Source organism: Balaenoptera physalus (genome assembly GCF_965194825.1).
Source record: "Balaenoptera physalus genome assembly, chromosome: 15".
NCBI lineage: Eukaryota > Metazoa > Chordata > Mammalia > Artiodactyla > Balaenopteridae > Balaenoptera > Balaenoptera physalus.
In genome coordinates, this window is record NC_138894.1 from 36,797,547 (window position 1) to 37,063,621 (window position 266,075).

At 49.3% G+C, this 266,075-nt stretch overlaps 1 protein-coding gene and 1 long non-coding RNA gene across 24 annotated transcripts; both read right to left on the minus strand.

Moving 5' to 3' along the window:
* Positions 1-8,625: 8,625 nt before the first annotated feature.
* DYSF (dysferlin) lies at positions 8,626-240,485 on the minus strand. Of its 23 annotated transcripts, none has more exons than XM_082425961.1 (58): positions 239,920-240,485; positions 216,214-216,269; positions 214,896-214,987; positions 193,775-193,880; positions 178,703-178,817; positions 177,334-177,426; positions 176,773-176,984; positions 174,433-174,561; positions 173,976-174,038; positions 173,240-173,290; positions 171,348-171,378; positions 170,620-170,735; positions 163,669-163,795; positions 160,163-160,266; positions 150,791-150,859; positions 150,620-150,663; positions 147,012-147,094; positions 139,602-139,643; positions 137,813-137,928; positions 137,175-137,288; positions 135,782-135,959; positions 135,103-135,227; positions 133,034-133,140; positions 127,739-127,931; positions 125,531-125,686; positions 121,823-121,954; positions 121,572-121,738; positions 120,662-120,776; positions 120,268-120,373; positions 119,870-120,012; positions 117,977-118,150; positions 102,689-102,782; positions 102,102-102,179; positions 94,053-94,234; positions 91,404-91,544; positions 90,562-90,591; positions 89,080-89,109; positions 83,038-83,079; positions 80,148-80,249; positions 79,868-80,029; positions 78,650-78,815; positions 78,121-78,197; positions 72,567-72,629; positions 48,040-48,138; positions 40,378-40,506; positions 39,901-40,056; positions 38,274-38,365; positions 35,467-35,637; positions 34,695-34,837; positions 32,508-32,647; positions 31,204-31,292; positions 30,862-30,957; positions 30,314-30,455; positions 26,487-26,586; positions 15,914-16,092; positions 14,218-14,327; positions 12,662-12,809; positions 8,626-8,904 (listed from the first exon to the last, which is right to left on the minus strand). In XM_082425961.1, the coding sequence occupies exons 1-58, from the start codon at positions 240,005-240,007 to the stop codon at positions 8,866-8,868; spliced, it is 6,447 nt and encodes a 2,148-aa protein (XP_082282087.1). In that variant the 5' UTR covers positions 240,008-240,485; the 3' UTR covers positions 8,626-8,865. The 23 variants fall into 23 exon arrangements, with proteins under 23 accessions (XP_082282087.1, XP_082282069.1, XP_082282091.1 ...); XM_082425943.1 differs by lacking the exon at positions 239,920-240,485 and adding an exon at positions 229,309-229,574; XM_082425965.1 differs by lacking the exon at positions 139,602-139,643.
* On the minus strand, positions 195,366-204,073 carry LOC309643987. The gene is made up of 2 exons (XR_014254179.1): positions 198,191-204,073; positions 195,366-197,640 (listed from the first exon to the last, which is right to left on the minus strand). It is a non-coding gene; the product is annotated as an uncharacterized lncRNA (long non-coding RNA).
* Positions 240,486-266,075: the final 25,590 nt, after the last annotated feature.

Genomic DNA, 266,075 nt, shown 5'->3' on the forward strand with positions numbered 1-266,075 from the left:
AGGACCGTTCCTACTTCCCCCACCTCCCTCCCAGCCTCAGAATCCCCAACTGCCCACTCACAGCACCCCCTTTCAAAATCGAATCTCCGCCAACTCATCCATCCTCTTTTCAAACTAGCCTCACCTGACCTTCTTTGGGAACTCTTGTGGATCCAAAAGCTCCCAGTTCCCCCAATCCCGGTAGTCCCCTTTAAGTAACTCAATTCCCCTCCCTGCCTCTGAAAGAATGAGACGAGAAGGCAGCTGTCACAGAGGACCTAGCCTCGGTCAGAGAGGGGACGCACTTCGTTCTCAGCCTGGAGCAGATAGGAACGCTCAAACCTTCCGCAGCCCAAGTGAAGGGTATGGCCAAGGAGAGGATGCCGCATTTTCCCCCAGTAGGCTTCTGAAGGGGCACTCAGACGAGACGCTCTCAGGCTGAGATCCCTGAACCCCTGACTGTATGTGTCTGAGGGAGGTGGGTCCAGCTCCAAGCGGAGACTCTCATTAGCAGAGCTCAGAGAGGGGTGTACAAGCATTAAAGCCAGTAGGCAAGTGTTCAGGGGGCAGCAGAGCCTGCATCCCCCCACAAGCAGACCTGTGCTGGAAGCCAAATCACCATCAGAAGTTTGCCTGAGAGAGTGAGGGGTGAGGGGAAAAGTCAGGGTTTCAAGGCCACAGGCCCCAATAGCCGTGGGAGATAGAAAGCCTTGCCAAGGGGTCCCCCAGCCAAGTCTCTCTCCCCTGGACACAATCAAGGTGAGTCTCACCTTTCTCTCCCAGGGTGGGTGGACACGTGCGCCACCACGGTTTGCCAGGCCCTGGGACCAGTCGCCTCATTAGGGAGCCTTTGCCAGCCTGTGCTCTGATCCCACATGTGGTCATTTCCTCACTCAGGTCTCAGAGGGCAGCTCTGCTTCTGCCAGGTCCACGTTCTTGGATGGCACCTCGCTGCTGCCCCAAAGCTCTGTCGGTGTGTGGTATCCAGGAATGGCTACAACTCTTTCCTGGATCCCGGACAGCAAGGAAGGGGGATGAGGGTACGGAGCAAGAGGGTCCCCTGCCCTGCCCCATTTTCCAGGCTCAGCCACGTCCGTACTTGTCCCCTCATTTCAGTAGCTGGCAGAGAGTTATAATTGAATTTGCAGTCAGGCTGAGAATGAAAAAAGAAAACCCTTTACACGTCTGGGATTAATTTATCCCTGATGATGGCCACATTCACACGCTCTTTTCTGCTTAGGTTTCCAGAGTGTATTCTGGCCAAAAATGTGAAACACACATGCACACACGCACGCACACACACACAGCAACACGTGTGCCCTGAGTGCACACGCGTGCGCCTGTGACTATGCCTGCATTTGTGACTGCATCCCAGAGAGCATGGTGCTTCCTGCGTGGGTCTGAGCGTAACTGGCCTTGACCATCTGCCTGAGGGGGTCTGTATGGGGCAGGGGCGTCCTCTAGTGTGCACCTCTGTAGGGATCCCCATCCTGGTCATTGGTGGGCGACTGTCACCCAGCCCATCCCAAGGCGGCATGCAGAATAGCTGCTCTCCAGGAAAGGAAAGCCCAGACGTGGCGGCCGAGACAGTCGTGTGGTGGGCACTGCCCGTGTGGCAGGACAGCTGCACAGCTTCTCTCCCTCCTTTCCCACATCCAGAGAGCAACAAGCCCCGTCCTTCCCGGGCAAAGAAATGCGGCCACTGTCCCCTTTACACTGGAGGAGTCCCCCAGAGAGGGGAGCCCCCCCCACAACCTGCCTTGCCTTCTTCTTTAGCACTCTCCCTCGTCCCAACACCCTGGCAGCTCAGAGCTCCTTTTCAAAGGAAATCGAGCACTCACTATGTGTCAGGCACTGTGTATCATCTCAGGAAAGGCTCCTGGAGGCCCCAGGGGTCTCCTGAGCCTGCAAACACGTAGAACCAGCCAGGGAGCTGAACCAACCACAGCGCCCCACTCCACCCCACCCCAAACACACCCCGGCCAGCCCTGCGGAGTGAAGGGGAATGGAGCCCAGGGTAACCGATGGAGCTTACAGCGAACTAATGGGTTACCAGGAAAATATGATGTGAGGCTTCCCCAACTGGATTTGGAGTGGCCAACCCAGGGGCGTAGCCTCTCTCTTCCTCCTATATTCTGTGTCTAACCGAATAAGCTTGGGAGCCAGTGGGGAGGGCAGAAGGGAGCCGGCTCTGGAGGAATGAGAGGAGCTGAGGCCATGCTCCACACAGTACGTGCATGAAAGGTTCTGGTCCCTTTCTGGTCCCTGCTGCACAGTCTTCCTGTGTGTCTGTCTCTGTCTCTGTCCCTCACCATGAATCCGTCTCTCTCTACATCTGTCTCATCCGTTGTCTCTCTTTTACACACGCGTGTGCGCTCACACACACACAGACACAGACACACACACAGACACACACCATGAAAAACCGAGACCAAAATAAAGGCAGAGAAACAGCATGAAATCCACACTGGGCCAAGCCACAGGGCACAGAAGCTGCAGCTAGTCGTCTCCAGAGGACAGGACGGAACGGCAGCAAAGGGGGAAGGAGGGAGAGGGAAGTTCCCGCTCTACTGGTGGGAATCTCAGCCACCATGTAAGGGCCAGCCTGGCAGGCGAACACTGGCCCTTACCCTGTTCTCATCCACGATAAAAAAAATGTTTCCTGGGCTGCCCCCATGTCCCAGGCAGGGGATGCCCACCTGGCTCCCCTGGAAATCCCCTAATCCTGCATTTATGAAACACGTGGAGAGAGGATTGAGACAAGTTTGCGATCCCTGGGGGCGGAGGCAACGGGGAGGGGGCTACAGGCCAGGGCTGTGCTTACAGCTCCTCCTGTCTATCCAGCTCCCTGTCACTCCAGCCTGGGCTGTCCACAGAGCCCTGGAAAAGGAACAGAAAATGGTGCGCGTGTGAATGCGTGTGTGTGTGTACGTGTGTGTCCGAGCGCACAAGCAGAATCTCTCTCTCCAAAACACCAGCAAAGAAAATAAAGTCAGGGAACTGAGTATTCAGCATATAAAAGGCTTATGAAGTTTTACTGAACCATTTTTTTAACAGATGAGAGTGATTCTCCCCCTTGCAAAAGGATAGGTCTCAAATGTTGAACACTAACTGAATTTCAGAACACAGAAATCCAATTTGCAATGGCTCTGAGGGCCTGCCTATTTAAAGAGAGAATGCAATGAAACACTTAGGAATTTTAGGGAAGGAAGCAGACATCTCATTAAGGACTGAGATGGGATTTCCACCTTGGAGGCACAGATTAGGGGTCAGGGGAGGCGGGGACAGTCAAGTGTGCTGGGTTTCAGTGGTGGACGGGCACCAGGACAGGTCAGAGGAAACCTCCCAGAGGAAGGGGTCAGGCTGAGGCCTGAGCCACGGGCCAAGGCCAGACTTGTTCAGCTTTCCACTCAGTAGAGCAGAGGGAAAAGCAACAGGTGAGGTGAGAAAGATGACAGGATTGTCCTCTGAGGACCCTGGGCCAGCATGGTTGACCTCCCTTTTGAGGATGGAATCTGGGAGGAGGGGACCACAGCTGGGTCCAGGGCTGACTGCCTGTGGACAGTGAACTGAGGTGTGGTGAGGGAGAAGGCTGACGGAGTGGCACCTGGGTTCCAATGACTGGCCTGCTTGGGGGCCTGATCATAATTGGAAGGGTTGGTATCGGGAAGAAAAGTAGCTCGATCCAGAGAGATTCAAGAGGCAGAATTTGTGGGATCTGCTGCTGTCTTGGGTACAGGCTAAGGAGGAGGTAAGACTCAAGGATGCCTCCCACACATTCAGCTCCAGTGACTGGGTCGATGGAGGGAACAACAGGGCAGGAGCTGTTCTCATGGTGTGGAGGATAGAGATGTTGAGTGGGGATGGGAGGCGGGGGTTGAGTTTGTAGGGCTTGTAAGTCACCCTGGGGGAGATGCCCACTGGGTAAGCAGTTGGATAGCATGGCTGCAGCACAGGGGAAAAAATGGGGCTAGAGGTAGGGATTCCAGGGTCGGTAGCCTCTAGAGAACGACCAAAGCCACAGGAGTGGGTGAGGCTGCTGAGGAGGCGCAGAGTAAGAAGAGAGGGCCAGGGGCTTCCCTGGTGGCGCAGTGGTTGAGAGTCTGCCTGCCGATGCAGGGGACACGGGTTCGAGCCCTGATCCAGGAAGATCCCACATGCCGCAGAGCAACTAAGCCCGTGAGCCACAACTACTGAGCCTGCGCGTCTGGAGCCTGTGCTCCGCAACAAGAGAGGCCGCGATAGTGAGAGGCCCACGCACCGCGATGAAGAGTGGCCCCCGCTTGCCGCAACTAGAGAAAGCCCTCGCACAGAAACGAAGACCCAACACAGCCAAAAACATAAATAAATAAATTAATTAAATAAAATTTTTAAAAAAAGAAGAGAGGGCCAGGCCAAGGGCCCTGGGGAACACTATAGACCAATCAGAGAAGGCAGGGCTGGACAGAAAAAAGGAATATTGGGCAACTGTGGTGCCATGGAAGCCAAAAACTGAAAGTGTATTAAGAAGCAGAGAACATTCAGTGCTGCCAGCTGCTGCAGAGAGTCGGGAGGATCAGCGTCCACAGATTTAACAGCCAGGGTAGGTGGGGTCCTGGTGTGAATTAGAGAAAGGTGCCCCTTCCTCAAGGTAGTTTACTTCTATCAGAACACCATAACACACTGATTTTATTAGAACAAAACACTTTACTGCCATCTGTGGGAAAATTGTTACAATAAAGAATAAACTCATGTTGTCTTAGATGTGGTGCCTGTACACAGCGCCTTGGTTATTGGCAACTGCAGTGAAAACAGTAGAATGAAATCTACCAACAAAGATGCTTTGAGCTATGGGTAGCACACTACCCAACCAAAGATGGCTTAAACAATAAGGAATTTATGATCCCACATAACAAGACCTCTGGAAGTAGGGAAGTTCCAGAGTTGGTTCTTTCTCAATAGCTTCCTGGAGAATCAGGTTCTTGCCATCCTCTGATCGACTTTCTTCCTCAGGCTTGTCCCCTCATGATCACAAGACAGCAGCCATGGCTCCAGACATTACGTTTTTTCCACAACAAGAAGAAAAGGCAAAAGATGAAGATGTGTTTCCTTGTGTGTCCTTTGTTATTGGGGATAGAACCTTCCTAGAAACTTTTCAAGCACCCTCCCCACCCATAACCATCACCACCTTCCCCTCACATCTCATTGGCCATAAATGAGTCACATGCCTCTTCTTAAACCAATCACCGTCAAGGGTAATGGCTTTACTATGGTTGGCTTGATCTAATAAGACACCTTCCCCGAGGGCTGGGGCAGGGCTCTTTTCTCAGCACAGTGCCACAGGGGAAAAGAGAGGGGATGGCTGTTGGAGAAGACGACCCACTGAGTCAGCCACAGGGATGAAGTCAGACCACAGTGGGTGGAGGAGTGAGTGCAAGGTAAGGGCATGGAGACAGCAAGTGTAAATGATGCTTTCTAGAACTTTGTGAAGAGAGGAGAGACCATATTAATAGGGAGACATGGAGGACAGGAAGGGTATTTTGATGGTGCCCTAAAGATGTCTGAACTTTCTTTTCCAAAATGGACTTCATGAATGGTGCCACCACTCATAAAGCCAGGCAAGTGGGAGTCATTTGTAATTCACCTCCCATCCCAGCACCCCACAGCCCCACCCCAGCCCTAACCAGTCAATTCCCCAGGCCTCTTAGTTCTATCTGCTCAGGGTCTCTGCACTCCACGATCTCTATGCCAGAGTTTCCAACAGCAGCACTATCAGTTCTCCGGACTGGATAATTTGGGGTGGGAGGGTGTGTCCTGTGCACTGAGGGATGTTTAGTAGCTCCTGGATGCCAGTAGCACCCTCGGTCCCTCCACCCCAAGCCAGGACCATAAAAACTGGCTCCAGACATTGTCAAATGGCACCTGGGGGGCAAAAATCGGCCCTGGTTGAGAATCACGGCTCTGTGCCTTGTGAAGATTCTTACAGATCTTTGAACCATTTCTGGTCAGTGTTTGCTCTCTCTACTGTCTTTTCCACTCCCTGCCCTTAACCCTGTAACCCTTGCCCATCAGTGTGTTGTAATTACCTATCTACTTGTCTCCCTCCGCTACTCAATTGTGAGCTCTGGGAGAACAGGAAGCACTTTTATCCTTTTCAGCATTGTATCTCCAGAGCCTAGCACCTTGTCTGGTACACAGACGTTTCTCCGTGTGTGTGTGTATGTATGTGTGTGTATGTATTTCTTAAATGAATGAATGAGTGAATGAATGAATGAATGACTCCTGCCCTGCTTTTCAGAGTTGGCTCCTGGACTAATGGACCAGCCTTCTAGAATGGCCCTCTGCAACTGGCCACACAGTATCCTGAGCAATTGTTCTTCACCACTTGTGATCATAGACCTTATTGCAGAATTGGGTGAGATCACTGGACCCTCACCCCCTCGAAAGCCATAAGGCTTATACAGCCTGAAGCCCCGCCATGTGCTCCCAGAAGACTCCTGTCTCCCAAGATAAGAACTAAGAAACCACAACTCTGATCAAGGCCAGTCCAGCTTTAAGTCTTTCCGTGCTTCTTCCTTACCTCCGGAATGAAGTTCAAACTCTTCAGCTGCAGATACAGGCCCTTCAACACCCAGCCTTGCCCTGAAGGAGCCAGGCTCTCTGACAGCTGGAGATTGGTCTCTATCCCAGCTTCTCAGCACAGCTTTCCCTTCTTAGCCACTGGGCCAGTCCAATGCTCCACTCAGATGACATCCCTTCCCTGTCCCAGGGTGTCCTTTCTCTGATACTCTCACAAGCGTTCAAATAACCATGGTTTCCTGATCCACCTTTCCCCCCATGCTGGGAGCTATGGAAGGCCAGGAGTCATATGTAACTCACTGCTATATCCTCAGAACCTGCTCTAGGGCTGCCACGTGGAGTCTCTCAATAAACATGTGCTGGACATGGTATCTCCTCACCATCCGTTCCTCATTCTCCCTGAGTTTTGCTTGGTGGCCTATATGGTTCCAGGGAGAAGCTTTAACCCCAACCCTAGCCTGACAAGGGCAGAGCAGAGAGAGAATGCAAAGTCTTGGTGACCTAATTGAGGAGCTGGATCAGCCCTCACCTGAAGCCAATCCCTCTGAAAGTTTCATTTCTGTAAAGCCATTATATTCTCTTTACTAGTTTAAATAATGTTTCCTATGATCTGCAACTCAAAGCAGCAAGAAAAAGCAAATGATTAAAGGAAAAAGTTAATAAGTGGGCACAGTGTACCCCCAAACTCATTTAACCCAGCTGATAGTTGCACAGTATGCATTTATTTCCTCCAGCGTTCTGTACCTGTAAGAAAAAGAGAACTTTCTTTCCAAAGCTAACGCCCTCCCCTCCTTCTCCAGAAGCTGGTTCCATTAATTATCCCATTTTCTCTCTTGTGTCTTTGATCTTTCCCTCCTCAGTGGCTTCCTCCTCCCTGCCTTCAAATATTCTCAGGTCTCCCCAGCCTCTAAAGCTCTCTCAGCACCTCCCGAAGCTGCAGCCCCAGCTCTTGCATCCTTTCACCTCCAGCCCTCTCCATGGAATCGCCAGCTCATGGCCTCCACGCAGGCGGGCACGGTGGGTATTCAGGGAAGGCTCATGACCCGGAAGAGCTGGGTAACCCCAGTCCTTGCTGCCTGTTCCGTGCGAGGTGTGGCCACCCGGCTCCAGGTGTCAGGCGTCAGTCTCAGGACTGGCCACCCAGGTTCTCAGGGCCCACACGGAGTTGGACACCGAGGCCGTCCTCCAGCCAGAGCCTCTCCTGAAGAGAGGACCACTCTATGTTCAAGATGCAGCTCCCTCACCCAGGAGGGTTCAGGTCCTCAGCCCTGTGCCAATCAGCCCCCAGTCCTGCCAGTCAAGTGGGGACGAGGCAGGGCCTCATTCTGGGTCCCAGCATGCAGTGAAGAGACAAGGGAGCTGGAAGGCTCACTCGGGGGCCTCGGGGCCTGGGCCACGGGAACAGGCTCACAGCAGGAAATGGGAGAAGACCTCCCACCAGGCTGTGCTCCAGAGCTCCAGCCCATCAGCCAACAGAGGCAGAGGCCTCTATTTTGGAAACACGATGTTTTCGTGCTCTTTGGTTTTTCTCTAAGTATGTTCTTGCTGCTCTTGTAGATGAAGCCTGATTCCTGCAAGAGATGTCAGCCTGACAGCTAATGCGATGCTCAGACCACAAGAAAAGGGTGCGTTTATCCAGTCCAGATCATTAAAACAGGGTGAGGAAACAGAGGGAGGGAACCCCAAGAAATCCCAAGAGCATGGGAGACAAGGTCACAGCCAGGGGTCCAGCAGCCCTCCCAGCCTGGAGAGTTTTTCCGAGGGGCTCCATGTGCATAAGTGGAACCTCTTCCCGGGCATGGTACAGGTAACTGCCCACCCAAGCAAAGATCACCGTGGGTGAGGAGATGCCTGAGGAAAGAGGGCACGGGGTGGAGGGGCGTCCCGGAAGCAGAACAGGCTGGGTCTCCAGGCAGGCCAGACATCAAGCCTCAAAGCCCCCGCCACCCCTACCAGTCTTACCAAAAGATACACAGTCCCACTGGGAATGCTGCAGAGATGGCACACACCCCGCACACGCGCCCACCCAGACATCCCCTGCACAGTCACCCCATTCAGGTACCACAGAGATACACACACCAACGCCGCTTTGTGGTTCAAACTGTTTTATATTGAAATACACATGGGCTGATCCCCAAAAGGGTCGGGTTGGGGGAGAAAGAAATGATGAAAGCGGGGTGACCGCAGGGCTCGATGTCGCCAACACTTGGAGCACGTGCCAGTCCCTCTCTCTGGCTGCCCACCCTGGCAGGACGGTGAGGCCTGGACATCTGGAGACACCCGGCTGAGCAGGGCAGAGGAGGCAGCCAGTCCTGGGCCCGAGGGTCCTCAGCTGAATGGCTTCACCAGCTTCATGGCAGTATAGTTCTGGAGGAAGGGGGGAGAGGCAGGGACACGTGGTGACAGCTGCCAGGGAAACGGAGCTGGGAAAGGTGGCTGGCCCACTCAACCACCTGCCTGCACCTCTCCCTCATCACCCCCCAGGCCACACTCAGCTCAACACTCCGCCCGGCCAGCGCTCTCACTGTCACACAAGCCCACACTCTTGCCTGGGGGCCACAGCGCCTGTATTGCTCTGGCTTCTCCCCCAGTCACTCCAGGGCCCACTCCCAGGTTCTGCCCAGCTACCAAGAGGACTCTGTCCCTGGCCAGGCCAGGCCCGGCCTTTCCCATCAGACAGGTGGCCTGAAGGCACGGCTGTGCTTCTCCCCACCATCCTCCCACACTCCCCAGCGCGGGAGTCCGGGGCTCGTTGGCCACCATGCTCCCGTCCGAAATGCAGAGAGAGAGTTGGGGCGGGGGGTATAGAGGGATGACCCACAGCGCGGGCTAGCCCTAGAGACGGGCCACCCCTGATTAAGCCCTGGCTGCTGCAGGCCTGGCAGGAATCTCCCCTCCCCACTCCTCCCCCCAAAACCATGAAAACACATACAACACAACACAGGGCTCCTAATTGGGACAGTATGTTCCCCAGCGCCGCCCAGGAAAGCCAACTCTGGAAACAAAGCCGCCGCTCCTTCCCTGCCAGATCGCCTCCTGCCTCCCCACACTGGCCCTGCTCCCGGCTGCCTCTAGGGCAGAGCTGGGAGGAATCAGACAGGCTGCCCTCCCTGTCCCCCTCCCAGGGGAATTTCCAAGAGGGTGGGAGATTAGGCCAACTGGCGGGGAGCCCCTCTGCACCCAGGCCTCTGCCCTGCAAGGCCTGAAAAGCCAGGTGATGGACGGTCACAGGTCTGGCATCCACCAGGTGACTGGGTGACTTGGCTGGAGGGAAGCAGGATATGCCCAGCTTGTAGCAAAGGCCTGCAAGCAAAAGCAGTCGGCAGTCTCAGACCCAGGCTGCCCTACAGCCCTCGCCTAGGATCTAACCCCACATGCCAGCTCTGGAGAGGGAAGGCAGGGTTGGTATTCGAAAGAGGACAATTCCTGAAGATCTCAAAGGAGACTTATGCCGCTGTTGGGGACTCAGGACACAGGGAAGAGGCTCTGATCAGGGCCTGCCCCCAGGGCCTTGGGATAAGGCCGCCCCAGGGACAAGAAAGGACCACAGGCTGGAAGGGACTGGAAATCTTCCGTCCATCTCCCAGCCAAGCAGCAGGGCCTCGTTCCCCAGGTCCCTGAGGCCTGGTCTGCAGCCCTAGTGCCTTGCAGGGGCGGGGCCCAGATGGCCAGGGCACGGGGCCGGGCACAGGAAGGGTGGTGGTGTTGTTACTCTGAGCCCGCCCCTGCCCTCCCCTCAGCTCTTCAGCAGAAGGCTGGCTTGACATGCAGCCCCCCCGGGGAAGGCAAAATCGCTCCCCTATCCACAGTGCTAGTCACAGCAGGTCAGCGCTGACCTATCCCAGCCCCTTCCTCACGCGACGGGAGGGCCTGGCCAAGGTCACTGGGGAGCCACTGACAGAGCCAGAACCCAGGCAACGGCTCCTGACTCCACGTGGAGCTCTGTCCCGCACAGCAGCGATGCTCAGACCTTGATGTTCCCGAGGCAGAGTCTCCTCGGCAGGCCTGGGGCCGGCCCAGGACTCTGCATTTCTTCCCAGCTCCCTGGTGCTGCCGCTGCTTGCTCCTCAGACCACCTCCTCAAGGAGCGAGGGTCTGCACCAGCTCCCCTTTGCCCGCACTCCCCGGCCTGGCCTCACGGTGCGGCGTTAGGCTGTACCCTGTGCGCCCCCTCGCCCCTGGCTTCACTGTGTCTCCTCGTGGACCGACAGCTCCCAGGGGCACGGGCCCCGCCAGCCTCTCCCTCACCCACACAACACGCCCTCACCTCCAGGACACACTTCGTGCGCTAATAAGGTCTTCGCCTGAACCGAATGGCGGCTGGGTGTACTCAACGTGAGAGGAGGTAAGCCTGAGGACAGGCCAGGTGAGGGCCACTGCGCCTCCTCAACTCGGCCACCGGGCCGTGCCCCAGAGGAGGAGACACAGGGGACCAGAAGGGGAGTCCTGGGCCCAACCCCTGAGCCCAGGTCACTGCCAGGGCAGCTACACTCCCGGCACCACACTTGCTCGTGCCCTTCCAGGGCCCAGCAGCTAACCTTGTACTTGTAATCTGTCCTCCTTTGCTTCAGGAGGGCCCCCCAAACCGAATGAGCTTCAGGCCCCCCCAACCTGGACCCGCCCCTGGGCCTCAGGCATGTCTGGCCAATGGGCCGTGAGTCGTCTTGCTGAGCCTCAGAACGGTCTCGGCCTGGCGCTCCAGGAGACACAGTCAGCAGAGACGAGGGCCCGGCTCGCGGCCCAGCTCATGGTCCTCCCAGCTCTAGACCCTCCTTTGTCACTTAGGGTCCAAGGGGTAGCCGGGGCCTGGATGTCCAAACCTCAGCATCCTTTCTGCTGCTCCCACAGTTCATGATATTAGGGCTTGCAGGGGACTGTTCTGTGGTTTTAACCGTCCCCCTCGTAGGAGGCGTGCTCTGCTGGTACGACGCCTTGCCAGCTACGGCGGGAAAGCGCTCTCGGGCGCCTCCTCCTACCGGAAGATGCACGAAGCAAAGAGCTCACAGGTGAGTGATTCCCAGAGCGCACCGCCCGCTGTGGGGACCGTGCGCTTGGCCGGCGGCCTGGTGCTGACCAGGGCTGTGGCCGGAACCCCAGACCGGGAGCTGTACACAGATTGCCATGCAGCCCTGAGCTGGTCCCTCTCCTCTCTGGATGTCTGTTTCCTTCCATTCAAATAAGGGTGACATGGAGTTGAGCACACCATTCCTCTACTTGTATACGATTTTGAATTTTTCGTATTAAAAAGTTTCAAAAATTTAAAGAATATTAAAAATCAGGTATCAGCCTGGGGACACTGTGATCCCTTCAAGGTCTGAGGTTCTAGAGACACCGGGGGTGTTGCTATGAGGAGCAGGGAAGCACAGGCAGGGAAGGGAGCTCCAGATCTTCCTCCCTTGGGAGGGGCCCATGGAGCCGGGCACAGCAGTCCCCACGCGGGGGGCCCTGGCCACTCTTCGTCAGGCATCAGCTGGCTTCTTAGCAGGTGAAAGGGGCCCCAGTGTATACTGTGCCCAGTGAGCGGCTCCTTGTCCACCTCCTCCTCACCCACACCTTGCCCCACGCCCACCCCACCGCAGCAGGCAGGATACACTTTATCAGGTCCCCGGGGGGACAGTGACACCCTCTGCAGCCCCAGGTCCTCAGCAGGTGCCATCTGCCCAAACAGAGGGCCTGCCCCTCTGCTCTGCCATCCACACCTTCCCTTCCCTTCCTGACCCAGCTCCACACCCTCCTTCAAGAAGGTTCCCCTGCCCATGCCTGCCCAAGGGGCCTCGCCTTCTGCCAACCCCTTGATTACATAGCCTCTCAGGGGCTTGCTGAGGATGCTATGTCTCCCCATCAAGGGCAAGAACTCAGATTCCCTCACTGGACTAAGAGCTCCCCAAGGGTCTCCTACCAGACTGGGGCCTCCCCAGAGTAGGGCCTATGTCTCCCTCACCAGACCATGGACTCCCCAAGGACAGAAGCTACTTCTCTCCATCAGACACCGGGTACACTTTGAGGACAATGACAGACTCCCCTGAGACCAGAAGCTGCTGGAGGTCAAGGGCTGTACCTCCCACGTCAGACCAGGAGCTCCTCCAAGACAAGGGTCTGTGCCTCCCCACTCAGGCCTGCTTACCGGGAAGGAGTAGATGAAGATGCCCAAGAACAGCAGGAGAATGAAGAGAATGATGAAGAGGACGATGGCGCACCGGAACCTCCGCCAGAGGATGAACTTCATAGTCTTGTACGGGGAGGTGAACCAGAGGAAGGAGGTGTCAGGGCGCCTGCGAGTGAGATCCCAGAGGTCAGCAGGGTACCTCCCACCAGGGCTGCTCCCTCCGGGTCCTGTTCACAAATCGCCCTGGCCCTCCCCAGTCAGCCCCCCAGACCTGCCCAGCCTCCAGGCCCCCAGCCCCTGTCCGCACCTGCATCCCCCTCTCCTCCCAGCCTTCGCTACAGTGTGAGCCCCGCCCGTGTTGCCCTCCTCTTCCTGGTGCTGTCAAGCCCCGCACACCCTCAGGGACCCAGTTCTCAGCCACTCTGTCCAGGTCACCTTCCCTGCCACTCTCTCCTTCCTGACCCAGGACTTTAATCACAGACTAGAGATTTGGGGACTGGGCAGAGCTTCAAGGGGCTCCACGTTAGGTGAGCTATGGTCCATGAGCCCCAGATGAGCTAAGCCACTGGCCTAGATACACGTGGCTGGTTCACTGTCGGGGAAGGATGGCAGGGAGTGAACCCAGAAAGCTGATTGTCTCTCATAACCAAGAACCTCAAATCCTTCCCCTAGGTCAGCCTCACAATTCAAAGAGCGGGCAGGAGTTTGTGTCTCAGTAATGGCCGTTTTAACATCTGCTTGCGTGCTGCTGGGTCTCCTGGGTCTCTCTTGCCTTTCCACCCAGAGCCCAGCATCCTTGGGCAGGGCTGCCTCTCACTGCTCTGCCAGCCAGTGGCACTCAGGATAGCGCTACAACAAAGTGGGCTGTCTGTGCTAAGTGTGACTTGAGCTGAGCAGGCCGTGGAAAGGGACCCAGCATGCAGCCCCGCCCACTCACCCCCCCCCCCGAACAGCCATCTTTCAGGCTCTGGTAACTGCCTTCAAGGCTTCTGCATCCACTGGATTGGGATGTAGGCCCCTCCCTTAGAGGCCTGTGAGGTAGGGAAGGCAGGGACTAGGCCCCCATTTCACAGATGGGAAAATTAAAGCTGAAAGGCCTTTTGAAAGCCACATTGACACCACAGGAGAGCCATGGAAGGCAGCTTGGTCAGGGAAAGACCTTGGTCAGGCTCCGGGGCCAATCAGACCAGGTGTGAGAATTTCAGCTTCGCCACTTTCCTTGGAATGACCTTATTTAACTTTGCTGTGCTTGTCTCCTCATCTGTGAAGCGGGGATACTAATAACGACTCAGCAGGGAAGGTTCCATGACACAGCATATACATGCCATATGACAGCACGCCTGGCCTACGACCAACAGCTACCCAACAGCGCCAGCTTCTGGAACTAGCTGATGAGCCCGGCGTGTCCTGGAATGATGTCTGTCACCTGCCCCCTAACAAGGTGTACCCTTGGATGAGTCACACCCCTCTCTGGGCCTTGGGACCTCTGTGCGGCTATACAGTGAGTGTCTCCTGTACTGTGGCTACTCCTCCCCATCCCCTTGGGCATCAGGGGTCAGGGGCTGGGCACCAACCTTGGGTCCTCGAGCTTGGGGTTCATGTTGGGCTCATCCCGGCCCTGGCCGGCCGGCCGCTCCTCATGTTCGCTCTCGGCTACAATCTCCAAAGTCATCTCCAACTTGCCCTGAGGGGACAAAGGGGACCTGATCAGAGACATAAAGGCTTGGCCCCATGGCTTGGAGAGGAGCCAGGCCAGGACAGATGTAAAGGTCACTTTATGATTTTTTTGAAAAAAAGATACAGGGTGATCTGATCATAAAAGTACCTGCTCCTTGCAGAACACATAGGAACTACAGAAATGTATAAAAAAAGGAGACTGTCACCCATACTTCTACTATGTAGAGACAAGCACTCTTAATATTTATTCATCAGAGCTATTTTTCTTTGCAAGTATATGAAATATCACACTGTGTATATATGGTTCTATAGCTTGTTTCTTTCATTTAGGAATACATTTTATTATATAATTATATACTCTTTAAAGTTCGCTTTTAATGCTGTATCTATGCAATGGTTGACCATAATTTATTTAGTAAACCAGTTATTTTGGTTCGTTTAGGTTGTTTCCAACTCTTTGTTGTTATAAATAAACCCTAAATTTTTAATTTTATGGGGTTATTTCTTTAGGGGAGATTTTAGAAGTGGGATGAAAAATTTCAAAGGCATAAATGTTGTTAAGTCTCTGGCTATATATTATTAAATTGTTTCCCCAAATGGTAAAAAGCATTAGCCTGCCCAATAGAGGTAAATGAGAGGGCCGTCTCTCTGCATCCTCACTAGCAATAAGTGTTTCTATTTTTAAAAAATTCTAATATAATACATAAAAAATGTTTTCACATTTTAAAGCATTCCTTTATGTAATTACTAGGGGAAATGAACCTTCTTAAATATTTAATGGCCACTGTACTGCTTTATGTATTATCTATGTATGCCCTTTGCTCATTTTTCTTTTGAGATTTAGTATTTCTTATTAATTGTTATAATTTGTTATACGACATGGATATTTTATTTCAAGGGCCACTTTAGGGATTGGCTGGCTGCCTGCCGTTTCTAAGTACAGTTGACCCTTGAACAACACGGGTTTTAACTGCACAGGTCCACTTATACACAGATTTTTTCAATAAATGTACAGTTGGCCCTCATTTGCAGGTTTCAGATCTGTAGATTAAACCAAACACAGAAGGTGGGCTATGAGACTTGAGCATCCATGGATTTGGTGTCCACGGGGGTTCCTGGCACCAACCCTCTGCGGATACCAAGGAAGGACAGTAAACTCATTTACTTCCTCTGCAGAGGAAGGATGATTCTCCACGGTCCCCAGTCACACCCCTGGGCAGACCTCTGGGCAGGGAGAAGAGGACAAGGACAGTCCCTTACAGGGTCCTGCTCAAATGGGAGTGGCATGACCCCTGTCCTCCACAGGAAGCCCAGCCAGAGGGGAACCCAGGATACAGATCACTGTGAAGGCCAAGGAGCAGAGTATAAATTAAACAGGGCCCACGGGAGGTTAGGGCATCTTTCGATTTAGATAGGCTTTCCTGGGATACGAGTCTCGAGGAGACAAAGGCTGGGAACTGGCAGGGAAGAGGGACAGTGTCTTGGGAAACAGACAGGGAGGGCAGGAGAGAGGGAGAGGAACACGTCTGTGCTCAGCGATTTCTATGGACGAGTCACTCCCGCGTCTCCACCAACCAGAGGGAGCAGACTTACCGCCAGTATCTTCTTCTCACCCTCGTCCGCCACACAGGGCCACCAGCCCTTCACTGTTTTCTGTTCAAAAAGGGACACAAACCACTCCGGGTGGAAAGTGTCATCCAGCTGGTCCAAGGAACACTTCTCAGCTGTCTTGGCAGGCTTGGGCATGCGGTTGAGGTCCAGCTGCAAAGAGCCTGTGGCAGAGGAGGGTGCTTTGGCCCACGCTTTCTCAGTCACTGCCAGCCTAGGGCCACCCTGGGGCTGGGCAAGTTCAGCCTCCTCAGCTTCTATCCATGGTCTTAGCCCCATGGCTCAAACTCCACTCCCCACCCACTGCCTCTCATTCCATCTGTACAGCTTCCTATCCATCTATTCATGCATGCATATGCCTGCTACTGTGCCCTGATTGATTCACCCTTAACAGAACTTCCCACCTGCTCAACTATTCATCTTACTATGCACAAATTCACTCATTCACCCATCATCTACATCCATCAACCATCAACTTTTTTAACTGTTTTTAGTGCAGTAAAATATTTATAGATAAGATAAAATTTGTTATTTTAACCATGTTCAGATGTATACTTCAGTGGCATTAATTACATTCACAACATTTTGCAACCATCAGCACTACCTATTTCCATAACTATTTCATTCCCCCCAAACAGCAACTCTGTACCCATTAAGTAATAACTCCCCATTCCCCTCTCCTCTCAGCCCTGCTAACCTCTAAATCTACTTTCTGTCTCTATGAAAAAGCCTATTCTAGACAGTTCATATAAGTGGGATCATAAAAATTTATCCTTTTGTATCTGGCTTATTTCACTTGGCATAATTAGTTTTCCAGATTCATCCATGTTGTAGCATGTATCAGTACTTCATTCTTATTTATGGCTGAATAATGTTCCATGGTATGTATATACCACATTTTGTTTATCCATTCATCTGTTGATGGACACTTGGATTGTTTCCACCTTTTGACTCTTGTGAATAATGCTGCTCTGAACACTGGTGTGCAGATGTCTTAGTCCCAGTTTTTAATCCTTTTGGGTACATAACTAGAAGTGAAATTGCTAGGTCATATGTTTAGCTTTTTGAGGAACTGCCAAACTTTTTTCCAAGCAGCTGTGCCATTTTACGTGCATACCACCAATGTACAAGTGTTCCAATTTCTCCACATCCTCTCCAACACTTGTTATTTTCCATTTTTTGTTTTTGTTTTTGCTTTTTTATAGGTATAAGTGTTATCTCATTGTGGTTCATCCACCAATTTTTTCATCTGCCCACCTAGTTATCCAAGCAGCTACCTTTCTATACTGCTTCATCTACTCATCTATTTTATCCATCTTCTCCAAGAATAGCTCCATCTACTGGGTGGAGCTATATGAAAATTCTGGTATTCAACTATCTTTGACGTATAAAAACAGCAATTTCATGCAGTTTCACCTAATCCAATTCCAACAACACGAAGTCAATGGGATTGGAGCATAGGTTACTGAAGGGATTAAGTGAGAGAGGTAAATCTAAAAAATATTTTCCAAGGGCAAATTGAAGAAATTCTGTAACAGGGAAGAGCCAAATCTGACTACATGTTGGATCTGTTTCTCTTACTTTAACCTTTGCTTTCCGCTGCTTTTGTTCACTAAAAGGATACTGTCTATACATAATGGCCTGCCTTGGGGAAGCCTGCCCCTCTGCCTGAATGTTGAACCAAAGTGCCTTTGTTCAGGGAAACATCCAGAACCTGTCCATCTGTGGGTGGCTATAAGAAAGACGAAATTAACACATCCCCTCCTGGAGGCTGGCCATTCCAGGTGATGTTTGCAAAACTTATGGCCTTTTTACTTTACTTCCTCATCTCCTCCTCCTCTTTGTGCTATAAAAGAAACTGGCATCCAAACCCCAATAAGATGGTTATTTTGAGACATTAGTCTGCCATTTTCTCAGTCTGCCAGCTTTCCAAATAAAGTCGTATTCTTTGCCTCAACACCTCATCTCTGATTCATTGGCCTGTCGTGTGGCAAGCAGAGTGAGCTTGGACTCGGTAACAAATTTGGCAAGCCAGCCAGGAGGCTTGCTGCTTTTGGCTAGCCAGTCCCGGTCAGGGAACATTGTGGCAAGGCCTAGCAGATGCCAGGACCATTTGTCCTGAGGATCTTCCCTTCAAACTTCCCTGAAGCGGCGCCAGCTACCGCAGCACTTGGCAGTTGAAGCAAGGAAAAGACCAACTTCTACGAGTCCACAGACTCAATTTTGTACAGTTAGTCTACCCAATTCGGTAACCAGTTCATTTGTTTTGGTCTTGGTCTTGTTTTGCTTTTGTGTATCCTTTTGTGTTGCAAGTCAATGAACTCGACTTTGTAGGGTAAGTTGCTCCGGCGTGCACACTGGGAACATATTTCCCTCTCAATTTGGGCTTTTTCTTTACGGGATAAGCCAATTTGTTTGATTGGGGTACCCTATTGGAGGGGGGAATTGTTGTTGGACTCTACATGATTTGGAGCCAGTTCGTTGGGAACTAGTTCGTTGGTTTTGTAGGGTAAGTCTACCCGATTTGGGAACTAGTTTGTTGGTTTTGCAGGGTAAGTCTACCTGATTTGGGAACCGGTTCGTTGGTTTTGGTCTTGGTTTCGTGTGCACCAATGCTAGAATTTGTTTGTGCCTTTTGTGTTGGAATTTGTTTGTGTCTTTTGTGTTTTGGTGTTATCAAACTTATAAAAACTGGAAATACTCCATCTATCCTGAAGGAGATCCCTTTGGGGTGTATATTAGATAAATGGGCGAAACATAGCCATGAGCCTATGACTAAGAAAGACATGATGTACTATTGTAATAGGGTGTGGACCCAATATATGTTAGGATGAGAAGAATGATGGTCCCTGAATGGCTCACTCAATTATTATATGATCTCGCAGTTAGAAGTGTTTTGCAAAAGAGCAGGCTGCACCAGCAGTTTCTCCAACTGCTTCCCCCCATGCCACCAACATATTCACCGCCTCCTGTTTCCCCTACCCGTGGGGATCAAATAGAAGTTCCTATGATAACCCCCAAGGCACAGGGACCTGGTTTAGTATCACCATCTAAGACCCAACAGGACACCCAATTTGGACCAGGGGCCACTTCTACAGCAGGGCAATTTCCCTTGTGCCGACATCCTGTAAGAGGCCAGGGGACTCCCTTGGACTTGAGGCATCCGATTCTAATTTCCCCACAGGAGCCCCAGATAACTTTGACAGTGGAGAACAAGTTGATTGACTACCTTCCCTATTTATCTTAAGAGGCTTGTAAATATTAAACAAAGGGGAAACAAAGGCATCCTAGGAAAAACTTGACTGTATCTTTGAGATGTAAGTGTCCTATCTGGTCTTCTCAGGAACGCTCATCTCTGCCATCTTTTTAAAATGCAAACTTTGAAAAGAGGGCAAAGTAATTTAGAAATTGACTTGTCAAGGATAAATTAAAAACCTAAGTGTCTTTTCTGTAAAAATTCAGCCATCTAGACAAGTGAACTTGATTTGTTCCATCTGCCAGAAACCTGATTTTAATCCAACCTCTTTTTGTAAACTGATGGGTTTTATGTTGCTGTACATGACTCAGGGCTGAAATTTTGAAATAAGAACTATGATGTCTCTGTTTGTTTGTGTCCTTGTATGTGTCTTTGTCTTTGGATAACATTGCTGGGGTTGATTTGCGGATGAGCTCTATTTAATTGGCTTAAAGAAGAGTAAGTTCTTACAAACCAAACAATTCTAAATACAAGAAAAATTAAGCTAAATGAATTTCGGGTTCATGTGAACTGAGAAATATTCAGTATTAATGTTTGTTTGTTGATCTAATTATTATAGACATGTCATTAGAGTCATCAGCATTAAGTATAATACTTTCATTATGCCTAGGTTTAATATAAGCTAAATAATAACTTGTTATATCTGTTGCAAATTTGTCAGCAAGGAAAGTAACTTGATGTAAAGAAACTTTTAAGGAAAGAAAATGCAAATGAGATAAGAGCTTTAGATGCACTTTTTAAAATAATTATCTTTATCTAAAATTAATCTCTCCAGAGCTTCCCTGGTGGTGCAGTGGTTAAGAATCCGCCTGCCAATGAAGGGGACACAGGTTCAATCCCTGGCCTGGGAAGATCCCACATGCCATGGAGTAACTAAGCCCATGGGCCACAACTACTGAGCCTCTGCTCTAGAGTCCACATGCCACAACTACTGAGGCCTGTGCTCCACAACAAAAGAAGCCATGACAATGTAAAGCCCATGCACCGCAATGAAGAGTAGCCCCCGCTCGCTGCAACTAGAGAAAGCCCACGCACAGCAACGAAGACCTAACACAGCCAAAAATAAACACAAATAAATAAATAAATTTTAAAAAAATAAAATTAATCTCTGCAGATATTCAACAACTTGAAAGTTAGAATTGTGCCAAAATAAATTAAGTCATGGAAGGTTTATGGGAAGTGGACCCCAAGAAAAGAGTTTTGTACATGGTCAGGATTGACTAAGTTTAAAATAAGTTTAACTGAGTAAATGAATTTTAAAAGTAAGCTGGTGAAAAACTTGAATTTGCCTTTTCTCTCTGATAAGAAGACAAGGTTTCTTAAGATTCTGAACTGCCTCTGATAACAGATTTTAAGTTTTTCTACCTTTTAAGTGATCTGTTCTGTATTTGCCTTTGAACTCTTTTATCGTTACTTCGGCTAAGTGAATAACTATTGTTTCACAGTGACCTGCGATCCTATCTGACTGTTTAAACCCTTCTGATATTTTTTTGACAAAACTTCACAAATCAGGGGCTTCCCTGGTGGTGCAGTGGCTGAGAATCTGCCTGCCAATGCAGGGGACACGGGTTTGAGCCCTGGTCTGGGAAGATCCCACATGCTGCCGAGCAACTGGGCCCGTGAGCCACAACTACTGAGCCTGCGCATCTGGAGCCTGTGCTCCACAACAGGAGAGGCTGCGACAGTGAGAGGCCGGCGCACCGCGATGAAGAGTGGCCCCTGCTTGCCGCAACTAGAGAAAGTCCTCGCACAGAAACGAAGACCCAACACAGCCAAAAATAAATAAATTTTTTTAAAAACTTCACAAATCAAATTATAATGAAGTTCCTTTGAACTCTAGCTAACTTTGGGATGCTTCAAAGGGCCCCTGAAACACCCCAAAGAGAGATATTAACTAATTAGGTTCACTTGGTATGTTGAATTACATGGGAAGTGTCAAATAAGTAATAAATCTTCTTAGGTTATACTGTATGGCAAATGATACAGGTATTCTAGAGATTATGTGGAGTTCCTAAAATTTGATGTGTGCTGGTAAAATGTTATCAGTCATAATTCTAGCTATTATCTAAATGTGTTGCATGTCACAGCACTAACCAAGTTACTTTGTCAATTGCATTGTAATCAGATTTAAATGTGCCTTCTTAAGTCTTTCGTCATTATAGACAGTTATGGTTTCACTCTGATGATGCCTTTGTAAAAATGCTTCCTCTTCAAGAAGATTTATGGAAAGGACTTTGGATAAACACAAGTTTCTGGCTTTCAGGCCATAATGCTAAACTGGCTAAGAAATTGAAGAATTCTAATGGGAAACCTGATGGCTTCATAAAGCTGTTAACAAGAAGGATTAGTTACATAGGACTCAGTAAACTGGTGAATATGGTTATAATTTTTATGGTTTCTATCTGAAAAATGACCGGTTTAAATCTGTGTTTTCCAGGTGTAAGGAAAACCTCCCCCTTAAGCTAATTATGACCCACAGTAATTTGGTAAATTACATCTTTGTAAGCCAAATTGTTTGTACTTTGTGTCTCCCTGCTGCACCATGTCTTTGTCAATGTTACTAGCTGCATTACTTATATCCTGTCTATTTTATAAGACTGTTGTCTCTTACAGTACCCAGTGTGTAAACAGGTTTCCAACAAAACTCCTATGGCTAAACATCTTGAGGAAACAGATCACATTTATAATGTAAAATAATTGTAATAGTGTGATTCTAGGTATGGGAAGAAGCAACAAGGGAAAATGTCTCCTGGATCATAATTAGATAGGGGATCCAGAGAATCTTTAATTATCAATAGGGCCTAATCCAAAAACTAGCACTTGGAGTGGCATAACAAGAATTTTCACCTGATCTGGGATGAGCCTCCCAGCGCTGTGGGACAAAAGTTGATGTTGAAATGTCTCCCAAATATTGGTCAAAATCCTGACCAAGAGGAGAGGATCTGAGAAATTGAATATTTCCTGACACATCAGTCATTAGCGATTGCAGCCTTCCAACATGAGCCGGTGAACCCTGAGGAAACTCAGGATATGAGAATACAGGATACAGGCCCCAGATAGCTAAGGTGCATATCAAGGGAGTGATTTCAGTGAGCCCAGACTCTTGCATTTTCCCATACATAGAAAAGCGCTAAATTCCTGAACTTGAAGTGCTCCCTCCCAAGCTTGAAGCCCTCAAAATTCCCACTGAATACATCATAACTCTCAACTTTTAAGCTGTGAATATTTTTTAAGGCTACAAGTGTAAAGGAGACACTTCCCAGAGAGGAACAAAAGACACAATGTTTGGAACACTGACACCGATGGACACTCCCAGAAAGATCCATCTGATGAAGCAATTAGAACGGTCATCACCCCTTCTTCCAGAAGATCGTGGAATGGATATTGACAGTGGGGAATTGTAACAGGGAAGAGCCAAATCGGACTATATGTTGGATCTGTTTCTTTTACTTTAACCTTTGCTTTCCACTGCTTTTGTTCACTAAAAGGATACTGTCTATACATAATGGCATAATGTTTATACATACTATCTATACTCAGGGAACCCTGACCCTCTGCCTGAATGTTAAACCAAAGTGCCTTTGCTCAGGGAAATATCCGGAACCTGTCCACCTGTGGACGGCTATAAGAAAGAAGAAATTAACACATCCCCTCCCGGAGGCTGGGCATTCCAGGTGATATTTGTAAAACTTATAGCCTTTTTACTTTACTTCCTCATCTCCTCCCCTTCTCTGTGCTATAAAAGAAACTGGCATCCAAACCCTAATAAGATGGTTATTTTGAGACTTTAGTCTGTCATCTTCTAGGTCTGCCGGCTTTCCAAATAAAGTCGTATTCCTTGTCTCAACACCTCGTCTCCGATTCTTTGGCCTGTCGTGCAGTGAGCAGAGCAAGCTTGGACTCGGTAACAATTCTTGAATACCATACAAAGGAGATTAGGTTTTTTTCAGTGTGGACTGCTCAGTTACTACAAGTATTCATTGACTGGATCTATTTTTCTAGCTTTCTTTCTTTCCATACATCTATCTGCTTTGACTTAACTATCTACATCCCTCTAGAGCTACCATTTGCTGAGCACTGTATCTATCCATTAATCAGGTCATTATTCTATCCAGCATTTGTTCAACTCTATCAGCATTCATCTGTCTATCCACCCACCTACACATCTCTCCATCCCTCAACTACAGACGAATGTTTATTTCCCATTTTAAATATGATCCCAAGATAATATTAAGTAAAAATCAGGATATTAAACTATATATACTATATCTACATAAAGACTGTAAGGAAACATAGGATTATTTCCTGATGGCAAAATTACAGATCTTAACTATTATTTTTAAAATAAAAGTAATAAGTACTCAAAAGAAGTAAAATATGTAATTAGAAAATACATTATGAAGGGGGAAAAAAGAAATCTCTTAATAATACTGTAAGTTGCTAAAAGAGTAGATCTTAAAATTTCTCTTCACAAGAAAAAAAAATTGTTAACTACGTAACTTATTTTGGCTATCACTTCACAATATATACAAACATCCAATTGAAAAAAAAGAAATCTATGGAGTTAAAAAGTAGTAGTTTTATTTTTAAAAACAAAAGATGATCCTGTTTAATTTTATTTTGGACACTGTTTTCTCATTCAATAAAATGCAATTTTTTGTTTGTCTTTTTAAAATTGATTTTCTAAAGCCTCACCTCATAAAGGCAAGATTGATAGACTGATGCTAAAAAAAATTATTTAGTCTGTAAGCAAAAAAAAAATTCCATAAAAATGTGAAAAGCAATTGAAAACTGGAGAAATTATTTGTAATGTGTCCTTACTATATAAAAAGCTCTGAAAATCAACAATAAAAGAGGACCATCCCAAAACCATAAAAAAGAAAATCCCAACAACAATATGGATAACAAACATATTTTTTAAGTTGTACCTTACAAGTAATGAAGAAATGCAAAGAAAGATAAAAATGAGGTACCACATTGGCAATTTTTTTTAAAAAAAGATAACACTGGCAGCAAAAATTTAGGAAAAATGGTGCCCTTAAGGCAAACAGGGCACAGGTGAGAATATAAAAATGTAAAATCTTTCTAGAGGGCTATTGAACAAAATGTGTCAAAAACCACTAAAATGTACAAAGACTCTAAAAATCTGCTTCTTAGAGTTCAGGAAAGATACGCACAAAGGGTCCAAAGATGTAAACCTAGGCTGTCACTCACGCAGGAAATCCTAGAGATGAGCCGAGTACGCACCTAGGGGGGACTAGTGAGGGTCCGATGGGACATCAGGTGGGACGTTAAGCACCATGATGCAGATACAATGCTGATGGATAACTTCTGACAGAAAGAATGTTTTTAATATATTGTTTTCCCCAAAATCAAGATCTAAGACAGTATGTGTAACATAAACCAATTTTGCTATCTATATTCCATATATGCATGTGTATATATATGTATAAAATACACATATAACACATATGTGTTTGCTTGTATAAGATACATGCCAAAATAATAATACACGCCAAAGTGAAGGTTATCTTAGTTATATTAGTGAAGGTTATCTCTGGGTAGTGAGATTATAATAAAATAGGAAGGGGGGCTTCCTTGGTGGTGCAGTGGTTGAGAATCTGCCTGCCAATGCAGGGGACACGGGTTCGAGCCCTGGTCTGGGAAGATCCCACATGCCGCAGAGCAAATGGACCCGTGAGCCACAACTACTGAGCCTGCGCGTCTGGAGCCTGTGCTCCACAACAAGAGAGGCCGCGATAGTGAGAGGCCCGCGCACCGCGATGAAGAGTGGCCCCCGCTTGCCACAACTAGAGAAAGCCCTCGCACAGAAACGAAGACCCAACACAGCCGTAAATAAATAAATAAAGCACACAGGGGAATTAATATATATATATATATATATATAAAATAGGAAGGGGAGGCATTGCTTATCTCCGGTTTCTAATTTTGCCACAGGAATTATGTCTTCCAGAATAACAAGTCAAAGAACAAAAGTCCAACTTGGTGCTATGATTTTGACACCCTGAATCTTTTACAGGGAGCTGTGGAGCAGCTCCCAGTCCTCCAAGTTCAGGGGACCAGGCTCGGGGCCGGGGGGAAGTGGGGTGAAGAGCAGCCCGACCGGCAGGCAGCCCTCCTCCCCATTCCTGCTGGGGTTGCTCCTCAGGGCATCCTCTGCCGGGGCCCACGAGCTCGGTGACTTCTGCAATCACGGGCCACCCAGGGAGGGCTCCAGTGATTCGTCCAAGCCCGCCCTGCCCCCAGGTGGCAGAGCAGAACTGCAACACAGGACTCGTGACTTCCTGGGCCGCTTTTCTCACAGGTTCACTATTTCTCTACTGAGGTGAAATCCACGTAACAAAATGCACCATTTTAACCATTGTAAAGTGTACAACTCAGTGGCTTTTAGTATATTCACAGGGTTGTGAGACCACCAGCACTACCTAATTCCAGAATATTTTCATCACCCCTAAAAAAACACCAGACCCACGAGCAGTCGGTCCCCAACCTCCTCTCCTTCCAATCTCCGGCAACCACTTTCTGCCTCTGTGGATTACGTATTGCGGACATTTCATGTAAAGGAATCATACGATATTTGTACTTTTGCGTCTGGCTTCTTTCACTTGGTGTGTTTTCAAGCTTCACCCCTGGTGTAGCATGACCTCATTTCTTCTTGTGGCTGAATAACATCCTATTGTAGGGATAGGCCACATTTTCCCAGTGAACTTTTATAGCTGTCATGGAGCTGCTACTCAGTCCAGCCAGCGGGCCCCACACCTCACCCTGTGAAGGCACCATCTCCACCTCGTCCTCCAGCCCAGCGCTCCCTGTTCCGCAGTCAGGGTTGCCACACACTTTCCCCCAGCAGAGTCCTGCCCCAGGTGTGTTCATTTGCTCAGTCTCTGGGGCACAAGGGCGAAGAGAGCCTTGAGCCACTCACTCACTAGACTGAGGTGGCAGGGATCCTGTCACGTGAAAGGCCAGACAGCCAGTGACGGAGCTCCTGCTTGCACTGCCTTCACCCTGCGCTCCCCTCTCTTCCTTCCCTGGGTGCTACCAACCAACACGGCCCAGCGTTCAATGCCACCTCAGCTGGCAGGCCACCCTGCTGGCCACCCTGATCACCCTGGCACTACTCTGTGTCACCGATCTCACTCAGCACCAGGGACCAGTGACCCTGAGCTCCCTGATCCTCCTGCCAGCCTTCCCACAAGGCTTGAGAGAGGCACACAAACATACAGCAGGGGTTCCGGGGCAGCCCCGACAGGCAAAACGGTGCTGACCGGAAATGGTGCTCACCCAGAAAGTCATCAAAGGAGAACTTGTCGTTGTCCCAGATCTGGAATACCACTCGGGCGCGGATCTTGCTCTCTGTCTTGTCCAGACTCCAGAAAGCATCCTGGCCCAGAGGAGAAGCAGAGGAGGAAGCAGGAGAGCAGGATTAGAGAGGAGCAGTGGTCCCTTCTAGCCTGGAAGGCTGCCTGGAGGAGGCAGTGGAGAGGGACGTCCCTTAGGGACTTGCCAGAGCCAGGTCCTGGCAGGAAGACTGCTGAGACCCCAGAGGGCCATGTTCAAGGGCCCAGGAGGGGACCATGCAGGCTCACTTGACATAAGGTAGCTCCTTTAATCCTCGCAAGTCCATGAGTCAAGGTTCTCATTGCCATTTTACAGATGATGTAACAAAGGCTTGGAGAAGTTAAGAATTTGCCCAAGGTCTGACAGCTAATAAAAACAACATTAATATGCACTTCTTAGGCATCAGCCTCTTCGCACTATGAAATCATTTATGCTTCCAACGACCTATGAGGAGATACTATCTTGAGGAAACCAGAGCGAGTAATTTATCCAAGTCACCCAGCTGGGAAGTGGCAAGCTGGAGTCCAACCCAGTCAGTCAGGTTCAAGAGTCTCTTAATCCTGCCCCTGTGATCTTGGGGACAAGGTGGGCTGGCTGGGAACCTGGGTGTCAGGGGGGATCCCCCGACACACCACTGTAAGGGACTGGCACTGGGGGCAGTGTCCCCAGCCCACCCCACCTTCCCCTCCAAGAGCTTGCCCCGGGGCACATCGAAAGCTCCCGGCGCTGGGAAGTTCACCAGCCCACTGCTGTCCCCTCCCCGCTCCCTCAGACCAGTCAGCCTGGAACAGCACTGTCTTGGGCTTCTCTCCACCAAGGCCTCGTGGAGCCGCTGAGGGCTGGGGACGGGCACGCTGAGGCCTGGATCCGCCCCTGGGTCCAGTCACACTCAACCCAAAGGACCGTCCCTGGGGCTCTCCCACTCACACCTATTCTCTGTCCTCTCACTGTAGCTTTACCTGAGTGGCTGGCAAGGACCCACTGACCACCCCGCAGATGGTGGGCGCCAGGTCCCAGCAGGGACCTGGACCCAGTCTCAGGGGGACAGACTCCACAGGAGTCGGGGAGCACTGCTGACCACACAGGGTTTGTCTGGGCCCAGGTGCCCTGTGTACACAGCCTTGGAGGCCACTCCAGATCACACGGACCCCACAGAGGTCCCGTGACCAAAGACCGTGGCCAGCGCCCCCTGAGGAATGATCACCTTGTGAAGCAGTTGGCTGCAGCCTGGACTGCTGCCTGGGTGGGTGAAGGGGCTCAGGTCCCCACCTGGCCCCTCGCTCCCGACCCCCATCTGGTGCCTCCCCCTTTTCCGGGCCCCAGCCCTCCTGCAGGTGCCTCCCTCCTCTGGCGGGGCTTTTATGGCCAGCTCTGCAGGCCTGCCTGTACAGGACGCCAGCATCCTCCGTGCCTCTGGCCGGCCCGGTTTATGGGCTCAGTAATGAGCCAGAGGTTCAAACAGCCCCTGGTGGGAGCAGCTGGGCTGGGGCTCCAGCCTGGGGATGGCCCCCCAGGTCCCAGGCACTCATTACGTTCCCAGTCTGGGCCCTTTTACTAGCTGTTTATTTGCAGGGTGGGTGCCTGACGCACAGGCCGGCTCCGGTGGGTGTGCTGGGCTCCAGGTGGGGAGCCGGCCGGGGCAACCAGCGGTGGTTCAAAGCCGCCGGATGAAAGGAGACCTTGTACTTTACAACAGTCTCGTCTGGTTAATGGGGTCCCTGGAGGGCCTGCCTGCCAGAGGCGCTGAACCCCTCAGCAGAGGGCTGGCTCTGCAGCAGGACCAAGGAGCCCAGAGGCTGTGCAGTGCCCCTGCACTAACCGCCCCCAGGCTTAGTCCCCTAGCCCAGACCAGTTAATTGGTGCCCCACTGTGGGCACGACTCCCCCTGCCTCCCAGGGTCCTTTCTCCCAGAGGGACCCGATGGCCCTGTCTCGGGTCAAGCCAGTTCCTCCCTCATGTTCCTGGTTGACTTCAGAACCCCTTGACTGTTCTCAACCTCCTCTTCTGACCTCTGCCACACCCCACCTCCAGCCACCTTCTCCGGAGCCTGGCACCAAGCGGTGGGGGAGTCCTGTTCCCTCAGCCCTCCCCACTCCGGGCGTGCCTCTCCCAGCCTCCTTGACGCCTCCAGGCTCAGCATTCCCCATAGCCTTCGCATTCTCCCAAGGCCAGCCCAGGCCTGCGGGCCATTGGGCCAATGGGTCGGTTCCCTCAGCCCCTCTCTTCCTCTGGAACTCCACTGTGGGTCAGCTCAACTCTCTCCCTCCTTGCTGGTGTCTAAAGGGCAGAGATGAAACCCCACTGTTGCCAAAATGGAGCCCCCTCAAGTTCTTTATCAGCAATCCCCATTGGGCCCTCAGAACTGCTGGGTACCACCAATTAGCTCCCTCTCCCTCTGCCTTTCACTCCCCCTTTCTCTCCTTCACTCAATAATAGCTGCTTCCCGCCTTTTGTCATTTGTCTCAAATCACCTGCCACAGTGCCAGGAGATTGTCTCTCTTCCTACTTTGTAGCAAGGACAGAAGACGCTGCTCCCTGCAACTCCTTGCACCCATCTCCACCTGTCACACCAGAGAGGTGGTCCCGCCTCCCGTGTTGGGCCGATTGGCATCTTTCAGCCTCGCTTCCCCAGCCACGCCTCACCCCGTGCAGGGCTTGTTGAGCACGGGAGGTGGCCTGAAGAAGGGCCCGGCCGCCCTTCCCCATTCCCTCCGTCCACAGCAAGGACAGGCACTGTTTGTTTGACTTGGAGCTCTCCCCAGCAAATGCAGCATTTGGTTTGTTATGGAAACATCTTTTGATAGACAAACATGCTGAACAAAGGCAAACAAGATTAAACCTACAAATAGGCTAGGCTTTCCTTGACTGCACAGCACCCAGGGCTGTTGCTAAACTCTGCTATCTGGTAGGCGTCCCTGGGTGAAAGAATTCATTTAACCTTATTTAACCCATATTTTCTTTTGTTTGATGGTTTCAGAATGTTCAGCGGAACATTCTGGTTTCTCTGAAGTGCAGATGATTCTGTCTGTTGGGTTAGGAAGGGGTCATGGGGGAAGGATGTAATGAAGAGAATAAAGAAGACCTAGGCAGCCGAGGTCCATTACATATTTCCCTTCTTGAAGCCACACAACCGTTCAGGACAGAAAGAGGAGTCACAGAAGCTTTGCCTTGAAGCCCTGCGCCACCTCTGGAAGGAAACGGGACCAGCAGGACCCAGACTCCAGAGAGGCGTTCACCCTGTGGAGCAGGAGAGCACGTGCAGGTGGAACTGATTCTAGGTGGGACGCGGTAGTTAGAAGCTCCACCAGAGGGGCCCTCCGCCTCCAGAAGCTGACTGCCCACGGCACCCTCCTCACTGTGCTCTGGGGGCCGCTCCCTAAGGGCAGGCTCGGGGCCACCACCCGCCTTGGGACCCGCCTATTTCAGGAGGAAAGAGTTCACGGCCCAGATGAGGCCTCAACTAGAAGATGCTAACCCACAAAGAGCTGAGGTCTCTGGAGCTGCCCCTCCCCCCGGCTGATGCACCGGCCTCCCCAGGTCTGAGAGATACTAGCCTGGACAGTGGCCCCAGGCCCCAGGCACAGAAATGGGAGGAAGGGGGAAGCAGCAGGGACTTGGCTAAGCAACACCCGATCCTACAGGGTGGCCAGACAACCCAAACCGCAGGCCAGACAGCCCTCTGGGGCCGCTCTCCCTAGGGGTTCTGCCCCACTGCTCTGATATTTGACAGCCCTGGGACTAGCGCCACTGGGGACAGGAATGACACTCACCTTCTTGGAGACAGTGCAGACTTGCTCAGCTGGCAGGTAGTCAAAAGGGAAAATGAACCTCCAGTTAAAGTTGCCTTCACCTCCCAGGGACCGATAATGCACATCTGTCTTTTGCTTGTGTTCTTCAAAGCCAACCATCCAACTAGACATACACATTTTAGAGAACATGGCTAATTAAAGTCTCCACCACAATACACAGCCTCAACTTAAGCAAACCAGGAATTAAGAAGGTCATTGAACTTGGTAAATGATAAAGGAAAAATAAGTTGATGTACCAAATGTGCCATAAATTTCAAAATGTTCTAACTTCTCTCTCGAGGGACATCCTCAAACCTTGTACGTTCAACGCAAAGATTAATGTGGAAGAAGAAATCTGGTGGGGGTTGACTCCCCAAAGGCTGAGACCACTCCCATAAGGCCATCCTTCCTTTCTTATTCTCCCCCTTCCCTACACCAGAGTTCCCCCTTTCCCAACCAACCACCACCCCCGAGGGAGCAGGGGCGGCACCGTGGAGTCGGGACAGGTGGGAAGGAGGGTGACTTCCTACCCTTTCACGTAAATGTCGCTCATCTTCTCCCCGGTGATGCTGAGGTCGTCCAGGATCACATCCTTGGTGTTCCAAATAATACAACGCAGGAAAAACCTGCAGAGAAGGATGACTCAAATCCCCGTGGATTTCCCACCGAAGGGTGGGCAGTCCTTGTCCGAGAAGCCAAGAAGTCAGCTCACCCAAGACTCTGCTGCTTGCCTGGTTGGACACTTGGCCAGGCCCGCACAACAGTGAGGCCCAAGTGGCCCAAAGCCTGGCCCAAGAGCCACCTCCTGCTCCCACCCGCAGCACCTACTCCAGCATCCTGCTCAGCTCTGAGCCTGGGCTGGGGTAAGTCACCTTCTGGCTCTCCGCGGGGTGATGTTGAAGGGAGGTCCCGGCCGCCCCAGGGCCTTTGGAAACAGGTCGATCCACATCTGCAGCTTCCCCTGGGGAGGAAGACACGACCCTGCTCTCTCGCCACCCTTTTCATTCAACCAACATCTCCTGACCACCTGCTCTGCACTGGATACTTGGAGCACAGGACAGAGAAACCCCAGGCCCTGCATGGAGAGGCTCAGCACCCTGTAGGGGAGGTGCCCTCAAGGGGACTATAGGGCCAACCACAGGGGTGAGCCCACTGCCCCACAGGCCGAGGACTGGGGTAGCACCTGGGGATCAGGGGTCAGGGCAGCTCTCTGGAGACAGCGAAGTCTGCTGAGTCTCACTGTGCCAGGTGGAAGAGGGCAGGGGGCGTTCAGCCTTGGGGATGGTGTACACAGTTGTGGAGGCTCAGAGAGCATGGTTTAGTGATCGGGGCTCAGAGGGTTTCCACGACAGGAAACCACTCTACCTGCCACCCCTTAGCTCCCTCTTTCTCTGCGAGCCGGCTGTTATCTCTGTCCCCATTTTACAGAAGAAGGAGCAGGGATTGACCTAACTTCTTCTGGTTCACATGAGCGTGAAAGAGCTGACATTTCAACACCTGCAGTGCCACTCTGGGGAGCTGGTGGCCACGCCGCCAAGGGGAGGAGAGCTCAGCTCCAAAGAGCAGAGGGGAGGTTCTCTGCATGTCCACAAAGGCACCTGCGTGCCACAAAGGCTGCCTCGGCCCATCTCTGCCTGCAACCTTTTCTCTCCTCCTCCTCCTCCTCCAATCCCCTCCAGGAAGCCTCCCCATGTCAGCCCTGGGCCTGCTGTCCCTCTGCCCTCCCCCCCACTGCCTGGGAGGATTCCCCTGGCCCTCCTGATGGCTGCTCTGCCTCTCTGTCATAGGCTCGCCCTGTCTGAACTCCCCACTGCCCAGCACAGGGTTGGCCATCTGGGATGTCACTGACTGATGGCAGGGGAGGACTCCCTGTGGCCAGGCTGAAACAGCGAGGCATCAGAGTGACTCGTGGGCAGCCAGAGGTCCAGCCTACACGGGGATGGAGGAGGAGCCTCATTCCCCAGGCCCTGAGGCCTGCAGGCAGCCAGGGGAGGCCAGGCTCAAGAGGTCCCCTCGTAGGCCAACAATGGTAACCATTCAGGCTGTGGAGAAACTCCACAAGGAGGGATTAGCCAAATCCTGAGGTCTTCACTGGTGCTTCTGGGATATCCAAGCTGTCCTTGGGGCGGGGTAGCTGAGGGTCAGGGGCTCTGGGGCCCGAGGGTGGAGGTCCTACCTGCTCGATGTCCGGCTGCAGGGGACTATAGAGGGGCCGGGACTCCACGTGCTCAGGAACCAGGCCCTGCTGCTGCAGGACATGCAAGGCCAGACGTTCCTCCACTGGGCCCAGGTGTGGGTTCGGGACCCTGCCAGCCTCTGCCCCAGAGAGGAGACAAAAATTTGCCAGGACTGAGTGAGCAGGAGATGGTAGGGGGGCCTGAGGGCCTCGGGAAGCTGCTAACCGTGCAGCCTCACCCCTAGCCCAGACACACTTCTTCTGGCCCTCACGTCTCATTCTCTGTAGGGGAAACCTCGTTGTCCACAGGCTCTGGGCTTAAAATCCAGGTTCCCCATCGCCATCAACTCTACCAAGCCTCTTCTGTAAGCTCTCCTTCCTTTTTCCCACCCAATACAAATTCTCCCCACCCTCCAAAGCCCACCCCTTCCAGGAAGCCCTTCCAGATTGCTCTCAACTCTGAGGCTCCACAAGCTCTTCTCCCAGATTGGGCATCTAAGTGCTCTCAGTAGTATTCTCTGTTTCATGCAATCTCTTTGATTAGTAGCAGTAGCTAAAATAATAGCAGTAACAGAGAACACTTATAAAGCAGGAGCCAGGCACTGTTCTTCATAAATATTAACAGGGCTTGATCTTCAAAGTAACCCTAAAAGGTAAGTGCTATTATTAGCCCCATTTCACAGATGACAGACATGAAGCACCGGGCAGTCACACAGCTGGGTAGCAGGGCAGCTGACATCACACTCTCACTAGGAAAGGCGCATGACTGGATGTGAATACCCCTCCCTTCCCCTGCGTGCTTCCCAGGTACAGCTCTACCTGCCAGGGGTTGGGTCATGGACTGGTACTGTGGGGGGGGGGCTGAGGACACGGGGGTGGTTCTGACCCTGACAAGCCTGGCCAACCAGCCAGCAACATGAACTTGGAGCCCCCTTGACAGAGACCTTGACTGGGGGTAGGAGGGTCCACATGTGCCTATACACACATACACACACAGGCCTGTGCACTCAGGTGTGCCATGTTCACCAGCACAGATTCTAACGTACACACACATACACACATTCATCCATCAAACCTGCCCTGCCCACTTTAATAGTTGCCACTAAGGAAGCAGCATTGCAGAAGGACCACCGGGCCAGGAACCTGATTCTGCCTCTAACCAGCTGGGTGACTTTGGGCAGGTGGTTAACCACTCGTGGTCTGAATGGCCTCATCTGCAAAAACAGGGAGATGTCAGGCCTCACCAACTCTAGCTTTCTGGCTTTCTTTTCCTATGAATTTATGACCATGAGCCCTGGTTCCTGTGCTTAAGCTGCTCACAGAGAAAGAAATGAGACCACCCCTAAAACAGATGCATGTTCTACAGGAAAAGAGGCTGGGGGAGGGGTTAGGGCCTAATGGAAAGGAGCCTGGCTCAGCCATGACCTCGGAGAATCAGAGAAACGAAGAAGGAGGAGGGGGATTTGAGATGAGGGAGCCAAAGCCTCGCTCCCCTTTTACAACCTCAGCACCAGCTCTGACATCAAACATCTCCAAAACCAGCAGGAGGCGAGGGGCCAGCTGCACCTGTAAACACCTCCGGGGAGTCCGAGCTGCTCTGGGTGGGCCGTGCAGGCCTATGAGCAACTCAGACACGCGGGGAGCACATGGCAGGACCCTCGGCATGGGCGTGAGGCAGACCCAGAGAATTAGGCAAGACGGGGGCTACAGGGCTTCCTGCCACCCTTTGGATGTATCAGGTGCAGGAGTTGTGACTGGGGGCTCAGAAGGTACCGTCAAGGTCAAGTTGGCAGACTAGTATGATTAAGTAGAAAACTTTCTCAGCGGTGGGCTGTACCCAAACTCTGACCAGTCTGCCCACCCAAAGCCAGAAGCAGACTGATCCTAACCATGACCGTGATCCTGGCTTCAGACTCACCCCTCATCTTGCCCTCAGACAGGCCCCAACCTGGTCTTAGACTGAGCTCTGACCCTGACCCACCCTGACCCTGGCCCCACCTTGACCTCAGATTTTCACAATGGTGTCCCAGGTAAGTACTGGTCTCAAGAATACCAAGTGCAAGTTTAGTCCATCTGTGCTGCCCTGGAGAGACTCAAGACCACACCGTGCTGGTGTGGGTTGTGTCCAGTGGCTACATCCAGCAGGAGAGGACCCACAAGAGAGAGGGCGGTAGCGGGAGAACTCACCTATTTCTTCAATGGTGTATTCTTTATCCTGAAACACTACACGGTCTGTCCGGTACACGGGGGCCTTGACTCTGTGCTGCTGGCAGAACAGGTGGAGGAGCTGGGAGGGATGGAGCTGATCCCTCCACTGGTTGGGTCCAGAGCTGAGGCCCAAACACAAGACAAAGATGAGACGCTCCAGGACACTGACGGGGGCAGAGGTGTGTGCAGTGACCTATGTACCCACACGCATGGCATCACCCACCCTTCACTTTGACCGTGGGCACCCTGTGTGATTGTTCATCATGACCGGGGAGCCCATTTCACACACAGAGAAACTGAGGCCCAGAGACAAAAGGACTTCTTTACATACACATGGAATTGGAACTGAAATGTTTCCAATTTCCAGCTTTAGAGAATCAGACCCAGACAAGACCCAAGTTGGCAGGAAGTGGGTGGGGCTGGCCACACGTGAGTTCACCTTGGGGCCCAGTGGGGCTGTGTGTCCCATTGTCTGTCTCCCTCCTCCTTCCCCTCTCCAGGCCCTCCACGGTGCCTTAAGGAGAACTTGATTATAACGACGTGAGGAAGAGCTGGGTTCTTAGAGTCAGATAAGCACGTCAAACCCTAATCCCACCACTTACAAGTCCAGGTCTCAGTTTCCATATCTATGGAGTGGGGATAAGACCTGGGCTGACTGAGAGAGACAGTGTCTGTGCTGTGCTAGGCCCATGCTGGCACACAGTCAGGGCTCGGCCCACAGTCAGGGAAGCAGCCAGCGCCCTGCACCTACACGCAGTAGGTCTGGGGGAGTCCGCAGCGAGCCCCAAACTTGGACAGCAGCCTGTTCTCCAGGTCGATAACCGTCTCCCCGATCTTTTCGTCCTTGGAGAGGAGGTCGTAGTCATAGAGGGTAACCTTCAGGTCCTTCTCCAGAGGCAGAGTGCAGGTCAGCTCGAACATCCTATTGGGGGGGTGGGGGCAGTTGTCATGACGATGCCAGCTTCCAGAGGTCACCAGACACAGCGCAAACTCAAGTGGGTGGCAAGGCTGGAGCAAGAGCTAGAAAGCCACCCCTGGCCTCCTCCTCTCCGGGGACTGGCCTGCAGTCCACCCTCCTCGAGCCTCCTAGAGCTCTTACAGCACACCACCCACAGCACTCCCGGTGCTGGGCTTGCCTGAGTGTGTGAGTGTGTGTGTGTGTGTGTGTGTGTGTGTGTGTGTGTGTGTGTGTGTGTGTGTGTGTGTGTGTGCGGTTTTCCCAAATAATCTGAGCTGGGCATATAGCAGATGCCTGCCTGATGGACCACAGAATGGACCAATGAAATGAAGCACAAGGTTAAAAATGAAGTTTCAACCAGGACACCTGGAGACAAGAGATGTGAAACTCCAGAGCCAGGTGCCAGAGCTCCAGAATTTACCAAGGGCGTGGCCTGGGATCCACTTTCCGCACTCCTGGGGCTTCAACACTCCTGCTGGAGTGGGAAGAAGAGAGGATTTGTGCGGAGGTTTCTTTGAAGAGAGCTCCTGCCGTGCTCTGAGACCCCCCGCCACCGCCCACGGAGGTCAAGTGTACAAGTGCTGTCCCTTCTCCCCTGAAATGAGTTCCCTGCAGGAGGGACACACAAGCCTGGCACCCGAGCTGTGGTCGAGGAAGCACAGGCAGCTTGTAGCAGAGAGGAGGTGGGGGATACGTTCGGGAGGAGCTGAGCTCCCGTCCTGGCTGGGTACGGAACTGCAGTGCTGCCTGCGGAGAAGGGGGCTGCTGCTCTGAAGCCTGTCCCACGGGACCTGGGGCTCCAACAGTGAGAGACTGTGGGGCGGCCCATCTGAGAACAGGTTGGGGGGAATGGGAGGGGGACACCCGCTACAGGGACCCAGCACCTGCCACATCCCAGGAGCTATGTGAGGAGCGCTCAGGGGATGTCTCTGTAAAGCCCACAGGGAAGCAAACATCTGCCACCCAAAGGGTGCCGGATGGGGCGAAGTCAGCACTTGAGATGGGCCCCTCCTCTCACACAGGCTCCCCAGTCCTGGCCCTGCAAGTATGGCGAAGGACGGCAGGAAGGAGCGGGGGGGACACTGGGCAAAGACCCTCCTCCCCTCCGCACACACCCCCAAGGCGCACACGCTGTGCCCAAGGTGGACGCAGCTGCGAGAGGGAGCGACTGCCCTCCAGCCATCCGGTGCGCTCCTGATGACACGTGAATGCGCGTTCTGGTTACCAACTTGAGACGGTGGGCGGACGGCAAAGTGGACTGTCTAAACTTGAGCGGGAAAGTGGCCTGCCTGCCACAGTTTCCACTCAGGGAGTGAGGAAGGTCACCCGCACAGAATACATGTTTACAGGAAACTGGCAGACAAAATCAAAGTTGTGTCTGATTATGTCCCATGCGTTCTGCTGATCAACACGTGGGTGATAGAAACAAAGAGCTCCTGCTGTGGACTCACAGAGGCTTGACACCCCAAGCAGAGCCGGTGGCCGTGATCCGAGGGAGACGGTGAAACAGAGAGGGAGAGGCGTGTTTCTACACTAGCGCCCCTACCCTGCCCCGGGCCCTGCGCGGTCCCGTCAGCCTGGGGCCCCACGCTGGCCACTGGGGCTCACCAAACAGGGTTCTTCTCTTGCACCCGCCATCCTCCCCGCAGCCCTTCCCTCCAGTTCCAGCTTGGCAGTGGCTCATCATTGGCCAGGACTGTTTCGCCTTCAAAAATGGCATTTCCCCTGGCTGACTGGGTCTCTCTGAAGGGCCAGATGACTACAACTAACTCAAGAGACACCGGTTCATGAATCCAGTGTGTCGCTTGACAATATCGGTACATGCCTTCTCCTACAGGTGCTAGAGAAATAGCTGCCAACCTCCCTCAAGGTTCTCCTTTCTCTGCCCTAAATATGCTCGCATCCAAACAGCAAGCAAGTCAGGAAGCCTGGGAACTACTCCGGTGCAATGGGCCCTGCTTCTCCTTCCCTCGTTCTTAGATTTTACGAAGCATTTTACCCTCTTGAGTCCACATCCTTCCACTATCTGCCACAGATGAACGTGCAACAGTAAAAGAGAATAACTACTAAATGTAATAGAAATCCTGGATTAGATCCTGAAACAGTAAAGGGACATTAATGGAAAAATTGGCAAAATCCTAAAAGAGTCTAGAGTTTAGTTAATAGTAATGCGCCAATATCAATTTCTTAATTTTGATACATGTACCATGGTTAGGTAGGATGTTAATGGCGGAGGAAACTGAGTGATGGGTATACGAAAACTGTAACTATCTTTGTAACTTTTCTGTAAATCTAAAATTATTCCAAAGTAAAAGTTGATCTAAAAAAAAGAAGAATTAGCAAATGCATGCTCTGGGTTTCCATTTAGATTTCTGATCTTCAGGGTAATTGTTTAACTAGGAGCTTCTGCCAGGACTCAAGCCTTTAGTGCTTAAGGAAGCGCTAGCTGAGGTTACCCCCCTACAGACACGCAAGATTTAGGGAACACAGCTTTGCTCCAGGAGATGGGGACTTCCCAGTGGCGGCCACATCGCTCCCGCTGGGCTGTGGGTTATCCAGACTGGCACCTCCACCCCAAGACCCAAGCCACCCCAACTTACTTTCCAAACACAGGCTCCAGAGTACAGGGGATGTAGTTGTCCTGGTCACTCACCGACTTCTTCCCTATGGAGATCCTGATGTAAGGATCACACTGGAGGAGGAGAAGGAAACACTTCAGCGACATAACCTTCCTAACACGCTTCTGAGGCTCCTTCATTGCTCTGCCCCTCAAAGGGGCAAGGGGGCGCACCATTCAAGAAGCTGCCACCTGCCAGGCCAGCAGCCCCATCCTGCACACCACCCCGGACGTGGGCTTCTAGCCTCGGCTCTGGCAGTGGAAGCTGGGCGTCTAAGTCCTCCATACTCCCAATCCACTGCCCCACTGGGAGAGGGCGGGTGGGGGCCAGGCCCATATCCTCAGAAACATGCCAGTTCGTGTGACATATGTGACTGGGCCAAGCTGGGGTCCTGTCTGTGACCTCTGCTTCAGCAGGTGGAAAGGGAGAGAGATGGCCAGACTTTTTCAGCCCAACGCAGCCTCCTACCAGCAGCAGCATTCCCTCAACTAGCCTCTGGAGCAGCCAGGGCCAAAGAATGTTTACGGTCAGTCTCGGCACCAGGAGGGCTTGAAGTATATAAACTTGACCACAGCCACGTCTTGGAGGCCATCGGTGGTGCCTGGGCGGGGACTGCTCCATCCCGCCCTGTGATCTCCCAGCAGGGCATGGGCAGCTTTTCTCACCTTGAAAAGCAGGGCACCAGGGACGGGACACCAGGCCCCTACCCACAACCTAGGACACAGGCTAGGCCCGCACCTGTCTAAGGAAACAAGAGAAGACCCTAGCCTCGTACCTCTGAAACCCACTGTCCCCCACTCCTGCCTCGCCTCTTCCTCTTTCTCTCTCTTCCCAACTTTACTCTGCTCCTCCCCCCATCTCCCGGTAGCTCCAGACTCCTGCCCTCCCTCAAGCTCCCCTCCTTCACTCAGGGTCAGGACTAGAGTAGGTCAGTGAGGTACTCGCCTCAGGCACAAAATTTAAGGGAAAGACAGAAAAGCTTAGTAATCAAAATAAACAACATTTTAATGTGATATTTTAAAAATTAAAACCAATACCAACAGTCCACGATGAACAAAATATCAAAAATTTTAAATAAAGACAGGATCAGGATTGCTGATTTTTCCTTTTGCCTCAGGCTCCACCGTGGCCAGGCCAGCACAGTTACCCATCATGTTCCACCCCTCCTTCTTCCCTTCCCACCCCACAGAGTCCTGTCCCAGCCTACACCATCAATGTCCCTTGTCCTTATGCCATATCCTTGTGCTAAACCTACACTAAGGAGTCTGCTCCCAAACCTTTGCCAAGGTTTTTGACTCCTCCTAAAATATGGTTTTCTTCTCCCTCCCAGCCTATCACAACTCCATCAATCCTTAAGAATCCTATTCCTTCCAGGAAGTCTTCCCCATTATTCCAAAGTCTTGTACTGACTTTGGCCTTTTCTGACCTCCTGGAACACTTGGCCTTGATAGAACTCCAATGCAGTCACACCTCAGGTTTGTACCTGTTTGTCTGGTTTCCCCACTTACTGTGAACTCCTTGGGGCAAAGTGTGTATCCAAATTCTGCAGCCTCTTTGTACCCCAGCCTATCATTTATTCCAGGGGAGGTGAGAGCTCTAGGAATGTTACCTTCCCATTGGGGTCCTTGGGTTGCAGGCCAAATGCTCGGATAACGTAGATGCGGACCAGGCATTCCTGGGGCCCCTGGGAAGCCAGCTGGTGGAACTGTCTTGGGGGAATGGGGATGGCCGGGTCTTCTGGGAGGGGATAAATTTTGAAGAGGCCCTGAAAAGGAGGAGGGGTCAACTTTAATTTTCATCCTCAGTGTCACCAATACAATCACCACTACGTCCCTTACTCTCATGTCTGCCAGAATCATCACCACTGCGATCACTAAGCCCAATGCCATCCCATCACCCCCATCACATTCTGCATCAGCAGTATCACCGTCCCCGCCACCACCTCCATCACCCACATGGTCACCAACCGCGGCACTGGGGTCATTACTGATGTTACTACAGTACCTCTGCCCCCACCCCCTTCACTCATTGCTGCCACTCCAGTCTTGGGCCCCCCTGGGTTAGAGACGTGTCCTCAAGGACTTACCTTAAACTCCCCAATGACAGATGGGTCTTCCATCTCCTCCTGAGTCTTGCCCCGGTAGAGCTTGAAGGTGTTACAAAAGTCAGACAGGCCCTCAAAGTCCTTCACATTCTCCAGTGCTGTGTCATAGACCTGCCACATGGGGAGACAAAAGAGGGGGACAAAGGAAAGAGAGAAAGAAGAGGGAAAGCAAGGAAAGAGGAAACATGACAGTGTTCAAGTAAAGAAAGGAGAGAAAGGACAGAGAAGAAAATGAGGGGGGAAAGCCATAAGCAAATTAGAGAACAAAGGCCAAGAGGAAGGCAGGTGGGAGAGGTGGAGGTAAGAGAGGGGGCCAAGAAGGAAGAGAGGCAGAGAAGAGAACAAAGGCAGACATAAAAAGGATGCAAATCATGGAGATGAGAGAGAGAAATGGGGGGGGGGGGGAAGACCAGAGAAGGGAGTAAGAGGGGAAGACATTTGTTCAACGACGTTGGAAAACAGGGTTTTCTGATTAATCCAATACTCTAGATACCCGAGAGTCATCAGATACATGGTGGTGAATTTTTTGAGAATAAGATCACAGTCAAACAAATAAATGAAAAGTTAACTGACTTTTTATTTGAAGATCAAGACAGAACTCTAGAAGATTCACAAGTCAGCAAAATACTTACTGTCCAGGATGTCCAAATGGCAGTGGATCAAATACTGGGCTGAGGAAGTCTTTTGAGCACCACCTTAAATTTGTCAACTCAATTTATTTGTTTCTCTCTTCTCAAACAATGACTTTTACTTGTTAGAGCATTGCTTAGACTTAAACAAAGCAGTAGTCTTCTATTATAGATGATAAAATGTACCTAATTAATAGTGATATTAACCCACTTAATATACATGCTAAAATTGGTTATATCTGAAACTGACTGGCAAGATAGTCGGCCCTCCATATCTGCAGATTCCATGTGTTGAATCCACAAATATGCAACCCGCGGGCACAGAGGGCCTACTGTACTTCAGGTAAGTTCCTTTCTCATCTCGCTAAACATTTTTTCTCATTAGGCCTAGCTCTAGTTCTAACTCTTCCATGAAGCCCAAGTTCTATCTCTTCTAAGAAATAATTAATTACATGAGTGATATAGGTTCATTATTAAAAATTAGAAAATGTAAGTAGATATAAAGAAAATATTATTATTGCCTTAAATTCTGATCTCCAAAAATGACAATTAATTATTTGGTTAACATTTGGTATGTAACATTTTGAATATTTTCTTGCCATATTTATATAGTTGCATCATTTCAATCAAAAGACCAATTCTTCGAGGTGTCTATACTACCATTTTCTCGTTTCTAGTTTCTTATTTCTGCTTCTATTTCTATTATTTTCTTCTACTATTTTAAGGATTATTTTTCTTCTAATTTCTTCAGTTGAAATTTTAATTACTTTGTTCCCTCTTTTCTGATAAGGAAAACACTTATTGCTATGAAATTGCCTCTGCTTACTACTGTCTTAGTATTGCCCCATTTGTTTTCATATATAATGTTTTCATTTTTCTTTTCTTGGCATTCCATAATTATAGTTTTATATTTACTTTTTGATCTTAAAGCTAGATGTGTAATTAGTTTTCTTTCTTTTGTTTTAACATAAGTTTTTAAGGCTATAAACTTCCTCTGAATACTGCTTTAACTGTAACCAGTAAGTTCTAAAAGGTAGGGTTTTATCCTTGCTTCCCAGATATTCTGCAATTTCTCTTATATTTTCTCTTTCACCAAGAATTGTTAAAAGAGAGTTGGGTTTTTTTTTAATTTTCCAGATAGAAGTTTTTTGTGCTTTTGAGCTTGTTATTAATTTCTAACTTTATGGCATTATAATCAGAAAACATTGTCAGTGTTTTGTCACTTTTTGAATTTTATTGAGATTTTCTTTATGCTCTATCACATGGTCAATTTTTGTTTTGGGGTTTTTTAAATTAATTTTTGTTGGGGTATAGTTGCTTTACAATGTTGTGTTAGTTTCTGCTGTGCAGCAAAGTGAATCAGTTATACATATACATATATCCACTCTTTTTTAGATTTCCTTCCCACTTAGGTCATCACAGAGCATTGAGTAGAGTTCCCTGTGCCATACAGTAGGTTCTCATTAGTTATCTATTTTATGCACAGTAGTGTATATATGTCAGTTTTGTAAATGTGCCATAGGGGTGTCTCTATTTTCAAGCTAGCAGGTTCAATCAGGTTAGTAATTACTTTAGTCTTCTATATCCTCTCATGCTTTTGTCCCCTTGATCTGACATGAACTGAGAAAAGTGAATTAAAATCTCCCCCACAAACCAGTATATTTCTATTTCTTCTTCTATCTCTTATAATTTCTGTTTTGTAAATATTGAGGTATTATTTAGCACATAGATATTCTCATGACCGTCATAACTAGGAATTGCAGCATTTAGCATTCTAAAGTGCCAAGCTTTGTCTCATCTAATTTGGGGGACCTGTGTATGCTCTCATCTAATATTAAGATGTGACTTCTGCTTTCTTTTCATCTGCATTTGCCTGGCACACATTTTCCCAATCTTTTTTTTTCAACCTTTATGAAGCTTTTTATTTTAGAGTTAGATTTTGCTTTGAGATCTGATTTAAATTTTGTGATTAATAAGTGATTGATATGACATGTATTGATATGACAGATATGTTTGGTCTGGTTTTACATTTGTATTATATTTACATAGTCATGTAATATGTTTATATTATATTTTCTAGTTTCATAGGGTTTTTCTAAAAATCTTTGCATGGTCTGTGTGTGTGTGTTTTAGTTTTTCTAAGAGCTAAAATGACCTGAGTTTATGCTCTAATATTATTATGTCTTTAGGGGCAGTATTTATGGGTTCCCCACTATAGCAATGATAAAATAATCAAATTTTATCTTCCTCCCTCTCCCTCTCCATCACCTAGTTTTAGACAATATTATCTATCTTAATGTTTATGTTTGTGCTGTTTGCTTATACTTTGCTTATATGCCTATTATTTGATTTGCCAATTTTATTTTTTATATTTATATATTACATATATTAATAGCATAAACATACCTTTTTAACCACTTTAAGTGTACAGTTCAATGACATTAAGTACAGTCACACTTTTATGCTCCCATCACCACCATTTATCTCCAGAATTTTTTTCATCCTCCCCAGTTGAAACCCCAAACTCACTAAACAATAACTCCCTTTCTCCCCCCGCCCCCAGCCCCTGGCAACCATCATTCCACTTTCTGTCTCTATGAATTTATTACTCTAAGTACTGCACATGAGTGTAATCATACACTATTTGCCCTTTTGCAACCAGCTTATTTCACTTAACATAATGTCTTAAAGATTCACCCATGTTGTAGCATGGGTCAGAATTTCCTTCCTTTTTAAGGCTGAATAATATTTCATTGTATGTCATTACCATATTTTGTTTATTCATTCATCAGTCAATGGACATTTAGGTTGTTTCCACATTTCGTGATTTGCCAATTTTAAATAATATCTGTCAATTCTATTTATTCTGTAATATGACTATCAGTGCCCTTACTCTGTATTCCATGCTCTTTCCTCCTTTACCTAACTTTTGTCAGTTTTATCATTTCTACATTTTCAGTATATATGGTATTTAAATTCTGTCCAGTTACCCTAACCCTCCCATTTGTTTCCATCTTAGGCCTAAGGTAAAATATGCTCACAACCATTCCTTTTGTTATGGTTTTCCCAATTACATCCAAGTTGAGACGGCTCCTAGATGAGCTCCAATTCATCCCATAGGAGTCCCTCAAGACAGGCTCCTGGGAGCCATACTACCTGTCCCCTGAATGTGAATACCTGTGTGTCTGTAGCCTTTATGCTTGAAGGGCAGCTTGGCTGAATGTCAAATCCTTGGGTCACCCTTTCTTTCCCTGATGATCTTACACATGGTGCTTTATCGTCTTTGGGCATTAAATGTTGTAGAGAAAGTGAAGTCACTTTGATTTCCTTCCTTTTTCAAATTATTTAGATTTTTGTGGGGGAGAATGTATGACTACCCAAAGAATTTTTTCTTTATCTCTAATGTCCAATAATTACACTAGAATATGTCCCTGGGTTGACCAATCTGGGTCAATTTTTCCTGACACACAGCAGACCTTCTAATATGCGTACTCAAGTATTCTTTCATTTCAGTGAAGTTTTATTAAACTATCAACTGTTTGTTTTAGTTCCTTGTTTTGGTTGTCCTCCTTGTGGACTCCAATTATGCAAATGTTGGATCTCCTTTCCCCGACTACTATGTTTGTCATTTTCTCTTTATTCTTTTATAACTCTTTCTTTATTTCCATTTCATTCTGTCCTCTATGCCCCTTTCTGTGTTTTCCAATGTGGCCATTCTGTCCTGTGCTCCTTCCAATTTCATGTTTTCTTCTCCTTTTTTCCTGAATCTTACTAGCTCATATTTCACATCTTCTCATCTCACCATCCCTTCGTTCTTTTATTTCTGCTTGCATTCTGACCACCCTATTTCTAAAAAGTTAACAGCAAAATCTTTCATCTCATCTGTTCCTTGGAGAAATTTTTCTGGTGGGTATATATCCTCTTCTTTTGGTTAAGTTTTGTTATATATTTTCTCTTCTTTGTTTCATAGTATTTTAAAATTAATACTGTGCTATTTTTTTTTATTATTACTTGTCACTAAATGTGTTGGATTTTCCTAGACCAGTTATTTCCTTTGTTCCCATAACAGAGGCAGGTTGTTCCCTACAAATACGGTTCATCTGTGTGATTCTTGTGTAGCTCCACCTTCTCTGTTTCTCTGAACCAAACCAGGTCTAAGAGGCTTCTGTCACCAGCCTGAACCTGTCTCCAAAGTTCCCATGTCCATTGTTGTGAACAAAGGATATATTTTTATATTTTACAGTGAAACTTCAATTTCGAGAATTATATTTTTAACTATCTGTTATGAAAATTTTCAAGCACACACAAAAGTAAAGAGAATAGATAAGAAGTCCCCATGAATACATAGCCTGTCTTAAATAATTATCAACATTCTTTTATTAGGAAGTATGGGGTTTGCTGAGATCTGCTACCACTATGACCTTTCATCATTTTCATGCATCTTCTCTTCATTTACTGCCGAGTGGCTTCTACCCAATCTCAGTTGCCTTTGGACAGCCCTTACATGTATTTTGGAGTCTGCGGGTTTTATTTGTTTCCAACTTTTACTGAAAATGAAGTTTGTGGGTTTGAATGATTTCCAAAGAGAAAAAGTGAAAAATGCTGACTTATGCAGCCATGTTCATACTGGAAGTCCCAATAAAATACTTTTTAAATTTCCAAGTGGTTGGTCTTTTTGTTTAAACTTTTGTTATTAATTTCTCGTTTTATTGCATTTAAATCTGTCTTGTATGATTTCTGCTTTTGGTAACCTATTACTAACCTAATATGTGATCAAATTTTGTAAGTGTTCTCTGAGCATTAGGAAAAATGCATTTTCCATTTTTAAATTATTTTTATTCTCTATTTTAAAGCTACTCTTGCTGTAGCTTAGAAAATATTTACCTTGTTATTCAGATCTTTTATTTCCTTATTTATTGGTTGCCTGTTTCATCTGTCCAGGAAAGAGGTGCATTAAAATCACCACTGCAACTTTAATTTCTGTAATTTCATGCCTTCATTTGTGTGCGGTGTTACTTTATATATTCCTATCCATTTTTGCTTTAAGGATTTCTAAGCTTTATTGTTCCATACATTAATGTTTGGGAGTTTTTGCACTGAGATGTACATCTTTTATTTATACAAAACACTCCATTTTGTTTCCTTTGATTTTTACTTTAGTTTCTATCTGTTTCTCTTTTGTTTGCACTTACTTTATTTTGTTTGCCTAAATATTTACTTTTTTAGCCATTCTAAGTTGTATTGTCTCAGATGTGTCTTTTAAAGACATTATAATGAATTTTGACTTTTGATGAAGTCTGAGTCCTTATCACTTAGTAAAAGACTGTAACCCAGTTTTATTTATTAGGAAAATTAATATTCTTTTTCTATTGTGTTTTTCTATGATTTCTGCTTTTCTATGCTTTCTTGCTGTATCTTTGTTTTCTATCTTTCACTATTGTGACTATGAGTTGTCTTTTTTTCCCTATGATAGCAATTTCCAAAATATGGGTTTTTCCCCCCGACCCACTGTGTACTCCATTCTCTCCATAATACTATAAGTTATTTTTCAAAGACCCATGTTGGTGGTGGTGGCTACTGATCCCTAAAGAACCAGCGTTTCTTCCAGATCTGCTTTTCCCCCCAGAAACAGGTTGAATGCATTTTGATTTTAGACAGCCCATTTTCACTTGGAAACTGTCACAGATCTCAGAGAGGTCAAGCTGGTGGGCTGGGCGCCACTTCAGCATCCGGCATCTGAGGGAGTGGCAAGGGTGCCAGGGCCATGGGCCACCCTGGCAGGAGTCCTCATTCTTACTTGGCTTTTCTCATTTTTTGGCAAGGCCACAGTACCACATGCCAGACTTAACGTGTCGGACCTTCTTCCTGGTACACAAATAGTTCTGTCTCTTTGCCCAGCCTCACACACCCACCTACCAAGTCAACAAAGAACTTGCTGCCTGGGGAGGCCTGAGCCTTCTGACTGCTGCTGCCTGAGGCCTCATCTCTGCCCCTCCAGGTCTCCAGGTACAATGACATGGGGGCATCCAACGTACCAGAGGCAGCTCTGGCCACCTTGTGAGATCACCTTCTATACTGGTCACCCACCACTCCAGCAAGCCTCAAGCCCCCTTCATCTAGTCCCTGTTAGGGAGCTCCTTGGGCTTTTCTTGCATGTCTGACAGCCTTGGCCCCCTCTTGCTCTCTAGGTAGGGCTGCCAGGTTTAGCAAGTGAAAATACAGGACACCCAGTTAAATTTGAATTTCGGAGAAACAACAAATAGTTGTTAGATAAGTATGTTCTGTGCAATATTTAAAGCATATTTACACTAAAATATTATTCATTATATATCTGAAGTCCAGTGTAACTGAGCATCTTGAATTTTACCTGGTAACCCTCTCCACGACACTATGTAACTCCTTCAGGGAGTAATTTTGAGTCACCTCTGGTTATCTTTTTTAAAAGTAGTCTGCTTTTAAAAAGTATAACCGTATTTGTGGAATTTCCTCAAAATACCAGAATTTGGCTGACTCATCCCTGGTTTTGTGTTGTTTTTCAGGCTCCGGGGTTTTTTTTCCACAGAAACAGAGTCTACCATATTTTTATATGTGCTGGGTAATTTCTATCCCAGTTGCAGAGGTGGGGGAATCAGAGGTACATTCTCACATTGACTTTCCTTTTAATTTTAATGGAAAATTTTTATAATAGAAAAGTTAAAATAACTTTAAAAGAGACAGAATAGTATAACAAATCCCTAAGTACCCATCTCCAAGCTTTAACAATTTTCAATATTTTGCAATTTCAATCATCTTTAATATTTTGAATATCTAGCAGAGGGTGACCCACATCATCTAAATAATTCATCCTTACTTTTCTTGAGCATTTTAAAACAGATCCCAGGTATCATTTCACCCATAAATATATATGCATATACATATATGTATACATATATTCTCTTTCAGTTGCAGCTCCCGCTGCCCAGTGCGCATGCCCAGAGACTGCTAGACTGAAGAGGACATTGTGAGGAGGGCTCACCTTTAGAGTGTCAAAGTCCTTCTCCAGGTAGGACCCGCACTTTTCCCTCTCCCCTATCGAGGCAAAGAATTTGCTCCACCAATCAATGAACTCCTCCTCCTGAGTGGGTAGAAAAAAAGAGACCATTTCAGAAACAGAATTTGCCAAGCAAGGTTCTTCTGGACCAACACCAAGCAAGGCTGATGGGCTGGCCTAGACTGCAAATCTCTCCTGCTGGTGTGAGTTCGGGGGAGCAGAGAGCTGGAACTCCCTGCCTCTCCAGGGGCCAACTGTACAGTCAGGAGAAAGGTCTTCACACCTGCTTGGTGTTGAGAGGCAGAGGCTCTCGCCCTGGCCCTGCCTACCTTCACTGTGTGATTCTGTTAAGCTCTTGGGGCCTCCCTTTTCCTTTCTGTGAAGTGGGCATAATCATCACAGGCCCCTTGCATTCCAGGGGCATACTGAGGCTAAAATCAGAGGATACATAGGATAACTCTTTGGGGGGAAATGTCAATAAAGTGTTATTTATTAATAAAATACAGTAGACCCAGGAAAACTCAGACCCCAAAGGGCTATCCTGATCCCCCCCAGACCCCAGCCAAAAAAAAAGCCTCCAAAATCAGAACTTAGTCTCCTGCAAGGTCAAATCAAGGCAGAGTCCCTGAAATTCAACACTTACTAAGTGCCCATTATTCAAAAGACACTATGCTCAATGGGGGAAATTAGGTGAGGAGAAAGGAAGTTTGTGACAACACACTCTCTGCCCCTTCCTTCCTTCGCTTATTCATATTTGTGGGCAAAGGTGGATGGGCCTGTTGGGGTACACACTGGTCTCTCCGCCTTCTAAGTCTTCCTGGGCAAGGCCCTCTTGGCTCTTGTGTCTAGAATGCTCCTTCAGCTGTGTTCTGTGCAGGTGTCCGGTCACCCAGGGAGTCAGCAAGCTCTCTGAAGGTGGGATCATCACTCTTCCCGGCCTCCCCCAAAACCCACGCAGGCCCAGGCACTGGGTCTGTGCTGCCGGTACCAGTAAAGCTCACCCAGTTCCATGGGAAGGGCCCAGGACAAGGTGTCAGGAGAGCCCATTCTGGGGCCCGCTTTCCTCCTCTGTATGAGGCGGTCAACTAGGGGATCTCCCAGGAGCTTGCTCTGATTCCATAAAATGAGCTGAACCCCATCATGAGTTTCTGGAAATGCTGGTGCTCCCTTTAGACCAATGCCCAGTCCGTCAAGCTCCACCTTATTAAGGGTTAGCACATGCTGCAGGCAGACCAAGGGAACTTGAACAGGTACAATGGGGAGAGCGTGGACTGAGGTTCTCAGAGTCTCCACCCATCCTGGAAGTACGGCCCTAACACCATGTGTGTGGCCAGAATATGGTGCCTAGACAGAGCACCAAGTGGGTGCCAGAGTAAGACTGAGTCTACAGAGAGTCTCTGTCTGACCAACTTACCAGGAGGATCTTCTGCAGCCAAAAAGGGGAAAAGAGGTTCAGGTGGGTTAAGATACAGGGTAGCAGAGCTTTCTGAGTTGTAATGACTCTCAAAACAGCCAGCAAGGCAGACACCAGCCGTGATGTTTTAAGTTCAGTTTGAAGAAAAAGATGCCACAGATGAATAAACATACACAGACACACATATCAAACTCACCCAATCACGGACACGCAAAAGAACATATTTACACAATCATGCCCAAGAGAGATGTATATGCTGAAACGCACATATATCCCCCCAAAGTACACATGCTAACACACAGGCAAATATGTACACAGAGGTCGGAATGGTTAGAATGGAATTCAAGTTAGCTGTTTGATTCCTCTTAAGTCTTTCTTTTCTTCCCCAGCTCAGATACTTAAAGATCTGAGTTTATGACTCAGGCTCAGAGTCAGGCATAAACAGGCAACAATCAGTGTGTTTTGTACAAGGAAATGACAGGAACACGATAGCTGTGGGAAAGTCATTACATTTCCCTCAGTCTTGAAAAACCAAGTAAACCAAGTATTCTTTTTAAAAAAAGAATATGGAGACAGAGACTCTGAGTAATATGATTAACAGTGTCATTTAAATACACAACCATCATGTAATCTAAAAACAGAACTTACACCTTCTTTTCCAGCACAATTGGAGCACTTAGAAAAAATTAAAAGCCACAAAGCCAATGTCAATAAAGTCCAAGGAATAAACCCATTACCAGTCACACTCTCTGACCTCAATAATAAAACTAGAAACTAATGAGAAACTCAAAAATCAAAAATCCCAACCTTTTAGAAATTTAAAGGTGTACTCTTAAAACCCTTCTGAGTCAAAGGAAAAACCAAAACTAAAATCACAGATCCTTAGAAAATACCAAGAGTAAGAGGGCTATGTCTTAAAATTTGGTAGCCAAGTCTGTACTCAAAAGAAAATTTAGTCTTAAATATTCTTGCTTTTATACAAAAAGAAAGAAAATAAATAATCTGATAACTCAAGAAATTAGAGAAAAGTAGGAAGATAATTTGAAAATGATGAGTAGAATTATGGAGAATATTACAACTGATAATTCAATCCCAGAGCAAACTTTCAAAAGACCAATAAAATAAACATTAGATTATTTACCAAATCTAATGTTAAAAAGTAGGTACACCATTAGGAATAAGAAAGATCAAATAAAAAGATATTATGGAGAGAATAAAAATATTAAGAGATTTGCTACACCCAAATCAATGGAAAAACCTTGGAAAATCTAGATGAAGTAGGTGACTTTCTAAAAATATATATAAATTGCCAAAATTGATTCAAAAGTAATAGAAAACATGAAGAGATCACTTCCTGAAAGTGGAAGAGATCTCAAAGAACTACCTCCAAAAAAGACATCAGGCCAAGATGGTTTCTTTGGTGGCAGGTTCTATCAGTCTCTCAAAGAATAAATCATTCTTTGTTCCACAGCATAGAAAAAAATGAAGTTTCTCCCTTTCATTTTGTGAAGCCTGACCAGGGGACACACACACACACACACACACACACACACACACACACACACATCAATCCTATTCCTGAACAGAGATATAAAGATCCTAAATAAAATACTAACAAATAGATTGCAACAGTAGATTTTGCATGGATTAGACTGGATTATTCCAGAATGCAGGAGTGGCTCAGTATCAATAAGCAAGGAGAGAAAACCCAAATGATCATCTATAACAGAAATTTGCAAACTATGGCCCGGTAGCCAGCCACCTGGTTATGTAATTTACATATTGTCTGCCTCTTAACTACAATAGCAGAGCTGAGTAGTTGTGACAGAGACTTTATGTCCCCCAAACCTAAAGTATTTACTATCTGGCCATTTAAGAAGAAGCTTGCCAACCCCTGATCTATATAGGCAAAAAAGAAGGGAGTGTGAGGGGTTATAAAATTGTTATAAAAATTTTAGTTATTTCTAAATGAAGCTCTCATGAATTAAGAATAAAACGAAACTTTCTTAGCATTGTAAAGATTACCTTCAAGCAATAGACAGCATTGTACTTAACAGTACCAGGCTTTCTCCCAGAAGGGAGTCTGCCTCAGGGTCCAAATCCTGCCACTCCTAGCTGTGTGACCTTGGGCAAAACTTAACTTCTCTGTGCCTCAATTATCTTGTCTGTAAAATGGAAAAATACTAGTACCATTTGACAGAGTTACAGTGAGGAATAAATGAGTCGTATGTATAAAGTGCTTAGAACAGTGCCTAGCACAGTGCTACTGACAATAGTATTGCTTTTTTGTGTGGACCAGATTAGCTTCTGGCCAAGGGCTGGCTCTCTCACAGACTGCCAGCAGGAACGTAGCTGGCCACAATCTTTCCAGAAGGCACTCTGGCTGCATGTTTCTACAGCCCCAAAAATGTGCCTACACTTTGACCCATCACTCCCATTCTAGAAATCTATTCAAAGAAATTACTTATAGATATGCATAGAGATTTAACAACATTTATAACAGGGAAAAACAACTTAAGCATCTGACAATAAGGAACTTTTTGGGTAAACTGTACATCCATTGATTAAATGTTGTACAACATTAAAAAAAATGATGTAGAAATGTTTATTGACATGGAAAGTTATTCACAATGGATGAGATTTACAACAGGTTAAAAACTGAATAATGAGAATTCTTTTTAATTAAAGGATCAAACCCCAAATGTTCACAGCAATTATCTGTGAATGATAAGATTACAAATGTTTTGTTTATTCCTTTCATTTTTGGGTATCACTCAAAGTTTTCTAATTTTTCATTGTATGCATGTATTCCTTACATAATTTTAAAAATGAAATATTTTAAAACTAAAGAACAATAGGAGGATACTTCAAAACACACCACCAAGAAAATGAAAAGGTAATTCACTGAACAGGAGAAAATATTTGCCCATGTGTATCTGATAAGGTGATTTGTAACCAGAATATATAGAGAACTCACACAATTCAATAATAAAAAGATGAATAACGCAATAAAAATGAGCCATGGATTAAAACAGACATTCCTTGAAAGAAGATACACAAATGGCCAATAAGCACATGAAAAGATGTTCAACAAGATGTTCAACATCATTAGCCATCAAGGAAATGCAAATCAAAACCACAATGAGAGAACATCTCACACCACTAGGATGGCTATAACCAAAAAGTCAGATAATAACAAGTGTTGGTAAAGATGTGGAGAAACTGAAACCCTCATCTACTTCTGGTGGAAATGTAACATGTTGCAGTCACTTCGGAGAATAGCCTGGCAGTTCCTCAAAAGATTAAACAGAGAGTTACCACTTGACCCAGGAATTCTACATCTCATTATATATCCAAGAGAAATGAAAACTTAAGTCCACACAAAAACTTGTACATGAGTGTTCATAGCAGCATTATCCATAATAGCCCCAAAGTAGAAACAATCCAAATGTCCATCAATGGTTAAAGAAAATGTGATGTACCCATACAATGGCACATTATTTGATAATAAAAAGCAATGATGCTGAATTGGGCGATTGGAATTGACATGTATACAGTGATGTGTATAAAACTGATGACTGATAAAAAAAAAAAAAAAAAAAGCAATGAAGGGGCTTCCCTGGTGGCGCAGTGGTTGAGAATCTGCCTGCCAATGCAGGGGACACGGGTTCGAGCCCTGGTCTGGGAAGATCCCACATGCCGCAGAGCAACTAGGCCCGTGAGCCACACCTACTGAGCCTGCGTGTCTGGAGCCTGTGCTCTGCAACAAGAGAGGCCGCGATAGTGAGAGGCTCGCGCACCACGATGAAGAGTGGCCCCCACTTGCTGCAACTAGAGAAAGCCCTCGCACGGAAACGAAGACCCAACACAGCCATAAATAAATAAATAATTAAAAAAAAAAAAAGCAATGAAGAACTGATACATGCTACAACTTGGATGAACCTCGGAAACATTATGCTAAATGAAAGAAGTTCATATGTGGTCACAAAAGATCACATTGCATGATTTCATTTATATGAAATGTCCAGAATAAGCAAACCCATAGAGACAAAAAATAGATTAGTGGTTGGGAGGAAATGGGGGACAACTGCTCTTGGGGTACAGGATTTCTTTTTGGAATGATGAAAATATTCTAAAGTTGATGACGGGTGATGGTTGCACAACTCTGTTAATAAACTAAATGCCACTGAATTGTATACTTTAAATAGGGGCTTGTATTTATGTGGATTATCGCAAAAAAAAGCTGTTAAAATAAAAAAGAACAGATGATAAAATACAAGCATATAACCTCTAACAGAAGAACAAAAGCAGAAATCTCAAGTATTTATTTTAAGGAAATTAGAGTTAAGTTTTTTTTTTTTTTTTTTTTTTTTTTTAAAGAACTAGCAATCGGCCACCAAATAGGACTTAAGTCTTGCCACACTCAACTTTGCCCGGGAACTCTCAGCTGTAATTTCCTCCCCCCTCCAAGTTCCAGGTGATTTCTATGGCTGGTTCTCCTTAAGCAGACACACTGGTGAGGAGCAGGGCTGGTGACTTTCCTAACCCCTGGTAACCCCAGCTAGCCGGCTGGCTGCTCAGTGATTTCAGTCCCCCTTTTCTCCCTGCATCCTGCAGGTAAGTCCTCTTCTAATCGTCCTCATTCTTGACAGAAATGATACATGCAGCAGAATCATAATTTACTTCCTAGCTAGTTTATATTTGGCCTCTTTGCCCTTCCCCACTTCTAAATTCCCTTGGCCCTCTCTTGCTCCATTGTATTTCTAGCCAACCAAACCTAGGTTTAAACCCAGCTCTTCCCCATCACATCCAACGTGGCTGAAAAATAGCAAACCAGAGGCTGGTCTCACTCCAAGTTCATGTCACAGCCTCAAGTGGGTCCACTGCTGTCGTCCACTCCATCTCAACTCCCTGGTCCTCTGCTCTCCCCCCCCCCGGACACGAGCATTCCACACCTTCTCTTTTCCTCTCAGCCCTCTAACACCTCCTCCCTGTCGTCACTCTGGGCCAGTGACCCTGCTTCCTCTTTCTCTTAGAACAGAAGCAATCAGAAGAGACCCCACCCCCTGCAAGCCCACCAGCACCGGCACCACACCTGCCCTCCCTCTTGTTACAAAGGTGCTCTGCTTGCACCCCGACCCAAGGCCACCCCTGCACTCATGCCCTCTGACCCATTCAAGGACGTGATCCTCTTCCCCCTCTCCTGTGTCATCACGCTTCCCTCTCTACTGGATCATTCCCATCGGCGTTCAAACATGTGACACTAGTCCCCCATCATTTAAAAAGAAAACTCTCAAACAGCACTTTTGGCTCCCACCTACTTTCTTTTCTTCCTTTTACAGAAAAACACCTAGAGTTGTCTACACTTGTCTCTAATTCTTGTCTTTCCATTCTCTCTGCTCCACCGAAAGTTGCCTGTCAAGGTCACTGAGGACTCAGGTCTCAAAAATCAACCAGCAGCAGTATTTGATAGAGGCAGTCACTTCCTGTCTTTGAAACATCCCCCTTGCCTTACCGAGCATCACGGCTGTGGTCCTCCCATCCTACTGGCCACGCCTTCTCAGTCTCTGCTGATTCCTCCTTGTCACCTGTGCTTTGATCATCTGAGTGGCCCGGGGCTCCAGGCTCAGACCCCTTCTCCTCCCCATCCACTCTTACTCTCTTGGGGTTCCCCTCGAGTCTGATGTCTTTAAATAACATATACACTGAGGAACCCCACGTGGAGCTCTCTCCAACCTGCATGACTCCTCTGAACTCCAGCTGCCTGTTTAACATCTCCAACTAGACATCTAATAAGCTTCTCAAATGTGCCATCTCCAGAATCCAATTCCTACTCACACCTCCCACCCACCCACCTGCTCCTTCCACAGTCTTCCTCTTATAAGCAAGTGCAACTCCATCCTTCCAGATGCTCAAGTCAAAACCCCCGCAGTCACTTTGGACTCTTCCTCATGCCCCACATTCCATCCATCGGTGAATCCTGTTGGCACCACCTTCAGTACATACTCAGAATCAGACCGATTCTCCCCTATCACCACGGGCCTGGTCCCCATCGTCTGGATTGTTTTTTGGGTTTTGTTTTGTTTTTTTAACATCCTTATTGGAGTATAATTGCTTTAAATGGTGTGTTAGTTTCTGCTTTATAATAAAGTGAATCAGCTATACATATACATATATCCCCATATCTCCTCCCTCTTGCGTCTCCCTCCCACCCTCCCTATCCCACCCCTCTAGGTGGTCACAAAGCACTGAGCTGATCTCCCTGTGCTATGCAGCTGCTTCCCACTAGCTATCAATTTTACATTTGGTAGTGTATATGTGTCCATGCCACTCTCTCACTTTGTCCCAGCTTACCCTTCCCCCTCCCCGTGTCCTCAAGTCCATTCTCTACATCTGTGTCTTTATTCCTGTCCTGCCCCTAGGTTCTTCAGAACCACTTTTTTTTTTTTTTTTTTTTTTTAGATTCCATATGTATGTGTTAGCATATGGTATTTGTTTTTCTCTTTCTCACTTACTTCACTCTGTATGACAGACTCTAGGTCCATCCACCTCACTACAAATAACTCAATTTCGTTTCGTTTTATGGCTGAGTAATATTCCATTGTATATATGTGCCACATCTTCTTTATCCATTCATCTGTCAACGGACACTTAGGTTGCTTCCATGTCCTGGCTACTGTAAAAATAGAGCTGCAATGAACATTGTGGTACATGACTCTTTTTGAATTATGGTTTTCTCAGGGTATATGCCCAGTAGTGGGATTGCTGGATCGTAGGGTAGTTCTATTTTTAGTTTTTTAAGGAACCTCCATACTGTTCTCCATAGTGGCTGTATCAATTTACATTCCCACCAACAGTGCAAGAGGGTTCCCTTTTCTCCACACCCTCTCCAGCATTTATTGTTTGTAGATTTTTTGATGATGGCCATTCTGACTGGTGTGAGGTGATACCTCATTGTAGTTTTGATTTGCATTTCTCTAATGATTAGTGATGTTGAGCATCCTTTCATGTGCTTCTTGGCCATCTGTATGTCTTCTTTGGAGAAATGTCTATTTAGGTCTTCTGCCCATTTTTGGATTGGGTTGTTTGTTTTTTTGATATTGAGCTGCCTGAGCTGCTTTTAAATTTTGGAGATTAATCCTTTGTCAGTTGCTTCGTTTGCAAATATTTTCTCCCATTCTGAGCTGCACCAGTCTTCTAACTGGCCTCCCTGCCTTCACCCTTGTCCTCAAATCTATTCTCAATACGACAGCCACACACATCGGAACACATTGCCTCTCTGTGCAAATCCAGTGATTTGCCAACTCACTTGGAATAAGGCCAAGGCCCTTACAACAACAGCAAGCTAAAGTCTCTCATGATCAGGCCCTCACACCTCCCCCACCTCACGTCCTTCCATTGCTTCCTCACTCACACTGCTCCCGTCCCGGTGGCCTTCCCAGTCCGCGAACATCGAACATCGCCAGAGCCCTCATGCTCCTCCCATGGCAGGAAGTCTATTCCTCCCCTGGGTCACTTCATCACCTCCTTCAAGTCTTGACTAACTACGATCTGTTTTCCCCTCCTTATTCACCATATTTTAAATCACCATCACCCTCCCAGCAATTCTCATTCCCCCTTCCTTGTTTTTTCTCCCTAGTAATTATCACCATCAGACACTCCATATATTTCATTTAGGTACTTGTTTATTATGTCCCATGATGGCAGAGATCTTTATCTTTTTTAATGCTATACCTCCAATCCTTAGAACATTGCCTGGCACATATTTGGAGGCCAGTAAATATCTGACGGATATATGAATGCCTAGACAGCGGGGGGTGGGGAGGCAGGATCCTTGGCTTTTAAATTTCCTAAAGCAGATAATATGCCATTAAAAAAATAGGTTTAAGAGGATGTTCTTTCCAGCCCTTCTCCCGCTATTTACAGAGGAGATGAAAGAGTAGAGTGGGAGAGGAAGCAAGAACCAGCGTCTGTGAGGGTTTCTGGTAAGGCATCCCCACACCCTCCGCCACAGGTTAGCCCCAAAGTGTACATGGCATAGACCCCTCCGTAACCTTGGAGATCTGGTAAGCAGCAGCCATCCAGAGATTGCCAGAGAATTTGGGGCATATGGCACTTGACAGAAGACGACTGCATGGGAGTCATGGGAGAGAGAGCCTGAGGGAGTCCTCGTCATTTCCTGTAGACCCCGGAGTGTCACAAAGGAGCTGCTGAATGGTACCGTGCTCCCCAGAAAGGCTTGAGAGGTAGTCGAGAGAGAGAGCCAGGACACCTGAAAGGGCCTTCTGGTCGGGTTAATGAGATATAGTCTGTTTGGTCTGTGTGCCCAATAGATCCAGGGTGCACACACACTAGTGACCAGGGGTCCCTTCCTGTGGAGGTCATGACCTTATGGAAGCCCAACCCAGAATTCAGCTGCCTCCCAGGCGTGAGGACAAGGAAGAAAAATCCAAAACTAACTAAAGCTTAAACCTAAATGGTTGAAGTTACCAGGACTTTTCTGCCAGGAAAAATGTGAGCTCAAAAGAGAGATTAAGTTGAATTACAGAAAAATAAAGTTATATTTTCAACACGCTCACAGATGTGACTTGAAAATATCATTCCTGCTATTTCACTAACCTGGCTTCTGATGGAGTTACTTCATGCCCACTTCTTCCTTCCCTTCCTCAAGAAGCCTAAGAATAAGTTAGCCCCCCATGAGAATGAGCCCCACAGAAACAGGACGGTCCTTCCATGTCTTATCCCAGATGTGCCAAAGCCAAGCCACCCTCTGGTGTTAGTGGAATCCGATAATCCAAAGCTCCAAAAGGGAAATGGTCGTACACTCTCTAATTCGAAGTGTGCTCTTGACCTCATTTTGTAATAGCTAAGCATCTAGTCTTGGTACACAACAAAGAGGAGAAACAAATGCAAACGGCTTGATTGTTGAAGTGTCACCTCAGGCTTTAGCAAGAAGTCTGGCCATTAAAGCTTTATTTCCCCATGCCCAAGGTTCAAGGTCCCTCACCATTCAGCCAGCCAAGCAAGTAAGTCTGATCAAGGCACGGACTGGCGGCCTCTCCAATTTCAGCTAATAGCCAACATTCAGTTCCTGAGCAACCAGAGCCATGTAACAAAGACATGCTTCTCCAGGCTTGATCCAGTCTAATGGGCACCCTAATCCCTCCGAAGAACCAAATCAGCACGGCACATTCAGACCATTTAATCTCCCATTTTCATTCAGTAAGCCTGACGCATTTCATGAATATGGATGGCAAAATTGACAACAATCATTCCAAGCCTGACTTTCTGTGAAGTTAGGAAAGTTGGGGAAGGCAGGGGGTATCGCTTGTGTTCTCTCCCCAGGATGACCACTTGAATCAAAGAGAAAAGTTCATGGTCAAATTCCTTTATCACCAAGGTTACAATGTTGAACCTTGGAGTCACTATAGGGAACTATACACCCACCTCCATTTTTTAAAACTAATTTTAAGCAGGCCTTCATTGCCTACGTCAACCAGAAGGTAGCCATCCTAGACTGTGTTGAAAGTAATTTCTGTCTTAGCACAAATCAGCATCATCAAGATCGTAATATTAGAACCCAACTCTGGGATTAGTGTAGGCTTCGAGTTGGTGTCTGTGAAGATATTTTGTGACCTATAAAGTTTACCATGGTAAACGCTCTTGTTGATATTGTCAACATCACCAGTTTGACCCCCAATGCTGCTGCCCCATAGCTCAACATCTGCAGAACTGGAATAATGATGTGATGATTCTCTAGTTCTCTAATTAATGTCTTGAGATTTAAAAACTGAGTCTGTTTGCTCACACACACATCAATACAAACACAGACATAACATATAAGTACTCACACCTCCATGTAAACCAGACAAACCCCTAGACGTGCAATGCCCCGACTCTGAACCTACCTCACCCCATGCATACTAAAGGTTTCATGCCCCCCCAAACCACAGAGACTTACACCCACAGTCAGCTACCATGTTGATTCAGCAGAACTCTACACACTAATGACAAAAAAAATCGCTTAATTATCCCCACGAGTGGAACACTGGGCTTTCAGTCTTGTGTGGACACTCCCTGCAGTTCTGCCTCCATGTCTGTGGAAGGGATCACTACTCTGTTTACTCTGACTTCCAGCTGGACCAGCAGAGGTGGGAGGAAAAGGAAGACCTTTAACCAAAATGCTGAATTGCTTCCAAAAGGCCCCGTGAATCAGTGTGCCTGAAATCTGGCAAAGTCAAGCAGATGGCGAGCAGAGAAGGGTCAGGACCTGACAATTTGACTACTGGCCTGATCCAGATGGAGGGCCCAAGTGAGGTGGGGGACCTGTGGAAAATCTCTTCCAAACTCAGGAGCCTAAGGTATGTATGGGGGCCCCATGACTTGGTCCTCTGAGGACAGCATGACCCCATAACCCATGCAGAAAGTCCAAACGAATGGAATCTATCCAGCAGAGTGAATGAAAGAAGAGTGTTCAAACCTATGAAGAAAGCAATGAGACATCGCTCCTCAAAATCTGTGATGATTCCAGTAGGGCCTGAGCAAAAACTTGCCTTACCTTCGTTCTGCTTACGTAGACAGTTTTGCTTGACAGGAGTTCCAGCCATCTACTTAAGAGAAAAACTATTTTTGAAGGCCTTCCCAGGGCTGCAGAAGCATTCATCAAACTACAGACACTAATCTTAGCTATCTTAAATTCAATTTTAAAAGTATTTTGGGGGAGCCTACTATGTGCCAAAGTCAACCTACTTTCTAGTTACTGTGTGAGTTTTCATACACAAAGTCATATTACTTTTCAAATATTCTATATTTTGAACTTGCCGCTAATTCAGGCTGGTCTCCCATGCCTCAGTAAACGTAAGAGAGGTGCTCACGTCACTGGGCAGGTTGATGAACCAAGTTCCAAGCACTGTTTTGACCCAGGCTGGGGAGCGGGAGGGGACAGGGATGATGATAGGACCATCAGGGATAGGAAGGCATTAAATTAGACCTCAGAGAGAACTTCCTGTCCTGTAGATTTTCAAGGAAAGCCGAGAGTTTCCCTCTGGGAAGAGATGAAGCTTCTTCCTCGTGGACGAGGGGAAAGACCTCTTGGGAAGAGGGGAGTACGGGGCGGAGGCAGGGAGGGCTGCTAGGTGGGGGCTGGGGCCTCTTCCTCCCTGATGAGGCCCTGGAGTTCGCCAGACAAGTCTCACCCTGGGCTGTCCCCCCTGCAGTGCGCATCGAGGGAGGAGGGGTGCACCCCCGAGGAGACCACAGGAATGCCAAGCAGGGGAAAGGCGCCCGGAGCCAAGGGCTCCGGCAACGAGGATCCAATATCGGCGGGTGACTCCAGCCCCCGTAACAGGAGAGACCGTAAAGTATGTGCTCTGCTTCCCAACCAGCAAACACAGCAAATAACCAATTACTCCAAATAGCTAACAGATTTCGGCTCTGATTTCCCTCCCCTTGCCTCCCCTGTGCCTTCACTTGTCATTGGATGGGCGATTTGTATTTGCTCTGAGAAAATGAGAGAAGGAATGACTCACAAAGGAAGGTCCAGATTACACACAGTGACAGGCATCAAACCTCCCTAATCAGAACTAATGGGAGTGGGGGGAGGCCAGGCTGCACTGGCAACACATCTGAACCAGAGATATTTTTAAAGAAGTAAAGTTTTGTTACTTTCAAGCGCATACAATAATTCTTCCTAAACCAATAGTGCCAAATACATGTCCTTAGGAAACCTGCTTTAAGGAGAAGATAAGTACCTTCCTCGTTAGCAAATCTGATATGTACAAAAGTACAGGTAAAAACCATTCATGTTATTAAGGTGAAAACACTGCCCCTGAAACTCTCAAGGTCAGAGGTGCAAGCACGGTGCACTGAGACAAACTGCCTTGGGCACCTTCTGGAAATACTTCCTCACTTGGGAGACACACCCTGTCATTGATTCCTTTGCTCAGAAAACCTTTGCTTCCAAGTCTTTCGATAAATTGTTGTTGGTACCCATAAGCTGCAGTGACGCATTCCCCCCAAAACTTGGAATTAAGAGAAATAGGGCTGCCCTCGGAGAATCAGACCATGAAATCAATGCAGAGGGGTTCAGAGCAAGGAGAGGCAAAATCATCTCAAAGGGAAAGGCAGCTTCTACACTGAGCCTTAACCGTAAGCGGGTAGATTGTACTAGTACATCTAGAGAAAGACTATGTCAGGAAAAAAAGGAACTGGTCAGTCCTGGAAACGTAAGAGAAGAGGAGTTAGAGTTGACTGTTCACACCAGCATCATCAGGGGCAGGATCCCGGGGTTAGGGACTAAAGCTGTCCCTTTCTTTGGAGATGGAGGTATCAGTCCGTTTTGGACAGCTGATACTCAATTTCAAATCCCAGAACTGCTCTCTCCTCATTCTGATTCCTCACTCATCTCCAGTCACAACTTGGCTTCCCAACTGCTGAGCCTATAGAGAGACCACAAGCTGGCTCACTATCCAAGGTCACAACCCCCAGGCAGAAGTATTTCTCACTGTAAACTCATACATTGGTAACCTTGGTTTAGAAACTTGAAAAATATGCATCTAGCCCTAAGAAAGTTGACCCATCAGGTGTCTGAGCTCACAAGGTTGAGGGTCCACACAGCCAAGACTGTAGAAACTTCCCTAGAGTAACACTCCTGTCTGGAGCCAGCTCTCCTTTATTTAAGAAACTCCTATATAGGGTTCCATAGGCAAGAACTGTGGCTCGGACCTAGCCAGCCAGCATCTGACTGCCCCAACAAACAGAAAACAACTCTTCAGCCCAGTAGAAAAGCCTCTGATCCTGTTTTCCTTCTTAATTCTCCCACCCTGCTGGATTCCTAACTGGCAAGGTAAAATTACAACAATCTTAGACGGTTTCCTTCTTCCTTTACCTGAGTTTGAGATTAGAAGGGGGCCTATGCACTAATGGAAGAGCCATTGGAGCTACTGGTTCTTGACAAGCAAGGACTTCCCTCTGTAAGGACAGAAAGAAAAGATTAAGGTTCAAAAGAAGGGGGACAATATGAGGACTAAGATAAGTGTTCTGTTAAAGGGTTGAGTAAAAACAAAAGAAAACAAATGACCAATTTATGGTCACAGGAAGTCTCAAGAGGATCCCATAAACAAGAAGTTAGAGCATGTGGTCCTGAAGGAACTAGAATCTGCATGAAGACATCATGACTGTCAAATTGAAAACTATAACAAAGACACTGATTTCCAGCAAAATGGCAAACTAGAGGACCAGAGAAACCCTCCAAGTAAGAACACCTAAATTAATTAATAAGATACCTTTAAAATTCTTTTTAAATGCATGACTGAGCTGATAGGAATGTAAAGAAGATCCTTGGAGGCAAATGAAAAAGCAAAAATCCAGAGAAATAAGGAGCCAAAATGCAAACTAACAGTGGGGCCCAAAAAGCCCAAGCCAAACATTTAGTTTTAAGTGAATCTGAGTTTGTAGTGTTTCCAGGCATCTGGTAAAAGTAAACACGTGTCCTCTCTGAAAGAATGTGACTTTCATCCAGGCCTCAAAGAACTCTCAGATAAAGTTCCAAGGAACACGAGTTCACAATCGAAAATAGTGAAACACATAAGAAACAAGGCACCATGAGTGAGAGTCAGCTAGAAACACCAACTGCAGATCAGACCTGTCAGGACAACAGAAAGCAGAATTAGCAGAAATAGGACTTTAAGAAAAAAACTGTTTAAAAAATAAAGGCATTAACAATATGGCAAAAGAACAAGACACTTTCAAAAATAAACAAGAAGATTTGGAAAAAAAGAACTTTTAGAGATAAAAATATTAATACTTAGGACTAGAAACTCAATAGACAGGGTTACATAACCTTTAGAAACAAGACTTAGTGAACTAGAAGACATATCTTCAGAAATTAGCCAGTGTGTAACACAAAGAAACACAAAATATGAAAGAAAGTTGAACCGACATGGAGAATAGAGCAGGTCCATTGTAGATCTAATCAGGATTTTAGAAGGAAATGAGAGAATGGGGAATATGTAATATTTGAAGAGATAATGGTTGACCATCCAGAACTAATTAAAAGTAAAAAGGCAAAAAAACAGTCCTCAGATTTAGGAAGACAACAGCACAATGGAAGCCAGAAGATAGTGAGATTAGTGAGATAGTATCTTCAAAGTGATGACTGGAAATAAGTGTCAGTGAAACTAGTATTTCTAAAATAAGAGTGAAATAAAAATATTTTCAAACAATAATTAAGAAGTGAGACATGCCTGCTGCCAAACACCTGGAAAGCCACCCCCCCACACACTGGGGCTGACCCTCACGCACCTGCCGGGCAATAGGAATGGCCATCATCAAAAAATCTACAAACAATAAATGCTGCAAAGGGTGTGGAGAAAAGGGAACCCTCCTACACTATTGGTGGGAATGTAAATTGATACAGCCATTATGGAGAACAGTATAGAGGCGCTCAAAAAACTAAAAATAGAATTACCATATGACCCAGCAATCCCACTACTGGGCATATACCCGGAGAAAACCATAATTCAAAAAGATACATGCACGCCAATGTTCACTGCAGCACTATTTACAACAGCCAGGATATGGAAGCAAAATGTCCATCAACAGAGGAATGGATAAAGAAGATGTGGAAAAAAATTGGAAAAAAATTAAACAAAGTGACGACATTGCCAACTGTTGCACGATCTAAGAATGTCCAAACAATGGCAGCAAATGAGAGCTGGAGAATAAGGGAATCGTGGAGTGAAAAGAGTTTTGGACTAGGATTCGGGAGATTTGGGATTAAATATTACTTTATTTATTATCATTATGCCAATTTTAAATGAAGGAATAGAAGCTCAGAAAGTTAACTAAGTCAACCAAAGATACCTAGCTTCTGAGTGGCAGGAATGAGATTGAAATGCAAAGCACTGAACAACTCAACTGACATTTCTCACTGCAGATATCCAACTGCCTTCTTGATATATCTTTTTGAAGTCTAACAGGCATCTTAAACTGGACTGGACAAAATAGAGCTTTGAATTTCTCTGCCTGCCCTCCTAATTCACTTCCCCACAGATTTTCCCAATCTCAATTATGGTATCATCCTATCCATTCAGTTGCTCAGGCTTCAAACTTAAGAACCATCCTTGATTTCTTCTAATTCATCTAATTCATTGGTAGGATCTGCAAGTTCTATCTCTAAAACATATCCTGCTATTAATACTGTTCAACTATCATATTTTACCCCAACTATGGCAACAGCCTCTAAATTGGTTTTCTAGAAAAACAAATCTTTAAGTAGGGACATCAGGTGCTCCTGAGAACTCTTGCCTCCTTTATAGTCCATCCTGCATACAGAAGCCAAAGTGGACTTTCTAAAGTGTGATTCAGACCCTGTCATACTTCAGTTTAAAATCACCCAAAGCCTTCTCTTTATAACCAGAAAAAAAATCCACTGTCCTTGAAGTGCCCATGCACTTATTCCCCTGCTCCCCACTCTCCCCTTCATTCCCTACTCTGAGCCACGTTGGCTTTTCTGCCTCTTAGACAGCCAGCTTCTTTCCATCTCAGGATTTTGACATCAGCTTTTCCTTATCCACATATCTGCCTCCTACTCATCATTCAAGTAACAATCAAAATGTAATGGCAAAGTGACTACCTTAGTTAAAGCAACCCCCTCACTCACTCTGAATGGCGTTTCCACATTTTATCTTCTTCTTAGTGCTATCACTTCTTGAAATCCCAAGAGATTAAAGCCTCATTGAAGACATAGACTCTGTTTTACACACTTTAGTATTTCATGCCCAGAATGGTACCTGTGTATGTTTGGTGTTTAATAAATATTGTTTGATTGACTGAATTAATGGGTTATTTGCATCCTAAGGTAGCCTTTCAGAAATGGTGAACAAACTAGTGAAACAATAGAACATTCTCTTTCTAAATCCAGGCATATGGACACATTGCAAGTTTGGTTCCAGACCATCTCTATAAACCAAATATCATAATAAAGAGAGTCACATCAATTTTTCAGTCTCCAAATGCATATAAAAGTTATGTTTACACTATGTTGTAGTATATTAAGTGTGAAATAACATTATGTCTAAATAAACAATGTACATACCTTAAAAAAAAAAAAGATGTGGTACATTTATACAATGGACTATTACTCAGCCATAAAAGGAACAAAATAGTGCCATTTGCAGAGATGTGGATAGACCTAGAGACTATCATACAGAGTGAAGTAAGTCAGAAAGAGAAAAACAAATATAATACCACTAGAAAAATGGTACATATGAACTTATTTGCAAAGCAGAAATAGAGACACAGATGTAGAGAACAAATTTATGGATACCAAAGGGGGAAGGGGGTGGTGGGATGAATTGGGAGATTGGGACTGACATATACACACTACTATATATAAAACAGACAACTAATGAGAACCTACTATATAGCACAGGGAACTCTACTCAAAGCTCTATGGTGACCTAAATGGGAAGGAAATCTAAAAAAGAGGGGACACATGTATATATATAACTGATTCACTTTGCTGTACAGCAGAAACTAACACAACGTTGTAAAGCAACTATACTGCAATAAAAAATTTTTTTAATAGAAAAAAAAACTGAGAGTGTTTATAATGAATTGATCCCAATTACAGGAATTTCTATAGGCTCTACTTCAGGAATAAAGATGATCTCAGGAGGAGGAAGACCCGTCTACAAAACAAAACAGTCAACGTGGGCATAGCTAAAAGAAAAATCGATTACTTAAAAAATAATATTGCTTTAAAAGTATCATTTATAGAGGTAGAACTAAAATATTGAACAAAAGTTTGTAAATTGGTAAGTGACTGGAATTAAAGCATCCAAAGTTCCTTGTAATATTTTGGAGGAGGCTATAAATACCAATTAAATTTAGACTTTGCTAAATTGAATATACGTGCTAAAGTTTCTATACTAATCGCTGAAGGAATAGAAACAATGTATAGCTTTGAAACTGAAAAGGGAAGAAGGAATGAAAAGACAGGGTGGGGGGGGATCTTTCAATCCAAAAAAATTTTAAAAAGAGGAAAAAAAGAAAGAGGCAGGACAGTAGAATAAAATGGCAGAAATAAATCCAAATATATCAGTAAGACACAATTAATATATTAGACTGTCCAACTCTCTAATTAAGAGCTTATGTCAGAATGTACTAAAAAAACCAGAATCCATCTATTTGCTGTTCATCAGAGACACCTAAAATATAAAATCACAGAAAAGTTGAAAGTAAAAAGAAAAAGATATACCAGGAAAACACCAAGCAAGAGAATATGGTATAGCTATGTTAACATGAGACAAAACAGACTTTAAGGCAAAACTCATTAGTAGAGATTTTAAAAGGCAAGGAGTGGGGGTTTACTACGTATCATTAAAAGATTCAATTCTCTAGGAAGATATAAGAAATCTACAGTTGTTTGTGCCTAAGAACACAGCCTCAAATATATAAAGGAAAAGTAGGCAGAAATAACAAGGAAGAACAAACATCACATCAAAGCAGGATGTTTTAATATCTCAAAAATTGATAAACCACACAAAACAAAATCACAAGAAAATAGATCTGAATAACACAATTAACATGTCTGATCTAAATGGACATGCCATATGTAAAACACATTGGGAGAATACACATTCTTTTCAAGCACACACAAGATCATTACAAAAATTGACCCTGTACTAGGCCATAAAGCAAGTGTCAAGAAATATTGCACACAGACCACATTCTCTGAACCATAGTACTGTTAAGCTAGAAACCGATAAAAAGATAACTTAAAACATAAGTTAGGAATTTTAAAACATACTTTTAAACAATTTAGGTGTCAAAAAGAAATATATGACAGAAATCAGAAAATACTCAGAACTAGAAAACAACAAAAATACCACTTACCAAAACCTGTGGGATGCATAAAGCAGTACTTCGAGGGAATTCTATAGCCTTAAATGCTTACATTAGAAAAGAGGAAAGTTTGAAAATTGATGAACTAGGCATAGCCCTGAAGAGGTTAAAAATATAACAAGCTCTCTAAAACTTGAAGGAAGAAGATAATAAAGAAAAGAACTAGAAACTAGAAAACAAGGAAACAACAGAGCTAAATCAACAGACATAGAAATTGGTTCTCTGAAAAGACTTTTACAGATCTGACAAATTTTGGCAAGAATAATAAAATATAACCTTAGGAATGAAAGGGAACATAAATAGAAGAAGAAAATTTTTTGAAACAGTAAGAGGTTATTATGAAAAACACTATGTCAATAATTTTTAGCAAGAAATGGATAAATTCCTAAAATATAAATCACCAAAAACGACTCACGTAGAAACAGAAAATCTCAAAGGTCCTATAAACATTTTTAAAATTTTTATCAGCAGTTTAAAATATCCCCAAGAAGAATGCTAAGTCTAGACAGTTTTACAAATGAATCTACCAAACCTTCAGGCAACAGATGTCAAGCTTTTATCATTTATTCAGAGACTAGAAAAAGAGCAAATATGCCCCAAGTCATTTTATAAGATTAATAATACCTAGATACCAAAACCTGAAAAGAACAGTATCAGAAAAAGAAACTCCAGGCCATTATCACTCATAAAGATTGATGCAAAAAAATTCCTAAAGTAAATATTTGCAAACTGAACCCAACAATGCAGAAAAAAGACAATGTAACATGACCAGGATAGATAGTTTCAGAACTGCAAAGTTGTTTCAGCATTTTTTAAAAATCTATTAATGTAATTCACCACATTAACAGATTAAAGGAGAAAAATCATATGATCACCTCAACAGATTCATAAAGAACACTGAATAAAATTTAACATCATTCATGATAAAAACTCCTAGCTAGCTAGTAATCACTCACCTGATAAATTTCATACTCAGTGGTGGAATATAAAAATATTCTATTTTATGGATAAAGAAGATGTGGTACATATATACAATGGAATATTACTCAGCCATAAAAAGGAACAAAATTGGGTCATTTGTAGAGACGTGGATGGACCTAGAGACTGTCATACAGAGTGAAGTAAGTCAGAAAGAGAAAAACAAATATTGTATATTAACGCATATATGTGGAATCCAGAAAAATGGTACAGATGAACCGGTTTGCAGGGCAGAAACAGAGACACAGATGTAGAGAACAAACATGGACACCAAGGGAGGAAAGTGGTGGGGGGAGGGAGGTGGTGGTGGTGGGATGAATTGGGAGATTGGAATTGAAATATATACACTAATATGTATAAAATAAATAACTAATAAGAACCTGCTGTATAAAATAAATAAATAAATAAAATAAAATTCAAAAAAATATATTCCATTTTAAATTAGAGCAGATAAGAATACTCTCTATTATCAGTTACATGGAATATTAAACTTGTGGTCCTAGTCAGTGCAGTTGGGCAAGAAAAGGAAATAATAAAAAAGAAAAAGAAATTAAAAGTACACAGAAGAGGGCTTCCCTGGTGGCGCAGTGGCTGAGAATCTGCCTGCCAATGCCGGGGACACGGGTTCGAGCCCTGGTCTGGGAAGATCCCACATGCCGCGGAGCAACTAGGCCCGTGAGCCACAATTACTGAGCCTGCGTGTCTGGAGCCTGTGCTCCGCAGCAAGAGAGGCCGTGATCGTGAGAGGCCCGCACACTGCGATGAAGAGTGGCCCCCGCTTGCCGCAACTAGAGAAAGCCCTCACACAGAAATGAAGACCCAAAACAGCCAAAAATAAATAAATAAATAAAATTTTAAAAAAAAAAGTACACAGAAGAATAAAAAAAATTTAAGGAGCTGGTTCTTTGGATGAAAAACAACCATAAAATCGATGAAATGCTATTAAGCCTAATGAAGTTAAAAAAACAAACAAACAAAAAACATAAATTACAAAATTAGAAATGAGGATAAAAAACAGAACAGATACAGAAGGATTTTCTTTTATTATAGTAATATGTATACATCTATACTAATGTAATAAGCAATATCTGAAGACATCTAAGGCACTAAATTGATTGAAGAAGTAGAAAATGATCAAAGAATCCCCTTCCAAAAATGGTGCTGGGCCCAGTCTTACAAATGAGTACAGAGCAGATGCATCTTATACAATTGTATAAGGTATGCATTCCTGAAGATCTTCCAAAATTCAAAACTCATGTCATATAACACCATTTTCAAGAAAAGATGATGGGTATCCTGTTTACCAGCTAAATCATAAATACAATTCATTTGGCCACCACCTTTTAAATTACATGACTGTTAATCATTTTTTAAATGTAGATTGATTCACATTATTACACATTTTATACATAAAGCAAGACTATTAAAATGTTTATATCATGTAATTTTCAACTTGCATAATTCATATTCATAAAGAATGGCTCTCATGTGTTTTCAAACCTTTAAACAATCATTCTCCTGCCACAGAGACTGTTCAAGAGCACAGGAAATGAGAGTACACTTCAAAAAATATTTTATAAAACTATTATAACCCTGATATCAAAACCTAACAAAGACAACCTAAAAGTAATACTTATTAATAAAGATGCAAAAATCCCATATAATAATAACAAATCTAACTCAGTAATATATGCTAGAAGTTCTCCTTACAAACTTCCCCTTAACCAGGATTAACAAACGCTACCCATTCTCTCTGCTAACGATCTAAGGTCCAGAGCAGATGAAAGACTGCAGCTAATCTAATTTATCCACTGCAGCTCCCAGCAGATGAGCTGTATGTTTACCGAGAGTTAATTGTTTGTTCCCAAATCTGCTTATGCCAGTTGTACTAATACGGTAATTAGATCAATAAGTAAATATTATAAAAATACATAAAATTTGAATTTAAAAAGAAAGGGCATTTTATCTATGAAAATGAACTTAATGCTGTTGATTTTTTTTTAATTATGAAAATTAAGTATGAGTGAGGTCACAAAAAGGTGAGGGGGATCTTAAATGTTAAAAAAACTCCATGTTCAGGGTCTTTTGCAGCTATCATTAAGAGCTCATCAAACTTTAATAAACCTAAAGGAAAAATCATAGCTAATGCATTATGAATGTGGTTTATACTGGAAAGACAACATGACACTCGAATAGCAGATCCGAATTCAAAGAGGCCTTGGCACATGTCAAATGATTGTCAAATGAAGATACATGGATATGATTAAAAAGAAATGTTCGTGGTACTTATATTTGACTTTTAATGAGTCCCTATTTAACCGACTTTAATTAGCCAACCAACTACCTATCTTGATTGACTGCGTAAGAGGACTTCAATTGTAGTCAACTATAATACCATGACCAATTGACTGATTTGGGTTTACCCCAGGAATGCAGGACAATTATACATACATATATATGAGTGTGTGTATATATGTGTGTGTGTGTGTGTGTGTGTGTGTGTGTGTGTATATATATATATATATAAAACGGACAATGGAAAACAAAATGATCATCTTGATAAATGCCAAATGCCATCAGATAATATCGGTTGGCCATAAGATGTTACGGGAAAACCCGAACGAACTTTCTGGCCAACCCAATATTACACTCCCATATATAATTTTTAAGTTATTAATAAACTAATAATACAGGACACAACCTGACAAAATCAAGAATATCTACCTGAAACTACCAATCATTATCATAATGGAAAAATGACAGAGACCTTCTCATTAGAATCAGTAACTAAATAAGTTTGCTCACTAGCAACTCCATTATCAAATGTCATTCTGGAAAAAGGAATAAGGTATAACTATTAGAAAATGACATGTTTATTATTGTTTAAAGAAGACAATCTTATCTACCTGAAAAACTCAACCGAATCAATTAACCACTGTCAGAAGTAATAAAGGCACTTAACAAAGAGTCTGTTTCAAAGTAAATATACAAAAATATTGTTTTTCTATATTCTAGCAATAGCCAGTTATACAAAGTCATAAGAAAAAAAAAAGATATTCCATTCAGATAGCAACAAAGACTATAAAATGCCTAGGAATAAACTTAACAAGAAATGGACTAGACCTATTTAAAGTAAACTAAAAATAACTCCTCTAAGGGACAAAAAATAAGACAATAGTGGAAATTAAGAAATTAAATGTCCAATGATTAGGGGAATAGTTTATGGATGTCCATAAGACAGAATGACATGCAACCATTTTTTAAAGAATATAAAGATATGGAAAAACATTCATAATACATTTTAAGTACAAGAAAATGCAGATTTTTTTAAAAGTACAATATGATCTTGATTTTGTAAAAAAAGATAAAAGTATGTACATGTGCATAAGATATCTAAAAATGTAGGCACATCAAAGTCTTAACAGTGCTTATCTCCAACTGGGAGGAACACAGGTGGTTTTAACTTTCTGCCTTACACTTTTTTGTGTTTTCTATATTTTCTACAATGGATAAATCAGAAAACATTTAAAATGTAGAGTGCCTCTGCCTAGAAGCCATAAAACACCCAACACAGCAATGCCTCCTCTTGGCACCATGAATGGAGTTTAACTTTCAGCAAGCCCTATCTCTTATGTCCCCCCTACAAGTCTGGGGCTCCCCTTGACTTCATGAGTGCATGTTGAAGGACCCTCGACCTGTAAAGATAATACCTAAGGAATCAGCCCAGGAGGACAGAAGCATCCCTCCTGGAAACTGCAGGAGTGAACTGTGGGCCCCAGCAGAGCTCTCAGAATCTGCTGGGGACAGCCAGGGTTCCGCAGTCACACACCTTTCATGCCTCTGGGAAGAGTAGAGAAAATCAATCTGCCTTTGCCCACAGAGGCCTCTTGTGTCCCACGTCCCAGCGGTCAGGGTCTAGAGACTTCCCTGTTTCCACTGGCCCATGCTACCCCATACAGGGAAACAAGATTAAGGTACATCCCAGGATGCACCAAGAGAGAATTCAGGAATGTCTGTTTCTACAAATCCTCCCTCAGCTCTCTCCCTACCCCTCCATCACCACACAGGACAGGTAACTGTTTTCTGCCAGGGCTCAGAAAACTCCTTTCTTCCCCTCCCATCCCCACCTCCTCTGTTCCCTTCCTAACTCCTTACCCCCACTCAGCCCCCCCGGGAAAATCAAGGTGCCCACAAATAGGTAAACAATACATACATGACGACTGGATGGAGAAGACGCCATGTTAGTGGGGGTGAAGCCCGACAGACCGTCTGCAAGCTACAAATTAAACACGCTGGTTAGCAACAGGATTAGAGAAACCACTTCAGGGAAGACTGCACGGTCCCGAGGAAGTAGAGCTTTCCAACCAGGCACCCTGTGCTCTCTCTCCAGGGAGGCTGCAAAAGTTGTGGGAGAAACGTGTGCTTTGGAGCTGGACAAGTGTGGCTCCAAATCCTGGCCCCATTGCTTTACCAGCTACGTGACCTTGGACAAGCCCCCTGACCTCTCTGAGTCAGCATCTCCATCTGGAGAATGGGAACAAAGCGGTTGTGTTGTCACAGAGCTGCAGCGAGTATGGATGAGGTGAAGGCCATGCACACCTAGGACAAGGTGAGGCACGTGGGAGGGGCTCAGCCAATACCTGTCTCGTGCCCGCTTTCTCACTGCCCTTGGCACCACTGACTCCATGCCACTCTCACATGCCTTCCCTGCCTTTCAAACTTTCTGACCTCAGACATACTCCAAGCTCCCCATCATCCCTGGTGGTTTCTTCTAACAGCTGAGCCACACCAATCCCTGCTTGGGCACTATTCCTAAACCAATGCAGGTTTCTGAGTCTTCTGTCCTCAAGGACAAAACCCAGGGCATCATATGGCTTCCCCAAAACCAGGGGGGCTTTAAGAGTCTCATAAACACACCACCCCTATACTACAGAAACCTTGCTGCACTCTTTTCTGGCATCAGATCCTTGCCTGCAGTCTCCTAGTACGGTGAATCCATACTTTATAGGCTGCAGGGTCCAGGAGGGCCTTGGTGGGGGTCAGGACTGAAGGCAGGGTGACTTTTTCAGGGGCCACTACAATAGTCCCAAAGGAGGCGATGGAGCTGTGTGTGGACGAGTACCAGTCTAGGTGGATGAGGCCAGGAGATGCCCTCTAGGCAGAGGAGACAGCAAGTGTGAAGGGTAGAGGAATAAAGCAGCACTGCCAGTTCAAGAGAGAGCAAACGGTCCAGGAAGGCAGGCTGGAGGGATGAGGAGACCAGTTGGGACCCAGGACTGCCAGCGTGGGACCCTCTCTTCCTTTGAGTCTGGGGCAGGGGGCTCTGGGAGACTCCCCAGGAGGCCGAGCCCCTGGAATCGACCAGATGAACTCCACATGAAGCCCCCAGCTGCCCAGAGACTGGCCCAGCCAGGCAGTAGCTCTGCCCCTCTGGTTCTCATCCTGAACCTCACAGAAGCCTTATTGTTATTTTTAATACAGTTCGTTTTTAGAAAGGTGAGAGGGAAACCGGCAGTTCACCAGTGCAAGAGGGAGAAAAAATAAAGCTAAACATAGTGCTCCAAAGGTCTGGGCCAGTTTCCGAAATTACATGTTCCCCTTTGGGATTCGGACATAATTTGCCGCTCCGGTTCTGGGAGCACGTTCCCACCTTCACGGCGTCCCAGAGACTAAAACCGGAGCAGGTGGCTCAAAATTAGCCCGAGCTGGGAGCCGGGGAGCAGCCGGCCCAGCACCCCACCCCACTGCATGGGTGTGGGGAGCAGGCCTCCTGATGCCTCCTGCACGCTAGCCTGGGGTTCCCCTACAGCCACCCAGGCCCATCAGACACACACACACACACACACACACACACACACACACAGTATACCATCAAACACATGCAATCAACACACATGCTGTCAACACACACGCACACTCAGTACACCATCAAACACATGCAATCAACACACATGCTGTCAACACACACACACACACTCAGTACACCATCAAACACATGCAATCAACACACATGCTGTCAACACACACACACAGTACACCATCAAACACATGCAATCAACACACATGCTGTCAACACACACACACACAGTACACCATCAAACACATGCAATCAACACACATGCTGTCAACACACACACACAGTACACCATCAAACACATGCAATCAACACACATGCCGTCAACACACACACACACACACACACACACACACACACACACACCTCTCGCACCACCAAGCCTTTGCCCCAGCTCCTCTGCCCACCAGGAAAGGCCTCCTCTCCCCTCTGCTGTTCTAACCCCTCTCACCAGCCCCCTCGGAGAAGCTTTCCTGATGACTTAGCCCACGCTGACCTTGTAGGGCCCAGAGTCCAAGATCTTGGTGTCCCTGCTAATCAAGCATTCATCGCTTTGCTATCACTCTGTTCATCTCATCTGGATCTGCCACACAGCCCTCCTCTCTCTGTCAGCCAGAGGGGAGACTTCCGAGAGCGCTCTTCCTCTTTATCCCTCCTCAACACACACATGTTCCCCACCCCACGGCCTGAAGACTTCAAGAGGAGACTCCTAGCCAGGGTGATCTCTCAGAATGATAGGCAAGCATCACCCTTGACCTGAAGGGTGGGTGCCTGAAGGTAGGTGATGTGTGGGATGGGCAGGGGGTGCCACCTCTACATGAGCCTCAAGACCCTCTAGGAAATGGTGGGAAGCCCACTCTGGGTGTCTTCCTGCACTGCTTCTCTTCCCATTTTCATCATCAGAACACCAAGAACTAGCAGACTAGTCGACAAAGACCCCAAGTTTGTTTGAAACGTAAAAGTAGAGCCTGATTCATACTCAGAGGCAGAATCAGAGACAGAGAGAGCAGCCTTGGGGGGAAGGGAAGGACAGAGGAGGCCACGTTGGGAGCAGTTCATTCACAGCGTGTTCCTGGTTGGAGGCAACACCTATCTGTTCATTATTTTTCTGTATTTTCCAAACTTTATATAACGGACATATATTTATAATCAGAGAAAAATGAATATATCCTTTATCTCAAGCAGAGCACTACACGGGAGGAAACACCTCTGCGCCCCTCTCTGAGGACACTCCCAGCCTGCCCTCAGCAGGTCAGGTGTCAAGGCCACGATGCTTGCAGCAGCACCACTACGCTTGCACACACATCTGCTCCCAGCCCCCCACCCCACCTCTCACGCACACTCATGTGCACACACACCGCACACACCCACACTACCCCCATCCCCAGACTACGGCTCTAAAATCTACACGAAGACAGCCACACAGACCAAGAATACACTGTGGGGTTGCCATGCGAGAGCTGATCTCATCCCAGCCCCCCTTCTCTTCCCAGAGAAGAGTCCAAGAGGCCAGGCATCTCCTTACTCCCAGAGACAGGTGCCCACCTACAAGTCCTAGAAGGTCAAGTGGACGGTTCTGCCTCATACATCCATTTCAGATCATCTCTAGAACTGGCCGCTCTTGACGGACACCGAAACATTTCTCAAAACCTGAGAAATGCTTGGCCGTGGTTGTCAGCCAATGGCACAAGCATCAGGAAAGTCTGGGGTATCTTTTTCTAGCGTGTGGCAGCCCATCCCAGGAACTGGCGGATGATGGCGAGAAGGTTCTTCAGCAGAGAAGAGGCAACTGAGCAAGGAGACGGGAGGGACCAAAACAGAAGCCGAATGTGGCAAGAGAGCATTTGGAGCTGGGGAGGAGCCCTCTGCTGGGTCCACAGCCAGAGCTGGTGAGCACGGCGATGGGGGCCGCGTCACGGGGGGAACAATACGGGCGGCCTAGAGACACGGGCTGGACAAACGGGAGCCAGCGAAGTCCAAATTCTGCCAGACTTCTCATCCCTCCATTCCGCAGAGACCAGGGCCCTCTATCCTACCTGCACTGGGGAAGGGGCGAGGGGACAAGAGCCCAGCCAGAACTATCTGGAAAACCACTGGATCTGGAACCCACAGCCTCCTGGATCAGCCCCAGGATGCCCGGTCCTCCCAAGCCCTGCACAGGAGATGTGCAAGACAGAGTGTGGGAAGGATTTCCCGGACCAGCCAAATCGGATCAATGATCTCAGAGAAAAGCACAATACAAAATTGCTTTTTCCCCAAGCCCCCAGCAGACCCCATCAGGACAGGGCTTCCCGAAGACTGGGACTGATCTCCCTGCGGGCCTCGGGGCTCCTTGAGAATAGGGTTATGTCTCCTCCATCAGACAGGGAGCTCGATGAGGGCAGGGTCCAAACCTCCTCCACCAGAGCAGGCGGATCTCACTTCCTCCTCTCCCTGTCGACCTCTGAGGTCCTGTGAGCCCAGGCCCTCCCCGCGCGGGCATGCCTCCACCAGCCCTAACGCCAGCTCCCCGCCCTCTGCCTGGCCAGCAGCTCTAGCCGTGTGCTCCCACCAAGAGTGCAGCCCCTGCTCTGGCTCAGACCCCGGGCCCCGGTTCACTCATGTCAACGCTGTAAGGACATCCAGCCTGGGCCTCCTTACCGTCTGCCTCTGGCTGTGCTTGTAGCCAGCAGGACCCAAGAGAGTCCCTCCCCATCTGAGTCTGTAGACATTTTGAGGGCAGCACACACAGAACGGAAATCCTGCTGGGCAAGCTCTACGCTTCCCTGCACAGACTCAGATGGCCCGCTGACGGTGGGGGTGGGGGGAAGCGGGAGCCAGCACTGGGCGCCCGGAGCTTGGGGCTAATTAGCTGCCTCATTCAGCTACGAACACCCACCCAGGCCAGAAGGTACTAGCCTTGAGCGTAGCTGAATTCTGTGTATTTGCAATTTCCATTTGGGAAAGTACTGCCTACACAGGCTGGGGGGCTCTGCCTCCGGGCAGCCCAGAAGCTCTGGGAGCCCCAAGTGCCAGGGGTGCGGCCAGAATCAAGAGAAGCTGAGAGGGGGGTGACAACCTGGAACAGAGGGTGACAACTTGGAACAGAGCTATTCAAGGCTGGTGCCCACAGTGAGGCCTTTTTCCATCTCCACTGCAGGAAGGACTGGGTGGTCTCAGCCGTACAGGACCCAGAGCCACCCCAGGGCCCAAGGTGAAGAGAGCGCTCCCCCCTCAATAAGAGATGCCACAGACCTCTTGCCATGCTGTTTGGCACTGGTGTCTGGGTCACCAGCTCGCCCTGTTGTGGAGCACATAGCCAGGGGCTACCTCTTACCTGCCGACAGGGTTGGACTCCCTTGCAGTAAGGCCCCTCTCCTGGCCCCCTTCCTCTCCTTCAGGTGGAGGGAATGGGGTGAGAGGGACCACTGGCTTGGACAAAGACCCCTCCTTCAAGCTGCCTGCCAGGTGCCACAGAGCACAAGCCCATAGATGAATCTCCCCCCCAAGGAGGGTCCTAGTTGGGTAAGGCGATGGGGCTGGGGCACCCCAGAGGCTACCGGTCACTCCCCAGCCTGTCCTCCTTCTCTCCCGTTTGCTCCTTCCACCCTGATTTCCTGGGTGATTTCCAGGAGAGAGCCCTCAATGTGGCCCTCAAGGTAGTGAGGCCATTTTTCTCATATGCTTTGGGGGAAATGATTGGGTCTTGACCAGAAGACCACATACAGCCTCCCCTGCAACCCCCAACCTGCTCCCAACCGGACTGAAAGCTCCTAACTGGGGCCATCCATCTGTAAGGTGTCCAGCCACCAGGCTACAGAGAGAGTGTCCTATGGAAGTCGCGTGATAAGGAAGGGAGGGCAAGGGGCAGGGAGAGGGCAAGCAAGCCAGCTCCTGGAAGGAGCCAGTGTCTGTCCCCGGGGACCCATCGTACCTGGATGGGGATGAGGGGCTCCTTGTCGTCGATGTCAATCAGCACATCTTCCCCAGGACTGAGTAAGCTCAGGTCATCTGTAGGGGGAGCAGTGTCCAGGCCTGAGAGGGGGCTCCCTCAGGGGCTCTCCCCTCCTGAGCCACAAGACTCAGCCCTCGGTCTTGCCACACTTTTCACTCCGTGTCTTCCTCTTCCTCCCACCCATCCTTCCCTCTCCCGTCTCCCTTCGCGCTCCCCGTCTCCCCAGTTCTCCCTCTGGCTCCCTCCTCATCCCACTGACCCCTGTATCTCCCTCTCCCTCGGCCTTTTCTGCACCACGCCCCACCTCAGTATCGACCCCCCCACCTCTCCTGGTGGGCCCAGCCCAGGGCCAGACGATGCCCTGAGGGAGACCCGTCCCCACCCGTCCTTCCGGTCCTCTCATTCAGGGCCCGGTAAGAGGAGGGCTTCAGGACGCGTCTCAGCTGGGAAGTCCACCTGTCCCAGCCCCCTCTGCCTCCCCGCCCCCCGTCAACAGCCCCTCCCCTACCTGGGCCGCCCTGTGGGGACGGACTCTCCTCTGAGTAAGGGTCGCACAGGAAGCTCTCCAGGGAGCGGATGGTACACTGGCCCACCACAGGCCGGCGGCCAAACTGGCGATTATCAATTACCTTGATCACGACGGGGGGACAGTAGAGCTCCTCCCTGGGCAGCATCTGGGGGGAGGGGGAGGGAAGCTCTGGGCAGCAGCCTGACCCCATCTCTGGGAGGTCTCAGAGGAAGGCGAGCCCTTCTTCCCAGGGCAAGTCCAAGGAGCAGAAAATGCTCTCAACCCACACAGAACCCCCAAGAGCCAGCAATCCAAACGGGTGGTTTGCCGAGCCCAGGAGCTGGCCAGGGGAGAAGCCACACGCCCCTTCTGTCTGCCTCTTGAATGCTGTACGCAGAGGCCGACTTTCCCCTCACAGTTTCACCTTCCAGACACATCCAGCTCAACCTAAAGTTAAAACAAGTCTACTTTCCCTGAACCCTCACTGGCCGGGGAAGCAAAGAAGGGAGAAGTTGGCCCGGGACTCAACATTTCTCGCAGACAGACCCCCCCAAGCGGATACTCAAGAGTTGGCTTCCAGCCCCAGATTCTTCTCCCCCCAACCCTAAAAGCACTTTGAACACAACTTGAAATAATTTATATGCTCTCCTTCGGTGGCGGCTTTGGCTCAGCCAAGAGGCGGCTCCTGTTGACAGCCACTGGGCCTGGAATTTCTATAGCACTTTCATCCTGCAAACCATTTTCCTTTCCTCAGACTTGCCTTACTCTGGTCACTAGGCCCAGGCAGCCCAGGTTGCTGGAGAGGGCTGAGGCCTGCGGGCCGTGGGGGTGAGCCCCACTGCGGGGGCCCAGGCTGGGGGAGGACCAGGTCCTGGAAGGTTTGGAGGAATCTTGGAAGCTCAGAGCCCTGGCAGGGAGCACCGGGGGACGGAGGCCGGCCCTGAGAGGGGAAACAGCCACGGATGGGTCCTTGGGAGTTCCGCGGACTCCGGATCTGAGGAGGAGGGGCCGAGCTGGCCCCTCTGCGCTGTTCGCTGTTCGCAGACTGCATCTCCTCCAGGGAGGAGACAGCATTTCCTCCCATTCTCCGGTGAGGTGGCAGCGATGCCGTGACCCACTCAGAACCCCGCAGGGAGCCAGACCCCAGGCCGCCTGGGGCCGCAAGGAAATTCTAACCACCAGGACTCCGGAAGGGGACGGCGGGGAGGTCGGGCTCACCACTTCCATGAAGAGGGTGCAGATGTCAAAGTTGGGGTTCTTCCGGAGGTTCTTGATGACACAGGACTGCACGCTCTGGCCCCCGCACTCCACCACCAGGCTGGGGGAGGACACGCTGGCCAGCTGGTAGCTCTTCATGTTCCGAAGGCCCCACGCCAGGATCTGGGGGCACGGAGTGAGGACAGCAGCTGGGAAGGCCCCAGGCCCCAGAAAGGCTGGGCCAGGAAGAGGAAGGGCCCGGCTGCCCACAGTCCCCACCCCGCCACGGGGGCGGGCTCACCTCGATGGCGGTTCGCTGGAGAACCGGCTTGATGTTCTGGGGGACCATGTAGATGTTGGCCTCCCTCTGGGGTGGCGGGTAGGGTAGGTCCGTGTCCTCCGACTGCAGGGCAGCAGGTAGAATGGAGGCAAAGGCAGGAGGAAGACCAAGGCGGAAAGACAAGAAAGGAGGACAGACGGGATGGAAAGAAGGATGTGTGGAGAGACACAGAAACAGAGCGGCGTGGACACAGAAGTGGGCAACCGGGCAGACAGAAATGAGAGAGCAAAGTCAGTTTCCCAGGCACCATCTTCTCCAGGATCACAATTCTAGCACCTTGGCCCGGGGTTCAGGCGATCCTGTTTCAAATGAGCCCCGGGGCACCCCTCCTCCCACCAACGAGCTGCTCAGGGTGACCCCGTCCCTGTCACACATACACGTGTGCACACACGCGCACACACATGCACTGCCCCGTCCAACCTGACACGTCCACTTCAGCCCCTCTCAGTCCCGAGAGGACCACGTGCCCTCCTGCTAGCCTGGTTCTCCTGCCTCCTGGCTCAGACCCTCCCAACCTACCACCCGCCCTGGTGTTCCGTCTCCAGCCCCAAACTCCCACCTCTCACACCTGTCCTGAGGTGTGACACATCTGAACAGAACGCTTGCACCGTGGGCCAGAAGGGGTATTTACAAATAGGAGAAGGGGACAGAAAGGCCCACCATCCACGGGCACCAAAGGGCCTACTGGGGAGGCTCCTTCCCACCATAGACCAGAGATGAGTGTGGCCCGTGTCAACCCTACCTGCTATGGGTTTGCCAAAAAGACTTGGGCAAGAGTCCTGTAGAAATACATAGGGAAGCAGGTGGGGCAATGGAGGCAGGTATTACCGTGGATTAGACAACTACCAAGTCTGACAGTGGTTAGGAACACGGGCTCTGTGTATGGATCCTGACTCCACTACTTACTGAGTAAAATAAGTTATTTCACTTCTCTGTGGCTCAATTTTTTTCATCTATAAAATGATTATTAAAAACTATCAACCTCTAAAGGTTAGTGTGAGGCTTGGAGAAGTTAATACAACATTTAGAAGAGTGCCTGGTTCATGTAAACTCTCAATAGGAGCCCACATGGCACCTCTGTGACAACTAGAGAAGGATGACCCTTTCTTAAAACTCTTTACTTCCACGTCAGAAAATCATCATAGTTTACTAGTTTATTAGAACGAGACACTTTACTGCCACCTACTGGAAATTGTTATAATAAATAAAAATACATGATGTCTGCACTGGAAATCGCACCCCCTTAGACCCAGTGCTCTTCTGCAGTGCACAACCTGCACATCCATACATGGAGGCCCTGACACTCAGGAAATGTTAACTATAAATAGAAGGGCTGTTCTGCGTGCTTTACAGAGCTTGCCTCATGTAATTGCATTAATAAACAATGAAATCATTGGATTCATTCTCCAAGTGACTTGCTCTGGGTTCCATCTCAAAGGATGGTACATCCATCTACAGATGCTCTGACGTAGATGGTGGGAGCAGCTGGAGCATTGAAACACAACAGCTTCCTCCCGCCTCATCACTTCACAGCCAATCCCAGCTGTCACTCCTGCCAATGACACACTGATGATGCTATGCTTCGTGACCTGGGGTGGTAAGAAGCTCATTTCTAGAATCAAACCAGACCTTGGTCCTAGTCCTAACTAGAACTGAATTACAAAACAGAACAGAGTCACACATTTAGAAAGCACACTTATGGCTGCTTAAGGGGAAAGGTGAGGTGGGGTGATGCATAAAACAGGAGTTTGAAATTAGCACAGAGACCGTTCCATAAACCAAATATGTAATAGACAAGACCTACAGCTTCTGAGCTATTTGACCTTGGGCAAATTATTCAACCTCTGTGACTCAGTAACCTCATATGAAAATCCGGGATAATGAAACTCTTACAAAATTGGTCTGAGAATTTAACAAGAGAACAAATATAAAGAGTTTCTGGCACACAGGAGGTGCTTAATAAACAGCAGTGACTAAAATGATCACTGTATTGTTGGTGGTGCCACTGTTTTCATCACTAATGTTGTTGGTGATCCCCCAGTGACTTGAGCGGAGCTGAGCCATCAGAGGCACCTCTCAAAACGACGCCAGCTGCAGAACTATCCCTACGTCCCCAGAGCACAGAGTGAAGGAATTCATCATTTTCCTCCAGACCCACAAAGCAGGTGACATGATATTTTTAGACTGGCTGAGCACCGGACGCCATCAGGAGAAAGAGTGATGAGCAGGGCTGCCACGGGCACAACTCCAGGGGGTGCTGTGCCCGTCACAGTTCACCTGAATGGTGCCCCTGGAGGCTGGAGGCAGAGCCCGCGGTGGCCTGGCTGCTATGGGGACGCCTGGCTTGGTGTCCACCCTTGGCACTCCAAGGCCACCTACTGCGACAGCTGTGCAGCAGGGGTCGCCTCTTTTTAAAAAAGGTTATGCCTGAAGGCCTGCTGGTGGCCTGCTCAAGGCTGATGCCCAGCCCACAGTGGGCCCAGGGCCAAAAGCCCATGACGAAAGAGACAAATAGAAGAGGTCAGGGAGGGAACAGCCCCGGGCTCCTGGGTGGGGAGGCAGAAAGACCAAGCCTTTCTCATATGGCTGCAATGTTGTCCTGAAATCACCCAGGAAAAGTCATGAATATACTTCCCCCAGAACATTCCTCTCCAGGTCCCCAGACTCTGGGCAGTGTCCCTTGGATTCCTTTTTGTCCCTCACTTCCACGTCCCGCCTTCCCTCTGGGCTCCTCCAGCTCCCCTGTGAGGATATTCCTCTCTCTGTGCAGACGCCCAGGCTCCCCACCGCAGGAACCTGCTTACAGAGGAGGACAGGGACCAAGAACCTGGAGAAGACCGGGCTCCAGTACCGTTTGCAGGAGGCCCTGGAGGAAGACGGCGGGTGCACACAGCTGTGGAGCGCCAGGCCCGGCCAGCAGGAAGGAGAGACAAGCAGAGACAGCGGTTAGAGGCGCATCCGCAGGGCAGCTTATGAGGCACAAGGCCCCCAGTCTCATCCCAAGGCCACCTCCATCCACCATGCCGTCCTCAGGGGTCCCAGGACATCCTTGCTCCCTGCACCTTGTTGCCTTTCCCCAGAATCCCTGCCTCTGCGGGGGCTCCCCTCCACCTGCCAGCTGCCACCAAGTCCTCTGTCCCCTCCCCACTGTGCGCACCGCCCCGCCTCTCATTATCACTGCACATCTACGCCGCCACGCGCTCTGGCTCCCTAACCCGGTCTCATCCAGTGCGCCCCAATTTTCCACACCATCTGCTGGATTTTTTCCTTCCGCATTTAAAGACAGTCTCAAGATGGTATCTCGGGTCCATCCACACCTTCTCTCTGTGTCCTCTCCTGCAGCCTGCCACCCTCTCCTCTCTCTCTTCCTGAAAAAGGCTGCCTCCATCCCCTGCCTCTCCCTCACTTCCACACCGCCCTCTGCCCAGTGCACTCGCTCCGCCCCTTGCACCCCCTCCCTGGAAACTTCTCTCTCCAAAATTAACAACAACCTGCTTGTAGCCCAACCCAGAGGAAACTCACAGGCGCCTATCTCTCGCCCTACCTCAGCAGCATCTGGCCAGCTGACCTCGTCCTCCTTCCTAAAGCCGTCTGTCTAGCTCCTCGCCGCTGGCCCCTCCGCCCTCTCTACCCTCCGTTGGCTGTGTCTCCCTGGCAGCCTCCCCCTGCTCCTCTGCCCAGCCCTCCCCTAGGCTTTCTGCTCCCAAACGTCTCTCCTAAGCCCCACACTCACATTCCAACCTTACCACTACTTCATCCACGCGTCCTCCTGGCCTCTCACACTGAGCTTGTCCCAAACTGGATTGTCTAAGATCCCTGCTCTCTTCAAATGTCATCTCAGAAACCAGCCCCAAAACCTGCTCTCTTCAAATGTCATCTCAGAAACCAGCCCCACCATCCACCCAGACAGCCAAGCCAAAAACGCCACGCCACCCTTGGCTCTCCTTCCCCTGGATTGATCCCCAAGCCTTAGGGCTCTGTCTCCTAAATCTCTCCCAGGCCCACCCACCCATCTTCTTCCTTGGGTCTGGGTCACCACCATCTCTTGCCTGGATTCACCAGCATCATCCTAAGTGATCTCTTGCATCTGGTTTTGCACATCCCCTTCCAATGAATGTATGCTGTACTCTGCAGCCAGGGAAGACTTTCTAAGAATGTCACTCTCTTTAAAACCCACCCACTCAGGATGAAGTCCAAACTTCTTGACGCAGCCTCCAAGATCCCTCACCTTCTAGCTCCTGCTGACCTCTCTGGTCTCGCCTCTCACCACCAACTTTCCCCTCCGGGACCCCAGGCAGTGATGAGCCGCCTTCCCCTTCTGAACGCCAGCAGGCTGCAGGAGGCCTCACACTCTCTTTACCTGTGAGGTTGGAGCTCACTGGTCCCTCTGTCTGGAAGGCTCTTCTGCCCACTTCATCTGGCTACCTCCTACTTGGACTTCAGGTCCACTTAAGTGTCCCTTGGAGCCCCAGGTTTAAGTTAAGCACCCCACGGTTCCCAGAGCAACTGGTCCCATTGAAAGACACATCACCCTGGGTCATTTCTGTGTGTTCACTTGTCTGTGTCCCTTGTTAAACCAGCAATTCTGCACACAGGGACAACAGCTAAATCCCCTGTCCAATAAATAAAGGCTTACGAACAGATAATTGAAGGCAGGGAGGGAGGGATGGCAGAGGGCGAATGGACGGGGGGATAGGGGGACAAAGAACCGACTCCAACATACTCTCCCATCCTTCCCAACGCTCTTGCCTGTGTCAGTCTTGCATTCTCACCAACCCCTCCTTTCCACATGCCTGCTCATTCCTCCCTCTTTGAATGGGCTTCCTTTGCCATCTTCCAGAATCTACCCCATCTTTCAGGGCCTAGGTCAAACGCTACATCCTCCAGAAAATCTCCCCAACCACTCCAGAAACTCCTTACAACCCTACTCTCTGACTTCTTTTACCTCTAATTAAGTGACCCTGGGCTCTGGTTGCCCAAGGTCCTGACTGGTCTCCCACATCTCACGCTTGGGAGTCCTGTGGCACCAGCCAGATGGCCACTCCTGTGCCCAAGTTTCTCAATTTTTTTCTGGTCCAGCCCATCTGAGAGGCATGAGATCTCCTTCCAGGACAGTGGTTCTCCGTGGGGTGGGCTGCAGCGACCCCTATCAGCACTGCCAGGCAGGGAGGGGGTGGGCGTAGACTGAAAGCACCGCCAGGACATCCTGATTCACCGTCCTGTGTGTGACGGGGGGCTCCGAGGCAGCCATGGTGGGGTCCATCCCTTCCATGCTCCTCCGCACCCACCCTGAATGCAGGGCAGACGTGGGGCTGCTACACTGACGGGGTTCTACAGGTGTGCAGGTTGCTTACCGAGACAGCTCAGACCAAGAGGACAAGGACACAAGGACAAATGAGGCTCTCTCCCCACTTTAAGCAGAATCCACCTCCTGCCTCCTTTCATCTATCCGTCCTGCTGACCAGTTCAGTACAGGGAACTGAGGCCCTGAGCCATGAGTGGGGCTTCCTCTCCCAGTCCCAGGGGCCACCACACTAGACAGAAGTGCATTCCCAGGGCTGGGGCAAGTGTGGGCAGGCCCCTCCAGCCACCTAGGTCAGTGTTGCCACCAGTAGCCCACAGACCCCCTCCTCACACAGCAGGGCACAGTCAGGTGACCCTCTGGACACTCAGATCCTGGCTCCTCGGGGAGCTCCATGCGGGCGCAGCCGGGCGGGCTGGGAGGGCTCCACTGTCTGCCTGCCCCACCCAGCTCGTTAGGAACAACATGCTGCTCTAATTACACTTCCCAGGAAAAACAGTGTTTTAAATTAAAGCCTTGGGGGAGGGATAGGGGGATGGGGGACCACTGGGCTTATTTTCCTGATTGCAAAACACCAAATTTTTCCTTCTGGAGGATTTGGGGGTGCAGGAGAGTACCTCATGTACATCTCAGACTAAAAGCCATAGCCTGTTGCCTGGATTAGGAAGGGGATGGAGTGACATCTGGTTGGCCCCCAACTCTCAGCAAAAAAGCCACGGAGGACGCTCTCCTTTCTACCAGGGCATGCCTCCACGGAGCATGACAGGAGCATCAGAACCAAGGGCGATACTCCGAACCACGCCCCCTTAGGTGCTCAGGACCACAAGCCCCTGCTCCCACCTCAAGGGTTCCCAGATGGGGTCTTCCTCCGCACAGGCTCCACATCCTAGGAGCCCTCAATTATTAAGGAATCTGCCATCATCTCTTCTGCTGTTTGTGTGTGTGTGTGTGTGCGTGCATGCACGCGTGCATGCTCTCGTGAGTGTACATATTTGCACACACTCACACATGCCTGTGCACTCTCCATTTCTCAGGAAATCTAAAATTGCAGTTTCTTTGAACTCATTCCCCTTGGCAGCGAAGACCGCCTTTGTTCTCCAGACAAAAAGGAAAAGAAACGAGACAGAGGGCTCAGAAGAGGCGGGGAGAAGGAGGGAGAGAGGGAGCCTGGGCCAAGGAGCAAACAGAGGAAAAGGGAAATGCGAAGGGAGAGCAGGACAAGGGGAAGAGCAAGGCTCAGGAAGAGGGGAAACAGCAAGCGACAGACAGAAAGACAGGCTGGGAGCTGGAAAGAAACCCTCCCCTCCACCCGTGAGGACCCAGGTCTCCCAGACACCAAAGCCTCAAAGACACAATGCAACAGTGCCCCTTCCCGACCAAGAGCCCCTGGAGAGGGATGCTCCAGGTGGGCAAACAGCCTGGGGGAGGGGAAATCTTGTTGCCCACCAAACTGGCCCCACGCGGTGACACGCACCCCCAGCCCGAGGCACTGCCACCTGGACCCCCAAAGAGAGCTCAGAGTCACCTCTTCCAGGAAGCCATCCCTACCGTCCTCCATCTGCTCTAGGAGCGCTCAGGCTGGGTAGATGCCTTTCACCTCATTCATGACACTGTCTCCCACACAGGCGTGGGCTGTGCTGGCCAGAAGGCAGTCCCCAACGGAGAGGCCGTCCTTACACCATGCTTCAGAGTCACTTGCCCCTCTCCATTCCCTCTCTAGCCTAGGCCCCCATCACCACATCTGTCTCAAAGGCCTCCTATGCTGATCTCTCCTGCCCCTCGCTCCCAACCCAAACCTCTCCGCAGCCAGACGGCTTCCTAACACACCCATCTGCCCTCTCTGCTCCCAGACTTTTGAGGGCCCCCGTGGCCAGTGGCCCAGAAGCTAAGCTCCAGGCATGGCTTTTCACAGCCCTCCGGGATGGCTGGAGCACTCTTCACAGGGATCAGGCCGGGAGTCTGGAGGGGGCTGAAAGAGGGATACCAAGCAGGAGCTCGGCCGCAGCAAAGAAGACAGAAAAATCTTGCTAAGGCGTCAGGCTTCCAGGAGGACCAGCGACAGAGCAGCAAGATTAACCTGCCTCCACCCCGCCCCTGGGGATTCTTAAAACCAAACAGGACCCAGGACCTCGGCATGAGTCTTAGCCTTCAAGTGCAGGGGAAGAAAGAGGCAGAGCTATGGGCCCCAGGGCCAGGGCGGGAGACCTCTGGGGATGAAGGGGTCACAAGGTCACCTCCTGGGGTGGTTCCCTGGACCAGCTGATCCTCCATCCATCCTACTGGGCCTGGGATCCTTTGAAAGTGCTGGCCCAGCCCTGTGCCCAGCAGACCCCCAGGACTTGCTCTCCTCTGGCCCTGCTGACCCACCCCCGCGCCTCAGCCTGTGGCCGGCTGGCCCTGCGGCAGGGCACTTGGCCCTCGTCAGGCCCTGGCCCCAAAGCTGCAGATTTTGATTTGCTTCCTGACAACAAGACCACAGCCAGATCCCTGCTCTTGGAATCTGAGCCTTCACTGTTATATATTACAAATCCAGTTATTAAGGATTTTAACTTTTTTTAATAACTCATCCCTGGGCTGGGTCTTCTTCAGAGCAGGCTGTGGGTTTTGGCCACAGAATGCTCTCAATCAAGAGAGAGGGCTCCGTGCTGCTTCCCTGGACAGGACTCTGGTCCCCTTTCCAAATCGGCAGTCTTTCGCAACTGCAGCCAGAAGCAGGAGGCTGCCTGTCAGGCGCAGTTGCGGCCAGCTCGCTTGGCGGACCCCACCTCGGTCTGGGAGCCGAAGGAAGTGAGGTAAGGGGCGCGGGGCCTCTGCGGATCCCACATCCTGACCCTGAACTTCAAGTCCAAATTGCACTGCAAATGTCAAATGGTGTTCGCTCGCAGCCTGGGGATTCCCTGACGGCAGGAAGTAGCTGCCCTTTTCCCAACCCCCATCTGACCAGGGCTCTCCTTCCTGTCTCTCTGCCCGGGCCTTTGCCTCAGCTCACTCTTGAGGACCTGCTCACGGATGTGCAGGAGGCCATAAGGAAATGTGCTCCTCATCCCGCACAGCAAAGGGCATAGCCTTGCTTCATTTGGATGCAAACCCCAAACTTCTCCCAGAAGCTAGGAATCCCCAGCCTGTCCCGTTCCCTAAAGCAGCCAGGCCCCAACCTGGTGCTTGGTCCCTTGGGCCAGAGGCACGTTCCCAACCTTCTTCCTAAGCGCTACGACAATGTTTGGCTAACGCCACCTCCACCAGTAAGGCTTCCTTGACTACTCTGGCCCCTTACGAACATTTTATTCTTGAAAACATGCCACTTGGTACTCAGCCAGTTGAGGCTCTGTACTGCTGTCCCGGGTGTCTGGGCAAATGTGGCTTCCAACATAGCAGCAATCCACCTAAGAGCCAGACTCACACCAGGACACACCCTAGGCAGCCCTGGATCTACGCAGAGTGTGGGAAATTAAATCCAGACAGGGGTCCATGTGACAGAGGCACACTGGAGTACTAGGAACCAGGAAGACTCCAGGGCATGGCCTTCACCTTCCCTCTGTCTCTGCCCACCTATCCCCAGCCACAGGCCACAGCTGTGAGGGGCCAGCTCACCTCTTCCAGGATCCCTGATGTATCCTGCACCTGGACCACACCATGGGACAGTCCACATCCAGGAGACGGTGGAGGGAGGAGAGGAAGGAGGGTAAAAGTTTACCGTTAGTGACAAGGACCACTAGGCTGGGGCAGAGATCAACACACCAGATGTCTCCCTACAAGGAGCAAACAGAAACCACTTCCCATCTAGGGTGAGGGTGCTGTGCTTCCCAGACGCGCCCTCTACGTGGTCCCTGAGAAAGAAGGTACAACAAACGTTGATGCAGAGGGACTGGTGGGAGAGGCCAAAGCATAAACCTGGAGCCCAGGCATCTCTAGAAGTGACAGGAGAAAGGAGACTGACTAACAGACAGGTGCTGGGAAGGTCCCGGACCCTGTGTAACAGCCCCAGGAGGCAGTCAGGCCTGAATCCCTGGAGCCGCTGCTGGAGATGTGGACTTGGAGGAGCAAGGAGAAGCAACCTACATGCCCAGGGCTGGCAGAGCCGAGAGCACAAGCTTGGACTGAACAGGGAGCAGGAGAGGGAGAGGGAGAGAGACTAGAGGGGGTGGGAGGAGAGGCAGAGGGTGGAGTGGGGGCAGGGGGCAAGGAGGGCTTGTACTGTCAGAACTGTGCAAATTGCCTGGGCTCCCTGCCTCGTAAGGGGAGAAGCATCCAAACAGAGCCCAAACGACCACTTCTCAAAGCTGCAGCTGAGCCTGGCCGGGCAGAGGATTCCTGAATCAAATTAGCCTGGGTACCAGTAAAAGGTTTACATTTTTCATGACCCCCAGGAGAAGGAAGGGGAGCAGGGCAAAGGGAATGAAGTCCCCATAACTAGTAGAGGAAATAAAACCGGGTCTCAGTGGGAACACTGAGTTGGGAACTACGGTCTAAATCAGAGCTCCTGACACGTGAGCACGTGTCCGAATCCCCTGGAGGGCTCGATAATACCCAGGTTGCTGTGCTGCCCTCAGAGTTGGCTTCACAGGTTTGAAGTGGGACCCAAGTTTGGCGTTTCTAACAATACCTCGGGTGATGCCATGCTGAGAACCACTGGCCTAAGTCGATGGTTCTCAGCCCAGGCTGCACATTCAAATCTCCTGGGCAGCTTTGAAAGATACCAAGGCCTGAGCCACACCCTGAAAGATGGCATTTCATTTGGTCTAGGGTGAGGCCTGAGCACTGATGATTTTTAAAGCTGCCCAAGGGATTCCAACATGCAGCCCAGCTGAGAGCCCCTGGGCTGGATAACCATGAGGTCCCTTCCATCTGAGTCTGTGATTCTTGGACTTCTCAGGGGAGAAGGGCAGGAAAGCCAGAGCTGGGCAGGGACCCCAGCCCCTACCCACCCTTCCCCTGTTGCCCCAACTGAGCCTTGCTTGGCTTGAAGACAGGATGGTGGTGGTGTATGCCTGCTCCCCTTCCTAGCCTGGGAGGGGGCTGCAAACACCGGGAGGGGGCAAGTTTTGAAGAAGCAAAGGTAAGAGCAAGACTTACCTCAAAACCAGGAATATGGTGGATGGCCGGCTAGGGTGAAGAAAAGGAGCTTTGGTTAGGTGCCTGTCACCCAAGGCCCCACCACCTTTCTGCCCTGGCCAGGCAAACACATCTCCAAACACAAAATGACACTCATGGAATATGTCTGTGATCAGACAGTCCAGGGCTTTGCAGACTCCTCCTTGGCGGACTAGGGACTCCTGGGAGGTGCCTGGTAAGCGGGTGCAGGGGAAGCCACGTTGGCAGTATGCCGTGTCCCGTCCAGACACTTCAGCCAGAGTAGCCTCACTTCTAGCCGGCTTACATATTAGGGTTCACATCACACTAAGAGCAAGTTTGAAGATGTGGCTCTAATCCAAATCCCCTATTTAACAGCAGGGAATTGGCTGGCTGAGGCCATGGCAGAGCCAACACTGCAACAGGGGCCCTGCCCTCACCTGTCCCTGGAGTCCCCTGCCCCGGACAATTAAGCACCCTAGCCAGATCACAGAGGTCCCCCCTTCTAGAAACCACGTCAGGATATAACCCAGAGAAAAATACATCCAATGGCCAGAGGACTCAGACATAGTAACACAGTTCAGATTTCAGCTTTCTGCCCCAGTGTTAGATTGTGTCCTGATTTGGGGCTCAGAAAAGATGGGCAAAACCGGTTCCAGCAGGAGGCCTAACATCCAGAGGTGGCCCTTCAGTGCTCCCCACTAAGTGCAGGCCCTTGGTGGGGGGAAGAAGAATGTATCTAAGTCCCCTCCCCTCTATCAGACCATCCCCTGCCTGGGCCCTCACCCTCCACCACCAGGAGCTCCCTGCTGGGCCTCCTGGATCTGGATGTGGACCAGCCTCACCTTCTCTCTCTGGATGAGCTCAAAAGAGGCCAGCAGCTCACCCGCCGGCTGGTTGCCCCTAGTCAGCGGGAACCAGGCCAGCCGGGGCATCCGTTCCAGACTCGGCTGACAGATGCAGCGTCCCATAAACTCATCTGCACCCTAGACCGAGCACAGAGAAAGAAAAGTCAGCGTCCCCCAGCCCAGGGTTCTGGCGGCCTCAGAGCAGTCACCAGACCTACATCTGGCCTCCCGAACTCGGAAGGGCCTCAGAAGTCAGGGAAGTCCCTGGTGCAGACAGTGAGCCCTGCTTCCCTTAGGGGGATGCAAGGGCAGCATGAGAGTGGCCTCCTGCCACTGTTGCTAATGCTGAATTCCCATCATGGTCCAGAAGTCCCTTTGTATGTCCAACTAGCGTTCACCTTGCTTTAATTTAATCAAGCTCTAAGCCCACTGGAGACGAGAGTGACAGCCTCCTAGCATTTCTTTAATGCCCTCAGCAGGAGAGGTGTTTGACATTCCCCAGGAATTTGTATCTCCTGTTCATTTCACCTTCAAATCCCCCCGGTCTCCACATGGGGAAACTGTGATCATGCTCATCAAATTAAATGAGTCTTGTTAAAATGATGTTTTCATCTTATCATTCCTTTACTCATGAGCCTTCCATGGCTCCCCACTGCCTAGAGGATAGAGTGACCTTGCTGACCGGTGAACTCTGACCTCGTGGTTAGCTTCCCCAAGGGCAGGGGCCGCAGACAGAACCTGGGTCTCAGCCAGATGATGCCACAGCTGTCACAAGCCTTGGTGGCTCGCCCAAGGCACTCATCGGGAGAAACCCAGGCCAGGACTGGGAGGCACCCCTATCTGCAGTCACATCACTGCTGGGGACATTGCCAAGAGCCATTCTGGAGTGGCCACCAGCTTCTGCATAAATGGCCACACCAGCGGGTGACAGTCCAGCATAGACCACTCGGAGTGGTCACCAGCCACAGCACTGGGAGGGGTCCTGGAGGCTCCTCTGGGCCCAGCGTTGCCCTCTAGTCGCTGGGTCATGGAGAGGCGCGGGGAGGGGATTCCTCGCAGAGCCCAGGCAGCCAGGACAACAGGAGCTCAGGGCAACGGGTATTTGCCAACAGGTACAGCCCCGTTTGACTATATTATCAATGAGCACAGCTCCGCTCTCCCCCAGGACCCTGGGGCCCACCCACCCAGAAGAGGCCATGGCTTTCTCCCCCGGGATCCCTCCCAGGCACTGGCCCGAAGGGGATAGAGTACCATTTGTGAAAGAGGAGGTGAGGTGCCATTGGGAGAGCGAGGCTGTGTCCTGCCGGCCTCCCGCCCGCCCTGCACCAGCACTCGCGCCTGCTTCTGCAAAGTCCCCTGGCCCCGGCACCCTCCAGGTCCTGCCGCCTCCCGCCTCCTCCTGCCCCAAAAGCTCCTGAGATCTTCCCCGCAAAATCCCCAAAAGACCCCTCCTCCAGCTGCTCGGCCCCCACGGAGCCAGCTTTTCCTTCTAAGGGCAGAGCTTACAGGTCAGCCTCCCCAGCCCAGGCCCGCATTGCCCACTGCCAGCCAGTGGGGCACCCTCATCAGCCTCACCTTCCCCCAACCCCTGGTCACCACACCCTCCCTTCCAGTCATGGCAACTCTTTCTGGAAGCATCTGTGAAGCCCTATCCCCTCCCCTTTCATCTACTGCCACCCCCGACCCAGGCAGGGCCTCTTGGCCACACACCCCTCGGCCGACACAGTCCCTCTCTTCCAACAGCATCCCACCCCTCCTTTGTAAAATGTCGCCCTGACCCCGCCACTCCCCCGCTCCCCTGGCCTCGTACTCCTTGCTCCTCCTTCCCTGCCTGCCTTCCCCGCTCTTCCATCTCCCACTGGCCCCCGTGCTGTGCTAACACCCCTGCCTCATCCCAACACCCCAATCTCACATTTCCACCAGGGCCTGGGTCTTCCCACAGCCCCTCACATTCCAGCCCACAGCCCTCTCCCTCCTGGGAACCTTTCAGAGCTGCGCTGTCCAATACCGGAGCCACCAGCCGCCTGTGGCTACTTAAAGTTTAATGGATTAAAACTAAAACACAATGAAAATTCGGTTTCTCGGCACACACGGCAAGTGGCCCTCGTTTGGGGGCACGACCGCAGAGCCTTCCCGCCAGCACAAGAGGTTCTGTGCGACAGCCCTGCAGAGAGGGCCCCACCTGTGCCTCACACTGGGTCCCTGGAGGAGACCCTGCCCGGTGGTCCCTGAGCCCCGGCTCCCACCTAGCCGGGGAACCCCACGTGAGGGGCCACCCAGCCCAGCACAAGTGCTTGATAACTGTGTGTGGAGTCAAAGCAGCCCTCTGATGGGGAGAAGGGACCGACCTGGGATCTTATAAGCAAGTTAGAGACAGAGAAAACCCAGGCTCCTGACCCACAGCCAAGCACCCTTGCCAGATCTGTCTCCTCTCTCTGCCGTGGGCACAGCACACATGGTGGCAATTCATTTTTAATTACTCTAAAACAGTTTTCACCACTGCCTGTGGGGTTGGGGGAGAGGCCATCAGCCCCAGCCTTGGGGAACTCCCATCTCGTTGGGGACCCATCCCTCACAGCAGCACTCCCCTGGGCCCTGGAGAGGGTGGGCAGTGAGGGTTCGGGGGAGGAAGGTGGGCAGACTCACATAGGTGTCGTGGTCGTACAGCTCCACCACGATGCTGGCCGGCTGCTCGGCGATGCTGGCCAGCTCCCCGAAGATCTCGATCTCGTAGAAGATGAGTGTCTGGTCCCAGGTGGGGTTCAGGGTGTTCTTCACCACCACCGTCTTCTGGCTCTGGTGCAGGAAGGAGACGATTGCGTAGGGATCTGTGTGGGCCGGGCACAGAGAAGGGAGACGGGACACAACAGAGACCGTGAGAGTCACCCGCTCAGGAGTCATGCAGCCACAAAGCTGGAGCAGAGCTGTGCCTGCCACTCAGGAGCACCGACGTCCAGGCTGGAGCCCTATCCTGGGGGTACCCCCCACCTCCATCCTCCATGAGGCCAGCCGGTGGCCACCATGGGAAGATGGGACCGAGGTCCCGGAGAGTGGGCGCAAAGATCCAGAGAGCTTCCCTTCTGGGCTCTTCCCTGGGCTGGTTGCTGGAGGCAAAATGAATAGATTGTGCATTCATTCATTCATTCATTCATTCGTCCAACAAGCACTTACTGACTGAGTGCCTTCTGCATGACAGGCCGGGGGCTAGGTGCTAGGGGCTGAGGATACATTTGGAGCAAAACGGTAATCTATACAAACAAACATAAAATTACAATTTTGATCATGCTTTGTAGAACACATATGAGGTGCAGTGGCGTGTGAGAGAGGGATCTGGCATGGCTGAGTCTGCAATTCAGCAAGCTCACTCTGGCTGCCACCTGGAGAAGAGACTGGAGGGGGCAGAAGTGGGTGCAGGGAGACCAGTTATGAAATTACTGCAAGGGTTCAGGCACGGAGGGTGGTGGCTTAGATGGGTGGGGGCACTAGAGAGAAACAAAGGGATTCAAGGGCTATTGAGCGGTGGGGGGCGTGAGGGGAACCCTAAGATCCCTGCAGCTCCCTGACGCCCCCAAACTACTTTCCAGCCTATCGGCCCCGGCCATGCTAGCCTGGGACCCACCCAGGAGGCATTCCCTCTGCCTGGTCCCAAAGCATCACTAGAGAAGGTTCTAGGGCAGTGGTTCTCAAATGTGAGCATGCAGCAGAATCGTCTGGAAGGCTGGCCAGAGACTGCTGGGTCCCACCCTCAGAGACTCCTTCATCAGGTCTGGGGTGGGGCCTGAGAATTGACATTTCTAACAAGTTCCCAGGTGTTGTTGATGCTGCCTTTCAGGACCACACTTGGAAACCAATGCCAGAGAAGGTTCCATGGGACTGAGTGCATGTAATTTGGGACAGGAGCAAAGGGCTTGGAGGAGGGGGCTCCTCCAACTTCTCTCATTAGGGGGCAGGGTCCAGTTTGCTGCCATTTTGTAAGACTCGACGTGCCAGATGCTGAGGGCATGTGGACAGGGAAGTCTGGGGATGCAGGAGGCTGGCAGCTGGATGCTAGATGTCTGGCAGGGCTGAGCCCAAACGCTCTATCACATGCCCTATACCCTTGGCAGCTTCTCCATCCTGTAGCACCTTGCATCCTCTGCCCCCTCCAGGGCAGCCCCCACGTGACTCAAGAGGGCCTCAGCGCCAGACATCTAGAGCTGGGGTGTCCAACTGCAGTCCTGGGGCTGAGATGGGGAGCTAGCTCTTCCCCACAGAGGGGAGGGGAGCAGGCCAGTCTCTCCCTGGCCATCAAGAGTCCAAGTGGCATGCCACAGCCACGGCACAGGAGGTGGCAGAGAGTGACTATCGAAGAGGTGGGAAAGTTGGAGTGGGCAATAGGAGGACTTCCATCAAGGGATGGGGTGGGGGACAGGGTCCAGGATTCTGGCTATTGCTCAAAGCGCTTGTTTTAAGGGCGAGGTGGGGGAATCCGCGTTAGGAAACAGAAGCTACGGGCACTCACTGGCCGAACAATGCTGGGTTTGCCTAACAGGAGGCAGCCACCAGGCTAAGACCAGCTTGCCAGCCTTCAGGCACAAAAGCACACTGGGGTCAATCCGGGAGGGCTTCCTGTAGGAAACAGGTTTTGAACCTGATTCTGGAGGTAGAAGAGGGCAATGGGAGGCCCTTGGCAGAAGAAGGGGCAGGGGAGACATGCCCACCACATCTTGCCACGCCCACCTGGTGGGAGCCTCCCTGGCATGGGGCTCTCCTTTCCCATGCACCAGCCTGGCAGGGCTGGCCCAAGCCGTTCCCTTCCTGGCCCTGGCAGGGCCCAGCGGCGTCTGTGCATTTAATGAAACCGTCTGGCTGTGATACCATCAGCTCCAAGCTCGGCAGAGAACCTCTCCCCGGTTCCAGTAAGAAAAAGAGGGCGCGTTCCGATAAATAAAACCATATTCGAGAGCCAGCGAAAAAGCCCCTTTTGTTCCCGCCCCCTGTGCTTCCCAAGGCTTTATTTTTATAAGCGCGCGGGCCCCAGACCGACCGCGTTTACACAAAGATCACAATTGCACATTGTGGCGGCCATGCACGCTGTATTGGTGTTGGCAGCGCCCCCCACGCTGGCCCCCGAGCAGGCGACTCCTTCCAGCAGCCCCATCAGCGCAGGCAATGAGCTCAGCACTGGGGGGAAGGGAGGGGGTGGCTTTCAAACAAAAATCACCCAGACCCACATGCTCGCCCCGCCCGCCCGGGGCAGGGGGGAAAAACACACAACAAAGGCATTGTAAGGAGCAGGCCTGGAGGCCTGGGGCCTCAGACACTGGGCTACTGTGTGCTGGGGCCTGGCCTCTCCCCACACAAGGCCCAGCCCCTCAAAAAAAGAGAAACAAGGGGGGGTGGGGTGCTGCTGAAGCAAGGTGGGCAGATGAAGGGAAGCCAGACGGACGCACAGACACAAGCCTCTTCCAGGAAAGCCAGGAGGATGGAGAGGCAGATCCCAAGGAGAGGTGGAGGGGAGGGGAGAGGCCAGCTCTTCCCAGAGCCACTCCGGCAGGGGAGGGCCAGCATCAGCCCTCCGGCCCCACCTGCCAAGCCACACGGAGCAGCCCCGGGGCTGAGGCTGGATCGGAGCTCTGTGAGGACCACAGGCTGCCCTGGGAGCTCCAGCCAAGAACACACAAGGGTTCTACTGGACTCCATCACCACCGGAGGCCCCAGGCAGGTGACTGCTGGACCTGCAGCCCTGTGCCTGACCTCTGCTGTTCAGACCTTCCCGGAGCTCCAAGGAGGACCCTTCTGCGGTCACAAGACACTCAGCTTCCCTCATGGGCCCTCCCTCCAGCTGCTCAGACCACAGGGCAGGTGTCATCACACCCCTTGTCAGAAGAGGGAGCGTTGACCCAGAAAGACGAAGTCGCTAACCCCTGCTCACAGGTGCCTGGGACCGGACTCCCTGACTCCCAGTCGGTGCTCCTTCTACCCGCCACGAACACGGGAAAAGAGCCCTTAAGACAGGGCAGAGTAGACTGCTAGTAATCAAGGCAATGCAAACAAAAACTGCAATACAGCAGTATGTTTCCTATAAAGTTAAGAAAAATTGTTTAGATTTATAAAACCCAGTGTTGGCGAATATTTGACGAAATAGGTACTCTCCTTTATTGCTGGAAGCAAGTCAGCAACCCTTTGGAAAAGCAATCAGGCAGTATGCCCTGAAAAACATAAAACTGTTTACACCCTGTTTCCCATATTTCTGGGAATCATCCAAATTAACCAAAAAGCTATATGAACAAAGATGTTCACTCCAGCATTATTTGCAATCCGTCATTCGTCCAACATGCAGTTACTGACTGACCAGCATATGGTAGGTAAGCACAGTGCTCTGAATATGAAGGTGTACGAGACACAGTCCGGGCTCTTAAGATCATGACTGCTGCTTGGAAGTGGTAACTAAACATCAGTTACAATACAAAGCGATGTGCAGCTTCACAGCGGAGTGTTCAAGGCGCTAGGGGTAGGGGTACGCCCTGGAGTCTGGTGGCGTCAAGTCAGTACCCCGAAAGGCGGTCTCCTACCCCGAGTCTCAAGAATAGGGAGGTAACCAAGGTGGACCAAAGAGAAGGGGGCGGCCAGGCACCCAGCGCAGCACTGGCAAAGGCACCAAAGGGCACTCAGGGAACAGCGAGTCTGTCTGAGGGGGGGAAGGGAGCACGCCGGGCCCCAGGGAGGAGGACGCAGGCGGGCAGATCACAAACGGCCCTGGATTCGTGCTGAGTGAGCTGGACTGAATCCTGTCCGTCAGTGTTCCCCAAAATGTGTTCTTCGCAAGGCGAGTTCTCGGGGGAATGAAGGAACGCTTAAACACGTTCAACAGGCTCCTTTCCTGCAGCCGCCCCAGCCTTCGATGCCACCATGATTTGTAAATCGCTAAGTGTGCAGTGTTTCCCAGTCTCTCTCGCTCAGGAACCCTTTTTAAGTGGAGCATTTCACAAGCCTCCAGCACACCTTGGAAAACAGCTTCTTAAGCTCATCGGGAGAATTCCCCCAGCCAGAGCCAAACTTAACAGAAAGCTGTGCTTCAGAAGAGGGGGTGGGCTGTGACTGGAGTCCAGACAGAGGAAGCCCACAAGCAAGGGCTCCCCAGCCCCACCCAAGCCAGAGTCTGGATCTGGGGGAGACGAAAGCACTGGTCCCCACAGAGGTGACTTCAGCTGTGGGGCACCCATGGTTCACCAGACCTCACTGTGGCCTGGCCTGGCAGCAATGCCCCTCAGGACCACCCAACTAGCACACAGTTTTGACCTGCCTGGAACCATGAGGCCGGCAAAGAGGGCACAGGACCTTCTGCTTTCTTGGCAGACGCTCCACCCCCATAAATGAATAACTTGGCATCTGATCTACTAGCCTTCTCTCGTCTTCTTCGTTAACCGAGTCGGGCCCCTGAGCCCACTGACCCGTGAGACTCTCAAGGAGGAGTTTCTGGGTGCCTCAAGCTAAGGGCCATGCCCTGGAATGTGAGCTGCCCAAGGGTCCTCCCTCCTGGCGGCAGCTCTGTAAGCAGAGCGTATGGCTCCCTCAAACCACACCGGTGGTCGCCGGCTGGGGACGAGGCAAAGCAGAATTCCCTGGAGTATAACAGGGCAAAGGAGACAGCGCCCTCCCCAATCCCCTTCGAGAAGTATCAGTCTACAGGGAACAGCAACTCAGCTCTGACCGCTGTTCAGAGCCACAATGCTGCCCAGTAGGTACGGCACTGAGGACAAGTGATTTCTAAGTCCTCTGGAGCCCTATCTTTTCTGTTCAAAGTAGATCCAGTTTGTACTCCAGATGCTCACCCAGCAGTGGCAACCCTATCCCAATGTAAGAGAAGTCCTTTGAATTAAGCATCATTTCACATTTTTTATACCTAATCACTATGCTGGCCACACACACTCATAAGCACACAAGCACAGGCCACACTCGCCCTTCCAGTGGTCCAGAGAATTGATGCCGGCCCTCCACTCAAACCCCACCCAAGGCAAAATCCTCAGGCAGCCTGGATGGCAGTGTCTCCACAAGCCTCCCTCCCCGACCGAGTTCAGTGTTATTCAACAAGTGTTTCCTGGACAATTCCTCTGTGTCCCCCACACCTTCAGCCAAGGAGAAGAAATAGACAGAGCACTGGCCTTGGGGCTGCCCCAAGGCCCACCACATAAGGGCACAGCACAGGGTCATGGGAGCCCCACTGGGGGAAAAGCCCAGAGCAGCAAGGTCAGAGCGCTTCCCGAGGAGAGCCCTCTCCGCTGCAGATGCCAGCAAGCAGGCTGGAAGATGACACCAGCGACAGACTCTGTGCCGGACCCTCCCCAGACCCCAGACATTCCTGATTCACACAGGAGTTTCCTCTGAGAAATGCCAGCCAGTGGCCATGCACAGCCTCCAGCCACCCCAGGGTCAGTTCCAGGGGAGAAACTGCTTTGGTTTAGGGTTTGGGAGTGAAAATAAACACTCTGGGTTTTATAGGTTCACCCGTGTTGGCTGCTGTTTTCCTTTCCAGCAGCCGCTCAATCAGGCCTTTCATTCAGAAGCCAGCAGCCTCTGAGGAAGCCCTGGGCAGTGCCCTCAAAGCTCAAGGGATGTTTATTTGGGGGAGGGGGTGGAGCTAGGATGGAAAGTGTGACGTCTCCTGCGGCCCCCGTACCAGGCTGACCCTGCCTGCAGTCCCCAGAGGTGCGGGTCCCCAGGAGGAGCTCCCTTCCTGCAGGGTCCACCCCCAGCCCGGCCAGTGGAGGACAAGGGGCCCTCGACCTGCACCCCACTTACCCACCCCCCACACACAAACCTGCCGCCTGCACCCCGACCTCTCACACCCTCCCCTGAAGGAAGAGGAAGCAAGACTGTGAATTAGGTCACTTCTCTCTCCTGGGGGTAGGTGCTGATTGTCAGAAAGCATCCTGGCCAAGGTTCCCAAGAAGTCACAGCTGCAGAGATCTCCCCCGCACTCCCACAAACCCCCGCCACCTGCCAATCACCACGTGCTTGTTGCTTCATCCACCCTGAGCCTGGCTGCATGGAGCTAGAGAAAAGGTCACTGAGAGGAGAGGAACACGAGGAAGCACAGCTGCTGGGGAGGAACCAGAGTGGTTCCCAGGTCGGGGAGGAGCAGGGTCCAGAAAGGAGGATGGGTGCCTGGCCGTGAGCTGAGTGCCATTCTGTGAACAGGAGGTCACTCTCATAGGAGAACTCAGATCTACTCAAGTAAGTAGCAAGCACTTGGAGTAGGGTACATCACTTGTCAGCTATTTTAACTCAAGCAATTTAGTTTCTTCATCTGTAAAATGGGAATGTTAAATGCCTGCTTCATAGGAAAGTTGTAAGGGGTACATGAAAAAATGTCAGCAAAGCGCCTAGGCTCATAGTGAGCACTTAGTAAGTGATAGTTCTTTAGATATCTTAGTAAGTGTTAGTTCTTTAGAACCTGCTGCAGGTTCAAGAGTAAGTCAAGGTCCCTTCCTGGAGGAGCTCAGAGTCATGGTGGGAAGAATATGACAGAGGTAGATGGCAATTGATTTATGCAGTGGGTAAGGACTCTGAGAGAGGTGCTGGTGAGGTCCTGGCCAGGTGCTGAGGAAGCAACAACCAGCTCAGCTTGGGGAAGAGTCAGAGGGCATCTGGGCTGGGTCTTGAAGGATGAGTAGGAGTTCACTGGATTAAAAATAGGGAGGGAAGCCATTCTAGGCACTGAGCACAAAGGCCAGAAATGTGGAAGAACTAGACAAATGCTGACAAAAGTTGGTGCAGCCAGAGCTAGTGGATAGAGGGGAATTAGGGAAAGATGAAACTGGTGAGGTCCAAAGGGGTCAGATCATGAAGGAGTTGTCCGCCAGGCTAAAGAGTTGGGGATTTACCTGTTAGTGTCTATATCTGAAATCAGGGGAGTGACATGACCAGCTGTGTCTGGGGTTGTGTGGAAGGTCACAGGGAGGCCAGGAGATGACTGGAGCATTCAGATAAAAGGGGTAAGGCCAGTGTGAGACGGCAGCCACGATGCAGAATAGGAGGGAACAATCTCCGAGACAGATTCAGGAGCCAGAATCAACAGAACTGGGCACCTGATTGTTACCAACCTGATGGGTAGTAGAAGCGCATTGATGTGATACTAGGACCAAGGTGGGAAGTAAAGGGGGGCCTGGATCTGGGGGAGGGGTCCCAAGGAGTTCAGCTTGGACAAGATGAACTGAGGTGCCTCTGAGTCTTCCAGGGGAGACACCGAAAATGTAGCTGGACATAAAGGAACTAAACACCTGGAAGCTTCCCCAACAGGAGTGGCTACTGGGTTGCCTGGGGGACCCCAGTGCCCAGAGAAGAGAACACACACAGAACTCTCGGAAACATCAGGCTTAGAGGGCAGTAGCTGAGTCGGAGCAGGTGCAGCAGCAGGAAGCTGCAGGAGACCAGGAGAGAGGGGTGTCCCAGGGGCCAAGGCCAGGGGGCTTTCAGGAGCAGGGGACGGTCAGTAAAGCCAAAACCTGCAGACGGGTCAAGCAGGCCACCTGACAACCAGGAGGACACAGTGACCTGACAGCAGCCCTCACCTCCACAAACCCAACAAACACAGCGTCCGCCGACCCACCATGGGAGAAGCCTGGGCCATGTTCCCTGTGGTCTGAAGGCCCAATGGCTCTGTTCCCAGCTCTCAGTCCCTGGTCCCTGGCTCTCCTCCCTCCTCCCACCTACCAGAAAAGGAGTCTTTGTCCATCGCAGGCAGATCCCGGGCCTGGTACATGTAGCAGCGTAGATGGTAGCGGTTCCCGTCTGCACCGAGGAAGAAACAGATGCCAAGTGAGGGGTTGGGGATGAACAAGATCTGGGGCTAGAGGGGAGGACAGAGGGTGTCCCTAGAACGGGCAGCGGACAGAGGGGCTGGATGGTAGAAACGACACGTGTACGCTGTGCTGGAGTTAGCTGTTCTCAAGATCAGGAGAGCAGACCACAGTCCAAAGGTAGACCCCCAAGTGATGTGTCCTTGGGCCTGGTGACAGCTGGGGAGGTGGCAGAGGAAGGGGAAGGAGTGGAGGGGTCACAGATGATGGGGGCAGTGAGAATGCACAGCGCCTTGAATGCTGGATTTCAGGCTTAGAGTTGACACACACACACACACACACACACACACACCAAGAGACACTGACCCACTAACAAAACACCCAGACTCAGTCCTCCTCAGCCTCCACATATACACCTGACCATGTAACCCACACAAACAGGAATGTAAGGCTACACACTCATCCGTGTCACACCGGTAGACACCTCCAAACGTCACTTACAGTCAAAGATGCAGGAAATCGTGGGTCTGTTCACGCCAAAGCTCAAGGTGGAGACAGACTTGGAATCTTCACTCCTGTCGTCCACCACGCCGCCCTGGAGATGGAGAGCTGGTCACCACAGACTCTGACCCCAGAGCCTGGGGGTGGCAGGGAGACTGGTACAGAGAGTCAGGTCCCCAGGGTCCTTTAGACAAGGCTCCTCACCTGCCCAAAGCTCTGATTTCACTCCGGGGGAGCGCCTCCCCAGACCCCAGTGTTAAGTCCACAGGGAAATTCTCCCTCTCTAGTGGAGACCAGACGAGCCAGAATGGGATTTTGAGTTGTTCCAGCCTAAGAGGTTAGAGTTTGATAGAAGGAAAGACTCGAAGGGGCTCTCTGAGAGGGAATCCAGTGGGGATCTGCCCGGGGTGATGAGTTAAGGGGAGCCCGAGTCTGGAGGGCCCTGTCTAGCATCTCTGTCCACCCAAGACATGTCTGGACATGGTGTGGTGCCAGGGACACACAGGCACGTAGCTGGGTCCCCAGCTCTGGGGAGAAGCTGCACTGCCTCCTCCACTGTCTCTCATCAGCTCCCACTGTGCTGACGGTCAGAGGAGGCCTCAGCCTGAGGACAGGGAACAGGAGCAGAGGCAGGGTGGGTCTACACTCAGCCTCAGAAGCTGTGTGTAAACCTTGCCCTTGTTAGCACTGGGCTCTAACCACTGGGCCATAAACCAGCCTCCTTGGACCAGATGCCCCCCTCCTTGGTGCGCTGCTTCCCTCCACCACCACCTCTGCCACACCACCGGCCCTCATCAGGGATGAGCCCCAGCGGGGATCAAGGCCCCCACAAAAACTGAAAATGTGCCAGTCACACAGCAGCCCGTCCTTCCAGACCTGGCTTTCTGTGATATCAGCTCCACCAGCCTCCCACGGCAGAAGCCCAACAGAGGGACTGCCCGCTTCCTCTGCAAGCCCTCCCCGCCTCCCCACACTGTCACCTGCCCCAGTCCCTCGCCAGTCCCTCTTCCCAACACACAAGCATGCACACCCTTGAAAGAAAACCCCGGCCTCCCCTCCCGTGGCATTTTCACCCCGCCCAGGCCCACCCAGAGCAGCCACTTCCCAAGGCCACCCTGCCCTCCACCTGGCGGCAGCCATTTCCTAGGAGTCTCGACCTCTCCCCAGGCCCTGCAGCTACATCATCGCCCCACGCCCCCAGATGTACGGCCACCTAGTTGCTCCTCCTCTCCAAACCATGCCCACCCTCAGGGCCTAGCCCCAGACCTCCAGTCCAAGAAGCCTCCCTGGGTGCCCGTCCACTGGCTTCCGATCAGCCCGCACCCAGGACCAGAGCCAGCTGCATTACCCACACTCAGCACTCGGCTCCCGGCCGGAAGCCCTCCATGGCTCTCGCCACCTGAAGGGTCCTGGTCAGACCCCCAGTGACCTGCTCCACCTTCCCCCTCCAACACCAGGGCTTACTTCCCCCAAATCCAATCGGGCGGGCCACGCTCCCCAAAGCTCATCTTAGCACACCCAGGGAAGGCCTGCCCTGGTCACTCTGCGTCAACAAGGAAATGCAACCTAAAGGCAGGCAGAGTCATCCTCTGCTCCATCCCACAAAAGGGCCCATAAAACACATACGGGGGAAAGACATGTTCATCCGCTCTCCCAGGGGACCCACCGAGGTCTGGCTACGACTGGGTGGGCTCTGCTCCTAGCACAGGACACCCCCCTTTCTGACAGGAAGATACAGTGACCCCCCCCCCTTTCCTTTGGTCACAATTTCAACACAAGCTCTAGAATCAGATTCCTTGGGCTCCAGTTCTGGCCCTACCATTTACTAGCTGTGTGACTTTGGGCAGGTTGCTTAACCTCTCTGCACAAGTCTCTCTATAAATTTGGGATAATTCTCCAGTATCTATCTCAGAGAGTTGCTGGGATTGTTAGGAGGATAAATCCCATGTTGTGTGAGCACACCACCTGTGGAGGTCATAAACCATGAAGTTACTAATTGTGCTCAGGGGTGGTATTCATATACCCCATATTTGTTCAAAATTATTCCAGGAGCTGGGAAAGTGGACATTTCAGTGCAAAGGCACAGTCCTGGGCAGAAATCAAAATCGGTCAGTCAAGCAATCAACCTCTCTCCACACACACACACACACACACACACACACACGCACACACACACACGCACACACATACACACGCATGCACGCACACACACGTGCACACACACATGCACGCACACATGCACGCGTGTGCACACACGCACACACAGGAGAGCAGGACAACAGGGAGGGATGCAGACAGGTGAGAACCCAAAGGCCACAGCATCTGCAATCTTCCCTGCCGGCAGGTGTGGGTCCCGGGCGTCCTGGGTTCCCGCCAGGAGAGGCCTTGGGCCCAGCCTCACAGCTCTGGCCCTGCCGCCACCCACACCAAGCCCAGCAGCTAGTAGCTCTGGTCGGAGGGTCTACGAGGCCGCATGTAGGGCCGGAGCTGGGGGCCCAGCAGGCCACCCCAGGCATGAGGTACAGGGACGCCAAGGAAAGCAGGTCAGGATGCTGGAACCAGGGTTCGGCCAGCCCCCAGGTGCCACGAGGCTTAGTGCAGGCAGCTCAGGGCGCCTTGGTCGAGGGGAGGGCAGGCTCTGTAGCCCCTCCACCTCACCCTGGCCACACATATGCCCCACACCAGCAAGTAGGGCGCTGAGGTGAGTGCGGGGAGGGAAGCCACCTCCGGCACCCATGGGCCCCATGATTCCTCTCTCCCACCAGGCGCCTGCAGGGACCTACACGCTTGCGGGCTGCCTCCAGGGCACATCCCCACTCAGCGCGCACCTCCTCCAGGTGGCCCCCCAGCCGCGTCCCGTCAGCAGCGGTCCCACCCAATGGCCTCTGTCCGGGGCTTTGGCAGCGCTTTCTGGGTCTCTGTCCAAAGGCAGGGCCGCCTGCCTGTGATGCAAAAAGGTGTCCCCCTCCCTGGGATTTCCACAAGGCCAGGGCTAGGTACCTCAGGCCCGGCTCAGTCCTGGCCCACAGCAGGCCCTGGCACCAAGAATGACACCCTTCAGAGGCAGAACCAGCGCTCCCTCGGGGTGGCCCCAAGGGGCTGCCGAGGCTCCTCCACCTGCCCTGTCTCCAGAGGAGGGGCCCACAGCCGCTCCCCCCGGTCCACAGGGCCTCTGTCCGCCCCACCCCCATCTGCCGCCCTTGCGTGGCCCTGCCTCCACCTCCCCTTCCCTCCCCTCCCTGCTCAAGGAGACAGACAGGGGTTGCTGGGAAGAAGCTAGGAGAACCAGGACGACACACACACCTAGAGTCCCCAGTAAGTCCAGTCCCCGCCAGAGGGGCCTCAGCCCTGCAGTCAGCCAGGTTCCCAGGCTGGGCAGAATTCCACCCACACAGCAGGCCAGCGCCTTTACATCCTCTGGCCCACTGACCCTCCCGGGGGGACTTGGGCTCTCCACGCATCCCCTTCAGACCTTAGGAGCAGAGCGGAGGCCGGCCCCCCTCCCAGCCCGGCAGCAGCCCCTGCGTTGAGTCTCCAGCAGTCAAGATGCTCACTCCCAAACACCACAGCCTGCTGCCTCCACACTCAAACCAGCTGAACCCCCAGGGTCCCCTTTCTCGCCCTCAGGCCTCCTGCACATAGTTCTCTCCGCCCTGCTCTTTCCCTGGCTTTTTCCTCAGACATCCAGTCTCACCTTCAGGGTCACCCTGCAAGGATGAGTTAGGTACACCTCCCGTGTGCTCCCACAGAGCCCCAGATTTCCCCCTTACTGCATATATCACCCTCCATTGTAAATGGAGGTGATGAATGAACAGGTAAATACCTGTTCACTGTCTGCCCCTCCCACAGAGGGCTCTGTGACGTTCCCCCCATGCACCCAGCATCCAGCAGAACCCCTCACACACAGCGGGTGCCCAATTAATAATTAGAGAATGAGTGAATGAATGAATGAGCACACACCTTTCTGGGGAGAGCTGATGACAAAGGCCAGGTCAGGGGATCAGCCTGTGCGTTAACACAGATAATCCAATGCCACGCTTTTTCCACTTTGAAGCATATTTTTGGCTTTCACACGTGGACATACATGGCTCACGTTTGGGGAATTTCTCTCAAAGCAAACAATGAAGTCTCATGAAAAGCTGATTTGGGAGCTTCTGGGAAGCATCTCCCTCCTGTCAGCCCGTCCCTCTGGCATGCCACTTGTGTTTATTGAACACCTACTTTGTGTCAGGCCTTTCCCACATTCGAGTTGTAAAATAGGTATTGCTGCTTGTGGAGACATAAAATGTCACCTCCCCAGAGAGGCCTTCCCTCAAAGGTCAAAACTCATGTTTACATCCACACCGTCACATACCCCACCCCACACACCCCAACCCCACATAATAGCCCTGTCTACTCTCTTATTCAGCTTTACTGTTCCTCATAGCACGTATTACCCCACACATTTGCTATATTAACGTTTTTGTTCATTGTCTCTCTGGCTCCGTGAGGGCACTGCTGTGTCCCCAGAACCCGCTACGATGCCTGGCACACAGAAGCCCTCAGCAAATATTTACTGATCAAGGAATAAAATCCAAGTTGAACCCCAGTCTCTGTAGGTGCCTCTCCTGTCACATAATCACCCATTTTCTGGAGGGAACTGTTTGGGGCTAAAGGAACTTTCTGGGCCGAACCTGACTTGAGGGAAGCACCCCCTGAGAAAGCGATGATGTGGGCAGAGGGGAGAAGAGAGGGTCAGTGGAGGCGCAGCAGAGATGCTGTCCTTAGCATCTATCGTCACAGCAGAATCCTGCCGACACCTTACCACCTTACAACAGGGACTGTTACTGCCTTTGTTCTCCAGACGGGCAAACTATGGCACACAAAGGCCAAGCCACTTAACGATTGCGTGGAGGAAGAGCGGCCTGCATCTCCCTGACATTGCACAGCATGTGCATAGAGTAGACGATCAGGGCAACTCATTCATTTTACAGACCCTGAAGCTCTGACATAGAGAACATCAGGTTGCCAGTCCCCGGGCATCGGGCTCCATGTCAGGCACCAGGAAGGGGGGTGGGGGGCAGGTGCCTGGAGCTCACAGTGTGGGTCGGAGGAGGGTAGCTGGGGGTGCCTCAGGGAAGCCTGAAACTCAGATTCCTCACTGTAAAGTGGCCATCGTGGTAACACTCACCTCGACGGGCTACTGAGGAAAAGGCAGGGGTTTTCAGCCTTGGCACTACTGACATTTGGGGCTACGTAACTCGTTGCTGTGGGGACTGTCCTGTGCATTGTTGGATGTTCAGCAGAATCCCTGGCCTCTACCCACTAGATGTCCATAGCTGCCCCCCTCCCTCTGTTGTGACCACCAAAAATATCTCCAGACATTGTCAAATGTCCCTTGGGGGATGGGGTGGGGGATAGAAATTGTCCCCAGCTGAAACCACAGGTGGAAATTAAATGAAACGTACCCACAGCCCTTGACAGGTCCCTGGCACATAATCAGCATTCATCTCACCAGTTTCATGCTGAACAATACCTTCCCCCGCCTTAATCCCTGCCCTCTGGCTTTAAGTTTGGAATTCATCACCATCCCTCTGCCACAGGACCTTTGCACTGGCTGTTCTCACCACCTGGAATGCCCTCCAGACAAGCTAACTTGAGCTCTTCCCTCAACTCAGTCATCACTGAGGCTTGGACACTTCCTCGACTGCCCTGCCTTTATCAGCAGCCCCTACCCAGCCTCTCCTAGCATCTCTCCTGCATCCATCTTTCCATGTGTATAGGTAAGGCATGCACGTTCCTTTATCCCCTGCACCTGACCCCAGTGTCTGGCACTTAGTAGGCATTCAATGAAGATTTATCGCATGAAATGAATCACCAGCATCCCCGCCCTAAGGCATGTGCACAGCACTCAGGCCTTAGGTCCCAGGGAAAGCGACAGGAAAGTGTGCATCAGACAGCAACCTCCCAACCTCATGGGGCTCAGGGTCAGATGCCACCAGAGAAAGAGAGAGTGACGTGGGCTCACTTACACCCCAGGATGGGGCCATTTGTGGGGTGGAATGGAACAGGGTGGGCCCTTGGAAGGTCCCATTCAGGAAGGTTTCCCGGAGGAGGGGAAAGAAGAGGGGTGCTGGAACAGGGGGAGCAGTGACACGCTGGAGGTCTGCCCCCCTCCAGAGCTTAGGGAAGGCTCGGCTAGAGGGGCAAGGCTGGGGCAGGGCGAGGCCGGGAGCGGGAGGGCTGGTTTCCCTCTGCTCTCACTTGGAGCCCTGAGCAGAACCAGGCTGCAGGGGTAGCTAAGGGTCTGGTTTCCACCCACCCACCCTTCACCCCCACTCCGCACTCACACTCTTCCCCAGCCCCAGGCCAGGCTCGGGGCATTGAGTTTCCCACAGTCACATTCCTCCCTCCATAGCTCATGCCGATGTGACTCCCAGGCCGGGGCTGGCAGCCACGCGGTCTGTGGCCACGCACTTGGTCTTGTGGCTAGCTGTGGGAGCGATCCTGCTGCTTGCCCAAGGGGACTGGGGGGCCTCCAACCCGCTGTTGCCCCGCTGGCAGCCACGGCTCCCTGGAGGTGCCCGAGCTCAGGAGGGTGAGGAACTCTCCTTCCCAGATGCCAGGGCTCCCCAGGGGTCCCCTGAGCCAGTGGCCAAGCCCACCTTCTCTGCTGAGGGCTGACCTCCCGGGACCCTGGCCGCCACACAGGGAGGAGGTGGGCAGGTTCTGGGAAAACAAGGAGTCTGTGAAGGGGACTCCTCGACCCACCTAAAGTGGATCCAAGACCGAGCAGCAGACCCCTGGCGTTTCCGAGATTCTTTCTGCACACAGGCTGTCACACACATGCCTCCTCCCTCTGGCACTCCCACACGGGGTCTAGAGGTCTGGTTCAGGATCTATAAAGCGGAGGCACCGAGGAGACAGAAGGGGCCAGAGCAGAGGAGGATGCAGCAAAAGGACACAGGCTGAGCAGCGGGGCTCCCCAGGGCTGAGTAAGAGGGGGACAGAAACACAGAAGCCACACTCACGGCGGTCAGGAAGAAATGGAGCCTCGGAGGTAGCTCCAGGGGCCACCAGGGCACGCCCTGCCCCAGCGGAGTCAAGCATATGGGTTTCAGGGGCCAGCCACCCTCCTCGCCTTACAGGAAGGACTCAATTCCTATGTCTGACGGATCCAAAGAGCACAGGTGACAGAGCTGACAGGAGGGGTGCCACTATGCGGAGCCCCAATCTCTTTCTTTATGTGAACAAGATCAGAAGACCCCCGAGAGCAGCAGGTGCTGGAGCTGGCTCTCAGGGCTCATGAGAGATCATTAAATTTCCAGCCATTTGCAAGCCATTTGTTAAACACAGTCACTTGCAAAAATTAAATCATATAAATTTGTAACTTCAGAAATCATTTCTAAAACCAAGGTGATAAATATTCAAACGCATCACTTCCAAATTCTTCCACTACCTTTTACTGTTATCTTGCTCCCAAGGTGATTTACATCTAGAGTATCTGTGAGGTGGAAGTACTATATAAACACTATATAATGGTGTGCTACTGCCCATCTCCTCCTATCCCCACATTCTGTGATCTCACATTGAGACCTTGCAATTGGCCATGGCAGGGATATTTATACCATATCAGCAAATGCTACAAGTAGAGCTGGATTTGTTCTCTGGATTTTTTTCCGGAGAGCCAGTTGTTAAACGTCGACCAGCACAGGCAGGCCTCGGGTGACCTGCCAGGATCTCTTCTTCACCAACGGCTCTGCTGGGACACCCAAATAACAAATGACAATGTAGAGAAGAGTGCTATAAACCTGTGCAACCCAGCCATTACCCATAAGATTTTTCACAATATTCAACCAAGGAAACACCACTAAAATAATTATTACTTGTTTTCTCTGTGCCTCAGTTTGTTTCTCTGTAAAATGGGAGCACTAATAAAATCTACCTCAGGATTATTGGGAGGCCTAAATGAGATAATACATGAACAGGGCAGAGGGCACTGCCTGACACACAGCATATGCTCTAGAACGGTTGACAAACTTTATCCATAAAGGGCCCGAGAGTAAATACTTTCACCTTTGCCAGCCACGTAGGCTCTGTTGCAACTACTCAGCAGCCGTAGACAACGTGCACATGGATGAGCATGGTTGTGCTGATACAGCCCTGTTTACACAAAAAGGCAGAGGGCCAGACTTGGCCAGTGGGCCATCGTTTGCCAACCCCTGCTCTGTCAGGGGAGGTGGTTATTTTTGCTGTGTTGTTATCACCTCCATCTGATAAGTGAGAAAACTGGGACCCAGAGATTCATGTTTTCCTTCAGGATGCATGGGAAATTTGCTGGTAGAGCCCGGGATCTCCCAGGACCCCCGCAGGGCTCTTCCCAGCTCCTGCTTCCCCATCAGAACTCAGCACCTGAGCAGGGATCTGAGGCAGGACGGGACTGAGTGCCAAGTCAGGGCCCTGGAGAGCCCACACCCATGTCACTGCCCTGACTGCCCTGGCCTCAGCTTCCAGGGAAACCCCACACAGGCCCACAGGCCAGGCCAGAGGAGAACCCTGTAAAAGAGAAAACTTGGGAACACACAGCCCTCTCTTCCTAATCAGGGCTGATTGCAACCTTAAGTGGAATAGCAGGCGAGTGTGCAACCCCATTTAATTTACAGCTGGAGCCAGGGCTTGAGAGCAGCTGTGAAACTCCTTGCAAAGCTACCGGCCAGCCCCTGGGGAGCCTGGGAGTGGAATTAGGAAACCTGGAGAATCCACAATGCCACGTGTGGGCTGGCACGAGTATCTGTGTTTGCATGTGCCTGTGTGTCCCTCTAGGCTTTCCAGGTCTCTGAAGTCTGCAGAGGACGCTCAAGCAGGTTTTAGGCCATGCCAGAGTGCCTCCGTCATCAGGACAACTGTATGTCCTTGTTTGCCTAGCTTATGCCTATTTTCCAACATGACTTTTAATAGTGTCCAGACCAGACAATAAATTATAAGGTCACCCTAGCCACTGTGTACACAGACCCTCATGCGTGTATAATGACACACAGGGGGCACAGTAACACACACAGTCCATGCTTGCCTGTGTGCTGGCATTTTGTCTCAGGTACACAGACACACAAGTTTCAGTGGACGCACGCAGGCTTCAGCATCCGAATCTTGGGTGAGATAGACCCAGAGTCCACATATTTAGAGGATTTACTCAAATGGTCCTTCTGTGTAATCCTCCGGTGGCCCTCAACCCGCCCTGTAGCACAATGCCAGGTGTGGAACAGGTGCTTGATTAGGACATTCAAGAGACACAGAGCCGCCTTCCAATGGCCCACAGACCCAGCCAGGGGTCTTGATTACTTAATAAGGCAAACCCCTTTCACCTCTCAGGTGCTGCCTTTGCTCACTCTAGGAAGCATGCCTAGGTGCCCCGCACACAGCAGGATTTCATCCAGGTCCAGAGGTGGCCCCTCCCCCACCCACCCACATCTGACCTCCTTTTCAGCCAGTTCAAATCCCAAATTCCTCCTCTCTGGCACCAGCTTCTCCCTGACCCCCTTCTTAGCACTTCCGACTCCCAGCTGCCCTTCCCTGCCCCCTGACTGGGGCTGGGGATGCCTGTCTCTGTGGGTCCTTGGCACTTCAGGTCAGGACTCAGGCCCCTGCCAACCAATTGGAGGCTTCCTGGCTGGGGGCAGTGGTGCCAACTCCCCTCTAGCTGCCCAACTGCTTCAGGGAGGCCAAGCTGCCTGGCTACAAGACGAGGAGGGGGATGCATCCAGCCGAGGGCTCCAGCCAGCCGCCCATGATGCTCCCTGGGACCCCGCTCAAGGGTCCTCTATGGGGGAAGGACTTTATGCCCTCATAGCAAGTGGGGGGATGAATCTGGGGAGAGAGAGCAGAAGAGCCTGCTCTTCTGGCCTTGGTTCTAGAACCGGCTCATGCCGTGCCGCTGGGCAAACTCCTTCTCAGGCCTCAGTTTCTTCTGGGGCTACATTAGGGGCTCAGAGTTGTTCTAGAGCAGCACTGTCCAACAGAACTTTCTGTAGTGATGGGACTGTTCTGCACTGTCCAATATGGTAGCCACTACCCAGGCGTGGCTGTTGAGCTCTTCGAATGTGGCCGGTGTGACTGGGGAACTGAATTTTCTTATTTTAATCACTTTAAATGTAACTTTAAATAGCCACACCTGGCTAGTGGCTTTCATATTAGACAGTGCAGTTCTGGAACCTCAGTCTCCCCAACTGTAAAATGGGTATAATCATAGAATCCAGCCTTCTGGGGTCCCTGTGAGGATGAAATGAGACAATGCACGTACAGCTCTCAGCCTGGTCTTCGGCACGAGGTAAAATAGATTTCTGTAATTCTTACCCTCTTTGGGATCCTAGATTTTCTTGAGAATTGGAGAAAACCATGGACTTTACATCAGAATTTACCCACCACAGACACACACATGCACACTGCACACACACGCATATCACACATGTGCACACTCCATATACATCCATACACGCAATCACACACGTGCTTACACATCAGACACACGTGCACACACAGATCACACATGCACACCCACAACTCTGCATCCAATTTCAAGCAGCACCAAAGCCAGATGGCGAGTGCTTTCGAACATGAAAGTTCCTTCCAGCTCTAAAAATCTCCATGACTAGGAGCACATGTGGCCGAGTCTCCATCTCCTCTTCTCCCTGCCCAGGCTCAGGCATCTCAGAAAACCCTTCCAGACACTCCGGGCCAAGCGCAAAGACAGGGCTCTGGAAAAATCCTCGCGCATGGAGGGCAGGCCCAGGGCAAGGGCCACAGGATGGATTCTGTGAGCTCATCCCCGGCAGCCGTCACCAGGGTTCTCAGAGAGGCCGGTGGCGTCAGGAGGGGGTGACTGGGTGGACGCCGGCGGTGGCGGTGGCGGCGGCAGCGAGGGGTGTGGGGCAAGGAGAGGGAGGCTGGATGGAACACGCTATAATAGCAGCTTTGTGCTCCGCTTCCCAGCTCCCTGGGAACGCCAGGAAGATTATGAAACCCGGTGTCTTTGGGAATGCCAGGATATTAGCTGGAAAAAGAATAATACGAAAATAAAATAATGCTCGGGATGGAGACAGCAGACGATTAGCAGACAGAGGCAGGGCCTCCCGCTCCGCAGAGGGAGCCAGGCTTGGCCCCGGCAGAAGGTTTCAGGGAAAGGCTGCCCGTGCTAATGAGCAGACTGGGCCTGCCTTCCAGTGAGACGTCTTCAGGAGGGGAGCTGGCAAGTGAGGCCCAGCTTGCTGGTGGACGCGTGGGCCAGGGGACGGGCAGTAGGAGGCAAGGGGGCGCCACAGGCCTGGCCCTTGCGCCCAGACGTCCAGAACTGTCAGATTACCAGGAAGCCCACCTGGCCACCACCCACAGTCCTGGCCTCCTCCAAGCTCTGCTTCCCCAGGTCCTCCTCCAAGAAGCCACCCTCATTAGGCGCTGTCACTCTGGAATGACCCTTAGTCTGCCCTCTAGCACTTCGGAGATGCAGATTCTGTTGGGTTTATTTGCATTCACATGTAAATATCCCTCTTCCTAATCAGACAGGGGTTTCCCATGAGCCAGGCCTCCACTATCAGGTGGAGGATCACTGGAAGAAAAGATCACTTTCTCCCCACAAGGAGCAGGGAGAACATGTCACCTGTCCCTGCCTCGCTCTCTAGGGCCCTGGTGACACACCTCCAGTCAGGAATAGACACCCCGCCTCCCTCAGAGAGGCACCCGGTAGTGGCCGATGTGACTGCCTCCCTCATCTTCGGGATGCACTGTGCACCCGACATCCTTGTTACTCAGAGATGGTCCTTGGACCGGCAACATGGGCATCACTGGAGGCTGTTAGAAATGGAGACTCTCGGGCCCCACCCAGACAGCAGATCAAGAGCATGCGTCTTAACAAGATCCCCAGATGGGTCTTATGTTCGTTAAAACTGAGAAGCACCTTTGTACATGGGTTATGTCCTTAATCCTTATGATGGACCCATACATGTAGTGACGTTCATAAGTAACAGAGTCACTAAAGGGACAAGTGACCTTTCCACAGCTGAAGCAGAGGAAGCAGAATTCAAACCAAACCAGTGCCATTCAGAAGCCTCACCCACCCCACCACGCTCCCGCCAAGTGAATCGGCAGGCATCAGTGACCAGTGGGCAAAGGCCAGTACCCAGAACAATAGATTGGTCCTGGCACCCAGAAAACCCAACCATCTGCCCCAATGATGCAGGGTGGACTCCAGCCCCAGTGCCTTGCTGGAGCATCAGTACATCCCAGGATGAAGGACAGCAGACTTACGGATGGGAACCCAGGCCATCCTTGGTCCTGGCAGGAAGCATGTAAAGGTGACCATGGAAGGGGAGAGTGTGTGTGTGCATGCGTGTGTGTGCATGTGTGTGTGTGCGTGCGTGTGTGTGTGAGCACGCGTGCTGATGGGGGCTCATTTGCTCAAGTAGAGTGGTCCAGACAGTTTCTGTCCAATGGGCCTGTGGTCCTGTCCAAGTGCTGGTCACACCTAAAGACTGTGTCCAACTCCAGGTTTGTGGATCCAGCCGTTCTAACCACTGTCTGCCTCTGGCTCCCTATGTCAGCAAAGTTCCCCCAGGACTCTGGGCTTCACTACTTTGGTTTCTTCCACATTTCACAGGCGAGTCCCATCTGCATCACAATCATTCACCTTCCCACTTGACGTTTGATTTCAATGCTCCCTCATGACATTTTTCTCCCACGTAAAGAATAAACGGACTGGTTTCTCTGTTCTGGGAAATGGCCCTCTTCATTCTCCTGGTCACCGAGCCATGAAAGCTTGGCAGTGGGTCCGCCAGCCTTGCTCGTCTTCTTCCCCTAGATCCTCGCCAGCCCCAGAGCCATCCACGCTTCCATCCACGGGTCTCTGGGCACCTCCGGCCTTGCGCCCTCTCTCCTCCCAGCCCCCTCGCCTCACAACTGATGCTCAGCGCCCACGCCCCCAGCCTCCCTGCCCCGGGGCCGCCTGGCAGGCAGCCGCCACATCCATCTTCCTCATACAGCACTTCACCGTGTGTGTCACACTTGCCAGGGCCAACCGTGAACTCATCGCAGCCCCAGGCCCACCCCGCCCCGTGGCCTGGCGATGGGAGCGGCCCTACCGTCCACCCAGCGGAGCCTCTGATGCCCATTTGACCCTTCCCTCCCCAAGCCCTGCTACTCCACCTCCCTCCACTTAGGTCCCTTGGCTCCCACCCCAGATGGTCACATCTTCCCAGATCCTGATGGTCTCCTGATGGGAGGCTCTCCATCCCCAACCATCCTCCACGGCTACTTGATTAATGGCCCTAAAACCCAGCTCTGACCAGAGCACTCCTCCTCCGCTCAACAACCCACACTTGTTCCCTGCTGCTCATTCAAGAGAAGAGTCCTGTGGTCGTCATCTATAGCTCTGTGTCCACCACCGTTTGGGGTTTTTTCCTTTTCAGATGCTCTTCTCCCCAGCCTGTGGGGCTGTCAACCACAAAAAAGGGGCGTGACCCAGGATGGTCATTCAGAACATTCCGTTCCTCGCCCTCAGGCTCAGGGGCTGGTGTGGGCACGGGGCCAAGCAGAGCCAGTCAATCGCACACGAGACAGTACTGGCACTACTGAGAAAGTGCACTCTCCGCTCTGGGGTCTCCAGCTGTGAGGAAACAGAGGATGCCCGCTGGGCTGTGCTAGCTGTAAAGGTGGCGTCAGCCTCTGTCACAGGCACCATCTTTGCCAACGACATGGAAAGAGCCAGTGTGAGAACGGGGCCAAGACAGAGGAGCGAGTCGGGGACACTGTGTGAGCCCCTAGTTCCTGCCAGGCCTAATGCCTGATTCACCTCGGTGAATCAGATTCCCAGCAATCTGAGCCCTTAAGCTCTTTTTCTCTCTTCAGTCCACTTTGGTTGTATTTCCGTCGGATGAAAATGAGTCCTGGCTCCTTAGAGTGCAAGCACCCTCAGACCTGGCCCTGCCTCTGAGGCCTGCTGAGGTCTTTATTCCCCACTCCTCAGCTGGAACCACACAACCTCCCCCAGGCACTGCCCTGTGCCCAAGCTAGGCCCCTTCTGACAGGACAAGGAGACTCCCGGCTGCAGCTGCTCCAGCCTGGGTGGAAGTTCCAACCCCAACCTGAGCACCAGCTCAGGGCCCCAGAGAGCCCAGAGCTCTGCCGTCTCCTTCCAGCCTCCTCACCACTTGGCCCCCAAGACCCAGGAGGGGCTCCCTCCAGAGCCTCTGACATCATCTGGGCCCCGGAGGGTTTCCTCTACCATACTGGCACCCCTGGGAGTGATGGAACCTCCAGGCCCTGCCCACTACCCCTCGGGGCCACTGCCGGCCTCAACTCCCTTCTCTGTAGCCATCCCATCGGGTCAGAGGCCTGCCTCACTGTACTCCTTGGCTGAGGGCTAAGACCCACTGCTCCTCACCCGGACGAAATGCTCATATGGACACACGCGCGCGCGCACACACACACACACACACACACACACAGCTGGCTCACACAGACACACGCAGATTCCACCAGCCAGTGAAGCTGGTGGGACCTGCTCCCCTGTGTCACAGCCCAAAGCCCCCTCAGGGGACAGATAGTCCTACCTGGATTTCAGAGGAGGTGTCTCCTCCCGGACATCTCACTCCCAATGCCTGGAGCCCCCACACCAACAGAGTGGGGGACAGGCTACCTCCTGGCCCCGAATGTCCCCACTCAGACTGTCCAGGAAGGGTCTGCTCATCTCTTTTGCGGAACACATCATCCTGACCCTGGATAACCTTGACCTGACCCCCATTCCACTGGCTCTGGGAAGTACTCTCTGAGGCAGGACAGCCAGCCTGGGGTTTGATCTCTGAGGCACATCTCTCCCCAAAATTCCCGAGGATGCCCACAAGATAGCCTCCTCTCAGGAGGACTCATGTCCAACCAAGGACATTCAGGGTCACTAGACCTCTCAGGCTACTCCCTTAGACCAGGCCAAAACCTCCCAGACCCACTCCCCAGGCCAGCCAGCCTCTTCAAGAAGAGCCAGGTCCCTTGGCCCCCGTCACAGGTCAGACCATCAAAAGGCCGGGGCCCTCTCCCCCGGTCCCTTCTCGATTACCAAAAAAGCAGTGGGTCTTCTGGTGCCAAGAAATGACCTATTTTATTTTAGGAGGACACCCAGACTGGTGTCCACTTTCCCCACACGCAACCCCGGAGGACTGAAGCCAAAGTTCTGTCCCGGGTTCCTCTGCACCTCTCCTGCATCAGCCCTGAACAGCCCTGGGAGACCACGCTGCACCCCACCAACCCAAGATGACCACTGCCACATACCAGGGCCCCCTCGAGGGCAAACACAGCTGCAGGCCCCGTCTTCTCCAGTGGTTCCATGCGGCGGCGCCAGCGGCGGCGGCGAAAGGCGTCTGTCTTGCGGTACTCCAGGTGGAACTTCCAGCCAAAGAGCGAGGCGTACTCCCAGCCCTCACCCTCCGCCTCTGCCTGCCTGTGCTGCATGGGAGAACAGGGCAGACTCAGAGGCCACTTGGCAGGTTGGCGGGGAGTCCTGGGTTGGGCTCCGGCTGTGCCCTCCCTGCCCTCCACGATTCCCCCACACACACCCCACACCATCACCCTCCAGGTGGGAAAACCTGGGAGGGCCGCCCGGAGGAGGGGGCTCTGAGCAGCTTCCGCAGTGACAAGAGCCTCGGGTCAGAAAATCAGGAGGAGAAGAGGATCCCTAGGCTGTGGGGAGGTCCAAGGAGCCAAGAAAGGAAGGTAGGTGATGAAAACATCAGCCCAGTGATGAAAACACTGGGCTTTCGGTTTGTTTGTTTATTTGGATTCTGGGTGGATTTCACAAATCCAAGGTTTTCTTGTCATTTCCTTTTTCTTCTTCATATCCCAACTTATAAAAGTGGAAATGGGTCTGCAATTCAGAGGCAAAATGAAGAGCCCACTTCCCAGCCCCAGGCTGTTTCTCCATGAGGCTAGGCCTACGTCAGTGTGGAGAGACCCCCGCACTTCTTCTCAAAGGGTCCTTTCCCAGCCTGGGGGAGCCCCGGAGGCCCCTTCCCATCCACCTCGTGACCTGAGATGATCCTCAGGTCAGGCCCAGGCCGTGAGCTCGGTGACAGTGCCAGTTCCGGAGGCCAGCTGCGTCCCTCTCCAGGAACGATGCTGGTGGTGAGGGAGCAGGCAAGGCACACCGCCTGGCAAGGCTTTGCCTCTGTCCCCTGGGTGCCCTCACAGGGAGAGTGGAGTCTGGTTCGTGCCACCAGGAACAGCCTGCTGCCCAAAAGCCTTGCCTCTCCTGGGACCCAGTGACCTTCCTCTCTAGATTCACTGTGACCAAGGAGAGAGGAAGGGACTCGGGTCATGCCAAAGGCTACTCCAGGACTGGGGGAGGCCTAGTTCTCGAGCCAAAATTCCAACGTGTGCTTGGGGAGGAAGGACGCAGGCCAAGAGGGTTCCAGGGAGGCAGGCCCTGAGGCTGTGCACGACACGGGCATCTGTGTGACCCCAGGAGCAGGTACAGGCACTTGTGTGCTCATACAAGCTCACTCTGCACCTGTCTGTGTCCCAAGAGTATCTGGGCACGGCCGTGGGCATGTGTGCTCACACTGTGTACATGCCCTCTGGTAAATGCTGACCAAGCCCACCCAAGCCCCTTGACCAGCATCCCGCTTCTCCAGGGAACTGGCCGTGCTGGAGGGAACAGGCTCCCTCCAGCACGCCCCCAGCAACCCCCAGCCAATGACTGACGGCTAAGACCGTACACACCCCAGCCCCCTTGCCTGGTGAGGAGCATTCTGTGGTGCTCCAGACTGAGCCCCTTCCCGAACCACAGCTCAAGCCAAAGCTGACTTTGCCTGAGACCACATCCTTGCCCCTGGCACCCCTGAGAGTACTGCCTCCATAAACTACAAGCAGCCGAGTCCCTGTCTCAGACTCTGCCCCTCGGACACCTAGCCATAGACACACTCTAGGTATGCCTTTGCACCTTCCAGGTCTGTGCGTGAATTCCAAGTGCATCCCCTGGCTTGGTCATGGGCATTTGGGTGTTTTCTGTCCGTGAGCATCTGTGTGAGTGCTGGGTGCGATCTGCGAGCATCTCGAGTGAGCCCGTGTGCCTTGTACATGTCCCCTGCACAGAGGTGTGCACCTGTGCCCAGCTGGCCTCCCCTCCCCAGGGCCTCACCCCTACCCACCCCCACCGACTGGGCTCACCCTCTTCAGCGCCTCCATCTGGCTGAGGTCCCTCCTGCGCAGGCGGACCCAGCGCCGCCGACGGTGCGTGTAGTACATCTTCTCAGCAGGGACCCAGTGCCTCGGCTTCCGGTCCGGGGGGATGGTGATGCTGTACTCCCAGCCTGGGGGAGAGGTGCCCATCACTCACTGCCTGGCCGTTCCCCGTCTCTCCATCTGGGGTACGTTCACAGACTTTCAAGTGGCCCCTGACTCCCAATTTGTACTTTATAGTGAGGATTCACCCAGGAAGTCCCCCAGATGAAGCAGCCCAGTGAAGGCCAGAACCCCAGGCCCAAGGGGCCTGCACTCAACAGTGCCCCCCTCCGGCACGCCTCGCAGGTCTGCCAGGTGCTCACTGGGCCCCACGTGCTGCCCACCTTGTTCGTCAACGGCCCGATTGAGGTCCGTGGACCACTCTTCATCTTCCCACTTCCAGCCCAGCGGGCACTCGATGTCATCCTTGGGAAGCACCTTCTCGCCGTTCTAGGGTAACACAGGCCAGGCGAGCATGAGAAGAGACAGACGTGATCAGGGAAGATGAGAAGATGCAACCTGACAACATACATTCTAAAGCCCCACGTGTGGCTCGGGCTCGGTGTCCTACCCTTGCCAGACCTCACACACTGTCCCTCTGGAAACCAGGGCATGGACGCTGGGGATGTGGGAGCAGGGGAGAACATTCCTCTTCTTTCAGTCACAGGCCCCTCTTGGGCCCAAATGTCCAGGCCTCCAGGAAAGCAGAGCCCACCTGCCCCCAGAGCACTCCCTTACCACGTCCGTGTAGTTGTCGCTCATGTAGATCCACTGGCCTCCGGGGAGCCGGGTCTGGTTCTCAAACACCTCTTCCACGAAGCTCAGGTGGCCCGCGTCGGTGTCATGAAGCAGGCTGTGGGCGGGGGCGGGTCAGAGCCTCTGCCGAAGAGATCCCCGGCCGTCCACAACCCCCAGCAGAGCACCCCAGAGCCTGGGCCAACCTTCCTGTGTCAGCCTCACCCCAGCCAACAAGAGAGATGAGGGGAGAGAGAGGAGGGGCAGCGAGTCAAGGGGAGACCCAGGGAGACACTTGCAGACAGAAGAGAAAGTCACCACCAAGATAAAGAAAGAGAAAGGGAAGCCAACTGAAGACGTCGAAAACCCAGTGGGTAGTTGAAGCTCAATAGATAGTTGTAGAAAGGTAAAATGTTACCGAGCTATATACTTAAGATTTGAGTACATGACTACAATATATGTTACTCTTCAATTTAAAAAAAAAAAAAAAAACAAACAAACAGTTGTTGAATATCAACCAAACTGGAAAAGAGAGAGAGGAGAAGGAGGTGGAGATGGCGATGCAGATGGAGAAGGACGAGGCTTTTCTGAGGGGCACTAAAGGAGGGATTAACACGCAGAGAAGGGAGCGGGCTTCCTGTGGTATCTTGGAGGAAAAGGCCGTAACCAGTGGACGCAAAGTCCACTGGAGGCCAGCTTCGGCTTAATCATAAAGGACTTTCCAATCATTAGAACCCTTCCAGAAAAGAACGCTGCCTCGTGATCCCCCAGTCCTGGGAGAGTTCAAATGGAAGTCGCTGTGACCAGCGTAGGGGGCAGTGGCAGTAGACAGAGGGATGAATAGAGCCGAGGCCCTTTCAGAGAAATGGCTGGGGCAGACGGGGTCCCCAAGCCCTCCCTGTCCACGACTCACGTCTTCTCTGGACACACAAACCAGTCTCCAGCCCAGGCCCAGCCAGCTGAGGGGCGGAAGCTGTCCTTGGGTAGCTTGATCTTGCCCGTGACGTCAGAAAATTTGGGGTAGGTGAGGCCCGTTGTGCCCCAGTTCCCGACCAGGGCCAGCTTGGTCTGGTTCTCATACTGGAGAGTGAGCAACAGAGAAGTGAGTGGGGCTGCGGTAGCCTTGGGGCCGGGGGTAGGGTGGGCAGGCGGTCAGGCACTCACGGTTTCAGCAAAGACGGAGAGCTTGCCCTCAGCAAACTGGTTGAACTCCTTTTCATCCACAGAGAGCCCGAACCACAGCCTGACCCGAATCTGCACTGGCATCCGGGCTCCGGGCACCCCCTCCATTGGATACTGGGTAGCAGAGAAGGAGAGAAACCCACAATCCCCTTCAGGGTCAGTATGTCTCGACTTGGGGGAGACTCCAGGCCTGAGCATACCAGCCTGACACCCCATCAGGTATGTGCTCTGTTGGAGGACTTATCAGAATTTCATGGAAGAGGGGTGTATGACTAAGAAACCCCCCCCACCGGCCAAGATTCCTTCCCATCACAGGAGAAGACTGCATCCTCCCCATCTAGATGCTCTCTGCAGAGACGAGCCATGTCGAGACCAGGAGCCCCCATTCTCCCCTCTCCCACCACATCCTCATTTCTGTTCTCTTCTAGAATAGCATTCATTGTCCAATGGAACTTTCTGCTACAGTGGAAATGGTTTATCTCTGCACAGTCCAATGCACTGACCCCATGTGGCAGTTGAGCCCTTAAAATGTAGCTGGTGTGACTGAGAAACTAAATTTTTAGTTTTATTTAAGTTTAATTAATTTAAATTTAAATAACCACATACGGCTACCGTATTGGATGGTGCAGTTCTAGAACATGTCTTTATAAGAGATAGAAAGGTCTGGGCTTGCCTGGTGGCGCAGTGGTTAAGAATCCGCCTGCCAATGCAGGGGACACGGGTTCGAGCCCTGGTCCAGGAAGATCCCACATGCCGCGGAGCAACTAAGCCCGTGCGCCACAACTACTGAGCTTGCGCTCTAGAGCCCACGAGCCACAATTACTGAAGCCTGTGCACCTAGAGCCTGTGCTCCGCAACAAGAGAAGCCACTGCAATGAGAAGCCCGCGCACCGCAATGAAGGGTAGCCCCCGCTCACCGCAACTAAAGAAAGCCCGCGCGCAGCAACGAAGACCCAAGGCAGCCAAACGTAAATTAATTAATTATTTTTTTTAAAAAAAGAGAGATAGAAAGGTCTGAAAGGGGAGGAGGTTAAAGCCTCTCCCTTCGTTTTCAGTTTTGGTTTTTTTTTCCTTTGGTTGGGGGTGGGGGTTGGCTGGATGTTAGTGTATCATATGATATCCCTACCCTTTTAAGTGCTTATCAGCCTGTTAACCACTATTCACTGGTCTTCAACTGCTTTTTATCCTGAAACTTTCAGAAGCTCTGCCAAAATGGAATAACCACAACAACCCAACATAAAAAATTTATTCTCCACAACTGCTTCACCATTTGACTGAAATCAAGGGTCAGATACGGCCTGAAGAGCAGAAGTGCCTCACTTTTAGAATAACACACAGTCCCTTAGAGGAAGTAATACATTAACTACCCAGGCTTCATGTGTGTGAGCTTAGAGGAGTGTCTCCCCTGGGACATGGAGCTGACTGAGACGAGAAAGTCTTGGTGGGTTCAGAGGAGGAAAGGGAGGCTGAGCTAAGGGCTCTCTAACTGGTAGAGGAGGCCTGGATCCCCGGAGGGAGAGCCCAGGCCGGGTAAGAGGATCAGCAAGGGGTGTCATGGCAAGGCATCAACAGTCTCACCCTTCATCCAGCCTCTCTGCCTTTGCTTCATCCTCGGTGAAGCCTGGAGGAGCCCCTGACCCCAAGTGTCACCCCCCAGAAACCTCCCCATGACTGTTCACGTCAGTGTCCTCTCTCCTGGGGTGGTTAGCAGCCTTTTCCCCTCCAAACCAGCAGCCCCAGGGAGATGGCAGGAATGCCTGACCCCCCTTTCCCCCTCCGCCCCCAGTCTCTCCCCTGCCCTCCCCCAGACAGGGCCAGCCTGCGGGACCCAAAATAGCAACAGCAAATAAAGAAATGTCTAGTTTGGGGCTCCGCTCCCTCTCTGCTGGTGCTCATTTTTTCCAACTTTGGTTTAAGTTAAGAAACACCGATGTTTTCTTGGTCTCTGCTTGCTGCCAACATTTTTGTAGAGCTTGCTCAGGAGCTACTGGCGGGGCTCATAAACTCAGTGGGGAAGACTTCGAGAAACAATCCTATATCTTTTTTTTTTTTTCTCCTTGCTTGGGATCAGGGAAATTTTTCAGTTTGCATTTCCCCGAGGCTGCAGGGCCAAGAGGTCAGAGACCGATCCCGTTCACGGGCATCCACCGGGCCCACTCCTGCAGCCCCACCTCCCCTGTAGCCTGACAGCCCTCCCTAGTTAACCCCATTCAGATGTGGCCGCTCCTTGACTTCCTTTCCCATCTGCCCTACCAGGCAAGGAGCTGGCTTGGGAGGGAGGAAAGCAGCATGCTAGGAGGTTAGGATCTCACAAGGAACATGCCCGAGGTGGGAGGGACGCCCCCGCCCTCTTTCTAGGCAAAGCCGGCTCTCCTCTGAAGTGCCAATGACCCAAACGCAGACATCTGATCATCCCTGGCCCTGCGCTGGCCTCCAGTCATGGTGCTGGTAGAGCCTCCTCTCCCCAGGGGGCAAAGGAGCTCCCCAGAAGGAAAAAGGGAGAAGAGGAGAAAAAAACTGATATTCATTGATCACCTAGTTCCAGCCAGACCCTTGACCTGGGTTACCTAATTCCATCCTCAAAATTGTGATCGGGGCAGCCTGGTCTTTGTTTTATCAGATTTATCAGGAAAACAGCATTCAGAGAGGTTAGACAATCTGCCCAAGACCACACAGGATTCCAGCCAGCCCTGCAACCTGTCCGCACGCTCCGGGCCTTTGAAACCTGTCTCCTCTGCCCACCTCAGGGGGCAGCAAGAATGACTGGTCAGGGTACGAATGGGTCGACCAATAGCCACTCAGAGGTTCGAGGCTAAGGTTAGTCCACAGTGACTTCATGGAAGAGGGGAGATGGAAGGAGGTCCTGGTGTGGATGGGAAGAGAGACGTGGGAAGGGAGGGTTGAAGGCCAGGCAGTTTACGATGCCAGCGGAGCCATCTGGAGTCAGCCATGCGTGGTGAGGGACGGCCCTCCCCACGGGACGCTCCCCTGGGCCGCGAGAGCCACAGCTCAGATTTCCCCGAACTGTGTCCCGACCAAGCAGCCTGGGCTCTGTGTCCCCACATGAACCCAGAGAGGAGGACGGGGGCCTCCAGGCACCTGCTCACTTCCCTGTTACCCACCCCCCAAGGCTGAGAGAAGATGGCGGGAGGACAAAGGGCAGGAGAGGTGGGGCGGGGTGACTGGAGGGACAGATTACCTGCTCCCAGATCTCTGATGGAGCAGAGCCATAGGCACAGCCGGTGCCCAGACCCCAGCCTTCCCCCGGGGAGGAACCTGAACCCACGTGTGGCTCCACCTGAAGCCAAACCCTCGGGAGGGGGGAGGGGGGAGGGGGGAGGCAAGTCTGTGCCCGGGCTCCTACAGGCTGGCGGTGGGAGCTGAGGGCTGAGCCCCCCGACCAGGGAGCTGGCTGGAGGGGAGCACAGCCTCGGGAGTTAGCCCCTCCTTTGTTCCCAGCACCCCTGGTTCCAATTCTCACCTGCTCCCTTTCCAGACCAGGTGCATGGGGTCTAGGGACTTTGTGGGGAGAGGGGAGAAGGGAAGTCTTTTTACGCAAGCCCTCGGTCCCTTCCAAGAGCAGAGTCTAAAAACTCGGAGTCTGACAGAGAACAGGAGGGGAGACAGAAGGGGCGCAGACCACCCTGGGGGTGAGAAAGTATGACCATGACTTAAGGAGAAACAACCCACTTTCAGAAACATCGTCTGCAGCTTTCCACAATTCTTGCCACAGTAGCTGGTGCCCCGTCGGGAGAAGAGGACCTCATGGGCGGGCACCCGCTGGTACGCCACCCGCTTGTCACCCTGCAGCATCCAGATGACGATGTCGGGCAGGCTGTTCTGGGGCTGGAGAGAGGGTGGCAGTCAGGGTGGAGATGGTACCGCCCAGCCCACACCCTCAGCCCCCTCTCCCCAGGCCTCTCCTCCCAGCTCCCACCCGCAGCCGCCCCCTTGACCTCCCAGGGCTGGCGGGGCACCCCTGTCTTCAGCAGCTCTGAGCCCCCAGGGATAGGGCGCCAGGCTGCCCCTGGCTCACACGAGGAGCCCGCCAGGAATTCACTAAGCTGCGTTCACGTTTTCTAGGAAGAGACACTCCTGCCTGGAGCCCCAAGTCCTTAGATCCCCTCCACTGGGGGGGTAGATAGAGGCTCCCGGTGGGGAGACATCGGAGGATCTGATTTGACCCTGGAGATGACATTACACTTAAGGTGTCACCCCCTTCCTCACCCCTGAGAGCAGAAGTGAATCCACAGAAGGGGTGCGCCTTCCCAGAGGACACACGATCCCTCCTCCCTCTAACAGCGGGGACCCTGAGGGTCTGGCCCTTTTCTGGGCCTGCTGACACTGGGCTCTGAAAATGGTGACTAGCCCAGACTGCAGGACCCTTGAGCCCCTCCGAGCCTCTAGGCGTGAGAACTGCTCCCAGCTGCGACGCTCAGGAGAGGCGGCCAGTTGGCTAAGCCCATCTGCTCCCAAGGCTGTTGAGCGGTGTGGTCAGCGGGGCGGGGCTGGGTCTCGAAGCCAGGCTCCTGCTGAGAGCTGATGGCTGGCACCCTCCCTCAACACCTCCTAGGCTGTGTCGCCTCATCCCTACAGCAAGCCCAGAGGCAGGCACAGGTGAGGAAATTCAGGCTCAAAGAAGTTAGGAACCAGGGTTTTCTGATTCCAAGTGTATGTTTCTAACCACGATACCAAGGGTTCTCAAAGTGTGGGCCCCAGAGCAGCCGCAGCACCACCTGGAAACTCGGGGGAAATGCAGATTCTCAGGCCCCGTCCCAGACATGCGGGATCAGGTGGGGCTTGTACCCTGTCTTAACAAGCCCTTCGGGGGATTCTGACGCACACTCCAATTTGAGGAAGGCTCTCTCCGGTTTCCCTCACAGTCCATAGCACCCGTTTCACCTTAACCACTCCCAGCCATAACACAATCTGCGTGAGAGCTCCGGGGTCTGGGCCAAGACGTGGAAGGCAGCCTGTGACCCGCCCAAGGGGATGGTCCACAGCCACTGCCAGGGGTCGTCCTGGGGCTGAGCGACACAGTGGCCCCCAGGTAACCGGCCACACGTCCAAGGCCCCGCTTGGGGACGAGCCAAAGCTGACTCTCAGGGACCAACGTTTCAGGCTGCTTCCCCCCTGAGCACCCCGTCCACCTCCTGGACCCCCTTCTCCCCTTCAGCAAGTCGCTCCTCCAGAAGCCACTCGCAGGCCCTGCCCTTCTCTGCACACTCCTTCTGGGGAGATCCTTCCTCACCATCCCTCTCCCTGGGGGTCCCAGGTGGCTCTGGCCAGGGTGGGCAGCAGCTGTGTCCACCTGTGACACATGAGCAGACCTTTCTCCTCATTCTGGACAAATCTGCGGCCCGCCTGCTTCCCTGCAGAGCTGGATGGGGGCACAGGGGTCAGGGTGTAGATGCAGAGTTACTGCAGGTGCAGCCGCCTCAGGCCTGGGGCTCAGGGGCATCCAGAAGGGCAGGAAACACAGGGTCCCATGAGAGGCAGGTTTGAGGCCAGGGGTAGACAGGTTGGTGGGGAGAAGGAGTTGGGTCCCTGGGGGAGCAGCCCCTGGCACTGAACCTAGAGCCGGGAGCCCTGGATTCTGATCCCAGCTCTGTCTCTGACGTACTTTGGCAGTATTTATTAAGCACATTTATCGAGCACATTTGGGGGCATTTATCGAGCACCTACTAAATGCCAGGCTCTGCTGGGCCCTACAATACCCAGTATCCCGTTGCATCCTCTGGCCTCCTTCTGTGAATGGGGACACGGAGGCTCAGAGAGGTTAAGTCACCTGCCCAAGGTTACCCAGCAATGGAGCCAGTGTGGAGCCAGACATTCCCCACGTCCCTCCCAGTTCTGACACTCCAGGCAGGAAGGAAGGCACCTCTCAGGGTCAGCTACCTCATCTGCCAGGGCACGGAGACGCAGGAGCCAGTCCTCAGCCTGCTCCAGGGCGGTGGGGAGTTCACTGTGGCCGAGCTTCAGGGCCTGGGCCGCCTCAGTGATCTGGCTCAGGTGACGGGTGCGCAGGCGGTACAGGTAGTGGTCCAGGTGGGTGGCGGAGGGCGTCTCTTGGACATTACCCAGGGGTTGGCTGTGACGGACAGACAGACGGCATGTGCCCGACGAGCAGGAGCCCGGCGCTCGCCCAGGCCCAGGTGCAGGCAAGCACGTACACACGTGTGCACAGGCCCCCCCAACGGGCCTCACACCCTCAGCCTGCCTGCTGGCTGCGGCGTGTGCCCTGGGTGCCTCCTCCAGCCATCTCCTCCAGGAAACCTGCTGCAGCCACACTGGCCGGTATGCCTCCTGCTCTGAAGCGCCCCAGCCCTTTATTCTGGGGCTGCCTGTCTGGAACCTATCCTCAAGCCTCCAGTCGTGTGAGTCCCCTCTGCCCACCTGACTGCACGTCCCCAGAGGCCCAGTGGGTCCCTCCCTGCCCCCGGCGCCCTCCTAGAGCAGAGGCGCAAGCACTAAGTTGCCTTTGGCTGAAGCGAATCCATTCTGTTGTACGCACACGTTCTTCAAGAAGGAAATTTATGGACCCCTGACAAGCCACTGCAGACGCTGTGGGGAGGCCGGCAGCCAGCAGTACAGATGTGTCGACCCAGGGCGGCCGCACAACACCCCTCCCAGAACCCTCTGCTTTGGGAAGCCTCTGGAGAGGAGCTGGGGGTACACGCAGTCCCAGAAACACAGCCTTAGGCCTCCAGTCGGGGGGTTGGGCTTAAACTCAACCTCATTTAGAGGCAAAGAACTCTGACCACCCCCATCCAAAGGATGGGCTCCCTCTCCGGGCTCCCTAAAAGCCCTTTATGTGGCTCCCCCTGGCCATACGAAGCCCCGGGGTCAGTGAGTGCACACGCAAGGGTCACACAGGATGGAGTGGGGTGGGTGGGGGCGTCTGTGCTCTTCCTCACCAGGCAGGACCCTCTAGATCATGCCTGCTGGAGGGTAGGGGGGCTGCCCCCCCCGCCCCCCGCTAAGCCCCTGACTCCCAAACAGGACATCAGTCAGGCCCGCTCGCTCGCCACATCTGCTGCCCCACCTCACGCTCCCCGCCCCACAGTGTCTCGGCTCCCGGCTCCCGGCTGATTTATTTTTCTGCCAATTTCCCCGAGCTATGCAGAACCAATTACCGCCGAGTGCAGCGGCACCGCCGCCGCCAGATACACCACTCTGGCAGGCCCTCGGCGCACTACATTTTTCCTGTTATTTTTTTTAATTGAATTTTTAGGGTGGGGGGAGCAGTACGCAAACTCCATCTCGGGAAACTTAAGCCCCGGGGCCTGTCTCAGGTCACGTACTGCACACCCCGTAGTAATATAATATTTACTGCCCCGAGGGTGCCTCGGATGGGGCTGCCCCAGGCCAGGAGAGGGGCGGCCTCCATCCCCAGCCCACTCAAACGCGGCGGAGGGGCATGTTCGGTGGGTGAAGGGGGGCCTGGGCCAGAGTCCTGGGCTGGGTCTGCTGGGAAGGGGGCGTGAGTGGGCCTGAGGGTGGGGGCAGGCGGGTCTGGAGTGGGATATGGGGAGGCAAGCCAACCCCGGCCTGGGTCGGGAGCTGAGAGGGACTGCCGTGCAGACCACCAGAGGGAGACGTTCATGGAGGCTACCAGCCCAGCCAAGACTCCCCAAGAAACAGGCGGGACCCGTAACTGCCACAAACAAGATGTCTCAGCCCTTTCTCGCCCCAAAAAGCCCAAAACAGGGTACAGAAAGAAAGGGAGACCTGGAAGAGGAGGCTAGATGACACTGCCCCAACCCCAAGCAGGGGCAGTCGCCCTGCCAACCCTGGCTGACTTGGAAATGGCAGGCGGGCCCCGGGCAGGGCTCAGCCTAGGCTGGGAGCAGAGCTGGGCTGCTCGCAAGGTTGCTGCCTGCCCCTGCGGTGAGTGGGTGCCTTTATCAGGGACAGCCGCCTGGGAGCGGACAGTGTCCAGCCTGAAAGATAAACTGGCCGCTGGCTCATTCATTTCACTCCCCACGAGCAACAGCTCTGCTGGTCCTGGCTGGAGGCTGGGTCCAGGGATGAGACCCAGCCCTGCCCTCAGGGAGCCCCTGGAACAGACAAGCAAGCAAGCTAGATCCCCCTGAGCAGCCTCAGAGTCTGGAGTCCTTCCTGGAGGAAGTGGCCTCAAGCTGCACTGGCAGGGCCAGCGGGAGCTAGCGAGGCCAAGAAGAGCAGGAAGGGCGTTCTGGCCAAAGGAGCAGTATGTGCACAAGACAAAGGCTCAGAGGCACATGGGAGTTGGTTGGAGGGAGGTGGGGTGGGGGGGGTTGAGCCAGCACAGAGGCTCCGAAGGGCTAGAGGGTAAGACTGCTGAGGCCCAGAAGGCAGGCAGTGGGGACAGAGAGGCCCATCCATCAGAGGAGAGCTGCAGCTTTTCCTAAAGGCAACAGGAGCCACCGCAGGGCTGAAGTCGAAGTGTCACGGCAGAGTTTTAGGAAGATCACAGAGAATGAATTGGATGTGCTGGTGGACACCCAGGTGGAGATGTGCAGCTGGCCGTTGGGTCCGTGGGTTGAGAGATGAGAGGAGAAGGCTGACCCGGAAGAAAAGAGTGGGCGCCCCTGGCCAGGGGGAGAGGGGCTCCCAGGGAGATGAGGCAGGAAGGGGTCTGACCAAATGAAGGACACTGATGGTGGATGTTGGGCAGGGGCTGGCTGGAGGAATGGGTGACAGCCAGGTCATCTATGGCAAGCTGGCTCACGTCCCCCATGCCCAGCTGCCCTGCTATCAGCTGTGACGCTCAGCACAGAGCAGGCCGGGGGTGGGGGTGGGGGGGTGGAAGCTCTCTTGCTGCGGCCCCAGGGCTATTAGTGGCCTCAGGTGGTGCCAAAGGAACTGGTCCTGAGGCCCAGTGTTCTCCCCAGAGAGCCATGCATGCACTCCTGAGGGGATGGGACCTTCCTCACAAGCCCTTGACCTGGGACCCGGGCTCCCCAGGAGGGCCCTGGCCACCGTCTACCCCCAGGAGAATGATTCAAGGGGACCAGGCTTTGGCATAAGCATTTTTAGCCAAGTCCGCCAAGAACATAGCCCTGAGAGAGCGGAGTGACAGCCCAAGACTTGGGACCCACCCATCTCAGATGTTTCAGGCACCGCAGACCTGCCAAGGCCCACACCACACATGAGTCACAAGGAGAGCGCAATGAACCGAGAGCTGGGGCCCACCCTCTGCACCCGAGGCTGTCAGGCCGGGCAGTGGTGCACAGCCAGTCATTCTGCAGCCCTCCCTGCTGACCGCACCCCCGTGTGCCCCTCTAGCCTCGCTCTGACCTCTGACCTCCAGACCACAGATGCCCACAGGCACCTGCCACTCAACATGGCCAGCCTTGAACTCCTCATCCTCCCCCAAACCTGCTTTTCTCCCGCTGACTCCCTCCAGAAGCAGCTCTGCTCTCCACCCACCTGCTCTGGCCAGAGCCAGGGAATCATTCTGGACCTTCCTTGGGCCCTCACACTCCATCCACCATCAAAGCCTGTCTAGTACAGAGCAGCACAGCGCGGGGGCTCAGCCCCTTCCTAGAGGCCTGAATCTGGGCAATTCACCTCCCCATGCCTCAGTTTCCTCATCTGTAAAATGTGGATCATTCTACTTCCTACCTCATGAGATTTTTATGATTAGCTAATACATGTGAAATTCTCAGAACAGCACCTGGCGCAGAAAGTGCTCCTTATGAGGCTGTTACCACCATGATGCCTCCTGAAGAGTCCACGCTGCCCTCTGCTTCTCTCACCCCATGTCCCCACGTCGCTGACCTCTGCTTCTCTCACCCCACGTCCCCGCGTCCCTGCCTGGGGTGAAGCCTTCGTCCGGTCGCCCCTCATCACCACCCCCAGCCCACCTCTTACGCTGCAGCAGGAGTGAGCGTCTGAATCCCGGGGATCCCTGTGCCCCAACAGCCCCCAGGGCTGAGCTTGCCTTAGCAAACCCTGGAGGTCTGTCGCCCTGCAGCCCCAGGAGGCAGCAGGCATTTTGGGCTCCTGCGCCTGTGCCCGGCAGTCCGCTCCCCAAAGGCTGACTCCTTCCCCTCCGGAGTTCATGTAGGGCGTCCCCTCCTCCAGGAAGCGTCTCTGATTTTGATTTGAGTAAGATGCACCTGCTCTGAGCTACTAGGGCACATGCCTCAAGCCCCCAACACACTTTCCTTCATTTGCTCACTTCTGCCTCGTCACCCCCAGGAGGGCCTGAGGCAGGGTCATTTCTGATAAAGGTGCACTTCCCAACTGGGGTACAAAGGGCCAGAGGGGTACTGTGGCAGGCAGCCAAGGTCACGGATTCCTGATTCGCAGCATGAAGGCATTTCTCATGCATTCCTGACAGGGCCTGGGACGATAAGATTTAGAGGGGGCATAGAATACATTTGCATATATTTACACTTAATCCCATAGAAAGTAGAAAGATGGCTGTTTATTATTAAGTCCATTTAATAGCTGGGAAAACTGAGGTCCAGAGAAGTGAAGTTGCCCAAAGCCACAAAGGTGGTTAATGGGATGAGAATCTAAATCTCCTCACGTTTCTTCTTCTCAATAATAATTACAGCTACCGTTTATTAAATACTTCCTAAGGGCCAGGCATTTTGCTTGTGTGATATTATAAAGCAGTTATTCTTAATGTCAGGTTGAAGATGAGGAAAGCAAGGTCCAGAGCAGGTGAGTGGTGAGCTCCAAATCACCCAGCTGTGGAGGAGACGCTCAGATGCTCCCCCTTCTGCCGGGGCCCCGGGACCCAGAGCCCCCCCATTCTCCTTCACCCCCCCAGCGCCCCCTTTTCCTGAAGGTGACAATCAGCCGTGTTAATAGAAGGCTAAACAGAAACTGTGGTCCCCGACATGGCCTTGGGGGAAGGAGGGGTGCCGTCACTCCCACCAGCCAGCTCCTCCTGGAGATTCCATCAGGGAAATAAGAGGTCGGGGATCAGAGACACAATGCTCCCCATTCAGGTGAGCCTGGCCGCCCCGGGCCCACAGCTGCCGCCGCTGCAGGGAGATTTATGACCTGCTCTAAATGTCACCTTTTCAACTCCCCGCGCTGGCTCCACCACCTTTGGACTCAGCATGGGCTGGACTGCCGGCCAAGCATGGCTGGGGAGACGTGCAGTCGCTCACCACCACACACGAACACTCCCGGGGAAAGGGCCCGGCCGGGCCAGGAGGGGAGGGCGCGTGGGTGCCAGGCACCCCCTACCTGCAGCCTGCGATGAGCTCATCCATCAACCGAGCCACCAGGGAGTCCACGTCCTCGGCAGAGCGCTGCGCCTTCAGGGCCAAGTGGACCTGCTCCAGGCCGGCTTCCTGTGGAACGGGCAGGCAGGGGTTGGGAGGGTCACCGTGGGACAGACCCTTAACCCCAGGCACTGTCACCACAGCCCGGTCCCACCAAAACGAGAGAACGGTTAGAGCCAAGAAGGCAGAGGCCAGACCCCACAGACCAGCAACTGTCTTGGCTCAAGAAGCTTCCAGGATTCCCCACACCAAACAGATCCAAATTCCCAAGCCTGGGACTCCCACCCCACGGGCTCTCCACGGGTCCCCGTCAAGCCAGGTCTAAGGTCTCACAGGCAAGTGACCTTGGAGCTGGCTCCACTTCCCCACCTGGCACCCTCTCTCCTTTCCAAATCCTGCCACCCAAGCAGGCTTGGATCCCTCCTCCTTCCTTCAGGAGCACTCAGACCACCTGCAATAACGGGGCTGCCCTCTCCAAACTCCTGTGGCCAAGTTGTGCCCCAGTTGCATCTGGTCTCCTCCATGGAGCTCTCCTCCCCGGGCCTCAGGCCTGAGCTGGGAGGCGGAGATCTCTCACGGGACACCCCTCAGGCCAAAGACTTGCCCCTCAGTCCCCCACCCCCTTCCCCACCTCAACCTTCCTGAGCGTGTGCCGTGTGCTGCACCCTGGGACTACCATGCTGGGGACAGACAGGCCCTGGAAGGATTAGCCAACCCCTGCCCGCAGGGAACGGCTCGGAGAGAACAGCTGGCTCAGAAGATGCTGGACTTGCACAGCATCGACTCCGACTTCTCCCAAACCGGGTATGGGCTGGTCCCCTCCCTTCCACAGAGCTGTGGGTCTCAGGGAAAGTGTGGTTCACCACGGCCCCTGACCGGGGCCTGCATCCCCTCCCAGACACTCTAAAATGCCCACACACCCCCCTTCCCTTTCCACTTTCCCTCCTCACTGTGCTCCCCTCCTCCACCTGCCCAAGCCTCTCCAACCCCCTTTCCTCCACCATGCTGCCCATCGCAGGCCCCAGCAGCATGGCCACGCCTGCCTCCCCATGTCCCCACAGGCCACACACCTCGCGGGTGAGCCTCCGCCCCAGGCGCACACAGAAAGTGCTGGGGACCACCACCAGGATCGCCCCATCCTGGCCTCTACACCTCTGCCCACTTTGATTCTCCTCCGCTCCCTGGCCAAGCACCAGGCCTGCAAATCCCAGCCTCCACCATTAACCCCCGGCCACATCCAAGACAGGACCCATCACCTGACCTCGTAGAGCCTGTTCTTCTCCCCAGCTTCCCAATTCCTCAGCCACCGGAGTCCTTCCTCACAGCCCCTCCTCCCCAGTTCAACAGACCACCAAGTCCTGGCAGCTCAAGTCCTTCAGTTTTTTCCCTGAGGTCAGCTCCTTCCCAGAGCCAAATCATGCCCCCCTGGACCCCTGCAAGGACATCCTAACCAGCTCCCAACTCCCCTCACTGGATGCGGCCCCCCTGCTGCCATGCGATGCCTTCCTGCTGCTCCTCGGCCCCTCTCCCCTCCGAGCCCCCCTCCCTAGGGGCTCCTGGAGCGTCACCAGAATGTGAGTTTGAGTCTCTGCAGGAGGGGGTGGGTGAACCGACACTCTGCTTTACTAAGCTGACTCGCGAAGGCAGGCACAGCATCCTGTTCATGTCTACCCTCTAGCTAGACGTTTCCAGCACAATTCTTGCTGTGGCAAGAGTCAAAGGCACTTGATGAACGAATGAATGAAGGAATGAATGGGTGGTGGCTCTGTCCTCTGCTCCCAGCTCGGTTTCTCTCAGCTTTTTCTCTGTGCTACCTCCTACATCAGACTGGGGGCACCCCCAGGGCTGTGCTCCCTCCCTCTCCTCTATTCCCAGTAGGCAGGACAGGATCACAAGCCCGGCCTGGTCAGGTTTCAGGGGACCCCCAGGCACCATGAGGTCTGCAGGCTTAGCACCCACGGAAGCAGGTCTGAAGACACCCACCAGGGGTGCGTGCACAGGTTATGGTGGGCGGGGCCAGCTTCCACTCACCAGCCGGTCGGCGATCCTAAGCAGCTGGTTCTGAGCCTCGACTCTGTGGCTGATGTCCTCCCAGTAGGATGACAGCACCACCACGGGCTTCACGTTGCCCCAGGGTAAGTAGTAGTAGTGGCATCCTGGAAGGACCCAAGGGCCTGGTGCTGAGCCGGGAGCGGAGTGGTGCGGGGACCGAGGGGAGGACGGATGCGAGCACCTGCTCCCCCGCTGAGAGCTCCCGTGGATAGCCGTGGCGCGGCCAGTATCCCCCAGTGCCCAGACAAGGTGCCAGAGTTCCCTTCCCGCGTGGAACAGGTAGCTGCCCTCATTAGGGCTCCTTAACACATCAAAACCGAGGGGCTGTTAGAAGGGCCCTGGGAATCCCACACTCTCCGAAATCTCTATGCCAAGCCCGCAGCCGCCATGTGATAACCGATCGCCACAAGTCAGGATCAGTGCCGACCGCTGCTGGCTTCGAGAGCCCAATCTATGGGTCCCAGCAGGGATGCACCTGGGGATGAGCAGGGGGAGGCGGCACGGGGGGGAGCAAACCAGGGGGTCCCCCAAACAGGTGTGCCCAGGGCCAGAGCCTTTGGGCGAGCCTCCAGCAGCTTTCCCCAAGGGGCAGGATTTAGGGCTCAGCCCCCTGCGCAGTGGTCTGGGTCCCAGCCAGGCGCGTGGTCTCTGGCCTCACCATCAAAGACCGCCCGGCTGTACTGGGTGGTGGAGGCCAGTGGCAGGCAGGTCGTGTCGAACTTGTTCCCGTAGTTCCCGATGCTGACCTCAAACTGGACTGCGTCGTCAACGTCCTGCAGCATGGTGGCCGAGTAGAAGGCGGCAAAGAGCGAGTATTTGCGCCTCCGGAGGTATTTCTGGGGGCAGAGAGGGCAGCGGCGGGGTCAGGGTGAGGAGGGGAGAAGACACCAGCATGGGGAGGGGTCACATGTCTGGCAGGCCCTGGCCATGCCTGGCACCCAATAAATCCTGGCTGGACAGATGGGTGGCAAGTGGTCCAGCTCTGCACCACAGCCCAGATTTGGTCAGTAACTGAGCAAACACATTCCAGGCCTGTGTGTTTGGCCATGTTCCTCTAATAAGGTCCACGCCTCCAAGGTCATGCTGCTCCTTGATCCAAACAAACAGCGATGGCACCGCCACCCCGGGGAGCCTGGTCTCCCGCATCTGCTGTTCAGAAGGGGCCGAAGGCTCTAACCCACCATGCCCCCACCCAGAAAACCCACCCTGCACCACTCAGGCTCTCCACCATGCCAGCCAGCTCTGCAGAAGCGCAGGGTGCCACGTGCGTGGGGTGAATGAATACCATTGTCCCCTCTGGGCATCGGGCACGGGGCTGAGGACATGGCAGGCCCTCAACCGCACACCCCAGCCTGAACCAAGGTGACTTTACGATCCCCTTTGTGGAAGGCAGAGAGAAGAGGGATTATACGACTATGCTTTTAGATAATGTACACAGTGATAACAGCTAACACTTACTGAGTGCTTACTGCATGCAGGTATGAATTACTTTAATTCTCACAACAATCTTATGAGGTGAATATAATTATTACCCCCACTTTACACATAGGGAAACTGATACAACAGCTAGGTGGTCAAGTCAGAACTCAAACCAGCACAGTCTGACTACAGGGTCTGAAAGTGTACACCACCATGAGGACTCCATGCCTCCTGGACACAAGGCCCAGCTCCACCACTTGCTGCTCTGCTACATCTGAGCCTCAGTTTCCTCATCTGTAAAATGGAGATACTCATAGCAGCCACCTCAGAGGTGCTGGGAGGACTCAATGACATCAAGAGTGTCACCAGCATAGTGTGTGACACAGTCAGTGATTAAAGGGTTAGCTATTCTTACATTATCATTATTAATAAAATAGCCTCTCGTTGTGCATTGAGCTCTAGACTTTAAAAACCTTCATTTATCTTCTTCGAACCTCTGAACATTCCTTAGGGAGGCAGGGTAGGTGTTGGGTTACTCTGAGGCCCAGAGGTGTGAAGGCGCATGAGCGTGGGTGGAACTGAGCCCTCCTCCGCCAGCCCCACTTGGCCCCTCCCAGGGCCACGCCCCTCACCTCCATCCGAAGGATGTCATCCGCAGGGAGATCTTCCACCTTCTGTTCGCTATGCTCCACCAGCTTGGTCTCCAGGGAGAGCAGAAGCCGGCCTCGGTAGGCCACACCTTCCCCCTGAGAGGGGAGGCTGGGTCACCAGGAGCAGGGGCGATGGAGGGGAGGAGGGGAAGGAAAGGAGCCTGATCTGGCCCTGGGGTCAATCACCTCCCCGGCAACCAGGAGGGCCCTGAGCCACACCCCATCACTCTGCAAGTGAGGAAACGGTGGCCCAGAGAGTTCATGGGACATGCCACCCTGATGGTCAGCACCAGAGTCCAACTTAGCCAGGGAGAATGAAACCTGAGACAGATGGAGGCTGGGCCCTCAGAGGCCAGGAAAATTAGGGGGGGCGGGGGGAGGGGGGGTCAGGCTGGCCCTGAAGGAGAGGCAAAGGGAAGGGAGCGGGAGGGAGGAAGGGGCCAGGAGGGGGTCAGGAGGAAGAAGGGTTCTCTGAGGGGGTGGTTGCCAGGCCCTGGGCCCACTCAAGTCCTGTCAGGCCCTTGGAGTCCAGGCCAACCGCAGATACTGCCCAGGCCAGGGGGGAAGACCCTGCATGCAGGCCTGGGGATCTGGGGGCTGTGGGTTCCTGTCTGACTCACCTTGCCCGTGTTGAGCTCTGCATAGGGGTCCGGGAAGCCAGTGAACTCCCTGGGGCTGCCGTAGAGGTTGACATAGCAGGGCCCGAAGGTGGGGAGGAAGCCCAGATGGTCATCCACTGGGAGACACAGGTGCGGATCAGAGGGGCCCCCAGCCGAGATTTCTAGCACTCAACCCAGCCACCTCCGGGCCGGAGACCATCCCCAGCCCTCAGTTCCTCGCACATGCACGGGATGCAGGCCTCGTAAATGTATAAAGGATAGTGACACCCATGAGAGTTGTCTCCCATAAGTCCCTTTAATCCTCACCACCATGCTGAGATGTGGAGATTTGCATTGATTTTATTAGTCTCATTTTACAGATGAGGAAACTGAAGCCAAGAGATGCAAAGGAATACACGACTACAAAGAGGAATGACCCGAAATGGTCTAATCTCAAAGTGCATGCACTCAGCCAGCAGGCAAAGCCGGGGGTCAGGGGCCTCCACTGCCCTGCCCCTCTCAGGCCATACCCTGTCCTGCATCCCCTCCTCATCCTGCACTTATATCTGTGTCTCAGGCCATCTGGCCTGTGGGGAGGCACAAAGGAGGCCCAGGAGCCTGGTGGCCAGAGACTCCATCTCTCAGGTGCCAGGGAGGGGGCCCAGCTTGATGCCACCTCACACACAGGGCAGCCCCCAGGCACATGTCTCCTCCACCCTTGTACCCTTATGAAGTTGAGACAGACCATCTAATAGCCTTGACTCATCCTGGCATCTCCTCCCCTGCCCTGCATTGTGCAAAGAACGATCTTTCAGTGGAGCAAGTTGGAGAAGAGTTTGAGAATTATACTAGTGATGAGGGAAAATCTTTTCTCCACATCATTTCCATCCTTTTTTGGAGGCTCTCTTTTGTTAATGTCATGACTTTCCAGCTGACAGCCAAGTTTCCCAGGACGGGACTTCACTGGCCAGATTCTGAGAATCCTGAAAAGCCAGGGTGCCCCTTCCAGAGGAAGGAGGAAGAGGCCATTTCCAGAATGGCAAAGGTGGGAGGTGGGCCCAGGAGCAGGTACCATCTGGGATGCTCCAATCCATAAGATCATGGGTGGGGCAAGGTAGGCACAAAATAAATGGCCTCAGCAAGGAAATACTTGAGCCAGACCCAAGGACTGACTGCAAACTCTTGAGTGCTCAGACGCTGGGGGTGAGCTCCGGGGCTTGAGCCCATCCCTGAGGAGTAAGATATTACCAACTAGAAGACAGGAGCATGCCTTCCCCCAGAGCCCTGCACCCAGCATCACTCGTCCTCCCGTCCCCAGCACACGCTGGGCTCTGGCATTTGGGACAGGGGTGGGAGGCCTGATGGACCTGTTGTGAGCATTACTAATTATCTGTACTAATCATCTCGATTATAATTTACCTTGTAAATTTCAACTTCAAGAGTTTTCAACTTACCCTGGCCTCCTCCTCCTGGTCCCCAAGAGGACTTACACTGCCCCTGCCTCATCATGTACTCCCCTGCCTGCTCCACCCCCTCCCTGCTGAAGAACTAAACTCTTCTGAGCTCCAGGGCCCAGCAGATTCTGGAAGGGGTTCAGAGAGTGGGAGGGAATTGCCTTTAAAGCATTCCAAGCAATTTACATATTCAACCACGTTTGAGAGGTAACAGCCAAAGGTAAACTGGGATTGTGGTGGGGAATCTCAATCCCACCTCAGGCAAATCAAAAAATTCCCGGCAACCAGTGCCCTTGCCCCTCCAGAAAAAACCTCAAGGCCCACTCCCTTGTCATCCCGGAGGTGGAAGCACGTACGGTCTCTGGCTGGAAGAGGCGTGACCACACCTGCAGGCTCCTCTGAAGCGTAAAGAAATGGAAAAGGGGTTAGGATGGGCATGGCTGGGTAGAGAACGGATTAGGTGAATGGGGCATGTGGATGGACAGTTGGCAGACAGACAGATGGAAACGCAGCTCCTGGACGGGGAGACAGATGTGGCCCGAGACCCCAACCCCAGCCCAGCTGTGAATTTATCACACATTAAGTCAACAGCGTGCCCCCCTCAGCCAGACACAGCCCCAGTGCCCTCGTGAGCACTCGGGTCTCTCCCCACTGGTGTCTGCCTACATGGTTGTCAGTTCTGTTTGCCAATTGGAAATTGGACCAGAAACTTCACTCAATACATTCAAGAAATAACACACGGACTTCCCTGGTGGCGCAGTGGTTAAGAATCTGCCTGCCAATGCAGGGGACACGGGTTCGATCCCTAGTCTGGGAAGATCCCACATGCTGCGGAGAAACTAGGCCTGTGGGCCACAACTGCTGAGCCTGCGCTCTAGAGCCCACGAGCCACAGCTACTGAGCCCGCGTGCCACAACTGCTGAAGCCCACGTGCCTAGAGCCTGTGCTTCTTCACAAGAGACGCCACCGCAATGAAGCCTGCACACTGCAACGAAGACCCAACACAGCCAAAAATAAATAAATTAATTAATTAATTTTTTAAAAAATAAGAAAGAAATAACACAGAAAAGAAAATGTGCTTTTCCATATTATACCCAGATAAGTGAGGAAAACAAAGTACAGATGCAAAGAAAGGGTGGGGGAAACGTGAAAGGGCCAGAGCTAGGCAGTGAGGCACACCCCAGCGGTCCCTGCCACAGGCAGGTTGACTGCCCTGAATGGAAGTGTTTCAAGGCACAAGATCTCCACCTAGTGGTTATTTCCAGTATTACCACTGAGGGCACCGTGTTGCATTTTCACAACAGCAGGCACTGGGATCTGGCTTTTGACACCTGCCGTTTCAAATGAACCACAGTGCCAGGCACCCTCCATTAGCTAAAGGTCCTACTCTTGGGTGTACTCTAAATGCTGGTGAGGAGTGTCTAGAAATAAGAGAAGCAAGAAAGGAGATGCTCTGGCATACTTTCGGCCTCTTGGAATCCGTCCCTCGCTTATAGGCAGGTACAAGATGCCCCCAAAGGAGTAGGCAGCCCTCGGTCTCCTTCCACGGTCCTCTCCGATTCTGCCTCTACCCACACTCTGACCTTCCCTGTCTCCTCCTCCAACCATCTAAGTGTAGCCAAGTCTGGGGTCCTGATTGACCTGGGGTTGTGTTTGGTGAAACCCTAAATTATTTTCATTCATTGATCGCATTTACCTATTGGTCTCCTTCAAAAAACAATACCTATTGCTATTTTCCTATAGCTCCATGATCAGAGTTAAGAGGCAAGAGCTGAGTAAAACATTGTGAAGGAAGAATGAGGAGAGACACAGAAAGAAAGAGCGTGGGGAAGAGAAGAGGGAACATGGAGCCTGGATACGAGGACAGGGCTGACCAAGTGAGCCCACAGGGCAGCACGGAGGGCAGTGAGGCGAGGCTCTGGGGGGCCTGAGGCCCTGGGACCCACCCACTCAGCTCTCCACAGCAGGCCTCAGCTAGGAATGCCAGCTGGCAGAAGTCAGAGCTGCAGAAACCATAATTCATGGCCATTTTCATATCCACAGGAATAGGTTTTCATCAGTGGGGGAGCGAGGCCTCTGGTCGCAGGGGAGTTTCAGCAACCACAGAGCACCGACACGGGCACAGCTGCAGCCCCAGGAGAGCACAGCCAGGGCCCGCCGGAAGGAAACAGATTCCACTTTAAGCTCCTTCCAAATGATTACAAACAGGCCCGGTCAGTTATCTAGGGCTAATGAGGCCGAGGTCATAGTTCCGACCCCCGCGTGCTTCTTGCAGAAGCAAACATGGCTTTCCACCCACAGACCAACTCTGAATCCTGGCTGCAAGCTAGTGCCCAGCCCAGACACAGATGGCCCCTAGTCCTACCAGCCATCTGAACAATACGTGCCTCTGGTGGCTGGGAGGACCAAGTTAGGGGGCTGCAGAGTAGCCTGGTTCCCAGCCACGCCTTTTCACTAATTCCCTCACTCATTCATTCATTTATTCAGCACACCTAACAGGCCCAGTGTAAGGCATGCTAAGACATGGCCCTGCTGACAACTGAGGCCAATGGCTCCTAATCTGGGGGCAGGGTCACAGGTCTCCGGGTGCTGGGGATCATCCTGGGTCCTTCCCCTGTGTCTGCAGACAGCTCATAAAGTCAAGGGCAGAGTCACCAGTGAAGCCAACCAAGACAAAGCCTCTATTTAGTCCTCATCACTCTTCTGCCAAAACACAAGTGTTCTGGTGTGTTTTCCCTAAGCCCAAGGAATAGGGGCTAGGGAAGCCCCAAAACACAGATGAATGCTCCCAGTTCTGTAGCCTAAGCAGCCCAGCCCAGCTCCCTCACCTGGGGAAGCCGGAGGGCAGGCCCTCCCAGCCTGGGACCCCGCGTCTCCTGGAGAAGCTGAGGCCATTACCTGCGGCCAGCCCTGCCGCTCCCTCTGCCTCTCAGCCCATCTCCCACGCCCACGGCTTGGCTGCCTGACACCAGCCCGCGCCAGGCAGGAGGAGAAACCAAGAACTGCTGGGAAATCCTCATCATCTACGTTCCAAAGACAAAAAGAAACGAACTTTGGATTTCGTAGCTGTGGAAAAAACTGCCTGAGTGCTATTTATGTAGCACGATTTTCGTATGTACAAAGTTATAAAAGAATCTGTGTAGGTTTCATGGGTCTCATGTTCCTGTTACCTTTCGAAAGTACTGCAGCTTCTAAGAAAAGCACTCCTTGTTAAAAAACAAATTTTTTACTAAACGCTTTGGAGCACAGGGTCCAAGGAATACTTAAGTATGCCCAGGCAAACTTGTGGGCAGAGGTGCTTAAGAGGCTAGTGTTAGGTCCTGTCCTAGCTGGAAATCAAAACAAAACACGAAAACAAAAACTCCTGGTTGGATCAAATAATCTGGTGAACTGTGAGGCCGGGGAATATAGAGAAAGAACCCATTTTTACAGTTTGGTTTAGTTTGGGTTTTGAGAGCAGTGGGGAAATCAAGGGCCATGCATCACCCAGATGTTCTAGAACACCCCAGTGTGGAGAAAAACACAAAGATCTGAAAGCTGGGGTGACATTCTGAGGTGGCCTCAGGACAAGTGGGAAAAGCTTGGCAGGGAGAGAGGCAAGGGCTAACTTTCCCGGCCTAGAGAGAGCTTGGGAAGAACAGCTTCAGTTTGAGCAGTAAGTCTAACTCTTTTATTGCTACATAGATCAAGCTATTTAACTGCACATCTAAAACCGGTTAGCTGGTGGCAAGAAGATTCTCATTTAAGCCCAAAACGATCTGTGGGAGCCAGTGGTCCCTGAACCACGCGGGGTTGCCCATGGCCTGAGCGCCATCTAGTGGCCAAATAAACATCTTTCTCACGTTCCCATTCAAATATTCATGATGACCCTGGAAAAGATCAAGGTCAACATCACCACCAGACGTGAAGACTGATGAGGTCACAGGGATCTAAACTCTCCCTCAGGTGGTTGACAGCTGGCGCAGCTGTAGCCTCATGAAACAGCAGCTGTTGGAAAACAGTCAGAAGGTCTCTTTGTGCTGTACCAGCGTCTGTCCTTGGACTCAGAGACAGGAACGGCACCAGCCAGGAAACTGGAGAAGAGGTTCCGTCCATGCCAGGAGTTCTGATCCACGAGGAGCCTAGAACACCCTCTCTCCCACCCACTCCCATGATACACTGCCCCCACCTCCAATCTTTCTACCTCTACACACAGAAGAAGCACTGCATCCTGGGACCAGCAGTTCCCACAGTTGGGAGGGGGAGGGGCTGGGGCAGGAGGAGCCCACATGGCAGTGACTTCTGGAAGGGAGTTTTTGTGTATTCCACCAATTACAAGTATCAACGATGAAATCAGAATGACAGAAAGCAGCTAGATGTTAAAGCTGAGTGAGGGCACCTGGGAGTTCATTGTAGAATTCTTTACTTTCATGTATGTTTGAATTTTCTATAATTCAAAGGGTTTTTTTTTTTTTTAATGTTTCAGAGAATCTAGAAGGGATTGGTCAACTTCAAGAGTGCTAGGTGGAATCTTCCAGAAACTGGGCATGCTAACCTGTCCTCCAGATAAAGATCTGAGAAGATGGGTGGACAGAGACCCACACATCCTGTCTGTAGAAAGACACCAACACTGACCAGATCTTGTGAGAGTAAATAAAGGGGGAGGGGGAAAACAGAGGGCCAACCAGTATAGGGAAACAGGGAGGAAATAGCATCTGTAAGATTCAAGAGAGTGTTCACCTGAAATTCTCAGGAAACGATTTGGAATCCTGGGTAGAGTGCAAGAAGACATAGTTTTTGTGGAACAAAACAAAACTTGAGGGAGAGGACAAAGAGGAAAAGGAAAATATAAAAAGAAAGACAGAGGGAAAAGAAGGCATGACAAGAAACTAAAAATGCAATAGTCAATTTTAAACCACATGGGAAGCAGTAAAAAGCAGAATTGGTACAGTGGGAAGAAAAATCAGATTAGGGATGCAGAAAGCCAGTAGTAGCAATACTAAACAACAGACATTACTTTGGGGTTTATTATGTACCAGAATGTAACATTTATAATCTCACTGGATCCTCACAAGAACCTTACAAGGCTGGGACTGGTGGGAGGAGACTGGAGCAACTCTCTCAAGCTGCCTGGTTCCAGAGCTCCCCTCTTACCCCTCCCGCACCCTGCCTTCAGCTGCTCAGGTAAACAGTGTAAGAGTAAATGAAATCATCCCTCAACTCAGATTTAAGGATTCACTATGTCTCAGACAAAATTCAAGGAAAAGAGTCCTGCACCTAGGCAGATCAAAGGAATTTTTTAAACTGCAAGGAAAAAGAGACATTCCTACAAACAGCATCTAGTCAGAAAAAAAAAAAGACTACCTACAAAGGAATCAAATCAGTCTCAGAAAACACACCAAAATAAATTCAAAATAGATTAAATATTTAAATGTAAAAAATAGAGAGAAATATAACCTTGGGGTTTGCTGAAGGCCAAAAGCATGACATATGGAGCAGAAACCATACTTCCATTATTTAAATAAGAAATATTGAAAATAAACACAAGAAGTTAACTAGAAAGTTAAAAAGCAAACAACAAAATAAGTCTAAAGAGAGTTAACGAGTAAAAAGATGAGAGAATAAAAAAATTAGAAAATATTAGAATTAATATCTAAATCCAAAAGCAGATTCTTTGAAAAGTCCAATAAAGTAGGGAGAAAAAAAAAACTTCTAACAAGCCTAGTCAAGAAAAAAGAAAATTCAAACATATTTCATTAGAAATAAGAAAGTAGAGAGAATTGTTTAAATTATAAAAGATTACTCCACACAACACTATAAGTAAAAAAATTAGAAGACCTCAGTGTAATGAATGTTTTTCTAGGAAAATGTAGATTATCAAAATTAACTATAGTAAAAGTAACAAACTAAAAATACCAATGATCACAGGAGAAACTGAAAAGGTTTTAAAGAGCGAGTGCAACACCCACTCGAAAAGGGCACCCAGCCCATATGGTTTTATGGGTGAATTCTTTCAAACCCTCAAAAGACTATATTCTTATGATATATAAACTGTTCCAGATGTTAGAAAAGACTTTAAATCTTTCCAATTAATTTTACAGAGCCAGCATAGCCCAGATACCAAAACCTAAGAAGTAATAAGCAGACATACCAATTAAAGATAATAGAAAATCAAGAAATAGGCCCAAGAACACAGTTAGGAATTTAGTATGGGATAAAAGTGGCAATTCAAAACGCAGGGAAAAGATTATTCAATATATAGCATTGGTATCACCAAAGAACAATTTTGAAAAAAGTAATGTTAAACCCTTTCCTAATTCACTAAGGAAAAGATTAATATATTTGGCTATGTAAAATTTTTTCATTTCCACATGTTAAAAACTATTAAATGATAAAATAAGATTGACAAAAATTATTTACAACATATATGATGGGAGAAAATTAACCTCCACATACATACACAACTCTTAAAAAAAAATGAGAAAAAGACAAGCACACCATCAGAAATATAAACAAAAGCATGAATAGGCAATTTACAACAGAATAAATTTAAAAGTATATAAATATATATAATTTGTAAGTGTAAGATAATTATTAAAATATTTTAAAATTTACAGTGGTCAACTTTACCAGATATCAATGAAATAAAATTAAGGCAACAATGAAATTCACCCAACAAATTGACAAAGTTCTTTTTAAATACCATTATTTTGCATTTTGTTGATGAGGGTGCAGCAAAATAAGCTTGAGTGATTAGAGTGTAAATCAGTCCAGTCTTTTTGTAGGGTAATTTTGATATATACCAAAAGATTCAAAACGTTCAAATCTTTTTAAAATATTTATTTATTTTTTTACTTATTTATTTGGCTGGGCCAGAGCTTAGTTGTGGCATGTGGGATCTAGTTCCCTGACCAGGGATCGAACCTTGGGCCCCCTGCATCGGGAGCACGGAGTCTTAGCCACTGGACCACCAGGGAAGTCCCTAAAATGTTCAAATCTTTCAACACAGCAATTCCACTTGTAGGTATTTATGCAAAAGAAAAATCACGAATTACATAAAGATTCAGCTACAAAAATATTCAGTATCAAGTTAGCTGTTTATAACATGGAAAAATTAGAAAACACCTAACTATTCAACATTTAGCTAATGTGGACTATGGTGCAGTCACACGATGGAATGTGTGTATTCATTTAAAATTATATTGTAGAAGAATATTTAATAACATGAGTAAACATCTATGTTGTATTGCCAAGTGACAAAAAGCTATTTTCAAAACAATTGAAAATTGTTTCAAAGCAATGTTTTTCATGTACATACACACCGACAAACAGGTCCCAGAATATTAATATTTACCTCTTAGATGGGAGGGTAGGCTTATGGATAATTTTGTGAGTAAATTTTATATTGTTCTTTCAGACTGTCTCTTTTAAATTGTACAAAATGATCATGAACTACTTTTTCACAGGCCAATGAAAGCTATTTCAAAACAGAAGCTGCTAGAACACAGTCAACCAACCTAGAACCCAGTGGATGGTGTGGCCACAGCCACCAATATTATCATCTGCAGGAATAAATCCTCTCTATGCCATTCGGTGGTGTATCCCACCATCCGAAGTGGGCCCATCCTAAATGCAAACCCATCTCTCTCACTGGCCAGAGCCCTTCTCCCCGGGAAGTGGGCAGCAAAGACCTTATAATCTTCCCTTTTCTACAAACTCTCAAGACAGTAGGGGTGGAACAGGGGAGAGCATGGGGGGCCAGAGGGAAGCACAAAGGGGGAACGTACCTTCTATTTCTCCTCCAGAGGCAGAGATTTTCGACATACTCAGGTAGGTGGTGGCCACAATGTCATTGTGGGTGAGGCGGTCCCTAGAGCAAAGGGGCAGAAAGGGCGTGAACAGGGGAGGGGGATCGCAGGCCACAGCCCACCCAGGAAGGAAACGACCTCAGTTATACATCATTAGGGGTCCCAGTCTTCACACGGGGTATGTTATGGAGGCCTAGTAATCCTAGGCAAGAAGAGACTGGAAAGAAAGTGTGACTCAAGACTCCTCTAGGGGGGACCCAGTCCATGTCCCCCGCCATCAGCATCCCATCGGCCAGGCTGGAGGTCTGCGAGCACAGCTGCAGGTTGAAAGGGAGGAGACCTGAGGCAGGAGGCAGGGCAGGGGAGCAGGAGGCCGCTCAGGGAGCCAGACCCCCAGGCCCAGGAAGAGCAAGGCTCTAGGAGCCAAGACATACCCAGACCAAGGAGAAAACCAGATGACCAGGAAGAAACTATCTCCAAGGCCACAGTCTTAATTAGCTTATGATAGCTAATGCATAGCTCTTTTTTGTATCTGATTCTGAATGTGACAAAGCACTTTTAAACCCCCTTATCTCCAAGGATCCTCACAGCAGCCTTGAGGAACAGGTACTCTTACTAACATCTCTTTTGCATGGATGAAGAAACTGAGGCTCAGAGCCAGAAGGTCCTTGCCCGAGGTCAGCCTGGGAGGGAGGGGCAGAGCCAGAACTGAAACCCTGGTGTCCAGACTCCAGGTCCAGTGCTCGCGCCATGGCCCACGCGGCTTCTGTCTACAATACGAGGCCTGTCCTGCCTCCCAGAAGGCCTCTCCCCTCCCCAGCCAGCACAGGGGACCATGAGGAGAAGCTTGAGGACTGACTGTCTTGTGCAGACCCTTCCTCTGTGCCCCACACCTGCCCCCCTAACAATCATATACAGTAATAGCCAGCATTTATTGGACGCCTCCTGAGAGCCAAGCACTGTGCTAACACCGTCACGTGACTTGGCTCATTTAATCCTCATGTTGGCCCTATGAGGCAGGTTCTGCAATTAGCCCCAATTTCAGATGAAGAAGCTGAGGTAGGCAGGATGGGAAGGCTGGGATTTGAGCAGAATATGCCTGACACGGAAACCAGAGCTATGCTTGCAGCAACCAGCTGCTTCCTTACCAGGCTAGACCTAGAGTTCTCAATCCAGTGATTTTGACGCCAGGACATTTGGCAACGTCTGGAAACATTTTTGGTATGGAGGGGAGTGGTGTAGAGAGGCCATGTTTGTAGCCAAACATCCTACAATGCACAGGACAGTCACCCACTGCAAAGACTTTTCCGGTCCAAAGATGTCATAGTGCTGAGACTGAGAAACGCTGGATGGGGCAGGATCTATCTCCTTCCAGAAGATTCCCCACGTGCATCTTCCCTCCTCTTGGGGCCCAGTAGGCCCTCTCTCCCTGCTGTGCATCCTTTGGCCACAGGAGGCTTCAGGAGATGACACCCACGCGCCGCATTGTGAAAGACCCGCCTGGGCACGGCAATTTCATTTTTCTTTTAAATCTTAAAGCCATGAGATACCAGATCTCTGCTGCTCCGTTCCTTCCCCTCTGTATTTCCCAGGGAGGTGATTAAGCTTTAAAGTTTTCTCTCAGGGCGGGGGCTACATTAGGAAGAGTGAATTAATTGTCAGCACAGATCTGTATCCCTTTTCCTGGTGAATGACGTTAATATGAACTGGAAAGTATAAATTCCCTTAAACATTTTACAGTAAGATTATCAATACCAGATAATGGACAGTTGATGACACTTTTAAACTGCCTTCGTGACCAACCCCTAGAAAAGACCAGCCCTTGGAGAGGAATAGGATTTCTCACCTCTGGTCTTACCGGAATCTGGTGAGAAGGGAAAGAGAATGGGAGGAGAGAGATTTTGTGTCAGGTTTTTTTTTGGGGGGAGGGGGTAGTTTGGGGGGTTTTGTCTTTTAATGAAAGAAATTCTTTGGGAACTGAATGGAAGATTAAGTTACAGAGAAAAGGCCATATGGACCATATCGTATTTCTAGGATTCAGGTAATAACACAAGTTTATCTGAGTTTTCTGGGAAGAAAGCACTTTTCTGGATAGGAACTTGCAGCAACAGAATGCTTTCTGGCCAAGAGTTGGGTTTTGGGGCTTGGGGTTGCTTTTGGAAAATACAGCAAGTCTGAAAATAGACTCACAATAAAAATGCCACTTCAGCCTAAACCAGAGAGGCAACCACCAGATTCGGTAATGTGTTTGGATTGTACAGTATGCCAATGCCTCACACGGCTCACAAGGACTCGGGCGAGGCCGTCCCCAACACAGGGGACGCGGCACCCTTGTGCACGCACGCCCGCGTGCATCCCCTTACACTGCCACGCACAGGCACGCACCCAGCGCGCGCACGTGTGCACACACAGCAAGGTGAAGGATGGCCCTGTGGACGTAGAGCACATTGCCCCCAAACCACCTCCCACAGAGGGCCCCAGAGGCCTCTCCCTCCTCGTCCCCCTCGCACTCCCTTCCTCTCCTCTAATTCTCCCAAGCTGTCTTCTCTCGGGCTGGGGACCTGGCGCACACTTTAATGGCTCTGTGGCCTGGGGGTTTTCCCTAGTCTCTCATTATCCTCCTGGCTGGGGGTGCCATGGGCCTGAGACCAAAGGACAACACGCTGGGAACCGCACAGCCAAGACTTTTTGGGGGCAGAGAAAGGACAACTCTCTCTTTTGGGAAAGCCTGATGTAGGGAAGGTCCTGGAGATCGCGCGTGGGGACTCCTAACAGCCCTCGGGCGTGACAGAAGGCTCAACGCGGAGGGGTCGGCGCGGCCCGGTGGTTAAGCACACGGGCGGAGGGAGCACAGGCTTGTTCGAGCCTGGCCTCGGCTGCTTCCCAGCTGTCCCCTCGTGCAGGGTACTCAGTCTATTCAAACCTACTCCCTCATCTGCAAGGTCGGGCCGTGCCTGGAGTCAAGGTGAGCGTCAGGTGAAGTCGGGCTGTGCCTGGAGTCGAGGTGAGTGTCAGGTGAGACACGCGTGTAAAGTGCTCACTGGGAGGAGGGCCTGGAGCACATAGACGCTCAGCAAGGGTTAGATACTCATTTTCTAAGATGACCGTGTGGCTCTTGCCCTCCCCTGCTGCAAGCCGGCAGTGGCATCCCCTGCATGGGTAACCGGACCCACCTCCCCAGCCTGGAGACCCGTTTCATCCTACCAACACTTGGAGCATCACAGCCCACCCTCCTGGAAGCTCTGCTCTTTCCAGCTTCCATGCCTCTGCTTATGACCCTCTCTTCATTAGAATGCCTTCATCCTGAACTTCCCAAAACCCCACCTCCTCCAGGAAGCCTTCCTGGCCCCTCCTGGCCTCAGGGATCTCTGGTTCCTGGAGCTGTTCCAGCCCCGCCTGGCTGCCCTCGAGCAGGGCTGTAAGCTTACCAACAGCCCACACCCTCTCCTTCTCTGGCCTCTCCCAGAGGAAACTACCTCACCTGAAACAGACTCTCCCACTTCATGCAGACTGAACAAAAGGAAACCGAAGGACCAAGTGACCCCTGACAACAGCCACCTCTAAAGATCCCGGGACGCAGAACTCACCAGTCTATGACACGAATCCTCATTTTCTCACACATGGAGGGAAACTAAGGAGGGAAGAGAGATGGGTTGGGTGGGGTCCTTCTGAAGAAGCAGAAGTCCGGGATGCGGGCGGGAACTGGGTAGGTTGGGAGTCCAGGCCTCCTGGGGTGGGCTTATGGGGGTGAGGCTCACCATGGCAGGCACCGTGATGCTCTGGTTCCACTGAGGGTTGGCCGTCTTCTCCAGGATCTTGCTGCAGAGCTAGAAGACAGAGAGCACAGGTGGATGGAGCTTTGAGGGGACTCTGGGCTCCCTCGGAGACCACCACACCAGCCAGCAGCCATTCTCTGCCATGCTGGCCACCCTTTGGGCTGGGCAGAAGGCCCTGGGGGCCATGGAGCCTGGTGCAGTGGGCTCAGACACAGGGAATCTTTCTAGAGACAAAGCTCAATGGTAGGTCAGACCTAATGGGGCATGGGGTGGAGGGAGTTAAGAGGGATAGATTGTTTGACTGTCACAACCCTTCTTCCTTATCTCATACCTCTGGCTGGAAATTCTCCTCCCTCACCTCCCATTATGGCCATGACCCTAAATATGGGGCCCTGAGTCCAGACCAGCTTTCCCAGGAGTCCTAGAGTCTGAGACAATCCCCTTTGCCCATCAGCCCAGATCACCTGCCCCTTTGGAAGACTGTGAACCCAGGAGATTAGAGATGGAGGGAGGGGGAGAGGAAAGGGGAGCGGGAGGGCCAGGGCAGGGGGCCATGCACCTGCATCTGAGAGAGGAAAATTCAGTGAAGACACAAACCTCATAAGCCACAGTCTGCCTCCAGTCAGCCCTGCACATAAGACTGGGCTTTCCACGAACAAGAAACCTAGCAGAGGTGGAAACCAGATCCGAACCAGCGGCTCGTGTGTTCTACTCTGCCCTGGGAGTCCCCAGGGAGGCACCAGGTCCCTTAGCCAGCCCAGGGCATCCTGTACCCACACAGGGCAGCAGGTGAAGGCTCTGCTTCAGACATACAGATCCTGGAAGGTGTGTGTGTCCTACACATGGAAACAGTGAGCAGCCTTCCTCAGAGCATTTACTGTGGGCCCTGATTGTGTGAAGCATTTACATGCATTTTCTCATCTAATGAGCACCTGACCAGACTGGGGGCTTTGGGCCCTCCATCAAATGAGGGTGTGGCCTCCCTAGGGGCCAGGACTTGGTCTCCATCTCTGATCCACCCAGTACCAGCCCCTGTGCCCACCATCCCCTCCTCCCTGTGAGAAGAGCCCAGGCAAAGTCTGGGGGGCAGGGATGGGTGCCGGGATTTGGCCCTTGTGTGAGCAAAGAAAGGAGTAAGGAAAGAAGAGATCCGACAATCAGATGGAACAAAGTGGGACACACAGTTCTCAGGAATGGGTACACAAAGGGCTGTAAAGCACACAGAAAGATGCTTAATCTCCCTCATAATAGAAGAAACAAAAACAAAATGAATGAGATACCATGTCTCATCTATCAGATTCACAAAAATCTCTAAAGCCTGACAGCCCTCTCTTGGCAAGGCAATGGGGAAACTGCACGCCAGGATTTTGCTGGTGGGAAAAGAGAACAGCCCAACCCCTCCAAAGGGCAACTGGCCACTATCTTTCAAAATTACAAATGCAAATGCCCTCTGACCTACCAGTTCTACCTCTAGACAGTATCCTACAGAAAGACTTGCACGTGTGCAGAATAACACGTGTACGAGGTTATTCACTGCGGCATGGCTCCAACTAGGGAGGATGTGGAACAACCCACGTGTCCACCAACAGAGGACAGATTAGATAAAGTGTGATCCATCCACAGAATGGAGCACTATGTAGCCCTAGAAGAATGAAAGAGCTCTGTGATATGAAACAACTTCCAAGTTATATTATTAAGTGAAAAAAGCAAGGTGCAGAACAGTGAGTATCATGTGCAACCGTTTGTGTTAAAGGGGTAAAAGGTAAGAATTTGTGGTCAGATGTGTGCAGCATATGCATAATTAAGCCAGAATGATGCAAAATGATGGATGCATAAATGTATATGGTGTGCATAATGAATGTATTACCTAATTCAAAACTTAGATGAACAAAAGTTTAAAATAGGAAGGAAGGAAGGGAGGGACGACTCTTTAATCAGACACAGCTGAGAGACCCTGGCAACATCACTCCTCAGCTCCCTGGGCAAGGCGGCACAGGTTGTCCCCACCCTCCCCCAGCCCTGCCACAGGTAGTCGAAGGCCTCCCCAGCAATCGCTTCCTCCGGGCTGCCCTTGGAGGCTCCCCGTGAGAGAGCCACCAAGACATGGGTTTGGGAGCCTGAACACAGCAGTTTCCCCCCACCTAGGCCAGCACTGCCTCTGGCCCTAGAAGTCCCCAGCTGCCTTCCCACACCCTGCTTCACTCCCCGCACTCAGCCAAGGCAGCACCAAGCTTCCTCTCCTCCTCCTCCTCCCCTTCTCTCTCTCCCTCCTCCTCTCTGAGCCTCTTTATTTTTTACCCTCTTTCCCTTCCTGATGGAGTGTATTTATTACACCCTTTCTGGAGGGCTATTTGGCCACCTGTATCAAATACTTAAAAATAAGCATGCCCTCTGACCCAGTTCTAGAACCTTTCCTATGGAAAACCAATCAGAGTGTAGACAGAGTCCTATACACTGATGTTTGTCACAGAGTTGTTCATAAAAGAGGAAAATTGCAAAAAAAAAAAAAATCCAAAAGTAGATTAAAATTTATGTTATATCGTCTCATGGAATATTATGCAGCCATCAAAGCCATCAAAAAATTGACTTCAAAGACTATTTAATAACCTAAGGAAATGTTAGGTGATAAAAGCACTTTACCAAACCACATAGATATAGTGGATTCTCATTACTGGCGGTAGTTACACATTCAAACTACACATTGTAAGTCACCAAGGACATGAGCTGATGAACACTGAAGCATTGCTCCTAAGAGAAATACAGGGTTAGGTTCCTGCAAGCCTCTGTCACAACATTTTTTTTGTCAACTCACCAATAACCTTGTTTTATGTGTGTTTCTGTTTCAAAACACCGTTTTTTTATTATATATTGTGGATTCATTAACATTGAACTCACAGCCAACAGCACTCTAAACTCATGCCTGAATGAAGCTTACCTAATATATAGTTTCTCCATAAGGCACGTCACGGGCTTCTTACACAGAGAAATACTAGACAGCATTTCAGCACTACACTCCGGAGCCATTGTAAACACTGAAATCACCAGGAAAAAGCCCCAAAAATGCAAAAAGCATGACACTACATAGACCAGGAAAAGGACACATTTACATCGTGAGAGCTGAAACAAGAAGGGAATCACATTGTTTCAGCTCAGCTGGCAACATGCACCTCAGCTGACTCAAATTGTTCACAGCTTTGCAAATGATCACCAAAGCACCACAGGGATTAATTTTGGGTTACAAATAAATTTCAGCGAGCAGGCAAATTTGCAAATACAGAATCTGTGAATAATGAAGTTCAACTGTATTCTGAATCCAATTTTTTTTTTCCAGTGGGGCGGGGCAGGGCCAGGGTTGGGGGGGAGCGGGTGCAACAGAGAGAAGGAGTGAGAGCTACAGGGAGGAAAACATACTAGCAGGAGATATAAACAAATGTTAACAGTGGGCATCTCCAAGGTGGTGTGCAGAAATGTGCTTAATTTTTTTCATTTTCCTTGCTTTTCTCTGATTTTTTCATCTTTTTATGATTAATAGGTTTTACTCTTGGAAAATAAAAAAGTTGCTTTAGTCTCCCACTCTGCCCTCCAAGTACCTCCCCTGTCCTTGCCCTATACCATGAAGAAGTGTGATATGTGTGTGTGAGTGCGCACACACACAACCTATCTCGGTAGCTTGGCCAAATCAGGTATGGTTCACATCTTAGATAACAGTGCCACCAAGTGTCCATTAGAGGAAGTGCAAAGAGGGCCAGGCTTGGGTGAGTAGGCACAAAGAGGACAAATCCCCAGGGCTTTTCAAAAAAGGATGAATGAGAAAAAGTGACACACCAGAGACAGAGAGAGGACAGGCAGGATGACACAGGTGATAAAGGTAGCAGAGAGAGTTGGGGGAAGCCATGACGAGGTGGCTGGGGCAGAGAGCAGGGGACACAGAGACCCGGGGACCACCAGAAGATGGAGGGTCTCAACTGCCTCCTTCATAAGCCCCTTCCTTCTAGAGGGAAAATGGAGGGTGCAGCTTTCATTCAGGAGCCCAGCCACCAATCAGCTTTATATATTCCCTTGCCTGGGCCAGGTCCCCTGCCTCTATCACCTTCCCCAGACATCTGCACCTTCCTAGAAAAATCCCCAGGGCCAGCCAAGGGCATCTCAGAACAGGAGAAGACCTAGAGAGATCAAGGTGCTGGCAGGGACCCAGTAGCAGCTAGGAACCCCAGAGCTCTGCGACTCAGCTCCAAGGAAAGCCACTGAATTTGAAGGCAGGTCGGTCTTGGTTCTAGCCATCATCACAGCACCCTACCATGTTGGGAATGTGGAAGAAAAACAATCTTGAGACATGACTTTCCCATCTGTCAAGCTGGGAAAATTGATCCCGGTCCTTGCAGTAAGTGTTCAGCAGGACTGTCCAGCCAACCTTCCTGCTTCCTTCCTGCCTTCATTCATCCCGTCACAGTCCCTCCTAAGGGCATCAGACTCTGAGCCCAAGCCCAAACAAAAACTGCACTTCGGTAAGACCCACAGTGAGCATTTACACCCCAGTGTGAATGAGTTTAAAATTCGTGTTACCTCTCCCACAGACATTTCCCCTGAGACCCTGTCTTAGCCTGGGATGGAGGAACAGCTCAAAGGCGCTCCCACTGGCCAACAGCAGGACGGTTCACACATCCAGCACCATAACAACTGATTTTAACACACTGAATTAATAAAAAGTATTAGGGGCATATTAACACTCAAAAGGGAAGAGGGGAGGGAAAGCTCTTCTTTACAAAAAACACCAGCTAATAAAGAGAGAAGGAATGATAATGAGGGAATCGCCGCTTTGCACCCCAGGTGAATGACTTGTTCAGGCAAGGAGGTCAATGGCTTCGTGGACCATTAGGTAAGAGGTTGCTGGGAAACAGGACATCAGCACACATCGAGATATCGTCCACAGATAACCTGCAAAGTACAAAGGCGAGCGTGTGCTTTGACAAGGGAGAGATCTGGAGACACCACCTAAACCAAGTAATCAATCATTACCAATGATGGGACAAGCTGACATTTTGCTTCCTGTTGTGATGCAATACGACGTACGAAACATCACCCATGATGCGTTCTTGCCAAAACAGTTCATTTGAATGCAATCTGGTCTTGAGACTTAACTTTCAGTTTATAGGAAATACAGGGGCCAGAAGAAGAAGTTAAACAACAACAGAAGGAAACAATGGGACAAATCCAGGACATGGACAAATGGCTTGGGCTTTTCAAAAATGCAGTGTTGTGGGGTGATAAAAATGGGAATGATGGAGGTGGGTAAAAGACTTACAGAAGAGACTAATGCAGAGCATAAATTCCAGTTGGGTCTTAAATCAAAACAAAATTAAACCAGCTCTAAAAGACATTTGGGGGATAATCAGAGAATATTTATATGAGCCAGTATCTGACAAGAGTAGGAAATAATTGTTAATTTCCTAGGTGTGATAATGTTATTGTGGTTACAAAGAATTTTCTTTTTCTCAGGAGGTGCACGCTGAAGACTTTACGGGCAAAGTGTGCAACTAGGTTTCAAATGATTGGGGGGCGGGGGGGAGTATCCACAGAGAGAGAGAGAAAGTAAATGCAGCAAAATGTTCATAACTGTTTCATCTAAGTGGAGGCCATACCAGGGGGTAAGTGTTCACTGAACCATTCTTTCAACTTTTCTTTATTTTTTTTTTCAATTGGTACAGAAGTATTTTTAATTGCTGCATTTTGCATTTTAATATATATTACAGAGTATGAAAATATGTCTTTTCTTTCTCACCTTAGTTTTGGTATTGCACATTTTTATTTCTACTTTGGCCAGTCATACCTGATAGGTCATGTTTCCCAAGTTTGAAGAATGTCCATATTCTTATCTTTTTAATTAAAAAAAATCATTTTGAAATAATTTAATACTTTTAAAAAGTTCCAAAAATAGCACACAGAATTCCCATATATCTTTTCAGGCATTCCGAATGTTAGCATTTTATGTAGCACAGTATAATTCTAAAACTCAGAAAATTAACATCAATATAATAATAATATCTAATCTAAGGACCTTTAAAAAATTTCATCAGTTAGATAATAGTATTGGTATTGTCTATCATGATCTTGACACTTTTTAAGTATTGGTGAGTTATTTTAGAGACTGTCACTCAATTTGGGTTGTCCTGTTGCTTCCTCATGATTATATTCAGTGATGAGTTTTTGTCAAGAGTACCAGAGAAATGTTTTTGTGTTCTTAGTACATCACATCAAGAGGCAAATGATGACAAATTTGTCCCATTATGCCTGATCAAATTTTATCACCTAATTAAGGTGGTGTTTGCCAGGTTTCTCTCCCATAAAGTTACTGTGTTGTTTCCTTTTTTTTTTTTTTTTTAAGGAATTCCTTTGTTTTTATTTTTTATTTATTTTTATTTATTTATTTATGGCTGTGTTGGGTCTTCGTTTCTGTGCTAGGGCTTTCTCTAGTTGCGGCAAGCGGGGGCCACTCTTCATCGCGGTGCGCGGGCCTCTCACTATCGTGGCCTCTCTTGTTGCGGAGCACAGGTTCCAGATGCACAGGCTCAGTAGTTGTGGCTCACGGGCCTAGTTGCTCCGCGGCATGTGGGATCTTCCCAGACCAGGGCTCGAACCCGTGTCCCCTGCATTGGCAGGCAGATTCTCAACCACTGCGCCACCAGGGAAGCCCTGTTTCCATTTTTGAAGAGATATTTTGAAACTGTAAATATCCTCTTTCTCATCACACTTTTGCCCACAATTTTAGTATCAGTTGATGATTCTTGACTGAAAAAATTTTACTGTGGTATTTTACAAATGGTGATTTTCCATTTACATCTTCTTTGTACCTGTATTAACTGGAATTCTACTTTAAAGAAGAGTCTTTATGTTTTTTAAATATTAAAAAACTAAAGTGTTTCAACAGTGTCTAATATTGATACACAGTAAAAAAATAAAACTTTAAAAAACTAGAAAGATAGGCCCCAAACATAAACTTTGTATGATGCCTTATGGATAATGTTACTTTTTTCTGCATTTTTCAAAATTCCTTAATAAATATGTGCATCGATAATAAAAGAAGAAAGAAAAGAAACAGAAAACGGGGCAGGGGGAAGAGGGGAGGAAGAGTGTGGACTTCAGGTAGCAGGCAGAGGAAACAAGCTATCCAAGGCCTTCCTCCTGTTTGTGAGATCACACCTGGGCCTCAGTGATCCGGCCCCTGACCTCAGGGGTCCCTTTGTTGGTGGGATGGGCGGGCAGACCCTACGTCTTTCCAAAATGAATCTAAGAGATTAAGTGAAAAAGAACACTGCAAAGTGCTGTGTGAATGGGAGCCCACACCACCTCCATCATCACCCTAGGCTTTTAGCGTTTGTTGTTAAGCTTGTAAATGCCTCCCCAATTGTCCTATAACACCTGCGTGTCTCCCCCTTCCGGCCTCTGCCTCTGGAGTAAAGCAGAGCCGGCTGCACCCGCCCTCCACTCGGCTCGGTTCAAAGCCCTTCTCCTCCTAAAGCCCTTCTCCTCCGCCCGTTTCCAATTTTCCTGTTAACACCCAAGTCATCCGCCTCAACTCGCCAGAGCCTGGCGCTGCGGCCGGCCGATGGACCTCTGGGCCAGGACGGCGGGGCCCCGGAGGGCGCGACCCCACCCTGCCAGCTCCCTGAGGTCCGCACGAAGCTCAGAGGCGCCTCGGCAGGGTTCCGGGAGCCGGGGCGGAGGCTGCGCCTTCCGGATATGTCATTCTCCCCTATTTCCAGTATTTCCACCAGTCTCTGCTCTGAGGTTACAGAGTAAACGAAATCGGGCTGTTTCCCCGAAAGTCAGAGGAACAGATGCTAACAAACACCCGAATGCAACGGAAAACGGGCTAAAAGAGGGCCGTGCAATCGGCCGCGCGGAGCCCCGAGGGCCGAACTAGCACATCAGGCCTGTGTGGGTGACGGAAGCTAAACCTTGAACGATGCAACACACTTGGTGCGGGGCGGGGGTGGGGGTGGGAAAGGGCCAGAAAGGACCCCGGAGTGCACAGGCCCGGGCAAAAGCTAGAGGTGTGACCGCAGGGCAGACGAGAGGACACACGGGCAACGTGCGGGCTGCGCGGTTTGTACCCGCAGGCCGCCCCGCCCACCGAGCGAGCCAGTGGGGCTGAAACCCGCTCAATTCGGCGCCGCTCCAAGCGGGCTGCAGAGCTGCGTCCGCCCAGGAGGGGGCGAGATGTTCCGCATTCTCGCAAAGACTGTACAAGCTAATACTGGCCGTGGAGATGAGGCGAGAAAGTTCGGCTGGGTGAGACCTGGTCAACCAGGTTATGCGGTTTGAACTTCATTTTACAGACAGGACTGTGTTTTACACTAAATATGATGGTGGATTTCTATGGGGAGAACCCGGACAAGAGAACGGACCCAAGGCTGTTGTGTTGCCCTGGGGAGAGATGACAGTGACTAGGGGCATAGAGACAGGAAAGGACCTCGGGATTTTTGAAGGCAAGAGCTAGGGGTGGCATGTTTGATGTAGGGAGGTCAAAAAAGAGGGACGAATCAAGGCAGGCCCACATTTTCTGCCTTTGATGGTGGTACCTGATTAGGATGGCGGCTTCTGGAAGTGGGGCGGCTTGGGGCAGCAGATGACTCCTTTAAAGGGCTGGAGGGGCAGAACATAGAGACCTGAAGAGGCATGGGGAGCTCTGCGTCTGAAGAGAGGGGTCAGAGTTAAACAGAGTTGTGGATTCCTCTGTGGCGAGGTGATGGCTGAACCCTGGGAGTGGCTGAGGCTTCGAGGGAGAGCCTGGAAAGTGGGCAAAGCCATCCCTAAGGTGGGATGGAGGGAGGGGCCCAGGCAGACATCAAGAGGGACTGGAGCAACAGCCCTGCCTCTGGGCAGGAAGGAAGAGAGGTACATGATGCCTAGGGCCCCCACCAGTGTAGCCGAAAGGAGTCTGCCCAACTCCTGCCACAACTTTTTTAAGATAATCATTATGTTTTCACTGCATTGTTTCTAAGTTTCCCTATCATTGTACCTTCACATCTGGTTTCCTGAGTATTATTTAATTTTCCAACAAATATTCCTCTATGAATCCACTGTCCATATGTCCTCTCCGTGTCCACCCACACCTATGTGTCTGTCTCACACACCTGAGCAGACCTGTCCTCGTGCGTGTGCATGGCAGCCCCAGAGAGCTGGGCCTGCGTGTCTCACCCCATGTCCCACAGTCAGCCCCCCATCCCCGGTGTGCACGTGCCTCTGATGGGGGGCACTGTGTGTGCCTCACTCTGTCCTGCACATCCAGTGCCCATCCACAGGGACACCCAGTCGTCACCCTCCCACAAATCCTCTTGTTTACTTGCCCCTTACCATTTTCCCCGCAAAGCTGACTTCCACGAAGGGATCCACCAAGTTCTTCTTGTTACTCTCAAAGCCAAAGATCTGCTTCACGTTGTCCATTACGGCATCGTCCACTGAGGAGAAAGACATGCTGATCACTGCCCACCTACTCTCCCATCTTCAAAACCCCCACTTCCCACCTGTCTCCCCGCAGTCCTGGGACTCCCTGAGAGAGACGCCATGGACCCCTCAGCCCAGGGCTCCTGGGAGGAAGGACCATCTCAGAATTGCAGCTCCTGAGGGCACTGCGCTGCTTCCTTGCCCAGCTCCAAACAGCTGGTTCACTGTCCCCCCACCCCCCCGTTCTCAAAGGCTTTCAGAACAGGTCCGATTGATCGACTGATTAGAAATCTACATCGCTAAGAGCAGTAAATAATCCAGAAAAAGACTGGAAGTTGGGGACTTCCCTGGTGGCACAGTGGTTAAGAATTCGCCTGCCAATGCAGGGGACACGGGTTTGATCCCTGGTCTGGGAAGATCCCACATGCCACGGAGCAGCTAAGCCCATGCACCACAGCTACGGAGCCTGCGCTCTACAGCCCACGAGCCACAGCTACTGAGCCTGCGTGCCACAACTACTGAAGCCCGTGCACCCAGAGCCCATGCTCCACAACAAGAGAAGCCACAGCAATAAGCCCGCATACCACAACGAAGAGTATCCCCCACTCACCGCAACTAGAGAAAAGCCCATGTGAAGCAACGAAGACCCAATGCAGCCATAAATAAATAAAATTAAATTAAATAAATAAATAAACTTTTTTAAAAAACTAAAATGAGGTATCACCTCACACCGGTCAGAATGGCCATCATCAAAAAACTCTACAAACAATAAATGCTGGAGAGGGTGTGGAGAAAAGGGAACCCTCTTGCACTGTTGGTGGGAATGTAAATTGATACAGCCACTATGGAGAACAGTATGGAGGTTCCTTAAAAAACTAAAAATAGAACTACCATGCTATAGTGGGAATAGCAATCCCACTACTGGGCATATACCCTGAGAAAACCATAATTCAAAAAGAGTCATGTACCACAATGTTCACTGCAGCTGTATTTACAATAGCCAGGACATGGAAGCAAAGTTAAGTGTCGTCCATCAACAGATGAATGGATAAAGAAGATGTGGCACATATATACAATGGAATGTTACTCAGCCATAGAAAGAAGCAAAATTGAGTTATTTTTAGTGAGGTGGATGGACCTAGAGACTGTCATACAGAGTGAAGTCAGAAAGAGAAAAACAAATGCCGTATGCTAACACATTTATATGGAATCTAAAAAAGAAACATGGTTCTGACGAACCTAGGGGCAGGACAGGACTGAAGACATAGAGAATGGACTTGAGGACATGGGGAGGGGGAAGGGTAGGCTGGGATGAAGTGAGAGAGTAGCACTGACATATATACACTACCAAACGTAAAATAGATAGCTAGTGGGAAGCAGCCGCATAGCCCAGGGAGATCAGCTCGGTGCTTTGTGTCCACCTAGAGGGGTGAGATAGGGACGGTGGGAGGGAGACGCAAGAGGGAGGAGATATGGGGATATATGTATATGTATAGCTGATTCACTTTGTTATACAGCAGAAACTAACACGCCATTGTAAAGCAATTATACTCCAATAAAGATGTCAAAAAAAAGAAAAAGAAAAAGAGTAGCCCCCGCTCATCACAACTAGAGAAAGCCTGCGTGCAGCAACGAAGACCCAATGCAGCCAAAAATAAATTAATTAAAAAAAAAAAAAAGAATGGAAGTTGTTATTATAATATCCCATTACTGGTGCCTGTTTGACATTTTCCTTTATATACATTAGCACAGTGATTTTCCTGAGGGTAACCAATAAGTCAATTCTGTTTAAAAAAAAAAAAGAATATTTAATCTATGCTGCTTCAAACCAATATTTTACTGAATTAGCCCTATTTTTTACATATGTATTTACAGATGATAGATGTGTGTATGTATGTATGTGTATATATGTTATGTATAAATGTACATATGTATATGAATGAGAAAATGAGAGGAGGGGACAGTTAACAATTGTATACTAGTCAATGTCTACATGAATACAACAGATAACAATTAGCAAATACTTATGTTCTATTTACCCATCTATTTTTCTTTCATTTACATTTAAACAACATTTCAGAGAATTCAACATAATCCCCTTCACCTTGAGCAAAGCAAACATTTCTATTTCCCCAGCCCCCTTTGGAAGCTCACCAGCCTCACTTCTGCATAGTTTCAACCGACAAACGCAGAATGTTCTAAGCCTGTATTTTAATGCCCATTACTTATTTAAAGGCTTTCCCCATGATTTTGGTTCAATTAAACTTGTGCAGAAGGAACCCATTTATTGGTGTCATTAGTCAAAGCAGAAACCCTCAAGCAATTAGCTTCATGGAAAACTCGTAAACAGGGACCCAAGTAGTCCCCAACTACTTGTTCTCGTGAACTCTGCTATGGACAGCACCTGGCTTAATTCTGCTAATGCATGCTCCAAAATAGTGGCTTATAGCCCGCAGCAAGAGAACTACCAGGGAGCATTTTTAAACTACCAGTGTGTAAGCCCCACCCCAAACCAAGTCAACCTGAAACACTGGAGGAAGGGCCCAGGCATCTGCACTTCCTTAAAGCTCCCAGGATGATTTAACTGCAGCCTGGGTTGACACCCACAGCTTTAGAATATTCAGCATAATTCCCCCACATTTACTGAGCACACAGGGTAGGGCTAGTACAGGGTTAGTCACTGTAAGAAATCAGGCAGTGGCCACAATGGCCTTCCTGGGATGAAGAGGACATGGCCACAGCTAGGGTGACCCACTGTCCCAGTTTACCAGGGAATGAGGACTTTCTGGGATGTGGGACTTTTGGTGCTAAAACCAGGACAGTCCCAGGCAAACTAGACACCCATGTGTCTCCACTCAGTGGAAACACTGAGCCCTTCTAACATTTCAGCAACTGCTTCCCCAGCCCAGGGTCTGCCAATTTTCAGGCTGGGGCTTCCTAGAGGAGAGAAAGAAAATCAGTGGAATCCAGCCATGAGCGCAGAACAGAGAGTTGAAATGGTGCTGACTCCCCAGTGAGAGCCAAGAAAATGGGTGCATGGAGTGGCCAAAGAGCCAGACAAGGCCTGGCGGATGCTGAAACAGAGCCCAGGGGCAGCTAGTACTCTCAAGATTTCTTGCATCTCTGTGACTCCACCAGCATCAGTATTACTTCTCATTAATTCTGACTATTTTTCTGTTAAGAACAGTAAAAAGCCTTGGGAAACCTAGAGAGGGTGTGAGGCTTCCCCAGGCGGCAGAGCAGAGGGAGAAATGGGCTGACACGGATCTAGTAGACCCTCGGGGTGAGGAAGCCAGGCCAAGGGGAGGCAGAGAGGGAGCAGGGGACCAGCCCCTCCATCTCCTTCCCCCAGGGAGCTGAGGCAGCCCAGCCCAGTGTCCCCCTTCACAGTCACCCAACAAGGGCACCAGACTCACTCTGCGGTAAATCCTCGGCCCTGAAGACCTTCAGGCAGAAGTGCGCTCCGCGTAGGGCCACGCCGGTCGGCCTGAGCAGGTTGCCTTCAATGTCCTCCTTGTCTTCAGAGGGGTCTTTTCTCTCCAGCTACAACACAACCAAATATGATTCCTTAATGTGCCTTCGAGCACAGTGTTTTCCCTTCCTTTTCTGAGAGCTCAACCAACACACTTAAATGGTGCACCTTGGGACTTCCCTGGTGGCACAGTGGATAAGACCCTGCTGTGCTCCCAATGCAGGGGGCCTGGGTTCGATTCCTGGTCAGAGAACTAGATCCCACATGCATGCTGCAACTAAGAGTTCATATGCCGCAACTAAGGAGCTGGCGAGCCGCAACTAAGGACACCACCTGCCGCAACTAGGGAGCCCACGTGCCGCAACTAAGGAGCCCGCCTGCCGCAACTAAGACCTGGTTGCAACTAAATAAATAAATAAATAAAAATTTTTTAGGAAAAAAAGCATTCCTCAATCCAAAATTGCACCATTCGGGTCATGTTTATAAATAAATAAATAAATAAATGGTGCATCTTGAAGAAAGGCAGATCTCGCCTTGCCACTTTCTAGCCTGTGATCTCTGACAGATTCCTTACCCTGAGACTCTGCTTCCTCATCTGGACAGTGGAGACAATGACACTGACCTCCCGGGCTGTGGGAGGATCAACTTCAATAACGTGTAAATGCAAGTGGCACACCGGCAGGCACTCAAGAACCGCAGTCTCCTTCCCATTCCACCCATTAAAAAATAGCACAGAGGTGACAGAGGTCTAGGCCAGCCACCGTCTTCAATAATGTCTGTTCATTCCCCCAACAAGTATCTATTGAGTGACTACTAAGTGTCAGCATCACGCTTAGGGGCGAGGGCTGTCACAGTGAACAAGGGGGACAGAGGTCCTGCCCCCGTGGTGCTCACCTTTCACAGGGAAAGCAGACCTTTAAGCAAATGAATGTAATAGCATGTGCTGAGTATTATGATTAGAACAGTAATAATAAAAATAATATTTATTGATTGTATACACGCTCTCATTTAATCCTGACAGCAACCCCCATGAGCAGTGGGTCTCAAGTGTGGCTATACATTAGAAACTGGAGAATCAGTGACTTCTAGACCACTGCTGTGCCTTCCAACTAAAATGCAGATTCTGGTTCAACAGGTCTGGGGTGAAGCCCAAGACTCTGCATTTCAACAATTGCCCAGACGATGCCAATGCTGTGGGGTGCAAGGCCCTAGGATACCCCACTTTACAGATAAGCTAGATGAGGGTTAACATAGGCTGGATGCAGAACCAGTGGGTTTAGAAAGAACAGAGCAAGGGGGCTTGTAACTATATTGAGGGGAGGGCGGGAATAGTGTTGGTGATGTACCAGCTTGGAGACCTGGACGATGGGATCCAGGCAGGGGCAGCAAATCATGCAGAGCGAGGGCTAACTTGGCAGTTTGAGGAACAAAAGATCCACGTGCTGCACTTGGGCAGGTGGGTGGCAGAAGGATAGGGGAGAGGTGGCATCAAGCCATGCCCAGCAGCTCACTCCTTGGAAAGCTGCCTGGACCATCCTCACTCAGTCCACAGGTAGAAACCCGCTTCAGAATCTTTGCAGCAAAATTCTCCATCCCAGAATGCCTCATGTCACACAAGTGCTTGTGAAGGAATTAATTCTGCACTGATTTTCCTCAGCTCACACCTGAAGAAAATGATCATCTCCTCTGCTTTCAGTCATCCTTAACACTGCTCATTCCCTTAGACAACAAGCACTGATTTAGCATCTACTGTGCACAAGACCTGCACTAGGCAAGAGGGGAGATAAAACAGTTCATATCTATTATACTGTCGCTGACCTCAAGAAACTGAGTCTCGGTGACAAAGATGAACACATTAACTAAACTAACAAAACATGGGGTGGTGACCGAAAGGAAAGACCAATCAGTTTCCCTGGAGGACAAGGCAGGCTTCGTGGAGGAAGTAGCATCTGAATTGGGTCTTGAAGAACAAACTGGTTTTTGGTAGGCAGAGAAGGCATCCCAACAGGTGAAAAGGCAGCGAGAGGGATGGAAGTGCATTCTGGAAAGGGTCACATTGTCTGGTGTGGCCACAGTACGGAGTCCGTGGAAGTACGTCCCGGCAAGTGGCACTGCAAAATCAGCCTGAGGCCAAAGGTTCATGGGCCTTGAATGTCATGCTAAGGATTCTGGACTTCATCCTGAAAGTAACTGGGAGGCAGGGTGGGTCTCCGGCAGTTTTTTAAGAGGAGCCTCACATGATTGTACCTGAGTTTAAAGAAGATGGTTTTGGTGGTAATGTGGGGTTAACTGGAGTTACAGCAGCTGAACCTACATCTTCATTCACATAGTGGCCCAGGTAAGATATGATGGGAGCCTGACCTTGAACTCTGGTCTTGGGATGAGAGAGAGAAGCATGCACTGAGGTTGTCATGCCAACAAGACTGCCCACCTGTGTGCGTGTGGACTGACAGATGTGGGGCTGAAGGATGAGGAGAGACGCTCTGGCCTGGGGAACTAAGTGGGTGATGAGTGCCATTTCCCAAGATGTCACCTAACACAGGACGGGAATCAGGTATGAGGAGTGGGCAGCGAATGATACTGGGTTTCTATATGTGAAGTTAAAGGGGCCTAAGGGACATGTTCATGTGCTTTGGTACGGGCAACTGAAACTGAGCATCTGGAGCTCTGAAGATCCAGGCTGGAGATGAGTGATTTAGGAGCCTCAGGTAGACGGAGACAGGCTTCTCCATAGACAGATAGATGCACTACAAAATCAGACTGAGGCCAGATGTTCGTGGGCTTTGAATGTCATTGCAAAGGCAGAGCAAAGAGGCAGGCAGCAGAATTTTATCAAGCCACTGAATCTGAAAGATCCATTCCAAAAAAAAAAAAGGAAAAGAATGAGGGGAGTCATGGATGCCGAGGGAGAAGAGAGTTTCAAATAAGATGTGGGCTCCAGAATCAAACGCTGTGGAGCAAAAGAGTGGATTAATGAGAGAAGAGCTCCTGGGACTTCGCGATGGATATGACCCTTAGGCCAGTGGTTCAGGGAAGGAGGCGGTGGGAAGCGCGCTGAAGGGGTGAAGGAGTGAGCATCTGGCAAAGGACTGGAGAAGAGGGACACAGGGTACTCTCAAGAACTTGGTGACCTTGGTGCTGGCTGAAAGGAAGATGAAAGCAGCTTGGAGGGGAGGGGTGGGGAGAAATGGTGAAGGCAAGGGTGTTTTGAGATGGGGAAATCTGGAGCCTGGCACAGACCAGAGGGCAGGAGCCAGAGAAGAGACAGGAAGAACAAGACGGGGGTGGTATGGAGGGCACGAGCACATGCAAAGGAGATGGGGAGTGGGGAAGGGAGGGAAGATGAAGGAAGATGGGAGGTGCGCCGGCGACCCAGGGAGCTTCAAGCACTCACATCACTCCCGCTGTGCAGCTCTGTCTCTCTAAGGGGGACCGAGGCCGGAGCTTAAGACCAGGAAGTTGTTTTGTTTTGTTTTTTTAAGTTTTTTTGGCTGTGCCACGTGGCTTGCAGGATCTTAGTTTCCCTGACCAGGGATCGAACCCGTGCCCTCGGCAGGGAAAGCGCAGAGTCCCAACCACTGGACCGCCAGGGAATTCCCGACCAGAAATTTTGGAAACAGCCACTGTGGAGGATGGGATAAGGAGTAGACCTCACCCAAGTAAAGGAAGACGTTGACAGCAACTCCAGGTGACTTTTGCCACCAAAGCTGACCAAGGAGTGGTGTGGACAGCGTGTCGTGGGGAGGGTGGGGGACACGAGGTGTGGCAGCAGACCCCAGAAGCTAGTGAGCACAGAGTGAGCGTGAGGATCGGGGATGGGGGCCAGGCTGCAGGAGGGAGTTGATGGGCTGGGAAACTGAGAGGGGTCAGGGCTGTAACCTCAGTGAGGAAGAACTGCCATTCACTGAGGGTGAGGGAGGGAAAGAGGCAGGAAGACACTGGTGGAGAGAGCAATTTCCAAGCTCAGGGTCTGAAAGGAAGTAAGATCAGACGTTGATGGCTCATCAGCAAGGACACGTCAGACCTCAGAACAATGGCAAAGATGGGAATCTGCCGGCAAGGACCCTCCTGCACCAGCTCTGCCTGTGCCAGGGGTAGGTAACAGCCCAGAAGACCAGGGGAAATAACCAGTGAGGCAGGCTTCAGAGAAGAAGGCAATCTACAAGCAATAAATGCCAGAGAGGGTGTGGAGAAAAGGGAACCCTCCTATACTGCTAGTGGGAATGTAAATTGGTGCAGGCACTATGGAGAACAGTATGGAGGTTTCTTAAAAAACTAAAAATAGAGCTACCATATGATCCAGCAATCCCACTCCTGGGCATATATCTGGAGAAAACCATAATTCGAAAGGATACGTGTACCCCAGTGTTCATTGCAGCACTATTTACAATAGCCAGGACATGGAAGCAACGTAAATGTCCATCAACAGAGGAATGGATAAAGAAGATGTGGTACATATATACAATGGACTATTACTCAGCCATAAAAAAGAACGAAACAATGCCATCTGCGGCAACATGGATGGACTTAGAGATTGTTATATTGAGTGAAGTAAGTCAGACAGAGAAAGAAAAATATCATATGATATCGCTTACATGTGAAATCTAAAAAAACGGTACAAATGAACCTATTTACAAAACAGAAATAGAGTCAGAGATGTAGAAAACAAACTTAGGTTACCAAGGGGGGCGTGGATAAATTGGGAGATTGGCATTGACATATATAACATAGATAACTAATAAGAACCCACTGTATAGCACAGGGAACTCTACTCAATACTCTGTAATGACCTATGTGGGAATAGAATCTAAAAAAGAGTGGATATATGTATATGTATAACTGATTCACTTTGCTGTACAGCAGAAGCTAACACAACATTGTAAATCAACTATACTCCAATAAAATTAATTTTAAAAAAAAGAAGAAGGCAATGCTGAAGTTGAGAAGCTACTGTGGGAAACCAAAAGATGGCCACTCCTCCCATCCTGAAAGCCACAAAGAGCTGAAGCAGAAAACAGGGGCTTCCCTCTGAGTTGGTCTCAAGAAAAGTGGTTTCATCTGGGAAAAACAAGGGTCTGATCGATGGGAAGAGGAGGAAAGAGTGTTTTAGGAAAAGGTAATAGATTCAGAGAGTCCACGTAGAAGGAAAAGGAGCAGGAAGGCACAATGTCTGTCTGGGCTACAGAGGGACATGGGATGAGAAATCAGGGGAGATACCCTTGGGTGGAGCTGGTCCACCTGAGCTCCATTGGCCCCTGCACGGCACCCGGGGTTCTCCTTCCCCTAACCCTTTCCACAGCGGCTTCTTGAGCTCTCGTGAGCAGCCAGCTCCTCGTCCTTAACAGCCTCATGGAACTTGCCCTCCGCCTCCATGATCACATGCGGCTTTCCCTGGGAATTCCACCTCCCCAGACCTCCTGGAGACCCGCCTTCCCCCCTCCTGCCTCTCCCACTCCTCCTGGCTCACCCTGCCTTGATGATCTCAGTATCTGCCTCAACTTTTGCGTATTTGATTTCCAATTCTCCCATGAGATAATCAACATCCACGTGGACAAGTCATTCACCATCACAGTCCCTTGTCCTCCACCAACAGCATCTTAATCTCCCTCCCCTGCAGCTGCTAGAGGGATGGCCATATCTCAAACCTCCAGCCACTCAGAACCAATCCTCTAGGAAGACCTTGACCTTGAGACCCTTCTCTAAAGACAGCCTTCAACCTATCCATCTCCTCCAACCCCCCTCACACCGAGTGAGGCACCCAGGACAGAGCTTGGCACACAGCAGGCACTCAATAAATGTGTGTTCCCTAGCCCTTCCCTATTATTTGTCCTCCTCATCAGCTCTATGCCCAGTCCTCTTGCATCCTCCCCGCCAGGCTCATCAGCTACCTCAGTCCTGTGCCTCCACCACACCTGCCTTGTCCACACCTGACAGCACCTCCATCCTACCCCCCTTCTGCTTCCAGGCCACTGAGTATTATGAGGTCACTCTCCCATAAAGCCTCCAGCCCAGAGTGTCTGCCCTTGTGTCTGCTCAGAAATCCTTCTGTCTTGTGGTGTGTGTGCATACATACACACACACACACACACACACACACACACACACACACACACACACAACGGAATATTACTCAACCATCAAAAAAGAATGAAATCATGCCATTTGCAACAACATGGATGGACCCAGAGATTATCATACTAAGTGAAGTAAGTCAGACCGAAAAAGATGAATGTCCTATGATACTGCTTATATGTGGAATATAAAAAAAAAATGTTACAAATGAACTTATTTACAAAACAGAAATAGACTCACAGACACAGAAAACAAACTTATAGTTACCAATATAAATGAATAAATAAATAAACAAATAAATATTTTTTTCATTTTTTTTAAATAAAAAAAGAAATCCTTCTGTCTGTATCTAATTAACCCCTTGTTCCTCAACAACTGTTCCAAACCTTCTCTCCTCTCCCTAGACATACAGAGATGCTGATACTTCCCCAACTCTGAAAGCCTTTCTCATTCTTACCACCTCCAACTTATAACTTTACTTATTGACCGTAAAGATGATAATGATATATTCCTAGGTGATAAAATTCAGACTACAATACATTACAGAGTGAGTGATCTCACTTTTGCACCAAAAAAAAAAGAAAAATATACACGTATATCCTTCTGGGAGAATATGCAAGAAGGTATTAATGACGGTTCTCTCTGATGGGTAGAATTATGAGTGATTCACTTTTTATTTATGCTTTTCCACATGTTCTACATTTTTCATAATTGCCATGTATTCTTTTAAATCAGAAAAACTAAAGTTGTTTTTTTGTTTCTTCATTTGGTGCCTCCAAGGCCAGGCGGAGGTGCTGTGAGGGGGACGAGGAAATGTACTCACGGGGGCTTCGTCTCCAGGTCCCAGCACACAAAGGCTCACTTTCAGGTAGCCTCTGGCCCCAGCAGAGAAATCATCCAGGTCCGAAAGCAGCAGCCACTTCCTGAGATAAGTATGTCCTAAGAGAGACAACACCCTTGGTGATCCCAGAATTGGAAGGACCCAAGTCTACAACCACCTCCGGGAGCCCCGGGTGGACTCCATTGGATGAGATGAGGTACTCATCTACCCAGACATGGGGGAAGGACTCCAATTCTAGAATAAAATGTACCTTGAGTGTTCATTTGGGTCCAAGTCAGAAATGTTAACAGAAACCCCTATCAGAGGCTGCCAAAGCCAGACCCCTGGCCATTTTCCTCCCCTTCAGGAAGTGACCAGACCACAGCAGAGACCAGGGTGTAGAGAAATCCTAGACTTGGCATCCAAATGACCCGTCCCGTCTGGAGGCACCCCAGTCCCCAGCAACCCTTGCTTGGGCCTTCCAGATTTAGCCCCCCAGCTGGGCCAGCTGAGACCCACGTGAGGGTTTGATCTCCCTGGGGGCCTGTTTTACCCAGAAGATGAAAGCCTGTCCTCTCTTCATTCCTGCAGCCTCACCTCCAAGATCAAACCCCACCTCTAAATTCTAAAATCCCTTAGGAAGAAAGATGAGTGTCCCAAATGGGTGCCCCCATGCAGCCTCCAGAACCCAAATGCAAGGACCTGCCCAAGGGGAGGAGAGGGTGACTCACGGGGCTCTCGGTAGATGCTGCCCACATCCATCTGAAATCAAACAGAAGGAGGCACACGTCACACTCTTGTCCCCAGAGTGTTAAATAAAGTATGATGCATGATACCAACCCATTAAAAATCATGTTCTGAAGAACATTTGGAGACATGGGGAAATGTTCATCTTCTGATATCACATGGAAAGAAAGTGGAATACATTTTGATCGAAGTTTGGTAAAAGTATATCTATGCATAGAAAAGACAGAGCAAAGGAAACACACCGAACGCTAACTGTACTACCTCTGGGTGGTAGATTTGGGTGATTTTTATTTTATTTTTATTCTTTCCTATATTTTATAATTTTCTATTAAAAAAATCACAGATTAGTCAGACGTTGATGGTAGGAGAGGTTATGCATGTGTGGGGGGAGGAGGTATGCGGGAACTTTGTACTTTCCACTCAGTCTTGCTATGAACCTAAAAATGCTTTCAAAAACTACAAAGTTTTTTTAAACCATGGATTACTTTTATAATTAGAAAAAAGAATACTTTTTTAACCTAACCCTTGGGTTCTTATAACAAGATTAGAGACTCAAAACATAAGATCCTGTAACATAAGTGTTACAGAATGACTCCAGCACAAGCCCATTCTTTTTAAAAAAAACTGCTTCTCCAGAAAAACAGACTCCGTTTTCTATCTTGTGACTACCTCTTGGAGAACGGGCCATATTTTATTTGGATAGCAAGAGGAGGGTCAAATAAACCTGTGGCCTTTTCTTTCCATCTGATAAATGCTTATTTCAAAATGAGAAAATCAATAACAATGACATTAAAACACCATTCGTGAAGGTCTCCATTACTAGTTGCCTTTACACTATGTGATCTGTTAAAACCATCCTATGCCGTTGGTTCAAGGTCCTCTGCAGTGGTGTGTTCACTTCTGCACATCTGGGACAAATGAGGGGGCAGGCTTCCCCGCTCTCTCCACTGCCCCCCACCCCACTCCACCCCATCCCCATGGACTCCACATCTGGACCCCACTCCCAACCCAGGTGAGCCCAGGGCACAGAGCGCTGGCGTCACGCTGGCCCGAGATGGTCAGAATTAGGAGGAGGGCTGCCTAAACTCAGGTCCCACGCTGTCTTTCCAAGATGTAAGAACAAATGCAAATTTAAAAAAGAAGCTGAATCCTCCCTGTTGGAAACAAGGGGAGAGATTTCCCTCTCCTCTCTTTTTGTCAGAACATTTTCATTGGAAAACTTAATGTAAGTACTTTCTCTATCTCTTTGAAATGTACCTTTTTAGAAACCAGATAAGCCTTTCGTCAGCTTTATGATCCAGGAGTGCCTTTCTCCAGGCTCTCCCATCTCTGGGAAAGGGAAGGGTCTACCTTAACCGAATTGTAAATCTACCCCCCATCATAAAAATGTGAGCTTGCTTTCTGTCTTTTCTTGTGGATAAAGTCAATTAGCAACCACAGATGGTCACCCCAATTACCAGGTAAATTTAGGATGAACTATTTGTGACTGAGGGTACTATCCAGGCCGCTAACTCAGGCACTAGTTATTGTTTAGTTATTGTTTATCTTGAGAACATATATGGAAAGGGTTGTGTCTGCTTGGCTCTATACAAGATCACTTTCTGTCTTTGCAATCTCTTAGCGGATGGCCCGTGATAGCATCATATTCTGGTTTAATGCTTATTCAATAACAAAAGTGCTTTCTTTCTCTACTACCTTTGTGGAGAGGATTTCTGGGTTAGGAGAAGATCTTGTTTTGTTTTTTTCATTACATTTTCCCCAACACAGACCAAGACAGACAGGATCTCTGGAGCACCAACCCTGCCCATCATCGACAGAGCTTCCATTAACATGGTTAAACAAGAACTGACTGCTTTCAAAGAAAATAAACCATTACCCGGAACTCCCCAAGGAAAGCATCTGTCCGGAGGGAACAGGAGTCCACCACCTGGAAGGAGAGACAAATTCAAACCCTCATTCACTAGCAAAGGTTGACCCAGACAGGCACCAATCCAACTGCTCTTCCCTCCCAAAAAATAACAGCCCACACTCCAGTAGCACTTGCTCTATCCCAGAGATTGTTCCAAGCAATGTTTAACCCTCACAAGAACCCCATGAGTAGGTACTATTATTATCCCCATCCTACAGATGAAGAAATAGAGGCACAGAGAGACCATTTGTACAGAATCACACAACCCCTACACGGTATAGGCAGGACTAGAATCCAGACAGTTTAGCTCCAGAGCCCACACTTTTAACTGCTAAACTATACTGCCTTTCAAAGGAAAGGGGGGAAAAAAAGAGCTGAGGTCCAGAGAAAGAAAATCTTGCCAGAAGCAGGCATATAGACAAACAAAGTAAGATGAAAATCAAAGCTCCACTGCAAGAATTAGTTCAGGACCCTGGCCTAAGGCACCTGACCCTGAACAACGAGGACTCCGCACTCGGCTGCCGTTTGCATCCGAGCTCAGAAGGCAACCCTGTGACCAGGGGGGCGAGGCTGTGAGCTGCTCCCCGTCATCCAGGCTCGGGTGGGGGGTGGGTGCCTGACCCACACACACTCACACTCACACTCACACACACTCACACATGCACGCTGAGCCCGCAAAGGGCCTTCAGGGGCTGCCACGTACCGTGATAAAGATGGGTTCATCGAACAGCTCCGCGGGAGAGTCAAACACATTGAAGAAAAGAGTCTGTTGATGATTCAGGGTGAAAGGGGGACAGATGAAGGCCCGCTGAGCCCGGGCGGGAGGGGACAGCCGCCGCCCAGCCTCCAGGTCTGGTCCACACAACAAGTGAGCAGTGGTCTCAGCCCAGCACCGAGCTCTGGGGATTCGACCTCACGGAGGTTGTCACCTCAGGGACAGGGTGGGTGGCCGGTCCCACGGGATGATGGGGATGTGGAGCTGGGGGAGCCCAAGGCAGGAGTAAGAGCAGGAACCCTCCCTCCAGTTCCTCAGATAACCTATTCAGGAACTGACACAGCTCTCCACCCAACGCTAGCGCCATGTGCAAACACTGAATGAACTGCCAGGCATCTGCCGTGTGTTCCCACCAAGGTCCTAGCTCTAACCCAGGGTCTCCCACCTCGTTGAAGAGGGGGCTATTTCCCTTGTGGATCCGCGTCCGCTTGGTCTGCCCAGCTGCAGTGACCTTGACCACAGGCTTGATGTTCACTCCCGGCAGCTGGCGTCCCTCGATCACCTGGACCCTGATCTGAAAGCCAGGAGGGGGCATGAGCAAGAAAAGGGAGAAGTCATCAGGCATCCACCCCCCACCCGAGAGAGTCAGGAATCTCAGGGACCACCCTCACAGCTGGCCTCTTGGGACAGGTATTAAAAAGGAATTAGGGAAAAAAAAAAAAGGAATTAGGGGATTCCCTGGTGGCGCAGTGGTTAAGAATCCACCTGCCAATGCAGGGGACATGGGTTCGAGCCCTGGTCCGGGAAGATCCCACATGTCGCGGAGCAGCTAAGCTCACGCGTCACAACTACTGAGCCTGCGCTCTAGAGCCCGCGAGCCACAAATACTGAAGCCCGCGCACCTAGAGCCCGTGCTCCGCAACGGAGAAGCCACCGCAACGAGAAGCCTGCGCACCACAATAAAGAGTAGCCCCCGCTCGCCACAACTAGAGAAAGCCCGCGTGCAGCAACGAAGAGCCAACGCAGCCAAAAATAAATAAATTAAAATAAATAAATTAAAAAAGAAAAGAAAAAACGGTCAAATAACCAAAACAAAAGCAATATTCCTCAAAAAAAAAAAAATAAAGGAATTAGGAAGAACACTGTAAGAACAATATCTTCCCACCAAGGTCCCTTGCATCTATAAAATCCCATGGTTCCACATAAGAGCTGCCAGGCTGCCCCAAGTAAGCTGCCAGCGGTAAATCCCAGGGCTGGGCTGAGGATCCCACCCCCGTTCAGTTCATGCACAGCCCCACCTCAGACCCCTTGAGGCTGATGTTTCTGTGTGGCTTGAATATTCCTCACTGACAATCCCCCCAGAGGTCAAAGTTACATAGTGATGTAACCCCACTTTATTCTTATGTAGTATAAGGTGCAAGACAGAATGTCTGACATTCTGAGAAATGAGTTTTCTTCATTCAACTGTCAGTAAATGAAGGTTTCAAGAACATCTGTGCTTCCAAATTGAGGCAAAATATTTAAAAATAATACATTTTAAAGTATTAAAACTTTCATGAAAAAATGCGATGTTTACTGGTTCTAATTTCTAATCAGCAGTTATTTCCTTATTAATCAATTCTTTTTTAAAAATAAGATACTATAGAATATATTATCAATGGCAATGGGAAGGGGGTGAGTGATTTTTATTCTCTTCACTGTACAGCATTTTCCAAATTTTCTACCAAAAAAAAGTATTAATTTTCCAAGGAGAAAAAAAATAACACATCTTGTGAATAATAATAAAAATAAGTTAGAATTTTGTCTCTCAGGCAAACATAGTGGTTATAACTAGAACTTTTGCTGAAATTACCACAATTTAGAACTGAAGCATATTTTTACAATTTGTTTCATTTAATAAATAAATATTTAAGTTTCCTGTTTTTAACTTTAATAGTAGTCTTGAAGAGTTAAATATCACTAAATGCAATTACATCAAAATGGAAAATTCTGTTGAAAAGAAAAAGAACAAGCAAAGGACCCAAATTAAAAGGCAAATTAGGGACTTCCCTGGGGGTCCAGTGGTTAAGACTCTGCACTTCCACTGCAAGGAGCCCGGGTTCGACCCCTGGTCAGGGAATTAAGAGCCCACATGCCACATGGTGCAGTCAAAAAATAAATAAATTAAAATTAAAATTAAAAAAAAAGGCAAATTAAATGGGATAGATTTTTGGATTAAAAAATGTCAAAGGGTTAATATTCATAGTTTTATTCTGTGAAAAACTTGAACAAACTCAAATGGCACATGACCTTCAGAAAAATCACGGCTATAAATAGGGGAAATGGATAGAGAGAGAAAAGAAGATAGGCAGAGCTTCTCAGACTTGGGGATCCTGTTCAAGTGCAGATTCTGATTCAGTGGGTCTGGGATAGGCCCAAGATCCCGCCTTTGTGACATGCTTCCAGGTGACACCCATGCTGCTCGCCCACGGACCACACTTTGAACGGCACGGCACCGGCTGGCTAGGGCAACTCTGGCTGGGGAAGCAGATGACAGTGTAGTGATGCTGATTCTGCAGTGACCCTTTTTCTTCCTTTTTTTTTTTTTAAGAGCAAAACCATGGGCTGCGCAGAGGCTTTTTCTAGAGGCCCCAAGCCATGGCCTCCCTATCTAGCATTTGCCCAGGACCCAGGGGAACCAGACTCCCACCTAGGAGAGCCCTTAGGACCTTCCCCACGGCTGGACAGACAAGTTTTGCGCTGGCATCAGCGGCTGCTGCTGGCTGAAGGAGGAGACTGCAGTCACCTGGAAGTCCTGCGATTTGTCCGACAGCAGCTTTCTGGGTGCGGGCGTGCTTCTCTTCCTTCTTCCCCCGGGGTGGTAGGGGGGAGGATGGGAAGGTGGCTTCTTTGGGGTGATGGGGGCCCCTGGGCCCGGAGCCCCGTTCTGGTCCAGGAATGGCTCGGCCTCATCTCCCGTGAGCCCCTGGTCCTCAGTATCCTCCTCTCCTCCTGTGTCTGGAGGAGAGGGTGTTCATGAGGCTGGGTTCTTCCGTCCCCTGGGAGGATCCTCCATCAGGCACCCCGATGGTGGACCCAACAGCTCGGCACCCACTTCCCCTTCCCCTCTCTTTCCCCACCACTCAGCCAGGATGGATGAGGGAGAAGAGGAGCTTCCAACAGCTGACACTTGAGGGTGGTCAGTCCAGTGAGTCGAAGGGAAGAGACAGAATGGCCCCAGCCCTCCCCACCTCGTCCTGCCGGATGAGCCCTTCTGGCCACGTCGTCCCACTCTGGGGAGCTGACGATGGCAGCAAGCGAGCCGGTTACAGGTGGTAGGATCGGGACAGCCCGGCCCGCGTCTCACCCGTGGGGGCCAGCCACTTCTTTCCAGAGTATCTTGTGTCCACGGTGCTGTCACTGAGCAGGGACCAAGTCTCAGCCCGGCTCTGTCCCCCACCTGGCACACGGGCAGGGCACAGCCCCAGAAGGGGAGGAGGGAGCTGGTGAGGGAAGCCAAGCTAGGGCCCCCCCCCACCAACCCTGCTCTCCCCGCCTGCCCCAGCCTGGCGCAAAGCTCCGAAACAGGTGCCGTATCTGTCCAGACTGTCCCTCTCACCACCTTCTGGGAAGGACTGGGAACTGGTCACCGCTAGGAGCCTTCCCCGAGTGGCTGGAACCCAACTCTGTCAGATTCACCTCAAAAGTGGCCCCAGAACGTTCGGGGCCCTCAGCCTCCCCACCCTCGGTCACCAGGAACACCCCTTTGCTTCCCCCCTCAACCCCAGTCCAGAAGGATCTCCCCACCTCCAAGCTCAGACAGTGCCACGTCCAACAAGAGGGGCCCTGCCCTGCCTGCCTCACCAGGAGCCCTAGACGGGCCGCAGGACAGGCTCGGGGCACACCTGAGACGGGCTGCCGGGTGTCATGCTGGGTTTGCCTCTAGCTCCCTTCACCATGAGAGAAACGCTAGAATCTTTCCCACGGGCAAGACCCCACCTGGCCCATCTATGTGGCTTCCTGTTCACCCCAGCAGGCTGGACTGTTGCGCCCAGGCCCGGCACCGGGCAAGCCAGCCACCCTGGGCTGGGTCCTCACTTCACAAGGCCAGGAGAGGTAAGTAAAGAGAACTGAGGCAACCTTGAGAATTAGACAATTCAGTCTGCTCACTTCACAAGTAATGAACTGTAGGACCAGAGAGGGAGTGACTGGCCCAAAGTCACACAGCTACTTGGTGTCAAAGGCAAGACTGGAACTCAGGTCCCCTGACTTCAGCCCAGGGCTCTTTCAGGGAAAATCCAGCTCTTTGGTCACATGTCATTGCTAAAGGCCTACAGAGTGCCAGGGCAGGGAGGCATCCAGCTCTGGGGAGTGGGTGGGGCCTCAGGCGTCACCTAGGATGGACCCCATCTCAGCACAGGCCTACCTCTAAAACTCCCACCCCTCTGGGGCTGCAGAGGGCAGGGTGCCCAGCCCTGGCACAGTCCCCTTCCTGAACAGCTGGTGCTAGGAAGGCATCCTCACACTAATCCTAGCGGCACCTAGGGGAGCCCGCCTCCTGCCCCTTTGTTTTGCAAGACAGAAGTCAGCTCTCAAGACTCCCCACCCACCCACAGCCTCCCTTCTCCAGGCCTGGGCAGCCCCCAACATGAGGAAGGCACCCCCTTCTCAGACTCGGGTGCCACTGCTAGGCTTCTCCCCACGGGGCCCTGCCAGGGTGAGGGTGGGTTTCTCACCAGCCACCATATCCATGTCAGGCAGAGTCGGGGAGGGTTCCAGAGGCGTCGAAGGTGGGAACGTGGGCATGGTTCCAGGGAGAGGCGTGTAGGACACCTGCAGGACCAGTGAAGCCTGGAAGAGATGGGGGAGAGAGGGCAGCAGGTTAGTGTGTTGGCCTCTGACCACCACCCTCCAGCATCCTTCCTGTTTCTTTCGTCCCTCCACCAAATATGGAGTCTGGTTTGCAGGAGGCTGTGGCCCCATCAGCATAGTCAGGTGGTTAAGAGCATTGAATGTGGAGTCAATTCCACCACTCAGAAGCTGTGTGACTTTAGTAAGATCTGTAAACTCTCTGTGCCTCAGTTTCCTCGTCTGTAAAATGGGGGTAGCGATAGCAATAGCACTTTCTGCATAGGGTCAAATGAGGATTAAATTAGTTAATAGAATGCCTAGTAAGCTTCTATAAGTGAATCAGCAATCGAACCTCACCTGCAGGATTTTTCAACTCTCAGCATAGGCCCATCTTCTGGAAAAAGCCCCCTTGGCCACTCTGCTCAGCCAAGGGTCCTCCCTTGTCTATCTACTGACAGTTCGGCCTTGCTCTGCTCAGGCCCCAGCTAGCACTGAGAGGGTCTCAGGGTGCTGCTCACCTTTCTGAGCCCTCTTCCCTCCCAGAAGCACCCCTGCCCCCCATCTCACCCCCAGATGCTCCGGCTTTGACCAGTGAGAGGAGAGTGACCCACCACGCCACTCACATGGACAGGGGAAGGCTGCCTTGTGCTCCCACCCCACCCGAGCCTACCAGGAGACCGGCACCCTTCAAAGGGGCACCTGGACCTGAAGAAAAGGTACAGCCATGGCGCTCTCTAGTCTTGCTGCTCCCAGGCCGTGGAGGCCTGGCCGAGCCTTCCCTGATACAACAGGTCCAGCAGATGTCCTGGGGCAGCCTTTTAATCGATCAAAGTAATAAAAACTCCAAAGTAAGAAAGTTTGGAAATTACAAAAACCTTAAAGAAAAATGTAAAAGAAAACAAATTGCCATAATTCCACCACTATTCACGTTTTGATATAACTCTCTCCAATCTTTTTAAATGAATAACGTACAGCTCTGCTGTACAGCAAATGCTTGTCTTTTACTTAATATTAGACAGTAAGCGTTTCTCCAAATTTTGATAAACGCTTTATAAACATAACTGTAAATGATGCATCTTCTGAGCGACTCAGCATAATTCACTAGACATCTATCTCTCCTGAGTAATATTAGGGATGTCCGGAAACTCCTGGAGCGAATCCTGGTCCTGAGATGGAAGGAGCTCAAGGTCCTGAATGTACCCAGCTCTGCAGCTTGAACCCTTCAGGTTGGAGCCTGGGCTTGGGCAGCCGGGCTAAGGGAGGGCAGGGTCGGGGCGGGGGCGGGGGTGGAATGGGCGGGTGCTCAGAACACCGAGGAAGGAGGCTGGAGCCAGCTCCCCATCCCAGGAGACCTAGGAGGAGGCCCAGGAAGTCAATGAGACCCTTTAAGTCCCAGATCCAAGGCATTGTCCTAACAGCCATGCAGGTTCCTGAAGCACCGCCAGGTGTCGCCACTTGAGCAGCCAGGGCGCCCGGCACCCTAAGCTCTAGTAACACGGACCACAGCCTCCCAGGCGGCCCCAGATAACCAGACCCGCTCACAGCCACGCCCATCTCCCTGAGACTCCAGGTCTGAGGTGGGCCTGGGAAGCTATATTTTCCTTCACTTCATCAAAAGGCAATTTGGGCTCTTCGGAGCAATAACTAATTCCAGGGTTAGGCCAGGGAAGGTAGAAGATGACCCTGGAACCTTTTTGTGCCAGAAAACAAGGAAGTACTCAGAAAATGATAAAAAAAAAATGTCGAAAGGACACAGAAGCCTGCTTTCAAGGGTTCCCACAGGCCAAATCTGGTACAACTTAAACTTGAAAATAAATAATGACGGTAACAGACTAAACCATTGAATAAAATAGGAATACGTGAATCCATATAGAAATTAATGAATAAATACAACAGGAGGACGCTTTTCCTTACAGTGGAATGCCAGATGATTAACGCAGAAAAAAATTAATAAGTGATTTATTAGCAACCATCAAAACGATATCCAACCAAGAAATAACAATGGGTGTCAAACCTGCTGGGTAAAAATTGGATATGGAACAAAGTATTTACAGAGGCACAAAATACCTCCCCCCAAGCCCGATTCTTACTCATTAGAAAAGGGAATGGATTCGTGATTGGTGGAGAAACCTAGCAAATGCCACTTAATCAAATGATCCAGGTTAATCGCACAGGAATGAAACAAATCAAAGTCGTGCCACCCTAGGACACAGTGGGGGCAGCACAGCATCACTGTGCTCTATTCCTGCTAAAGATTAATGACCTAAATCTAATCACGAGGAACCATCATGCTAACCCAAACGGGGGACATTCTACAGGACAACTGGCCTGTACTCTGCAAAGTGTCAAGGTCACAGGGTTATAAAAGTCAGACTGAAGAATTCTCCCAGAGGAAAGGAGACTAAAGAGACAAAACGACTAACACAACACATGATCCTTAATTGGATCCTTTTGTTCTAAAGGGCACTGTTGATAAAACCGATGAAACTTGAATGAGGGTCTGTGGGTTCGATGGTAGTGCTGTGTCAACTACCAGCAAACTACAGCTGTGTTAGTTTCCTCATTTTGAAGGTTTCATTGTGGTTATTATGTAGGAGAAAGTCCTTAATCAGAGAAAATACACACTAAATTCAGGGTGAAGAGCCAGGAGATAGAATCAAATGCTTTAGGACAAAATATTCTTTCAACTACTCTTGCAGCTTTTTGCTGAATCTTAAATTATTTTGAAATAGAAGGTTTTAAAAATCTGAGAAATCTGCTTCTGCTATAACCACAGGAATCTCACTCAGCAGAGACGAATAAAGTCCCCTAACACTTGGTGGCTGAGGTCCTCTGACCCTGGGACCAGATTCCCTTGAAGAACACCACCTATTGTTTCTTGGGACTCACCTTGTCCAGCCCCCGTCCTTCACCACCTGGGGGCTTCCGGTATGTCATCTCTGTGCTGTGTGCAGAAGTGGAGCCCTGGGAGTGTAACTGATCCATGCCATGGCTTGGGTGCCATTAGCGTGGAGGTTAAGGAAGGAACAGCAGCCCCTGAATCCCAAGACCACCCAGGTAACCCCTCCCCCCCCACCCCACCCCCGGAGTTTCCTGAGCATCAGGTCCCTCCACACTGAGAGCCCCCCCACCAACCTCCTGAAGGTTTGGCAACATGCCAGTGGCTCCAGGAATGTGAACAGACTTCCAACACAGAGCCAGCGCCACCTTTTACGTGGCCATCAAGAAACAACAGGAGAGAGGAACCAAGATGGCGGAGTAGAAGGACATGCTCTCACTCCCTCTTGCGAGAACACCAGAATCACAACTAGCTGCTGGACAATCATCGACAGGAAGACACTGGAACTCACCAAAAAATATACCCCACATCCAAAGACAAAGGAGAAGCCACAATGAGACGGTAGGAGGGGTACAATCACAGTAAAATCAAATCCCATAACTGCTGGGTGGGTGACTCACACACTGGAGAACACTTATACCACAGAAGTCCACCCACTGTAGTGAAGGTTCTGAGCCCCACGTCAGGCTTCCCAACCTGGGGGTCCGGCAATGAGAGGGGGAATTCCTAGAGAATCAGACTTTGAAGCCTAGTGGGAATTGATTGCAGGACTTCAACAGGACTGGGGGAAACAGAGACTCCACTCTTGGAGGGCACACACAAAGTAGCATGCGCATCAGGACCCAGGGGAAGGAGCAGTGACCCCAGGGGAGACTGAACCAGACCTACCTGCTAGTGTTGGAGGGTCTCCTGCAGAGGCGGGGTGTGGGGGTGCTGTCGCTCACCGTGGGGACAAGGATACTGACAGCAGAAGTTCTGGGAAGTACTCCTTGGCATGAGACCTCCCAGAGTCTGTCATTAGCCCCACCAAAGAGCCCAGGTAGGCTCCAGTGTTGGGTTGCCTCAGGCAAAACAACCAACAGGGAGGGAACCCAGCCCCACCCATCAACAGTCAAGTGGATTAAAGTTTTACTGAGCTCTGCCCACCAGAGCAACAGCCAGCTCTACCCACCACCAGTCCCTCCCATCAGGAAACTTGCACAAGCCTCTTAGATAGCCTCATCCACCAGAGGGCAGACAGCAGAAGCAAGAAGAACTACAATCCTGCAGCCTGTGGAACAAAAACCACATTCACAGAAAGACAGACAAGATGAAAAGGCAGAGGGCTATGTACCAGATGAAGGAACAAGATAAAACCCCAGAAAAACAACTAAATGAAATGGAGATAGGCAACCTTCCAGAAAAAGAATTCAAAATAATGATAGTGAAGATGATCCAGGACCTCGAAAAAAGAATGGAGGCAAAGATCGATAAGATGCAAGAAATGTTTAACAAAGACCTAGAAGAATTAAAGAACAAACAAACAGAGATGAACAATACAATAACTGAAAGGAAAACTACACTAGAAGGAATCAATAGCAGAATAACTGAGGCAGAAGAACGGATCAGTGACCTGGAAGACAGAATGGTGAATTCACAGCTGTGGAACAGAATAAAGAAAAAAGAATGAAAAGAAATGAAGACAGGCTAAGAGCCCTCTGGGACAACATTAAACGCAACAACATTCACATTATAGGGGTCCCAGAAGGAGAAGAGAGAGAGAAAGGACCAGAGAAAATATTTGAAGAGATTATAGTCAAAAATTTCCATAACATGGGAAAGGAAATAGCCACCCAAGTCCAGGAAGCGCAGCAAGTCCCATACAGGATAAACCCAAGGAGAAACACACCGAGACACATAGTAATCAAAGTGGCAAAAATTAAAGACAAAGAAAAATTATTGACAGCAGCAAGGGAAAAACGACAAATAACATACAAGGGAACTCCCATAAGGTTAACAGCTGATTTCTCAGCAGAAACTCTACAAACCAGAAGGGAGTGGCATGATATACTTAAAGTGATGAAAGGGAAGAACCTACAACCAAGATTACTCTACCCGGCAAGGATCTCATTCAGATTCAATGGAGAAATCAAAAGCTTTACAGACAAGCAAAAGCTAAGAGAATTCAGCACCACCAAACCAGCTCCACAACAAATGCTAAAGGAACTTCTCTAAGTGGGAAACACAAGAGAAGAAAAGGACCTACAAAAACAAACCCAAAACAATTAAGAAAATGGTCATAGGAACATACATATCGATAATTACCTTAAACGTGAATGGATTAAATGCTCCTACCAAAAGACACAGGCTTGCTGAATGGATACAAAAACAAGACCCATCTATATGCTGTCTACAAGAGACCCACTTCAGACCTAGGGACACATACAGACTGAAAGTGAGGGGGTGGAAAAAGATATTCCATGCAAATGGAAATCAAAAGAAAGCTGGAGTAGCAATACTCATACCAGATAAAATAGACTTGAAAATACAGAATGTTACAAGACACAAGGAAGGACACTACATAATGATCAACGGATCAATCCAAGAAGAAGATATAGCAATTATAAATATATATGCACCCAACATAGGAGCACCTCAATACATAAGGCAACTGTTAACAGCAATAAAAGAGGAAATCGACAGTAACACAATAATAGTGGGTGATTTTTAACACCTCACTTACGCCAATGGACAGATCATCCAAAATGAAAATAAATACGGAAACAGAGGCTTTAAATGACACAATAGACCAGATAGATTTAAATGATATTCATAGGACATTCCATCCAAAAACAGCAGATAACACTTTCTTCTCACGTGCGCATGGAACATTCTCCAGGATAGATCATATCTTGGGTCACAAATCAAGCCTCAGTAAATTTAAGAAAATTGAAATCATATCAAGCATCTTTTCTGACCACAACACTATGAGATTAGAAATCAATTACAGGGAAAAAAACGTAAAAAACACAAACACATGGAGGCTAAACAATATGTTACTAAATAACCAAGAGATCACTGAAGAAATCAAAGAGGAAATCAAACAATACCTAGAGACAAATGACAATGGAAACACGATAATCCAAAACCTATGGGATGCAGCAAAAGCAGTTCTTAGAGGGAAGTTTATAGCTATTCAAGCCTATCTCAAGAAACAACAAAAATCTCAAATAAACAATCTAACCTTACACCTAAAGGAACTAGAGAAAGAAGAACAAACAAAACCCAAAGTTAGCAGAAGGAAAGAAATCATAAAGATCAGAGCGGAAATAAATGAAATAGAAACAAAGAAAACAATAGCAAAGATCAATAAAACTAAAAGCTGGTTCTTTGAGAAGATAAACAAAATTGATAAACCATTAGCCAGACTCATCAAGAAAAAGAGGGAGAGGACTCAAATCAATAAAATTAGAAATGAAAATGGAGAAGTTACAACAGACACCCCAGAAATACAAAGCATCCTAAAAGACTACTACAAGCAACTCTATGCCAATAAAATGGACAACCTGGAAGAAATGGACAAATTCTTAGAAAGGTATAACCTTCCAAGACTGAACCAGGAAGAAACAGAAAATATGAACAGACCAATCACAAGTAATGAAATGGAAACTGTGATTAAAAATCTTCCAACAAACAAAAGTCCAGGACCAGATGGCTTCACAGGTGAATTCTATTAAACATTTAGAGAAGAGCTAACACCCGTCCTTCTCAAACTCTTCCAAAAAATTGCAGAGGAAGGAACACTCCCAAACTCATTCTATGAGGCCACCATCACCCTGATATCAAAACCAGACAAAGATACTACAAAAAAAGAAAATTACAGACCAATATCACTGATGAATATAGATGCAAAAATCCTCAACAAAATACTAGCAAACAGAATCCAACAACACATTAAAAGGATCATACACCACGATCAAGTGGGATTTATCCCAGGGATGCAAGGATTCTTCAATATACACAAATCAATCAATGTGATACACCATATTAACAAATTGAAGAAGAAAAACCATATGATCATCTCAATAGATGCAGAAAAAGCTTTTGACAAAATTCAACACCCATTTATGATAAAAACTCTCCAGAAAGTGGGCATAGAGGGAACCTACCTCAACATAATAAAGGCCATATACAACAAACCCACAGCAAACATCATTCTCAATGGTGAAAAACTGAAAGCATTTCCTCTAAGATCAGGAACGAGGCAAGGATGTCCACTCTCACCACTGTTATTCAACATAGTTTTGGAAGTCCTAGCCACGGCAATCAGAGAAGAAAAAGAAATAAAAGGAATACAAATTGGAAAAGAAGAAGTAAAACTGTCACTGTTGGCAGATGACATGATACTATACGTAGAGATTCCTAAAAATGCCACCAGAAAACTACTAGAGCTAATCAATGAATTTGGTAAAGTTGCAGGATACAAAATTAATGCACAGAAATCTCTTGCATTCCTATACACTAATGATGAAACATCTGAAAGAGAAATTATGGAAACACTCCCATTTACCATTGCAACAAAAAGAATAAAATACCTAGGAATAAACCTACCTAGGGAAACAAAAGACCTGTATGCAGAAAACTATAAGACACTGATGAAAGAAATTAAAGATGATACCAACAGATGGAGAGATATACCATGTTCTTGGATTGGAAGAATCAATATTGTGAAAATGACTCTACTGCCCAAAGCAATCTACAGATTCAGTGCAATCCCTATCAAATTACCAATGGTATTTTTTATGGAACTAGAACAAATCATCTTAAAATTTGTATGGAGGGGGCTTCCCTGATGGTGCAGTGGTTGAGAGTCTGCCTGCCAATGCAGGGGACGCAGCTTCGAGCCCTGGTCTAGGAATATCCCACATGCCGCGGAGCAACAGGGCCCGTGAGCCACAACTACTGAGCCTGCGCGTCTGGAGCCTGTACTCTGCAACAACAGAGGCCGCGATAGTGAGAGGCCCGGGCATCGCAATGAAGAGTGGCCCCTGCTTGCCGCAACTAGAGAAAGCCCTCGCACAGAAACGAAGACCCAACACAGCCATAAATAAATAAATTAAAAAGAAAAAAAAATTTGTATGGAGACACTAAAGACCCCAAATAGCCAAAGCAGTCTTGAGGGAAAAAAACGGAGCTGGAGGAATCAGACTCCCTGACTTCAGACTGTACTACAAAGCTACAGTAATCAAGACAATATGGTACTGGCACAAAAACAGAAACATAGATCAATGGAACAAGATAGAAAGCCCAGAGATAAACCCACGAACCTATGGTCAACTAATCTATGACAAAGGAGGCAAAGATATACAATGGAGAAAAAACAGTCTCTTCAATAAGTGGTGCTGGGAAACCTGGACGGCTACATGTAAAAGAATGAAATTAGAATACTCCCTAACACCATACACAAAAATAAACTCAAAATGGATTTGAGACCTAAATGTAAGACCAGACACTATAAAACTCTTAGAGGAAAACATAGGAAGAACACTCTTTGACATAAATCACAGCAAGATCTTTTTTTGATCCACCTCCTAGAGTAATGGAAATAAAAACAAAAATAAACAAATGGGGCCTAATGAAACTTCAAAGCTTTTGCACAGCAAAGGAAACCATAAACAAAATGAAAAGACAACCCTCAGAATGGGAGAAAATATTTGCAAACGAATCAATGGACAAAGGATTAATCTCCAAAATATATAAACAGCTCATGCAGCTCAATATTAAAGAAACAAACCCCCCAATCCAAAAATGGGCAGAAGACCTAAATAGACATTTCTCCAAAGAAGACACACAGATGGCCAAGAAGCACATGAAAAGCTGCTCAGCATCACTAATTATTAGAGAAGTGCAAATCAAAACTACAATGAGGTATCACCTCACACCAGTTAGAATGGGCATCATCAGAAAATCTACAAACAACAAATGCTGGAGAGGATGTGGAGAAAAGGGAAGCCTCTTGCACTGTTGGTGGGAATGTAAATTGATACAGCCCTTATGGAGAACAGTATGAAGGTTCCTTAAAAAACTAAAAATAGAACTACCATATGATCCAGCAATCCCACTACTGGGCATATACCCAGAGAAAACCATAATTCAAAAAGACACATGCACCCCAATATTCATTGCAGCACTATTTCCAATAGCCAGGTCATGGAAGCAACCTAAGTGCCCATCGACAGACAAATGGATAAAGAAGTCGTGGTACATGTATACAATGGAATATTACTCAGCCATAAAAAAGAACGAAATTGAGTCATTCGTTGGGACGTGGATGGATCTAGAGACTGTCATACAGAGTTAAGTAAGTCAGAAAGAGAAAAACAAATATCGTATATTAATGCATGTATGTGGAACCTAGAAAAATGGTACAGATGAACAGGTTTGCAGGGCAGAAGTTGAGACACAGATGTAGAGAACAAACGTATGGACACAAAGGGGGGAAAACCGCAGTGGGGTGGGGATGGTGGTGTGCTGAATTGGGCGATTGGGATTGACATGTATACACTGATGTGTATAAAATTGATAACTAATAAGAACCTGCAGTATAAAAAAACAAAACAAAAAAAAACAACTAATACTAAACTTTCTTTGGGTTATTTGTATGGAAATACGTTAATATAAATGTTTCAGACATTACATGAAATTTCTAAAAATTTCTAAAAATCTTATAATGTTATAAGTCGTAACTCTAGTTATTACTTTAAAATGTATATCTCAGAAGTAACTAAATTTCCTTGTCAATTGCATTATTATGAACTTTCATCAAACCTTTAACCGTGGTCATTTTTAAGCCTTTTGTCATTTACAGACAGTTCTGGGTGTACTCTGATGCTTTTGCAAAAAAGTTCCTATAAAAGGGTTTCATCTTCAAGGAATTCATGGAAAAGACTCTGACAAGTACAGGTTTCTGGTAACTGACTATACTGCTGAACTGAATGAATAAGCATTTTCAGAACTCTAATGAAAAACTGATGAATTCATAAAAGTGCTAACAAAAGATCAAGATGAAAAAAAAATTAATTACATGGGACTGAGTGAACTGATGAGGAAGATTATAATTTTTGTGACTTTCTGTTTGAATGAAAAAAGAATCTCACAAGGACTCAAAGGCAAAAAATATACAAGTCAATTTTCACTGCAAAGTAAAGGAGCTGTTACAGTGGAGGATTACTGGCCTGAATGTCAATATTATGACATACTATGAGTGTGTTTCCTGTTTGGTAATTGCAGTCATTGTTGCTTTTGTTGTGGTCATCCATTTACAATGCTTGGTGCCAGTTTATTTATCTCTTGTAAAAATAAAATACAGTGTGTGTGAAAAAAAAAAGGAAACAACAGGAACATCCCTGGCAGCTTCTGAGGATCTGGAACCCAGGATCTAGAATAGATCTCGCCAGCAGGGGGCAGGCTTCAGGGTCCACTGCTTCAGGACCAGAGCTGGTTAATACTGGAGGCCTCTAGCTCTACTGAGATGTAAAGGAAAGGGGGCATGTCTGTGGGCCCCACTCAGGGTCAGGACCTCCCATCCTCACTGGGACATCATATCTCATAACCTGTCTCCTTCTCCAGACATAACCAGAGCTGAGATTTTCTTTCTGTGGGATGTATGTGAGCGCCACGTTCTCCTAGACCATGACTTTGGCCCATAGCCCCCAGTAGGACCCTCTTTAAGGCCCTCCACATCAAGGTGCTCCATCCGACAGCCCTGTCCCTCAGGTCCTCAGCCCCAGCACCACCATGCATACATCCTATCACAAGGCCACTGCCAGTCAGTCATGTGTCCATCAAAGCACGCTGCCCTGGAGCAGATAACTTCACTCACCCATGTTGCCATTCTGTCAACAATACCACAGAATTTTGGAAGGTCCTGTGTGGCCCCCAGGCTAAGAGGGCCCAGGAAACCAGGACACCAGGACAGGCAGAGACAGAGGACAACGCCATCAGATCCTCCTACAGGTTATAGGGCCAAGCTCCCAGGTCCTTCACCCACCCTGCCATGTTCAGCCCCGTTGCTTGCTGCCTCCTTCCTGGGCCACCGCTCTCCAACACTGAGCTTAGCAGGACCAAACCCTGGACCAGCCCACCCACACTGCCCCCAACACACTTCATGTGCCTGGGTCTTATTTACCTTGCCCCCAGACGACACCCAGCAGCCGGCAGAGGGTAAGATGTGGCCCTGAGCTGAGGCAGGGCTGGTCGGCAGCATATTCAGACCACCTGAAGGAAACTCAGGGATTCACCAGAGCACTGTGTCTGCTCACCTCGGCACCTGCTCCCAACACACAGGGACCTCCTGCCTACCCGACCCACCCCGCCAGTGGGTTTCACGTGTTTTGTCACCCAGTGGGTTTCCCTTCCTGACCTAACTCTGGCATTTAAGGCTGAGGAGATTCCGTCATGGTTTTCGTGCTGTATCATCCACACCCTCATTAGCAAGCTGCTCTCAAAATACATTTGTGAGTATGTTGCTTCTTTCCTCCATGTGTGTCCAGCACCCTCGTGGGCCTGGAGACTCCCCCAGGACAGGGGTAGTGTTTTCCCCTTCAGTCTAGAGGCATCTAGATAATTTTGGCATCTTCTCATGGCACACAGCCCAGCACGCCACATCTGAAGGGACTTGGGTGAAAATACCGCGTGACAGGCAGGTGGAGCCCACAGGCCAGCCTGCAGAGGCCCCTCCTCCTCCTCTCAGTCCCTCTGGGGTTTTCTAAGGATCCCACAAGCCCTGACTTCACTCCCCTCACACCATCAGCAGGTTCCTCTGGCCCTCTGAGGTCATCCGAGCTACAACCAACAGGGGATGCCTGGCAAGCTCTGTCCATCAGACTCAGCCCAGAAATTGGCCTCAGTAAAGGGCCAGTGAGAATCCACAGCTGCTGACAGGGCTCTCTGTCCCTTCTGAGCAAACCCCCAGCTCTCTGTGCTCCCAACTGCCGTGCAACCAGCCCCAGGCTCCGGATGGGGAGCCCCAGTTCAGAGGGCCTTGGGACCTGCCTGGGGCTGCAGTGTGACTCAGCACTATCACAGGGGCTAGAAGATGGTCCTGGACCCTCTGCACAGGCCAGAGCTACCTCCTGGGCTGCAGGGAAGGAGGTCCCATGCTATATTGTGATTTATAAGACATATATATTTGGTCATTGAGATGACCAAAATATATTTTTCATATATATTTGGTCTTTGTCCACATTTCCTGGCTCACAGCTTCCAAAACTCTTGGAATTTCTGAAGTGCTGAGAGTGACAAAGGTGGTCTCTTGTTATGTTAATGGAGTGACTTTTGGACCCCATCTAAGGTTGGGGCTGGTTGCCAGGAGGACCAACTGTGCGAACAGAGGGTTGTAACTTCAGTCCCACCCCCAACCTCCAGGGATGGAAGAGGGGCTGGAGGTTGAATCAATCACTGATGGTCAAAGATTTAATCAATCACGCTTAAGTCACGAAGCCTCCATAAAAACCCAAAAGGCTGTGTTTCAGAGAGCTTCTGTGTTGGAGACTGGAGAGAGCTGTGCTCCTGGAGAGGGCATGGAAGCTCTGTGCCTCTTCCCCATACCTTGCCTGTGCGTCTCTTCTGTCTGGCTATTCCTGAGTTATACCCTTTTATAATAAACTGGTAGGGCTTCCCTGGTGGCGCAGTGGTTAAGAATCCGCCTGCCAATGCAGGGGACACGGGTTCGAGCCCTGGTCCGGGAGGATCCCACATGCTGCAGAGCAGCTAAGCCCGTGTGCCACAACTACTGAAGCCCGCGCGCCTAGAGCTTGTGCTCTGCAACAGGAGAGGCCACCGCAATGAGAAGCCAGCGCACCGCAACGAAGAGTAGCCCCCGCTCGCCGCAACTAGAGAAAACCCGTGCACAGCAATGAAGACCCAACGCAGCCAAAAATAATAAAATAAATAAATTTTAAAAAATAAAAAAATAAATAAACTGGTAATCTAGTAAGTAAAATGTTTCTCTGAGTTCTGTGAGCCACACTAGCAAATTCATTGAACCTGTGGAGGAGGCTTTGGGAACCTCTGATTTATAGCCAGTTGGTCAGAAGCACAGGTAACAGCCTGGGCTTGCGACTGGTACCTGAAGGGGCGTGGGGGGAAGGACTGAGCATTTAACCTGTAGGATCTGATGCTATGGCCAGGTAGATAGTGTCAGGATTGAGCTGAATCGCAGGCCACCCAGCTGGTGTCCGGAGCATCGCTGGTTGGTGTGGAGAAGCCTCCACACACACATTGGAGGTGGGTCCAGGAAGCTAATTTACCGCAGCTCCCGGAGCCCGTGCTCAGCGCCCACCCATCACCTTGTGGCTCTCACAGCCCCTTCCTGGAGACACGGTGTGTGACAGAGTGGCAAGCTCTGCAGACAGCCAGGGGTCCCAGCCCAGGGAGGAGAAGGCAGCCAGCTCCCAGCTGGCGCACGGGAAGTGCAGACAGAGCGCGGGAACACAGAGCGAGGGGAGGAGAGGTGCGGCAACCAGGGAGTCACAGCCAGGCTCGGCCCCATGGTCAGGTGTCTCAGGGGCTGGGTGCGCCTTTGAGCTTGGAGGGGAGCAGGTGCAGGAGGACTGGCAGGAAACACCAGCGTCGCAGATGCAGGGAGGGCGCGAGTGAGGAGATGACTGAGCGGCCCAGCCAGGAAGCGAGAAACCCCGGTTGGAGGCACTGGGGGCCCAACACTCAGCAAAGTAGGCAGCGCTGTCCCTGAGACGCCGTGGAGAAGCACCAAGCAGGTCCCCTGACTCAAAATACCTCTTTCCCCAGCTGCCTCGATGCCTGCCACTCCTCCATTCGTGCTCTGCGTCTCAGAGGAGCCAGCTCTGGCCCCCTTCAGGATCCCTAGAAGGGCAGCTCAGCAGTCGCGGAGCCCTTCCCGACTACAGGGAACATTAGCGGACTGAAGGGCTCCAAGGGAGGACAAAAGCGATTCAGGAGGTGATGGAGACAGGCTCAGCGAACCCTGCACTGAACCAGAACGTTCTACCAGTGAGCACTGTCTGAGAAAGGGATGAATTCTCTGGGAAGTGGCATTTCCCCACCAAGGAAGCATCCCAGCCATCACTGGCCTAAGGCACCTTAGGAGAAAATGCCAGCATCAGAAGGGCAGTGAACCAGGAGTCCATTCAAGTCCCTTCCAAGACTGAGAGCTCAGGAGATGTGCCCCCTGATTCGTGTCCCAGTCTGGACGCCGATTCACTGTGTGACTTCAGTCACTCACTCTCTTTCTCCAGCTCCCAGTTCCCAGCAGTGGTTCCATTCAGAGCTTTGCCCAGACCGGCCACTTCCTGACTCACCAAGCCAGCCAAGAGCCCCAAGCCTCACACACACACACACGCACGCACACGCACGTGCACACACCCCACCGGGCAAGGTAGCCACACTCTGTCTGAGAGACTCCCCAGGGCCCCGCTGGGAGGAAGCACTTCCAGACTGTTAGTTCCCGCACTGCATCCTGGGAGGTGGGGCTGACCCAGAGAGAAGGTCAGAAATTCTACTGACCGTGAAGAAAGAACCCCGCAGGGTATATTTAGCTCACTAAAAATAACGGGAGGCCAGAGATGAGGGCTGGGAATTGTCTGGGAGGACTGGGAGAGCCCTGGGAAGGCTGGCGGAGGAGCAGGAAGGACTATGGAGGAAGGGAAGGGGGTCTGACAGGTCCTGGTGGGCAGGGGAGGGGGGTGTCTGTTCCCCTTCCCTTGTGATCTGTGACTCAGATGACTCAGATATTCCGGATCTGGAGAAGGCGCTTGGATGGTGAGGAAGGGCTACCAGGGAGGTCGAGGCGCCATAACCAAGGCTGCCAAGAAGCTTGGGAAGACCTTGGGTTTCCAGTGAAAAACCAGTCCCGGGAGGTGACCCAGGGGCAGGCAGCTGCTTGTGAGGCAAGTCTGACTTGAGCCCTGCGGATGGGGCCAGGTCCCTCCTCTTCCCCTCACATCCCTTCCACCCGTGAGCCCCTCCCGGGCACACCGAGCTCCGGCCAGGGGCGGGCCGGGCCTGGCTGCTGGGGGCTGGACTCTGACACACCACCGGGGTCAGGAGGGCAAAGCCTCAGACAGAAACCGGCCAGATGCAGAGGCCGGCGGACACTTACCCCTGTGGGCTGCCTCTTGGTGTCCAGCAGCGGGGCATTGAAGCTGGCAGACAGACTGGGGGTGGCAAGGACCTCCCGGAGTGGGATGTTGGCCTCCCCCAGGAACCTGAGAGGAGAGAAAAGTAGACTGTAGAAAAGCAGCCAAATGTGCCCAGTTCCTCTCCCGTATACCCTTCACCACTGCCACCTCACAGACACCCCACAGACAAACTGATCTGCCTAGAATGCCTAGGACCCTTCAAGGCTCCCCCTGCAGCCCTGCCCCCAGTTACCCCATCACCATCCCTGGAAGACCAGGCCCCTCTCCCTGCATGAGAAGGACAAGAGACACTATCCCCCAAGGTCAACTTTGACCCCTTCTGCCCCGCTCCCCCCCCCCCAGAGGCCCAGCCCTGACACCCCATCTGCCTGGGTTGTTTTGCCCATCAGACCTGAACAGTGCACCAGAGCAGCATCTCCTGAAAGCAGGGGCGGTTTCGCCGCCACTGCATCTGCATCCTCCTCTGCCTCAGCAGCTCTCCTGACCCACAGCTACACAGACCATCTACACTGCTTTCCCAGAGCTCAGCCAGCAATGACGATAAACGAAAAACACACAGACCTTCCTATCTTCAGGGACAGGGAGAAAGGAAAATTGGGGCAGGGGAGGCATGCCCCACTCCCAAGAGACTATCACCCCACACACACCTGAGGCCGCACCTCTGACTGAGGGAAGGGGGCCCATAGATGGATGGGCTCTTAGGAAAGAGAAGGTCACCACCTGATGTTCAGTGAAGGTACCCTTCAAAGAGTGCCAAGGAAAAAGTTTGTGTCCCTAAGCTAAAAAGTGAGCAAACTGCCTCCTGCAGCAGCGGTAGGAAATCAGGGCAGCGAGTGGCCTGTGTCAACCAGAACTGTTGCCCAGTGCCTACATCGGACTTGGGTGTGCTTCCTGCACGTTACTTTCAGGACACAAACAGTGACCAGCCACAGGTGTACTCTCATCATTTGCTTGTTAATTTTTTGTTTTTCTGCTGGATAAATAGCACACCTATTATCTGGGACCTTCCTTTTTCTGGTCTCTGTAACAACTGATTTGAATATGAGTTTTTATTACTGATGAAATAAAACTTCCATCTTGACCTAATGGGCTGATTATTAAAACTGGCTGCTCACACTGAGGTACCACTTCACATCCATGACTACTATCAGAAAACAGAAAACAAATGCTCACGAGGATGTTGAGAAATTGAAACCCTTGCACATCATTGGTTGGAATGGAAAACAGCATGGCGGTTCCTCAAAAAAATTAAATATAGAATTACCAGGACTTCCCTGGTGGCGCAGTGGTTAAGAATCTGCCTGCCAATGCAGGGGACATGGGTTCAAGCCCTGGTCCAGGAAGATCCCACATGCTGCGGAGCAACTAAGCCCGCGAGCCACAGCTACTGAGCCCACACGCTGCAACTCCTGAGCCCACATGCTGCAACTACTGAAGCCCGTGCCTACAGCCCGCGCACCGCAACGAAGAGTAGCCCCCACTCACCACAACTAGAGAAAGCCCACGCGCAGCAACGAAGACCCAACACAGCCAAAAATAAATACAATTCAAAAAAAAACACTACAAAGCTTTTAATAAATAAATATAGAATTACCATATGATTTGGCAATTCCACTTCTGGGTAAATACCCAAAAGAATTGAAATCAGGGACTCAAAGAGATATTTGTACACCCAAGTTCATAACAGCATTATTCACAATTGCCAAAAGGTGTGAGGCAGGAGATAGATGGGCTTCAGGTTAGACATTTACAGCTAGCCTCCTCTTTACACTTCCAGATAGAAATAACAGGAACAAGGTAAATAGCTGGACTTTGCCTCCCGTGGACACTTTAAGATAACAGTAATGGCAGGGGCAGAGAGGAGCTGAGCCCTGCCCAGATAAGAGACAAAGAGACCACATTTTTTCATTCTCTAGGTCAAGGGGGCCTTCCCGACTACACATTCGCAGAAAGGCTCCTCAGGGGTCAAAAAGGGAGGGGCGCCACCACATAGTAGGTGATGTCAACCTACGTATAGGCCTCTTCACTAGAATCCAACTTGGCTGAGAGATGCGCACACACACAGAGGAGGACCCTGAGTTAAACCAAATACGGACACAGAGCTGGGCAAAGCAAGATGATTGGCCAGAGGAAACCTGGACGAAATGCCCCATAAAAGTGATTCAAACTACCACGAGGGCGCGGCTCTCTGAGCCCGCCCCTGTGAGTCTTTTCACATGTACTCTTTTTCCTCCTAATAAACACTTTGCTTATTTCACTACTGTCTGCCTCTTTGTGGAAATTCACTTCTACAAAGCCAACGGTCCAGGGCCTTGTCACTGGCCGCTGTCCCTGGTGGTCTAGTGGCTAGGATTCAGCGCTCTCACCGCCGCGGCCTGACTTCAATCTCTGGCTAGGGAACCAAAATCCTGCTTCAAGCCGCTGCAGGCCGAGGCCAATCCCAAACCTAGATTTAATACCGGGTCTAATCGCAGTTACAACCTTTCCCAGAAATGTAATCTTAATAGGCCAGTCTAGAATGTTCTGGTCAAGCACCAGAAAGGTCATCTGTCGTGTGGGCTATCTCCACCCCACTCCCACCCCACCCAGAAGAAGACGAGGCAATCTGCATGATAAACCCTTGCCAGTCAGTTCCCCACCCAAAAAAGTTGATGTCCTGACTTAAAAATAACCCTTCATATTCTTTTGTTAATACCTTCTTGCCCCACCCTCCTTCTGCCTATAAAATCTTCCATTTTGCACAACCCCTTGGAGTGCCTTTCTAGTTGCTAGATGGGACGCTGCCAGATTCATAACTCATTGAATAAAAAACCAATTAGATCTTCAAATTTACTTAGTTGAATTTTGTTTTTTAATAGGACTAAAGGGAGAGATGTTTGCTAATATTCATTCCAGGGTTCTAACACCCCTCATGATGCTAGGAATCGAATTTTCTAGAATTTGGACTGGTTTGTGTTATAGTCCTTTGCAGAACAGAGCAGGCTTGTACCGTAGCTCACTAAACTGGGCCACCTGGAGAGTCTCCATCCCAGAGCCAGTGAGAGGAAGGCCCCTGTCATCAGTGTGTTGACTGAAGTGTCCTTAGGACCTGGGCAACGTCAAAAAAAGCAGACAGTAGGTGCAGAGAACCCCTGAATCCATGCTGTAAGCAGATGGGGTAGGGGGTCCCCAGAGAAAGAGAAGCAGGCATGGCCTCCTTGACATAAGAGAAGCCATTTTTGGCCTAAACCATTTTGTGATCTAATCCTGGCCACAGTGCTAGTCCTTGAATAGATCTCAGTAATAATGATCTTAAGAGAACAGAAAGGACAAACTTATCAAGGCAAAAGTAACAATAGCAAAGATAACAAACCAGTTGTGAAGACTCCCAGTTCTATTTAAATGGCAAAGACTAGCCTAAAGCACTTTCTTGAGCTGTTTGTTCAGAATTTAAATCCCCCCTGAGGCACTCAACCACCAGATCAGCTGGAATCTAAGACATGGTGACGTTGACCTTTTCTGACCTTCATGCCTTCAGTCAACTAAAGCTTGGACTCTGCCTACTGCCCAAGCCCCTTCTCGAATATGCATATACCCATAGCTTAAAACTTCCCCAATTTTGCTGTTCCGGGGAGACACTGCTTTGGGAAGGGTCCCCAAAGTTCTCCTTACTTGCTGCAAGTAATAAATCCTTCCTTCTCCCGGTCTTTGACTTGGTTGTGTCTTTTAGCTCGACACCCACCAAGAGGCAAACCCAGTTTCTGGGTAACAATGCGACACTGTGAAACTGGGGCAGCAGAACGGAGGGACTTGCTTGAGCAGGTTGATGGTGGATCCTGCCCTAGAACTTGTGAAAGGAAAATCAAAATAGAGTCGGTATTCGTAAGAGAGCTCTATAAAATGGAGCTGGGAGGCCATTAATGAAGTGCGACTTATATATGTCTCAGCCTGGATGGAATCTGACCTTTTGACCTGATGAAGTCATCCAGAACACCTGCCCGAAACTCCAGATATTTATCGGACCCTTTCCCTAAAATAACTCAGGAGAGTCTATCTACTTATAGACCCCTACCCTAAAACAACCTGTGATTCTTTAAGCACAAATACTTTCAGATCCTATCACAATTCTCGCCAGGCAACTTTTAACAACCTCCTGGCTTTTTGTCTTTATAAGCCCCTCTTTCTCCCAATACTTTCACAGGTACCCGAATTTGCGTCTCCCGAATTGCAATTCTTAAAATCCCAAAGAAACTGTTTTCTTATTTGCAGCCTCCTGCATTATTTGTTGGTTGACAGACTTGGCCCCCAGATTCCCAGCGGCAATTCCTGGCAATTCTGAGGCTTCAGCCTGGGGCGGCGGGACGCAGGGCCGGCAGGGGAGCGGAGGGATGGCAGACCTGGCGGTGCAGACAGCTAGTTTGCCGGCGGGCCCCCAGTTCCGGACCCTGGAGGCCGCGGCCAGAGCGCGGCGGGTCAGGGCGCAGAGCGCAGCCGGCTCTCCTCCCTCGCCGGCATCCCGCCCGCCCAGGCCGCCGTCAGGGAGAATTCCCGGAAGCGGGGCGGGAACAATGGGAGGAAATGCAAGAGGAAGCGCCGGCCCCACCCCTGCCAGCCCAGGCACCTCCGGGCGGGAGGAACCGCGGCCAGCAGGATTGCTTGTTACTTCCTCCCTTAAACGTCTTTCTGGGCCATGAAATACCCCCACTTGCCACCCCTGCATAGGCCCTGAGGTCAGTCCCTCCGAGGGCCTGAGCGGCTTCATAGGCCTCCACTCCGCTAGGAGGTAAGGCTGGAAGCAGGCTGCCTATTCCTAAGCCTAAGGAGCAGGCTGTGGGCTCACGCTCCCGAGTCCGAGAGAGGCAGAGCCTCCCCTGTGTGGGCAGCCCCGCCGAACTGCGGGGAGGAGGAGGGAGGCAGGAGGAGGGAGGGAAGGGGGACGGATCTGAGGCTTGACCGCGATCGGAAACCCTGACGGCCACTTTTCATTCATTCATTTCACGGAGGAAGGAGAAGATGTGGTGTTATTCAGGGGGCTCGGGCCTGGGAGGGTCCAGACCCTTGAGGAGACCCATCCCATCCTGAGACCAAGGCTGAGACACAGACCCTAGGGCGCCCCGGCCTTCTGCACATCAGGGATGCTGCACACGGTGGGTACCAACCAGTGGCCCAGTGTGGCAGGCAGGATTCAGTAGCAGTCAAATGAGGCAAGGACGGGCCTGGGGGGCGGTCCTGCACGGGCTGCCTGGGAGCGAGCTCTGAGTGTATGTGGAGCCTGGTGGGCTGGAAGGAAACCCTGTGGGCCTCGGCAGCCTACTGTTAGAAAAATGCGCTGCCCAGCCTCCCAAGACCTGGTCATCCCTCTTGGCTGTGCTGTGTTCCCAAGCCACTGGAATGTGAGGGCAAGGGAAGTGTGGGGTCCGAAAGAGCGCTGCCATCCCAAAGACAGAAAGCCAGGTCAGGAATTAGCACGGGGGAGGGAGTGCAAGGTCAAAGCTGCTTCCATGTTGACAAGGCACACATTCTGCCTCGTGGAAAAAGAGCTGGTTCCCAAATTCATCATCCAGGAAGTTGCTGTCCTATCAGAAATGGGAGGCGGTGACCGCGCCAAGTCTAAGCCTTAAGTGGGAGGGTTCGAATTAAGGTGGCCAAGTAAGTTGATTTTAACAAAGCACAAAGAAATCTAAACAATTTTATTTTAAAACATCGGGCCATACATGGGAAAAGAATCTAAAAAAGAGTGGATATATGTATATGTATAACTGATTCACTTTGCTGTACACCTGAAACTAACACAACATTGTAAATTAACTATACTCCAACAAAAATTTTAATAATTAATTAATTAAAATTTTAAAATGAAACATCTGGACATTTTACATCACTGTAAGATCAAAACACAAGAGGCAACCCAAATGTCCATCATAGAAAATGGGTAAGTTAAGTATAGACATACAACAGAATACTGTACAGCTATAAAAATAATGGAAATGTGACACTGTAGATTTATAATGTATGGAAAATCTTCAACATACATTGTTAGGCGTATGGATCAATGGAACAGAATAGTGAGCCCAGAAATAAACCCACATACCTATGGTCAATTAATCTTCAACAAAGGAGGCGAGACTATACAATGGGAAAAAGACAGTCTCTTCAGCAAGTGGTGCAGGGAAAGTTGGACAGCCACATGTAAATCAATGAAGTTAGAACACACCCTCTCACCTTACACAAAAATAAACTCAAAATGGCTTAAAGACTTAAACATAAGACATGACACCATAAAACTACTACAAGAGATCATACGCAAAATTTTCTCTGACATAAACCGTACCAATGTTTTCTTAGGCCAGTCTCCCAAGGCAATAGAAATAAAAACAAAAATAAACAAATGGACCTAATCAAACTCACAAGCTTTTCCACAGCAAAGGAAACCACAAACAAAATGAAGAGACAACCTACAAATAGGAGAAAATATTTGCAAACGATGTGACCAACAAGGTCATTTCCAAAATATACAAACAGCTCATACATCTCAACAACAAAAAAACTAATTGAAAAATGGGCAGAAGACCTAAATAGACATTTCTCCAAAGAAGACATACAAATGGCCAATGGGCACATGAAAAGATGCTCAACATTGCTAATTATTAGAGAAATGCAAATCAAAACTACAATGAGGTACCACCTCACACTGGTCAGAATGGCCATCATTAAAAAGTCTACAAGTAACAAATTCTGGAGAGGGTATGCAGAAAAGGGACCCCTCCTGTACTGTTGGTGGGAATGTAATTTGGTATAGCCACTGTGGAAAACAGTATGGAGGTTCCTCAGAAAACTAAAAATAGAATTACCATATGATCCAGCAATCCCACTCCTGGGCATATATCCAGACAAAACTATATTTCAAAAAGATACATGCATCCCTATGTTCATAGCAGCACTATTCACAATAACCAAGACATGGAAACAACCCAAATGTCCATCAACAGATGAATGGATAAAGAAGATTTGGTACATGCATACAATGGACTACTACTCAGTCATAAAAAAGAATGACATAATGCCATTTGCAGCAACATGGATGCAACTAGAGACTATCATACTAAGTGAAGTAAGTAAAAAAAGAGAAAGACAAATACCATATGATATCACTTATCGTGGAGTCTAAACTATGACACAAATGAATCTATCTATGAAACAGAAACAGAATCAGGAACATAGAGAATAGACTGGTGGTTGCCAAGGCAGAGGGGGTTGGGGGATGGGTAGAGTGGGAGGTTGGGGTTAGCAGATGTAAGCTTGTATAGAGAGAATAGATAAACAACAAGGTCCTACTGTATAGCACAGAGAACTATATTCAACATCCGGTGATAAACCATAATGGAAAAGAATATTGGAAAAAAGAGAATGTATATATGTATAACTGAATCACTTTGCTGTACAGCAGAAATTAACACAACATTATAAATCAACTATACTTCAATTTTTAAAATATTGATTTTTTTTTTAAAGATGCATTGTTAAGTAAAAAACCAAAGTTCAAAAAAGTGTGTATAATATACTACTTATTACTTAGAGTGGTCAGATAGATAGAAAGTGTAATGGTGTTTGCCAGAGGCTTGTGGGAGGGGACAATGGGGAGTTATGGTTTAATAGGTATAGAGCTTCAGTTTACAGACGAAAAGAGTTACAGGGATGGATGGTAGTGATGGTTATAAAACAATGTGAATGTATTTAATGCCACTAAACTATATACACTTAAAAATGGTTAAGATGGTAATTGTTGTGTGTATTTTACCACAATACAAAAAAATCTATTTTAATAAATAAATATACTACCTATTATGTAAAAAAGAGGAAAGTCAGAATTTATACTGGTGATTAAGCAATAATATGAGTGATACAGAAGAAACAAAGAACAATGGTTACCTATGGGAGAAAGATGAGAATTGAGCAGATGGGGGAACAAAGGGAGAACTTTTGCTGCATTTTTTAAAATAGAGTCTGCTTTTATAACTCCTTAAATTTTTTTACTAACTCAAAAATTAAATTTAAAAACAAAGCATAAAAACTTTTTAAATTTTATAATTTATTCATTCAACAAATACTTATTTTGTATGTCAGACAAAACACCGAGCCTGCCCTCATGGAACTTACATTCTACTAAGAGCTACCTGCCTCCTGACTGAGTGTATATTAGACACTCTACATGTATACAGTGTCTAACATACACTCAGCAGTTAAACTGCCACAGCGGGTAAACTGACACTAGGGCTTCCCTGGTGGCGCAGTGGTTAAGAATCCGCCTGCCAATGCAGGGGACACGGGTTCGAGCCCTGGTCCAGGAAGATCCCACATGCCGTGGAGCAACTAAGCCTGTGTGCCACAACTACTGAGCCTGTGCTCTAGAGCCCACGAGCCACAACTACTGAGCCCGTGTGCCGTAACTACTGAAGCCCGTGTGCCTAGAGCCCGTGCTCCGCAACAAGAGAAGCCACCGCAGCGAGAAGCCCGTGCACCACAACGAAGAGTAGTCCCCACTCACCACAACTAGAGAAAGCCCACGTGCAGCAAGGAAGACCCAACACAACCATAAATAAATACATAAAGAAATAAATTTATAAAAAAAAAACTGACACTAGCCCTGTGGGGTAGGTACTGGTATTAGTTCAATCCACCTTACAGATGAGGAGATTGGGACTCGGAAAGGCATTTCACTTGTCTGATTTCACACAAATAACAGACAGAGCCAGACTCCAAGAGCCTTGCCTTAGACCCTATCCTGGACCAGGGGCACACCTCAGAGCCCCATGAGCACATCATGAAAGACACAAAAAGACCCTTGGTTTGCTTCATCCATGGAAAAGAGAGCCCAGGCTATAAATCTGATCTGGTTCAACCTTTTTAAAAAAATCTAATTCCAAGCTGTATTAATCATGCCTTTTTATTTTCAATATTTTGATGTTTTGATATCTGGGGCTTTGCTCACTTTGGAGGGGCTGCCCCGCCCAGGGCTAACCAATTCCTAGAGATATAAAGGACTCGCCTGCAACTGCACCTTTCATATGCAAACCAACCAATCCAGAGCCCACACCCCCACCGCCTTCACTACTGAGCACTCACACTCAGCCAACATTCTGCTGCACTGAAAACCCCAGGGCCAGGTACCACATGACTTCACATAGCCCCTGCACTCCAGAGCCTGCTGAAATTATTCAAACTAGCCAATCCTAAACCTGCTTACCCTGCCTTGCCTGTTCTTTTCTGAGGAAACCACAGTAAAGGCTCTTGCCCATGCTTTCCCATCCCTCCCCCTGCCTCCTGACTGACCCCGGTGCTTCCCCATGTGGCCCCCATGGTGCAGCGTGCCCCCTCCTCTGAGGAACTGTAACAAACTATCCTTTCAATGCCAATCATCTCCTGATTTGTTGGCCTCACCATACCTGAATAATAATAAAACCTACATTTTAAAACACAAGCCTGCTAGTTCTTTGTTGGGGAGATCAGGGGTGAATGGTCATTTTAAAGAGCTCAGTAATTGTACTCTGTAGATGGGCTACACTCTCCTATGAAGAGGAGGTTGGGAGGTCTAGTAGTCTACACTATGCATTTGGGGCTTTCAGAGGGTGCCCTTGAAGTCTGGGCCCTGAGGAGAGGGAGGAAGGGAAGGGTCCAGTGTGCGGAACAGGTCTGGCAACAGGGCAACTGGCTGAGACCCCAGGAGAAACCAGCTAGTCAGAGAGAGGCAGCCATGCCTGTGGCAGGGATAGCTGAAGGACCTAAGAGAGACGCTCTTCCATTGAAAGTGGCCTCCATACCTGCAGACCCTCCATTGGTTACCCCAGGCCTTCCCATATGCCATGGTGCCATGAGCTGAAGAATGAACGGGTGAGGCAGCCGAGGTGCAGCAGCCCAGAGAAGACAACATCCCCAGGTGCTAGGAGCTGTGGTAGGGAGCAGTTAGATGGGAGAAGTGGGTGCAGCTCACACTGACACTGACCAATAAGTGAATGTAAGACAAGCCCCCTCCCCAAATACCCTGAAGGAAGGTGGCCCAGGAAGGCTGGCAGGACACAGTTCTTGCTCTGTTTGGTTCATGGGACACCCCAGGTGGCAGACTCTGGGTGTCACACACACCAACCACGGTCTTCACATGTTGAGTCACTGCCAACATTTTTAAACTATACCTTTCAACCTATAGCAACACTTTGAAAAATTCTTCCTCTCAACTATCTTCCAAAAATAAATTTTATCATAGAATGATAAAGAATAAGAGCTCTCGAGTCGGGGCTTCCCTGGTGGCGCAGTGGTTAAGAATCCGCCTGCCAATGCAGGCGACATAGGTTCAATCCCTGGTCCGGGAAGATCCCACATGCTGCAGAGCAACTAAGCCCGTGTGCCACAACTACTGAGCCCGAGTGCCACAACTACTGAAGCCCACGAGCCTACAGCCCGTGCTCTGCAACAAGAGAAGCCACCGCAATGGGAAGCCCACGCACCAAAACGAAGAGTAGCCCCCGCTCGCCGCAACTAGAGAAAGCCCACGCGCAGCAGCAAAGACCCAACACAGCCACAAATAAATAAATTTATAAAAAAAAAAAAAGAGCTCTCGAGTCATCCTACATGGGCTGGAACCTCAGCTCTGCCATGCGACAGCTCTGTGGCTGAGCGCAAGCTACATAACCTTTCTGAGGCCTGTTTTCTCATCTGTAAAGGTCATTTTTTCATTTGACAAATATGTAGTGAGCACCTAATTACTGTAGGTATTGGGGATACTGGTTACACAAAATGGACAACCACCCCTGCACTGTTGGAGCTTCACAGGAATAGTGCACACTTCAGAGGGTTCTTGTAAAATCCAAGTTCACATACCTAACACCCCCAACTGTGTCTGGGACATAGACAGTGCTTGGTAAATGTCACCCCACTCACCACCTTCCCATCCTCTGCACATACTACCCCACCAGATTGAAGTGAGGGCCACATTAGATCATGACTGTCATAATGTATGTAAGAGGTAAGATTTATTTTTGGTCACTCCTGATGGTAGAATAGAAATGAGACCCTCAAAATCTCAGGGAGAGAGACTGTGGCTCAACAGAAGGAAGGACTTTCTAACATTATAATCCAGGCCCTGAATAGGCCTCTTCCTGACTCTAGCTCTGTCCTTGAAGGATGGAGGAGACTCCCACAGGTCTTTCAACTCTGGATGACATACCTGCCAAGGGGGGAGGCTCCAGTGAGATTGTGGGTGGCCGATGACCAGTGCAGGCACAGGGTAAGGTCCAGGCATGACAGCAGTGGGGTTAGACAAGCACCATCACTAGGGCCTCCTGCAGGAAAGGCTTACACAGCCCAGACTGGTAAATGTGAAGGGAGTGCTGGCAATGGAAAACCAGTTCACAACCTTCATGGTAAAGACTGAATCAGTCAAGCAAGAGTCACCTGTGGATGTTAAATCTAGGGGGACATTTTGATGAGGAGCAGGATGTTTGCAGGGTCTTAAAGTGTCTCTTAACAGACTTCAAGGAGGAAAAAAAGAACAGTAAAGACACAATGGGAAAATCAGACAACACCTTGACAGGTGATTGAAATGAATGTCACCAACGAGGGACACCACGCACCTCCAGATCCTGAGATAAACACAACACACCTATGACGGATTCCAGCCAGGAGTCAGTAACCGAATCTGATCATGAATCTAATCATGAGAAAGACATCAGACAAACCCAAAATGAGGAATATTCTATTTTTTTAATTGGGGTATTGTATTATTCAAAAATGTAAATTGTCCTAACTGTGGAAATGTCCCAAAGTAAAGGAGGCTATGGAAATATGATGACGAAATTCAATATGGGTATCTATACTGGGGGAAATGCTATAAAAGACATAATTTGGTCAATTGATAGGCTCAAAATACAAACAGTAGATTAAAGTAGGCAACCATGTTAAATTTACTGAAGTTGGTAACTTACTGTGATTATGTAAAAAAATATCCCTGCTCTTTGGAAATATACACAGAAGTATTTAAGGATAAAGGGCCATGATGAGTATAAGTTACCCTCAAATGGGAGGGAGAGAAAAAGGGAGGACGGAGGGAGAGGAGAGAGCTAAAGAGAGAGAGAATATTATAAACCAAATGGAATAGAACATTATCAATAAATGAATCTAAGTAAAGTGTGGGGATGTTCTTCTTTTTTGAAACTTTTCTATGAGTTTGAAATTATTTCCCAAAAAAGGCTCTAGAAAGGTCTCCATGTGTCAGTTTCTCATTCTTTATCTTTTAAACTAAGAAAAAGACATGTCAACTAAAAATATACGTATTACAACTCAAACCCATTCATCACTGACTCAGCCGCACCTTCCTCATTAGATTCAGTGAGTCAGCACAACAGGAAAGTCAGATAGCCCCTGACCTTGCAGGACAAACACACACACACACACACACACACACACACACACACACACACACACACACACTCAGGGGAAGTTTAAGGACACCGGTGAGGAGACACTATGAGCTGCGGCCCCTTCAGCCATGTGTGCCTGGCCGTGAGGGGCAGGAAATGAGAACAGCCAGACGTAACACACACACACACACACACACACACCCCAGCCCGCCTGGCCTCTGGCAGACTTCCTGCCAGTATCTGATCCTCCAGGGGCTGCCCAAGGGTAACTCTAAATAGTTTTCCACTTCATTCCAGAGAAAGACAAAAGAAAAACTATTCCGAAACCCAGGGATGTCCCGGATAGAATCCAGGACAAAATATAGTTATAAAAATCCTTGGAAAATAAGGATATGGTCAATGCTTCCGAGGATACTGAGAACAATGAGATGGTGAACTATAAGTATTTCTGCCTCAAAACTGCCTCCCAAGGATTCCGGAGGCCTGCCAACTGGCTTGCTGAAACCTGGAGGCTGAACATAGGCCTACTTTCCCCAATTTCTAACAACAGCAAACTGCCTCTCTGCCTTTTTTTCTTTTTTTTTTTTTTTTTATTTATGGCTGTGTTGGGTCTTCGTTTCTGTGCCAGGTCTTTCTCTAGTCGCGGCGAGCGGGGGCCAATCTTCATCGCGGTGCGCGGACCTCTCACTATCGCGGCCTCTCTTGTTGCGGAGCACAGGCTCCAGACGCGCAGGCTCAGTAGCTGTGGCTCACGGGCCCAGTTGCTCCGCGGCATGTGGGATCTTCCCAGACCAGGGCTCGAACCCGTGTCCCCTGCATTGGCAGGCGGATTCTCAACCACTGCACTACCAGGGAAGCCCACCTCTCTGCCGTTTTAAATGTCTATGCGCACGGGCCTATTTGGGGGAACATCCATTCCTGTGTAAGAATGACACCAGGACAAAGCAACGAATAGACGACAAGCAGAGAGAAAATACCATCCACACTTAAAATAGACCGAGGGTCAATATTCCTAAAAAGATCCCAAATGTACAAACTACCATGAATTAGTTAGAAAAAAACAAGCACCTCAAAGTATTAAGATAGGCAACTGACAGAAGAAGACATACAAATGGGCAATAAACACATGGAAAGATGCTCAACTTTACAAGCAATTAAGGAAACACAAATGATAAGATACCTTTTTTCCCCCATGGCACTAGCAAAAATAAAACATTGACGGGCACTTTTTTTACACTGTCGGTAGACATAAATCAGGACACCTTTTCTGAAAAGTAATTTGGCAGAATTGATGAAAATGTTATCCCATTTCTAAGGGCTTATCCTAAAGGAAAAATAGTATAAGAACATAAAAACGTTTGGATAAAGATGTTCAGTGGAAGGCCAGGAAAGAAACTACATACCAGTCAATAAGGTTACAGTGGGATAAATTATGGTGCACTCACACCATGGAATACAACACAACTACTGAAAATGGGGTTGATCAATATCCACTGACCTGGGAAAACGGTTCATGATAAAATGACAAAAAGCCAGATGGGGACCAGTATACATGGCATGACTCATTTTTGTGTAAGTAAATGAATACACTTGTATATAAACAGATGCTTGCAGATACTTCGGGAAAGTTGAGGAAGCTATATACCAAACGGTCAACAGTGGACACCACTGGAGGGAAGGGAAGGAGCGGATAGGGGAACATGCATTTTTTCCTTTATAAACTTTTAAAAATGGAGCTTACTTACGCTTATTATTTTATTTTATTCTTTTTGGCTGTGCCACGTGGCATGCGAGATCTTAGTTCCCTGACCAGGGATTGAACCCGTGGCCCCTGCAGTGGAAGCACAGAGTCTTAACCAATGGACCACCAGAGAACTCCTGGAGCTTCCTTATGCTTATAAAAATATTTATAATTTTTATACTCTTGTGGGGTTTTTTTTCAAATAAAAAAGAATGTGTTCATAATCAGGTACAGCATGTGTCCAGACGGGGCACGCGCTTGCTGTAATGTTCACATACTGGTGTGGTTTCTGTATGTGCATCTATATGGATCCTGCTACAACCAACAGTTCCCATGTACTGGACACCTTCAACGTGCCAGGCACAGGGTAGGCATTTGACACGTACGCATTATACAACAACTCTGCATTGTAGGTACTGTGATTGCCTTTGTCTTGATGAGGAAACAGAGGTTCAGAAAGGTCCAGGTCAAGGCAGTGCCAGGATGAGACCCACTGCTGAAAGTGGGGCTCCCGAGAGAAGCCTTTGACCCTCACTCTCATGCCAGCCACCACCACTGCCCTGCTCAGCTATGTAGACAACCTGGGGGACCAAGACCACCTGCCCCTGCCAGGATGGAACCCCTCGACCACATCAACTCATTCCAGGTGTGAGTCAAAGGCACCCACTGGCCAGATCTGCTCCCGACCTTCCTTACATTCTTGCACATGACAGACTCACATTCAGCTCCTTTCTAGCAACCCCCGCTTTCCCTCAATAGATTAAGCCCGTTGTCCCAGGAGACACCAGGACAACCTCTACCTCCACCCTGGGGGCACCAAGACCTACTCCAGGGTCAGCAACAGCCCTACAGAAGATGGTCACCTATGTCAGGAAGACCCACCGTTCCCAAAACATCTCCTCACAGCCTATCGTGGTGCCGAAAGGCTCACCGTTAGCGCTTTCATTTTTGGTCTAAGCAGAGTCTGGGAAATAAAGCACCATCGCCTACGTTCCTAAGAAGGAGAAAACGTTAAGCCACAGGCTGCCACCAACACTTCAGTATGAATGAGTGAGTCCGTTTTCAAACCACAGCTGGCTGAGAGCAGCCTTTGATGGGAAAGGGCTGGGGTCAGTGGGACTCAAGCAACTGGGGCAGCTGGAGGGCAGCACAGGGGAGCTACGGAAAAGGTGATGTGCCGAAAGGAACTGCCATTTAGGGAGCAGCCCTCTGTGGCAGGTCCCTGAGATGTGCTTTTGCACTTGATTTAATACTCCCTAAGGAGGAGGAAACAGGCTCAGGGAGCTGAGCTGAGGACCTGCCCAAGGCCACAGGGTTGTTGAGTCTGGACCCTAGCTCTTCCCAAAGTCCATATTTATTCCAGCTCATTCCGCGACCAGCTCACGGGGCCGACGTCGGGGTGGGAGGAGGAGCAGCTGAGGAGGAAACACAGGGAGCAGCGGTGCCCAGGGAGGTACCCGAGCTGCCTCCTGGGCCCCCGTCAGTGGCAGACGCCATACTGACAACCCCAATCGCAGGGCAGGTGAAGGCAGGCAAGGCTCTGTGTGTGGCTGAGAGAGCCCTCGAGGCCCCACTTTATAGAGTCACCAGGTCGCCGATTCACTCTTTAGAAGAGTGAATCACACTCTTCTAAAGAAAATGCTATTGTGAGAGCCTAAGGGAACGCTTCTTTAAAGGCAGTAATGTGCCTTCTAGCTGATTCTGGGTGTAAATCTGGGTCTCCTTCTGTACTGCTTGATTGAAGGGGGGGCGGAGGGACAGCCACCCTGGAATAGAGCTGCCAGATCAAGTACAGGATTCCCTGTTAAGTTCACCTTTCAGATAAACAATGGGTAATCTCTTAATATAAGTATGTCTCATGCAACATTTGGGACATTCAAACTTAACTGAGTGTCCTGTATGTTTCTCTATTGAATCTGGCCACCCTACCCTGGGCCTGGCTAGGCCTGGGGCCAGTGAATTATGATGGTCAAGGTGAGTAACATTTTAACCCTAGTGGTTTTTTTGCTTCATTTTTTGGGGGTTTTTTTGGCTGGGCCGTTAGGCTTGTAGCATCTTAGTTCCCCGACGTGGGATCAAACCGGGCCCTCGGCAGTGAAAGTGCAGAGTCCTAACCACTAGATGGCCAGGGAATTCCGTAACCCTGGTGTTTTGACAGATGGACATTTTGACCCCATGGAGACTTTTGCTCCCATATTTACATTTACCAAACATTTAAATTAAAAAATTTAAAAATACATATACATTAATTAATTTCTACTGGAAAGGCATTTTTCAGAACAAATTAAATTAAGCCCATTTAATTTGTTGAGATATTTTCTATACAGTGTAATTAAACTCCTTTCTTTTTTTAATCTTCATTTTTATTTTACCGAAATTATTGTCACTGGTAACAATTATTTTCTGTTTAAATCTCCCAACACAGGTTTGGTGCAAAGTTTTTTGGGAGGGTTTTTTGTTTGTTTGTTTTTTCATTTTTCGGTTCATATCAACCTTTCTCAAATACAGCTCTCTTCCATTCTTGAGTTTTCTTTTGTGGAATTAGTTCTATTAAGCCTGATTCTCTCAGGTCAATGTTTACAGTTACCAACAGGATTCTTCAGTCAGTTTTTCATTTCCTTAACAATTTTACCATGTGCCGTTTTGCCCATAATTATTGCATGGTAATCATTTCTACCAATAACCACATCCAGAAGCTATGGCAAGAATTATATTTATTTCTTAGTTAATCCATGAAAAAATTGAGAGCCATTCCTTGCAGAAGCGCCAGCATTGCTCTCATGCCCTGGTGCACACCGGTCTCCACTGGGCAGTTTCAAGAAGTGCTGCTGCCTGCACCCGACTCCAGCTTCTCCTTTAATCAGTGTGTGCCTAGACACTGATCTATTGTAAAGCTCCCAGGCCATTCTAAGATGCACCCAGGGTTGGGGCACTCTTCTAAAAGTCTAGAGCTGCGCTGTCCAACACAGTAAGCCGCCACTAGGCACGCACATGAGCTATTCAAACTTAAATTAATTAAAATTAAATAAAATTTAAGATTCAGTTCCTCAGTTACACTAGCCAACATGGAACGGTTCCATCATCTCAGAAAGTTCTACCGGGCAGCACTGGTCTGGAGTGCAGACGACTGGTTCTCACTCCCTGACACCTGGGAGTTCGTAATGATGCACAGTTCCCGCTCCCCATCAATTAAGTGAGAACTTGCAGGCGGGGCCAGGCACTGGCATGTTATGTCAAAGCTGCCAATGATGCTATTGCGTCTCATAGCCTGGATTGAGAACTTCTCAGCTGAACATCCCAGGGGTCAAACAGCTGTTCAGGGATCAGGGTCAGCTTCCCCTCCAGCGTCCTTCTGAGAAGCCCAGAGTAAACAGGAAGTTGTTGAGTGCAGCCTGGGACACTCAACTGAGTCCAGGACCCAGCCTAGCTGGGTTTGCACGAGTGTCTCCCATCCATAGGAGTGAAGTTTCCTTTTATATGCCTTTGAAACCTGATTTTAGCAACACGGAGTTGATCCACCCCTGCAGTTGCTTCAGGATGGGTGGGGTGCAGAATGGCCCAGAGACAGTATCCAGCCTGAGGTTCCCCTGCTGAGAGATTCCGAGACCCCACTCCAGGCCAGCAGCCCAGGCTGGCACAATGAGGTCACCCAAAACTGCCAATGGTTTTCGGGGAAACACAGAAACATCAAAAATCCCAGAACCCCTGGGGAAAGAGAAGAGAGTGGAAGTGGGGGAGAGTCAGAGGATAGAAAGAATAAAAGGAGAGGGGCCAGGAAGGAAAAGGAGCAAAACCACAGACCTGTGGAGACAGAGGTGCGAGTGAGGGGCTGTAAAGAATGAGTGAGGCATTGAGGGGACTCTAGAAACAGGTGGAGGCAGAGGATGGAGGTTCAGAAGAGGGAGAGGAGGAGACAGAGGGAGACTGTGGAGGGCTGGGCTGCACCTTGCTCGGAAGAAGACCCAGGAAGACCCTTGGTGGGTTCACAGCCCACCCAGGACTGCCAGGAAGGAAGGAACTGCTGCATGACGACCCTGTGGACCTCACTGAAACCGAGGGCAGTCAGATGGCAGCGGTCACCGTCACACCTGTTATCTTCCTATTTGCTTCCTGACCAGACACTGCCAACTTGAGGGTAGTGAGTAGGTGTTCTATGTAAAATGTTCATTAAATTGAATTCACTGATTTTTTTTCCCTTTTCTCTTTTAGAACGTAAAATGTCACATGGCTGCTCTTGCCACTTCCTGGAAATGCTTCTTACTTTTACAGCGTTAGACTTTTTAATACTTTTAATTAACTGGGATTCTTTTCTCACATTTCATGAGCAGCATGAACGTACTGTGCGGTCTAACCATGAGGGCCTTACAGAAGCACCCTGTGGGTACCTGCCTCCCTCCCGCTGCTCCACTGGGTTTACCCTCATGCATCTTGCATCCAAGCAAACTGCTCTCCAGCCTGCATACCCCACTGGCTCCGAGGCTCCGATAACAAAGCTAAAATTCTATTATTTCTGAAATTCTTCAGATGTTTGTGAAAGTAAGTTTAAATTTAGTTGAATTAAAATTTAATTTTTAATTGCTAGAAATGCAAAATTGAGATAAATGTTTGAAAAACTCAAAGATTACATTCAAGTAGTTATCAGAAGGAAGTTTCTGGTGAATCGGGAAGCTTTGTGAATTAGTTCTTCTGCAAATTGCTGTTTGAGGAACTGATTTCCAGCACACCGGCCTCTCAGTGACCTACCTGGTCATGTGGGAAACTGGTGTTCAGGGAGCTGACTTGCCCCCAGGAGCCAGAGGACACCCACAGGGGCCAACGAGAGGGCTCCAATGTGCGAGACAGCCTGCCCCTGCTGTGATCTCCAACCCACGGAGCCAGGCCAGCCCATGTGTGGCACTGGCCTGCTATCACCCCGAGGGCTAGCCTGGCCCTTGAATTGATCAAAAATATGTTCTCATCCCCTGCTGCCTTCATGGTCCTAGAAATCTCCCCACAGGGCCTGAAAAATACTGAATGTGACCATGAAAGTGAAACATGCGTTCCCTCTGCATGCCTTTGCCTTGCTACGCTCTCTCCAGAAGGGCCCAACACCTGCCTGGGGCTTCCGGGAGCCTCTGAGAGGTGCAGGGGCTCCGTGATTCTGACCATGTTGCAGACCTGCCCTTCAGTCACAGCTCTGCCATCAGTAGCCTTTGAGGAAATTAATCTCCTGGAGCCTCAGTTTCCCTCCGTAATAATGACAAGTATAATAGTAACACCTAACGATTAAAAAAGATCTTTTATATAAAGACTCAGCACAGGGCCAGACACTTGGCTAAGCTCTCGGTAAACATCAGCTGTTGTGGGTTTGCTATTATTATCCTCAGCCTGGTGTGAGAGGCCCCCTCCCAACCTGGCCCCATTGCTCCCTTCTCACTGGGCTGCACAAGTCATGTGACTGAATCCCACGTGTAAGGCCTTAGCCTGCTGCCCTCCATGCCCAAACAGTGGAAGGCCCTCCCTTCCTCTCCTCTCTAAAGCCAACCCTGGCCTCCGAGTCAGTTTGCGTTGCCCTCCTCCAAGAAGCCTTCCAGGACCACCCAGAGTCCAGCATTGCTCCTCCCTCACCTGTACGTCCACCGTTCATGCTTGTCAGAAGCTGCCTTTTTTCCATGAAATACCTGTGTTGGGGTAACAGTGTGAACGAGTTCCAGCCCCTGCCCCTGTGCACATGGGGGCTGCTGAGGTCCAGGCTGGACAAGATGGACCCCAGATGCCCTGGACCCACACCTTTTAGCCCTACCTTGGGAGGGCCCAGTGGAAGCGCCCCCATCCTCCCCACACGTACCACGCGCTGCCCCCACGGCCAGCAGAGACACAGAGAGACCGTGGTGGTTGCATTTTTCTTCCAAGCTTTTTAAGATTTCAAAATTTCCAGATGTCTGGCAGGCTGAGACCCCTGTCGGCCTTCCCCAGGTCTCTGAATCCTCCTTCCTTCCCTCTCCCACTCTTGCCCCGCCAGGGAAACACAGCCCGGTCCCAGACACCAGCTGACCCAGTTCCCAAACAAAGGCTCTACTGTCAGCAGGTCACAAAACAGCAAGCCTATGCCCGATCCTCGGGCCCAGACCTCAGCGAATGGCACCAAGAGCATGAACCCACCCCTGCCGGCCCCTCACACAGCTGCACTCCATCAGGCCTAGCAGGGACCGCTGAAGCCCCACCCTGACATTCAAGGTTCGGCCCTGTGTCTCCCGGGTCACCCTACCCACAGTCAACAGCGCCATCAGTCTGCAAGCTGGCTGGCCCTGCCCACCCTGCCACCAGCACACACAAGGCCCAGGAGCTCCATACACGAGGAAGGACCCATCGCCCGCCTTGAGAGCCTACTTTTGCCACCACAAAACTTTGAACTCTGCGACTACTATTCCCCCTCCCTGGAAACCATCCCTACTACGTACATGAAATATCACCAGAAAACACTGCCACAGGATGGTGGGCAGTCAGTGTGGGTCGTTATTACTGTTCCGACTTCTAAACCACAACTCTCACCTCGAGTCCCACCTCTTCCATGAAGCCATCGCTCAGCCCGCCTCGCGCCATGTGCCACTGCCCTCCCTAGCCTGTGCTGGGCAGGGAGAGAGGGCCGTGCCTGGCACCTCAGGGCTGCAGCAGGACCCAGAGAGCCTTTTCTTCCCTGCTCCCTGGGACACAGGCTGTCCGGGGAAACACATGCACATCTGATTCTAGCCCATCTTCCTTCCCTGCCACTTGGGAAGCTCTCAGATTTACCCACGGCTGAGTTCCTGAGACTGCAGCCAGCCCTCTCCCCCAGATCTACCACCGGGCCAGGCCCACTAGTGGCAGGTCTTCACTAAACATCAGCTCTCCAGAGCCCACATTCTGTAGTCTACATTCGCCACGACCCTACCCATACACACCCACAGGCCAGAGTCCCCCTCACCGCCTCACCTGTTCCTCCCCATCGTCTCATGGTCTTTGACCACCACTTGAAGCTCGGAGCCCTGGTCCAGGGGGACACCCTTGAGGTCCCACTCAAAGCCCTGGAAGAAAAAGAGAAAAGATGTCTTAACCTATGGACCCCTAGAAGAGACTGTGTCTGGTTCCCACAGGTCCCCCTCAGGCACTGAGCAGGCATCTGTGACCACTACTGGTGAAGGGAAGGATGCATGAGTGAAGGAATGAGTAGCAGGGTCTCAGAGCTTCAGAAGGGACAGCGAGAGCTGAAGGCAGCAGAAGAGGAGACCAGACCCCCATGACCCGCTCCCCAACTCAATTCCACCCGTCACCAGGAGCACAGCTGGGAAAAATTCCAGGTGACCCTGCAGGGCCCTCAGGGACCAAGATCAGTGTGCCCACGGAGCAGCCAGGCGCCTGGTGACAGCAGGCATTAGTGCCACACTGGTCTCCAGAGACCCCAGGACCCTCCTCAGAGCAAAGGCACCCCATGCACCCCAACCCCATCCACACAAGGTTAGGGCTTCCAAAGACCACCAGGGCGCCATATAAAGAAAGCTGGTTGACTAAGTCTCGAGCAAGAGCAAGTTATGTAGCAGATGGGAGCCAATTCTTTTGGCAATTAGAGAATGGCAAATCTCTGCGCAGATAATACCCTGACCAGCAAGAGCTTGAGCTGGTAAGCAAATACATGAGCATCTGCCAACATAGATTTAGTGATTAAAATTGTTAAAGGCTATTGCAACATGCCTTAAGTAAATCATTTGCACAGATGATTTACTGCAAATAGGCAATTATTTCCTATAGTTTAAATTACCTAAACATTGTCAGTTTTTCTAAAACAGTGTATTAAATTTAACCCAAAGGAGAAAAAAAAAAAAAGAAAGAAAGAAAGCTGGTTGAGAGGGCAGAGGCCAGCAGGAGCCAGAGGAGGACCTGATGAATCAGGGAGGGCTGTGGGGAGGAGGTGTATCTGGGCAAGGACAACGGCCTGTGTAAGGGAGGAAAAGCAGGTAAGAGAGCCCTAAACACCCTCTTCCTGGCTGGCCAGAGCTGAAAGAAGCGGAGACAAGGAACCCCTCACTCCTCTCCACACCGTACCCACATCACAGGGGAGACCGCCGGCCAGGCCGCCACCCCTCCTCCCAGGTTCCTGGTGCCAGGAGGATTTCGTTGGCACCCCGGACCAGAGCCCCTCCTCTCCATGACAACACCACTGAGAAAGCCACCTCTGCCTGAGCCCCCTGACTCGTCCCTGCAGAGACAGTAGCAGCAGAGGGAGGAAAGGAGGGAAGGTGGGAAGCTCACATACCTCATTCCACACGGGGTTCACGTTGTTCTTGATGACTTTGGTTCTCTTCTTCACCCCTACGAGAGACACAGAGGGAGAGTGAAGAGACGTACCCCAACGTGTGCCTTCCCCAAGTGAGGGCCAGTTCCAAGACCTGCACTGCAGCTCACCCGCCAAAGGAAACCTTACAAAACCCACGAGTCCCCGAGAATCCCACCAGTCTGCAGTGAAAGCCCAATGCCAATCACACACATCTCTCAGCTCTGGGATGGACAAACAGCAGCCCCATCAGAAGGACTGTTTAAAGGAAAATACCCAGCCTGACTCTTCTTAATGAGTTTGTTATGGTTACTCCTGACTTTCTAAATAAAATTTTTAAATTGTAAAGTTTCTGATTCTCAGAATGAATGATCTTCATAGAAAATATTCCATTTTTCTTTAAAAAAATCTATCTCCACATATTGTATGATTCCATATATATGAAATGTCCAGAATAGGCAAATCCACAGAGACAGAAAATAGATTAGTAGTTTCCAGGGCCCTAGAGGGAGATGGGAATGGCAAGCGAATGCTTAATGGAGATTTCTTTTTGGGGTGATGAACTGTTATGGAGTTAGATAGTGATGGTGCTTGTACAACATTGTGAGTATACTAAAAACCATTTATACTGTACACTTTTAAATGATTAAAATGGTAACTTTTAGGGTCTGTGAATTTCACCTCAATTTAAAAAAAATCCACCTCACTCTCACCTTGAAGGTATCTATCTGAAGCAGGCTGTTCTACCTGCTCGTGAGGGCTGGGCCTAGGAAATGCAGAAGGGCTTTGAGATAGACAACAAGAAGAACTAACACTGTGATGGCTGAGAAGAGCCACAGTGCCCCAGGCAGCAGACTGCTAAGCGCTCCCTCTGGAGTTTGGGCCTAAGGGGTGAATGAGGGGCACAGAAAGGGCTAAACACGTCTGGCTCTTCCATTAAGCATCAGAACAGAAATGATTCTGTGTTCAATGGACTATTAAAAGTGTTCAGCCCGGGCTTCCCTGGTGGCACAGTGGTTAAGAATCCGCCTGCCAATTCAGGGGACACGGGTTCGAGCTCTGGTCGAGGAAGATCCCACATGCCACAGAGCAACTAAGCCTGTGCACCACAACTACTGAGCCTGCGCTCTAGAGCCTGCGAGCCACAACTCCTGAAGCCCGTGCGCCTAGAGCCCGTGCTCTGCAACAAGAGAAGCCACCCCAGTGAGAAGCCCGTGCACCGCAACGAAGATCCAACACAGCCAAAAATAAATAAATAAAAATAAATAAATTTTTTAAATGATTTTTTTAAAAAAGTGTTCAGCCAGACACAGAACTTATATTTGGGTTGGATCTGAAAGATCACCGGTTCAACCCCGCCTGTGCAAGACCCTGCAGTCAGAAGCCTTTGGTCTCACCTGGACTGCTCACTGTTTACAGTCGTGTCTGGACCATGAAAGCCCCTCAAGCCTCTGGAAACATCTCCCAGGACCCCCGAGTCCTCCTCTGAAGCTGAGCATTGTCCGTTTCCCTTCTGTAGTGTCAGCCCCCGTGGCCCGGTTCAGAGCATGGAGAGAAGGGGGGAGCAGAGGTGGGTCAAGGACGCAAGCCAGGTAGGGGGAAGGATTTGGAGGAAGGAAACAACAGAGAAAGGAGCAAAGGAAAATCCAGGAGAAAGAAACATCTGAGGGAGGATCGGTAGACTTAAGGCAAAGATTCAGCCCCAAGAGCCCCCTCAGAGATCCTGAGAAACCTCCACCAGTGGTAGAGGGTGAGCCCCCAACCCCTCTCACCGCCTGCTGCAAATCACTGTTGTGGGAAAAGCACGTGGACTTTGGAATGACACAGACCAACATAGAACACTTATTTTCTGGGAGACCCTAGGGCAGCAGTTCTCAAATTTTTGGTCACAGGATGTCATTCTTAAAAATTATTGAGGCAGGACTTCCCTGGTGGTGCAGTGGTTAAGAATCTGTCTGCCAGTGCGGGGAACACAGGCTCGAGCCCTGGTCCGGGAAGATCCCACATGCCGCGGAGCAACTAAGCCCGTGTGCCACAACTACCGAAGCCCGAGTGCCTAGAGCCGACGAGCCACAACTACTGAAGCCCGAGTGCCTAGAGCCCGTGCTCCGCAACAAAGAGAAGCCACCACAATGAAAAGCCCGCGCACCTCAATGAAGAGTAGCCCCTGCTTCCTGCAACTAGAGAAAGTCCGCGCGCAGCAACAAAGACCCAATGCAGCCAAAAACAAATAAATAAATAAAATAAAGTTTAAAAAAAATTATTGAGGGGACTTCGCTGATGGCGCAGTGGTTAAGAATCCGCCTGTCAGTGCGGGGGACATGGGTTCGATCCCTGGTCCAGGAAGATCCCACATGCCGCAGAGCAACTAAGCCCATGTGCGACAACTACTGAAGCCCATGTGCCTAGAGTCCACAACAAGAGAAGCCACGGCAATGAGAAGCCCACGCACCGCAACAAAGAGTAGCCCCCGCTCGCCACAAAGACCCAACACAGCCATAAATAAATAAATAAATAAATAAATAAATAAACAAATTTGTTTATTTATTTTAAAAAAAGAAAAACTTCCATAGAAAAAAAATTATTGAGGACCCTAAGGAGCTTTTACTAAGGTAACTTGTATCTATCAACTTTTACTGTATTCAAGGTTAAAACTGAGGCATTTAAAAATATTTATTTAGGAATTAATATTATATTAACAATAATAAGCCCAGTACATGCTAACATAAGTGATATTTTTAATGAAAAATAACTAACTTCCAAAACAAAGGAAACAGAAGAGTGACACTGTTTACATTTTGCAAATCTCTTTAATGCCTTACTGGATTCTCATTATCCTGTCTACATTCAGTCCATTGAGATGTCTTGTTTTAGTTGACATCTGTGAAAAAAAACCCAACCATATAGTTGGAGATGCATTTTAATAAATTTTCAGATAATTGTGGATCTCCTTCTTTGTTACTGCACCAAAACTCAATAAGTAGTATTTCTTTATTTCTTTATTTTTGGCTGCATTGGGTCTCCATAGCTGCGTGTGGGCTTTCTCAAGTTGCGGCGAGCTGGGGCTACTCTTCGTTGCGGTGCGCAGTCTTCTCATTGACGGGGCTTCTCTTGTTGTGGAGCACAGGCTCTAGGCGCATGGGCTTCAGTAGTTGTAGCACGTAGGCTCAGTAGTTGTGGCTCGCGGACTCTGGAGGGCAGGCTCAGTAGTTGGGACACAGGGGCTTAGTTGCTCTGTGGCATGTGGGAGCTTCCTGAGCCAGGGCTTGAACCCGTGTCCCCTGCATTGGCAAGCAGATTCTTAACCACTGTGCCACTAGGGAAGCCCTCAATAAGTAGTATTTCTTAAACCTAAAGGTTAGCTGCAGTGTGAAATCTGAAAGCAGAGTGATGAACATTTTGTACTCTGTTACATTAAAATCCATTGTCCTATCTTGCATTTTGAATAAATCTTTTATCCACACATGATTCTGTAACATCTTGCATTGCTCATTTGGGAAGTTTTTGCTCACTGAGTTATGCACACCTTCCAAATGTTGACACATTTCACTATATAATACTGAAAAATCACATTCATTAATATCACCATCAGTCTCATCAGAAAAGTCATTAAATACTGGGAAACTGGAAGACAGAAGCTTTCTAAAATTCCAATTTTTGTTTGAAAGCTCAAATTTTATGATGGGCAACAAATGATAAATGTCAGCTTTTAAGGTGGCAGGCTCACTCACTCATTTTCAAGAAAATGTCTATCAAATGCCCAAGTCTGAATGATCATAGTTTGTCAGTCATTCTTTCAAGTAAAAACAGTATTCCATTTAAAAAAAAAAAAAAAAAGCCTACTTCAGCAGGCCACTCAAGCGGTCACACAGTGCTTTTTCTTGCAACAATCATCATTTTCCAGGGTGCAGCAGAATGCTCTGTGCATACTTCCCATCTCAACACAGAAAATATTACAAACACGTGTAACTCCAGGATCAAGATTAATAAAATTAATATTTGCACTGCTTTATCAAGGTCATTCTTCAGTAAAACTGGCTTTTTTCCCCCCCCAAACTGTGAGTACTGGCTTTTTCTTTCAAATTACATGAGGGTGAAAAATACAACAACTAGTACAATTTGGTGCCAAAGCCCTCTTTAGTCTTAAGGCACCAACAGTTTTACCTTCCAGTGCTATTGTACCAGTTGTACAAATATGGACTCAGTGAAAATGGCAAATAGCATCTTAGTGTTATTGTGGAAATAGCTTTAACCTTGCTGACCTGCTCAAAGTCCTGGGGATTCCCCCACAGGTCCACGTACCACACTTGAAGAACCTCTTAGGAAATTCATTGAACATGTTAGTTTCCTCATCTGTAAGGTCATAATGATACCTCCCTACGGGACTGTGGTGAAAATTAAACAAGATAGGATGACTGAGCTGCCTGGCACACAGCACGCTCATTAAATGTGAGTTCACTTCCCCTCCCCTCCCCTCTGTGTCCCACTCTGATGCATCTAGTGAACTCCTACTGATCCTTCAATGGGCAGCTCAGTTGCCTCTGCTCGGATAAGCCTCCCCTGACTCTCCCAGACAGAGATGGTTGCAAGCTGTGACCACATGTATCGAACAGCAGGACAGCTGTGTGCTTCTATGTCTGTCTCCCCAACTAGAGGTGAGCTTCAGAGAGCAGGCACCATGCCTCCCTCATGTTAGGAACCCTAGAATATAGCAAGGTGCCCAGTAATCGGGTGCCAAATGAATGGGTCCTTTTCTTTCCCAAGTTGACTGCAAGTTCACTTCCTCACTAGAGGACAGAAGAGGACGGCTCTTCTCAGGGAACGCCAGAGACTGCATTCACAGAATGGCTACATGTCAACAGACAGAGGGGATGAAAGAAAGCACAGTGGGGGGCAGGTGTCCTTGGGGGGCCCAGTTATCTTCTTAAAGGTTGCCCAGGCCTGCCCTGGCTGAGTCATTCTGAATCCCCTTGGGGGCCGTGTTGGTGTGGCTCCAGCAGAGGTTAAACACATGGCTTTGGAGTCATTCAAACAGCAGGCACTACTAAGTGAACTTGTCACCTCTCTAAGGTATGGCTTGTCACCTCTCTAAGGCCTTATCTCCCTTGGCAGTAAAATGATAATAATAAAGAGTGTCACTTTATCAGTTTTGAGGGGATAGGAGATGCTATCTAAGTGTTCACTTCCCCTCCCCTATCAACTTTCCATGACCTACAGGAGTAACATGGAAAATTCCATCTGCAGCCTCTATTGAACTGGCCACTTGGAAACATATCCAGGTGCTCCTGGCTAGCAGCAACTAAGCAGTGTCTGTGTGCCAAGCCCTGTGCAAAGTGTCTTTTAAACATTTTCTACTTCCTGCCTTCCCTGAAGATGAGGAGGACAAAGGCCCTCTATGGGATTTCACTAAGTCCCGGTTAGAAGGGCCAACTCTGGGACCCTCTGGATGACATGAAGGGAGTGGTCACTGATAGGCTCTACAGCCCCAAAGAAGAGCCAGAAAGAAATGAAACATTAACCCAGCACAATCACATGACTTACAGATGCCAAGGAAGAGGAAGGCAGGCTGCTTAGTTAGGAAACAGTTCCTTCCTCATCGTGGATTTAGACCTGTCCTGTCCTTGATCATCAATTCTGGCCTTGAGAGATGTGGCGCTATGTCTGTAAATAAACAGACTCGATAGTTAAAGATACAGGAGAGCTCACAGCTCATGCTGGGGTGGTGGGAGGGGATTACATCCTCTCCCCAGGTTACTCTGCAGAACTGGGGGCCAGCAGGCATCCGTGAGAATCATGCTGGAGCCCTAGGGTGTGCCTCCAGACTGAATGACTCAGTGAAGGGGAGTGAACCCGCCATGGGAGGACTCTTCTGGGCCCCATGCAAATTCTTCACTTGTTTCCCCAGCCTACCCACCCCAACTCAACCCACACTCCCAGACCAGAGTCACCCATGGCTGTAGGGTAGTGTTTTTCTTTTTCTTTCTCTTTTTTGTTTTTTGACCGCACTGCACAGCATGCAGGACCTTAGTTCCCTGACCAGGGATCGAACCCGTTCCCCCTGCAGTGGAAGCGCAGAGTCCTAACCACTGGACCGCCAGGGAAGTCCCTAGGGTGGTGTTTTTCAAACTGCAAATTGGGACCCATTAGCAGGCCATGACATCAATTGAGTGAGTTGACCAATATGTCTTTTTAATGACAGAATAGAGAAGAAAATTTCAGAGAACATCTTTGGTGTAAAAGTACTATTACTCGAAAATTTTGGTTATATTTTCACATGCATACTTATGTGTGTACTAAGTCTTGATGTAAAATATATTTCTTGCTGTGGATAACAGTCCCAAAAGTTTGAAAATAGTGCCTTAAAGGAAGATTGTCAGAGGAGAACTGGCGAACAAAGAAATCTTGGCCCTTGCGTGTCGAGAGCCCAGGTGTGTGACAGAAAACGATGTAGCTCACCGTCCTGGTCCCCCACTGGGGCCAGTTTTGATAGAGACCACGGGCTGTGGGAGCGGATGTGAGAAGGAGCCTCAGAGATAGGCGCAAAGTGAAGGTAAGAGGACAGTCCACCCTGCCCAGCCAGCGCCTGGGCCCACCTGGCCACACCCCGATCTCTGGCAGAGCCAGCGGGCAATCTCCCTATAGCAGAGATAAGGCAGACTCTCTCCCCCAACACGATGATAAGGTCACGGTACATTTCGGAAGCAGACAAAATGCTTGTCTTTGTAACACTGATTCAATGGACTCTTTGGGGCTGGTGGGATCACAGAGAAGACAAACGCCAAAGCAGGGACTTTCACTGAGGGTGCACATCACAGTCTGTAACCTGCTCCCATGTTTCTAATGCCTGTCCAAAGAGGATTTACAAAAAGGCTGAGAAATACTGGTCCATTTCCCATTGCATCTCAAAGGCACCAAGGCCCAGATATCCACTGACAGATGAACGGATAAACAGAATGTGGGATATACGCGCAACGGAATATTGTTCAGCCTTAAAAAGGAAGGAATTTCTGACACATGCTACCACATGGATGAACCTTGGAGACATCATGCTAAATGAAATAAGGCAGTTACCAGGGACTTGGGGAGGGGGAAATGGGGAGTTATTATTTAACAGGTATAGATTTTAGCTGGGGAAGATGAAAGGGCTCTGGACATGGATGGTGGTGATGGCTGCACAACAGTATGAATGTAATTCATACCACTGAACCGTACACTTAAAAATGGTTAGGATGGTAAATTTTGTATTATGTGTATTTTAACACAATTTTGTTTTTAAGTCCAGGTGGAAGATGGTGAGGACACAGGGAGCAGGCCTGGGGTCTACTGACAGGCGTCTGGTGGGGAAGGCAGAAGTGGGGGGGAGCAGAGCACATCTCAGATTCTGACAGGGATGCACGAGTGCTGGTGGGGCCGTTCACCTAGAGAGGGAGCAGAGAGAAGAAGAGATGGGGCATCTGGGACTCCCAAAGAGAGAGAGACGGGCTGTGTCTGCCCACCAGTCAGGTAACAGGACCCACTGTCAGAGAGGCAGGGCACCTTCAGATCGTGCAGGCAACCTCAATGCAGTCTCTCATTTAGTCCACAAATATTTATTGAGGACTTGCTCTGTGCTGGGCACTCTCTTGACACCTCATTAGAATACCCATCAGAGGGACTTCCCTGGTGGTGCAGCGGTTAAGAATCCGCCTGCCAGTGCAGGGGACACAGGTTCGAGCCCTGATCCAGGAAGACCCCACATGCAGCGGAGCAATTAAGCCCATGCGCCACGGCCACTGAGCCTGCGCTCTAGAGCCCAAGACCCACAACTACTGAGCCTGCGTGCCACAACTGCTGAAGCCCGCGTGCCTAGAGCCCGTGCTCTGCAACAAGAGAAACCACAGCAATGAGAAGCCCGTGCACCGCAATGAAGAGTAGTCCCCGCTCGCCGCAACTAGAGAAAGCCCACACACAGCAACGAAGACTCAATGCAGCCAAGAATAAATAAATTAATTAATTAAAAAAAAAAAGAATACCCATCAGATAAACAAAGCGATAGGAATTCAAAGTTACCAGCAGAAAACCAAAAACTGGTGGACGAGAGAAATGGTGGTAAACGGAGAAAAGGTAGCCCTAGCTTCTGCTGAGGGAAGGCCTGCTTTACTTCTTGGCACAAATACCCCCTAACTAAAAGGGTAGGCAGACTCTGATAACTCTGATACTTGCCCCACCATCTGTGCCCTGACTTAAGCCTGCACACCCCAAGACTGGGCAGCAGTCACTCCCTGCCTTCCCTAGAAGAGGCCTACTCTTCTCACCTCAAGAACTCCCACCTCGATCTCCAGCTTTCTAAATCTTAACTGAAAACATACTTTCCAGAAAATGAGTAGTCAGGAAGGGGTGGTGGCAGGTGGATATACTGGCTGTGATGGAATGCTCTCTGAGAGGGCTAGTCTTTAAACTCAAAAGGCCAATTAGAACTGGGGAAGATATTTTAAACATCTATGACAACATCTTAATGTCCTTAATATGTAAAGAGGACTCACAGCTAATGAAGAAAAAGACAAACATCTCTTCCCTCCCAAACTGGGCAAATTAAAAAGCAATTCAGTAAGAAATAAATGCAAGTAGGCAATAACATTGAAAGGTCACAAATACTATTTGAACCTAAGAAATTGTTAAAAATTTGCATGATAATGCTTTGTGTTAGCAGAATTATAAGAAAACAAGCCCCCAAACTCAGCTAATGGGAAGATAAAGTTGGTACAGACTGTCAGAATAGCAATTTGGGAAATGTGGCAAAGCCTTAAATATGTCTATAACCTCTGACACAGCAACGCCACTTCCAGTATTTACCAAAAGGAAATAGTTAAATAAGTGGGCAAAGACTTAGTCACCAGGATATTTCTCAGAGTGACAGTATAATTTAAGCTTTGGATATAAATATTAAAAAATTGATACAACCTAAACATTCCTTAATAGGGGGGTTGATTAACTGAATTATGGTGCATCTATGTAATAAAATAAAACTTAGAAGGTGTGTAGAAGGATATTTACTGATACAAAAATGCCCCTGACTTCTTACTGAGTGAAAATGTAAATATGCAAACATCTGGAAAAAAGATATCTGGATGGGATTATCTCTAGGGAGGAAGGCAAGGGGTCTGGGGACTTCTGGTGGAGGGGTAGGACCGGTAAGGTTCAATCCCTTGACCTGAGTGACAGACATGGGTGTTCCCTTCATAATTTATCCATTAACGCAGGGCTCCTCAACCTTGGCCGTATTAGCTTCTGGGGCTGGATAAGTCTTTGCTGTGGGTGTCATGGAGCTGTCTTGTGCACTGCAGGACCTTTAGCAGCATCCCTGGCCTCTACCCACGGTAGATGCCAATAGCACCTCATCCTCCCACCCAGTGGGGACAACCCAAAGGGTCTCCAGACATTGCCAAATGTCCCCTGAGGAACAAAATCGCCAACTGAGAACAACTGCATTAAAGCGTACATTTATATTTTATGTACTTACTTAGGTGTTAAATTTCACACTACAATTGCTTTTTTAAAAAAAGAGAAAAAAGAATCTTGGAGGAAATAGGTCAAATTGTTGACAAGTTAATTTGAAGTATAAGGATGGGGGGCTACTTTTTACTTTTGTCTCATCCTTTTTTACATTGAGTACATGTTACGTTCACCTAAAGAAAACAGGCTATTTTCCATGCTTTAAAGTAACTTTTAATACTCAAAAAGTTAGGTTCAGAGAGTCCAGTGTCCTTGCAGCTCACCTTCGCTATACAGGTAAGTCACGTGGGCCCACCTACAGATGGTTCTATAAGATACCCCAGGAGATAGATGAGAGGGGAGGGGGGAAGGGAGAGAGAGCGACTGGAGAGACACGGGGAGGAAGAGAGGACTGATGGGAGGAGGGAAAGGGAAGGGGCAGTAATGACTCGGGTTCTGGCTGGTGAGCCTGGAGGAAGCAGGGTAGAAAGTCACTAAGTGGGGGCACAGGAGACCCAAACTTCAAGGAAATAAGACGTTTGAGATCCAAGGGAACAGGGATCTGGTTTTGTTCTTGGATGCATCCCCAGCCCCTCGAACAGCACCCAGCATGTAGTAGGTGCTCAATAAATATTTGTTCAATGAACTAAATGCATGAATGAAGGGATGTAAATCATGACATTAGAGGGTGGGAAATGGGCAGGGCAGAAGAGAAGTACAGCTCATTAAATGCTATAGGAAATGAAGCTCCTCATTCACGCAGATGGTCAGTCAAAAATCTCTACCATGGCCCAGGTACTCATGGTAGTTAGTCATGCTAACTAATTAATTAATACAAGAACAAAGGGATGATAAGTATTCATTAAAAGCCTCTATCCTAAAGCCCTGAGAGAGGGAACACATAAAAGGGCCCTCAGAGTCCAGCCTCCCAGAGTTCATAGTCTATTTTGGGAGGCAGGTCCTGAAATTACATCTGAGCCTGGAATGCCGGGAACAACTGTGAGACAAGTGGGCCTGGCCAGGCCCATGCTCCTCGGGCTCTGCTCCGAGTGGGAGCCCAGCACACAGTGCGGAGACTTCTCTGCAAGCAGGCCAGTCCCCTCTGTGCCATGATGTGTTCCGATAAGTCTTCTCACCCCTGATTGCGCTTCCTGTACATTTGGAGATTTTTTAGAAACACCTATATCTGGGCCCCTCCCCCCAGAAGTTTCACTTCAAGAGAGGAGGGACAGGGAGTTTGACAGTGGTCTTTTTGAAAGCTCCCCACGCAATTCTGATGTGCAGCCGGGGTTGAGTACCCCAAGCTAGATGATCTGTAAATTCTGGGCCTGATTCTAACAGCCCCTTTACCTAAGCATCAACTCAGCCCCAAAGTCCAGCATGAATACCCCTGTAGGGTGGGGGAGGTCCCATTAATTTCACCTTTCACCACATCTCACATCAATTTCTCTCAAGATGTGGTTCCAAAATGGCCTGCATCAGGTATGGAAATGCTAATTCTTAGGTCACTTAAACCTACTGCATCAGAACCTCTATGGATAGCACCCAGGAATCTGTCTTTCAAGCACAATCCCCAGAAGATTCTCAGGCACAGTAAAACATGAGAACCATTGCCCCAGACTGTTGAGACTCCAGGCACATCTGGAAGATGGTGAGTAACTGGGCCAGAAAGGGCACACACTAGAGAGTACCACCTGTTTGCTCTCAGCACCAGGCATCCTGAGGAATAGGACAAGATGCCGCCCTCAAGGAGTCCTGCGATCCTAATTATGGAGCAAAGTACTGAGCACAGCCCGGCTGGGGCGAGTGCACTAGCAGACCTAACAAGGTGCTGTGCATCCAGAGAGGAGAGACTAATGATAGCCAGGGGAATCCTGGGTGCCTTCCTGGAGAAGGTGGCATTGTAGCTGGGCTTTGAAAGATAAATAGACTTTGAACAGCTGGAGATGGTACATTCCATTATATTTCAGTTTTGCTAGGAGCTCGTCAGTGCAAATAAATAGTAAGGCATTATAAAGGGAGGGGAATGCAGAGATGGGGAGAGGACAGCAGGTGCATGTGCTCGGGGTACCTGGGCTGGGGCAACAGCCAAGAGGGACCTCAACTGATTTGGACTCAAGGGCACTGCCCACTCCAAGCACTCCCTGCCATGACCAGGACACTTCCCCAGGTTTCCATTTCCTTGTCTGCAGAATGGGGAGATTAGCAGCTACCACAAAACCGTTAGAAAACCAGGGAAACAGAGTGGTGAACAGATGCAAAAGAAGTCCAAAGCATCTAAGAGACCTAGGCTGATGAAGGGCCCTGGGCTCAGGGTCCTTGGGAAACTTCTTTCCCAGCCAGTGTTGGCCCCATAATTTCCGCACAAGAATGGCTTAGGCAGAATCTGAACCTAAGGGAGAACTAGGGACCTTGTCTGGACGCTGCATTTCATAGTAGGCACCCAGGAATATCACCGATTAAGGAAAACAGAAGAGTTTTCTAAACTGTTTCGACTCACACTTTTCAAAAAAGGAATAAAATGTAAATGGTCCCACAACAAAGGATAAAAGCTACAGTTAGTTCTCACTTTGCCAAATTGTGTCTTTCATCTACGGTTATCATCATTTCGGGGTGCTTGGGGAGCAGATGGCGATCGTGGGTCGGAGCTAAAGAGCCCCCTTGGTGGTCCCACCTTTTTCTAACCTCCTGAAAACACCAGCCACTTGTCCCTCTCCGTTTGACCACCTTTTGCGCCGCACACATTTTTTAATTCCACAAAACCACAGGATACACCTCGTGGTAAGAGGAAAACCCTCTCCCTTTCCTTAATTATCTTTCTCTGCATAACTGGGGTCCTGACTCACTGCCATTGTTCCTTCTCTTAATTTTGACAGATCCTTCCTCTTCCCTTTCCCCTCCTGAGATACCTCCTCCCGTGGGAATGTCTGCCTTGAGGCGGAAGTTAAGGGTGCCTGGTGAGAAGGGGGAGGGGTTTGAGTCCTTTGGGGTGTTTGCCCCAAACAGAGAGAGACCCTCTCTTGCCTAAGTACCACAGGCAGGCATTTAGGCTCTTTGCATTTAAAAAGCTTCCTTGAACTCTCAAAATTTTTTGTATCAAGGCCACATCCGCCCTATTCTATCCCTTTTCCTCCCAACTGAGACACGGCCGATTCAATATGGCCAGTGTTGAAGAAAGATGGACGAATGAATGAATGAAATCAAGACACAACTTTCACGGTCTCCACGCCCAGTTTTTAAGCGATCCTATTCCTCTCTCTTCCGCACCCATCCTCCAACTCCGCCCTCATCACTGCCCGCTAAGGGCTCGCACGTTATTCCCTCCGGGCTTCGGTCTTAGTTAAGTGGTAACTGTTGACCTATTATGGCACTTCCGGTTTTCCAAAATTTCTGAGCACAGTGGCATTTATCGTGCTCGGTTGCATCCTCCTCGCCCCCTCTGCAGAAGATAGGACCGAAATTTCTCTGAGATTTCTGTCCTTGCTGACGGGGAGGAAACTATGGCTTGGACTAGAGTTAGCGCCGGAGCCGGGGCGGCAGACCCGGCGGTGCGCGCGCAGAGTCAGTGGGGCGGGCGCACGGGCGCGACGGCCACGGGGCTCTCACCTCGGAAAGTCAGGCTGGCGACCGGGTCGCTGCGCCGGTCCTTCTTGACACTGAGGAGGTTGCTGGCCCTCACCAGCTGGCAGCTCAGCATGGTTCGGCCGGCCCCCACCGAGCAAGCGCTCGGCTCCGCGGCAGCCGCACCAGAGGGGAGCGAGCTGTCGCCTTCGCGGGAGAAGTCCCGGCGCCTGGGAGAGGCCGCGGCGAGGACACCGGACACCCACTGGGTGGACCCTCCCCTCCGGCCCGGGTCCGGATCCGCCCTGCCCGCGGAGGGCGGGGCGGGCCAGGGGTCAGCCCGGCGCCGGCGGGGGCGCTGGTCCCCTCCGCGGGTCCCCGCCCCCACCAGGAATGGAAGCGCAGCTGACGCGGGGCGCACGGCTCGGCTGCGCAGCTGGGAAGCGTCGCCCGCCCGCCTGCTAGCGGGAGCCCGCACCGTCCCGGCTACCCGCCCGGCCAGCGCGCCCGGGCCCCGAGCGCACCAAGGCCGACTTCGCTTCCGCTGCTCTCCTGCCCGAAGCGCCCAGGGGCAACTGGGTGCGAAGGCGGGAGGTGGGGGAAACCCGGCTTCAGAGACCAGAGTGTGTCCGCGGGAAACTGCAAGCGCTGCGAGCGCTAGAGGAGGAGAGGGCCGAGCGGCCGAACGCGCGCTGCGCCCTGAGCCCCTGGCGCCCACGCCGCTCGCCTCGGCCCACCTTCCCCCTCGACCGCCCTCGGTGCCCCGGAGGCCCGAGAAACTCCGACGCTCGAACTCTCGCGAAGGGCCTCTGAGCCTTCTCCAGAGCAGTCCGGGGTCACTCGTCTCCGGAGGCGGAGGTCTGCATCCTGCCCGCTCGGTACTCTGCCACATCCCCAGGTACTCTGCCACATCCCCAGCAGCAATCTCTAGGTCCCCTCGCCCCCACCGTGAGGGGGATTGCCTAGAGAGTGAGCCTCGAGCGGTGACAGCCTTTAGCGCGCGTTCCCATGTTACGTCTGGTTCCTTTCCAGCCGATGAACTTCTTGGCCACAGGTGGCTTCTCACCTCTATACCCCTACATTGCAGCGCCGAGCACCCGACAGGCACTGTCCCTCCTCCCACCTCCCGGGTCCTCACTAGCTTCCTCACTCAGCCTCAATTCAGTGACTAGTTATCGTCATTCTGCTGCACAAGATCACAGCTCTCTTTCTCTTCTCTTGTTTTGAAGATCCAGCATTTTCAGGTGGCTAAACAACAACGTGGTGAAATCCAGCTCTGCCTGCTCCACCCCAGCCCGCTAAGCACTAAAGGTGTTGGAGAATAACACAGCTAACCTGCTGGCCTCACCTGTTATTTCCCACCCCTGACTCTGGTGGATCCTGAGTGCTGATAGGCAACCACGCTACATCTCCACAGCCCCTTCAATCTCCCTCTCTCCTAGACAACAATTTCATACTTTTCTCTCCCCAAACCTACAACATCCCATCACCATCCTCGCTCTCAGTTTGCTTCTTATATGCAAAATAGAGAACTTCCTCAGGCTCCCGGCCTCCTAACTCCCGTCAGCTCCTGCCCCCAAATCTTTTGCTCTTTCTCCTGCTGTTATAAATGAATCATTCGTACTCCTAAGCCCCCCTGGGCACTTGGGCACTAGATCCTACCCCCCTCACCCACTCGATGACAAGTCTGAGGCTGTCCTCTCCGCAACCTTAAAGGCTGCACCTTCTCTAGCTGGCTTGCGCCCTCTTCCTCCTGACTCTACCACTCTCCCTGGGTGACCCCACTAACCCTCATGATGAGCTGGACATTTACTTCCTCTCCAACATCCAAACTTCCTCCCTCTCAGCAGAAGCCGACTATTCGGGTACTACCCCCAGCCCCAGCTCCAGATCCTGACCTATCTGAGACCATCTCCTGGCAATAGCTGTTGGTCCAGCGATGGCATATGTCCCGAGATGTTCTCCTGGAGGGATAACTTATCCTCCGTGAATGAACAAGCCCAACTCCCTCTCCTGCTTCGTGAGAATAAGGAAGCATGTAGATCCAATGGCCGGCCAGCTCTAAGATGTAGCAGACACCAAGGACGGCAGACCAGAGAGAAAAATGGAGTCGGCCTGGGTCCAGGGTGACTGTGGAGCTGTCCACTCTATATGCCCAGAGCCCACCAGGTCTCTGGATCATACTGTATACGCCCAGAGCCCACCAGGTCTCTGGATCATACTGTGGCCTGGTACTAACAGGGCTTCCTCACAAGAGGACTTGTATCGGGAATAAAAATCACTTTAAGACTGTTTATTATTAAAGCCTTTTTGAGGTAGGATTTCACTTACTTGCAGCCTAAGTCATCCTTACTGACTTTGGTACCATCTATGTGCCCACAGCATCCAAATACCTCCACCAAGGCATTTCCACCACCACCCTCTCCTGCCTGGCTGCCTCTTAGCTGGTCACCTCTGGTCCATTATCCACACGGGAGCCAAGTGATCTTAAATATAATCAGGTCCCTCCCCTCATAAAACCCCTCCAAGGCCTCCCATGCTCTTGCAGTAGAGCCCGGCTCCCTTTCCTCTGCATACAAGGTAAGACCCCTCAGCCCCTCACTCTCCAGCTCCAGCTCCAGTGACTTCTCAGTTTCTGGAACATGCTGAGCTCCCTCCAAACTCCCTCCAAGCTCTGCTGTCACCTCCACCTGCACCTGCCTTCCCCTCTCTCTTAAAGGGCCACCCCCACTCACTCTACAGGCCTCATCACTTCCGTGGGAAGCCTCTGACCTCCTGGTCTAGGCTGGGTCCTCTGGCAAACAACTGCACAGCAGCACTTTTCCTTCTTAGCGCTTGTCCCAACTGTAAGCAGTAACTATTTGTTTAAGTGCTGGTTTGATGTCTAGCTAGATGGTGGAGTCGGTCGATGAGGGGAGAGCCCAAGTTTGTCTCAGGCAGCCAGGTGTTCCCAGTGGATAGGAAGGGCTGGCCTGGGGTTGGTGTGATGGACATTGTACTTGGCTCCCCAGTGTCCCTTCCACCCCATGATGTTAAGTGTGCTGTTCTCAAAGAGGATAGTACTGCCCCCTAGGGGGAATTTTGGATCTGATGATTGAGGATATTTTTTACCATCATAATAATTCCTGACTTTGCTGCTTTCCCCAGCACACCACACCCTGCCCCCTAGCCCTGCTCTAATCGGTCAGAGGTGGCACAGGAAATCTGTAGGGGCATATCTAATATTTCCAGAGGAATATTCCAAGGGACTTTTGCAAACCCTTGGCTTATGTCCAAGGAACAGGGTCTCCACACACCTGCTCAGTACACCAGAAAAGCAGCAGCTGGTGGCCTGAGCCCTGGACACTTCCTGAGGCCTCTTTTCCCATCCCAACTTCCAACTTCCCAGCCTGGCTGCCCTTCACTTCTCCCTGATAGGATAGCTGACTCTTCCCTTGGAGATGTCATCCTGGGGCCTGGTGCTCAAGGGGGCTTCCTCCCAAGGGGACTTGCATCAGGAATGCAGCTCTTGCGGACAGTGTGCTGAAACGTCAACTTGTCCCCCTCAAAGATGTTCTCCCCTCCTGCCATAGAAGTGTTCCAAGGAGCTTGACCTGGAAGCATGGTCACCCACATAAATAGACTACATTTCCCAGAACTCCCTCAGAGCTGGATGTGGCCAGGAAACCAGGTGATGACCGATGCGATATGAGCAGGAGGGCCATGTGTGTCCTGCCCAGGCTGCAGTGAAAACATATCCCAAATCATCATATCCAAAATTCCCCCAAGGGGACAGTACTATCCTCTTTGAGAACCACTGGCTTAGCCTTATCATGGTGTGGAAGGGACACTGGAGAGCCAAGTACAATATCCACCACGCCAACCATGTTGTCAAAGGGACCACGGGGGATAGCAGAGAAACAAGACAGAAAGGATCTGGGGGCCTGGACAGCCCTGTGGGTCAGAACTTTACCAGCCTGGGCTGCCTACACATCAACCATTATGTGAGTGAGAGAGACCATCGTGCCCCCCACCATCAGTTAGGGCTCGCTAACCAAGAGCCCGGTCTGCATCCTACCTAAGGCCCCAGGTAAGGGCGGCTCCTCGGCATCCGGGACAGCTCCAGCCCCACTGCAAAGGTGACAGGGCCAGCTTAGGGGCCACTGTTGGGTAGCAAGTGGGTAAGGGTGGTCTCTGGTGCCCTCGGCCTACAGCGGCTTGAAGCAGGATTTCAGTTCCCGGCCTGAGACTGAAGTCAGGCCACGGCAGTGAGAGCACTGAATCCTAGCCACTAGACCAGTGCCCAGTGACACGAAAATGGATTTCCACAAAGAAACAGAAAGTAGTGGAACAAGTAAAGTGTTTATTAGGAGGAAGAAGAGTACGTGTGGATAGACACACGGGCGGGCTCAGAAAGAGAGTCGCGCCGTTGTGGTAGTTTGAATGACTTTTATGGGGGATTTCTTCTGGGTTTCCTTTGACCAGTCATGTTGCTTTGCTGGTTCTGAGTCCACATTTGGTATATCTCAGCGTCCTCCTCTGTGTGTGTGCGCATCTCTTAGCCAAGATGGATTCTAGAGAATAGGCCTATGGGTAGGTTGACATCGCTTACTATGGGGTGGCGCCCCCTCCCTTTTCGACCTCCAAGGAGCTTTTCTGTGCATGTGTAGTTGGGAAGGTCTCCTTGACTTGGAGAATGAGGAATATGTGGTCTTTTATCTCTTACCTGCGCAGGGCTTATCTTCTCCTCCCTCCTGCTATTTTGGAGTATCTGTCCACAGGGGACTAACTCCAGCTGTTCAGCCTGGGGCTCATCTATCTCCTGCCTCAAGGGGACCTGCTTTGAAGCTGAATTTGCATAGCAAGCCCAGCTTTTACTTACAATTTCATGTTAAGCACAACGGACATTTCAGAGCTAAAAGAGGTAAGGGGGGGAGGGGACTAAAGCTCTCCCCTGCTACCCCATCGGTGTAGTCATGGATAGGTGCTGACTGATGATCTCAGGCGAGAGGAGACTGGCTGCCTGTTCCCTGGAGAGTCCAAGAACCAAGGTCTCCCAGATTAAACAAAATACCATCAGATGCTGCCACTGGTATCCCCTGGGACACATCCAGCACATAGACCTGCTGTCTTTGATCAACACAATGTTTTATAACAAAATGGTACTTTAAACATTAGGAGATCTGGATTTATAGCATCCCTTGAAAAATCAGAGAAGCTGGCACACGATCCCTAATTTCCTGCCTAACACTGATCATCTGGCACCTGCAGCCGGGAGCATGCATCTCGGCTCGCCCTACTCGCTACCACTCACCCAATATGCATGCGCTTCTCCCTCTGGCCTTAGTTACGCCACCTGCCATGCTCCCATGGGCATGTGGGTTTGTGACCCTCTCCTGTCACCTATATGGGGTCCTTCCTCCCTGCCAGTCAAGGAGGAGATACTTCAAGGAGAGCCCCTTCTTGCTCTTGGAGTTGGTCTCCTCTGGCTCAGTTCTCCTAATGTCTGGGGCCTTGTTTTTTCCCAAGGCCTGACATGGGGTATCCAGAATGCAAATAAACCTTGCCCTCTGCTTCCAATAACAACAACCTTGAGACGGACACTCTGCATATGAGCTTACAGGATTCCTCAGGGCACATTTGCCAAAGTCCAAAAACTTACAGGAGTACGGATGGTCCAAAGCATCCTTCTGCCCTCCCCCCTCACATTCATTGAAGAATTTGTGTCCCAAGGATACCCCAATCCGACCAGCTGGGATTAGAGAGGCAGTCACATGTCTACCAGGGGTGTCAGGGTAGAGACTGCACAGACAGCAGTGATTCTAGTTATGGCCATGGTCATGTGACCAACTGCCTGGGAAGAACTCTCCCATAGCAGGAACAATCAGACGGCCCTGCGTCCATCCCAGTGCACCCTTTTCTAGCCATGTGTCCCAAGACGTGAGATTTGACCTTTCAGAGTCTGTTTCCACTTCTGTGAAATCAAGAGAATGCTACTTCACAGAGCTGTTGGGAGGATTAAAGCAAACACTAAGGTTTCCAGCCCAGTGCCCGTCTGGCGCACAGTAGGTGCACAATAGATGTTAGTGCTCTTCTTGCTAACATTTCAGCCTAATGAACCAATCTGGAAAGAGGCCAGCATGCAGGAAGTAAAGAAACAGATTTTGGCCTGGGGAGAGGGACTGAGAAGGTTTGTGGGCTCAGGGAGTCACTGGAGGGATACTTTTTCCAAGAAAGATCTAGCCCGATGGTGAGGGTCACAGCCAGCCGTCAGGCAAGTGGACATATGTCTTGGCCTCTGAAGGGACTGTTCCGGGGGGTGCGAGGGGAGCAGCTAGAGGAGACAGGACCAGGGTCCCTTGGGGCTGAGGGGATGGCCACTTACTTCTCAGCACATTGTGCCCAGTCTGGTAGGACAGTAGATGAACCAACAGAGCTGGTGATAGGCCGGACCGGGCAAAAAAGATAGTGAAAGGCTTTTTGGATGTGTGCAGTGATTTCTTAGTACATGTACAATACATGTTAACCATAATAATAATTGTAATAAATATATATATATAAACATATATAATAATAGTAAAACAGTTAACATGTATTTAAGTGCCAGGCACTATTCAAAGTGTATTATGTGGATTAACACATAAACTCTTCAGAACCATCCCTCCAAAGCAGGTACTATTATTATCAACACTTTATAGATGAGGAAACTGAGACACAGAGAGGTTAAGTAACTTGCCCAAAGACACACAGCTGGAAAATGACAGTGCTGGGATTCCAAATCCAAGGTCCCAGGCAGTCTGGGTCCACAGCCAATACTCTCAGCTACCATCCTTCTTTCATTCTTGTTCTATGCTCTCATCCCACTGGAATGTGACCAAGGCTGCCAGCTATCTGCACTCCTGAGCCCCTCCACCCCACTGGATTGGCTAAGCTTGGGGTCTATGCTTACAGTGCCCCCTTTCCGGAGGCCCCCAAGTGCCTGCCACACCCACTGCAGGCTGCCCACCTCATTGCTACGTGATGCATGCCCCTAGCCTTAGCTTATCAGTCCCTGAACAGCCATCACAGGCCTAACAGAGGCCTTGAGATGGCCTAGCACAAGAGTACTGCCCAGAGGGAGCATCCTGGGCCAACTGGTCCTACGAGATGCAGAGAGGGTGATGCAGAGGGGCAGAGACCCCTCTGAGATAAGAAAGCATCCTCCAGACCAGAGAATGAGAGTGGGGATGTCAGGGCCTGAGGGAGAACGAGAGTGGGTGGCAGCAGGGACAGTGTGTGAGATAAGGCAGGGTGTGAGGGGGCCACATGCAGACTGAGACTGGGCTCTGGGGTGTGAGCCAGACCTGGGTCCACTCCTGCCCCTCCACCTTTTACTGCTTGTCTCTTATAAATCAGAGGTAAGACCAGAGGGAAATGGTAGAGCAGTTAAAGATGGGGTTCTGGAGCCAGATTGTGTGGGCCTGAATCCTGATTCCACTAATTACTAGTGTATGACTTAACCTCTTTTTGGTGTAGAATGGGGGTGATAATGGTTGCTACCATATATGGTTGATAGGAGGATTAAGCGTCTACATATAAGGGCCTGGTACAAATTACAACTCGAACATGACAGAACTCATAGTAAGTGAGCTCTATTTAGAACAGTGCTTACACCTAGTAAGCACAGTAACAGTTAAATATATCTCACAGCATCATTGTGCTTAATGAATGACCATTCTCTCTCCTTGTGATGAATACACTTTTCAAAATTGGAATCCTCCATCTCTGGGTCATTCATCATACACTGCGCTCCCTGCAGCCTTGCACTCCCCCCTCCACTCTGACTCAGCCCATGCTGCGTACCCCACGCACAGCCCTCCCCTGTTCTGGCTCAGGCCCAGGGTGCCTCATGTGTGGGCAGTGCATGGTATGCTTTCCAAAGCACTTTCTTATTCATGAGCATGGACGTTGAGAACAACAGAGGGCATGATGATGGGGGTGGGGGGGTGGTGCTTTGGCCACTGTGTGACCTTGGCCAGGGCCCTGCACTTCTCTGGGCCCATCTGCTCATCTGTAAAAGGGGATGATATCCCTGCCCATTGGCCTCACAAAGCTACTGTGAGCAGGAAATGAATTTATGCATGCACGGAGGCACCTGTGAAATTGTGAGATATTACAAATAGGTAGCCAAAGGAGGGGGTCTATGGGCCCCAAAACTAACAGGTCTGGGAAAGCCAGATCCAGGCCAGCTGGTGCGGGAAGCCTTCCCAGAAGGGTGTTTTGCTCTGAGAAGTGTGCTCCTGAGACCAGAGCCTTCTGTGTAATCATTCACCAACCTGGCCCTGGTCGGGAGAAGGAGGGTGAGCAGGCCTGAATGCCGCAGGGAGGCCAAATTTGGGCATGAGTGAAGAGCTTGGCCAACACGCAGGAGGCGGACTGCGGCCAGGGGTGGGGGAGGGGGGCCTGCGCTCCCCATGACTGCTCGGCAGTGACTGCGATGGCTGGGAGTGGGCGGGATCCAGAAGGCCCCCTCCGAAGGCGGGGGACACTGCCGGTCAGCACAGACAGTGTACCTCGTTCATCGCCAGGGAAGGGGTAGCCCACCCGGAGGAGCCAGGCTGCAGGCGAAGGGGAGGACTGCAGACTGACAGCAGACAGACAAACGGGGGGAAGGGCTCAGTCAGGGCGAGGATACAGGATGGGGCGATTGCTCCACAGGCGGCCCTGGGAGCAGAAATGACGAGAACAGGATTTCCTCTAGGTAAAGCACTTCTGGGGTGAGAAAGTGCTTCCCCTTTCATTATTCATTATTCCTTCTTTCCTTTCTCTTGCTAGGGTTCTGAGCTTGGTCTGGGTAGGGGCGCCATGAAGGCTGAGTCAAGTGTGTTGTCCTGCGGGGAGGTGTTGGGAGCTGGGGGTGTGGTCAGAGAAGGTGGAGGAAAATCTGGTTCAGGCTGAGTGGACGCCAGAGGAGATAAGACCCCTGAGAACAGAGGCAGGGGCTCCAAGGTGACCCTTCTTGCATTTCACCTGTGCACTGGACAGCTCCAGAGGGTGCTCAGCCCTCAGGGGGCCCTGTGCCAGGCGAGGGGTGCTGGGGCGGGAGTAGCTGCTTAAAGCACAGGGTGCCTGCTTTCCCTCTGGCTGCAATGTATCCTCCCTCCCCTCAGCCAGGGGGCTATTTACAGAGTGAATGGTGCTCCCTGGAGGCCTGCAGCTCTCAGCCCAGGGCCCTCAGCCAGGCTGCTAGTCCGGGCCATGCAGATGAACCACTGGCCTGGCCTGCCCAGAGCCAAGGTTTCAGAGGAAGCATGGAGGCCCCCGATTTGTGCCCTCGTTCTCCTCCTGGAAACACCTTGATAAAGCTCATTTCTGAAGGCAACTGTGGGAAACTGGTCAGAACAGGTCAAAGCAACGCGTTAGGAAAAGAGCACAGCTGGAGTGTCACCTACCGCTCCTCCTACCCCCTTCGGTGCACACTTCTTTCCAGGCCAAGGGCCCATTCAGCGACTCCTCCTCGAGAAACCCAGAATCTCACACCCAGGAATGTGTGTGTGTGTGTGTGTGTGTGTGTGTGTGTGTGTGCGCGCGCACACATTGCTATGGACACATGCCTGCGTTCTGTGAGTTTCTACTCCTTGGAACTTGCAGGTGTCACATGCACTTCAGGTGTGCATGTGTCCGGGAGCCCATGGGCACATGGGCGTCTGGGAACAGGTAGATCCAGGAGCTCGTGAAACTGAAAGGGAATGTCTGCTGGATGGCCAGGGACCAGACGATGCTATGATTGCCGGAGGCCTGGGATGTAGCCAGATCTCCGGGGGAGAAAGGGAAAGACAGGTAACAGAGGCTGAGAGTGAACCCACAGGGTGGGTGGGGAGGTGGGCTCCCACACTCCTGCCCTCTGGTCCTTCTCCCTCAGTATGGCTCCAAACCCACAGACCCAGCTGTGTAGACCCCAGCTCTGGCTCCACCCAGAGGGGGACCGCAGAGAAGCAGACAGGGCCCAGCCCTCACCTCCTGGAGTAGTCCATTCATCACCATGAAAAGACCTTCCTGCGGGAGGTCTCAATCTGATAGGGAAGCAGGCTCCCCTGCTCAAGGTAGCCGCAACCTGGTGATGGAGCTACCACCCCCAACATGCTAAATTTGCCGCATCCTGTGCCCAAAGCAAGGGTAGGATCCCTGGACCGATGGGCGATGCCTCTGCCCCCAGGGGCCGCCTGCCTGCCGGCCCAGCCTGTAATAGAGAGCGAAGGCCGAGGAAAGCCGCCAGGCCCGGGCCGGGGCGCGAGGGGGGGCGGGGGGAAGAGCTGGATTGCAAATAGTCCGGGGACCAGTCTTCCGGGGAGAGGCGGGGAGCCCTGCAGTACAACGCTTTGCAGCACACAACCCGGAAAGGCCTCTTTTAAGAGATCCAGAGAGTGCGAGGAAAGATGCTGGCCCCGTCTTCCAGGTCCCTCTTAGCCCCAACCCGGGCTCAGCTTCCAGGCCGCTCAGCCACCTCTCCCTCTTGTCTCAATTTCCCTCTGAGTCGCCTCTCTCCGAGGGTGTGTGTTTTTGCAACACTCAAAGTCAATCTGGTCTGGGCGAGGAGTCTGGCCTCTCACGTCCCGGTGCTCTCCGGGATGGAGAGCCGCGGCGTCTCCTCTCCGACCCCATCCTCCCCACCCGGGAGGGATCGCGGGCCCCTCCTACCTGCAAACACCGCAGAGCAGTAGGCATCGCTGATGTCGGAGTCCGGGGTGCGGACGTTCTCGGCGTAGAGGATGAAGACCCTCAGCATGACTGGCGGGAGTCCGGGCCCAGTGCGCCCAGGGCGCGGAGAGGGCTGGGGAAGGTCGGGGACGGTCGAGGCGCAGCTCGAGGGTTCCCTCACTGGAGAGAGCTGGCGGAGGGAGAGCGGCTTGGATCACTGGCTCCCGGCTCAGAGCAGCGGCTCTTAAAGAGGAACAGGCCAGTCCCGGGCTGCTCCAGTGGGCTCCACTCGGTCCGCGCCCCGGCTGCGCTCAGCCCGCTTGTCAGCGGGTGCTCCGAGGAGAACAGGGACTTCTGCTCCCCTTCCACCCCCGCCGCCCTACCCGGGCTCGGCTAAGCTGTAATTCAGTGTTCCGGCCGCAGACTCTCCCAATGACACGGCACTTTGCACCTGGCGGTGGAACAGCGGACTGGGCGGCGGCCGCGAGGGCTGAGGGCTGGACCGGGGCTCCGGGCGCCCAGCGCAGTTCAGATCTCGCTCCTGGACAGGAGAAAAGCTTGGCCCCTCCCCTGACCTTCCACCTCCGGCAGTGCGCGACGCCAAGCCCGTCGCCTCCTCCCGCCGCGGGGATTCCAGCACTCTCCCTCGGAGCCAGCCGGACCGCCCCGGGGACGCGCTGGGCAGCAGGCGCAGGGCCGGCGCTTTCGCTAGGGAAGACCAGAGCTGAGGAATTTCATTGACTGGCAGCGCCGGCTGCCTTAAAAACTTTGTATCCCTCTTCTCTGGTTGTAAAAACAACACATGCCACTTTTAACACAAAATCATAAAAGAAAGAAATCACTGAGTCTGAAAAATACAGTATTAACATTTATTTACCAGCCCAGACTTTTTCCTGTGAATTGCATGTATATATGCATGTAAATTAGTCTTTATTGTATACCTGAGATCAGAGTGTCTGTGCAGTTCTGTGTCCTGCTTTTTCATGTACCATTTTCTTGCATCATTAAAAATTCTTTATAAACAATTTTTTTCAATAGCTACCTAATTTTCTATCATATGAATGTCTTAAATTCTCAAAGCTTTCTCCCACTGCTGCACATTTAGGCTCTTCCCAGTTTCTTACCATCAGAGTAGTGAGAAATCGTTTTTTATATAAAAACTGGGATATAAACCCATCTTGAGCCCCCCTCTGCTTGTTCCTCAGATGGGATTCCTAGCTTTGGAATTATAAGGGCACAGGACATGCCTTTTTTTAGGCCCTAGTACCTGTTGCTAAACTGCCTTCCGGGAGCTGTGTGGACCCACTCCCAGCAGTTGGGTGACTCACCTTCTAAAGTGGGCCACTTGGATGGGTGTGGGTGTGCAGCTGTCAGCAAAACTTCTCCCCCAGCAGCCCATGGGGGTAGCACACACTCCCAGGGCAGGAAGGGTCAGCTGCTGACAGGGGGCTGGCTTTGCCTTATATGAAGGTACCAGGAGGTAGCAACACTCCCCCAAAGGTCTGTGATTTTAAGATCAGAATAGCAGACACTGTGGTCACTTATAGTCCTCCTGCTGCAATCTGTGCCTCTTCTTTGCCTCTAGCACAATATGTGGTTGGGGGAAAAGTAAAATGAGGGGGGTTAAATTTAATCATTCATTTAACAGGTATGTATGGAGCCCTACAACATGCCAAGCACTGTCCTGGGTGACAGGGACACAACGGTGAACATAAGTGACATGGTCCCTGTTATGGGCTGAATTGTGTTCTCCCAAAATCTGTACATCAAAGCACTAACCCCAGTTAAGAAGGTGATTAAGTTAGAATGAGGCTCTTAGAGTAGGCTCTAATCTAATACAACCTGACAGGTTCTTATAAGAAGAGGAAATTTGGATACATGAAGAGACACCAGGGAGGCATGCACACAGAGGAAAGACCATGCAAGAACACCACAAGGAGGGGGCCATCTGCAAGCCCAGGAGAGGGGTCTCAGCAGAAACCAGACCTGCTGACTGACAGGTTGATCTTGGACTTCTAGCCTCCAGAACTGTGAGAAAACAAATTTCTGTCGTTTAAGTCACCCAGTTGGTGGTATTTTGTTATGGCAGCCTGAGAAAATTAATATAGTCCTTGACCTCACTGAGTTTCCACTTCAGTGGGGGAAACTGACGCTTATCAAGTAATCAAGCTAATCTTACACCATTACAATAAGTGCAATAAAGGATAGAAAATGGTGGTGTGTGAGAGCAGATAGTAGGGAGCCCTCATCTCATCCCCAGACAGTGAGAGGTATTTGAGATGAGATCTGAAGGCCAGTTAGGAGTTTACTGGGCAAGACTGGGGTTGGGGCAGAGGACGAGAGGATTCTCAAGAGAAGGAAGGAAACGCTCTGGGTCACGGTCCTGGGAAGAGTCCAGGAAGAAAGAACATCCTGACTGGAGTGCAGATTGGGGGCAGGGGGTGTTGGAGGAGGTGAAGCTGAAGAGAACCACACAGGGCCTGTGGGAAGCTGCCTAGGGCCCGCCAGGTCCAGAGGGATGACAGGATCTGGTTTACTTTTCAGCATCTCTCGCTGCTTTGGGGGGAATGGGGTGCAAGGGGCCAGAGTGGAGGTGAAGAGGCCAGTTAGAAGCTATAGCAGAGGGTCAAAGTGAGACATGGCGGTGACTTGGCCCAAGGTGGTGAAAGTGGAGATGGAACGAAGGAAAGCTGGGAGGAATTGGGAGGGACGTTCTGTAAGCAGGTGGAGTAGATCAAGCTTCTTGCTGCTGAACTTGGCCTTTATGTGTTGCTGGAGAAAAAACCTTTGGATGAAGTAATTGGCTGATTCATTCATTCATTCATTCATTCAACCAACGTTTATAGGGTGCCTCGTATGTGGCAGGAGTTTGCCAGATTCCAGTTTTAGAGAAGGGTACCAAATAGGGAGTAAAATTTAATTTCATTGAGAAGAAGGGCAAGAGGCCTTGTTGATCTAGGGAAAGTCCAAATTATGTTCTATTTTTAAAGAAGTACAGTTTGGCTCTATTCAAATGCATAAAGTAACATGAACCTGCTGCAAGGCAGAGCTAAAATTGGATCCAAGAAGCACTTAGCTGCTTGCAAATACAATGTGACTAAAGTGATTTGAGAAGAACCAGTTTTCTTTATAGGTTAAACATCCCCTTTGCAACTTCTCTACACTGTTTATTCATGCAGCAAGTCCTCTTTTATGCATAGCCACACCTGTACAGATATGAACCCCTAGTGGGAATGCCCCCCAACTTTATTCCTCAATATATAGGACATGTTTGGGGTGTCTTCTCTATTTAAAAGAACCATGTTCTCTGAGACCAGCCCTCTGGAGACAGGGAAAGACACCGGATTCAAGCTGAAGCAATTCGATGATCTTTCCCAAGAATCTGGAACTGGAACTGAGATGCTCGCTTCTGTGTGTGGCTGGAGTCAGATGAATAAAACGGAGCCTCAGAAAGAGCTCCATGCAGGGAGAAAGTTCTGCAGTCAGAGAAAAAGAGATGATGGGGGAGGGGGGAGGGAACAGAGAGAAAGAGACCCTTCTAGTTGTTTCTGGGTCCCATCCCTCATGAGTCTTTCTGCCCATGAATTCTGAGATGGCCTTGGAGGTGAATATGCATCGTTTTTGGCGCCCAGCTTTCAACCTCTCCTTCCTAAAACGCCCCCTCACCACTCCTCGTAAGTGGTCCCAGGGAGCAGAAGTGCCTTCCTCTCTAGAAACTTCAGAGCCAGGGCCTCCCGCTCCCCGTCACTGTACAGTGTGGTCCAGGCTCAGCCAGATGGACACTCTCCCAGGACTGGAAGTAAGTCCTTAGGAGCTTCAGGAAGTCAGACATGGCAGCTGCAGTGACAGCAAATGACCAGCCTTTTCCTGCTGTAGGACAAAGGATCACAGCTGTGACTCCTGCTGCCCTGAGTTCTATTTCTTTCCCAAGCTGAGACTGCCAGCTTCCCTCCATTCTGTGAGCCCCCAAGGCTCCCCTGTAACTCTCTTGATTCGGATGCCCAGGTTTGGTTGCTATTGCTAGTAGCCGAGAATCCAACTGTATCCAGTGTCTTTATAGTGAATCCCTCCACATCTTGATTAGGGTAATTTGAAGCACAATTCTTTTTTTTTTTCTTCTTTTTTTAAGATTTAATTTTTATTTATTTTTGGCTGTGTTGGGTCTTCGTTGCTGCGCACCAGCTTTCTCTAGTTGTGGCGAGCGGGGGCTACTCTTCATTGTGGTGCGCGGGCTTCTCCTTATGGTGGCTTCTCGTTACGGTGGCTTCTCTGGTTGCAGAGCGTGGGCTCTAGGTGCGCAGCCTCAGTAGCTGTGGCTCGCAGGCTCCAGAGCGCAGGCTCAGTAGTTGTGGTGCACGGGCTTAGTTGCTCCGCGGCAGGTGGGATCTTCCTGGACCAGTGATCGAACCCATGTCCCCCGCGTTGGCAGGAGGACTCCTACCCACTGTGCCACAAGGGAAGTCCCTGAAGCATAATTCTGTTTCTTGCTATAAAAGATCCTTGGCTATGACTTTCAAGATATATTAAGCACCACTAGTGTCTTATATTTCTGCCTATCTTCTCTGCTTTGGAACTACGGTTGGAATCAGACCAGGAAAGAAGCAAAGCAGTGGAGGAGTGGAGAATGTGAGGACTTAGAGCTTTTTTTTTTTTTGGCCACACGGGGTGGCATGTGGGATCTTAGTTCCCTGACCAGGGATCCAACCCATGCCCCCCTGCAGTGGAAGCACGGAGTCTTAACAGTACTTAGAGCTTTGATGTAACCCAGAAAGAGTCCTCAGAGGGTAAAGTAAGGTCTACGGGTGTGTGTTATTGTCAGGGGGATTTTTGTGGGCTGTGGTCCATCCCTTACTTGGGATGAGAGAATAACCAACTGGGCTGCCATGTACAGTTGCACAGGTAGTGCCCTGAACAATGATACATGATGACCCTCGTAGACCACAACCAAGTCAAAGTCAGGATCTCTAGCTGAAGGTACTAAATAGGCAGCCAGTCAGCTTCAGCTCAGCAAGTCTCTAAAGATGAATTCTACTCCGCAGATAGCCTGGCTGACATGCAGAATTTATATATCTTCTTGTATTGGGTTGGCCAAAAAGTTCGTTTGGGTCTTCCGTAAGATGTTACAGTTTGGTTTCTCCTCTGGGAAAGAAAGTAAATAAGTAGAACCCTTCCCAACTTAGGCAATTTAAGGAAAAATTATTTGAATCTTCAAGGTCAACCTATTTTTGCTTCTATGAGCTCAGGTCTTCTGGGACCACATGCTCTGTGTTCTGGGCAGAGGAAGCCAGTGGGTCAGGTGTACCGGGAACAGAAAGTGGGGATGGTAACAGTGTTAGCTCCCACTTACCACATGACTATTGACAGATTTATTATCTCTGAGCCTTAGTTTCCTCATCTATAAGATGAATACAATCACAGTTTGCAGTGAGGATAAAATGAGAATAAAATGCATGTAATGTAAAACACTATTTTAAGGTTTTCCAAAATCAAGGGTGCCTCCCTTTTCTGGCCTGGATAGGGATTTTTTTTTTTTTTTTATCACAGCAGGTTAAGCAATTACAACATATCAGGATACAGAGGCTGCTCAAAATATTTTATTTATCTTTTATTTCCTATCAAATGCAGAGATGTCCACTCTGTTCCTGCCCTCTGCTGAAGGTGAGATTCGTCAATTGTCTGGATTGTCCAGGGCCAAGGGGTGGCCTCGCCTTGCTCGATCTTTGGCGGCCAACAACAGAGGGTGCCTACTTTCCACAGCCAAGTCAGAAAAGTGCCTCCACAAAGATATATTCATTTCCTAATCTCCAGGACCTGTGAATATTACTTTACATGGCAAAACATGTGATTAAGTTAAGGCTCTTGAGAGGGGGAGTTTATCCTGGATTATCCCAGTGGGCCCTAAATGCAATCACGTGTATCCTTATAAGAAAGAGGCAGCGGGAGAAAGGCAGGTGCACACAGAGAAGGTGATGTGAAGATGGAGGCAGAGATTGGAGTGATGGGGCCACAAGTCAAGGAATGCCAGGCAGTCACCAGAAGCTACAAGAGATGAGAACAGATTTTCCCCCAAAGCCTCCGGAAGGAGCATGGCCCTGCTGACACCTTGAGCTTGGACTTCTGGCCTCCACAACTGTGAAAGAATACGTTGTGTTGTTTTAACCACCACAATTGTAACAATTGGTTGGAGCAGCCATAGGAAACTAATGCACCAAGCCTCTGACAACGCACGCAGCCAGACCATTATTGAAAAGGGCTGGTGTTCAGACCCCTTTTACTGCTTGTTGTTTCGGGGTAGAAAAGGAGAGTCAGCTCTCCAGCCTCACTGAGACACCAAGCGACAAGTCTGATACCATTTTCCAATAGAAAACAGAAAGAAAGAAGAGAAGCAGCGACAGATTTTAACAGAAGAGAGAATGTGTCAACACTACATGACTTGCACATTCTCCGCCACGCCTGCGAAGAGCCACAGATCCCGCTCACACTCTGGTCATCTCATCTGCTTACGCTGAGGAGAAAAACTTACGGTAATGTCAGAAGGTTTCAATTTTCCATGAAAGGGACCTTCCTGAGAAGCTACCATGATAAACACTTAGTAAGCACCCAATAGACAGAGACTATTTTTATCCTTTCAGGCATGGCTGCTACACAGAAAAGGAGTGCGCTCAGAATGGAGGGGTGGGGTTCCTGTGGTCTCTGAAATGCCCCCTGGAAGCCCCATCCTGAGCACGGAGTGGGATCAGCCCACCTGCTGAAGTGCGGGGAGCACGGCCTTGGGACCAATGTGAGCAGGTCAGTCTGTAAGCACGGTCCTCCTTTCACATCAATGTCAAAGGATGAGGAGTCTCTAGAGAGGATGAGAGAAACACACACACACACACACACACACACACACACACGGGTGGGGCGGGGCGTTGGAGGAGGGGAGAGAGCACAGGTGCACTTCTGAGGAGATCCAAACTAAGGTGATGGAGGAAAAGAACAGGAATTAAACTTTTTCCAGAGTGAGGCTATCGCATCTTCTGGAAGAGGCTACAACATCCCAGGATGCAGCAGTCTTAGCAAATGGGAGGAATCCTGTTCCAGGCCCCAGCAGGGGGAAGAGGCAGATGGTGGTGCTGGATGGCTCCCTGCTGAGGCACAGAATAAGGGCCTAGGCAGAGCTCATGCCCACGAGGAGCAGCGGGTGGGAAGGGCTCCTTCTGTGCATCTCTGGGCAGAGCTGAGCCAGAGAGCTTTCTGAAGCTTACATACCAAAGGACTCCTGTGGCTGTCTGGGGAGACACACCAGGAAAGGCCTAAAGAATAGTTCCAGGACTTAAAAGGGCAACAAACTGTTGGCATTTTCAGTGTGTCTTCCTTGCCTGAAGGCTGAGACTTTGGAAAAGAAAGGACACCAAGAGAAGTGAATATTTGACTCATCAGCATTTCTTAAAGTGTGCTCGATCTGAAGGTTTCCTGCATTGGAAGCGTCTTGTAAAAAATGGAGACACCTGGGTTCCTCTGTACTCCTAGACCTACTGAATCAAAATCTCTGCAAAAGGCCCAGGAATCTGGCTTTTAAAAACTCCCCAGTTATTCTTATATGGACCAAAGACCAGGAAACACTGACCTAGGTAGTGTCAAAGCACAGGCTTTGGCTCTTTGGATCATAACCTTAAATGCCAGGTAAATGCACTCCTGAATCCAGAGGGTGTACATTTCACCAGGACTGAGAAGACTATGTTTGTCTGGAGATTGGCTTGAAGTGGCAAAAGAGAGCATTTGGGGGAGGGAGAGAAGGTGAGGGAGATAATATTCCGCTAAAAACTGTAAAACCAGTAGGACAAGAAAAGGACAATGGGACCAGTGTAAAAGGATGACTCTGGAGTCAGACTACCTGGATTCAAACCTTCACTCTTCACCTTCTAGCTGTAGAGCCTTGGGCATGATAGCCTACTTTCCTGAGACCTCGGTTTACTTGTCTGTAAAATGGATACTATAGGAACATCTACCTCATGGCACAAGTGCTTGTGATGATTAACTGTTATGTGTCAACTTGACTGGGCTAAGAGATGCCCAGACAGCTGGTAAAACATTATTTCTGGGTGTCTGTGAGGTTGTTTCTGGAAGAGATTAGCCTTTGAATCGGTAGGCTAAGTAAAGATCACCCTCACCAATGCAGGTGGGTATCATCCAATCCACTGAGGGACTGAATAGACTGCTTAGAACAGTAAGGCGGAGGAAGGGCAGATATGTTCTCTGCTTGAGCTGGGACATCCATCTTCTCCTGCCCTCAGACACCGGCACTCCTGGTTCTTGGGCCTTCTCAGATCAGGACTTCCACCATCAGCAACCTCCACTCCCACCCCACCCCACTCCTTCCTGGTTCTTGGGCCTTTGGGTTAGGACTGGAACTGCACCACTGGCTTTTCTGGGCCGCCAGCTTGCAGACGGCAGGTCATGGGACTTCTCAGCCTCCATTAAGTGCAAGTGCCAATCTTTCATAATAAATTTCTTTCTATGTATTTATATTTATATCCTGCTGGTTCTGTTTCTCCAGAGAACTCTGACAAATACAGTGCTTTACAAACATTATATCTGCCTGGTGTATAGTGAGCATTCAGTAAATATTAGCTAGTTATTATTATTGTTTTATTATTATTACTATTGGAATGTGTAGCTATTATTTAATTTCATAAAATTAAAACTTTAGAAATGAAACCACAAATAATATTTATGGTCTCTAACATCTGTAAAAATGTTATAAGCTGTCTTAGTCCATTCAGGCTGCTATAACAAAATAACATAGACTGCGAGGTTCATAAACAGAAATTTTTACTCGCAGTCTGGGGGCTGGAAGTCTCATATCAGGGCGCCCGCGTGGTTGAGTAAGGTCTCTTCTCCGGGTCACAGACTTCTCATTGCGTCCTCATGTGATAGAAGGAGGCTAGGAGTATCTCTGGAGCCTCTTTAAAAAGCACTAATCCTATTCATGAGGGCTCCACTCTCATGACTTAAACACCTCCCAAAGGTCCCACCTACTAATAGCATCACCTTTAGGGGTTAGGATTTCAGCACATGAATTTTGGGGGCCACAAACATTCAGACCATAGCAGAAGCATTTGTGGTTTTAACAGTAGAAGTATTTACATAAACCCAGCAAAGTGGTGAAAGATAGTCCTTGATCAAAGCAGCATAACTACCAGAGGGCAGGAGAGAGAGTCCTGCAGATCAAGAAGATGTACCCCTGCATGGAAATCCTCACCAAGACTCATGCAAGAGAGGCTCTAGGTGAGGATTATAGGAGAGGAGAAACTGGAACATATGATTACTGGAGATGATGATTCTAGTGCAAGGGCTAGCCCAGCTGGTGAGGAGAGACTTCTACTCTCTGGACATTTGGGGGAAGTTACAGTAGCTCAGCGATATGCATCTAGTAATATCTCGATTTACCTTAGGGACCATTCTATTGCTTAGAAGATGAGCTGAAAAAGAAGGAACCCACTACATGGAACATAATCCTGGCCAACGAGAAAGAACTGGTTGGAAAAGCAGGCACAGAAGGAAGCCTGGGGAGAATCAGCTTTGGGATGAATGCTATCCAGGGCGATGACTGGTTTTCAAGGCTCATACCCTGTGCTTTCAGTAGGACTCTGTCTTTCCACAACACTTTCTATTAACCAGGCTCCCTCAAACCCAGGGAACCCACTTAACTCCTTGATCCTGGCAAATCCCCACCCTTCCCAAGAGCTTTCTTTTTATAGAGTCAACTTAGGAATATAGTTGGCTTGAGAAAAACAGAACTGAACCAAAGGTCCTGCTGAGACAACAGAACAAACCACGCTGCAGTACTTCCCATCCAGTCACAGTACTTCACAGTTGCTCTTCTCTCTTGCCCAATCATTGCCCAATATCTGATCCAGAGATCATATTCTATTAGCACCCCTAACATTTGACAACACTTTACCCTCCAAGGTGATCCTCTTTAAGCCTAGGCTCTGAGATCAATCTTTACTAATATTCAAGTCCCTTAGTGGTTTTAGAATTGGGTACTTACCAGAGCATCCTTAGTCTGTTACACCCAGCATATAAAATAATAGGAGAAATAGAAATTTAAAAAAAAAAGAATCACCTGCTATAGTCTCCACCTCTGTATCTGGTAACAAGGCCTATGTTGATAATCAAGTTTAATTTTTCCATTACTCATTCCATCTTCTGCATAACCCTCTGCCAGCAGGAACGCTGGGCAGATTTGAGTCCTTGCTGGTCCTGTCTTTATCAGATTGCCACAGTTTTCCATTGACCAGGGCTATTGGGCAAGTGAGTCGTAAGAGGCACACTCTCATGAAACTCAGTTTCCCCCAGTAAACAGGACCAATTATCCCATCAGGTACAATGATCTCGTTCCCTTCCTGTTCGTCCAGTGGCATGAGGAACCCCAAAAGGTCAAAGGGCAGTCTCAGCTTCCAATTCATTCTGGTGTATGCATTCTTCTCTTAGGTACTTCCAAAAAGACTGAGGCCAAGGTCACAAAGATGGGAAATAAAAATCCTTCAAGTGGGTTAGTGGATATAATAGTGAGAGGGAACACCCACACCTCCACTCCTTAGTTCCCAAACCTATGCATTCTGACCATGGGGGAGATGGTACCACATATTGGCCTCTGTCTAAAGTATATAAAGCGGGCTTCCCTGGTGACGCAGTGGTTAAGAATCCGCCTGCTAATGCATGGGACATGGGTTCGAGCCCTGGTCCGGGAAGATCCCACATACCTTGGAGCAACTAAGTCTGTGCGCCACAACTACTGAGCCTGTGCTCTAGAGCCCGTGAGCCACAACTACTGAAGCCCGTGCACCTAGAGCCCGTGCTCTACAACAAGAGAAGCCACCGCAATGAGACGCCTGCAAACTGCAACGAAGAGTAGCCCTGCTCACTGCAACTAGAGAAAGCCCGCGTGCAGCAAAAAAGACCCAATGCAGCCAAAAATAAAAAATAAATAAAAGGCTACACACTGCAAAAAAAAAAGAAAAAAAAAGTATATAAAGCATCTGCAGGACAACACCCATACTTTCCAAGATGTTGTCTCCAATTTGTGCCATAACTACTCTAGCAGGTCATTCCACCTATCAGCCACCTGCTTCTGGGTTATGGAGCACACAGTAAAACTTGTGAAGTCTGTGGGCATAAGCCCATGGGCCACATGTCCGTTTACCAAAAAATGTATCTCCTTGTCAAAGTGAGGTTGAATGCCATTCCATGGTGATGGATAAATCCATCCATAAGTCCACAAATGTGGTACTATCAGAAGCCCTGGGTTCAGAGAAGACAAATCCAGACCCAAAACGTGTATATCCCTGGTGAGGACAAAGCATTGTACCCTCCATGATGCGAGGGGCTGAATATAGTCAACCGGCTACCAGGTGGCTGGCAGGATCTGAGGGGAACGTGCCGTATCCAGGCTCCTCACCCTTACCGTATCTATGACACCAGATGAGGAACTACTTCAAAGCTGCCGTAGAAAAAGAAAAAAGAAAGAAAAAAAAAAAAGCTGCCATAGAGGTCTTCCGGTTCTCCATGCCTGTTGTTTTTTTTGTTGTTGTTGTTGTTTGTTTGTGTTTTTTGGCCATGCCCCATGGCATGTGGGATCTTAGTTCCCCGACCAGGGATCAAACGCATGCCCCGTGCAGTGAAAGCCTGGAATCTTTACTACTGGACAGCCAGGGAAGTCCCTCCATGCTTGTTTTAATTGTATGCTTATAACTTTTCTCTTTTTTCTCTAAATATGCTAACTGGGGCCATAGGAAACCAGGTAAATCTAGAATCTTTATAATCACTATTGTTGTCACAGTGACTTAAGTGCCACAGACACTTCGTCTTCCAAAGCCTGCCCTTAAACTTCATTCCTTGATACCACTGGTGATAATTGGAATAATTGTGATGATACTGCATACCAGATTACCATGTCCTATTCACCCCTGGCAAAGAGGTTATGTATTACTTGAATATATGACCAGTGCAACCCCAGAATCCAATTTTTTAAAATTTTCACTTTGAAATAATTATGGATTCACAGGAAGTTGCACAGAAATGTACAGGGAAGTTCTGTGCACGCTTCCACCAACTCCCCCAATGCTAACATTTTAAGCGACCATAGAACTATATGAAAATCAACAAGTGGTATTAGTACAACCCATAAAACTTTTTCAATTTCACCAGTTATATATGCACTCACTTGTATGTGCATATAGCACTATACAATTTTGTTATGTGGAGCCTTGCATAACCACCACCATGATCAAGATAATCAATTGTAATATCAAAGACTATTTCATGTTACCCCTTTATAGTTACACCCATCCTTTCTCCCATTCTTAATCCCTGTCAATAACTAGTCTGTTCTCCATCTTTATTAACTACTATTTATGAATGTTACATAAATGGAACCATGTGGTATGTATCCTTTTGAGACTGGCTTTTTTCACTCAGCATAATTTCCTTGAGGTTCATCCAAGTTGTTCTGAGTATCAATGGCTTGTTTTTAGTTGTTAAAGAGTATTTCATAGTATGGATTGACCACAGTTTGTTTAACTATTCACCCACTGAAGGGTATTTCGGCAGCTTCCCTTTTGGGACTATTACAAATAAAGCTACTATGAATACTTGTGTACAAGTTCTTGTGTAAAAATAAATCTTCGTTTCTCTGGCATAAATGCCCAAGAGTACAAATGCTGGGTCATATGGTAAGTTCATTTTTAGTTTCAAAATAATCTAACTATTTTCCAGAGTGGTTGTGCTGGGGGGCAATGTATGAGTAACCAAGTTTGTCCGATTCCTTGCCAGCATTTGGTATTATCACTGTTTTTCATTTTAACCATTCTGATACTTGTGTAGTGATACCTTGTGATTTTAATTTGCATTTCACTAACAGCTAATGATGTTGAATATCTTTTCATATGTTTATTTGTGATCTGTATATCCTCTTTGGTGAAATGTCCTATCTTTTGCTGATTTTTGATTGGATTTTTTTAATTTTAAGTTTTGAGACTTTATTTTTTATTTTATTTTTTAAATTTTTTGGCCACACCATGCGGCACGTGGGATCTTAGTTCCCCGACCAGGGATGGAAGCTGCCCCCTGCAGTGGAAGAGCAGAGTCTTAACCTCTGGACAGCCAGGCAAGTCCAAGACTTTATATATTTTAGGTATAAGGCCTTGGTTGGATATGTGATTTGTAAATATTTTCTGCTACTCTATAATTTGTCTTTATCATCCTTTTAGGTCTTTTGCAAAACAAAAGTTTTCACTTTGATGAAATCCAATTTATCCATTTTTCCTCTTTTGGATTTTACTTTTACTTTTGGTATCAAGTCTAAGAACTCTGGCCAAGTACTAGATCCTTAAGATTTTCCTTACACTTTTCTGAAAGTTTCATAGTTTTGTGTTTTACATTTAAATCCATGATCTTTTTTGAGTTTTTCATATAAGGTGTGAAGTTTAGGATGAGGTTCAGTTTTTTGCTGATGGATGTCCAATTGCTCCAACACCATTTAATGTAAAGTCTACTCCTATTCCATTGAATTGCCTTTGCTTCTTTGTAAATAATTAATTGGGTATATTTGTGTGGATCTATTTCCAGGTTTTCTATTCTGTTCCATTGATCTATGTGTATTTCCTTCTACTAGTACCATGGTCTTTTGATTACTGCACCTAAATGGTAAGAATTAACATTAGAAAGTGATTTCTTTCCCTTTATTCTTCTTTTTCAAAATTGTTTTGGCTATTCTAGGGCTCTTCCCTTCCCATATAAACTTTATTTATTTATTGAGATATAGTTGATGTACAGTATTATATGTTTCAGGTACACAATGTAGTGATTCACAATATTTAAAGGTTATATTCCATTTATAGTTATGATAAAAATATTGGCTATAATCCCTGTGATATACAATACATCGTTGTAGCTTACTTATTTTATACATAGTAGTTTGTACCTCTGAATCCCCTACCCCTACTTTACCCCTCCCCCCTTCCCTCTCCCCACTGATAACCACTAGTTTGTTTTCTCTGTGAGTCTGTTTCTTTTTTTGTTACATTCACTAGTTTACTTTTTACATTCCACATAGAAGTGACATCATACAGTATTTGTCCTCTGTGTCTGACTTATTTCACTCAGCATCATGCCCTCCAGGTCCATCCCTGCTGTGGCAAATGGTAAAATTGCATTCTTTTTTTTATGGATGAGTAATATTCCATTCCTATATATATTACATACATGGCATAATATATATACACCACATCATCTTTATCCATTCACCTGTTGATGGGCATTACGTTGCTTCCATATCTTGGCTATTGTTAATGATTTTGCTATGAACATTGGGGTGCATGTATCTTTTCGAATCAGTGTTTTCATTTTTTTCTAATATATACCCAGGAATGGAATCGCTGGATCATATGGTAGTTCCAATTTTTAGTTTTTTTGAGAAACCTCCCTACTGTTTTCCACAGTGGCTGCACCAATTTATATTCCCACCAACAGTGTACGAGGGGTCCCTTTTCTCCACATCCTCTCCATCATTTGCTATTTGTAGACTTTTTAATGATAGCTATTCTGACAGATGCGCTATCTCATTGTGGTTTTGATTTGCATTTCTCTAATAAGTAGCGAAGTTGAGCATCTTTTCATATGCCTTTTGGCCATCTGTATGTCTTCTTTGGAAAAGTGTCTATTCAGGTCTTCTGCCCATTTTTTAATCAGGTTGTTTGTGTTTTTTTGATATTGAGTTGTATGAGCTGTTGGATATATATTGGATATTAACCGCTTATTGGTCATATCATTTGCAAAAATTTTCTCCTGTTCAGGTTGCCTTTTTATTTGTTGATGGTTTCCTTTGCTATGCAAAAGCTTTCAAGTTTAATTAGGTCCCATTTGTTTAATTTACTGTTTTCCCCTTTGCCTTAGGAGACAGATCCAAAACAATATTTCTATGACTAATGTCAAAGAGTGTTCTGCCTATGTTTTCTTCTAGGAGTTTTATGTTGCAGTCTTACATTTAGGTCTTTAATCCATTTTGAGTTTTATTTTGTATATGGTGCTAGAGAATGTTCTAATTTCATTTTTTTACATGTAGGTATCCAGATTTCCCAGTACCACTTACTGAAGAGACTGTCTTTTCTCCATTGTATATTGTCCCCTCTGTCATAGATTGACCATAATCCAGTGTGTGGATTTATTTCTGGGCTCTCTATTCTGTTCCATTGATCTATGTGTCTGTTTTTTTTTTTTCCTCCCAATACCACACTTTTTTCTTTTTAAGATTTTTTAAAATTTTATTTATTTATTTATATTTTGGCTGCATTGGGTCTTCATTGCTGTGCGCAGGCTTTCTCTAGTTGCGGCGAGCGGGGGCTATTCTTCATTGTGGTGCGTGGGCTTCTCATTGCAGTGGCTTCTCTTGTTGCAGAGCATGGGCTCTAGGCATGCGGGCTTCAGTAGTTGTGGCTCCCAGGCTCAGTAGTTGTAGCTTGTGGGCTTGAGCGTAGGCTTAGTAGTTGTAGCACACGGGCTTAGTTGCTCCATGGCACGTGGGATCTTCCCAGACCAGGGCTTGAACCCGTGTCCCCTGCATTGGCAGGCAGATTCTTAACCACTGTGCCACCAGGGAAGCCCTAAGATTTTTTTTTTCGATGTGGACCATTTTTAAAGTCTTTATTGAATTTATTACAACATTGCTTCTGTTTTATGTTTTTGTTTTTTGGCCACAATGCATGTGGGATCTTAGTTCCCTGACCAGAGATCGAACCCACACCCCCTGCATTGGAAGGTGAAGTCTTAACCACAGGACCACCAGGGAAGTCCCAATACCATACTGTTTGATTACTGTAGCTTTGTAGTATAGTCTGAAGTCAGGGAGCATGATTCCTCCAGCTCTGTTCTTCTTTTCAAGATTATTTTGGCCATTTAGTGTCTTTTGTGTTTCTATACAAATTTTAAAATTATTTGTTCTATTTCTGTGAAAAATGCCCTTGGTATTTTGATAGGTATTGCATGGAATCTGTAGTTATCCTGGGTAGTATGGTCATTTTAACAATATTAATTCTTCCATTCCATAAACACTGTTTATCTTTCCATCTATTTGTGTAGTCTTCAATTTCTTTCGTCAGTGTCTTATAGTTTTCTGAGTACAGGTTTTTTACCTCCTTAGGTAGGTTTATTCCTAGATATTTTATTCTTTTTGATATGATTGTAAATGGAATTTTTCCTTAATTTCTCTTTCATAGTTCATTGTTAGTGTATGGAAATGCAACATATTTCTGTATATTAATTTTGTATACTGCAACTTTACCAAATTCATTGATGAGCTCCAGTAGTTTTTTGGTGGCGTCTTTAGGATTTTCTATGTATAGTATAATGTCATCTGCAAACAGTGACAGTTTTACTTCTTCCTTTCCAATCTGGATTCCTTTTATTTCTTCTTCTTGTCTGATTTCTGTGGCTAGGACTTCCAATACTATGCTGAATAAAAGTGGCAAGAGTGGGTCTCCTTGTCTTGTTCCTGATCTTAGAAGAAATGCTTTCAGCTTTTCACTGTTGAGTATGATGTAGCTGTGGGCTTGTCATATATGGCCTTTCCTATGTTGGAGTGTATTCCCTCTGTGCTCACTTTCTGGAGAGTTTTTATCATAAATGGATGTTGAATTTTATCAAAAGCTTTTTTCTGCAACTATTAAGATGATCATATGGTTTTTATTCTTCAATTTGTTAATGTGGTGAATCACATTCATTGACTTGCAGGATATTGAAAAATTCTTCCATCCCTGGGATAAATCCTACTTGATTATGTGTATATGATCCTTTTAATGTATTGTTGGATTTGGTTTGCTAATATTTTGTTGAGGATTTCTGCATCTATGTTCATCAGTGATACTGGCCTGTAATATTCTTTTTTTTTTTACAATTTATTTATTTATTCATTTATTTTTTTTGGCTGTGTTGGGTCTTTGTTGCTGCTCATGGGCTTCCTCTAGTTGCAGGGTGAGCAGGGGCTACTCTTCGTTGTGGTGTGAGGGCTTCTCATTGTGGTGGCTTCTCTTGTTGCAGAGCAGGGCTCTAGGCGAGTGGGCTTCAGTAGTTTTGGCACACAGGCTCAGTAGTTGTGGTGCATGGACTTAGTTGCTCCACGGCATGTGGGATCCTCCTGGACCAGGGCTCAAAAACGTGTCCCCTGCACTGGCAGGCAGATTCTTAACCACTGCACCACCAGGGAAGTCCCTCATTTTCTTTTTTTGTGGTATCTTTGTCTGGTTTTGGTATTGGGGTGGGGGGAGTGATGCTAGCTCCGTAGAATGCATTCAGAAGCATTTCTTCTTCTGCAATTTTTTGGAATAGTTTCAGAAGGATAGATGTTAACTCTTCTCTAAATGTTTGATAGAATTCACTTGTGAAGCCATCTGGTCCTGGACTTTTGTTTGTTGGGAGTTGTTTGTTTTTGTTTTACTGTTTCAATTTCATTATTGGTAGTTGATCTCTTCATATTTTCTATTTCTTCCTGGTTCAGTCTTGGGAAATTGTACATCTCCAGACATTTGTCCATTTCTTCTAGATTGACCATTTTATTGGCATAGTTATTCATATCAGTCTGATTCTTTGTATTTCTGTGGTGTTGGTTTTAACTTCTCCTTTTTCATTTCTGATTTTTTTTTTTAATTTGGGCCTTCTCTCTCTCTCTTTCATGAGTATGGCTAAAGGTTTATCAATTTTGTTTATCTTTTCAAAGAAACAGCTCTTAGTTTCATTGATCTTCTCTACTGTTTTTTAAGTCTCTATTTCATTTATTTTTGCTCTGATCTTTGATTTCTTTCCTTCTACTAACTTTGGGTTTTGTTTGTTCTTCTTTATCTATGCTCCTTTAGGTGTAAGGTTAGGTTGTTTATTTGAGATTTTTTCTTATTTCCTGAGGTATGCTTGTATCACTATAAACTTCCTTCTTACAACTGCTTTTGCTGCATCCTATAGATTTTGGATCGTTATGTTTTTATTTTCATTTGTCTTCAGGTATTTTTAAATTTCCTCTTTGATTTCTTCAGTAAGCCATTGGTTATTTAGTAGCATATTGTTTAGCCTCCATGTGTTTGTGTTTTTTGACAGTTTTTTTCTTGTAGTTGATTTCTAGTCTCATAGCATTGTGGTCAGAAAAGATGCTTGACATGCTTTCAATTTTCTTAAAAATTACCAAGAATGTGATGTGAGCTATCCTGGAGAATGTTCCATGTGCATTTGAAAAGAATGTGTATTCTGCTGCTTTTGGATGAAATGTCCTACATACAGCTATTAAGTCCATCTGACCTAATGTGTCATTTAAGGCCTGTGTTTCCATATTGATTTTCTGTCTGGGTGATCTGTCCATTGATGTAAGTGGGGTGTTAAAGTCCCCTACTATTATTTTTACTGTTGATTTTTCCCTTTGTGTCTGTTAATATTTGCTTTGTGTTAATATGTTGGGTGCATATATATTTACAATTGTTATACTTTCTTCTTGGATTGATCCGTTGATCATTATGTAATGTTCTTCTTTGTCTCTTGTAACAGTCTTTATTTAAAAGTCTATTTTGTCTGATATAACTATTGCTACCCAGGCCTTCTTTTGATTTCCATTGGCATTGAATACCCTTTTCCATCCCCTCACTTTTAGTCTGTGTCTTTAGATCTGAAATAAGTCTCTTGCATGCAGCATATATACATGCACTTGATGTTGTCCCAGAAGTCTCTTAAAACTGTCCTCATTTCTTTTCATTCTTTTTTCTGTTCAGTGGCTGTGATTTCCACTACTCTGTCTTCCACTCACTGATCCATTCCTCTGTATCATTTAGTCTACTGTTGATTCCTTCTAATGTATTTTTCATTTATGATTGTATTCTTCGTTTCCGTTTGGTTGTTCTTTATATTTTCAAACTCCGTTTAAAAAATTCTAACATCTCACTCTGTGCATCCATTCTTCTCCTGAGTTCTTTGATCATCTTTATGATCACCACCCTAAACTCTTTCTTGGGTAGATTGCCTATCTCCACTTAGTTCTTCTTTGGGTTTTATCTTGTTTCTTCCTTTGGAACATGTTCCCGTTACCTCGTTTTGCCTAAGTTGCTGTTTTTATATTTACGTATGTGGTAGATTGGTTACATTTCCTAACCTTGGAGAAGGGGCCTTTTGTAGATGTCCTCTGCTTCCCAGCAGCACACTCCCCTCGTCACCAGAGCTATATGCTCTAGGGGTTCCCCGTATGAGGGCCATGTGGGCCTTTCTGGTGTCTGCCCCCAGTGGGCGGAGTTGGGGCCTGGGATCTCTGGTTAGAGGGCCCTGGGGGTCCCAAGTCTGGTGCCTGCACAGTGATGTGTGGGGTGGTGTCCTGGGCCCTCTGGTGGGCAGTGCCATGTCCAGGGGCAGCTGTGGGTTCAGGGGGTGGTGAGGCAGCCTGTCTGCTAGAGGGTGAAGCTATGTCCATACACAGTTGCTTGGCCTGAGACATCCCTACACTGGTGCCTACAGGCTGTTGGATCAGGGTGGGGCTTGGTCCTGGGGCCAATAAGCTAGAGGGAGGATTCCAAAATGGCACATGCCAGCACTAGTGTCCATGTGGTAGAATGAGCTCCCCAAAATGGCTGCCGCCACTGCCTATGTCCCCACTGTGAGCTGCAGTTGCCTCCTGTCTCTCTGGAAGACTGTCCAAGATCAGCAGGTAGGTCTGACCCAGGCTCCTATCAAATTACTCCTTCTGCCCGGGGTCATGGAGCATGTGAGATTTCGTGTGCATCCTTTAAGGGTGAAGTCTCTATTTCTCCCAGTCCCCTGGAACACCCTAGAGTAAGCCCCACTGGCCTGCAAAGCCAAATGCTCTGGGGGCTTGTTTTCCCAGTGCAGGACCCCCAGGATGGGGAGTCTATTGTGGGGCTTCAAGCTCTCACTCCTTTGGGAGAACCTCTGCCATTGTAGTTATTCTCCCCTTTGTAGGTTGCCCAACTGGGGTTACAGGACTTGACTACATCACATCTCTGCCCCTCCTACCCATCATGTTGTGGTTCCTTCTTTATATCTTTAGTTGTAGATTTTTTCGGGTAGGTTCTGGTCTTTTTCACCAATGGTTGTTCTGCAAATATTTGTGATTTTGGTGTGCCCAAGAGAGGTGAACTCAGGGTCTTTCTACTCCAGCATCTTGGCCAATCCCCCTCCACTGTTTCAGCTTTATGTGTCCCACATATACTTTAGAATAAGCTTGTATATGTCTACAAAAATAAACAACTTGCTGGGATTTTGACAGGAATTGCACTAACCTATAGAACAGTTTTGGGGAGAATTAACATCTTAACTGTGTTGAACTTTTCAATCCATGAACATAATCATCTCTCCATTTATTTAGGTCTCCCTTAATTTCTTTCACCAGCATTTTATAATTTTCATAATATAGATCCTGTATATGTTTTGGTACATTTACACCTAAGTAATTTTCTTTGGGGCAATTGTAAATGGTATTGAATTTGAAAAAAAAAATTTTGGTTTCTACTTATTGTCAGTATATAGAAAATGCAATTCATTTTTTGTATTGCTCTTATATCTTACTGAACTCATATAATAGTTCTAGAAGTTTTGTTGTAGATTCCTTGGAGTTTTCTATGTAGACAATCATATCATCTGCAGATAGCAATAGTTTTATTTCTTCTGATTTTTTTTTCTTGCAGTGGCTACAATTTATAATACTATGTTGAATAACAGAGGTGAGAGTGGACATCCTTTCATTGCTTGGGATCTGAGAGGGAGAGCATTGTCTTTCAATGTTAAGTGTGATGCTAGCTGTAGATTTTGGGGGGTAGAGCCTCTTTATGAGATTGAGGAAGTTCCCATCTATTTTTAGTGTACTGAGAGGTTTTTTTGTTTGTTTATTTAACCATGAATGGGTGTTGAATTTTGTCAAATGTCTTTTCAGAATCAAAAGCTATCGTATGGCTTTTTCCTTCCTTAGCCAGTTGATATGGTGGATTACATTGATGAGTTTCCAATATTGAACCAGCCTTGCATATCTAGAATAAATCCCTCATACAATGGGCAGGAAGTATTCCTTCTTCTACTTTCTGGAAGAAATTGTATAAAGTAATTCTTTGAATGTTTCAAAAAATTCTTCAGTGAAACCATCTGGGCTTGGAGTTATCTTTTTTGAGTGTTTTAATTATAAATTCAATTTTAGGATTATTCAGTTTCTCTACTTCATCTTGGCTTAGTTTTGGTAACTTGTGATTTTCAAGGGACTTGTCCATTTCTTCTAAGTTGTCGAATTTGAGCAGAGATTATTATTCATAGTATTCCTTTATTCTTCTAATAGCTGCAGTGTCTGTTGTGATATTTCCTTTTTCATTCCCAATATTAGTATCCGTGTCTTCTTTTTGTGAATCTTGCTGAGGTTCATCAATTTTATTATTTTTTTATTTTTTATTTTTTAATTTATTTTTTATTTATGGCTGTGTTGGGTCTCCGTTTCCATGTGAGGGCTTTCTCCAGTTGCAGCAAGTGGGGGCCACTCTTCATCGCGGTGCGTGGGCCTCTCACTGTCGCGGCCTCTCTTGTTGCGGAGCACAGGCTCCAGACGCACAGGCTCAGCAATTGTGGCTCACGGGCCCAGTTGCTCCGTGGCACGTGGGATCTTCCCAGACCAGGGCTCGAACCCGTGTCCCCTGCATTGGCAGGCAGACTCTCAACCACTGTGACACCAGGGAAGCCCAGGTTCATCAATTTTATTGATTTTTTTTTGAGGAACTAGCTTTGTTTCATTAATTTTTCCCTCATTTTCCTCTTTTCAATTTTATTAATTTCTGCTTTATCATTTCCTTCTGATTACATTGGGTCTCTTTTGCTCTTCTTTTTCTAGCTTCTTGAGCTATGAACTTATTTCTTCTACAAAGTAAGCACTTAAATATCCCTCAGTACTTCACTAGCTGTAGCCCACAGATTTTGATGTTTTCATCTTCATTCCTTTTTTTTCCCTTTGAAACGTCATCTTTGACCCATGGATTATTTATAAGTGTGCTGTTTAATTTCCAAGTGTTTTGTGATTTTCCTATTGTCATTCTGTTGTTGATTTCTGTTTGATTTCATTATGGTCAAAGAACATATTCTGTATTATTCTAATTGTTTTAAATGTGTCAAGGTTTGCTTTATGGTCCAGATTATGGTCTGTAATGCACATTCTATACTTGCTTGAAAACAATGTGTATTCTGCTGTTGCTGGGTGTTCTAGAAATGTCAATTAGATCCTGGTGATTTGATGATTTTTCTTCAGTTCTTCTGCATACTTGATGATTTTCTCTCTAGCAATTCTATCAATTGGTGAGAGGTACTGAAGTCCCCAAGTATAACTGATTTTTCTATTTCTCCTTTTAGCTCTACCAGTTTTTCCTTCATGTATTTTGAAGCTTTGTTGCTTGGTGTTTAAACATTTAGGATTGTTACATCTTCTTGGTGGACTGATCTTTTTATTGTCATGTAATGTTTCTCATTGTCTCTAGTAATACACTTTGAAGTATAATTTATCTGATATTAATATAACCAGTTAAAAAAATTAATGTTAGCCCAGTTTTGAAGGACAGTTTCCTAGAGCCATTTGCAGTACCAATTATTCTATCAATCTAGGCCTCATTAAGAAATAGCACAGATATTAGGATAACTTGAGGAAGGTTTAATAAAGAGTCTATTGACAAAGTGTGGAGGCTATAGGGTAGTTCAGCACCCTAGGATGAGTAACAGTAGTTACTAGTTACTGGAACCTAAAAGGAGAGAGAGTCCTATAAAGAATGCAGCCTTGATGAAAACGTTGATTCCTGGTTGAAGAACAAAGCCAGACTGAGGTGATCCTGCAGAGAGAGAGAGCCAGGAGAAATACTCTGACCTCACTTACTCTGCTGGATTTCCTGCCATGCCTCCTCATTATTCAAAACCACTCAGAAGTGGACAGGCAATGGATGCTGTCCACATAGGTTAGCCTCCTGGGGCAGAAAGCAGGGTGGGAAAGGGTAGAGAGTGGATCTGGTAGGCCAAACAGAAAATATCTAACAGTTCCTTACCTGAAGGACCCTGAAATTTTCTCTTGGATTTACCTCTAGGTTTTTAAGACTCAAATTCTAAAGAGAGGATTATAATAACTAGAACTATCTAAAAATGGAACTGGCCACAATGGGAGCACCCAGGCCCTAGAAGTACTCCTTGAATGGACAGCCATTCCATTGCGGGAATGCCATGGAGAATTTCGAGCATCTGAAGACTGGCCTTGGTGACCTCTGATGTCCCCCCAGCACTGAGATTTTGCTGCCAAGACGGCTGCAACAAAACAGCCTAAAAAGTATGGAAACTAGGCAGTGTGGAAGTTCTAACCACTGGCATTAGGAATCAGGTTGGAGTACAGAGAAAGTAGACTGGGGTTATCCATGGGACATGACAGAGGAGGCACTGTGTGTGTGGATGTTTCAAGCAAGGCTGGGGAGATGAAAGGGACAGGAGCCAAGTGGAATCAGCCACAAATGAACAAGGAAAGCAGCAATATCACATCAGACAAAAGGTGGAAATTAAACTGTTGCCTTACATCAGCGCCAGAGTAGATGGCATGTAAAGGTGTGTAAATGTGATTTTCCTAAATATGGGATTTCATCTCAAAAGTGTGTGTATTTTCCTTTGACAATGGGATAAAGTTCAAATTCCCAACCTCAACATCTAAAGCTGTGAGTTTGAGACAAAGCTGATAAAACATAAGAAAATGGATTAGCTCTCAGAACTGAAAATCCAGAGGTAGGGTGGCTTCCATGGTCGTTCCCAATGGCAGGACTACTTAGAAGAAAAGGGAAAAATGAGTGCTTCACAAGCAAGCAACAGCAATCACATGTACAAGCCCTCCTAAGTACCTTTCATTCCCACCTCTAAACCTCACTTCCCCACAATAGCAACTCCTCTCTCTCAGGTCTTGGAGCTACACTATACGTCCATTTAATTGACATGCTGAACAGAAGAGATTGGAAGTTTCAAATACTTAGGTGCCAAGCTATTCTACTCAAGGAGAAAGGCCCCGGGTGAACACGAGGAAGGCATGATTTCTGCCTTCCTTCAAGCTGTTGGTCACAGGTGCCCCTTTTGGCATGCGCAGCCCTCCCTGTTAAGTGTAATTCAAAGTTTAATGACACAGTGTATTTCTTAAGTAAAAAAGGCCTGATATACAAGCAAATTACTTAATCAAGGGCTCAAAGAAGGAAAAGAATAGAGAGATTCAATAGTGTTCTCTGTTTAATTCAGTTTCCTTATGTTTAAGTGTTCCTCAGGTTTCTAACTAATATAGCTTTGAATGTCGCATTAGAAAAACCTGGCTGGGTCACACTTACCAAGAGCCAGCAGCTCACAGCGAAGTATGGGGACACTTTTACAACTGCAGAGTGATTATACCTCGGTGCCAAAGTTTGAACTTCACCTTTGCAACATCCCTCAGGTGTCTTCACCCCTTCCTTCCCTGGCTGGGGCAGCTTACCACAAGGGGTTTTCCTTGGGAAGGTGGTGGCAACAGGTGTGTTGGAGTTGGAGGACTGAAAATAAGAAAGTTCCAGACCACAGGGCCATCACAGGGTAGATAACACCTGAGTGCAGCTCCCAGTCAGTCCCTGCAGTGGCTGTTATAAGCCAGGCCTCTCTTCTCTGGTCCTTAATACATGACTAGGATCAACCCGGGGGACTACACACACCTGGAGTCAAGAAGTTGTCCTCACTGCAACCAAGCCTGGTGAGAGGTGGTGCGTTAATTACACTTCCACCCAAGCCTCTGGCTAGTCTTTTCAAAAAGGCACCAGCAAACTCCAGGTGTCCCTCTTGGCCACTCAGAAGCCTTTCTTTGTAAGTCAGGAGAGACTCAGAAGGCTCCAGCTGTTCTACAGGGCTGAAAGAGTTACCACAGATGCAGCAGGGCTGCCACCTCTAGGGGAATGCAGCCCCACTGGCAGGGGTGTACTAAAGGCAGGGCAATGGGTATAGTCTATTCCATGAAGGCCAAATTGGGGGGGGGGGGCGTCTGTAAAGTACTTAAAAATAATAAAAACTGAGTACAACTGCTTTTTATCATCATCATTTACTATAGGCAACTCTATACAATATTAGTGATAAAATACCCCACCCCACCAAAGACCAGAGACCACTCCTACCAGTGAGCTACCAGGGTTTTCCACCTTATCCACTAATGCTTTTGCAGGTAACTGAAACAAAATACTCCATACCTATGCATGGAAGGCCATCCTTCTTCCTTCTCTGATTCCTGGTCCTACCAATACAGCTACATTGCTATGTCTATCTATGAACTTCTCTTCCTCATGACCCCAAGGGGTCTAACCAGCTGACCAGAACTCTGGAGGGTGAAAAAGAGCATGGCCTCTGGGTTAAGATGCACTGGTTTCCAATTCCAGTGCTATCACTTGCTAGCTGTGTGGCCCTGAGCAAGTCACCACCTCTTTGAGCTTGCTTCCTCATAAGTAAAATGAGAATTACCATAGCATCTATTTCCTAGGATTATTTTGAAGATTAACTGAGAATGCTATAACACATTTAGCACACTGGCACATAGATAGGATTCATATTTCACCTACTCCTAGGTTATGAGAATTAAAAACTACCAGCCCACACTCTACCAGACAACATTCTTTTTTTCACTCCTGATTCCAGTTCCAATGTCTAGTTTGATAAATGAGCTCATCTTACATAAGTGAGGTTTTTTTTTCACACAAATTATTTATATGTCTATAGTAACTAGAGTTGTTTTCTCACAGGTTATATTACTCTTTCTGTAAGAGACTTAAATTTAAGAAAAGCAAAATCTTCAAGTTTAGGGTCCACCTAAGAGTACAAAGAAGCTGGCCACGTGAGGATGTGCTAATCAATTAATTTCAGTTCATGCCTAAAGTATCCAACACTTTAGTTTAATTGCAATGTATAGTCTAATGACGTATAATAAAATTATTGATACGGTGGGGTCCAAGTCTACCATCTTTCTGTAAGTTTTCTATTTGTCTCTTTAGTTCTTTATTTGCCCTTTCCTTTTTTTTGGGAGGGGGGTTAGATTATGTCTTAGTAATCACTTTATCTTCTCTGTTGACTTTTTAAACATACCAATTTAT

Coding starts and splice junctions, on each gene's coding strand:
- DYSF (XM_082425943.1), bottom strand. CDS start 229,399: ATGCTGAGCTGCCAGCTGGTGAGGGCCAGCAACCTCCTCAGTGTCAAG. Junction 120,374..120,661: donor GCGACAACTACACGGACGTG/GTAAGGGAGTGC, acceptor GTGTTACCCTAG/AACGGCGAGAAGGTGCTTCC. Junction 72,630..78,120: donor AGCCCCTCATCCCCATCCAG/GTACGATGGGTC, acceptor TTTAATTTGTAG/CTTGCAGACGGTCTGTCGGG.